This window comes from Bufo bufo, chromosome 2 (assembly GCF_905171765.1).
Source record: "Bufo bufo chromosome 2, aBufBuf1.1, whole genome shotgun sequence".
NCBI classification, from domain to species: Eukaryota; Metazoa; Chordata; class Amphibia; order Anura; family Bufonidae; genus Bufo; species Bufo bufo.
Genome location: NC_053390.1, coordinates 342,354,436 through 342,572,296, shown reverse-complemented (window position 1 = coordinate 342,572,296; position 217,861 = coordinate 342,354,436). Strand labels below are relative to the sequence as shown.

Genomic DNA, 217,861 nt, shown 5'->3' with positions numbered 1-217,861 from the left:
AGTCAGGGACAAGACTCATCTCAGGTTAATTTGCATATGTATAAAATCGTTTTTTTTACACAATAAAAGCACACAGAGCTATGGGGACTGGGTATTGCAGTTGTGCTAGCGGCCATCTAGCAGCCCATGTCCCCAGCTCTATACACAAAATCCCGGTGGCAGGTTCCCTTTAAGGGTGCGTGTCTCAGCTCTCCCTATCACAGCTCAGGAGGTAGAAAAAAGAAAAAGAACAAACAACAGGTGGCACTACACAGATACATTTTATCGAATAGCTCACTGGTTATGCTAAATTTGAATTACATGCAATTACAAAAGTATTCAGATCCAGGTGCTGGTTTGAAATCTGTAGAATATTTGTCATGGGACAACTCCTTTAATAGCAACAGGGACCCCATCATGTATCTCATATAATGGGCAACATGGGGCTAATGATGGTGTGACTTATTATTAACCACTTAAGGACCACAGGTTTATACCCCCCTAAAGACCAGGCCCTTTTCTACAAATCGGCACTACACTACTTTCACCGTTTATTGCTCGGTCATGCAACTTACCACCCAAATGAATTTTACCTCCTTTTCTTCTCACTAATAGAGCTTTCATTTGGTGGTATTTCATTGCTGCTGACATTTTTACTTTTTTTGTTATTAATCGAAATTTAACGATTTTTTTGCAAAAAAATGACATTTTTCACTTTCAGTTGTAAAATTTTGCAAAAAAAACAAGATCCATATAGAAATTTTGCTCTAAATTTATAGTTCTACATGTCTTTGATAAAAAAAAAATGTTTGGGTAAAAAAAAAATGGTTTGGGTAAAAGTTATAGCGTTTACAAACTATGGTACAAAAATGTGAATTTCCGCTTTTTGAAGCAGCTCTGACTTTCTGAGCACCTGTCATGTTTCCTGAGGTTCTACAATGGCCAGACAGTACAAACACCCCACAAATGACCCCATTTCGGAAAGTACACACCCTAAGGTATTCGCTGATGGGCATAGTGAGTTCATAGAACTTTTTATTTTTTGTCACAAGTTAGCGGAAAATGATGATTTTTTTTTTTGATTTTTTTTTTCTTACAAAGTCTCATATTCCACTAACTTGTGACAAAAAATAAAAACTTCTATGAACTCACTATGCCCATCACGAAATACCTTGGGGTCTCTTCTTTCCAAAATGGGGTCACTTGTGGGGTAGTTATACTGCCCTGGCATTCTAGGGGCCCAAATGTGTGGTAAGGAGTTTGAAATCAAATTCTGTAAAAAATGACCAGTGAAATCCGAAAGGTGCTCTTTGGAATATGGGCCCCTTTGCCCACCTAGGCTGCAAAAAAGTGTCACACATCTGGTATCTCCGTACTCAGGAGAAGTTGAGGAATGTGTTTTGGGGTGTCATTTTACATATACCCATGCTGGGTGAGATAAATATCTTGGTCAAATGCCAACTTTGTATAAAAAAATGGGAAAAGTTGTCTTTTGCCAAGATATTTCTCTCACCCAGCATGGGTATATGTAAAATGACACCCCAAAACACATTCCCCACCTTCTCCTGAGTACGGCAATACCAGATGTGTGACACTTTTTTGCAGCCTAGGTGGGCAAAGGGGCCCATATTCCAAAGAGCACCTTTTGGATTTCACAGGTCATTTTTTACAGAATTTGATTTCAAACTCCTTACCACACATTCGGGCCCCTAGAATGCCAGGGCAGTATAACTACCCCACAAGTGACCCCATTTTGGAAAGAAGACACCCCAAGGTATTCCGTGAGGGGCATGGCAAGTTCCTAGAATTTTTTATTTTTTGTCACAAGTTAGTGGAAAATGATGATTTTTTTTTTTGATTTTTTTTTCATACAAAGTCTCATATTCCACTAACTTGTGACAAAAAATAAAAACTTCCATGAACTCACTATGCCCATCAGCGAATACCTTGGGGTCTCTTCTTTCCAAAATGGGGTCACTTGTGGGGTAGTTATACTGCCCTGGCATTCTAGGGGCCCGAATGTGTGGTAAGGAGTTTAAAATCAAATTCTGTAAAAAATGACCTGTGAAATCCGAAAGGTGCTCTTTGGAATATGGGCCCCTTTGCCCACCTAGGCTGCAAAAAAGTGTCACACATCTGGTATCTCTGTATTCAGGAGAAGTTGAGGAATGTGTTTTGGGGTGTCTTTTTACATATACCCATGCTGGGTGAGATAAATATCTTGGTCAAATGCCAACTTTGTATAAAAAAATGGGAAAAGTTGTCTTTTGCCAAGATATTTCTCTCACCCAGCAGAGGTATATGTAAAATGACACCCCAAAACACATTCCCCACCTTCTCCTGAGTACGGGGATACCAGATGTGTGACACTTTTTTGCAGCCTAGGTGGGCAAAGGGGCCCATATTCCAAAGAGCACCTTTCGGATTTCACAGGTCATTTTTTACAGAATTTGATTTCAAACTCCTTACCACACATTTGGGCCCCTAGAATGCCAGGGCAGTATAACTACCCCACAAGTGACCGCATTTTGGAAAGAAGAGACCCCAAGGTATTCGCTGATGGGCATAGTGAGTTCATGGAAGTTTTTATTTTTTGTCACAAGTTAGTGGAATATGAGACTTTGTATGAAAAAAAAAAAAAAAAAATCAGCATTTTCCACTAACTTGTGACAAAAAATAAAAAATTCTAGGAACTTGCCATGCCCCTCACGGAATACCTTGGGGTGTCTTCTTTCCAAAATGGGGTCACTTGTGGGGTAGTTATACTGCCCTGGCATTTTCCAGGGGCCCTAATGTGTGGTAAGTAGGTAAATGACCTGTGAAATCCTAAAGGTGCTCTTTGGAATATGGGCCCCTTTGCCCACCTAGGCTGCAAAAAAGTGTCACACATGTGGTATCGCCGTATTCAGGAGAAGTTGGGGAATGTGTTTTGGGGTGTCATTTTACATATACCCTTGCTGGGTGAGAGAAATATCTTGGCAAAAGACAACTTTTCCCATTTTTTTATACAAAGTTGGCATTTGACCAAGATATTTCTCTCACCCAGCATGGGTATATGTAAAATGACACCCCAAAACACATTCCCCAACTTCTCCTGAGTACGGCGATACCAGATGTGTGACACTTTTTTGCAGCCTAGATGCGCAAAGGTGCCCAAATTCCTTTTAGGAGGGCATTTTTAGACATTTGGATACCAGACTTCTTCTCACGCTTTGGGGCCCCTAGAATGCCAGGGCAGTATAAATACCCCACATGTGACCCCATTTTGGAAAGAAGACACCCCAAGGTATTCAATGAGGGGCATGGCGAGTTCATAGAATTTTTTTTTTTTTTGGCACAAGTTAGCGGAAATTGATATTTTTAATTTTTTTCTCACAAAGTCTCCCGTTCCGCTAACTTGGGACAAAAATTTCAATCTTTCATGGACTCAATATGCCCCTCACGGAATACCTGGGGGTGTCTTCTTTCCGAAATGGGGTCACATGTGGGGTATTTATACTGCCCTGGCATTCTAGGGGCCCTAAAGCGTGAGAAGAAGTCTGGAATATAAATGTCTAAAAAATTTTACGCATTTGGTTTCCGTGAGGGGTATGGTGAGTTCATGTGAGATTTTATTTTTTGACACAAGTTAGTGGAATATGAGACTTTGTAAGAAAAAAATAATAATAATTCCGCTAACTTGGGCCAAAAAAATGTCTGAATGGAGCCTTACAGAGGGGTGATCAATGACAGGGGGGTGATCAATGACAGGGGGAGTGATCAATGACAGGGGTGGTGATCAATGACAGGGGGGGTGATCAGGGAGTCTATATGGGGTGATCACCACAGTCATTGATCATGCCCCTGTAAGGCTTCATTCAGACGTCCGGATGCGTTTTGCGGATCCGATCCATCTATCAGTGCATCCGTAAAAATCATGCGGACATCTGAATGGAGCTTTACAGGGGGGTAATCAATGACAGGGGGGTGATCACCACAGTCATTGATCATGCCCCTGTAAGGCTTCATTCAGACGTCCGGATGCGTTTTGCGGATCCGATCCATCTATCAGTGCATCCGTAAAAATCATGCGGACATCTGAATGGAGCTTTACAGGGGGGTGATCAGGGAGTCTATATGGGGTGATCACCACAGTCATTGATCATGCCCCTGTAAGGCTTCATTCAGACGTCCGGATGCGTTTTGCGGATCCGATCCATCTATCAGTGGATCCGTAAAAATAATGCGGACGTCTGAATGGAGCTTTACAGGGGGGTAATCAATGACAGGGGGGTGATCAGGGAGTCTATATGGGGTGATCACCACAGTCATTGATCACGCCCCTGTAAGGCTCCATTCAGACGTCCGTATGCGTTTTGCGGATCCGATCCATCTATCAGTGGATCCGTAAAAATTATGCGGACGTCTGAATGGAGCTTTACAGGGGGTAATCAATGACAGGGGGGTAATCAATGACAGGGGGGTGATCAGGGAGTCTATATGGGGTGATCAGGGGCTAATAAGGGGTTAATAAGTGACGGGGGGGGGTGTAGTGTAGTGTAGTGGTGCTTGGTGCTACTTTACTGAGCTACCTGTGTCCTCTGGTGGTCGATCCAAACAAAGGGGACCACCAGAGGACCAGGTAGCAGGTATATTAGACGCTGTTATCAAAACAGCGTCTAATATACCTGTTAGGGGTTAAAAAAAACACATCTCCAGCCTGCCAGCGAACGATCGCCGCTGGCAGGCTGGAGATCAACTCTCTTACCTTCCGTTCCTGTGAGCGCGCGCGCCTGTGTGCGCGCGTTCACAGGAAATCTCGGCTCACGCGAGATGACGCCTATTGGCGTTAGCGTAGCCTGGGGGAGCCGCCGCAATGACACCTTTCGGCGTTAGCCTGGCGGCAAGCGGTTAATATGATGCACATGGAGGTTCAAAATTAATAACACCATGGGTCTCACAATAATAGTAACCCAATCATGTATCTCCCCCAATAATGGGCAACAAGGGGTTAATGTAAGGTACACAATGGGGTTGTATACTATTAACCCCTTAGTAAAAAGCCTGTTTTGGGCCTTACTGACCAAGCGTTTTTCTTCCTTTTTTCATCGTCACGTTCCAAGAGCTATAACTTTTTTTATTTTACTGTCTATATAGTTTATGAGGGCTTGTTTTTTGTGGGACAAGTTGTAGTTTTTAATGGCGCAATTTTGGGGTACACAAAACTTTCTGATTAACTTTTATTAACTCTTTCTGGGAGGGAGATGGGAAAAACAGCAATACTGCAACTGTTTTTTTACGTTTAAAATTTTACGGCGTTCATTTTTCGGAATAAATAACATAATATCTTTATTCTATGGGTCAGTACGATTACAGTGATACCAAATACATATAGTTTTTTTTTACATTTTACTACTTTTTTGCAATAAAACCCCTTTTTTTTTAAGAAATTTTTTTTTTTGCATTGCCGCTTCCCAAGGCTCATAACTTTTTTTATTTTTATTATTATGGAGTTGTGTGAGGGCTTGATTTTCGCGGGACGACTTGTATTTTTCATTGGTATCATTTTGGAGTAAATGGCGCTTTTTGATCGCTTGTTTTTTTTACAAATTTTTTTATGGGAATTTTGTATTGAATATTTTTTTTTACCACTTAAAAAAAATTACGCTTTTTTTCCATTGAAAATAAGCTTTTCAATGAAAAAAAATAGTAAAAAAAATATCTTCCCCATATGTTTGGTATTGCCGCGTCCGTAACTACCTGGACTACATAAATATTATGTAAATTATCCCCTGCGGTGAACGTCGTAAAAAAAAAAAAAAAATGACAGAATTGCTAATTTTTCCACTTTACATGCGGTGGGCGGCATTGTCCGCGGCATGTAAAACAGCCCGGATTGGCCGGTCGTGGCTGTTAGAGCAGGGTCGCGGCTCTCATGTGAGAGCCGAGTCCCCGCTCCCCGGGGGACCCGTGCAGCGCTTAGACTGGGCCGCCGTAAAAAAGCGACAGCCCAGCCTAAGGCCCCTTAGTGACCGCCGTAAAAACACATATGGGTGGTCACTAAGGGGTTAATGTGTAACTGTCATATTTTTTTGGGGCTAATGTATAGGGAACTTATACTCGACAACTTGCCCAGAAAAGCCCCTTAGCAGTGCTCTCTTAAATGAGCGTTGCTAAGGCATATCCATCTTCCTAGTACAGTACAGTGCACTACTGACTGCGAAGACTGGCTGGGCTGAGAGCTGCTGGGCTGCTGCCCTCACATAACAACAACAATAACATTTGTAAAGCGCTTTTCTCCCGTAGGACAATAGATTCATATCTGTACCCTAAATACTGTATATATTTATCTTAATTGCTATTTCTCACTAATAGTAAGTAATCCCATCATGTACCTCCTCACATAATGGGCAACATGGGGTTAATGTGAGGTACTTGATGGAGTTATATACTATTAAGGTGAGGCACATGGAAATCTAAATTGATAAAACCATATGATTCAAGTTAATAGTAACCCCATCAACTACCTCCTCACATAATGGACAAAGTACATGATGGGGTAACTTGCTATTAATGTGAGGCACGTAGAGGTCCAAATGTATAAAACCATGTGCTTCACATTAACAGTAAGTAACCCCATCATGTACCTCACATTAACCCCATGTTGTCCACTATGTGAGGAGTGCAATTGTTACAAAAAAAACACACATTAACCTCCTTTATTATATCCACACAATAGCCCATCTCTAAAGAAAAAAATATATAGTACGGCCGATTGTACTCCTGTGTAATCCACTCATAGGAGATCTGAATAGAACTAAAGATGGCGTCAGTCATGTGACCCTCAAGCTTGTCATGTGACCTCAGGCATTCAGTTGCATTTGATTCATTTCATTGGGAGATGTGTCTGACTATATATTTTGAGACGAGGTAAAAAAAGGACATGTCCATGTGCGACCAAAAACCAGGCAATAAAAGTCACGGTGTAGCTTTAACGAACATAAACCATTGCCTCTTCTTTACACACTTTTTTGTGTCTGTTGGTCTTGAATTCTGCAGAAACTCCTTAGGAAGGACAGTTAAGAGCTTAAAGAAGGAGAAAAAAACACATGGTCAATTACAATTCCTTATAATCACACTGTATTTACAGCCAGGGGATGAAAGCCTGATCAGAGCTGAGCATTTCCTACAAACTGCAACCAGTCTATGCAATCCTCCTCTGTTCTCAATTAAGGCTGAGTTCACACGGGCGAGATTTCTGCGCGGGTGCAATGCGTGAGGTGAACGCATTGCACCCGCACTGAATCCTGACCCATTCACTTCTATGGGGCTGTTCACATGAGCGGTGATTTTCACGCATCACTTATGCGTTGCGTGAAAATCGCAGCATGCGCTATATAGTGCATTTATCACGCAACGCAGGCCCCATAGAAGTGAATGGGGCTGAGTGAAAATCGCAAGCATCCGCAAGCAATTGCGGATGCGGTGCGATTTTCACGCATGGTTGCTAAGATGACAGTCTATTCACTGTATTTATTTCCCCTTATAACATGGTTATAAGGGAAAATAATAGCATTCTGAATACAGAATGCTTAGTACAAGGTCAATTGAGGGTTAAAAAATAAATAAAAATTAACTCACCTCCTCCTGTTGATCGCGTAGTTGCCGATCTCTTCTTACTTCTTTAATCATGAGCTGGACCATGTGATTGGACCATGTGATCTGACGTCACCACAGGTCCTTTAGCCGGCAGCTCATGATTAAAGAAGTAAGAAGAGATCGGCAGCTACGCGATCAAGAGGAGGAGGTGAGTCAATTTTTATTTATTTTTTAACCCTCAATTGACCTTGTACTAAGCATTCTGTATTCAGAATGCTATTATTTTCCATTATAACCGTGTTATAAGGGAAAATAATACAATCTACACAACCTTGAACCCAAACCTGAACTTCAGTGAAGAAGTTCGGGTCTGGGTACCAAATTCAGTTTTTTATCACGCGCGTGCAAAACGCATTGCACCCGCGCGATAAAAACTGAACGCAATCGCAGTCAAAACTGACTGCAATTGCGTACCTACTCGTGCGGGTTTGCCGCAATGCACCCAGGACGCATCCTGAACAAATCCGTCACGCCCGTGTGAACTCAGCCTAACTCACCACAAGCAGAGATCTTGAAATGGCACAGAATTAAAGCATAAGGTTGCAGAAGCTTTATTCACGTAAAACTTTCATCCAGGAAAACATTGTAATACGAGAATGGCGAGTAAGATGGGTGAGGAACTTGCGTTGACCACCTATGGCCCTATACATACACTGCACTGCTGTAAAATACATAGAGCCGCTGATGTATAAAGGGGAGCAGAGCGTGCATGGATTGTACAACGCTGTTTAGTAATATCATCTCCATTCCCCAAATCTCCAACCCATTTGTTGATGTGTGCCTGTCATTAGCACTTTAAAAGAAGTTTTTCTACTATGCACCTTTATGGGAAATCCAGATCTGCCATAAATAATAAGTAGGGTCCTTTTAAAGACGGCTGAGCAAACACTGGTCCAACATTGGAGGTCTCACACACTCTATTTGCTCTGGGTATTTCTGTACCTTCCATACACTATGGTGTAGAGCAGGCATGCTCAACCTGCGGCCCTCCAGCTGTTGTAAAACTACAACTCCCACAATGCCCTGCTGTAGGCTGATAGCTGTAGGCTGTTCAGGCAGGCTGGGAGTTGTAGTTTTGCAACAGCTGGAGGGCCGCAGGTTGAGCATGCCTGGTGTAGAGTAATAGCACATGAGTGGTCACTTTTCTTTTGTAAAAAGAGGGGCAAAGAACAATGAATGTAAAGTACTGTCAGGGTCTACATCTAAAGACTCTAAAATGTACTATATTAGGGCTTACATACTGTTGGACCAGAACGTTTTTTATTTTTATAATGGACAAGATACAGAGGTGTAGTCATGGGCCTCATCAAATGGGCAACCCTCCGCCAAACCATATAGCTGAAAATCAGGTTGAATTGCCACTGAGGTGACATAACTTGACCAAGTGATTATCATACATTCAAAATAAATAAACACATAGGGGCTGATTTATCATAAATATATGCTAGTTTTCTGCACCAAAAAGTTGCAAACTGCACATTTGCGACTTTTTCAACACCACTTGCACACGTCTTGTTTCTCTGCCACCTTCCCGAAAAGGGGTGTGGCGATGGCAGGAAGGCGGTGGGTCAGTGGCCCCACCACATTTATCATCTTTTACTGCGCCAGCCAGGGGGTGGTATAGATATCAGTATAGGCACACAGATTGCTGGATGCTGCACCAAATTTATGATGAGGCGTATGCCACCGATCTACAATAAGCTCCATCTTAGATTGTCCTTGGCTATATACTCAGAAGAAGTCTAAAACTGTCAGTAATATATCTTTATGTGACAATTTCTCAAAAAAATCAATAAGACAGTCATAGGTTATAATAGTGACAGTGTTATAGGTAATATATTCAAATACGTAACTTACCAACTCTTCTAATGTCAGAATACACATAACAGAGAATTTCCTCTTCTGTCTTAGTGCCATCTAAGAAAACTAAGAACGTTGGAATAAAAAGAATGTTAGAAGTTATTTATCATAGAAGCTGGGTGCTTTCTAATTCGGCAATCAAAGGGAATGTGTCCTCAGAAAATGACCTATTGTTTAAATCAAGTATATATGTTAGGCTAGTTTCACATCAGTGGAGTAATTCTGGTTTTGCTCTGGTATGGGAACATAAAACTGGAATTGCTGGACACCACCGGAGCCTGATAGATCCTATCGACTACAATGGGGTCTGTCAAATTTCCAGTACAGATTCCAGCATTGGTGTTTTGGTCTTTCATTTGCTTTAGGCCACCTGCACACGAACGCGTGCTTCCGGTTGCCGTATTGCGGACCGCATTTGCGGATCCGCAATACACAGGTGCCGTTCGGTGGGCATTCCGCATCACGGATGCGGACCCAATCACTTGAATGGGTCCGCAAATCCGGAGATGCGGAATGGTGCGGAACGGAAGCACGGAACGGAACCCTACGGAAGCAATACAAAGTGCTTCCGTGGGGTTTCGTCCTGTACTTCCGTTCCGCAAAAAGATAGAACATGTCCTATCTTTTTGAGGAACGGGCGGATCACGGACCCATTAAAGTGAATGGGTCTGCGATCTGCTGTGGCTCCCCCACAGACTGTGTTCACGCATGCACGACCTCGTGTGCAGAGGGCCTAATTCTGCTAAGGAGACTCCTGCTGGAAGTTCTGTTGCAGATGTGAACCTACCCTAAAACACTGTACTAATGTACTAAACATAGAACCCACAAAATGGCATGATCCAATGGTCCGTCCACACACTCTCCAGCACCCAAACGCATATTTTGCACGCTGCTTCATCAGGGGGTGCATAGCACATATATAAGGCTCTTTGGGTGCCTTCAAACGCGGCAGATTTTGTTGCAGAAATTTTCTGCAACTGAAAATCAGCTACATTAACCTGAATGGAGCTTTCAGAAATCCATGTTTGCTGCCAAAACAACCTCATTTACATGAATAAAACTTATTTTCACAGAGATGTCTGCAAATAAATCAGCTACATGTGAAGGCAGCCCTTTGCAGCTGTATTTTCAACTGTCTAACATGCAAAAATAAAAAACATTTTCATCAGGCCTCAGATCAGACCCCCAATCTTCATCAGACCTCAGATCAGACCCCCAATATTTATCAGACCTTCATCAGACCCCTAATGTTCATCAGACCTCAGATTAGACACCTAATCTTCATCAGACCTAAGATCAGACCCCCTGTCTTCATCAGATCTCTGATCAAACCCCCAATCTTCATCAGACCCCCAATCTTCATCAGACCTCCAATCTTATTCAGACCTGAGATCAGGCAAAAAATAAATAAAGCAACTTACGGTACTTCTCGCTCCTGCCAATTGGGCGATCCAACATGCTCTTCCTGCTGCACTGCACTATGACCCGACGTCACACAGCGTCAGGTCGTAGTGTGTGGTTATTCTATAATCTATCAGGACATAGCACAGCATGGCACGCAGAGAAGACCAGGGATCGGCGAGTAATACCACTCACTGCTCCCCAGTCCTACTGTACTAATAAGCGCTTCCATAATAGAAGTGCTCATTAGTATTTGTTTTATAAGATGCACTTTTGAAGTAAAACAATGTGTGTCTTATAGAGCAAAAAATACAGCAATTTAATTACCTAAACAACGCTGTTTATCCTTTTGGGCGCATGTTCCGGAATTAGACCTTAAAGGGTTTTTTTCTGTTTGTCTTGCGAAAAATTAATTTCAGGTGCCTATATTGCTTTGAAATCTGTACACCGCTGATGTCTACTGGTGTACAGATGCTACTGGGGCCACAGTGAGCGATATACAGGTAGTAGCACACATTGATACTCCTGCTTGTAATAGCTCCGCTCGCTAAAAGCTTTGCACAGCACATCACCAAAGGCTTTACTGGAGCGAGCGCATGCAGGAGCAGCAGCTACGCCACCGCTCGCTCCGCACTGCTAAGACCTAAAATTAATTTGATCACATTTAGAATAGCTTTTTAAGAAAGTTTCTAATGTGGTGAGAAAAGGGACAGGGCTCAGAAACTGCTGTAAATTATAGCTCAAGTCTATGCAGGCCACTGGCAGTAGCTGGCATAGATTTGAGTTTCTGTATCGATTTAGCAAATTGCGGATCTGCAAAACACGGATCCAGTCTTGTGCATCCCACATTTTCCCATTCCGCACATCCCGTTTTACTGTATGTTAAAAATGCCTATTCTTGTCCACAAAACAGACAAGAATAGGACACAATCTTTTTTGCAGAACGGCAGAATGGACATATGGATGCAGACAGGGTCCACATCCGATTCACAAAAAATGTGGATGGGATGCAGACCAAAAATACGGTCATATGCATGGGGCCTTATACTTATTTTTGCAAAAGATTTAAGAGTAATTGGATAGTCAGGTTAACTTCAGACACTTGAATTTTCAGGTTTTGAGATAAAGAATCAAAAATATTAACTAGTAACTGTATGTGACATAACATGGCTAAGGGAGCAGTAGAGAACTCAATTGTGCGGCAGAAATATTTTAGCTTTTAGGCTCAGTTCAGACCTGAGCGTTCTGAAAGGAGCGCTCTGTATGCGCGATTGTACGGGCGTTTACAAGCGCGCATACAGAGACAAGCGTACACACAGTGTTGCGCGTTCCCGAAAGTCTATGTACGGGAACGCGCGACAAGCGCCCAAAAAAACGCTCCTGTACTTGTTTGAGCGTCGGGCGTTTTACAGCGCGATCGTACGCGCTGTAAAACGCCCAGGTGAGAACCATTCCCATAGGGAAGCATTGGTTTCTCCTTGTTGAGCGTTTTACAGCGCGTAGGAACGCGCTGTAAAACGCTCAGGTCTGAACTGAGCCTTAGAGTTATGAAACTAAAGGTGCCTATACACATAAAAGTGCAACTGGCCAAATTCAGCGGGTCTGGGCGACTATCTTATGTGTACTGTGGGGACTCACTCTGGTAGTCAGGACAAGCGGACGCAATATAGAGGCAAAGACCAGTTTATAACTTAAAAACTTCAGTCATTATTCACACTTGTTGCAAGTACACAGTACGACAGTTCATTTGCAGTATTAATGTTAGTTCACACCCAGATAGCTCAAAAACAAAACGATCACCTTTTGTTCTGGGTGTTAATCCACACCCGACCGGCATAGCTCAGAACAGAGCAGTCCTCCCGGATTCTGGCCTCCAGCCTGGCACAAGAGATTGCCAGAGCTCCAATGTCAGAGAGAGATAATTCCCCACACCTGTGGGAGTAGTCACCCACCCAGCACTTTGACTACTCCCAGTAAGAGCCGTCCCGGATCAGCTATTTACAGCCATACTAAATAGCAAGGTGTCAAACAGCAACTGCTGCTGACACATGAAAAGTGGCTCTTACTCCACCGGGGCCAGGAACCTTGGTGACACATACAGTGGAGGAAATAATTATTTGACCCCTCACTGATTTTGTAAGTTTGTCCAATGACAAAGAAATGAAAAGTCTCAGAACAGTATCATTTCAATGGTAGGTTTATTGTAACAGTGGCAGATAGCACATCAAAAGGAAAATCGAAAAAATAACTTTAAATAAAAGATAGCAACTGATTTGCATTTCATTGAGTGAAATAAGTATTTGAACCCCTACCAACCATTAAGAGTTCTGGCTCCCACAGAGTGGTTAGACACTTCTACTCAATTAGTCACCCTCATTAAGGACACCTGTCTTAACTAGTCACCCGTATAAAAGACACCTGTCCACAGAATCAATCAATCAAGCAGACTCCAAACTCTCCAACATGGGAAAGACCAAAGAGCTGTCCAAGGATGTCAGAGACAAAATTGTAGACCTGCACAAGGCTGGAATGGGCTACAAAACCATTAGCAAGAAGCTGGGAGAGAAGGTGACAACTGTTGGTGCGATTGTTCGAAAATGGAAGGAGCACAAAATGACCATCAATCGACCTCGCTCTGGGGCTCCACGCAAGATCTCACCTCGTGGGGTGTCAATGGTTCTGAGAAAGGTGAAAAAGCATCCTAGAACTACACGGGAGGAGTTAGTTAATGACCTCAAATTAGCAGGGACCACAGTCACCAAGAAAACCATTGGAAACACATTACACCGCAATGGATTAAAATCCTGCAGGGTTCGCAAGGTCCCCCTGCTCAGGAAGGCACATGTGCAGGCCCGTCTGAAGTTTGCCAATGAACACCTGAATGATTCAGAGAGTGACTGGGAGAAGGTGCTGTGGTCTGATGAGACCAAAATAGAGCTCTTTGGCATTAACTCAACTCGCTGTGTTTGGAGGAAGAAAAATGCTGCCTATGACCCCCAAAACACCGTCCCCACCGTCAAGCATGGGGGTGGAAACATTTTGCTTTGGGGGTGTTTTTCTGCTAAGGGCACAGGACAACTTATTCGCATAAACGGGAAAATGGACGGAGCCATGTATCGTGAAATCCTGAGCGACAACCTCCTTCCCTCTGCCAGGAAACTGAAAATGGGTCGTGGATGGGTGTTCCAGCACGACAATGACCCAAAAAATACAGCAAAGGCAACAAAGGAGTGGCTCAAGAAGAAGCACATTAAGGTCATGGAGTGGCCTAGTCAGTCTCCGGACCTTAATCCAATCGAAAACCTATGGAGGGAGCTCAAGCTCAGAGTTGCACAGAGACAGCCTCGAAACCTTAGGGATTTAGAGATGATCTGCAAAGAGGAGTGGACCAACATTCCTCCTAAAATGTGCGCAAACTTGGTCATCAATTACAAGAAACGTTTGACCTCTGTGCTTGCAAACAAGGGTTTTTCCACCAAGTATTAAGTCTTTTTTTGTTAGAGGGTTCAAATACTTATTTCACTCAATGAAATGCAAATCAGTTGCTATCTTTTATTTCAAGTTATTTTTTCGATTTTCCTTTTGATGTGCTATCTGCCACTGTTACAATAAACCTACCATTGAAATGATACTGTTCTGAGACTTTTCATTTCTTTGTCATTGGACAAACTTACAAAATCAGTGAGGGGTCAAATAATTATTTCCGCCACTGTACCTATCATACACAATGATTCCTTGTACTTTCTTACAGTACATATGATGTAGGGGAAACAAGGACTGGGCAGGTTGAATTTCAATGGACGATCCTCACAGGGATGATAAGTTGCTGCCCGTCAAGAATACTCGTAAGCTCAGCTGAGTATATGTGTAGGAGGAGTTTGGAAGAGTAGCAGTTGCCGGTGTATGGCAGTGAACTACATCAAGCATTCTTTATCTACATACTGCAGGCAGTGTAAAGAAACTTATGAAAACTGTTTAAAAGTAAAACTGATTTTGTTACCCACAGCAACCAATCACAGGAAAACTTTAATTTTTCAAAAGCAGAATACAAAATAAAAGCTGTGCTGTGATTGGTTACTAAGGGAAACAAAGAGTAGAGAGTTTCATAAATCTCGCCCTGTTGTGTCTGGTACACTCCAGTTGACAAATTCCGATAATTGTGCCCTGTGCCAGTGAATATACCATGTGTCTGCACAGACAACAGCTTAGGGAGATAAATCAATTGAAACTATTCTCTGCCTCTGTAGTACAATAGCACATAGGGGGAAATCTACCAAAACTGGTGTAAAGGAAAACTGACTGTTGTCCATAGCAACCAGATTCTGAAAAACGAAAGGTGGAATTTGATTGGTTGTTATGGACAATTAACCTAGTTTTGATAAATCTGGGCCCTAATACTCACCAAAGTGTAATAAACTTATATTGCAATTACATTTATACTATACTAGCAGAAGGATCCGGCTTTGCAGGGTATATTTTATCTATTTCATTTAATGTTTGCGTGTGTTGTTAAGATATCGACAGTATCCCCTATAACAGTGACATCTACAGTACCCCGCCCCTTTAACAGTGACCTCCACAGCAGCCGCCCCTTTAGCAGTGACCTCCACAGTGGCCGCCCCTTTTATAGTGACCTCCACAGTACCCCATCTCCTTAAAAGGGATTTCCACAACACCCCGTCCCCTTAACAGTAGCCTCTACAGCAATCTGCCTCTTAACACTGACCGCCATGTCGGACTGTCCCCTTAACTGTGACCTCCACAGCAGCCTGCCCTAGGGTGCCAGAGGTCCGGTTTTAGGCCGGACAGTCCGGATTTCAGATTCCCTGTCCTCCGTCCAGCGCAGGGCCTGGACAGACCCAGGGATGTTCTTTTGAACAGCTCACTCTGAGACAGCAGCACTGTGCTGTCTGAGCGTGAGCTGCAGGGAGAAAGTCGACCTCCCTCCCACCACTGCAGCAGAAGTTGATTTTTACCTTCATTTTTTCAATCCCCATCGGCTGCGGAGTGGGAGAGGGCGTGGCTTAGCGGGACCTGGGGTTGGGGGTTTTGAGTCCATCTTTTGAGGGTGGTCTAAATGGCCACCCTACCTGCCTTCTGAAGTGTGACCTCCACAGCACACCGCTCTCTTAACAGTGTCATCCACAGCACCCTGCCCCTTTAAGGCTATGTCACACTAGCATTTTTGCTGGATCTGGCAGGGTTCAGCAAAAACGCTTCAGTTACTGATAATACAACCATTTGCATCCGTTATGAACGGATCCGGTTGTATTATCTTTAACATTGCCAAGACGGATCCGTCATGAACTCCATTGAAAGTCAATGAAGGATGGATCTATTTTGTATTGTGCAGAGAAAACGGATCTGTCCCCATTGACTTGCATTCAGGGTCATGCCGGATCCGCTTTGCTCTGCATCCCAGGACGGAAAGCAAACTACAACATGTTTCGGTTTGCTCTCCGGTCTGGGAACGCAATTAAACGGAACGGAATGCATTTTGGAGCATTCCGTTCTGTTCAGTTCAGTTTTGTCCCCATTGACAATGAATGGGGACAAAACTGAAGTGTTTTTTTTCCGGTATTAAGCCCCTATGCCGGAACTCAATACTGGAAAACTTAAACGCTAGTGTGAAAGTAACCTAAAGCTGACCTATAGCAGTGAAGATAAATGGCTGGGTTGTTATGGAAACCTGGTGTAAAACTGTGTATGTGGCGACTGGAGGACCTGCGAGCTTCTATTGGCTGATAAGGGTCATGTGACCAGGCTTCTATTGGCTAATGTATTTTTTGGGAATATCTCAGGAACGGTACGTGCCCGAGACCTGGTCTAAAACCTTCCAGGACACCTGATGTACCTGTGTGCCAAATTTCGTGATTGTAAATACGACGGTGCGGATTCCTTTAGCGGACAAACATACATACATACATACACTCAGCTTTATATATTAGATTCCAAATGAATATACATGCAGTATGTTATAATTCATAAAACTAGTACCTATTTCTCTTTGGAGCGTGTCCATTTCTTCTCTGTGCTTTAAATACATGGGCCATACATGTCCATCAAAATATCCTGGAGGATCTGGTGGGTCATAAACCCGTGTGCTGGATAAAGGACAGATTTATTACTTTTCAGTAAGGGTTTAGCTTATATTGTACATTTTTCTTATTTTACTAATGCTGAGCTAGTCAAGACCGAACCATACATCAATCTCCAATGTCCTGCAATACAAATACTGCTTAAAGTATCGCTTAAAAGAAAAACAAAACAAAAAATATATATTTTCCTCTGGAAACAGCACCACCAGTCCATGGGTTGCATCTGGTACTGCAGCTCAGATCTGTTAAAATTATTGAGCTACCATACCACTCACAACCTGTTGGACAGGTATGGTGCTGTTTATGGTAGCCATGTTTTTTCTGGGCATTTCCTTTAACCATGTTTAATCACCTTTAACCACTAATACGCCTTTTAATGGCACTGACTAAGGTGCTTTAGGCTGGGCCGCCGTGAAAACTTTTCACGGCGGCCCAGTCTATGCGCTGTACGGGTCCCATGTGCAGCAGAGAGTGGCGGCTTGGCTCTCATATGAGAGCTGCACTTCTGGCTCTAACAGCCTGGGCCATGGCAGTATAGCACTGACATTAAAATGTAATGCACTATAGAGATGCACAATCAAAAGATTGTGGGACGATTAAGTAAAAAAAAAAAAATATTAAATGAAAAGAATTACAATTATAAATACGATTTTCAAGAAAAAAAATTGCAAAAATAAAAATCTCCCCCACATGTATGGTATCACCGCTTCTGTAGCGACCCACACTACACAAATATCATGTAAATTATCCCCTATGATTAACGCTATAAAAAATTTAAAAAATGCCAGAATTGCCAATTTATACTTAGTCGCACCGAAAAAACTTGATAACAAGCGATCAAAAATTGTCATTTATCCCAAAATGATACCAATAAAACCTACAAGTCGTCCTGCAAAAATCAAGCCCTCACTCTATAGAAAGAAAAAAAAAAAAAAAAAAGTTACGGGTCTTCGGATACGGCAATACAAAAAGATTTTCTTCTTTTTTAAAAAAAAGGGGTTTTATTGCACAAAAGTAGTAAAACGTAAAAACTATGTGTTTGGTATAGCTGTAATTGTACTGACCCAGAGAATAAACATATTATGTTATTTATGCCATAAAATTAACACTGAAACATTTCTAACAAGTTAATAAAAGTTAATCAGAAAGTTATGTGTACCCCAAAATGGCGCCATTAAAAACTACAACTTGTCCCGCAAAAAAACAAGCCCTCCTACAGCTACATAGACGGAAAAAGAAAAAAAAGTTATGGCTCTTGGAAGGTGACGATAAAAAAAGGAAGAAAAACACTTGGTCGGTATGGCCCAAAACAGGCTGGTCACTAAGGGGTTAAGAAATAATTTGGCAAAACAAATCTCATAAAAATCCTTCTCTTCAGTCACTGATCCTGAGGACAACACAGCATTCCTGTTCACAGATTCTTACATACTGCCATCAGAAGTTTGAGAAAAATGGGGACAGTAAGCTGTGCTGATGTTAATGCCGGAGGAGGTTTGGACCTCTGCAGTTACTGAGTCAGGAGAGCGCTGGTGACTTTTATGCCCCTCAGTAAATGGCGACCCCGCTTTGTAGCTTCATGTGGTCTACCAGTTCATGTCTGAGTTGCTGTGGCTCCTAAACACTCACAGTTGATTGTGGAATATCTGGGAGGGAAGACATTTAATAAACTGACTTGTTACAATGAAGGCACCACACTGGAATTCAGTGAGCTTTTTAGAAAAACAAATTTGTTCAAAAATGTATTTAAAGGCAGACTGCATGGCCAGGTGCTGGATTTTATACACCTGTGGCAATGGGTGCATGAAACACCCGAATTCAATGATCAAGAGGTGTCTCCCAAGACAAATTTCAAAGAACCGTCAGATGGGTTTTATTTTCACCAGATGCAATAAAATGAGATGACTGCTCTCCTCCAGAGAAATACACATGCACTTTGAGAGAGTGGAATAAAGATTTTATGGAACATTTTTCTAGGTATCTTTGGTAAGCTGTTACTACAATAGCAGAATGAAGCAGTTGAAGGTTAGGCTGCATTCACACGTCCGTGCTGTGTTGCGGACCCGCAAATTGCGGATCCGCACCACACCCGCCCGGCACCCCTATAGAAATGCCTATTCTTGTCCGCAGCTGCGGACAAGAATAGGACATGCTCTATCTTTTTGCGGAGCTGCGGACCCAAAGATCGGGGCCGCGCTCCACAAATGCGGATGCGGACAGCACACTGTGTGCTGTCCGCATCCATTCCGTCCCCATAGAGAATGAATGGGTCCGCACCCGTTCCGGAAAATTGCGGAACGGATGCGGACCCATTTTGCGGACGTGTGAATGGAGCCTTAGTGTGTGCTCAGGTCAGAAGAGAAAACATTTTCTAATGTAGATCTGCTCTCCATGTCTCATCTGAAATCAGCTAATTCTACCAGAATATTTTTTGTGAGAAGGTCAGTATGATGATGGTGATTATTGTCTCCACATACCTTCTCCTCTTCTTACATTCCTCATATGGAACAGTTAGAAAATACCTTTGGTCAAACACATCGTCTAAATGCCTAAAACAATAAACCACAGATTAATTCTCTCAAAATAGCTAATCATGTAAAATCCTTATCACAAAAAAACGGCATATAGCGGCCCCTGTTACAGGCAAAATCTGCCCAGTTAGACCCAGCAGCAGCCTTCTAATATTGGCATCTTGGAAATTATGTGACCAGTTTCTTGCTGTGTATGAGAGAATAAAAAAGACTTCTGCCTCTCTCAGGTTCGGATAGTCCATGACAGCAGGGGACCGGACATCTGGCTGTCTGTTCACTCGTGCAACCAACTAAAGCCCATACCATAAAAAAACTATAGCACCGGCTTTAGAGACCTGGACCACATGCTGTAACTATACGCCAATTGGTCAATAGCCAATTAAGTGGAGTATGTCATTTGTTTCATTACATAGTAACCAACCTTTTAACAAATTTTACATAAATCAATAGAACAGACAAATGTAAGAAACTTTGTAATATATCTTATCAGAAAAAAGGCTTCTTTTTACACTTAGACTCTTTTTGACCTCCCCCTAAACTGTTCAAACTCACTGCTAAATCTGTCCATTCACTGAATGAAAAAATTCCATACTGTCCATAAAGGTCTATAGAGAAGGGAGTGGGAGGAGTGGCTGAAGTGAGACACTTACATACATTCTACCCATAGATGTCTATGTAGAGAGGAGGAGGAAGAAGAGCTGAGTAAGAGAAACAGAGAGAAACAAACAGAGAGGCTTCTGCAGCTAATAGTGAGTTTTCAGTCTTACTCCAAAGTGTTTTATTCACATCAATACTTGTTGTTGATGCTGCTTCTATGTGAGGAAGAGATTTAGGGTACTTTCACACTAGCATTTTTCTTTTCCGGCATAGAGTTCCGTCACAGGGGCTCTATACCGGAAAAGAACTGATCAGTTTTATCCCCATGCATTCTGAATGGAGAGTGATCTGTTCAGGATGCATCAGGAAGTCTTCAGTTCAGTCATTTTGACTGATCAGGCAAAAGAGAAAACCGTAGCATGCTACGGTTTTATCTCCGGCGAAAAAAACGGAAGACTTGCCTGAATGCCGGATCCGGCATTTTTTCCCATAGGAATGTATTAGTGCCGGATCCGGCATTCAGAATACCGGAATGCCGGATCCGTCCTTCCGGTCTGCGCATGCGCAGACTGCAAAAAATAAATGCCGGATCTGTTTTGACGGATGACACCGGAAAGACGGATCTGGCATTTCAATGCATTTTATCGACTGATCAGGCATTTTTAATACTGATAAGGATCCTGATCAGTCTTACTAATGCCATCAGTTGGCATACGTTTTGCCTGAACCGGCAGGCAGTTCCGGCGACGGAACTGCTTGCCGGATCTCTCTGCCGCAAGTGTGAAAGTACAGGATCTCATGCTTTAGAAGGCTCTAGACTACCACAACTAATTAATGGCTCTGCTGAACTCAGCAGGGGAAGACATTCTGGCCCCGGGAATGCAGCGCTCCCAGGGGAAAGCCTCTCAGATGCTGTGATCATGGCATCTGAGAGGTTTAATGTCTGTGATTGGTGTTATTGCGAAGGTTGGGCAGGGGTTAAAAATATGTGCGTAATAATAAAAAAAATATTTAAATGTGTAATTTTCTCAATATACATTTTATTAAAAAATTCAATACAAATAATGAGAACATGTCACCAGAAAATGTAATCTGCCAGCACCATGTTATAGAGCAGGAGATGCTGAGCAGATTGATATATAGTTTTGTGGGAACAGATTCAGTAAAACTTGTAACATTAAAATCTCTTCTCTTTGTTGGGTCAAGATGGCCTATCCGGCTTTTATCAGGGATTGATAACATTCTCTGTGTAAGTGTGTATACAGAGATAGCTGTTAGTCACTGATAGTTGTACACGGGGGATGTGTTATCGGTGATTGATAGCATTCTCTGTGTAAGTGTGTATACACAGATAGCTGTCACTGATAGCTGCACACAGGGGAGGTATCAGTTATCGATAGCATTCTCTATGTGTGTATACAGAGTTATGTCATTCACTGATAGTTGTACATGTGGGAGGTGTTATTAGTGATTGATAGCATTCTCTGTGTAAGTGTGTATACATATAGCTGTCAGTCACTGATAGTTGTACATGGGGGAGGTGTTATCAGTGACTGATAGCATTCTCTGTGTAAGTGTTAGAAGATCTAAGAGACTGGCTGCACGTTTGGTTATCTGACAAGCCTATCTGTTTTCACTTGTTGCAGTGTTGTTGTTGGTAATGACCACACCTCTTGTCTCAGGTGTAACTTCTGGTCATTACTGCTCCCCTATTTAGTCTGAACTCACACTTCTTACCATGCGGTTGATATTATCTGCCTGGAGTTGGAAGAGCTGGTGTGAGTTCTTCATCTGTGTTCCTGCTCCTCCATTTTCTATTGAAGAAAAGTGTACTTCTCTTTGTATTTTGTTGTTCCCATTTGCTCGTTGTTTACTAGGCCTCAGGGAGACGCTGGTTCATTCATTTGGGAAGGAACTAGTGGTCTTAGACCTAGTCTCTACTCCTAGGGCTTTCCAGGGTTTCTAGGGCCTAGGTTTACGGTGTATGAATATTGCCACCTTTAGGGTCTATTCATACTGACAGGAGTCAGGGCTAGGTTTAGGGTTTCCTAGGTGGTGACCTCTTCCCTTTTTCTAGCCGTGAGGCCTAGTTTCTGGTCATTTTCCTTCTGTTGTCATTCTGGTGTTCCTCCCCTCCCCCCGCTTTGTGACAAGACCGCTGTCAGTCACTGATAGCTGTACACGGGGGAGGTGTTATCAGTGATTGATATCACTCTCTGTGTAAGTGTGTATACATAGATAGTTGTTAGTCACTGATAGTTGTACACGGGGAGGTGTTATCAGTGATTGATAGCATTCTCTGTGTAAAACCTCATTCACACTTCAGTGTTCGGTCAGTGATTTCCATCAGTGATTTTGAGCCAAAACCAGGTGCGGCTCTAAACACAGAACAGGTGCAGATCTTTTCCTTATACCTTATATCTGACTTATGGCTCACAATCACTGATGGGAAAACACTGACGTGTGAATTAGGCTTAAGTGTGTATATATAGCTAGATGTCAGTCACTGATAGTTGTACACAAGGCAGGTGTTATCAGTGTTTGATAGCATTCTCTGTGTGTATGCAGAGATAACTGTCAGTCAATGACAAGACCTCCCCCCATGTTCAAAAGAGTTCAGAAAAAGCAGAGATATAAATGTATAATTGACAAGTTTAAGGCTGGGTTAACACCTGAGCGTATTCGATAAGCGCTGTCTACAGGCGTTTTTATCGGGCGTTTTTGAGGCGTTTTTTGGGGCGTTTTTGTATTTTGGAAACGCGCGTCGTACGCGCGTTCTTGCTATTGACCACAGAGGCGTACAATGAAAAACAGAGGTGTTACGCGCGACAATACGCCCCAAAGAAGCTCCTGTACTTCTTGGGGCGTAGGGCATTTTACAGCGCGTTCGTACGCGCTGTAAAACGCTCAGGTGAGAACCATGCCCTTAGGGAAACATTGGTTTTTGCCTGTTGAGCTTTTTACAGCGCGTAGGAACACGCTGTAAAATGCTCAGGTGTGAACCCAGCCTTACTGAATCTTTTCCCATAAAACTATATCTCAATCTGCTTAGCTCCTTCTGTCCTTCTACTGCATGCAGATTGCACTACATTTCATGGTGACAGGTACCATCTAAAACACAGGGCAGTTATATAGAATTACTAGCCAGTAAAACTTACATACTTGTAGTGGTACAGGAGAAAACCTTCAATTATCAAAAAGTGTACAGAGGTTTCACAGGTTTCTTGTGGTGTTTTTGGTTTTTCAGTTCCTTTATGCTGTGTGATCCATGAATGTACATCTGACATCATCGCTTCCATTTCTAAGGCCTCAAGCACTACAAAATAAATTTTATTTTTTTTAAATGCGTTGTATACAATAGCATAGTATTACAATAGCAATAACACAAGTGCTTACCATCAAACTGTTTAAATCCTCTTTCATCTGTTGCAACTTCTGCCTCGGGCTAAATTCAAAGTTAGAAAAAGATACTAGGTAATCATTGGAAAATCACCAATGATAAGATAAGGTTTGAAGACTAGTAGAGATTTTGGATGTAAGCCGTTGTTAGCATTTACTAGTATATGTTATGTTGTATTAACAGTTGGTCCCCACACTTCTTTGTATAGGATCTTAATATAAGGAGGGGATATGCACACTGCTGTTTATACTGTCTTCCTGAGAGCAGTATCATAATTATAGTAGTTGTAGAGGTAGCAGTTGCAACCAGACTCCTACTCCATACCATCTTGATTTAAAGTGCGACATTGATGGCCTACCTCTGGGAGGTCTCACTCCTGGCACCCCTAGTGATCAGCTGACTGAAGAGGCCACAGCAATCCAATGAGTGCTGCATCGCCTTCATTGTTTACCAGGCACAGCGCTGTACTTTTGGTAGCAGACATGACTGGTATAATAACTTAAAGGGAACCTGTCACCAGTTTTATGGTGTCCTAACTAAGGGCAACATAAATAAGTGATTGATTCTCTTAGCACAATGCTGGGTCACTTTCTTTAATTGACCCAGTCAATCTGCCAACATTGTGTATTGAAAAGCTCCAGCTCATAATGATGAGTCCTGAATATTCATGAGCTCCTGACTCTCCCCGCCCACCTGCTGCTGAATGACAGTTTGTTTCCATATGAACCAGCAGCAGGTGGGCAGGGGAGTGGCTATATCTCTGAATTAAATATACGCTGGACTCAAAGACATCACGCTGGACTCAAATCAGCTCATTAGCGTGCGGCATCTTTGTGTGTATATTATGAGATAACCATCTGTCACACCAGTAAGTGAATACATCTAAGGTACTTTTTAGTAGTTAATGATTGTATATAATTAGTTAGATTATAATCAAATATCCACATGACAGGTTCCCTTTAAGGTCCTATTACACCTAAAGATAATTGTGCAGATCATAGCTAACAAGCATTTGGGCGAACACTCGTTAGCGACAATCTCGCAGTGTAATAGTGCCGCTGATTACCCAGTGAATGAGCAAATGCTCGTTCATGGGGTAATCAGAATCTTTTAGCAGGTTTAAAAATCCTCGTTTGCTGGCGGCAGATTGTGCTGTTATCACTGTCGGTGTGACTATCACATACGTGACACAGAGGGAGGGAACAAGGAAGGCCCTGCCCAAGTGAGAGGGAAGGTGGTGACCCCTGACTCACCTAGCGGCTGGCACCTGGCTGCCCTGACGTCCCTAGACGGGTTCCTCACCCGTACGCCGATCACGTGCCTAAAGCCCTGGCTTTCCCTAAGCTGAGCCCTAGATAGTGAACAGGGCGGTAGGAACACTAGTCCGCACCACTAGCTCTAAAGGAAAACACCAAGGGAAGGACAGACAATACAAACTCAACATATAATCCCAGGTGGGCGACAACAGGAGACAACAAGAAGCCCAACAGGGATCCGGAGGGTAGCACTCTGGAACGACAACCAGGATTCACAACTCCAGTGGGTCAGTATAGATGTCCAGGCAGGAAGCTCTATAACTGGCAACTAGAGAAGAGTGAGGGGAGAATATAAGGAGGTTGGGAGTGGCAGACAAGAAACAGCTGAGGAGGAGAAGCTACGGATCCCTGATTGAGACAAAAAGGATAGCAAGGCAAACACAGAAAACAATCACAAAGAAACAACGTGATCTTTAGATATAGAGCGCGCAGCCACCCGCTGCGACCTCCTGACCCCGGGTATAACGGAGTCAGACGTGGCTCTTGATACCCTCGTGACAGTACCCCCCCTTTCACGAGGGGCCTCCGGACACTCAGGACCAGGTCTCTCCGGATGAGAGGCATAGAAAGCCTGAATTAACCTGTTGGCGTTTACCTCTGACGCTGGAACCCACATTCTTTCCTCGGGACCGTAACCCCTCCAATGCACCAGATACTGAAGAGAGCGGCGGACCCGACGAGAATCAACAATTCTGGCTATTTGAAACTCCAGATTACCATCCACAATAACAGGAGGAGGTGGCAGCGGTGATGGTTCTAGAGGTGGAACATACTTCTTGAGTAACGATTTATGGAAGACGTTATGGATCTTAAAAGTCTGAGGTAGCTCCAGGCGAAAAGCCACAGGGTTAATGACGGCTACTATTTTATAAGGACCAATGAACCTAGGGCCCAGTTTCCAAGAGGGAACCTTCAACTTAATATTCCTAGTAGACAACCACACATAGTCATTCACCCCTAGGTCCGGACCTGGCGACCGTTTCTTATCGGCCATGCATTTATATTTACCACTCATCTTTTTCAAGTTAACTTGCACCTTCTGCCATACCGAAGAAAGAGATGAAGAAAACCTTTCCTCTTCGGGAACCCCAGAAGACCCCCCCTCTTTGAAAGTACAAAATTGGGGATGAAAACCGTATGCACCAAGGAATGGTGACTTGCCAGTGGACTCCTGATAATGATTATTTATGGCAAACTCAGCTAACGGTAAATATGATGACCACAACTCTTAGTTTTCAGACACAAAACACCTTAAATATGTTTCTAGGTTTTGGTTGGTACGCTCAGTCTGTCCATTCGACTGAGGATGGAAAGCTGAGGAAAAGGACAAGTGTACCCCCAAACGGGAACAAAAAGCTTTCCAAAACTTAGAAATAAACTTGGTTCCCCGATCCGAAACCACATCGGAAGGGACCCCGTGAAGCTTCACGATTTCACTGATAAACACCTGAGCAAGAGTTTTAGCATTAGGAAGTGCGGGTAGCGCAATAAAGTGTACCATTTTGCTAAACCTGTCTACTACTACCAAAATAACTGTTTTACCCGCAGACAACGGTAAGTCAGTGATGAAATCCATCGACAGATGTGTCCATGGCCTATTGGGGATAAAAAGAGGCAATAAAGACCCTGCTGGACGTGTATGAGAGACTTTCGCGCGTGCACAAGTAGAGCAAGTAGACACGAAATCCATTACATCCTGACGCAACCTTGGCCACCAAAAACGACGAGATAATAGCTCCAAGGTTGCTTTACTACCCGGGTGCCCAGCAAGTGCCGAATTATGATGTTCTTTTAATAATTCAAGACGCAGGTTTAACGGTACAAACAATTTCTCTGAGGGGCAAGAGGCCGGGGCGTCCCCCTGGGCCTCTAACACCTTTCCCTCTAGAACAGAGTGTACAGCAGAGACAACCACTCCTCTTTGTAAAATAGGTACCGGATCACTAGCATTACCCCCTCCAGGTAAACTACGAGATAACGCGTCTGCCTTGGTATTTTTTGCCCCAGGACGATAGGTGATTACAAAGTTAAATCTGGTAAAGAATAGCGACCACCTAGCTTGTCTAGGGGTGAGACGCTTAGCCGATTCTAGGTACAGAAGGTTTTTGTGATCCGTAATCACCGTGACGGGGTGGATTGCTCCCTCTAAGAAGTGACGCCACTCTTCAAGCGCCAGCTTAATCGCCAACAGTTCCCTATTTCCAACATCATAGTTCTTCTCTGCAGAAGATAATTTTTTGGAAAAGAAAGCGCAAGGGCGCCATTTGCCAGGAGACGGACCCTGAGACAATACAGCCCCCACTCCCACCTCTGACGCATCTACCTCAACAATAAAAGGCTGGGAGACATCAGGTTGAATTAGAACAGGTGCCGAGGTAAACCTCTCTTTTAGAGAGGAAAATGCATTTTTAGCGGCGTCAGACCATTTAGAAAAATCAGTCCCCTTCCTAGTCATGTCGGTAAGGGGTTTAACGATCACTGAATAATTTTTAATGAACTTTCTATAGAAATTTGCGAAACCCAAAAACCGTTGTAGGGCTTTAAGGTTCTCAGGAAGATCCCAATCTAAAATTGCCTGGACCTTCCCAGGATCCATACGGAAACCTGAAGCAGATAATAGATATCCCAGGAACTGTATTTCCTGAACGGCGAAAACACATTTTTCAATTTTCGCATATAATTTATTCGTCCGTAGGACCTGCAGTACTTGCCTGACATGCACCTCATGTGTTTTCAGATCAGCCGAATAAATTAAGATATCATCTAGGTATATGACTACAAACCTGCCGATGAGATGACTAAAAATATCATTAACGAAATGTTGGAAGACAGCGGGGGCATTGGTCAGACCGAAAGGCATAACTAGATTTTCATAATGCCCCTCAGGGGTGTTAAAAGCTGTCTTCCACTTATCCCCTTCCCTGATACGAATCAGATTGTAGGCCCCCCTAAGATCAAGTTTGGAGAACCACCTAGCACCCGCAATCTGATTAAAAAGGTCAGGAATGAGAGGAAGAGGGTATGGGTCTCGGATGGTTATCTGGTTTAGCTCACGGAAATCTAGGCAAGGACGCAGGCCCCCATCTTTCTTTTTAACAAAGAAAAACCCTGCAGCCACGGGTGAAGAAGAGGGTCTGATGTGTCCCTTAGCCAGACTCTCGGAGATATAATCTTTCATGGCTTGTCTCTCGGGACCCGAAAGATTATACAACCTGGACTTGGGTAATTTTGCACCGGGAATCAGGTTAACCGGGCAATCATAAGGACGATGAGGTGGTAGCTTCTGACAACCCCTTTCAGAAAAAACGTCCTCAAAGTCCGAAATAAATGTAGGTAGGGAAGCTATGGAGGCGATTAAGCAATTGTTATTTAAGCAATTCTCTCTGCAATGCTCACTCCACTCCAATATCTCCCTGGCCTGCCAATCCACCACTGGATTGTGCGCTACCAACCAGGGAAGACCCAATACCACAGGAGAGGGAAGGCCCTCCAGAACGTAACATGAAAGACACTCATTATGGTGGTCCCCTACCCGAAGGTGTAAATTATGAACAATGTGGGTGAGGTTTCTCTGAGACAGAGGAGCCGAATCTATAGCGAATACGGGAATAGGTCTCTGCAGCGTACAGAGAGACAAACCCATAGTGCGGGCAAAATGGGCATCTATCAAATTTACCCCTGCTCCACTGTCTAGAAAAAAAGAAATAGACTCCGTCTTAACACCAAAAACAATAACCGCTGGTAACACAAATTGAGATGTTCGTATGGAGGAAACGTATACCCCCCGGCTGACATCCTCCGCACAGCCTGGGGTTAGTAGTTTTCCGACGGTCTTTTGTTTTTGAGAAAGGAGGGACAGACATTAATGAAATGACCCTTCCCCCCACAGAAAAAACAAGCCCCCCCCCCTACGGCGAACCTCAGGAGGACGGACCTGACGAGAAGTTCCGCCTAGCTGCATAGGCTCATCTAAGTCAGTACAGACTAATTGTTGCTTGGGAGAGGCAACCAATTGCTCAGGAATTTTCGATCTCTCCCTAAGACGCCTATCTATTCTGATAGAGAGGGACATAACAGCATCAAGGGAAAGGGGGGTCTCATACAGCGCCAGTGCATCCTTAACCCTTTCAGATAACCCAGAGCAGAACTGACTCCTGAGAGCCGGGTCGTTCCACTGAGTATCCGTAGCCCACCTACGGAACTCTGAGCAATATTCCTCTGCTGACCGATCTCCCTGTAGGAGTCTCCGTAACTTCGACTCAGCCAGGGCGACTCGGTCAGGGTCATCATATATGAGACCCAAAGCCCCAAAAAATTCCTCCACTGACCGGAGAGCCTGGGAACCAGGGGGTAACGAGAACGCCCAGGATTGTGGGTCCCCCTGAAGCAGGGAAATGACAATCCCAACCCGCTGTTCTTCATTACCTGAGGAGTAAGGGCGCAACTTAAAGTATAATTTGCAGGCCTCACGGAACGTCGCAAATTTGTCCCTTCCCCCAGAAAATCTGTCAGGAAGAACAACCTTGGGTTCTGTAACAACCTGGTTACCCATAGCAACCGCTGGGGGTGCGGTCTGCTGCATTTGCTGCTGTTGTTGGAGGACAGACGCCTTCAATCCTGCCACCTCCAAAGACAGGCCTTGAAGCTGTTTTGCCAAGGCAGCAATAGGATCCATATTGGATTCTAAGTAGAGAAAAAAAAACAACAAAAAGAAAAAAATATATATTTTTTTTTTCTCAAAAAGTAATGGCCAGTTATAATATCACGGTCGGCGTGACTATCACATACGTGACACAGAGGGAGGGAACAAGGAAGGCCCTGCCCAAGTGAGAGGGAAGGTGGTGACCCCTGACTCACCTAGCGGCTGGCACCTGGCTGCCCTGACGTCCCTAGACGGGTTCCTCACCCGTACGACGATCACGTGCCTAAAGCCCTGGCTTTCCCTAAGCTGAGCCCTAGATAGTGAACAGGGCGGTGGGAACACTAGTCCGCACCACTAGCTCTAAAGGAAAACACCAAGGGAAGGACAGACAATACAAACTCAACATATAATCCCAGGTGGGCGACAACAGGAGACAACAAGAAGCCCAACAGGGATCCGGAGGGTAGCACTCTGGAACGACAACCAGGATTCACAACTCCAGTGGGTCAGTATAGATGTCCAGGCAGGAAGCTCTATAACTGGCAACTAGAGAAGAGTGAGGGGAGAATATAAGGAGGTTGGGAGTGGCAGACAAGAAACAGCTGAGGAGGAGAAGCTACGGATCCCTGAGAGAGACAAAAAGGATAGCAAGGCAAACACAGAAAACAATAACTAAGAAACACCATGATCTTTAGATATAGAGCGCGCAGCCACCCGCTGCGACCTCCTGACCCCGGGTATAACGAAGTCAGACGTGGCTCTTGATACCCTCGTGACAGCTGTCTAATTAGGATCTGCTGCCAGCAAACCACTAGACCGCATGGGGACGAGCGATGGTATTATCGATCACTCCTTCCCATACTGTGGAGGAGATCGCTACATGTAATGGCAGTGGTCTCCTCCGCTAGCGAGCAAAGAAGTAATCCTGGAGACCCATTTTTATGGAAGCCTTGTCAATAATCAAACTAAGAAATATGACTGATATTTTTTATTTATGGAGGTGGGGTTCTGGACATTGAAATTTCACCAATGAATACAATACTTGGGTATTTTCAAGCTTCCAAAATATGTTATCAGACACTCCATTGGCTTTGATGAAAATCTTGCATGCTCGCAGTAAGACTGTGAGGGATTGCACCTTCATTTTGTATCCTGGATTCCATTTTACTTTGCTGGTTTATTTGAGGTCAGAATGGAGAATTGTTGAGCCGTGTGTACTTGAGACAAACAAAGTTAATTACTTGTTAGTTTTCAGAACTATGTGTGCCTGATGTTCTGGGAGTACAACTGGTTCTAGATACTTCTCAAGGATGAACAACTCAAGGATAAGATAAGTTTTTTTGTAATTAAATGTGCTTGATTTGCAAACATCAAAAAAAAGTTTTTATTATTTTTATTAATCACGCAATGCTTACGTAAGTGACGATATCTGTGTTGGCTTGAGTTCTAGAAAATGGGTAAAAATATTTGTATCCTCCCAATAAAGTCAAGAGATCATTCTGATACAACCTTGAGCCTGTGTCATTTATTTCTTCCGAGTACTCATACCTTTACCTGATTTGGACCGCAGCAGGTCATAGAAGTAGGGGTTTTGCCCTAACATGACTCACATCAGGAGACCTGTTACCGTATTTTTCGCCCCATAAGACACACTTTTTCCCCACCAAAAGTGGGGGAAAAGTGCCCCTGCTTCTTATGGGGCGAATGCTGGCAATTTACATCGCAGACTGCGATGTATTAGTGAGGAGTGAGGAGGGTCCGTAGTAGGCGGGGAGAGCGGCGGGCAGTGCAGGCACTGTACTCTGGCCCGCCGCTCAGTATGTATTGTATATGGAATAGATATATCACCCGTAGGCGATATAGGACATGAGTGCTGGTACACAATCAAATTCAACTAGTCCCAAAGAGTTGGCACTAAGTTTGGTGCCAATGTGAATAACCGGGTGATTACGCTGCACAAATAGGTATTGTCGAAGTGTAAGTGTATACTGTAATGAGTCAGGATATGTGATCAGTGACTGAAAGTAAGCGGGCGGTGTATGATCACTGGGAATGGAGCGGTAAGTGAAAGGTAAATGCTGGTATGCCCACTATCCTTGGTACCTTGTTTGAAGTTCCTTATGTCGATGTTCTGCTGTGTTGATCCTTCTCGGTTCGTCTTGTTCTTTCTGTAGGGATGCTGGTATCCTTCAGAGTTGCGGCGTTCTTCTTGCTCTCCTGTCAGCAGCAGCGCGGCCCCGGCCGGAAGCACGCGCGTCGCGAGGGAGCTTGGTCCGTTACCCGGGAAACCACTAGCGGTGACGTCACCTGGTGCGAGTATGGTAGCCTCCGTAGGACAAAAGACTGTGACCTACGCGTTTCAGAGCCAGACGGGCTCCTTCGTCAGGGTTAGTCTGCTTATTGTGCGTTGGAGGGTTAAATAGCTCGTCTGGTTTCCCATGGCAACGGATAAACACTGTTCATGGAGTGAAGTAGGTGCCGATTTATTACTCTGTAGTGGACATGCTAGGTGCGATTGGTTTCCTCATGGATTATGTTAGTAGTCTATTGTGTGTTTATTTATATGATTATTAATACAATATTCGTGACTGAAAAATAGTGGGAAGCAGCGGCTGCAGTTTCTTTTAGTTTTTATGCAAAACTGTAGAGCACCAACGATATATTCTTTATTGTTTATATGTTTGTTGGTGGTTGTTCATTATTGAAAGGCAAACAGTTCTATTTCCTGGTTTAGTCCATTGGGGGCTAGACTGTTGCATCTAAAGATCCATTTGCTCTCGGTCCTGGACATAATTTTAATGTAGTCGCCCCCCCTCCTATCTTGCTTCACTCTTTCTATACCCCCAAAGCAAGATCCTGAGAATTTTCCCTGGTGAAATTCTGTGTAGTGGCGGGATAGCGGGTGATTCTCTGATTTTTTGTTGATGTTATTGATGTGTTCTCTTATTCTAACTTTTAATTCTCTTTTAGTTCGCCCCACATACATTTTACCACATGGGCACTTGATGTAATAAATGACTCCCTTGGTGTGGCAGGTAATGTAGTCCTTTATTATGAATTTGTCCTGTGGGGTATCTATTTGGAATGTTGGTTTCATCTGGTGTCTCAGGATTTTACAATTAATGCACAACCTGCAGGGGTAAAAGCCCTTCTTGGCACATATTTTCGGATTTACTGTGTCATTCTTGATGGATGGGGCCACCAAATTAGCCAAGTTTGGAGCTTTTTTAAAGATAAAAGTGGGGTTATTGGGGATCTTATTGCCAATGATTTTATCATATTTTAAAATCTCCCAATATTTATATATGATTCTTTTGAAGTTTTTGGCCCCTACACTGTATGTTGTGATGATGGGGATTTTAATATCATCATGGTTCTCAGGGTCGTTTTTTACTTCTTTCTCTTTTGTCCTAGATTTTTTGTCCTCTAACAGGGTGTGACGGTCCAGGTCTTCTACAGTTTTGATAATGGGGATTAGTTTTTCTAATTTATAACCTTTTTCTGTAAATTTGGTGTTTAGCATATTCGCCTCTTCTTGGTAATTGATATTGGTAGTGCAATTTCTGCGTGCTCGTATGTATTGGCTGTAGGGGATGTTATTAAGCCATATGGGTAAGTGACAGCTGTCCAGGGGAATGAAGCCATTAGTGTCTGTCGGTTTGTGGTATGTTTTCGTGTGCAGTTGGCCATTTTTGACGAATATATTCAGATCAAGAAAGTTTATCTGTACTTTGTCGTAGGATGAAGTGAACTGTAGATAAAAATCATTTTTATTTAGATTAGTTAAAAAGCTGTCAAGGGATATAGTGTCCCCCTGCCAGATAAGAACAATGTCGTCGATGAATCGCTTCCAGAGGACCAGACCCGCACCGAGTCTGCCATGGGGAAAGATGGTAAGCTCCTCCCATCTGCCCATGTAAAGATTTGCGAAACTCGGCGCGAATCTGGTCCCCATCGCGGTCCCCCACGTCTGGAGGTAAAAGTCAGGTCCATATTTAAAATAGTTATGGTCTAAAATGAACGTGATGCAGTCGCCTATAAAATTTATTTGGTCACCTGACATAGCACTGTCTTTGTTTAAAAAATGTTCCACGGCTTCACGGCCCTTTGTTTTTTCAATGACTGTATATAGGGCGGTGACATCAAGAGTACCTAAGATAAAATCTGCCTGCCACTGGATGCCCTCTAATATTTGTAAGGTGTGTTTGGTGTCTTTCAAGTAGGCAGGTAATTTGACCACTTGGTCCTGCAGCATGACATCGACGTATTTTGATAGATTGGAGGTGAGGCCTTCTATACCAGAGATTATGGGTCTACCAGGGGGATTAGTTTTATTTTTATGAATCTTGGGTAGGTAATAGAATATGGGTATTCTGGAAGTTTGGTTATTGGCAAAAAGGGTCTCGTCTTTGGAGAGTGCGCCCAAGTTTTTGCCTTTTAAGATTAGTTGATTAAGTTTGGAGGTGTATTGGTTTGTGGGGTTGCCTGATAATTTTTTATATGTTTTTGCATCTGAAAGGATTTTTAGGGATTCTTTGTGATAATCATCTATATCTAATATTACTAGTCCTCCTCCTTTGTCGGCTGGCCTGATAATGATCTGGTTATTGGTTTGTAGAGATCTAATGGCTCTGGTCTCACCCTTAGTGAGGTTCTGGGGTCCTTTTGTCCTTTTTTGGTTCATATGTAGGAGGTCTCTACCCAAGATTCATAAAAATAAAACTAATCCCCCTGGTAGACCCATAATCTCTGGTATAGAAGGCCTCACCTCCAATCTATCAAAATACGTCGATGTCATTGAGAACTTCAGGGAAAGTGGCTGACAACCCCTGTGACTGCTATGATGCTGTCTGCTGTGGTTGTCACCAAGGATATACCAGACTGGGAGCACTCGTACAGTCTGTGACTACTCAGTCGCCTTCATTATGCTAGCGTCGGATCTGCCTGCCAGATCCATCAAAACGTATACCAACTGATGGCATTTGTCAGACGGATCAGGATCCTGATCCGTCTTACAAATGCATTGAAATGCCGGATCCGCCTTTCCGGTGTCATCCGGAAAACCGACTCTGGCATTACTTTTTTTTCAAATTTTTTGCGGTCTGACCGCAATGCCGGATCCGTTTTGCCGGAACACTGGCACTTGGCTGAAGTTAAAGCTACTTCCTCCCAGGTGCATCTGCATGGCAAGGATTGCAGCAGGCCAGGTGGGTACGGTGCATGAAATGGAGGAGAAATTCAGTTAATTTTTCTCCATTTCATGTTAAAACAGACAAACAATTGGTTGGGCATATAAGTGATCCCCAACCAGTGTGCCTCCAGCTGTTGCAAAACTACAACTCCCAGCATGCCCGCACAGCCAAAGGCTGTCCGGGCATGCTGGGAGTTGTAGTTTTGTCACTTTTGCAACAGCTAGAGGCACGCTGGTTGGGAAACACTGGCCCATTCTCTCCTTTCATGTGCCCATTCCCCTCCTTATATGCCAGTGTTTCCCAACCAGTGTGCCTCCAGCTGTTGCAAAAGTGACAAAACTACACCTCCCAGCATGCCCAGACAGCGTTTGGCTGGGAGTTGTAGTTTTGCAACAGCTGGAGGCACATTGGTTGGGAAACACTGTTATATGCCCATTTATTAACCCTTGTACAAAAGGAAAAGTAAAGCAGTTGTCCATAGCAACCAAATTCCAGCTTTAATTTTTTTCATTGCTATCAGCAACTGCGCCGCTGTTTCTTTGTACAAGGTTTGTAAATTAAATTAGAATTTGCTGTAAAAACATTACCACACCATAATTGGTATCGGTAATTGGTATCGATGAGTACTTAAATAAAAGTATCGGTACTCGTACTCGGTCTTAAAAAAATGGTATTGGGACATCCCTAATATCTAAACTGCGCTCCCCCTGCTCCCCATCTGTACCATACTTACTGGTACAAGTCACACTCCGTCTCCTGTAGTAAGAGCTAGCAGGCAGGCCGGGCTGCAGGCGGCCATAACTCACTGAGGTCACGTGCCTGCTCCGCCTGCTTCATTCATAAAGTAGGCGGAGCAGGCACGTGACCTCAGTGAGTTACGGCCGCCTGCAGCCCGGCCTGCCTGCTAGCGCTTACCACAGGAGACGGAGTGTGACATGTACCAGTAAGTACGGTACAGATGGGGAGCAGGGGGAGCGCAGTTTAGATATTATGATTAACACTAGGTATAATACAGTACATACTGAGCGGCGGGCCAGAGTACAGTGCCTGCACTGCCCGCTGCTCTCCTCGCCTACTACAGCCCCTACTTAAGGATCTGTGGATGGCATTATGATGGTGGGGGGGATCTGTGGATGGCATTATGATGGTGGGGGGGATCTGTGGATGGCATTATGATGGGGGGGGTCTGTGGATGGCATTATGATGGGGAGGATCTGTGGATGGGACTGTTATGGGGGGATCTGTGGATGACACATATAGCAGTGTCATCCACAGATCCACTACCCCATAACAGTGCCATCCACAGATCCCCCCCACCATCATAATGCCATCCACAGATCCCCCCCACCATCATAATGCCATCCACAGATCCCCCCCACCATCATAATGCCATCCACAGATCCCCCCCACCATCATAATGCCATCCACAGATCCCCCCCACCATCATAATGCCATCCAGAGATCCCCCCCACCATCATAATGCCATCCACAGATCCCCCACATAACAGTGCCATCCACAGATCCCCCACCCCATAACAGTGCATCATCCACAGATCCCCCATAATAGTGTCATGCAATAGTGTCATGCACACCTTTTGGTTAAAAATATTTTTTTTCTTATTTTCCGCCTCAAAAACCTAGGTGCGTCTTATGGGCCGATGCGTCTTATAGGGCTAAAAATCCGGTAAGTCTTTTACGCCACATAAATGGCATTTGAAAGTCGGAAAAATATTCTGCATGCCATATTGTTTGTCATAATTTGTGAGTTTCGAGCTTCTTGACACTTTTCTAAAGTGACAGTAAACGGGACGGGGTTTAGTGCCGGAGGTGATTATTTTATTCTCTGTAAATGATTATTGGGGCAGCCATCTTGTAGCATTTAGAGCTATGCTTTACAGAAGCCACATGGACCACAAGCACAGTAGATATTCATTGATGTCTATGGGAAAGTTCTCTAAACATACTCTGTGACCTGTGCAGGTCAATTTGTAGGGAGAAGAAGTAGATAACGTAACATCACCTATTGTCAATGGTGTATCCTGTGTTATCTATACAAAGGTGTCATATGTCATCGTAATCCTGCCTGTGATAATAATGAGATGACTGCTAAAAAATTTAGCACATTTCGCTCTTTTATATATATATATAGTGACATTGAAAAAAACATGTTCAACTAAAAACTTGATTCACACAATAGGTCATAGGCATATCATCAGGATCCCACACCAATCCTGAAAATAAAGAAGTAAAGGTTTATTGGTGCCATGTTGGAAGTAGCAATGTGTAGAGGAAAAGCTGAAGGGGCTGCCGAGGGATGCAGTTTCTTTAGTCTAGCCATTTTTTATCAGAATACTCTTTAATATTAGGTTATAAAATACATCCTCAAGCATTTTGGTAAACCATACCTTGAAATAGATGTCCTGGCTGATTAGACTGCAGTTGGGAAGTATTTTCAGAAGATTGTTGGCAAGTGTCGTTTTCCCCCCATTTGTCACACTACAAAATGATATATGTAATATGTTAAAAACTTCCCAGAATCAAGTAGGCAACAAGTGACAAACAGATGCAGAGTATGAGGATTATCCAAGTATGTTAAGGCTCTCCTGGGAGCACCGATGTGCAGGAAAACCAATGACTGATTATAAGGTGATGGCATATCCTTTAAAATGGAATACCCTTTAATGGTGAATGTCAATGAAAACATAAAGATCAGAGCTACTTTGTTTTCTTCTTCGTTATGAAGGCACTATGGTATATTTTTCCCTATCTCAAACATTGGTGTGTATGTACATAGGTATTGGCTTTTTATATGTATCTGGTCTGGGTTTCCTACATATGTATTTTGTCTCCCTGCAATAGGGAGGAAATTATAGAGCTTTCAAGAAGGATCTAGTGGTTCAGTAAAGTAAGGTGAGCCAGCCTTCAAGATGTCAGGGTGAATATAGTCTAATATATTTTGGGAATTGAGTCAGCACAACCTGTATATAGGTGCAGATAAAACTGAGTCTGCTTATATAGAACCTACCAGTGGCCATTTGGCTCCAGGAGAAGTATATGGTGGGCTCAGCGTGCATGTTGGTACTTGCATCCCTGGATCCGATGAAAGCTGTAATGGCACCGGACGGGGTTAAAAGCAGAGTGTGCTTGGCGTGCATGCTGACCTGCATTCCCTGGATTTTGTGTGGCTGTCATGGCCCATGAACAGGTGGGAACTAGTGTTAGGGACCACTCCATAGAGGTGACCTTGACGCGGTGAGTGGCTTATTACGCTTTGGCCAAAATGTACACCAATGTCTCATCCAGCATGGAGGGCAGAATGCTGGATATAGAGTGCGATCACATTTGTATTCTCCGTTTGTATAGTCTAATATATAAGGGTGCTTATTCTGCTAAACAACGCTTACCCGCCAATTCCAACAATGAACGTTTTCATGGCCTGCTCTTCTTTAATTTTAGCGCTGTGTTAAAATAATAATGAAATATAATCACTTTATAAAGAAAATGCCATCACTGTAAAGTGCAATTGTATATTTAGCCCATAATAATAATATTTCACGGCGACATCACATCTAATGGTTTTCAATGGTGTCGCAATGCAACCACTATGACATGACTGTCGCAAAAGTAGCAAAAATCCAGACAAGATGGATGTCGTGTTGCAGGTCATAAGTCCGATGTGACTTTTGCTCCATTGAGATTAATGTAAGTCAAGTGCGACACGTGACACATATCGCCATGTAGCCCAAGCCTACAGTAATCAGTTACAATATGAAAACCTGTGTTGAAGAAACACATTTAAATCAATGGGTACATGTGCTGTCCGTGTTCTTCACTGCTGTGAGGACCTTAACTATTTCTACCCATAAGTCCCCCTCACCCATATTAGAAGGCCAAACATGGTCACTTACTCCAGCAGTGCTCCTCTCAAGTACTGATGGTCAATGGTCACATCTGACACATTGTCATTCATGTAATGGTCACCCTCTATGGCCATGGCCTGCCAGTGGAAAAAACTGCTCAATGCTGCTGCTGTAGTCTGCCCCTGTCTCCCACCCAAAACTTTCAAATGGTACACATAGGCACATGGTGAGGATTTTCTAAATCTCACATACACAGTCTGACATTTTCCACAAGGAAATTGACCTGCAGCATGGATTTTGAAATAAGCGGTACGTCAACTGATTTAGGCAGATTTTCAATGCACACGGTAAGACCTGTGTTAAATCTGCAAGAAAATCCTCTTTCACACATCAGTGAATGACAGATGTTTCCCACAGACAGCAAACATACCCATTGATTTCAATGTGTGTTTACACCGTGGGTCAGGGGGAAAACCATAGAGACATGCACTACTCTGGTCTGTGTTGAGAACCAAACAAGTCCATGAAAACCACTGACACAACACCGACGACATCCATGTTCTAACAGTGGTTTTCACGGACCATTGGTAGGGATGCTCTGAAAACTAATTTTTAGTCTAGCAGTGTCCACGGAATATAAAAGACATCACAGACGGTTGTCATCACAGACGTGTGAAAGAGGAGGATTTTGGTGCAAAAAAACAGTGTGGAAAATCCACATACATGACAATTCTGTGTGCATGTCACCAAAGACTGCTAGTTACCCCGCCACAAACTACTTAAAACGAGTAGTTCACGTCAGGGGCCCTATGTGGGAGACCCCCAGAGTGTCTGGAACTACAAAGGGAGTCATACTTAGCATACACAGCTGGGTTCTGGCTCTTTTGTGCCACCGCTGAAGATCTCGGGGCTCCCCACATCAACATCCACTTTGATGCAGGTCAAGTGGCTGCTGCAGCATTGATGCGTCCCCCATGCTTCACGTGTCCCCCACACTTCACTCAGTTTCTGCACTAAAATGCTCATGTGTTACTTTTTGCATTGCAAAGGGTGAAATCTACACTTAAAATCTGCACAAAAAATAGACATGCCGCAGATTTCAAAATCCACAATTTCCGCTTGTAAAAAAACCAAACCATGCACATGACATTTGGAAAATCTCATTAACTTTGCTAGTACTGTACCGCCGTGGAAATCCACGCATAATATGCATTGTGTGCATTTACGGCATCTGGGGTGTATTACAAGCGGATTATCCTGCAGAAAATCTGCAGCGTAATCCAGTACCAGTTATGTAGGTGAGATTTTTTAAATCTCATGTACAAGGTGTGAAAATTGACCTGCGGTGTGGATTTTAAAATCCAAAGAATGTCAACTGTTTGTGCAGGTTTTCAGTGCAGATAGCACTCTGCAATACATTAGGTTAGATCTGGGGTCAATGTACAACAAAATCTACAATTAACACACTAACAAAGCAAAACCGCATGAAATTCGGCATAAACGACACTGCTTTGTGCATATACCTTTACGCTGGCAGCATGGCCAGTGAGCACTCTGTAATGTCTTTAGACCAGCACAAATCCAGTGAGGACTATCTGGATAAATGCTGCAATATTTTAGTAAAATAAGTGATGGGTACATTTTATTTTGCATAGATATATTTTTATATAGGCTTTGGAATTGATTTCTGAAAGGTGTGCATAGCATGCCATAGAGAATGACATTGTAAATGCACACTCTGCTGTTTACCTTGTGCCTGGTCTTGGAGCACGGCCCCTCTCCTCTGTCAGCTGAGTGGAAGTGGGCAGGACGTGCTGGCATGGCTTGTGAACTTACAGATCATGTGCTTCTATGACAGCCGACGGGTGGAGATTGCCTTCAGAAGTGGTAAAATGAACCTATAGGTTGAGATGTACATCACAGTGTTAATTTCATTCACTGAAGTCTGTAGAGGAAAATATAATAACGTCACATTAAGCAAATGATCAGATAACAATTCCAAAATATAATATTATAGCACAGTGGGGGATTTACAGTAATATTAACGTGCAGACTATTTATACCCAAACTATGTAAGGAGTAAAGGGAATTAAACATTGCCGATAATTTAGTAAATGCTGCAGGGGGGGTTTCCTATCAGCAGTGGCATAGCGTGGGTGCCCAGCACCCGGGGAAAGCCAAGTATTGCGCCCTTCCCCTCCAACCTGTGGCCATGCCCCTTTTTACAGATATCACCTGCAGTCCTATGTAACACCACAGATAACACAGTGATAACTCTCTGAGTACAGATAATGTAGTAGATGTCACCTGCAGTCCTATGTAACACCACAGATTACACAGTGATAACTCTGAGTACAGATAATGTAATAGATGTCACCTGCAGTCCTATGTAACACCTCAGATAACACAGTGATAACTCTGAGTACAGATAATGTAATAGATGTCACCTGCAGTCCTATGTAACACCTCAGATAACACAGTGATAACTCTCTGAGTACAGATAATGTAATAGATGTTCCCTGCAGTCCTATGTAACACCTCAGATAACACAGTGATAACTCTGAGTATAGATAATGTAGTAGATGGGTGTGAGGCCCCAGAATTCAGAACACGCACAGTGTGACCTGAAGTCTGGGGCCAGGATGCTACAGTGTGAGCCAAATTCTATATCCACCCTCCCATCACTACAGAACATACAGGGTAATACAGCCACATACCTCTTACATCCAGTGATGTCTCCTTTGATGTAGATGTTCTCTTTCCTCATCTTCTCCTTTCAGACCTTCAGAGCAGACCACCATTTTCAGACATTTCTTGTCTCTGCAGTTTGACAAAAAAAAATCTTTATTTACTACTTTTCCATCATCCTCCCTTATTGTGGACAAATCATCCTACCACCCCCAATACTGTGCCGCTGTGCTCCACAATATTACACTGCAGAAACATATAAGCCCCCTGATAATACCAGTACCATGCAGATAGTGCCCTTCAATAATTATTGGCACAGTGCCCTAAAATAACTGCGCCCAGCAAATAGTGTCCCTGACACTAATAGTGTAAACATAGTGTCCCCCAAAAATAATTGTGGTAAGCTGATACTGTGCCATGGTGCCCCCACAGTAATAGTGCTCCCAAAATCCCACCAATAGTAATAATTCTCTGCTAGAGCACACATGGCAGTAATAGTGCTCCTAAAGTGCCCCCAACATGTCCCCACTGTGCCCCAGAAGTAATAATGCTCCCATACTAGTAATCATGTTCCCCATAGACCCCCAGTAGTAATAAAGCCCATCATAATGCCCCCCAGTAGTAATAACTCTCCTTATAATGTAACAGTACAAACAATGCCCCCTTATAATGTGTGCCAGTGCAAAAAATATCCCCTTTTAATGCCCCCAATTGAGCTAATGTCCCCATAGTACCCCATAATGTGCCAGTATAAAATACCCCTATATAGTGCCCCCAGTAAATGCCCCCATAGTGCTCCTCTCCCCCCTTCCTCCTAGTGCCCCCCATAATGTACCAGTATAAAATGCCCCATATATAGTGCCCCAGTAGATGTCCTCAGTGTTCCCCATAATTTGCAAGTATAAAATACCCCTTCTTGGTGCCCCCCGTAGATACTCCCCTCCCCCTTTCCCCATAGTACCCACCATAATGTGTCCCAGCATAAAATGCCCCTATACAGAGCGCCCAATATTGTTCCTCTCCCCCCTTCCCCCATAGTCCCCCCCATTTAAAATACCCCTTCTTTGTGGCCTTAGTAGATGCCCCCATAGTGCCCCCCAATAATGTGGCAGTAAGAAATGCCCCCATAGTGTCACCCAATAATGTGCCAGTAAAAATGCCCCCATAGATGCCCCCCCAATAATGTGCCAGTAACAGGTGCCCCCCCAATCATGTGCCAGTAAGAACTGCCCCCACAGCGCTCCTCTCCTGTATTTTTCCATATAAAAAAAATAAACACTTAGGCCTCTTTCACACGGGCGTTGCGGGTGAGGGCCGGATAGAATGCGTTCAGGGAAAATTGTTGCGTTCTTAAGTTTTTTCCGCACGAGTGCAATGAGTTTTGCACGCGCGTGATAAAAAACTGAATGTTTGGTACCCTGACCAGAACCCGGACTTCTTCACTGAATTCTGGTATTCTGTAGATTTTATTATTTTCCCTTATAACATGGCTATAAGGGTAAATAATAGCATTCTTTAATATACTGTAGAATGCAAAGTCAAATGTCAATTGAGGGTTAAAAAATAATAAAAACATTACTCACCCCATCCACTTGATCGCGCAGCTGGGATCCTCTTCTTTGTTCTTCTTGAAGGACCTGCAAAAGGACCTTCGATTACGTCATCGCACTCACCACGTGGTGAGCGAGGTGACATCAGCACAGGTCCTGCTGAATGAAGATAGACCTTCGCTGACGTCATCTATCTTCTATCTTCATTCAGCAGGACCTGCGCTGACGTCACTGTGCTCACCATGTGGTGAGCGTGATGACATCATCGAAGGTCCTTTTGCAGGTCCTTCAAGAAGAACAAAGAAGAGGATCCCGGCTGTGCAATCAAGTGGATGGGGTGAGTAATGTTTTTATTATTTTTTAACCCTCAATTGACATTATACTTAGCATTCTGCATTAAGAATGCTATTATTTTCTATTATAGCCATGTTATAATAGAAAATAATAAAGTAAATGGGGTCCCGGGTCGCTCATCCCTCATCTACTTAGCAACCATCTGTGAAAATCACATAGCATCCGCACTTGCTTGCGGATGCTTGCGATTTTCACTCAGCCCCATTCATTTCTATGGGGCCTGTGTTGCGTGAAAAACGCAGAATATAGAACATGTAGCAATCAATTTATGAAGTTATTACCCTCATGAGACTTTGCAAAGTAATAACTTCGGCTCATAGGAGCCAATACATTCTAATACTGTATGTTTTGCTATGTATGAAATAGCATTCAGCAATAAAAGGGTAGCAAAGGGTAGGGTTCACGTTATACGATATTTGCTTAGGTAAAAATATCTTGTGTTACTCCTATTAAAAGTCAGAGGAGGTCAAAGGTATATTTCATAATGACCCGTGACCACAGATAGCTAACCTGCACAGTGTACAAATACAACAGATTTTAGAGGAAGAGGTCTCACCCACCATTTTGACAAATGCTTATTTTTGCATTAGCATTGTTATCAGGTGATAATGGAAATACACTCCTCAATATTGAAATTGCAACACCAAAAAGGACAAGTGTAAAGTAATGCAAATCGAGGAAGTAGTAGGTGTCGCAAAGATCTGAAGATGATCACGTTTTCAAGCACCTAGCTCCAATCTGTAGCATGTGGGAGGGGCATAAAAGCCAGATTAAGAGAAGTATTTTAACCATATGAAACCTCAAAAACGGATCAAGTCGCCAGTTATTGACACTTGTCACAAACAGACAGAGGGACAGAATCCTTGAACTTAGAGACCTTAGTTTATCACTCCAGCAGATTGCCACATTCCTATGCTGAGATGTCAGCACTGTTCAAATTTGGGAGGACAATGACGAACTGGAATTACAGCAATAGTTGCACAGAGGCGATTAGAATGGCGCGTAGTGATCCATATTGTACTGCAAGGGAAATTGGACATCATATACCAAGCCTAGGGTGGCAAACAGTGTCTACATCAGAAGTCGGTCCTACTCCCGGGATTATGGTGTTGGGTGGCATAATGTAAGGTAACCAGACTCCTCTAGTCTTCATGTCAGGTACACTAACAGCTCGGTGTTATATTGATTTGGTCATGGAACCAGTGGTACAGCCATTTCTTCAAAGTGTCTCAGGAGCAGTTTTTCAACAGAACAACACCAGCGCACATGTTGTTCGTGCTACTGTGAGCAGCCTGCATGGCCTAAATGTGCTACCATGGCCTTCAGTGTCTCCAGACTTGTGTCCCATTAGGCACATCTGCAGTGTCATTAGCAGCCAATTGCAAAGGGAGCAGCCAGCACGACTACGGGTATAGCCACATAAAGCAAGTGCACTGTGGATTTTCAGCAGCAGAAATATCCAGACCAAATTGTGCACTTCTTGCTGTAGTTTTTAATGCAGAAACAGTGCGCTGCATCTGTGGTGAACGCTGACATGCTGCAGATCTGAAATCCTCACTGCAATTCATGGTATATGTGGATTCCACTGCGTGTGGATGAGATTTTTTCTTTAAATTCCATCCACTTCTTTGATATTATAAATGCCGCAGAATTTCCACATGCAATTTCTCTGCAAAAAATGTACGGTGTTTATGCTACGTGTGGCTGAACCCTATGTCCTATTTTACATGAGCGATACGGAATGTGTCAGGGTTTGTTCGCGTGTGAGGAATAACTGGAGAATAAGGCCTCATTCACACAACGTATTTCTGTTCCACATCCGATCCGCATTTTTTGAGGATTGGATGTGGACCCATTCATTTCAATGGGTCCGCAAAACATGCGGACAGCATTCCGTGTGCTATCCACATCGGTATTTTCATTCCGCGGCCCTGCAAAACAGATAGAATATGTCCTATTCTTGTCCGTTTTGCAGACGAGGATAGGCAATGTTACAAAGGATCTGCAAAAAAAAAAAACGGATGCAACACGGACGTCACCTGCATTTTGGCACCCTAATGCCCCATTCATATGACCGTATGGTCGCCATGCCTGTGTTTCGGACCGCAAACGGTGGGTCCGCAATATACGGGCACTGGCTGTGTGCACTCCGTGATGGGGATGCATGGGCGCCAGCCTTGTGAATCCTGCATTGTGGTGCTGACCCACTGAGTTGAATGTGCTTGCGATCCGCAAGATACGGCCAAAGATAGGACATGTCCTATCTTTAGCGGAGCGGAGGCACAGATCGAAATCCCACGGAAGTACTACGAAGCACTAATGTGGGATTTCAGGTCAGTGCCTCCGCACCGCAAAAGATAGGACATGTGCTATCTTTTGCCGTATTTTGCGGATCACAGACCTATTCAAGTCAATATGTCCACACCGCAATACGAGATTCCCACAGCTGGTTCCCGTGCAATGCAGGTCGACCATACAGTCGTGAGAATGGACCCTTAGACACAGCATCTACTAGCAAACATCACGTCCTGTGACCCCCCCGCATTGCCGATCGCTACAAACCGCAGGTCATTTCAGACCTGCGGTTTCTAGCGCTTATGCAAGTTTCTGATCCCTGCAGTCCGTGACCGCAGGGATCAGAAACCTCAAAGTGCCTGTATTTATGAAGGTTAACCCCCCCCCCCCGCATCCCTCTGTGTTTTTGTGCCTGCAGGCGCAGCGGGGGAGGATTGCGGGCGGTGCGGGAGGCGGGCGGCAGTGTGGGGGGCGGGTGCGCGATCTTCCGCCCGCCCCCCATTTATTTTCAGGATGGCCGAGCGGTTGAATCGGAGTGTCAGCTCCGATTCAAACGGCAGACATCTGTGCAGATGTCCGCCGTTTTAATCTCTTCCATGACCGCTGTATGGAAGAGGTGAAGAGGGAGGGAGCTCCCTCCCTCTCCCATAGAGGGTCTGCTGTGCCTTTGCAGCCCCCAGACAGGATGGGGTGACAGAGGGAGGGAGCCCCCCTCCTTCCCCTTCTGCTCAGGCCACAAGTGAGCAGACGGGAAGGTTCCCATGGCAACAGGACGCCTGCTGTCCATGGTACTGAACAGATCTGTGCTAAAAGGCATAGATCTGTGCTAAAGGCATAGATCTGTTCAGACAAAGTGTAAGTAAAATACAGTACAATACACTATATAGAGTACTGTACTGTATTATTCAGACATCAGACCCACTGGATCTTTAACCACCTCAGCCCCTATAGCTTAAACACCCTTAAAGACCAGGCCACTTTTTACACTTCTGACCTACCCTACTTTCACCGTTTATTGCTCGGTCATGCAACTTACCACCCAAATGAATTTTACCTCCTTTTCTTCTCACTAATAGAGCTTTCATTTGGTGGTATTTCATTGCTGCTGGCCTTTTTACTTTTTTTGTTATTAATCGAAATTTAACGATTTTTTGGCAAAAAAATGACATTTTTCAGTTTCAGTTGTAAAATTTTGCAAAAAAAAACGACATCCATATATAAATTTTGCTCTAAATTTATTGTTCTACATGTCTTTGATTAAAAAAAATGTTTGGGTAAAAAAAAGATGGTTTGGGTAAATGTTATAGCGTTTACAAACTATGGTACAAAAATGTGAATTTCCGCTTTTTGAAGCAGCTCTGACTTTCTGAGCACCTGTCATGTTTCCTGAGGTTCTACAATGCCCAGACAGTACAAACACCCCACAAATGACCCCATTTCGGAAAGTAGACACCCTAAGGTATTCGCTGATGGGCATAGTGAGTTCATAGAACTTTTTATTTTTTGTCACAAGTTAGTGGAAAATGATGATTTTTTTTTTTTTTGATTTTTTTTTCTTACAAAGTCTCATATTCCACTAACTTGTGACAAAAAATAAAAATTTCTATGAACTCACTATGCCCATCAGCGAATACCTTGGGGTGTCTTCTTTCCAAAATGGGGTCACTTGTGGGGTAGTTATACTGCCCTGGCATTCTAGGGGCCCAAATGTGTGGTAAGTAGTTCAAAATGTGTAAAAAATGACCGGTGAAATCCGAAAGGTGCTCTTTGGAATGTGGGCCCCTTTGCCCACCTAGGCTGCAAAAAAGTGCCACACATGTGGTATCGCCGTACTCAGGAGAAGTTAGGGAATGTGTTTTGAGGTGTCATTTTACATATACCCATGCTGGGTGAGATAAATATCTTGGTCAAATGCCAACTTTGTATAAAAAAATGGGAAAAGTTGTCTTTTGCCAAGATATTTCTCTCACCCAGCATGGGTATATGTAAATGACACCCCAAAACACATTCTTCAACTTCTCCTGAGTACGGAGATACCACATGTGTGACACTTTTTTGCAGCCTAGGTGGGCAAAGGGGCCCATATTCAAAAGAGCACCTTTCGGATTTCACCCGTCATTTTTTACACATTTTGATTTCAAACTTCTTACCACACATTTGGGCCCCTAGAATGCCAGGGCAGTATAACTACCCCACAAGTGACCCCATTTTGGAAAGAAGACACCCCCAGGTATTTCGTGATGGGCATAGTGAGTTCATGGAAGTTTTTATTTTTTGTCACAAGTTAGTGGAATATGAGACTTTGTAAGGAAAAAAAAAACAAAAAAAAAAAAACATAATTTTACGCTAACTTGTGACAAAAAAATATAAAATTCTAGGAACTCGCCATGCCCCTCACGGAATACCTTGGGGTGTCTTCTTTCCAAAATGGGGTCACTTGTGGGGTAGTTAAACTGCCCTGGCATTTTCCAGGGGCCCTAATGTGTGGTAAGTAGGTAAATGACCTGTGAAATCCGAAAGGTGCTCTTTGGAATGTGGGCCCCTTTGCCCACCTAGGCTGCAAAAAAGTGTCACACATGTGGTATCGCTGTACTCAAGAGAAGTTGGGCAATGTGTTTTGGGGTGTCATTTTACATATACCCATGCTGGGTGAGATAAATATCTTGGTCAAATGCCAACTTTGTATAAAAAAATGGGAAAAGTTGTCTTTTGCCAAGATATTTCTCTCACCCATCATGGGTATATGTAAAATGACACCCCAAAACACATTGCCCAACTTCTCCTGAGTACAGCGATACCACATGTGTGACACTTTTTTGCAGCCTAGGTGCGCAAAGGGGCCCACATTCCAAAGAGCACCTTTCGGATTTCACCGGCCATTTTTTACAGATTTTGATTTCAAACCACTTCTCACGCATTCGGCCCCTAAAATGCCAGGGCAGTATAACTACCCCACAAGTGACCCCATTTTGGAAAGAAGACACCCCAAGGTATTTCGTGATGGGCATAGTTATTACATGGAAGTTTTTATTTTTTGTCACAATTTAGTGGAATATGAGACTTTTTAAGGAAAAAAAAAAATATAATAATAAATCATCATTTTCCGCTAACTTGTGACAAAAAATATAAAATTCTAGGAACTCGCCATTCTAGGAATTCTAGGACCAAGATATTTATCTCACCCAGCATGGGTATATGTAAAATGACACCCCAAAACACATTGCCCAACTTTCCTGAGTACGGCGATACCAGATGTGTGACACTTTTTTGCAGCCTAGATGCGCAAAGGGGCCCACATTCCTTTTATGAGGGCATTTTTAGACATTTGGATCCCAGACTTATTCTCACGCTTTAGGGCCAGGGCAGTATAAATACCCCACATGTGACCCCATTTTGGAAAGAAGACACCCCAAGGTATTCAATGAGGGGCATGGCGAGTTCATAGAATTTTTTTTTGGCACAAGTTAGCGGAAATTGATTTTATTTATTTTTTTCTCACAAAGTCTCCCTTTCCGCTAACTTGGGACAAAAATTTCAATCTTTCATGGACTCAATATGCCCCTCACGGAATACCTGGGGGTGTCTTCTTTCCGAAATGGGGTCACATGTGGGGTATTTATACTGCCTTGGCATTCTAGGGGCCCTAAAGCGTGAGAAGAAGTCTGGAATATAAATGTCTAAAAATTTTTACGCATTTGGCCATTTTTTACAGATTTTGATTTCAAACCACTTCTCACGCATTCGGCCCCTAAAATGCCAGGGCAGTATAACTACCCCACAAGTGACCCCATTTTGGAAAGAAGACACCCCAAGGTAACTTGTGACAAAAAGTTAGTGGAATATGAGACTTTGTAAGAAAAAAATATATAAATTTCCGCTAACTTGGGCCAAAAAAATGTCTGGAGCCTTACAGGGGGGTGATCAATGACAGGGGGGTGATCAATGACAGGGGGTGATCAGGGAGTCTATATGGGGTGATCACCCCCCTGTCATTGATCACCCCCCTATAAGGCTCCATTCAGATGTCCGTATGTGTTTTGCGGATCCGATCCATGTATCCGTGGATTCGTAAAAATAATACGGACATCTGAATGCAGCCTGACAGGGGGGGTGATCAATGACAGGGGGGTGATCAGGGAGTCTATATGGGGTGATCACCACAGTCATTGATCACGCCCCTGTAAGGCTCCATTCAGACGTCCGTATGCGTTTTGCGGATCCGATCCATCTATCAGTGGATCCGTAAAAATCATGCGGACGTCTGAATGGAGCTTTACAGGGGGGTAATCAATGACAGGGGGGTGATCAGGGAGTCTATATGGGGTGATCACCACAGTCATTGATCACCCCCCTGTCATTGATCACTCCCCTGTAAGGCTCCATTCAGAGGTCCGTATGCGTTTTTCGGATCCGATCCATCTATCAGTGGATCCGTAAAAATCATGCGGACATCTGAATGGAGCTTTACAGGGGGGTGATCAATGACAGGGGGGTAATCAATGACAGGGGGGTGATTAGGGAGTCTATATGGGGTGATCACCACAGTCATTGATCACGCCCCTGTAAGGCTCCATTCAGACGTCCGTATGCGTTTTGCGGATACGATCCATCTATCAGTGGATCCGTAAAAATCATGCGGACGTCTGAATGGAGCTTTACAGGGGGGTGATCAATGACAGGGGAGGGATCAATGACAGGGGGGTGATCAGGGAGTCTATATGGGGTGATCAGGGGTGATCAGGGGCGATCAGGGGCTAATAAGGGGTTAATAAGTGACGAGGGGGTGTAGTGTAGTGTGGTGCTTGGTGCTACATATTGCTGAGCTATCTGTGTCCTCTGGTGGTCGATCCAAACAAAAGGGACCACCAGAGGACCAGGTAGCAGGTATATTAGACGCTGTTATCAAAACAGCGTCTAATATACCTGTTAGGGGTTAAAAAAATCACATCTCCAGCCTGCCAGCGAACGATCGCCGCTGGCAGGCTGGAGATCCACTCTCTTACCTTCCGATCCTGTGAACGCGCGCGCCTGTGTGCGCGCGTTCACAGGAAATCTCGCGTCTCGCGAGAGGACGCACCGGCGCGTCCACCCAGAAGAGCAGGGCCGCCGCAAAGACGCAATCCTGCGTACGGCGGTTCTGAGGAGGTTAAGAACCAAGTGGGTCTGGGTAAAAAAAAATGTAAAAATAAAAAACACATTTATCCCTGATTAAAAATTAAAAAAATAAAATTCCCTACACACGATATATATCACCGCGTCTGTAACGACCCGATCTATAAAACGGTCATGATGCATTTCCCACACGGTGAACGCCATAAAAAATAAAAAATTAAAACTATGATGAAATTGAAATTTTGCTCACCTTACTTCCAAAAAAAGGTAATAAAAGTGATCAAAAAAGTCGCATGTACACCAAAATAGTACCATTCAAACCGTCGTCTCATCCCGCAAAAAATGAGACCCTACTTAAGATAATCGCCCAAAAACTAAAAAAACTATGGCTCTCAGACTATGGAAACACTAAAACATGATTTTTTTTGCTTCAAAAATGAAATAATTGTGTAAAACTTACATCCAAAAAAAAAGCATACATATTAGGTATCGCCGCGTCCGTATCGACCGGCTCTATAAACATATCACATGACCTAACCCCTCAAATGAACACCGTAAAAAATAAAAAAATAAAAACGGTGCTAAATAAACAATTTTTTGTCACCTTACATCACAAAAAGTGTAATAGCAAGCGATCAAAAAGTCACACGCACCCCAAAATAGTGCCAATAAAACTGTCATCTCATCTCGCAAAAATCATACCCTACCCAAGGTAATCGCCCAAAAACTGAAAAAAATATGGCTCTCAGACTATGGAAACACTAAAACATGATTTTTTTTTGCTTAAAAAAATAAATCATTGTGTAAAACTTACATAAATAAAAAAAAAGTACATATTAGGTATCGCCGCATCCGTGACAACCTGGTCTATAAAAATATCACATGATCTAACCTGTCAGATGAATGTTGTAAATAACAAAAAATAAAAACGGTGCCAAAACAGCTATTTCATGTTATCTTGCCTCACAAAAAGTGTAATATAAAGCAACCAAAAATCATATGTACCCTAAACTAGTACCAACAATACTGCCACCCTATCCCGTAGTTTCTAAAATGGGGCATTTTTGGGGAGTTTCTACTCTAGGGGTGCATCAGGGGGGCTTCAAATGGGACATGGTGTCAAAAAAAACAGTCCAGCAAAATCTTCCTTCCAAAAACCGTATGGCATTCCTTTCCTTGTGTGCCCGTACAGCTGTTTATGACCACATATGGGGTGTTTCTGTAAACTACAGAATCAGGGCCATAAATATTGAGTTTTGTTTGGCTCTCAACCCTTGCTTTGTTACTGGGAAAAATGGATTAAAATGGAAAATTTGCCAAAAAATGAAAATTCTGAAATTTCATCTCCATTTGCCAATAACAATTGTTGAACACCTAAAGGGTTAACGACGTTTGTAAAATCTGTTTTGAATACCTTGAGGGGTGTAGTTTCTTAGATGGGGTCACTTTTATGGAGTTTCTACTCTAGGGGTGCATCAGAGGGGCTTCAAATGGGACATGGTGTCAAAAGAAACAGTCCAGCAAAATCTGCCTTCCAAAAACCGTATGGCATTCCTTTCCTTCTGCGCCCTGCCATGTGCCTGTACAGTAGTTTACGACCACATATGGGGTGTTTCTGTAAACTACAGAATCAGGGCCATAAATATTGAGTTTGGTTTGGCTGTTAACCCTTACTTTGTAACTGGAAAAAAATTATTAAAATGGAAAATCTTGCAAAAAAGTGAAATTTTGAAATTGTATCTCTATTTTCCATTAATTCTTGTGGAACACCTAAAGGGTTAACGACGTTTGTAAAATCAGTTTTGAATACCTTGAAAGGTGTAGTTTCTTAGATGGGGTCACTTTTATGGAGTTTCTACTCTAGGGGTGCATCAGCGGGGCTTCAAATGGGACATGGTGTCAAAAAAAACAGTCCAGCAAAATCTGCCTTCCAAAAACCATATGGCATTCCTTTCCTTCTGCGCCCTGCCGTGTGCCCGTACAGTTGTTTACGACCACATATGGGGTGTTTCTGTAAAGTACAGAATCAGGGCCATAAATATTGAGTTTGGTTTGGCTGTTAACCCTTGCTTTGTAACTGGAAAAAAATTATTAAAATGGAAAATCTGCCAAAAAAGTGAAATTTTGAAATTGTATCTCTATTTTCAATTAATTCTTGTGGAACACCTAAAGGGTTAACAAAGTTTGTAAAATCAGTTTTGAATACCTTGAGGGGTGTAGTTTATAGAATGGGGTCATTTTTGGGTGGTTTCTATTATGTAAGCCTCGCAAAGTGACTTTAGACCTGAACTGGTCCCTAAAAATTGGGTTTTTGAAAATTTCTGAAAAATTTCAAGATTTGCTTCTAAACTTTTAAGCCTTGTAACATCCCCAAAAAATTTAATATCATTCCCAAAATGATCCAAACATGAAGTAGACACATGGGGAATGTAAAGTAATAACTATTTTGGAGGTATTACTGTGTATTATAGAAGTAGAGAAATTGAATCTTGGAAATTTGCTAATTTTTCCTAATTTTTGGTAAATTTGGTATTTTTGTATGCAAAAATTTTTACTTTTTTGACCCAATTTTAGCAGTGTCATGAAGTACAATATGTGACTAAAAAACAAACAATTTTAGAACGGCCTGGGTAAGTAAAAGCGTTTTAAAGTTATCAGCACTTAAAGTGACGCTGGTCAGATTTGCAAAAAATGGCCAAGTCCTTAAGGTAAAATAGGGCTGAGTCCTTAAGGGGTTAAAGAGGACCGGTCACCACTCCTGAGATGCCTGTTTTAATAGCTCCATGCATTCCCCATGTAATAACAATTCTGCACCATCTATTCTTATGGCTCCATGTTCTGTCATTCCTTTATTATTTCTACTAGAAGTTCTGAATGAAATGCTAGCAGTCTGCAGTAAGGGTACAGAGGGGAGGTAACCAGTTGGGGGGGGGGGGGGTACCTGCACAGACTCACTCTATCCAATCAGTGCTGCCATTTTCAGACTGTGCAGGTACACATCCCCAACTTGTTACCTCCCCTCTGTACCCTTACTGCAGACTGCTAGCAGTTCATTCAGAACTTCTAGTAGAAATAACACAGGAATGGCACAACATAAAGCCATAAAAAAAGATGTTCCAGAATTGTTATTACATGGGGAATGCATGAAGCTATTAAAACAGGCATGTCAGGAGCGGTGAAAGGTCCTCTTTAAGCTGCACCACCCCACCCCAACCTGCTAAAGGATCACCCTGTAAGCGTCTGACTCAGGCTGACGCCACTGAATGTCACACAAATTTGTATGCTTTTTCGCAGGACTGTCCCTCAGAATGGGTCTAAAGAGGGTAGAGCTTATTAAACATTAGGGAAATTCTGGGAATAACTTCTAATATCTAATTGTTGCTGACAAGTTGCAAATTTTTTGTCATGCTAATTTTCTACATGTAACCCCAGCCATATAAACCTGTGGTAATGAGACTGAATGAAACACCTGAATTCAATGATTCAAAGAGGTGTGTCCAGTGCAAAGACAAAAATAGTTGGGAGACCTCAAGGTGTCACAGTGGAAAATATGGACTTTAGCGTTCACCCCGTGATAAAAACAGACTGGGAGAGACATGTCATGGAGGTCACGGTGTGACATGTCATGGAGGTTGTCTCTGGGAACCTCAAGGTACCACAGTGGAAAATATGGACTCCACCACTCCAGTGATAAATATGAACTAGCTATATTGGTTTAGACCTATCTGAACCAATAAAGCTAATGGGGGGAGATTTATCAAACTGGTGTAAAGGAAACCTGGCTTAGTTGCCCATAGCAACCAAAATCATATTCCACCTTTCATTTTTCAGAGCTCCTTTGGGAACCTGTCAACCTACCTCTTAGGAATTTAGGGAAGGCAGGCTCCATATATATGCTGGACCACTCTGTATGCTACCTCCCCTGGTGCCAGCTGGCCTCCAATGAATACAGGGAGAGCAGGCTTCAGCTTTATACTACACTAAAGCCCCTTTCACACGGGCGAGAATTCTGCGCGGGTGAAATGCATGAGGTGAACGCATTGCACCCGCACTGAATCCAGATCCATTCACTTCAATGGGGCTGTGCAGACAAGTGGTGATTTGCATGCATCACTTGTGCGTTGCGTGAAAATCGCAGCATGTTCTATATTGTGCGTTTTTCACACAACGCAGGCCCCATAGAAATGAATAGGGTTGCGTCAAAATTGCAAGCATCCGCAAGAAAGTGTGGATGCGGTGTGATTTTCACGCATGGTTGCTAGGAGATGATGTTAGTAAATAGATAAAAGTCAATTCACTGTATCATTTTCCCTTATAACATGGTTATAAGGGAAAATAATAGCATTCTTAATACAAAATGCTAAGTATAATGTCAATTGAGGGGTTAAAACATAATTAAAACATAACGCACCTCATCCTCATCGTCTTCTTTCAGGACCTGCAAAAGGACCTTTGATGACGTAATCTTCTGTGAGAGATGGATTTATTATTCTATGCATATATAATGCGAACATTCTGTAGTACACATTTTTGTCCACTAGATGGCCGCAAACCATATGTATGAGAAGGTCAATAAGGGAGGGGGAAAATGGGGATTACATTACAGTTTTCAAATCTACCTATGAACTCAGAGTTGAAGTTGCTGAAACCACTCCTATCAGGTTAAGGAGCGAATAGTCTCTTCTTAAGGAACACCCCTTTTGTGATGTCATGTCTGTTATTTAAGTCAATGTAATGTGAATAAAGGGTCTCTCCTACCATGGCTCAGGGAAGATGAGAAGATGCTTTCATGAAACCACCTAGTGTGTCTGGTCTCATTATAAAGCAGTATGGTGTACACATACTTATTCTTCTAATTGGTTTGGCACCACGCAAATAAGAAGGAGAAGCGCATGAATTGCGCTAACAAATGGCGCCCAACGTGGGGCAGACAGCTTGAGTAACTTCCGATTCAAACGCCACGAGAGCGACTTAAACTGAACCATCAGACGAGATCACATGCCGGCAAGGTAAGAAAGCTTTATTTCTTACGAATCCCCTCTGAAACTTCCGCTTTTGTGGGTTCTCAAGAGTTGAATTGGTGTTATCGCGATAGAAGGGTTCAAATTATAGCTGATCTGTCCGTTAGAAAGAACCTGTTGAAATATTCCTTCTTTGTGTGGTAGAACATGCTGGAACTAAACGGAAGTTGTTAGACAGCTGAGTCAGATATCCTGTGACGTAGAATTGGATCCCAACCAAGTTCTGACGAGAATCTTGAGGAAAGGGTTAACACCAATTGTCATAGGCAATTGGAAGTTATTAAGATTTTGTATCCCGGTGAATTGACTAGGGGTCTTCACCAAGAGAGATTGTGGGCTCAATACTATTATTATCGTTTGATCTTTGTGCAACTGCGCTTAAGTTAGTGGGTTCGATAGCGATCACTTATAGTAATCGGATATCGTTTGATCTTTGTGCAACTACGCTTAAGTTAGCGGGCTCGATAATAAGTAGCAATTGTTTGATCTTCGTGTAACTACAATAATTGGAAATTCTAATGTTGCAGGACAGAGTGAAGAGATGTTAACAGCAGCTCAGTTGATGCAAGAAAGAAAGGAAAAGTTTCAGTTAGGAATAAAAGTTGAAAGCATTTTGTCATACTAAGTAGCAGCGATTTCCGGTATTAACCGGAAATACGTAGTATTGTGTAAAAGTTCCCCCTAGAGGGTGCATATCGAAACTAAAGTTTCAGTTAAGAAGTTAAAATCGTTCATGTGTGCAATTGATATGCCAGAATGGACAATATTGGTATAGTAAAATGGAGGATTTGGGTGTGGTAGTGAACAAAGAACAGGAGAGTTTGCCATGTGGCATCCCTTCCCCCACCACATCTGTTGTAACTTTAAAAAGTAATCCTGGGTCTTGTGGTCCATCAAACAATACTATTGCTTTTTCTGTCAACCCCTCCTCTACACCATGTTCTGGAATGTGCTTATCAGCACCACCCACTGTGCCTTCTGCTCCCTCTATCCCTTCCCCATCCCCCAAAACTCTTTCCTTAGAACATTAACCCCCTCCTTATGGGGGATGGGAGTGTGTGTGCAGGCACAGAAATGCTGAGACGAGTAACATGTGTGTTGTTTGTGGATCTCAAAGACAGGACACAATTCCTATCATAGTTCCCGACACTGGATTATATCCAGTGATGTCTGCAAATAACCCTTCCCAATTGTATGTCCCATCAGTTAAAAATGTACCTGCAGTAATTGCCCCTATGATGCCAATTGGAAGTCTCCAATCCTATCAATCTAAGGTTGCACCCATTCTAAGTCCTTATTCAGAGATGAGTGAAAGTGTAGGGATATCTGCATCATTATATGATGTATGACATATACCACACCCAGTAGTAACATCAATTTTGCCATGATGAATAGAATTCCCAATTCAGAGAACTTACTTATGCTGCTTTATAAAAAATTAGTTAAAATATGGAGAGTTTTCTCATATTATTTATGAGATTTGGAAAATTGAGTCCAATGTAGAGCTGGGGATTTAATGCATAGTGAAGATAAGTGAGTCTGGGAGGAAGTGTTTAGGTCATCAGTCAGTCACATTGTCATCAGGACAGAGAGTGTGGAGAAAGTTTTCACTAGACTCCAGGAAAGTCGGGTGGATTTGGATTTTTGAGATTACCTTAGCTATGCATGAGAAAATCCTAAGTGCTGCCTTTGTGGATGGTCTTAAGGATCATCTGCAGCCATCTAGTGTTGGCTAGGCTTGAGTGAAGTTCATTTTGTCCCTATTTTGTCATATTGTTAAAGTTAAATCAAAGACCAAAGACCTAAGGCGGGCGTGGCTGCCTATCAGTCCTCCCCACAAGGGGGGGAGAAAGACTTTGTATGTACTTGCCCACTTCCTCACCCGTGGGAGGAGCTACAAATGTTCAGCCCCTTCAAATGAAACACCCATAGGGAATTAACAACCCAGAATCAAATACTGGATCCCTATTATTTATATAATCCTTAGGATCTAATTCCATTGCCTCATAGCAAACATGTTCCATGATCTCTCATGGCTAAGGGTAGTATCACATGTGTAGGAGCATATAGTAATGCAATTCCTACTCCTCTCACTAATTAATCACCGTCTTAAGGGTGTGCAAAATTAGATCCGATTACTCTGCTGCATCTGGAGGGGGGGAGGCTGGGAGTAGTAAATACAAATACTTTTTCCCACCTCTGTAAATAGAGTGCTTTCTGGGAGTAGTAAATAAAAATATAAAAATTCAAATTTACATGAATGTCTCCAATTAATAACCACATTTTTGAGTTTCTGATAGATCATTTCAGGTTCCTGGAAGATGGATCATTTCGGACAGGATATGCTGTTCCTACTTAATCTGATGTTGTCAAGAAAGAACCACTCCCTCCAGCAATGGTAGTGCAGGAGACAGAGCTGAAGACACTCGCTGAGGTTGGTAAGATGGCTGAGGGTAAGACTGCTAACATCCAGGTATGCTTTCGGTATCACTCATTATTATGGTCTAATCTAGTGAAGCAGATATTTTGTTTGATCCATGGGTAAGCCCATCAATAATGAATGCTGAGTGTATGAAAGATGTTTGATGCCCTGATGCTGCCTGAGAAGGTAGAGATTACATTATTACCTGAAGTCTACGCTAAGTGGAAATCTGTGTGATACAGGATGGCTTAAGGCCAATGGATTTCCAAAAATTTGCCTTTTTCAGATACAGGCTACAGAGGCTGAAAGTAAAAATCAAAGGATAAAGGTAGAAGTGATGATTGGACTCTGGAGAGTCAGTAAGAAACTCTTCCTTCAGAGGGCACTCTACCTAAAGAGGATGGATTTAGAACATGGGCAAATCGAGAGAGAGAAGGTGTGATTGGGTTCTGTGGTGGATGGCTCCTGGGTTCAACAATGCTGCCACTAGTTTAGTTGAAGGTGAATGCTGTAATAATGATGGGAGAACTATGGGAGTTCCAGGAAGGCATATGCCAAGGTCATCTTACCCATTTCAGAGACTGCGGATTGACTACATTCAGAACAAAGGTGGAACAGTGTGAATATGTCTGTGTATATTGATCTCTTTCCAGGATATTCGGAGATTTGGCCTGTAGCAAAGGCTACAGCTAAAAGATACTGACTGAGGTAAGAGTACCTATCCCTGGGGTTTTTCTCCCTCCGGTACACATCTAACCGAAAGATAGGCCTAAGTCCTTATGAAGTACTCTTTGGGAATGCTCCTGGATTAAGTGTCTATTTCCCCAATAGTTCCAGATGCAGCATAGTGATTTTCCAAATGATGTTGTCTGTTGCACAAATTATTGTCTAATGTGTATTTCCAAGTTTTAGTTGTTTCCTAGAATCCAGACTGTATAGAAGCAATTCATTCTTTACAATCAGGAGATTGGATAGTGGTGAAACAAGAGACGTGTGGAAAGTCCTAGAGCTACAGTTTGAAGATCTACATCAAGTCCTGATAACCACCGCCACTGCTGTCGAATTGCAAGGAGAAACTGATCGTATTGCAATCAAGTGCCAGGACTATAAGAGCCATAATGTTGTTTCATGCCTTATTGTTTGTTCCATATTATACAAAGGGGAAATCACAGTCAAATCAAATTCCAACGGTGTTATATTATCAAGATGAGTCAGGAACAACTAAGTTGACTTTTGCAGTATAGTGGACTGTAAGACAGATGACAGATAGGACACTTGGTTTTGGTCTGAGAAGTACATCTGTGTGACTGGGACTGACCCAGTCTATGGTAATTGTGCTTAGATATGACCATACCAACTGTGGATATTGGAGATTAACAGAATGGAGTACTAGTCTGAAGTGTTGGGAATATAAACTTGACACTCTAGAGTCAATAAAGCTGAAGGTTTGTCGCAAATGATGACTATCCTGAAGGGAACACCACCAAACAGTTGCAAACATGATGAATGTAATCCTCTGTTCCTGTCCATTAGAAATCCTATCCAACAGGATTTGGGGATATATGTGTTAGGAGCATGTGTAAGTGACAAAGATCCCCTAGGCGAATCTAGAATGTTGGTAAGGGAAAAACCTCAAAGTTCAGTTGCATCTGTGGCTCCTACATCCTTACCTACAGTTGGCATTAAATATTTGGCCAATTTAAAAAAATAATATGATAAACTGACCTTAGAGACAGGATTATATACAGGAAAGCCCTTTGGTGTTTTCCCTCCAGGATATTGTTCTTACATAATTCAGCTGAAGAAGACAAGTAGTGACTCTAACGTTTACTCTGACAGTTGGTTTATCAACTAAAATGATCAAAACGCAGATATCTGGTGATTGTGTGGAGATTTGAAACTCCGACCCAGGATGCAGGTGGAATGAAGTGGTCCATGTACCCTGATTAAGTCCTGATCGGGTACTAATGCCATTTGTTCTATTCTCACCTCCTGAGTGAGATCAAATCAGAAAACAATGTCCGGTCACGACTAAGGAGGTCACTGCCTACATCCTTTGACTCACGTTTATACATGGATACATGGATGCCATAGGAATCTGTAGAAGAGTTTCTGATTAATTTAAAGCTAAAAGTCAGATAGTTGCAGGATTCGAGTCATTAATTCCCATGATTAGAAGTAAAAAAATAAATAAAATAAAAAAATAATAATAATAATAATTTTATTGGATTAACATCTCTATTGTCCTCAACAGAGATTTGTGAATTATATATGTGATGCTGTTAAGGGAATGGTGGAACAACTGAGCTCTTTTCCAGTGATGACTCTACAGAACCGACTGGTCCTTGACAGCAGAAAAAGGAGGGGTCTACAGGAACTGCTGCATCTACATTCAACACTGCCTGATGGAAGGATCACCAAGGATCTGAAGAAACTGATGGACTTTATCAAATGAACTGATGGGAAAAATTCTGAAATTAATATCATGGCCAGAATAATGTTTTGGGAACTGGTTCAGCGACTACAATGTTATTAGAATTTATTTTAACAGGCTGTCATATAGTTCTACATTTTAGGAAAATTGTTTTGGAAAATGTATAATACATCCATGCCCACACTATGTATATGTGCTGTGCCCCTGTCAAAGACAAAGATTATTCCATGCTTAAGTAAATAAAACCTTGTTGATGGTTGCGGGGTAAATAGGACAAGGTGAAGGCAAACTCGAAAGGGAGTTGAGGGGACCTGGTGAAGCAATAAGGAAAGTCCAGCTCTTCGCTGTTTAGGGCGTTGGGAGAGTACCTCACTTTGCCTGTTCATCTTTGGTCTATTTCCCGCAAAAGGAGGGATTTGTGAGAGATGGATTTATTATTCTATGCATATATAATGCGAACATTCTGTAGTACACATTTCTGTCCACTAGATGGCCGCAAACCATATGTATGAGAAGGTCAATAAGGGAGGGGGAAAATGGGGATTACATTACAGTTTTCAAATCTACCTATGAACTCAGAGTTGAAGTTGCTGAAACCACTCCTATCAGGTTAAGGAGCGAATAGTCTCTTCTTAACCACCTCCTGACCGCCTAACACACGGATGCGTCCGGAAGGTGGTTGATTCATTCCTCCTGGATGCATCCGTGCGTCATCTCGCGAGACGCGAGATTTCCTGTGAACGCGCGCACACAGGCGCGCGCGTTCACAGGATCGGAAGGTAAGCGAGTGGATCTCCAGCCTGCCAGCGGCGATCGTTCGCTGGCAGGCTGGAGATGCGATTTTTTTAACCCCTAACAGGTATATTAGACGCTGTTTTGATAACAGCGTCTAATATACCTGGTCCTCTGGTGGTCCCTTTTGTTTGGATCGACCACCAGAGGACACAGGCAGCTCAACAATATGTAGCACCAAGCACCACACTACACTACACCCCCCCCCTGTCACTTATTAACCCCTTATTAGCCCCTGATCACCCCATATAGACTCCCTGATCACCCCCCTGTCATTGATCACCCCCCTGTAAAGCTCTATTCAGACGTCCGCATGATTTTTACGGATCCACTAATAGATGGATCGGATCCGCAAAACGCATACGGACATCTGAATGCAGCCTTACAGGGGGGTGATCAATGACGGGGGTGATCACCCCATATAGACTCCCTGATCACCCCCCTGTCATTGATCACCCCCCTGTAAGGCTGCATTCAGATGTCCGTATGATTTTTACGGATCCACTGATAGATGGATCGGATCCGCAAAAGGCATACGGACATCTGAATGCAGCCTTACAGGGGGGTGATCAATGACGGGGGTGATCACCCCATATAGACTCCCTGATCACCCCCCTGTCATTGATCACCCCCCTGTAAGGCTGCATTCAGATGTCCGTATGATTTTTACGGATCCACTGATACATGGATCGGATCCGCAAAACGCATACGGACATCTGAATGCAGCCTTACAGGGGGGTGATCAATGACGGGGGTGATCACCCCATATAGACTCCCTGATCACCCCCCTGTCATTGATCACCCCCCTGTAAGGCTGCATTCAGATGTCCGTATGATTTTTACGGATCCACTGATACATGGATCGGATCCGCAAAACGCATACGGACATCTGAATGCAGCCTTACAGGGGGGTGATCAATGACGGGGGTGATCACCCCATATAGACTCCCTGATCACCCCCCTGTCATTGATCACCCCCCTGTAAGGCTCCATTCAGATGTCCGTATGATTTTTACGGATCCACTGATACATGGATCGGATCCGCAAAACACATACGGACGTCTGAATGGAGCCTTACAGGGGGGTGATCAATGACAGGGGGTGATCACCCCATATAGACTCCCTGATCACCCCCCTGTCATTGATCACCCCCCTGTCATTGATCACCCCCCTGTCATTGATCACACCCCTGTAAGGCTGCATTCAGATGTCCGTATGATTTTTACGGATCCACTGATACATGGATCGGATCCGCAAAACACATACGGACATCTGAATGGAGCCTTATGGGGGGTGATCAATGACAGGGGGGTGATCACCCCATATAGACTCCCTGATCACCCCCCTGTCATTGATCACCCCCCTGTCATTGATCACCCCCCTGTCATTGATCACACCCCTGTAAAGCTCTATTCAGACGTCCGCATGATTTTTACGGATCCACTAATAGATGGATCGGATCCGCAAAACGCATACGGACATCTGAATGCAGCCTTACAGGGGGGTGATCAATGACGGGGGTGATCACCCCATATAGACTCCCTGATCACCCCCCTGTCATTGATCACCCCCCTGTAAGGCTGCATTCAGATGTCCGTATGATTTTCACGGATCCACTGATAGATGGATCGGATCCGCAAAAGGCATACGGACATCTGAATGCAGCCTTACAGGGGGGTGATCAATGACGGGGGTGATCACCCCATATAGACTCCCTGATCACCCCCCTGTCATTGATCACCCCCCTGTAAGGCTGCATTCAGATGTCCGTATGATTTTTACGGATCCACTGATACATGGATCGGATCCGCAAAACGCATACGGACATCTGAATGCAGCCTTACAGGGGGGTGATCAATGACGGGGGTGATCACCCCATATAGACTCCCTGATCACCCCCCTGTCATTGATCACCCCCCTGTAAGGCTGCATTCAGATGTCCGTATGATTTTTACGGATCCACTGATACATGGATCGGATCCGCAAAACGCATACGGACATCTGAATGCAGCCTTACAGGGGGGTGATCAATGACGGGGGTGATCACCCCATATAGACTCCCTGATCACCCCCCTGTCATTGATCACCCCCCTGTAAGGCTCCATTCAGATGTCCGTATGATTTTTACGGATCCACTGATACATGGATCGGATCCGCAAAACACATACGGACGTCTGAATGGAGCCTTACAGGGGGGTGATCAATGACAGGGGGTGATCACCCCATATAGACTCCCTGATCACCCCCCTGTCATTGATCACCCCCCTGTCATTGATCACCCCCCTGTCATTGATCACACCCCTGTAAGGCTGCATTCAGATGTCCGTATGATTTTTACGGATCCACTGATACATGGATCGGATCCGCAAAACACATACGGACATCTGAATGGAGCCTTAAAAGGGGGTGATCAATGACAGGGGGGTGATCACCCCATATAGACTCCCTGATCACCCCCCTGTCATTGATCACCCCCCTGTCATTGATCACCCCCCTGTAAGGCTCCATTCAGACATTTTTTTGGCCCAAGTTAGCGGAAATTATATATTTTTTTCTTACAAAGTCTAATATTCCACTAACTTGTGTCAAAAAATAAAATCTCACATGAACTCACCATACCCCTCACGGAATCCAAATGCGTAAAAAATTTTTGACATTTATATTCCAGACTTCTTCTCACGCTTTAGGGCCCCTAGAATGCCAGGGCAGTATAAATACCCCACATGTGACCCCATTTCGGAAAGAAGACACCCCAAGGTATTCCGTGAGGGGCATATTGAGTCCATGAAAGATTGAAATTTTTGTCCCAAGTTAGCGGAAAGGGAGACTTTGCGAGAAAAAAAAAAAATCAATTTCCGCTAACTTGTGCCAAAAAAAATAAATTTCTATGAACTCGCCATGCCCCTCATTGAATACCTTGGGGTGTCTTCTTTCCAAAATGGGGTCACATGTGGGGTATTTATACTGCCCTGGCATTTTAGGGGCCCTAAAGCGTGAGAAGAAGTCTGGGATCCAAATGTCTAAAAATGCCCTCCTAAAAGGAATTTGGGCCCCTTTGCGCATCTAGGCTGCAAAAAAGTGTCACACATGTGGTATCGCCGTACTCAGGAGAAGTTGGGGAATGTGTCTTGTGGTGTCACTTTACATATACCCATGCTGGGTGAGATATCTTGGTCAAATTCCAACTTTGTATAAAAAAATTGGAAAAGTTGTCTTTTGCCAAGATATTTCTCTCACCCAGCATGGGTATATGTAAAATGACACCCCAAAACACATTGCCCAACTTCTCCTGAGTACGGAGATACCACATGTGTGACACTTTTTTGCAGCCTAGGTTGGCAAAGGGGCCCACATTCCAAAGAGCACCTTTCGGATTTCACCGGCCATTTTTTACAGATTTTGATTTCAAACTACTTACCACACATTTGGGCACCTAGAATGCCAGGGCAGTATAACTACCCCACAAGTGACCCCATTTTGGAAAGAAAACACCCCAAGGTATTCACTGATGGGCATAGTGAGTTCATAGAAGTTTTTATTTTTTGTCACAAGTTAGTGGAATATGAGACTTTGTAAGAAAAAAAAAAAAAAATAAATCATCATTTTCCGCTAACTTGTGACAAAAAATAAAAAGTTTTATGAACTCACTATGCCCATCAGCGAATACCTTAGGGTGTCTACTTTCCGAAATGGGGTCATTTGTGGGGTGTTTGTACTGTCTGGCCATTGTAGAACCTCAGGAAACATGACAGGTGCTCAGAAAGTCAGAGCTGCTTCAAAAAGCGGAAAATTCACATTTTTGTACCATAGTTTGTAAACGCTATAACTTTTACCCAAACCATTTTTTTTTTTACCCAAACATTTTTTTTTATCAAAGACATGTAGAACAATAAATTTTGATTTTTTGCAAAATTTTACAACTGAAAGTGAAAAATGTCATTTTTTTGCAAAAAAATCGTTAAATTTCGATTAATAACAAAAAAAGTAAAAATGTCAGCAGCAATAAAATACCACCAAATGAAAGCTCTATTAGTGAGAAGAAAAGGAGGTAAAATTCATTTGGGTGGTAAGTTGCATGACCGAGCAATAAACGGTTAAAGTAGTGTAGGTCAGAAGTGTAAAAAGTGGCCTGGTCATTAAGGGTGTTTAAGCTAAGGGGGCTGAGGTGGTTAAGGAACACCCCTTTTGTGATGTCATGTCTGTTATTTAAGTCAATGTAATGTGAATAAAGGGTCTCTTCTACCATGGCTCAGGGAAGATGAGAAGATGCTTTCATGAAACCACCTAGTGTGTCTGGTCTCATTATAAAGCAGTATGGTGTACACATACTTATTCTTCTAATTGATTTGGCACCACGCAAAGAAGAAGGAGAAGCGCATGAATTGCGCTAACACTTCTATGTTCATATAGCAGGACCTGCGCTGACGTCACCGCGTTCACCACGTGGTGAGCGCAATTACGTCATCAAAGGTCCTTTTGCAGGTCCTGCAAGAAGAAGAAAGAAGACGATGCCGGCAGCGCGAACAAGTGGATGAGGTAAGTTAATTTATTTATTTTTTTAACCCTCAATCAACATTTTAGTGAGCATTCTGTATTCAGAATGCTATTATTTTCCTTTATAACCCTGTTATAAGGGAAAATAATAAAACCTTCACAACACCGAACCCGAACTCTTATTTTCAGTGAAGAAGTTCGGGTCCGGGTACCAAATTCAGTTTTTTATCACACGCGTGCAAAACTCATTGCACCCGCGTGATAAAAACTGAACAACGCAACGCAATCACAGTCAAAACTGACTGCAATTGTGTGCGCACTTGCACGGGTTTCCCGCAATGCACCCGGGACGCATCCGGAGCAAATCTGGGACGCCCGTCTGAAAGAGGCCTAAGGCACCTTTCACACGGGCGAGAATTCTGCGCGGGTGAAATGCATGAGGTGAACGTATTGCACCCGCACTGAATCCGGACCTATTCACTTCAATGGGGCTGTGCACATGAGCGGTGATTTTCACGCATCACTTGTGCGTTGTGTGAAAATAGCAGCAAGCTCTATATTGTGCGTTTTTCACGCAACACAGGCCCCATAGAAGTGAATGGGGCTGAGTGAAAATCGCAAGCATCCGCAAGCAAGTGCGGATGCGGTGCGATTTTCACGCATGGTTGCTAGGAGACGATCGGGATGGGCACCCCATGGGGATGGACCATGTGATCAGCGCAGTGACGTCACCAAAGGTCCTTTTCTCCCAGGTTCTCAAAGAAGAAAGAAGACGAGCCGGGCAGGGCGAACAAGTGGATGAGGTCAGTTTAATAATTTTTTTTCTTCTTTAACCCCCTCCATCCCTAATTTACTTAGCATTCTGTATTAAGAATGCTATTATTTTCCCTTATAACAATGTTATAAAAGAAAATATTAAAATCTACAGAATACCTAACCTAAACCCGAACTTCAGTTTAGAAGTCCGGGTTTAGGTCTGGATACCACATTCAGCAGAGCCCAGATTCACCAGGATGGCCTTGGTGGTGATCCTTGGATTCTTTTTCACCTCTCTAACTATCCTCCTGGCCAGCACAGGTGTCACTTTTTGCTTCCGACCACGTCCTCTGAGATTTTCCACAGTGTAGAACATCTTGTTTTTTTTGCTCAAATGTAAATAAAAGCTGAGAAATGTTTTTTTTTCCACAATAATGCCTCTTGTACATCGTCTTATTATCTTTTGGGAGACACCTATGTCATTTCCCGTCAAAAAATTACTTGCTGGTTGAATAAAAGTAACTTTAAGTCAAAATTTGCCAGGGGTATGAATAATTATGGGCAGCACTGTATATATGGTAAATATAGGTGACAGACTCCCTGTAAGGTCAGACACAAACGAGCTAATTAAATGTGAGGAACTTGCAGTGTGTGTCAGTGAGAGGTCCTGTCTTGACCTCTGACAGGATCACACAGCATTAGGCCTCATGCACACGACCGTTGTGTGCACCCGTGGCCGTTGTGCCGTTTTCCGTTTTTTTTCGCGGACCCATTGACTTTCAATGGGTCCGTGGAAAAATCGGAAAATGCACCGTTTTGCAGCCGCATCCGTGATCCGTGTTTCCTGGCCGTGAAAAAAATATGACCTGTCCTATTTTTTTCACGGCCAACGGTTCACGGACCCATTCAAGTCAATGGGTCCGTGAAAGAACACGGATGCACACAAGATTGGCATCCGTGTCCGTGATCCGTGGCCGTAGGTTAGTTTTTATACAGACGGATCCGAAGATCCGTCTGCATAAAGCTTTTTCATAGCTGAGTTTTCACTTCGTGAAAACTCAGAACCGACAGTATATTCTAACACAGAAGCGTTCCCATGGTGATGGGGACGCTTCTAGTTAGAATACACTACAAACTGTGTACAAGACTGCCCCCTGCTGCCTGGCAGCACCCGATCTCTTACAGGGGGCCGTGATCAGCACAATTAACCCCTTCAGGTGCGGCACCTGAAAGGGTTAATTGTACTATCATATCCCCCTGCAAGAGATAAGGGCTGCCAGGCAGCAGGGGGCAGACCCTCCCCCCCCTCCCCAGTTTGAATATCATTGGTGGCCAGTGCGGCCCCCCCCCCCCTCCCTCTATTGTAATAATTCGTTGGTGGCACAGTGTGCACCCCCTCCCTCCCTCTATTGTAATAATTCGTTGGTGGCACAGTGTGCGCCCCCCCCCCCTTCCTCCCTCTATTGTAATAAATCGTTGGTGGCACAGTGTGCGCCCCCCATTGCCCCCCCCCCTCTATAGCATTAACAACGTTGGTGGCCAGTGTGCAGCCTCCCATCTCCCCCCCCCTCCCCCCCATCATCATTGGTGGCAGCGGAGTTCCGATCGGAGTCCCAGTTTAATCGCTGGGGCTCCGATCGGTAACCATGGCAACCAGGACGCTACTACAGTCCTCGTTGCCATGGTTACTTAGCAATAGTACAATAGTAGAAGATTAATACTTACCTGCTGCTGCGATGTTCGTGTCCGGCCGGGAGCTCCACCTACTGGTAAGTGACAGTGACAGGTCTGTGCGGCGCATTGCTAAATGAACCGTCACTTACCAGTAGGAGGAGCTCCCGGCCGGACACGAACATCACAGCTCCCAGGTAAGTATGAATCTTGTACTATTGCTAGTAACCCGCTGCCACCAATGATCGGGGGGGGGCGCAAGATGGGAGGCCGCACACTGGCCACCAATGTTGTTAATGCTATAGAGGGAGGGGGGCCAATGATTGCCACCAACGATTTATTACAATAGAGGGAGGAAGGGGGGGGGGGGGCGCACACTGTGCCACCAACGATTTATTACAATGGAGGGAGGAAGGGGGGGGGGGGCCGCACTGGCCACCAATGATATTCAAACTGGGGAGGGGGGGGGGGGGGTCTGCCCCCTGCTGCCTGGCAGCCCTGATCTCTTACAGGGGGATATGATAGTACAATTAACCCCTTCAGGTGCGGCACCTGAGGGGTTAATTGTGCTGATCACGGCCCCCTGTAAGAGATCGGATGGGGGGCAGGGGGCAGTCATGTACACAGTTTGTAGTATATTCTAACTAGAAGCGTCCCCATCACCATGGGAACGCCTCTGTGTTAGAATATACTGTCGGAAATGAGGTTTCACGATCTAACTCATATCCGACAGTATATTCTAACATAGAGGCGTTCCCATGGTGATGGGGACGCTTCAAGTTAAAATATACCATCGGATTGGAGAAAACTCCGATCTGATGGTATAAAAGGGACTCCGGACTTTACATTGAAAGTCAATGGGGACGGATCCGTTTGAAATGGCACCATATTGTGTCAACGTCAAACGGATCCGTCCCCATTGACTTGCATTGTAATTCAGGACGGATCCGTTTGGCTCCGCACGGCCAGGCGGACACCAAAATGACTTTTTTTTTCATGTCCGTGGATCCGCCAAAAATCAAGGAAGACCCACGGACGAAAAAACGGTCACGGATCACGGACCTACGGACCCTGTTTTTGCGGACCGTGAAAAAAAACGTTCGTGTGCATGAGGCCTTATAATGATTTATAATACTGTGTAACCCTTATGTGTCCTGAAATATACTGAATTAGGGTCCATTCACACATCCGTAGAATGGGTCCGGATTCGTTCCGCAAAGTTTGCGGAACAAATCCGGACCCATTCATTCTCTGTGGGGCTGGAAGAGATGCAGACAGTGTGCTGTCCGCATCTCCGGAGCAAACCGCGGCTCCCGAAAAAAAAAATTAACATGTTCTATTCTTGTCCGCAATTGCGGACAAGAATAGGCAGTTCTATGGGGGTGCCGGCCGGGTGTATTGCGGATCCTCAATACACTACGGACATGTGAATGGACCCTTACACTGACATAGGACTCTCAAGGTTACACAGCATTATAATGCTGTGCGATTCTGTCATAGGAGCGAGTTCAAGACAGGACCGCTCACTGACGCACACTGCGAGTCCCTTACATTGAACTCACTCATTTGTGTCTGGCCTTAAGACAGGGCTCGACAAATCCCAGGCGCCAGGTCGCCATGGCGACTAGGAATTTTGTCCTGGCTCCTGGGTATTTGCCCCTGCTTGAAAATAGGCCCAGCACACCAGCAGCCGGGCGCAGCCACTGGAGGGTTAGGACCGCGAGCAAAATGAAACCTTTTTTTTTTTTTTTAAATCACTTGCGCCCAGGCTCGGACTGCCACCCTGCCCGGACCCCTCAGCTTTCGGCTCCATCGTGGTTTGGCCACTCTCTCTCGCCGTCTATCGGACGCAGCGTGCTGATGTCGCTGTGCGTCATCTCCAGGGCAGTTAAAAATGGCGAAGCCTTCACCAGAGCTCGGCCGGTACTTATGTGATAACTGTTCGGCAGACATCAGAGCCCGTGTCCCGGTGAGAGAGCCTCGGCGGGGGAAGAGGAGTTAGTGCAGGGGAGGCAGAGCGGCAGCACAGGTAGCGGCGCTGCACTCGCTGACAAGTGGAGGAAAGACAATCAGCCCATCATCATTCCTCCTGCTGTATACAGCAGGGAACATGATCGGGCAGCGCAACATCCCAGGACACCAAGTGCTGCCAGGTCCCTGCACGGCCGGCTCTGCGGCGGTAAATGATGCGCTCTGCACTTATCCGCCAGGCTCAAAGTTTGTAATGTCTGTTGGCCTCGAGCACGGCCATGAACCCAGCGGGGAGCTGCATACCTGCTGCCGTCATTAGGCCGGAGCTCCTGCTAGCTACAACTGGTGGCCATTCCTGCACCATGCTCCATCCCTGCAGTTACCAGTCGGCCATTTCTTAGTTCATTTCCTTTCTAGGAAAGCTGGGTGACAGCCTGTATACCACCAGACATCCCAACCTGCAAAAACTCCTTTCAGGGAGGTGCACTTCTCATTTCAGGGAGGTTTTCTTTTTTTTTTCTTTCACAAACTTTTTATTACATTTTCCAAACATATGCAGTATCTGCACACTGTGCTCTATGGTGTGGAGGACTGGGCTCATTACCCTGCCCCAAATTATCCTATTTATGTATATGATTAAAGGGGTTCTGTCACCACCTATAAGCCCTGTGAGCTAAACATATGCTCATGTCCAGGGCAGCATTCTGATTTCTAAGGTGGCCTTATAACAGCTATTTGTGGCTTTATTCTGCGGAAAAACAGGTTTTACTAACCTGTCAATCATTGAAGCAGGGGAGGTCTGTGGATGCATGGTGCCCGGCCGCACGCATCGCCGTTCGTGCCCAGCACCGCCTTCTACTCCTCAGTGCCGCCTCTCCCTCCATCCCCCTCCTCCCGCTTTGAGATCCCGCGCGTGCGCACAGGCTCAGCCTGATGCGCCGTTGCGGACTGCTGGCATCGGCTTCTTCTTGCACTGTGCGCACGCGCCGAGAAGGGGACACTGCTACAGGTTGCCGGAAAGGTTTACTGCGAGTAAACTAGAGATGGGAAGTTCGGATCTTTCACATGAATCGGTTCATTTGAATCAGTTCATTCAAATGAACCGATTCATGAATCGAATCTTCGGTTTATTCGCTGAGCTGACAAGAAGCAAGTGAACCGAAGCTTAGGTTGCACAATGCGCATGCGCAGATGCTTCCATTCACTTGCTGAGTCGGCTCTTGGTCTGAGTCAGGAAGTTTATTCTTTAAAACCCTGTGTGTAATTTTCTACCCCACTGTAGGAAAAAAACAAGCATCCAGGGGGGGTTAATTTAACACTGGGGTAAATAATATAATTAAAATGGAGGGTTAAATGTGTAAATGTATTTAAAAAAAATACATCTCTCTCAATAGTTCTATAGCTACTGAATGAGACAGAAGAAGGGATGCCTTTAACATATATTTCTCCTTGAGAAGCCAATTTGACCCTAAAGGGTTAATTCAACCTGTAATCTAAACTCTGTGTCATCTGTCACTTCTCTTATCTCTCTGCTCTGCTATCTGACTGAGATAAACCTTTCCGGGATATATTGTCTCACATGGGGGTGTCAGGGAGCTGTTATCTAATAGCGGGAGACTCCCTGAACCTCCGGGAGACTTGAGATCCCTGTACCACACAGAAAGCCGGGTGGCAGCTCCTAGGAGAGCTGTGTGGTATACAGGCTGTCTGTCACCCAGCTTTCCTGGTCTGCTGAGGAGAATATATCTCAGTATAGGAACATTTAGATATGTTATCATATGATTTACCCATTCAGGAGTCTTGGAAAGCCGGGTTGCAGCTCCTATGAGAACTAAGACTACTGAATGGCCAAATCATCTGATGACTTCTCTATATGTTCCTATACTGAGATATGTTCTCCTCAGGAAAGCTGGGTGACAGGCTGTATACCACACAGTTCTCCTAGGATCTGCCATAATAATCCTGAATGGCTAAATCATCTGATAACTTCTCTATATGTTCCCATACTGAGATATATTCTCCTCAGGACTAGGAGACCAGGAAAGCTTGGTGACCATCCATGAGAGAGCTGGAAGGCCCCTCAGTATTCCTAGGGTAATTGTCAGTCAGTGTATGTGTGTACATCCGTCACCTGTAGCGGTGCTCATGTGTCAGTCAGTCACCTGTAGCGGTGCCCATGTGTCAGTCAGTCACCTGTAGCGGTGCCCATGTGTCAGTCAGTCACCTGTAGCGGTGCTCATGTGTCAGTCAGTCACCTGTAGCGGTGCTCATGTGTCAGTCAGTCACCTGTAGCGGTGCCCATGTGTCAGTCAGTCACCTGTAGCGGTGCCCATGTGTCAGTCAGTCACCTGTAGCGGTGCCCATGTGTCAGTCAGTCACCTGTAGCGGTGCTCATGTGTCAGTCAGTCACCTGTAGCGGTGCTCATGTGTCAGTCACCTGTAGCGGTGCTCATGTGTCAGTCAGTCACCTGTAGCGGTGCCCATGTGTCAGTCAGTCACCTGTAGCGGTGCTCATGTGTCAGTCAGTCACGTGTAGCGGTGCCCATGTGTCAGTCAGTCACCTGTAGCGGTGCTCATGTGTCAGTCAGTCACCTGTAGCGGTGCTCATGTGTCAGTCAGTCACCTGTAGCGGTGCCCATGTGTCAGTCAGTCACCTGTAGCGGTGCTCATGTGTCAGTCAGTCACCTGTAGCAGTGCCCATGTGTCAGTCAGTCACCTGTAGCGGTGCTCATGTGTCAGTCAGTCACCTGTAGCGGTGCTCATGTGTCAGTCAGTCACCTGTAGCGGTGCCCATGTGTCAGTCAGTCACCTGTAGCGGTGCCCATGTGTCAGTCAGTCACCTGTAGCGGTGCTCATGTGTCAGTCAGTCACCTGTAGCGGTGCTCATGTGTCAGTCACCTGTAGCGGTGCTCATGTGTCAGTCAGTCACCTGTAGCGGTGCCCATGTGTCAGTCAGTCACCTGTAGCGGTGCTCATGTGTCAGTCAGTCACCTGTAGCGGTGCCCATGTGTCAGTCAGTCACCTGTAGCGGTGCTCATGTGTCAGTCAGTCACCTGTAGCGGTGCTCATGTGTCAGTCAGTCACCTGTAGCGGTGCCCATGTGTCAGTCAGTCACCTGTAGCGGTGCTCATGTGTCAGTCAGTCACCTGTAGCGGTGCCCATGTGTCAGTCAGTCACCTGTAGCGGTGCTCATGTGTCAGTCAGTCACCTGTAGCGGTGCTCATGTGTCAGTCAGTCACCTGTAGCGGTGCCCATGTGTCAGTCAGTCACCTGTAGCGGTGCCCATGTGTCAGTCAGTCACCTGTAGCGGTGCCCATGTGTCAGTCAGTCACCTGTAGCGGTGCCCATGTGTCAGTCAGTCACCTGTAGCGGTGCTCATGTGTCAGTCAGTCACCTGTAGCGGTGCTCATGTGTCAGTCAGTCACCTGTAGCGGTGCCCATGTGTCAGTCAGTCACCTGTAGCGGTGCCCATGTGTCAGTCAGTCACCTGTAGCGGTGCCCATGTGTCAGTCAGTCACCTGTAGCGGTGCTCATGTGTGCAGTTGCCGTGCATGTTTCTGCCTGCTTGCGTGGATGAGGGCGGCGCCAGCAGGCTCGGCCCCTCCCCCGCACGGGATCGCTGACTTCCTCATTCTCCGCACGGACAGTGACTCCCTGTAGCAGAGTACAGCCGCCGGGATATCAGTACTGCCTCCGCTCACACCATGTCCAAGCCGCCAGCTAAACCCGCAAAGCCAGGTGAGAGAGGCCTGCCCTGGGCCGCTGCCATATACACCGGAGCCTCCACCCTACCTGTGGTGACACCAGCGTCTGCTGCCCATGGGCCGCCGCCGCAGTGCATGCTGGGAGCTGGCTGGTTGTCAGCACACACATGTAGCCTGGGATGCCCTGCACTTCCTGTCACTGAGCCCATTGAAGAACTGCATGGCAGCCACTCCCCAGCCAGAGAGGTGACAGCCCGGGAGAGTGGCACTGCAGTGTGCCAGGTGATCTGGCTCATGTCTAACAGTGCCCCGAGGAAAGTCCCCAGGGGCCACCCCCCAGTAGCCTGAGAAATCTGTTCCAGAACATCACCACACTATGCATAAGGCCTCCTGCTCCCCGTATGTTGTATTCATCTCAATGGGGCCATTCAGCTGACAACGCTGTACACACAGAGCCTGCCATATGTATACGAGACAACTATATACACATATATGACGTAGGAACACCATACAAACCATGTACACACAGAGCATGCCATATGTATACGAGACAACTATATACACGTATCTGACGTAGGAACACCATACAAACCATGTACACACAGAGCATGCCATATGTATACGAGACAACTATATACACATATATGACGTAGGAACACCATACAAACCATGTACACACAGAGCATGCCATATGTATACGAGACAACTATATACACGTATCTGACGTAGGAACACCATACAAACCATGTACACACAGAGCATGCCATATGTATACGAGACAACTATATACACATATCTGACCTAGGAGCACCATACAAACCATGTACACACAGAGCATGCCATATGTATACGAGACAACTATATACACGTATCTGACGTAGGAACACCATACAAACCATGTACACACAGAGCATGCCATATGTATACGAGACAACTATATACACGTATCTGACGTAGGAACACCATACAAACCATGTACACACAGAGCATGCCATATGTATACGAGACAACTATATACACGTATCTGACGTAGGAACACCATACAAACCATGTACACACAGAGCATGCCATATGTATACGAGACAACTATATACACATATCTGACCTAGGAGCACCATACAAACCATGTACACACAGAGCATGCCATATGTATACGAGACAACTATATACACGTATCTGACGTAGGAACACCATACAAACCATGTACACACAGAGCATGCCATATGTATACGAGACAACTATATACACGTATCTGACGTAGGAACACCATACAAACCATGTACACACAGAGCATGCCATATGTATATGAGACAACTATATACACGTATCTGACGTAGGAACACCATACAAACCATGTACACACAGAGCATGCCATATGTATATGAGACAACTATATACACGTATCTGACGTAGGAACACCATACAAACCATGTACACACAGAGCATGCCATATGTATATGAGACAACTATATACACGTATCTGACGTAGGAACACCATACAAACCATGTACACACAGAGCATGCCATATGTATACGAGACAACTATATACACGTATCTGACGTAGGAACACCATACAAACCATGTACACACAGAGCATGCCATATGTATACGAGACAACTATATACACATATATGACGTAGGAACACCATACAAACCATGTACACACAGAGCATGCCATATGTATACGAGACAACTATATACACGTATCTGACGTAGGAACACCATACAAACCATGTACACACAGAGCATGCCATATGTATACGAGACAACTATATACACGTATCTGACGTAGGAACACCATACAAACCATGTACACACAGAGCATGCCATATGTATACGAGACAACTATATACACGTATCTGACGTAGGAACACCATACAAACCATGTACACACAGAGCATGCCATATGTATACGAGACAACTATATACACATATGACGTAGGAACACCATACAAACCATGTACACACAGAGCATGCCATATGTATACGAGACAACTATATACACGTATCTGACGTAGGAACACCATACAAACCATGTACACACAGAGCATGCCATATGTATACGAGACAACTATATACACGTATCTGACGTAGGAACACCATACAAACCATGTACACACAGAGCATGCCATATGTATACGAGACAACTATATACACATATATGACGTAGGAACACCATACAAACCATGTACACACAGAGCATGCCATATGTATACGAGACAACTATATACACGTATCTGACGTAGGAACACCATACAAACCATGTACACACAGAGCATGCCATATGTATATGAGACAACTATATACACGTATCTGACGTAGGAACACCATACAAACCATGTACACACAGAGCATGCCATATGTATATGAGACAACTATATACACGTATCTGACGTAGGAACACCATACAAACCATGTACACACAGAGCATGCCATATGGATACGAGACAACTATATACACGTATCTGACGTAGGAACACCATACAAACCATGTACACACAGAGCATGCCATATGTATATGAGACAACTATATACACGTATCTGACGTAGGAACACCATACAAACCATGTACACACAGAGCATGCCATATGGATACGAGACAACTATATACACGTATCTGACGTAGGAACACCATACAAACCATGTACACACAGAGCATGCCATATGGATACGAGACAACTATATACACGTATCTGACGTAGGAACACCATACAAACCATGTACACACAGAGCATGCCATATGTATACGAGACAACTATATACACGTATCTGACGTAGGAACACCATACAAACCATGTACACACAGAGCATGCCATATGTATACGAGACAACTATATACACATATATGACGTAGGAACACCATACAAACCATGTACACACAGCATGCCATATGTATACGAGACAACTATATACACGTATCTGACGTAGGAACACCATACAAACCATGTACACACAGAGCATGCCATATGTATACGAGACAACTATATACACGTATCTGACGTAGGAACACCATACAAACCATGTACACACAGAGCATGCCATATGTATATGAGACAACTATATACACATATATGACGTAGGAACACCATACAAACCATGTACACACAGAGCATGCCATATGTATACGAGACAACTATATACACGTATCTGACGTAGGAACACCATACAAACCATGTACACACAGAGCATGCCATATGTATACGAGACAACTATATACACGTATCTGACGTAGGAACACCATACAAACCATGTACACACAGAGCATGCCATATGTATACGAGACAACTATATACACGTATCTGACGTAGGAACACCATACAAACCATGTACACACAGAGCATGCCATATGTATACGAGACAACTATATACACATATATGACGTAGGAACACCATACAAACCATGTACACACAGCATGCCATATGTATACGAGACAACTATATACACGTATCTGACGTAGGAACACCATACAAACCATGTACACACAGAGCATGCCATATGTATACGAGACAACTATATACACGTATCTGACGTAGGAACACCATACAAACCATGTACACACAGAGCATGCCATATGTATATGAGACAACTATATACACATATATGACGTAGGAACACCATACAAACCATGTACACACAGAGCATGCCATATGTATACGAGACAACTATATACACGTATCTGACGTAGGAACACCATACAAACCATGTACACACAGAGCATGCCATATGTATACGAGACAACTATATACACGTATCTGACGTAGGAACACCATACAAACCATGTACACACAGAGCATGCCATATGTATACGAGACAACTATATACACATATATGACGTAGGAACACCATACAAACCATGTACACACAGAGCATGCCATATGTATACGAGACAACTATATACACGTATCTGACGTAGGAACACCATACAAACCATGTACACACAGAGCATGCCATATGTATACGAGACAACTATATACACGTATCTGACGTAGGAACACCATACAAACCATGTACACACGCAAAAAATACTGCACACAATGGACTGTACACAGGAACACTATACACGCAATGTACACACAGAACATGCTGTATATACACAGGGACACTATACACACATGTAACATGTTATATGTACACAGGAACACTATACACGCAAGGTACACACAGAACATGCTGTATATACACAGGGACACTATACACGCAATGTACACACAGAACATGCTTTATGTACACAGGGACACTATACACTCCATATACACACATGTATCATGTTATATGTACACAGGGACACTATACACTCCATATACACACATGTATCATGTTATATGTACACAGGGACACTATACACTCCATATACACACATGTATCATGTTATATGTACACAGGAACACTATACACGCAATGTACACACATGTAATATGTTATATGGATTATGTACACAGGAACGCTATACACACAATGTACACACACAGAACATGCAGTATATACACAGGGACGCTATACACACATGTAACATGTTATATGTACACAGGAACACTATACACGCAAGGTACACACACAGAACATGCTGTATATACACAGGGACACTATACACTCCATATACACACATGTAATATGTTATATGTACACAGGAACACTGTACACGCAATGTACACACAGAACATGCTGTATATACACAGGGACACTATACACGCAATGTACACACAGAACATGCTTTATGTACACAGGGACACTATACACTCCATATACACACATGTATCATGTTATATGTACACAGGAACACTATACACGCAATGTACACACATGTAATATGTTATATGGATTATGTACACAGGAACGCTATACACACAATGTACACACACAGAACATGCAGTATATACACAGGGACGCTATACACGTAACATGTTATAGGTACACAGGAACACTATACACGCAAGGTAGTCTAGAGTTGTTGCGATACCAAATTTTTGATTCGGTTTCGATACCATGAAAAAGTATTGCGATACTCGATACCATTCGATACCACGCGAAAAAAATAAACAAAAAAAGCCACGTGCATTCCTCATTTTTAAAAATGGCGAATCGCGCAGTTTTTATTTTATTTTTTCTGTTCCGGCATTCACCACCTAGATTTTTTTTTTATATTTTAATAGTTTGGACTTTTCTGACGTGGCGATGTAATATGTTTATTTATATATTTTATATGTGAAATTGGGAAAAGGGGGGTGATTTATACTTCATATTTTAGTCTTTTTTTTTTTTTCACTTTTTATTTAATAACTATTTCCCCCCTTAGGGGCTAGAACCTGGGATCTTTCATCCCTTTTCCTATTCACCCTGATAGATCTCTATCAGGGTGAATAGGACTCCACACTGTCCCTGCTGCTCTGTGCTTTGTGCACACAGCATCAGGGATGTTACCATGGCAACCAGGGCTTCCTGGCTGCCATGGTAACCGATCGGAGCCCCAGGCTTACACAGCTGGGGCTCCGATCAGAAGCTGCCACTGCACCACCAATAAGGGGGAGTGGAGAGGTCCCTGTGGCCACTGCCACCAATGATTTTAATACTGGAGGGTTGAGAGGGGCCGGCGCACTGTGCCACCAATGATTTTAATGGGATGGGGGGATTGAGGGGGGGGGGCACACTGCACCACCAATGATTTTACCCCTTTATACAGGAGGCGGGTACTAGCAGATCAGCGGCAGTTAACTGCCGCTGATCGCAGCTCCCTGTCAGGGGCAGGGTGCCGGCAATGCGATTCTGCTGCCGGCACCCGCCTCCTGTATGTGTTAAAGACTGACTACTGTATATGAGTCCAGACTTTCACTATTAGGCCACACAGAGCGGCGCCCAGCGATGTCTCAGCACTCACCATTTAGTCCTGGGCGCCGCTCCGTTCGCCCGCAGTGCCCCATTACTGTCTCCTCTCCTGCTCCACATGCTGCTGATTACTATCAGAGCGATGGGAGGAGACATCAGCTTCACTAGTGGGCGTTCCTTCTCCCTGGCTGTAGCGCTGTCCAATCGCAGCGCAGGGAAAAGGAACGCCCACTAGTGAAGCTGATGTCTCCTCCCATCGCTCCGATAGTAATCCTATCATTGGTGGCGCAGTGCGCCCGCCCCTCCTCCGCCCCTCTCTTCTCATTGCCGCCCCTCCTCCACCCCCTCTCTTCTCATTGCCGCCCCTCCTCCGCCCCTCTCTTCTCATTGCCGCCCCTCCTCCGCCCCTCTCTTCTCATTGGTGGCAGCGGCAGCAGCACAGGGGGAGGGAGGACAGCTTCCTTCTCCCCGTGCTGCTGAGAGAGAACATGAGCGCGCCGATAGCAGCGCGCTCATGTTCAGAGATACTAGACTGCGCAGAAGCGCAGCCCAGTATCGAAAAAACGGAAATCCCGGTATCGTATCGATACCGGGACAAAAGTATCGATTGGGTATCGAAATTTCGATACCCGCAACAACCCTACAAGGTACACACACAGAACATGCTGTATATACACAGGGACACTATACACTCCATATACACACATGTAATATGTTATATGTACACAGGAACACTGTACACGCAATGTACACACATGTAATATGTTATATGTACACAGGAACACTATACACGCAATGTACACACAGAACATGCTGTATATACACAGGAACACTATACACGCAATGTACACACAGAACATGCTTTATGTACACAGGGACACTATACACTCCATATACACACATGTTATATGTACACAGGGACACTATACACGCAATGTACACACAGAACATGCTTTATGTACACAGGGACACTATACACTCCATATACACACATGTTATATGTACACAGGGACACTATACACGCAATGTAGACAAGAACTAACATACCCCACATACACCCATCAAACACATGACTACTAGGGTAATCTTACATTCTTATGACACGTGAGACAGGTCATAAACTGAAGGCTTAAAGCGGTTGTCTCACTTCAGCAAGAGGCATTTATCATATATATAGAAAGTTAATACAAGGCACTTACTAATGTACTGTGATTGTCCATATTGCCTCCATTGCTGGCTAGATTCATTCTTCCATCACATTATACACTGCTTGTTTCCATGGTTACGGCCACCCTGTGATCTAGCAGCAGTGGTCGTGCTTGCACACTATGGAAAAAAGCACCAGTCTATGAGCACTCCCATGGCCCCTGCCACCAGATAGACCAGCACTTTTTCCCATAGTGTGTGAGGATGGCCACCGCTGCTGGATTGCAGGGTGGTCGTAACCATGGAAATGGGCAGTGTATAATGTGATGGAGAAATGAATCCAGCCAGCAAAGGAGGCAATATGGACAATCACAATACATTAGTATACGTATAGGAAGTGGCTACCTATGAATCAAGATCCGACTTTCCAACAAGCCTTGGGATTTGACAAGGGAATATAGCCTGGCCAGATATCCATCCGTGGCCGGCTGTTGGAAAGTTGGATCTTGCTCATAGGGAGACGCTTCCAAGAGGTGGCGCTGGCGAGAGGTTTCTCTTCCTTGGGAGATGCTCATTTGCATATGGTGCAGTGGAACAAATAATGTAACAGAATTCAATGAGTAAATATCCAATAGGTCTATACTGAATAATTAGGTGGTGTCCTGCTGCCAGAGCTGGGTCCAGATAACCCGGTGGCTTGATGTCCGAGGCATGGAGAGGAGGAGTGATACAGCGCTCGTCCCTGGGACACGTGAGTTACACGATAGTTCACACCAGGAACCTGAAATATACTCCAGCTCATAGCTAGCACAGCTTTCACTTTCTAGCAGACAAGCAGCCCGAAGATGTGCCAAAGTTATTAGGAGGTGTGCCAGTCGACTTTTTACTGACTGGCATATGAATGGCCAGTCTTAGGAAATCAGCCCCTTTGATTTGGGAACTAATGTTCTTCCCTGACCCTCTGTATGACATAAATGTGGGAGGATTGCCCCTTTATTTTGAGCTGGTGTGTGGTAGCTGTGTCCCGAGCACGTGTGATGTGCGCCGTAGCAGGTAATTAACTGTACCGCAATTAGCAAAAAAGAATCCCTTAACTTTATGGACAATTATAATCTCAAGTGTGTTATATTTCTTTCTAAATTAACTATAAAACATGTCCAAGACTCAAATAAATGAGCATGTTAGAACACTCTGCAAAATACTGAGTCAGCCACCCCGTGCTGCTGTATTTGTCATGTATCCAGGACCGGAAGAAAAGTGACATCTGTCCGGGGACATGATGGTACAGATACAGAAGAGGGTCCATATGTGGTATGATGGTACAGTAGGGTCTGTCCGGGGACATGATGGTACAAGATACAGAACAGGGTCCATATGTACCTACTGTGTCCTTCTCCCATACCATGTAGATTGTAAGCCCTCACGGGCAGGGCCCTCTCTCCTTCTGTACCAGTTTGTAACTTGTCTTGTTTATGATTAGTGCAATTGTCTGTATTATGTATGTGCACCGCTCATCATATGTACAGCGCTATGGAATGAATGGCGCTTTAATAATAAATAATAATATTAATATGTGGGTATGATGGTACAGTAGGGTCTGTCTGGGTACATGATGGTACAAGATACAGGACAGGGTCCTTATGTGGGTATGATGGTACAGTAGGGTCTGTCTGGGTACATGATGGTACAAGATACAGGACAGGGTCCATATGTGGGTATGATGGTACAGTAGGGTCTGTCTGGGTACATGATGGTACAAGATACAGGACAGGGTCCATATGTGGTATGATGGTGCAGTAGGGTCTGTCTGGGTACATGATGGTACAGATACAGAACAGGGTCCATATGTGGTATGATGGTACAGTAGGGTCTGTCCAGGGACATGATGGTACAAGATACAGGACAGGGTCCATATGTGGGTATGATGGTACAGTAGGGTCTGTCCGGGGACATGATGGTACAAGATACAGGACAGGGTCCATATGTAGGTATGATGGTACAGTAGGGTCTGTCTGGGGACATGATGGTACAAGATACAGAACAGGGTCCATATGTGGTATGATGGTACAGTAGGGTCTGTCTGGGTACATGATGGTACAGATACAGAACAGGGTCCATATGTGGTATGATGGTGCAGTAGTGTCTGTCTGGGGACATGATGGTACAGATACAGAACAGGGTCCATATGTAGGTATGATGGTGCAGTAGGGTCTGTCTGAGGACATGATGGTACAAGATACAGGACAGGGTCCATATGTAGGTATGATGGTACAGTAGGGTCTGTCCGGGGACATGATGGTACAAGATACAGAACAGGGTCCATATGTACCTACTGTGTCCTTCTCCCATACCATGTAGATTGTAAGCCCTCACGGGCAGGGCCCTCTCTCCTTCTGTACCAGTTTGTAACTTGTCTTGTTTATGATTGGTGCAATTGTCTGTATTATGTATGTGCACCGCTCATCATATGTACAGCGCTATGGAATGAATGGCGCTTTAATAATAAATAATAATATTAATATGTGGGTATGATGGTACAGTAGGGTCTGTCTGGGTACATGATGGTACAAGATACAGGACAGGGTCCATAAGTGGTATGATGGTGCAGTAGGGTCTGTCTGGGGACATGATGGTACAAGATACAGGACAGGGTCCATATGTAGGTATGATGGTGCAGTAGGGTCTGTCTGGGGACATGATGGTACAAGATACAGGACAGGGTCCATATGTAGGCATGATGGTGCAGTAGGGTCTGTCTGGGTACATGATGGTACAAGATACAGGACAGGGTCCATATGTAGGTATGATGGTGCAGTAGGGTCTGTCTGGGTACATGATGGTACAAGATACAGGACAGGGTCCATATGTAGGTATGATGGTGCAGTAGGGTCTGTCTGGGTACATGATGGTACAGATACAGGACAGGGTCCATATGTGTATGTCCATATATATTGGCGTACTGTCCCTACCTACAATACCACACTCGCTTGAAATAGTTTATCTAGCTGTATCTAGCCTAGATGCCACATGCTCAGCAGTTCTCTCCTGGGAGGATTTGGCTATATATTTTAGGCAGAGAACACCCAACAGAACAGGAACCACTAGACCTCACGGATACAGCCAAGCATGGCTTTTTGCCTTACTCCTATAGAGGCGACACCTCTTCATTCATCCTCTGCCTGAATGAGGGACCCTCATCTATCAGACATTTCTGGCACATCCTGTGTCTAGGTTACCATTCTGCCCGTCAGGTCTTCTCCACATGTTTGCTGTCTTCTCACTCGGTCACAGCCATGAAAGCCAGCATGAGAAGTTGTAGCAGTGCTTCTCTGCATAGGGGGTTGGACACACTGTGTTTTCACTCTTTAGTGCATCATCTCTGTTCCTCATTGGCATACTGCAGAGTGGCATCAGAAAAATCTGGGTTTGTTACCCAGCTTTCCTAAATTCCTGAATGGCAAATCTTCTAAGTTCTCATCCAACAATGCGGCTTGAAAATGTTAGGTGAACAGGAAATTGAACTGCTGCATTGTTATAAAGGCCCAATACTAGGGCTTGTTCACACCCTGCAGACTATCCACTGTATATATTTTACAATGGTTAGAGCCCCAGGTTTGTTATACAGAGCTTCAAATACCCTGATACCGTTCTCATGGTAATATAGTGAAATGTCAAAATTGTAGCTGCCTGCAGCCACCACAAGGTGGCCCATTGAAGTCAGTGGGCACCACATACGGTATATATGAACCGCAATAGCCAGAATTTTCTCATGAGCACCAGTTGCTGGCAGTGATTTTCTAATCGCCGTGGCAATCTGGAGTTTGCAACTGCTTTAGGCCTCTTTCACACTACCATATGGCTATTTCAGTGTTTTGCGGTCCGTTTTTCATGAATCCGTTGTTACGTTTTTTTGTTTCCGTTTCGGTTACGTTTTTCCTTTCCGTTTTTCTGTATGCCATATACAGTATACAGTAATTACATAGAACAAATTGGGCTGGGCATAACATTTTCAATAGATGGTTCCGCAAAAAACGGAAGACATACGGAGGCATTTCCGTATGCATGCCGTTTTTTTTGCGGACCCATTGACTTTAATGGAGCCACGGAACGTGATTTGCGGCCAAATATAGGACATGTTCTATCTTTCAACGGAATGGAAAAACGGAAATACCAAAATGGAATGCATACGGAGTACATTCCGTTTTTTTGCGGACCCATTGAAATGAATTGTTCCGTATACGGACCGTATACAGAACGCAAAAAACGGCCCGCAAAACGGAAACAAAAAACAGTAGTGTGAAAGAGGCCTTACCATGAGACAGCAATTTACAATATTTATTGTGAACTTTCCCTTTAAGGGTACTTTCACATTAGCGTTTTTCGCTGATCCGTCATGGATCTTCAGAAAACCGCCTCTGTTGCAATAATACAACCGCATGCATCCGTCATGAACGGATCCGGTTGTATTATGTCTTCTATAACCATGACGGATCCGTCTTGAACACCATTGAAAGTCATGGATCCGTGTTCTATTGTGTCAGAAAAAACCGATCCATCCACATTGTGTGCCAGGACGGATCCGTCTTGCTCCGCACCACATAGCGGACAGAAAAACTCTGCAGGCAGCGTTATTCTGTCCGCGATGGGAGTGCAACCAAATGGAACTGAGTGCATTTTGGTGCCTTTCGTTCAGTTCAGTTTTGTGAACAGGGACAAAACTGAAGCGTTTTCTTCCACTATTGAGCCCTATGACGGATCTCAATAGCGGAATTGAAAACACTAATGTGAAAGTAGCCTAAGTCAGCATCTCTCTTGCGGTATTATTGTATCCTGTTTAGCAGTTTGTAACCCCCAAGATCATTTTCAAAGTAATCAACCCACCGTGCAGGCTAGACGCCCTGACAGATATCCGTATTTTCTAGTGAAAAGCAGGTCCCCTAAGGGTCCATTCACATGTCCGTAAGTGTTTTGTGGATCCGCAAAACACGGACACCTGCAATGTGCGATCCGCAATTTGCGGATCCGCACATCACAGACACTATAAGGCTCCATTCACACGTCCGCAAAATGGGTCCGCATCCTTTCCGCAATTTTGCGGAATGGGTGCGGACCCATTCATTCTCTATGGGGACGGAATGGATGCGAACAGCACACAGTGTGCTGTCTGCAGCCGCAATTGCGGAGCGCGGCCCCGATTTTGGGTCTGCAGCTCCGCAAAAAGATAGAGCATGTCCTATTCTTGTCCGCAGCTTGCGGACAAGAATAGGCATTTCTATGGGGGTGACGGGCTGGTGTGTTGCGGACCCGCAATTTGCGGGTCCGCAACACACCACGGATGTGTGAATGTAGCCTTATAGAAAATGCCTTTTCTGGTCCGCAATTGCGGACAAGAATAGGACATGTTCTATTTTTTCCAGGAACGAAATTGCGGATCCCAAAAAAACGGATCCCAAAAAAACGGATGCGGATCCCGAAAAAACGGATGCGGATCCAGGAAATGTGGATTTGCATCCGTTCCAGCCCCATTGAAAGTGAATGGGTCCGCAAATTGCGGAACGAATGCGGACCCAAATTACGGACGTGTGAATAGACCCTAATCCTGACAAATGCTTCTTTTTATTTTTGTGCCGTTAGGCCCCTTTCACACGAGCGTGTATTCCGCGCGGATGCGATGCGGGAGGTGAACGCATTGCACCCGCACTGAATACCGACCCATTCATTTCTATGGGGCTGTGCACACGAGCGGTGATTTTCACGCATCACTTTTGCGTTGCGTGAAAATCGCAGCATGCTCCTCTTTGTGCGTTTTTCACGTAACGCAGGCCCCATAGAAATGAATGGGGTTGCGTGAAAATCGCAAGCATCCGCAAGCAAGTGCGGATGCGGTGCGATTTTCACGCACGGTTGCTAGGAGACGATCGGGATGGAGACCCGAACCTTATTATTTTCCCTTATAACATGGTTATAAGGGAAAATAATAGCATTCTGAATACAGAATGCTAAGTAAAACAGCGCTGGAGGGGTTGAAAAAAAATTAAAAAATCATTTAACTCACCTTAATCCACTTGCTCGCGCAGCCGGCATCTCCGTCTGACTCTTTTACTGAATAGGACCTGTGGAGAGCATTAACTATAGTTCAAGGACCTGGGATGACGTCACTCCGGTCATCACATGGTGCGTCACATGATCTTTTACCATGGTGAGCAAGTGGATTAAGGTGAGTTAAATGATTTTTTATTTTTTTTAACCCCTCCAGCCCTGTTTTACTTAGCATTCTGTATTCAGAATGCTATTATTTTCCCTTATAACCATGTTATAAGGGAAAATAATACTATTTACAGAACACCGATCCCAAGCCCGAACTTCTGTGAAGAAGTTCGGGTTTGGGTACCAAACACGCGCGATTTTTCTCACGCGAGTGCAAAACGCATTACAATGTTTTGCACTCGCGCGGAAAAATCGCGGGTGTTCCCGCAACGCACCCGCACATTTTCCCGCAACGCCCGTGTGAAAGAGGCCTAAAGGTTTTGGCTCCCATCTCTAAAATCTCAGACCAGAGGGGGAGGTCTTAGCGGTGTTCCTGGCGGTGTGAAGGTGCACCAAATGGAGTGTCCCAGCCCCCAATGAACAGAAAACCTTATATGCATAAGGCTACATTCACACGACCGTAAGTGTATCGCAGTCCGCAAATTGCGGATCTGCAAAGCACGGATACCGGCCATGTACGGTCTGCATTTTGCGGACCGCACATGGCCGGCGCTATATAGACAATGCGGACAAGAATAGGACATGCTCTATATTTTTTGCGGGGCTGCGGAACGGAACAACGGATGCGGATCCATTTATACGGTCGTGTGAATGCACCCTAAGAGTGCACAACCTATAGGCAGTGCTGTTTTGGACTAAAAATTCCAGAGAACATGTGCAGTCTCATTCCATAGTGAAAACCTAGGCTGTAGCGATGTCTTGATCCACATTGTACTTTATAACACACCATCCCTTAGGCCACGTTCACGGCGTTTGCAGTTTCTGTTGTGCCCTGTTAGAGGAGCAGATCAATGAAAATAACCTATACGGAGCTGAACAGACCCCATGGACTGGCATTTTTGGTGGTTTGTCCGCCCAACACGGATGAGAACAAGCCCTTAGCGTTACGCTATATAGAGGAGGGGGCAGATCATGGCAGCCAGACCTCAGGGGAGGATCAGGAATGAAAGCAAGTAGAAGTGGGTATGACGGGTCCGATGCCAACGTTACCTGCTCTGTGAGACTTGAATTGCTTATATCATGTACTGTGCAGGAAAGATGTCTCAACTAGTATCCTTCCCTTCTTGCCTAAGTGATTCATCATGTGCGCGGCGGGCGGCCTGTTACTTCATTTCCAGGCATGCTTTGTGGAATTGGTGTATCTTTCCAGAAGACGGTGGGGCATGCACAGTCATGTATTGCTTCAGAACTGAAGAGTGCAGCAGAATAATGTCATTGTGTCTTTTTTACGGCTTAGGGAATGCCAAAAAATCAAAACCCGGTTTACCCAGTTTCCAATACAAAATATGTCCCTTGTAAGCCCTTGTTTAGCTATGTCAACGGGGGGTTAATTAAGTTAGAGTTAAGAAGAAAATAAGTTAAGTGGTCCGTCCTTAAAGGGGTTGTCCAGCAGTATAAACACCCCCCACAATGCCAGGGCCCCTCCTATGGATCTGCCAGGGCCTCCTCCAAATCCTAGTTGCATCTTATAGTCCGAAAAATACAGGATAAGGGTCCATTCACACATCCGTGTGTGTTTTGCGGATCCGCAAAACACGGACAGCGGCAATGTGCGTTCCGCATTTTGCGGACCGCACATTGCCGGCACTAAGAGAATATGCCTATTCTTGTCCGCTATTGCGGATAAGAATAGGACATGTTCTATTTTTTTGTCAGGATCGGAATAGTGGACCCGGAAGTGCGGGTCCGAAATTCCGGATCGGGGCCGCACGTCATGCGGCGCCATAGAAATGTATGGGTCCGCAATTCCGTTCCGCAGCCTTAGGCATCCACATCCAGCACAAACGTGGTGCCCTCCCCTATGGACGCAGACCAGACACGAGCCCGCATGTCACGTTTATTTTTCAGATGATGTATCATGGAGGGTAGTGAGGAGATGACGGAGGCTGACCAGATGTGTGGAGATCGCGTCCTGTCTCTATGGAAACACTCATACTGTCTTTTCTAATGGTTAAATGACTTTGTGCCGGACGTTGCTATTTATTTCTATATTGAATGTTGAGTCCCTTCTCTGTAGGATAACCCCTTTGGGGTATTGGTTGCGGATGTGACATGCGGGCTCATGTCTGGTCTGCGTCCATAAGGGAGGGCACCACGTTTGTGCTGGATGTGGATGCCTTCTCCTGTTCCCGCACAGCCACCTACCCTATAGACAAGTTGCTCGTAATTAGAGCTCTGGACTTAGGACTCACTGGTTGGCTCGTCTGTGATTCATTTACTAAGGCGCGTGAGGACGCATGCGCCTGATGGACCAAGAGATATTCCCTCAACCAATATGGCTGCGATGACATCAAAAGGATTGGGCGCATGCCTGAATACACGTCCGACGCAACAAAGTGACGGAAGCCAGATAAGACATGCGCATTGCTGTATGGGGCACGCCGAAATAGGCGTTGGATAACCTGACGCCGCCATACATCTGGTTTTCTCCTCCTTCCTCCCTCCATTTGATACATCATCTAGTAAGCACTTGTCACCTTATGTAGTTGGTTGCACATGTTACATTACCACAGTGCACATGATACTTTATGAACTTTAATTGGTAATCATGTTGAACGTTTTCTAGAAATATAAGTTGTTGTAAAGACTGTTTGCACATGAAATAGGTATTCAGTTTTTTTTTTTCTTTGCAGTTTGTACTGGAGGTGTGGCTGCCTCCTCAGTCATGCACTCCTGACCACCCTGTCTGCCCTATAGGCTGATTTTAATTAGTGTTAGTACATAGTCAGGCCTGCTCACCCTCACTCACTGAAGCCATGGCACCAGGAGTGGGATAGTTTGTGGACTCTCACTGCAGTCCTTGGTAGCCATTTGGCGCCGGTGATGTCGTGGAGTGGGCCTGCTGTGTAACCTACATTCCCTGAAGTATATGGTAGCCGTCATGGCACCTAACAAGTAAAATTTAGCGTAGGAATGTGGAACCTACACTCCCTGAAGTGTATGGTAGCCATCATGGCACCTAACAGGTAGAATTTTGTGTAGGAACCCGTCTAACAGAGATCACCTTGACGTTCGGCAGACGGGCTCAAATAATTTTGTACAAAACGATTTGCCAAGTATCTCGCACTTATAGTGTAGCACTTGTTATTATTATGCAATTTTGTACTCTATATTGCAGTCTATTGTCGCATTGCATGTTTCTGTCTTTCAAGGTATTCAGTTATGCATTGTAATCACTTTTATACTAGATATTTATTATACGTCACTTTTTAACCCTAATTGTTCTTATTGATTTGAATTTGATTGGAATTGGCACATTAATTGTGGTTGCTATATACACTGAGCACTTTGTCTTAACACTTTTCTTCAGGAAGGCTCTAGTATTGAGCCGAAACGTCGCATTTCCATATGGGTGAATAAAACTTTTTTTCATTTATATTTTTTCGGAGTGCTGCCCGTTTTGTGGACTTTATATATGGGATTTGCTTATCCCCACTAGGGCTTCTTGCACCCATCTGCTTATTGTTTTGACGGTGCCGCCATCCCTATTCTTGATATAGAGATGGGAAAACGCAGTGTGAACCCAGCCTAACAAAGGCTTTGTTCAAAGGACAAAAAATTCCAAGCTCAAGTTTTTAAAACGATTTAAGAAACAGGTTATCCTGTAAGTTTGTATCTTGTATGAAAAGTCCTTTGCAATATGTAGCAAATGTTTTTAAGCCTTCAGTTATTCTGTTGATCTGGCAGAAGCCGATCTTTTTCTTAACCCCTTAAGGACTCAGCCCTATTTCCCCTTACCTTAAAGGGGTTATCCCATCATAATGATCACTGTTAAATCTGTTAATGATTTGACAGTGATCATTTTTGTAAATATACTTTATTAACAAATTCCCACCGATTAGGAGAAAATTCATCCCCACTTACCTTATTGTTGTGACTCGGTCTCCCCTGGTTACGACCACCGCTCTTCCGCAAAATCCCGATGGTCGCGCTTGCCCAGAAGACTTCTTCTTTTCTCCCGGCCGGGCCACTCGCTGTCCTGAACGCGCACGCTGCCGCGCATGCGCGACGGTGACTTCTTCCCGGCCAGAATAGTACAGAGCTGCGAACGCGCACGCCGGCTCTGTACTATACTGGCCAGAAATAAGTCACATTGCGCATGCGCGGCAGCGTGCGCGTTCAGTCCAGCGCGCGGCCCGGCCGGGAGAAGACTTCAATCAAGATGAAGCCCGCCCCCAGCCAGAATCCAGGAAGTGAACGCGCAGTGGCAGCAGGTAAGTATGAAACTGCTAAGTGGGATAACCCCTTTAAGGACTTGGCCATTTTTTGCAAATCTGACCAGTGTCACTTTAAGTGCTGATAACTTTAAAACGCTTTTACTTACCCAGGCCGTTCTGAGATTGTTTTTTCGTCACATATTGTACTTCATGACACTGCTAAAATTGGGTCAAAAAAGTTAATTTTTTTTCATAAAAAAAATACAAAATTTAGAAAAATTTTCAAATTTCCATGTTTCAATTTCTCTACTTCTATAATACATAGTAAGACCTCCAAAAATAGTTATTACTTTACATTCCCCATATGTCTACTTCACGTTTGGATCATTTTGGGAATGATATTAAATTTTTGGGGGATGTTACAAGGCTTAGAAGTTTAGAAGCAAATCTTGAAATTTTTCAGAAAAGTTCAAAAACCCAATTTTTAGGGACCAGTTCAGGTCTGAAGTCACTTTGCGAGGCTTACATAATAGAAACCACCCAAAAATGACCACATTCTATAAACTACACCCCTCAAGGTATTCAAAACAGATTTTAAAAACTTTGTTAACCCTTTAGGTGTTCAACAAGAATTAATGGAAAAAAGAGATACAATTTCAAAATTTCACTTTTTTGGCCGATTTTCCATTTTTAATAATTTTTTTCCAGTTACAAAGCAAGGGTTAACAGCCAAACCAAACTCAATATTTATGGCCATGATTCTGTAGTTTACAGAAACACCCCATATGTGGTCATAAACTACTGTACGGGCACACGGCAGGGCGCAGAAGGAAAGAAATGCCATATGGTTTTTGGAAGGCAGGTTTTGCTGGACTGTTTTTTTTTTAAAAACCATGTCCCATTTGAAGCCCCTGTGATGCACCCCTAGAGTAGAAACTCCATAAAAGTGACCCCATCTAAGAAACTACACCCCTCAAGGTATTCAAAACTGATTTTTACAAACGTCGTTAACCCTTTAGGTGTTCCACAAGAGTTATTGGCAAATGGAGATGAAATTTCAGAATTTCAATTTTTGGGCAAATTTTCCATTTTAATCCATTTTTCCCAGTAACAAAGCAAGGGTTAAGAACCAAACAAAACTCAATATTTATGGCCCTGATTCTATAGTTTACAGAAACACCCCATATGTGGTCGTAAACAGCTGTACGGGCACGCGGCAGGGCGCAGAAGGAAAGGAATGCCATACAGTTTTTGGAAGGCAGATTTTGCTGGACTGTTTTTTTTGACACCATGTCCCATTTGAAGCCCCTCTGATGCACCCCTAGAGTAGAAACTCCAAAAAAAATGGCCCCATTTTAGAAACTACGGGATAGGGTGGCAGTATTGTTGGTACTAGTTTAGGGTACATATGATTTTTGGTTGCTCTATATTACACTTTTTGTGAGGCAAGATAACAAGAAATAGCTGTTTTGGCACCGTTTTTATTTTTTGCTATTTACAATATTTATCTGACAGGTTAGATCATGTGATATTTTTATAGACCAGGTTGTCACGGATGCGGCGATACCTAATATGTATACTTTATTTTTTTTATTTATGTAAGTTTTACACAATGATTTCTTTTTTGAAGCAAAAAAAATCATGTTTTAGTGTTTCCATAGTCTGAGAGCCATATTTTTTTCATTTTTTGGGCGATTACCTTGGGTAGGGTATGATTTTTGCGGGATGAGATGACTGTTTTATTGGAACTATTTTGGGGTGCGTGTGACTTTTTGATCGCTTGCTATTACACTTTTTGTGATGTAAGGTGTTAGGTCATGTGATATTTTTATAGAGTCGGTCGATACGGAGGCGGCGATACCTAATATGTATACTTTCCCCCCCCCCCTATTCTTTACCAATTTTTTTTAACTTTATTTGGGGAAAATGACGTTTTTGTTTATTTTTACTTGAAACTTAAAATTTTTTGTGGGGAAAACTTTATTTTTTCAACTTTTTTTTTTAACTTTATTTTTTTAACTTTATTTTTTGTCTCACTTTGGGACTTGAACTTTTGGGGGTCTAATCCTTTACAATGCATTCCAATACTTCTGTATTGGAATGCATTGGCTGTATGAGTAATACTGTGTGTATTACTCATACAGCTTCCGGCCTGTGAGATCCAGGGGGCTGGATCTCACAGGCTCTTCACCGGAAGGCAGCGCGATGCCTTCTTTAGGCATTGCGCTGCCTTCCATGCCATCGGGTCCCCCCCACAGCCCCATGGGGACCCGATGGCACCGCCGACTACCGCCGCCTGCACAATAAAAAGCCGCAAACCGCAGGTCTGAATTGACCTGCGGTTTGCGGCGATCGCTGACCTGGGGGGGTCACTCACGGGACCCCCCGGCGCATTTAGCCGTGGTGCCTGCTCAATGATTTGAGCAGGCACCGTGTTCCGATCACCGCCCGCCGGGCGGCGGTGATCGGAACAACACATGACGTACCAGTACGTCATGGGTCCTTAAGGACTCGGGAAACATGCCGTATCGGTACGTCATGCGTCCCTAAGGGGTTAAAGTGTAACTGCCATTTCACTACCAAAAATGAAATTCCTAACATATGTGATGCTGAAGGGAAGATATTCATGAAGCGTTAATTTTCCTTTCTGGTGTCTGTATTCAGCCCTTATCAATCCTATTTCTCTGTGCCTCTATTTCAGCAACTTCCTAAAATGGCCTCTGCTGCACTTCCTGTGGTGATCTGTGGTGCCATGTCCTTGATGCCATCCTGTTTTTCCCTCACTTCCCATAAGCCCTTGCTCTCCTCACATAAACTAGCAGACAAGCAGGACCAATCAGAATGCAGATAACTTCCCCCCACTACCCCAGAGCAGTGTGTATCCTTTCACATACAGCTAACCAGAGACAAGCCCTGCAATTACATGAAATCAGTAAGGAATAATTTCTCTTAGCCTCCTAATAGTCACCTGTCAGCTCTTCAGCTGCTCCCTCATTCTCCTCCACACTGAGGGGGGGCTGCTTTAACTGCTCATATCTCTGGTTTGGTACCAGCTAGAGATATGGGCTTTGTATTGCTTGACATTCCAGGCTTTCAGACAATACCAGAATGACAGCAATCTGTTCAGTAAAGGGGAAGATATCACTGATAGAAATCGGGATGAAGTGAATACAGCTGAAAGTGAAAATAAAAGCAGATTTTACCCGCAATTATTCCAGACTCGATTTCTAACAGTGATTTCTCCTCATTAGCAGCCTGGAATGTCAGCTTTCAAACAAGACCATTCAGGAGATAGCAGCATGTAAAGAAGCCCTCCCCCCTCCACTTTCTGCCGCTCCTCCTCCCAGTGCTCTCTCCGTCTCATGTATATATCAGAGAGGAGACGGCTGCACATGACAACACTGTGAGAACATGCCTGCTCAATGCAAAAGTGACACGCGTTTCTGGGTGTTGTTATGGGGTGAAACTAAAAAAGATTCAACTATAAAGCACAAAAGCATTTATACAGCAGGGTGTACTATACCATTACTGGATAAAAAAAAATGAAACGGCAGTTACACTTTAAGACTTATTTCAGGAAATAAACGTGTAGTTCTTTTACTGACTTATGTTTGGTAAGAACACACTAAAATTAGCAAACAATGACATTGTAAAGGAAGAGTAGTGGGGAAACAGTGGAGCAGTAGTTTCCGCTGTTAAACTGGTGAAAAACACTCGTGCACACGACTGTATTTTTGGTCTGCGTCCGATTTGCATTTTTTGCGGATCACACACAGACCCATTCATTTCTTTGGTTCCGCAAAAAAGCGGACAGCATGAGTAAATATTCCTATGAACGCTTGTTTCCGATAATCGGCCTGTGTAAAGGTGTTGCCAAATGAGCAGACACTCGTTTCTCTGATGCTAACACATAACTCATTGTTTCTGGGCAGCAGATCATGAGGTGTAAACAGCACTCTGCTGCCCCAAAACTGAATCTGTATGAGGATGAGCGAGTACAGTAGTGATCGCTTGTCCCCATACAGCAGAGGTGACTGCTGCTCTCACCTCCCTCTCATGAGCAGGCAGATAGTGCCTGCTTAGTCGGAACGTGAAACTGTGTGTTACTGTCATTTCATTGCTGAATTCACATCTCATTGCTTAGTTCTGCTTTATAATGTCACCCTTAAGTTGTTCATGCACACAGTCGTAGCCATTTTTGCAGTCTGCAAATTGCGGATACCAGCTGTGTGCGTTCTGCATTTTGCGTAACAGAACATCCAGGCCATAATAGAACAGTGGTGTGGACAAGAATAGGACATATTCTATATTTTTGCCAGAGAACAAACATACGGTATGGGGCCTCTTTTGCTGTACCATTGAAGTTAATGGGTCCACACCCAACCCACAAAAAGTGCAGATCAGATGTGGACCAAAAATAAATTTGTGTGCATGAGCCCTAACTGCGCTACAGAGACAGTGGAAGAGAATCTCCTGTTTTCCATATGTACACTGTATGGGAGACATCATAGCACCAACTCAAGGAAAACTGACAGAGCCTGCAGAGGGTGGTAACAATGCCAGATATAGTGAAATGATAGTCATAGATACATATGTTATGTCCATGTACCCTGCTTTCCACAATTAATGAATAATTACACCATTATTCCTTTGTTTTTTCAGGGCAGGTGAAAGTTTTCCGGGCCTTGTACACTTTTGAACCTAGAACGGTATGTGTTTATCTGCATTGTGATAGTTCTTTTTCCACTTCGTGTTTATGACCTTATTACGTTTATTAGTAAGTGTAGTGTTGTAGTTGTAGAGTATGAGCCATGTGTCAGGGGAGTGTTAATAAAGAAGTGGCTGTGGTTTCACAAACCACTGTATCTGAGTGATGGGAAGGACAGAACCTACCGTATACTGGTATTACATATACTAGTCTTCTGGGCAGTGGCTGAATGTGCCCATGTGCTGCATACTTTGATCTTTAGTTACTTATTGCATTATGATTGAGCTCACTTGTATTTTCCATGCTATATTCTCAGCCTGATGAATTATACTTTGATGAAGGGGATATTCTTTACATTTCAGATATGGTAAGTTCTTCATTTTTTATTTATTTGTAGCTTTAGAATTGCACAATCCTTGCCTTCATGAATTACCACTGAACCGTTTTGTAAAATGCTGCCTACAAGCAATGTTCTGGGTAAAATGATGAGGGAAGCCGCTCCTTCTTATGATCGTGAACTCATTTCCATCTATAACTTCATCGATCATTCTGTGATTAACTATGTGTTTTAAAGATTTTTGTACTTACTGTAAAATCTGTTTCTCTTCCGTTCATTGGGGGACACAGTCTTGACCTTGGGTATAGCTATTGCCACTAGGAGGCGACACTGAGCAAAAAAAAGTGTTAGCGCCTCCTGCAGACACTGAGCTAATCAGTTTGTACAAAATCAGTAGGAGCAGTCAGTAGAAGCCAACAGCAAATAATAAAAAGGAAGAAAACCAGAGATGGGTCATCCTAAAGTACCAGAAGGACCCATTGAGGAGAACCAGTAATGTACATACAGAAAACTTTTTTGCTTATTTATCAATTTATTAGTAATAATGTATTTGTATATTACACTTTCATTAAATATATAACAGCATTTGCGTATCACTGCACTCACTTGTTCACGATCTGTGATGCTTCCTTTCTGTCCGGGGGCTGAACTATTGACGATCATGTGATCGGGACCCATGATCATGTGATCTATCCCCCTGACTTCGTTGTCTGTGTGAATGGCCATTACGCGGTCTCTGAACATCTCGCGGGATCATGACGTGATTGACGTCATGAAAGGTCCTTGATCAAGGCACAGCTGCACCTGCGCAACTGGCCATTGCGCGGCTCACCTGTGCCCCAGAATAATCAGCCTCCCGGGCATCACATGTCTGAACATTGCACTCGGATTGGTGGTATATGCATTTAAATACGAGCCCTCCAGTGGGAAGGCTGTACCCCCAGAGGAAGGTTTCAAATCGAAACGTGCGTCGGGGTGTGCAGTCTTCCTGTGGATTTTCTACTTTTTATACACGGTATGTGACCTTGTCTTTTCAGACCGCATGGTTTATGTAACCTGTTGCGGTTCTTTTGCCTCTTGATTTAACATTGTTTACGTCTCTTGTTCATTATTTTTTGCAGCTTGCACATGCACTTTACTGGTTGCTGCATTTGGCTAAATGAATATATATATATATATATATATATATATATATATAATATATTAAAGACCCATATTGGAGAGTTGCTAGTCCTTCTTTTGCTTACAGTATATAGCATGCACTCGCACTTTATATGTGACACTATTACTTGCACTCTCATCAATAATGGATAGTCTTTTCAATATATGTTTTACACAGTGGGTTCTCTACCTATAGACGCCTACATTTAGGTCACTTACCTTACCATACTGTTGTACTTAATAGGCTCTCCCAGGATTGTACTGTACTTTTTTCATTTGTCTGTCATCTCCATGTATATGTTTTTAATGACATACTTAATAAAATTATTTTTTTAGCTTAGTAGTTCTCAGTGTCCTTTTATAGGTTTTCTACTTACTTTCTGAGTTAAGCTCTAGTTAGGGGCTTTATTATTTCTTTACGTTATCCCTTTGTAACCTATTTTTGTATTAATGTACATACAGGTTGGGAGATGTCCCCCCCCCCCCCCCCCCCAATGAACGGAAGAGAAACTGATTTTACGTTAAGTACAAAAATCTAGTTTTGTCATCCGTATCATTGGGGGACACAGTCTTGACCATGGGATGTTCCAGAGCAGTCCCCAGGGTGGGTCATAAACGAAGACGCCATCCTGCCAATCCGAGGACTGCTTTCTGCAAAACTCTATGCCCCAGAGAAGTGTCAGAAGATGCAAAGGTGTGTACTCTGTAAAACTTGGAAAAGTGTGCCCAGACAACCAGGTAGCCGCCCTGCACCCCTGAAGGGCCGAAGCCCCATGATGTACTGCCCAACCATTGCCCGAGCAAAATGAGCTGTAACCCAAAGGGTGGAGCCCCTACACTGATGCGATACGCTTACACAATAGCCAAACGAATCCATCGGGAAATGGAAACTTTAGAGACAGCCTGCCCTCGTCTCGGTCCCTCTGGAATGACTAATAATGAATCCGTCCGTCGGAAAGAGGACGTCTGAAGCAGATACCCGCTGATGATGAAGGGCGACCAACAGGCAAGAGCCGCTAGATCCGACACCCTATGAATGGAAAAGACTGCCACCAAAAAGGCCACCTTGCAGGACAGGAAGCGAAGGGACACCTGCTGCAAAGGCTCAAACTGAGAGGACTGGAGAGCGCTGAGCACCAGATTAAGGTCCCAAGGATTCAACGGAAGCCAGTAAGGGGGCGCAGCGTTTCTCCCCCCCCCCCCATCCCTCTGCAGAAAGGTCCGAACCGCAGAAAGGGAAGCCAAATTCCACTGAAAAAGAATGATGTCTAGATATCAAGGGCCAAAGAACTGCAGATGTGACAAAACTTGCCCCCCTTGGGGGAGGAAGTAGGGATGCCTGACAGAAGAGAAGAACACTCCAGTGGAACCATGACGAACAAGTCAGGGCTAGAGAACCTGGACCAACACCACCCGTGCAGGCATCCCACAGCAGAAAGGGGGCATACGAGCCCCCAATGGCTATGAACACTAGCCGAGCAGGCAGTAACACTATGTGGAGAAAGTGCAACTTACTCGCCCTGCGAAAGGGGAGAAGTAGAGAAGGCTGATGCGGCTCAGTAGGGAACCAGCATCTAGGGGTGACAACAAGGACAGTACGACCGCTCTACCCGGGGAGGGGAGCCATGCAAACAATACACATATGCAAACTGAATAAGTGCATACCCAAAACCACACGGAGGCAACGCTGATGCTGTCCCTGTAGTAGAAGGTAGAGGCAATGCACTACCTGTAAAGGCTTTTGAAGACTGCGCCCTAGAAATCGGCAGGTTATACCATGCCCCGAAAGCCGTACGAATACCCACGAGAAGTGAGCAAACCCATACATATAAGGCCTGGAGGATCTATCGCGCCTGGTGATGGCAGAACATGAGCACAGTGCCACCTGTGATAAGGAAATGTAGGCACAATCACAGCTACAACTAGTGAGAAGGTTCCACTCCTAGAAGGGGGTCGATGAACAGAAATACTCCCACAGGGACAGAGTTACACAGTAGGGGCACGGAACAAGAGTAGCCATAAAATCTATGGCCAGCGCAAGGCTGCCTCATAAGGTAGAGGCCATAGCCCAACTATGGTTTCCAGGACCAGAGGATAGACTCCCCCTGAGAATGAGGCCAAACAGCAGTAAACACCCAGAATATGGTGCTAGCGCCATCCTCCACTTGAGAAGCAAGGAAACTGACAAGCAGCGCATCTGTTCCACCTACTGACAGAGAATGGATAACGATCGTGTCCACAGCCTGTCAGCTACTGTACCACCTAAGAAAGACTGAAAATGCGATAGAGCATCACTCCGCTGACTGAAGAGGGAAACCCGACACAATGTATCGGGTCCACGGATAGTGTAAGCACTACTGGTTGTGCAGCTACTACACCAATAGAAGGAGGGTAATGCTACCGGATCTACAGTATGCAATTGTGGTGCCACTAATCCACCTATAGAAGGGGGAAAACCGAAAGGACAGATGACAACAAGTATTAATGCAACCGGACGTATGGTATCCAGCGGAAGTGCAGTTACCCGCCCAATCAAGGAGGGTAATGCAATAGCCTGTATAGGAACCAGTGGTAGAGCAACTACTCTATACAAAGAGGGTAATACCACAAAATCTACAGTATATGGAGTAAGTGCAAATACTCCTATTACGGAAAGAGAGGAATGCTAGCGGAAGAATAGGATCCAGTGATAGTGCAACTACTCCGCCATGGAAGGAGGGTAGTGCTACAGGACTTCTGGTATCCCGTGGTGGTGTAAATAGTCTGCCAATGAGTGGAGAACAATGCCACTGATGTACAGGGACCCACGGAAGGTGCCAATACTCTGCTTAAGAAATGTGCAAACACTCCGTCCACTGGTGGTTGTATACTTTATAAAAACGCTGTTTTAATCTTTGTTTTCGCTATCAGTCACCCTTGAAGTCGAAGGGGCAGCGGCATCCTTGCTTCAAGTCAAGCTAAGCCCACCCCTTACCTGTCCTCTTTTCACTGTGATTGACATCCTGCAAGTCTCGCGCATGTGCGGTGCGCTCCTTGTCGCTGCGCGATCCCGTCTCCCACAGCCGGCCGCTTTCCTCTCTGCGCATGCGCCGGGCTTTTCCGAGAGAGGAAAGCGGCCGGCTGAGTGCGGAAGACGGGATCGCGCAGTGACAAGGAGCGCACCGCGCATGCGCGAGACTTGCACGATCCCAGCCTCACAGCAGGATGTCAATCACAGTGAAGGGAGGACGGGTAAGGGGCGTGCTTAGCTTGACTTGAAGCAAGGAGGCCGCTGCCCCTCTGACTTCAAGCTGACTCTGAGGATAGCGAAAACACAGATTAAAACAGCGTTTTTATAAAGTATACAACAACCAGTGGATGAATGAAAAACATGATTAGGAACACACTGGGGGCTACTGTAAGGTAATGATGTCGGTTTAAACGTGTTTTGGAGGTGACAGGTTCCCTTTAAAAAAGGAGGGTAATGCTACCGGCCGAACGGCACCCACTGGAATTGCAATTACTCCGTCCATGGGAGGAGGGTAAAGCTACCGGCTGTACTGTGTCCAGAGTTAGTGGCACTACTCCGCCTATGGAAAGAGAATAATGGAACGGACTGTACGGTACACCATGGAAGTGCTATTACCCTGTCTATGGAAGAAGGGTAATGGTACAGGCTATACAGTTCATAACTAAAATGGCAAGCAGGGGCAGTATGCGTCAATCCCACACATGTTGGCGGCAATGGCCGTTTCGCGCAGATCCGCGCTTCCTCAGGCCACTGACAACAGCTTGCCATTTTAGATGTTTTTGTAACACAATAAAGGACTGAATCTGAATACAACATTGGTGAGTGCCGTCCTTTGCATCTCTTTTTGTTATGAACTTATGTTATTTACTTTGAGGGCTTGTGCACCGCTAGATTGTTTGTACTTTGAAGACGATGCAGTCGGTGTTTATGGTGTTTGAGTAAGACCGCAGTTACAGCTGTGCCGCCTTTTTCTCTATATTGGGACAGGCTATACAGTACCCAATAGAAATGCAAGTAGTCCGCCTAAGAAGATAGTGTAATGCTACCGACTGTACGGTATCCAGTGCAAATGCAATTACTCCGCCTATGAAAGGAGTGTAATGCAACAGGCAGTACAGCATCGAGTGTAAGAGCATTTACTCCGCCTCTGGAGGGAGAGTAATGCTAGAAGCTGCCCAGTATCCAGTGCAAGTGCAGTTGCTCCGCCTTTTATGGAAGGAGGTAATGCTACAGGCTGCATGGTATCTATTGTAGGTGCAATTACACCTCCTATGGAAGGAGGTGATGCTACAGGCAGTACCGCATCCAGTGTAAGTGCAATTACCGTACTCCGCCTATGGAAGGAGGTAATGCTACAGGCAGTACCGCATCCAGTTTAAGTGCAGTTACTCCCCCTTTTATGGAAGGAGGGTAATGCTACAAAATGTACAGTAGCCATTGGAAGTGCAATTACTCCGCCTTTTTTATGGAAGTAGGGTAATGCTACAGGCTGTACAATCCAGTGGACATGCAATTACTCTGCCTTTTTTATTTAAGGAGGGAAATGCTACAGAATGTACAGTAACCATTGGAAGTGCAATTACTCTGCCTTTTTTATGGAAGGAGGATAATGCTACAGGCTGTACGGTATCCAGTGCAAGTGAAGTTACTCCGCCTATGGAAGAAGGGCCTATAGAAGGAGAGTATACTACCATGTGACTACTCCGCCTATAGAAAGATAGCGCCAGGATTCCGCTTACACTATAGGACGTATGTATCCAGCAGTAGGGTAAAGAAATTCTGCCTACAGAATGGCATGGGAACTAAGTTCAGACAGACCAAATAGCTCCAAGGGTTAATAATAATATATAAATATATATATATATAATTCTTTTATTTTATTTTTTTTATTTTATATACAGCTTAATTCTAACCAAACAGACCTAAGGGAACTGCACCCACATCCATCTGTACTAATAACCAGCACTGCAAGCCTCAGCAGAGAGCCCAGAAGCACTTTCCTCAGCACAGTAGCACTGAGGCAAGGAAGGGGTTAAGCAGAAGGCAGGGGCGGAGCTTATTGGCCGCTGGTGGGGCTAGAGCAATTACTACACCAGGCTGGATCCTGCATAGCTTCCAAATGCACATGTAGGTTAGGAAACAACCTAATAACACACTGAGCCATTAGAGAAAGTCTGGGAATAAGCAGAAGTCGGACCTGGTGACCAGAAGGTTTTTACAGGAACCTCTGGTCCTCCTTGCCTTCTGGACACCGGGAACGTGCAGCCGACTCGGGGACCCCCTGGACTCCCGTCTCCTGGGTGGGAACACAGGCAGCTTGGAGACTGCCCTCAGCCCAGCTAAAGTAGAGAAAAATGTTAAAGAATGAAAATTCAGCAGACCTGCAAAGCAGAGAGGTCTGCCTCCTACTGACACTAAGCTAAAACTGATTAGCTCACTGTCTGCAGGAGGGATATAGCTGAGAGGAGGAGCTAACACTTTTTTTTGCTTAGTGTCGCCTCCTAGTGGCAATAGCTATACCAAGGTCAAGACTGTGTCCACCGATGACGCGAGTAAACAGTGACGAGTGCTGAGAACCCCATTGATTGTTAAAGCGAACAGGCAGAGGCGCTCCATTGAAAGTATGAGTCTGCACACAGCTTGCTCGGCTGAAGGGGCACAGCATTTGGAGCACTGCCACCCCATTTTATCAATGTGTCAGGCGTATATGCAGAGGCTGGGGCGGGGGAACAATGAAAAAAGGCAGGGCAGCCTGGGCACCAACACAGTGAATGTAACGGGTACATTTTACACATTACTACTTTAAACATAATTTGGATTCATTGTTATGTATGATAATATCTTGAAAAATCTAATAAAAATTATTTGAAAAGAAAGAAAAACCTATACCATTGGAAAAAGCATAAAGCATACCAACAACACTACAAACAACTTTCAGCGAATAGCTTTTACTTATTGTTGCCCTGATCAGACTTATGGAGGAGATTTATCATCTACGCCTCCCTACATATAATCACAAGTGGCGTTTCTATACTGCCCTTGCCACTTTTCAAAATGGCTGCGTGTTGAAGGAGGGGTGAGGCCAGCAGGCCCGGCACATTTATCGTCATTTATGCCGGTTGTATTACGTAAATGAGCTGCCACAGATTTCAGTTTAGGGGCACGGTCTGGCTGAGGATGCGCCGAATTTATGACTAGGTCTGCGACCGGCAACCCAATGGATATCAAAACCGGCGTGGCACATGCTGGTCTTGATAAATCTCCCCGTATATACTATATATTGCGGAATCTTTATAAGAACATGCAGTTTTACAAGTTCCCTTATGTGATGTTCGTCGTTAATCAGTGTAAGGTCTCATGCGCCCCATCATATACAAAATCCATGTCACACAGGTCTAAAAAGACACCAATATGAATCCACGCACCCTTGTGTGCCTGTGCTTTTTTTGTGCAGATAGTCTTCCGCTGCATTGTTCCTTTAGGGGGGGAGGGGAGAAGAACATCGTAGCTAGCAGAACCACCATATGGAGGCCACACAGAGAACGTCAGGGTTCATTGTGCTACCATACAGGTCCATGTACGTAGCATTGCAGTGCGCATGAGGCCTTACACAATCTCACTGCTTCCATGTGGGTTATTTATTCATGAATCCGCCTTATAATATTAAAGATATAAATGTGTATAAAATGTCTGTAAAGGTTTCTTTTTCCCCAGACGGATACAAATTGGTGGAAGGGCACCTGTAAGGGAAAAACGGGACTCATACCAAGTAATTATGGTGAGATTCTATTCCACAGTTTTCTCTGGGTGTTCGTTACCTCCTGTGCCACCTTCGTCAGACTGGGGCTGGCCAATTATGGTATTCTCTGCATGTGTGATAATAAACCAAACAGGCCCAAAGTAACTCGTGTTAGTATTCATATGACAGCTATAGGATTTGTGTTGTCAGCCTAAAAGGGGTTGTCTCATCACAGACAATGGGGGCATATCGCTAGGGTATGCCCTTATTGTCTTATAGGTGCACATTCCACCGCTGGGACCCGGACCTATATCGGGAACGGAGCCGCGCAAGCTGGTGTCTGGAGAATTCTGGTCCAGCCTCCACCAAGTGCGCTCCCCATAGAAGTGAATGGGAGCGCACCAAGCATGACCAGCCAGCGCTCCCATTCACCTCTATGGGCCTGATGGAAATAGCAGAGCCAGCGCTCGGCTATTCTCGGCGGCCCCACAGAAAATTAATGGAAGTCGGCTGCGCATGCGCAGTGCGCTCTCCAACACTTTTGGGGCTCCTTTCTTGATATAGATGTGGGTCCAGCACCTATAAGACAATGGGGGCATATCTGAGCAATATGCCCCCATTGTCTATGATGAGACAACCCCTTTAAAGAGATTTTCCGGTTTGCATCAACTCTTATTAAAATAATCACTTATAAAGGTAGCTGTTTTTTAATGTGTTTCTTTTACCTTTATTGCTCCTATCATCCGGTTTGGGCTGTGGTCAGATGACTCTGTCCATGCAGATCTTTCTTATTTCCTGTGATGTCCATGGGTGTGTCACTGATAGGGGAGTGTCTATGGGAGGAGCTAAGGACTAGCTGGGTGTTGGTAGGATTGGTGCTGGAGCTGTGGCAGAGAAAGGAGAAGTGCATCATGAGTTTGGTTGGATCCAGCAATAGGAAGTGATTTGTTTACATGGTGAAAACGTGTCAGGAGAGTCCAAATTGAAATAGAGCATTAAGATGATGTATTTGAGATGAGCAACTACATAACCAAATCTCTTAAAAGCTTTAATAATCCCAGAAAACCCCTGTCATTGGTGGCCCTGCGCAAGCAGGCACGAGGCAGTGACGTCATTGCACCTGCTTGCACTGTGCACAGACAGTCATAGCACACACCGGAGCAAACCCCCTGTGCTCCACAGAGAAATGTGGGGTAGGTGACTATTTAAAATGGAGGCAGTAAGCGGCATCACTATGTGTGGGGGCCACTGGTGGGGACATCATATGGTGTGGCACTTAGAGGATGTCACTCTGTATGGGGGGCACTTGAGGAGGCATCACTCTGTGTGGGGGCACCTTAAAGGAGCTTAACTCTGTGTGGGGGGCACTTAAATGGGCCCCATTCTGTGTGGGAGGCACTTAAGTAAGCCTCAAACTGTGTCATGGGCAGTAAAGGAGCATCCTATTGTGTGGGGCGCCAAAGGATCATCCATCTGTGAGGGGTCACTTGTGGGCATTCTGCTGTGAGGAGGGCTTTTTACTGTGTGGTTGTGTACTTAAAGGGGCATCATGCTGTGTAGGGGCACTAAGTCCCTACACTATTGTGAGGTAGCCCAAAGGGGCTACTGTGTGGGTGCACAATGGGGATTGGGTGGGATTAGAGCCGTGGTTTATTGTAAAAAATAAATTGCCACTACGTGTCACTGGTATTGTCCCTCCATACATTTTCTTTTTTGGCTTGGACCTTTACACGATTGTATGTGGACCTGTACCCTACAGTATCTTCCTGAATGAAGCCCCAAAGCAAAGGGATCGCAGTGCAGAGGGGAATAAGCTGTTTGCCTCTGTTGAAAAGCAAAGGGTTCTCAAAAGGGGGATAAGCTGCTGCCAGAGGTGTCTAGCAGCCACTTCTACCCCCAACAATTGCTTTAGGGGGGAGTCAGGATACCGCCATATAAAGCAGCTCCCACTGAAATTGGCTTCTGCAAACATTCAATTGTATAGCCTCTTTGTGACTGCATAAGGGGCCTAAGCCAAGACCTCTGCACAGATTTTCGTGCGGATTTCTTTGTGCTTCCGCACGTAATCTGTAAGGTGTTTCTCCGTGTCTGAGCCAGGACTCTTGTACAGGTAAATTAAAAGTTCCCTTAAGGCTACATTCACACGTCCGTGGTGTGTTGCGGACCCGCAAATTGCGGGTCCGCAACACACCAGCCCGTCACCCCCATAGAAATGCCTATTCTTGTCCGCAAGCTGCGGACAAGAATAGGACATGCTCTATCTTTTTGCGGAGCTGCGGACCCAAAATTGGGGCCGCGCTCCGCAATTGCAGCTGCAGACAGCACACTGTGTGCTGTCCGCATCCATTCCGTCCCCATAGAGAATGAATGGGTCCGCACCCATTCCGCAAAATTGCGGAAAGGATGCGGACCCATTTTGCGGACGTGTGAATGGAGCCTTCAGACTATGATTGTGCTGTGTCCTGTATGCAGTTTAGAAGCAGCAGGAGATGCTCACGCGGTGCCTTACTGCTGGCTCATGTGTGGTTCAAAGAGGAAGTCTCGATTCAATCCTTCTAAAATGCAGAAATGAGCAAAATAAATGTATTGTTCTCAGTGTCAGGCTGTAACGCTCTGCTTATTGATAGGGTTCTCCTGCCAACAGTTCTTTCGTGTTAGTTTCCAACCCTTTAGCCTGTGGCCACAGAGCCCTTCAAACACTTTTAAAGGGATTGTCCTGCTACTTATATTGATGACCTATCATCAGGATAGGGCATAAATATCTGATCGGCGGGGTCCAACACCCAGCCCCCCCCTCCCCCCAATCAGCGGTTTGAAGAGGAGGCGGAGCTTCATGTGAGCGCTGCTTCCTCTTCATTACATTGCACTTCGTCTCGGAAGAGTGCCCGCTCCATTAACTTGAATGGAACGAGTGCTTGTAATAACACTAAGTCGCCGCGTAGTGTAATGACCAGGAAGTAGTGCTCGCATGGTCGTGGGGGTGCTGGGTGTCGGACCCCCATCAATAAATATGGCAGGACAACCGCTTTAATGTAAATTAACTTTATGTTGGTAGCTTTGAGTGGCTGCATTCAGCTTGTATTCTTGTACCATTTCAGCCTTTTAAAGATTAACATAAAAAGCTATGTGCACTGCATGGCACCATACACCCTAAACGGGTGCAAAGCGCATGTACAGACGTGCTGCTGATATCCGGTAACAAAGGTTACAAAACATTTAAATGGAGTTTTCTAATCCCATACATGACGTTCTTTTTTTTGGGGGGGGGGGGGGGGGGGTTTGGCTGTGGAGTTGAAATGTTGCTGTAGGTTTTTAGATTTGTGCCATGCCATTTTGGGGATTTGCACTGGATTTTCCCAGCAGCTTTCGGACCACTAGCACAGTCTGCAAAACCTGGACCCATTGATCACTGCCATGTACTAGGCCACTAATATTATGCAGGGTGGGATAGCCCTGAGGACATTGGAGGCCTTCCAGATCTACGAGACATTGATCTCATTGTATGATTTGCCACAATCGGGAGTAAACTAATTGCTGAACGTTTTCTTTACAGTTGCAGAACAGGCTGAATCCATTGATAATCCACTGCATGAGGCTGCTAAAAGAGGTAAGTGCTGTCTATCAAGTAGGGGCTAATAACCCCTTAACGGGGCATTTCAGGTCATTACTAATTGTAAGAGATCTGCCTAATGTCAGCAAATGACAACATTGTGAAATAGACTGTAGTTATTTCCTCACTCGGCAATCATCTGTAAACTAAACACATATCTTTCTCCTGTCCTAGAGTGAAGCCTGTTTAGCCTCTCCGCTATGAACAGGGCTGGTTTTTATTTTTATTTTCTTACAGGATCTCAGCCTCTTGTTTCCATTCACTGACTGCACGGAGAGAGAGGTAGCCATACAAGTGACTGTTGACTAGTTTTTCCCCAAATAGCTAGATCAACAATCACGTAAATAGGACCTGTCACCTCCTCTGACATGTCAATTTCAGCAACTGCTTGCATCCCCCATGTAATTCTGGAGCATCCTTTCATGTAACTCTGTGTTGTGTCATTCCTCGGTTATTCCTACTGGAAGTTCATAAATAACCTGCCAGCAGTTTGCAATAACTAGGTGTTACTAGTGTCACTGGCAGCACTGATTGGACAGTGGCAGATTATGCAGGGACACCCCCTAACTGGTAACACCCAACTGGGTCTCCATTGCAGACTGTTAGCAGAAGAGCAGGGAGGAATGGCACAATATTGTTATATGAAAGGATGTCATTGTTATTACCTGGGGAATGCTAGTAGTTACTAAACCAGACATGTCAGCAGAGGTTAGGGATCATCTGTAGTGTTATGTTCTGACTGTCAGTATGTCTAGAAGGCTACATTCACATCGGCCGCACTGCGATCTGGCTGCCAGTTCCGGCAGAGAATGCCGGGAATCGGCCAGACACAAACCGCAGCCGATGTGAAAGAAGCCTAAGGAGGGATGTCGTCCTATTATATCAGTCTCCTTTAAACATTTCAGGTAACCTTAGTTGGTTAAGAGAGTGTCTAGAGAACAGAGTTGGAGTCAACGGGTTGGATAAAGCTGGAAGCACTGCTTTATATTGGGCTTGTCATGGAGGACATAGAGGTAACTTATTTTCTGTTCTTCTACATCATCTACTTTTTGCATTATCCTAAAAATGGCTTTCCGGATACTTTTGTAGGGCTTAACCCCTTTAAAGGGAGATTGTCACATATTTTCCACTATTATAACTATCAGCAATGGCCATCGGTACGTAGTATATGTATTGTAGACATTGATTTGTCATTTGTGTGTTATTTCAATCTGCAAGAAAAGCACATTTATTCCTCTGTAAAACTGCTCCCAAATGCCCAGCTGAGGGGACTTTCCTTTTCTTGCCCAGAACCTCCGCCCTTCTCCTTTTTCCACTTCTTCCCAATGGCTTCCTCCCTTCTCCCCTGACGTCACCGCAATGCAGATCCAAATCTTGTGCAGGTGCTTCTGCAGCGCTTCCGACGCCTGTGCATTAAGTTTCCTTCAGTGGGCAAACACGTCCAGGGAGCTGTTCTGTGCATGCGCTGCGGACTTCGTTTCTGCACAACAATTACCTGAGGCGCTGTCCCACAGATGAGAACCTAATGCGCAGGCAGCAAAGGAATAAATGTGTTTTTCCTGGAGATTTAAATGATACACAAATACATAAAGGTATTTTTACAATGCCTATACAACGTTCTGATGGCCATTGCTGGCCAGTTATAATAGGAAAATATGTGACAGACTGCCTTTAAGGGCGCTACCACACACAGTCCATATTGTGTTTAACACCTGGCATTTTCATGGTGTTTTTGTATGCCTTGAATATGAAAGTACCATATCCTAGGTTTTAGAGGAGGAAAATAAGAAAAAAAAAATTTCAGCAGAACTCAGCTCAGACCCCCACTGTTAATAAGACCTCAGATCAGAGACGCAATCAGACCCCCAATGTTAATATGACCCTTAGCTTAGAGGCCCAATCAGAAACCTAATGTTAATCAGACTTCAGATCAGACCCCCAATGTTAATCAGACCTCAAATCAGACCTTAGATCTCCATTGTTAAGACCCCCAATCAGACCTCAGATCAGACCCTAATGTTAACCCTTTCGCTACCAGCGCCCTGCAAGCATGACACGCATGCAGCGGGCATCATGGCCGGCAAGTCTCTGCTGTTTCAAAGAGCAGAGGCCTGCGGCTAATTACCGCAACCGGCAATAATGCCGATTGCGGTAATTAAAGGCTTTAGATGCTGTGATCAAGTGATTTAACGGCACCTGAATGCGCAAAAACCCAGAAGCTCACGCTTCACATGCTGCCAATTGGGACTTCAGTACATGCGCTGAATGCTCTGAATCTCTATGAAGAAATTCAGAGCATTAATGCTGCAATAGTTATTTTGGCCACCAGATGGCAGGCCAACGTAAGAAATGAGCAAAATGCTAAGAAATTGTCATTTTTTTAATCGCTTATATATCAAAATAAAAAATTCAAAAACATCATTTATAAGATAATTTATGAGCCTTAAAATGATAAAAAAAAAAAAATTTAAGTTAAAAATAAATATAAATATATATCCATAGAAAAGGTCAGGCAGCACTCCTTCACATGCAGTAATAGTTGTATGGTGCCCGCGGTGGTCCCTCGATACAGGACGGATAAACAACAAAGAAAGTCCGCAGCACTCCTTGAAGTAAAAAATGTGCAGTTTATTCACACATGTCAGAAAATTGACAACGTTTCGGTTCTCTCACAGAACCTTTCTCAAGTCAGGTCTGTCTTGAGAAAGGTTCTGTGAGAGAACCGAAACGTTGTCAATTTTCTGACATGTTTGAATAAGCTGCACATTTTTTACTTCAAGAAGTGCTGCGGACTTTCTTTGTTATATATATATATAATATATAAAAGTTTAAATCACCCCCCTTTCTGTTTTATAAAAAAAAAAAAAAAAAAATCTGCGACTGAAAATGCCCATAATATTAAAACCAAAAAAAAATCCAATACGGCGAATGGCGTAACGGAAAAAAGGGTCACAATGGGCGATTTGTCATTTTTTTCATTGCTTCTCTTACCCAAAAAAATTAAATAAAGTGTCATCCAAAAGTCACACACACTCCAAAATGGTATCAATAAAAACTATGAATTGTCCCGCAAAAAATGAGCCCCTAAACAGCTCAGTAGACATAAGTATAAAAAAGTTATGGGGGTCAGAATATGGTGATTGAAAAATAAATAAAAAATTCTCAAAGTTTAAATTTATTTTTACACTATTTACACATAAAAAACTAGGGATGTCCTGATACCATTTTTTTTAGACCGAGTACAAGTACCGATACTTTTATTTAAGTACTCACCGATACCAATTACCGATACTAATTTTAACAATAAAATACACACACATGTATTTTCTGACCACTGACCAACCAAAAGGCCCAAAAACAGAACTATAACATTCCAAGGAGACATTATACTGTATGGGGGGCAGCCACAAGGAGACATTATACTGTATGGGGGGCAGCCACAAGGAGACGTTATACTGTATGGGGGCGGCCACAAGGAGACGTTATACTGTATGGGGGCGGCCACAAGGAGACGTTATACTGTATGGGGGGCGGCCACAAGGAGACGTTATACTGTATGGGGGGCAGCCACAAGGAGACGTTATACTGTATGGGGGGCAGCCACAAGGAGACGTTATACTGTATGGGGGGCAGCCACAAGGAGACGTTATACTGTATGGGGGGCAGCCACAAGGAGACGTTATACTGTATGGGGCAGCCACAAGGAGACGTTATACTGTATGGGGGGCAGCCACAAGGAGACGTTATACTGTATGGGGCAGCCACAAGGAGACGTTATACTGTATGGGGGCAGCCACAAGGAGACGTTATACTGTATGGGGCAGCCACAAGGAGACGTTATACTGTATGGGGCAGCCACAAGGAGATGTTATACTGTATGGGGCAGCCACAAGGAGACGTTATACTGCATGGGGCAGCCACAAGGAGACGTTATACTGCATGGGGCGGCCACAAGGAGACGTTATACTGTATGGGGGCAGCCACAAGGAGACGTTACACTGTATGGGGCGGCCACAAGGAGACGTTATACTGTATGGGGCAGCCACAAGGAGATGTTATACTGTATGGGGCAGCCACAAGGAGATGTTATACTGTATGGGGCAGCCACAAGGAGACGTTATACTGCATGGGGCGGCCACAAGGAGACGTTATACTGTATGGGGGGCGGCCACAAGGAGACGTTATACTGTATGGGGGGGCAGCCACAAGGAGACGCTACTGTAAGGAGTCAGGAAAACAATTTTTGAAGCCCCCCTCCTCAGTATAATAGTCTTGTGGCCATCATACAGTAATGTATATTTCTTCTTGCCCTAATGCCTGCTTTTAGAGATCAATGTGCAGCTTGCAAGCAGGAAGGGAAGGACCAGGGCCATAGAAGACAGACACTATCTCCTTTAGAGGGACTCGCTCCTGGCAAACACAGCTCTGCTGCAGTGAATGCAGTGGAGCAGACTGATGTAATTACAATGTATAGTTATTGCAGGGACTCAGAGAATCGTCTGAGAGTTTATTAGTTAAAAGAATCTAATGAGTTAGAGACAGTGTCACCGAGTCCCTGCCAGACTTCCTGCTCTGCTACATGCACCCTGTACACACCCAACTCCACTACATGCTATGCTAATAATGCCCCCCCCCTTCCCCCGGACGGACTTACAGGGAGCCGCAGAGCAGGAGGCCTGGCAGGGACTCGATGACACGGTCTGTGACTCATTAGATTCTTTTAACTAATAAACTGTCAGACGATTCTCTGAGTCCCTGCACTACGCTCCCTGTGCTGTGAGTCTCTGATTGGTTGGAGGGCGGGGAGGGGCGGAGCTATCTTCCACTGTCGGCTCCTATTACACAGTGCCTGCTGCTGCCCTCTGAAGCTGTTAGCTGTGCGAGGGGCAGGCTGCGGACAGACAGACACACAGAAGCGGCGCACAGGTATCGGCAGTGGTATCGGGGACATTTGCACGAGTACATGTACTCGTGCAAATGCCCGGTATCGGTCCCGATACCGATACTGGTATCGGGACATCCCTATAAAAAACCTATACATATGGGGTATCGTTGTAATCGTACTGACCCAGAGAATGAAGGGCATGGTTCAGTTTTGCCGTAAACCAAACGCCGTGGGAAGAAAACCCGTAAAACAGTGGTGGGATAGAGTTTTTTTTCCCAATTCCACCCCATTTGGAATTTTTTTCCCCGCTTCACACTACATTTTATGCCATAATTAATGGTGATATTAGAAAGTACAACTTGTCCCGCAAACCATAAGCCCCCATACAGCTATGTGACTGGAAATATAAAAAAAAGTTATGGCTCACGGAAAATAGGGAAGAAAAATGAAAATGCAAAAACGAAAAAAAAAAACTCTGTTTATCCTAAGGGTTAATCAGACCTCAGATTAGACAAAAAATTAAATGATCATCTCTCCTCTCCTGTTCCGGATGCCGCTTGTGAGATCCAGTGCTCTTCCTGTCCTGTGACCTGATATCACAGAGCTTGCTCACGTCCTCACAGTGTGCAGCGCTAGCACAGGGATAGCTGTATTCACTGTTCCCTAGTCTTGCTGTACCAACGAGCGCTTCCATAATGGAAGTGCTCATTAGTATTCGCCCTATAAGACGCACTGACATTTTCCTCCACTTTTGGGGGGGAAAAAACATGCAGTGGCAAAAAAAAAAACATTTTGTAAAGACAAATGTTTATTGTGCAAGTAGTATAGTATAGAGTAAAGTTATGTTATTTATACCACACAGTGAATACTATATTAAAAAATAAAAAAAATCCCCTGAAATGTTAAAATTGCTCTTCCCTCGAAAAATGAATGTGTTAATACACTATATGTACCCCAAAATGGTTCCTATAAAACTACTGTAGGTCCTGCAAAAGGTCTACAGCTACACTGAAAAAAAAAAAGTAAAAATTCTAGTTCTGTACCATTTATATCTATTTATTATAGAAAAATCTACAATAATAAGTGTTTTTTTTTTTTTTTAAATATGGCCGTTGGGGGTTTCCTGATTTAGATACTGATGGCCTAACCTTAGGATTGCTCATCAGTATCAGATTGGTGTGGGTCCAACACCTGGGACTCCCACAAATCAGATGTTTCAATGGAGGCTTTGTCCACTGTGTTGTTCTGGCGCCAGCATCACTTGAATGGAAGCTGAGCTGCAGTACCCTGACACGGCCACTACACAGTGAGTGGAACCTTGTGCCTCTGTTTCCAGCTGATCTGTGGGGGTGCTGGCTATCGAAAACTCCTTTAAAAAAGCGCTTAATAATCTCATGGCAGATCGTGTGTACCAGATCATTCTTACATATGTTTTACTTTTAATCTGCTAGATGTTGTAGAAGCCTTGCTGACACGGCCAAACATTGAACTCAACCAACAGGTATGTGTTTTCCTCTTGGGGTATGGTAGATCCCCGCCTTGATAAATTGTGACCACATGTAAAATGGCAGTAAGCATGGTTTTTATCCACATCCGGTGCCGTGGAGTTTGTTCACCTGGATTGCCCCTAAGGATACAGCCACACGTGATGTAATTGATGCAGAACTGTGTGCAGAAAATTATCAGCATCTTATGGTAGCAGCAAAGGGGATACAATAAAAACAAATCTCATCCACTCAGTAAGACATCTGCAGCAGAAATTGACCTAAGGTGTTGATTTTAAAGGGATTGCCTCACTTCAGCAAATAACATGTATTGTTATTATCCATATTGCTTCCTTCGCTGGCTGGATAAATTTCTCCATTACATTATACACTGCTCGTATCCATGGTTACAACCACCCTGCAATCCAGCACCAGTGGCCGTGCCTGCATACTATAGGAAAAAGCACCAGCCTATGTGAGGTCCCATGGTCCCGGCCACCAGAGAGGCAGGCACTTTTTCCTATAGTGTGCAAGCACGGCCACCGCTGCTAGATTGCAAGGTGGTCATAACCATGGAAACAAGCAGTGTATAGTGTGATGGAGAAATGAATCCAGCCAGCAAAGGAAGCAACATGGACAATCACAATACATTAGTAAGTGCCTTGTATTAACTTTCTCTACATGATAAATGCTAACTGCTGAAGTGAGAGAACCGCTTTGAATCTGCAGTATGTCAGTTTGGATTTCAACAGCAGATGTCACCCTTTTGCGATACCTGGGGTCCATTCACACGTCCGCAAAATGGGTCCGCATCCATTCCGCAATTTTGCGAAACAGGTGCGGAGCCATTCTTTTTCAATGCGGCCGGAATGTGCTGTCCGCATCTGCATTTGCGAATCCGCACTTCCGGTTCCACACTTCCATTCCGCAAAAAAATAGAACATGTCCTATTCTTGTCCGCAATTGCAGGCAAGAAAAGGCATTTTCTATGAGAGTGCCGGCAATGTGCGGTTCGCAAAATGTGTAACTCATATTGCCGGTGTCCGTGTTTTGCGGATCTGCAAATCACATACGGACGTCTGAATGGACCCTTAGGGAGAAATCTGCACTAAATCCACCCTGGGTCTCTGCACCGTTATAGCACTTTATACAGCTGATCGTAATAGGAGCTTCTGCAGGTTCATCTGGGATTTGTTATGTTGTCAATATGAAACATAGCTAGTCTCATTTCTATCTCCTTCAAGAGTTGTGATGTATAGTACATTGCATTGCTTTATATCAGTGTTCCCCCCCCCCCACCCCAGCTTGATGTTTTTCCTGTTTTTTTGCATTGCAACCTAGAATTGAATGGTTTTCAATTTGTTAGATTTTAGTCCAAATTGTTACAGTGGAATGAAAAAAAAAAAAAAACCTTGATTAAAAAGTAAAAGAAAACTGAAATGTGCATATGTATGTATTTGCCCCCTTTGCTATGAAACCTCTAAATGAAGTCTGATCCAACCAGTCAGCTTCGGAAATAACATGTTTAGTTGAATAAGGCTCCTCTGTATGCAAAGTCTCACATGATGTGAGTATAGATACTCCTGTTGTGATTATCCCCTGAGAATCCAACATGCGGCGTGGCTAGGGTCTCAAAAGATCCGGGGCCCAAGTCCCAAGTCCCAATGCTTATGTGCTGGATTCTCGATCCAACCACCCGCTCCTAAGACCTAGTGCTAAATGGCATATTTGGGGGGTCATTACATTCAATGCTGCCAAACATACAGGAGAATACAGCAATGCTTAGCTTTTACATACAGTAAAATCTCCACTGATGTAGACGGTCTCTTTCCTTAGCTTCTCCTCTCGGCTCAGACCGCCATAATGACTTTTTAGTGACAAATTGTCTTTGCAGAGTTTGCCACACAGACGTCTTAGGTTTCTCACTTATCCATCATCTTCCACCTTCTGGTGCCCCAACAGAGTTATGCTGCTGCTACCCCCAATACTTTGCCCCCAATAGTTATAATGCCCCTCTGTAGTTTCCCCATTTAATGCCCCAGTAGTATGTTCCCTTAGACTGACAAAGGGAATAATGAAATCAAAATACATGTACTCTTCTCCCAATCCTTGCTGCCATCTGTAATGCAGGCCTTTTGTCCTGCAGACTGAGTTGCTGGCATCTCAGCACAATCAGTTGTGATTAAATCATCGTGCCACCTACATCCTGGCCGCTGCGGTCGTAATGATGGGATCGCACCGCCTGAGAATCGGAAGAGGCGATAATGATGATGTCATCACTTTGTAATTGACTGTGTTTCGCTGTACTGTCTCAAAGACTTCAGGCCTAGTGGCCTTTGAGATTGAATGGCAAGGACGAGAGCTATTGGCTTCTGTGCCTTTTTGCTTTATTCAGCTGTGTCGACGATACAGTTGTATGTGCAGCAGCCACTACTGTCAGGGCCCTAGGTAAAACATCTGCGGCTGAAGCCTGTGTGTTATGCTCTATCGACGCCCATGTCTGCAACACAGGTAAGCAAGCAGCATGAAGACCAAGGAGCTCTCCAAACAGGTCAAAGGAGTGGATAAGTATCGAACAGGGTTGGGCTATAAAGAAAATTACCCAAAACTTCTCACAGAGGCATTAATCAGAGATTTAAAGGGAACCTGTCACTGGGATTTTGTGTATAGAGCTAAGGACATCGGTTGCTAGATGGCCGCTAGCACATCCACAATATCCAGTCCCCATAGCTCTGTGTGCTTTTATTGTGTAAAAAAACCCCGATTTTATACATATGCAAATTAACCTGACTCATCTCACATACAGGACTCATCTCAGGTTCATTTGCATATGTAATAAAATCGTTTTTTTTTTTACACAATAAAAGAACACAGAGCTATGGGGACTGGGTATTGCGGATGTGCTAGCGGCCATCTAGCAACCCATGTCCTCAGCTCTCATCAAGAGAATGCCAAGAGTGTGCAAAGCAGTAATCAAAGCAAAAGGACCAACAAATAACACTGAAGAAGCTCCCAAGTGGAGATGGAAGTATCCAGTGTTTTATTTACATTTGGCCATTGAGACCATCAGGGTCCCTAGACTTACACGTGTTAATTAATTATAAAATATAGCATTTATTACTTGTCCTTAAAATAAATCAATTAGAACTCTACTATTAAAATTATCAGCGATGTCTGCCTGCCTGATGTTTATAATCGCAACATAGTGTCTGATTATTGAGTACGTCCACTGGATGGCACTATATACATGTGGCTATGTCTCTCATTGCTCTCATTATTACAGCATATTTCTGCTTACATAATGCACGCTGTTATTTCCACAGCCTGCTACTTGCTACCATAACTGCCTTATTGATAGGAGTACAGACTAGGAAGGCAGTTATGGTAGCAAGTAGCAGGCTGTGGAAATAACAGCGTGCATTATGTAAGCAGAAATATGCTGTAATAATGAGAGCAATGAGAGACATAGCCACATGTATATAGTGCCATCCAGTGGACGTACTCAATAATCAGACACTATGTTGCGATTATAAACATCAGGCAGGCAGACATCGCTGATAATTTTAATAGTAGAGTTCTAATTGATTTATTTTAAGGACAAGTAATAAATGCTATATTTTATAATTAATTAACACGTGTAAGTCTAGGGACCCTGATGGTCTCAATGGCCAAATGTAAATACAATAATATAAAGTCCCAACACGTGTTAGGGAGATAAATGTAAATCCACCCGGAAGTATCCAGTGAGCACCACTGCCTTATCAAACAGCTGGTTGGCCGCACCCACAGGGTTTATTACCTGGACCCTTGTCCTGGTGATCAGATGATGAGCATCTGTGTGTGCTGAGATAAATGTGATCCTCTTACACTGGACATTTTTGGCAGATGTATTTGTGATTTTGCCTTTTTCCCTCAGAACAAGCTTGGTGACACGGCTCTGCATGCTGCCGCATGGAAAGGGTATGCCGACATTGTAGAATTGCTGCTCTTGAAAGGTAAATTTAAATGGTACTTGTTGTTTCAGGAAGGTTCTAAGAGGGAGAATGTGGTCCAAGCATGCTAAAAAGAAAATTACTCTTAGGGTACTTTCACACTTGCGGCAGAGGATTCCAGCAGGCAGTTCCGGACGCAAACGGATGCATTTGTGAGACTGATCCGGATGCGGATCCGTCTCACAAATACATTGCAATACCCGATCCGTCTCTCCGGTGTCATCTGGAAAAACGGATCTGGTATTAATTTTTTTTGCATTTTTAAAGGTCTGCACATGCGCGGACTGGAAAGCCGGATCCGTTTTGCCAGAACACTTAATGACGAATCCGGCACTAATACACTTCAATAGAAATTAATGCCGGATCTGGCATTCCGGCAAGTGTTTCGGAATTTTGGATGGAGAAAATACCGCAGCATACTGGGGTATTTTCTCCGGCCAAATACCGTTAGGGTCCGTTCACACATCCGTTTTGTGTTTTGCGAATCCACAAAACACGGACACCGGCAATGTGCATTCCACATTTTGCAGACTGCACATAGCCGCAATTGCAGACAAGAATAGGACATGTTGTATTTTTTTCGGTATCAGAATTGTGGACCCCGAAGTGTGGGTCCGTATTTTCGGATCCGTGCAGCACATCATGCGGCCCCATAGAAATGAATGGGTCCGCAATTCCGTTTCGCAAAATGCGAAACGGAATTGCGGACGTGTGAATGGAGCCTACGAGGGACTGAACTGATGCATACTGAACGGAATGCTCTTCATTCAGAGTGCATTAGGATAAAACGGAAGCGTTTTTTCCCGGTATTGAGCCCCGAGGACGGAACTCAATACCGGAAAACTTTAACGCAAGTGTGAAAGTACCCTTAGGAGGTTAATGTCAAAAATTTTACCACTGCAACAGCTATGCTTATGTTTCCATCGCATCCATATTCCAGTGCCTCTAGTGCATGCAGGTGTAAATGCAAGGCTGGGACATGGTCACAAGTGGGGCTATGTGCAAAACACCCCATGTGTAAGATACTTTTATTTAAAAATAAATGTTGCCAGATAACCCTAGTGTCATGACTAGGTCATGTCCTGGTACCATCCTCGGGAACTCCCTTTCTTGGAGATTCTATTTAGAAGACTGGCCAAGCTCAGCCTTGGCTTCTGATTTATTGCCGCACTCATATGTGGACGATTGTTACCCATCTGTTTATCTATTTTGGCGTAATACATTAATTCTAAATCATTCTAATCCATTCATACTGCCCATCAAATCATAGTTCCATTTAACCCTTTAAGGACCTAGCCCATTTTCATTTTTGAGTTTTTATTTTTTTACTCCTTTTCCAGAGCTGTAACTCTTTTTTATTTTTCAATTCACATAGACTTACGAATGCTTGTTTTTTGCAGGACTAGTTATACACTGATCAAAAAAATAAAGGGAACACTTAAACACAATGTAACTCCAAGTCAATCACACTTCTGTGAAATCAAACTGTCCACTTAGGAAGCAACACTGAGTGACAATCAATTTCACATGCTGTTGTGCAAATGGGATAGACAACAGGTGGAAATTATAGGCAATTAGCAAGACACCCCCAATAAAGGAGTGGTTCTGCAGGTGGTGACCGCAGACCACTTCTCAGTTCCTATGCTTCCTGGCTGATGTTTTGGTCACTTTTGAATGCTGGTGGTGCTTTCACTCTAGTGGTAGCATGAGACGGAGTCTACAACCCACACAAGTGGCTCAGGTAGTGCAGCTTATCCAGGATGGCACATCAATGCGAGCTGTGGCAAGAAGGTTTGCTGTGTCTGTCAGCGTAGTGTCCAGAGCATGGAGGCGCTACCAGGAGACAGGCCAGTACATCAGGAGACGTGGAGGAGGCCGTAGGAGGGCAACAACCCAGCAGCAGGACCGCTACCTCCGCCTTTGTGCAAGGAGGAACACTGCCAGAGCCCAGCAAAATGACCTCCAGCAGGCCACAAATGTGCATGTGTCTGCTCAAACGGTCAGAAACAGACTCCATGAGGGTGATATGAGGGCCCGACGTCCACAGGTGGGGGATGTGCTTACAGCCCAACGCCGTGCAGGACATTTGGCATTTGCCAGAGAAAACCAAGATTGGCAAATTCGCCACTGGCGCCCTGTGCTCTTCACAGATGAAAGCAGGTTCACACTGAGCACATGTGACAGACGTGACAGAGTCTGGAGACGCCGTGGAGAACGTTCTGCTGCCTGCAACATTCTCCAGCATGACCGGTTTGGCATTGGGTCAGTAATGGTGTGGGGTGGCATTTCTTTGGAGGGCCGCACAGCACTCCATGTGCTCGCCAGAGGTAGCCTGACTGCCAATAGGTACCGAGATGAGATCATCAGACCCCTTGTGAGACCATATGCTGGTGCGGTTGGCCCTGGGTTCCTCCTAATGCAAGACAATGCTAGACCTCATGTGGCTGGAGTGTGTCAGCAGTTCCTGCAAGACGAAGGCATTGATGCTTTGGACTGGCCCGCCCGTTCCCCAGACCTGAATCCAATTGAGCACATCTGGGACATCATGTCTCGCTCTATCCACCAACGTCACGTTGCACCACAGACTGTCCAGGAGTTGGCAGATGCTTTAGTCCAGGTCTGGAAGGAGATCCCTCAGGAGACCGTCCGCCACCTCACCAGGAGCATGCACAGGCGTTGTAGGGAGGTCATACAGGCACGTGGAGGCCACACACACTACTGAGCCTCATTTTGACTTGTTTTAAGGACATTACATCAAAGTTGGATCAGCCTGTAGTGTGTTTTTCCACTTTAATTTTGAATGTGACTCCGAATCCAGACCTCCATGGGTTGAAAAATTTGATTTCCATTTTTTTATTTTTGTGTGATTTTGTTGTCAGCACATTCAACTATGTAAAGAACAAAGTATTTCAGAAGAATATTTAATTAACTCAGATCTAGGATGTTATTTTTGTGTTCCCTTTTATTTTTTTGAGCAGTGTACTTTCCAATGGCACCATTTTAATATGCATATGATGTAGAGGGAAGCTGGCAAGAAATTCCAGATGTGGTGGAATTGGAAAAAAAACGTAGTTCCACCATCGTTTTATGGGTTTTGTTTTTATGGCATTCCCTATGTGGTAACACTAACATGTTTCTTTTATCCTGCACATCAGTACAATTACAGTTATATGACATTTATATAGTCTTTCTAGTGTTTGAATACTTCATAAAATAAAAACTTTGGCTAAAAAAAAGAACCAATTTTTTTCTTTGCATCGCCTTATTCTGACCGCCATGACTTTTTATATTTACAATACAGCCCAAAAGTTTGGACACACCTTCTCATTCATAGAGTTTTCTTTATTTTCATGACTATGAAAATTGTAGATTCACACTGAAGGCATCAAAACTATGAATTAACACATGTGGAATTATATACATAACAAACAAGTGTGAAACAACTGAAAATATGTCATATTCTAGGTTCTTCAAAGTAGCCACCTTTTGCTTTGATTACTGCTTTGCACACTCTTGGCATTCTCTTGATGAGCTTCAAGAGGTAGTCCCCTGAAATGGTTTTCACTTCACAGGTCTGCCCTGTCAGGTTTAATAAGTGGGATTTCTTGCCTTATAAATGGGGTTGGGACCATCAGTTGCGTTGAGGAGAAGTGAGGAGAAGTCAGGTGGATACACAACTGATAGTCCTACTGAATAGACTGTTAGAATTTGTATTATGGCAAGAAAAAAACAGCTAAGTGAAGAAAAACGAGTGGCCATCATTACTTTAAGAAATGAAGGTCAGTCAATCAGCTGAAAAATTGGGAAAACTTTGAAAGTAAGGGCTATTTGACCATGAAGGAGAGTGATTGGGTTCTGCGCCAGATGACCTGGCCTCCACAGTCACCGGACCTGAACCCAATCAAGATGGTTTGGGGTGTGCTGGACCGCAGAGTGAATGCAAAAGGGCCAACAAGTGCTAAGCATCTCTGGGAACTCCTTCAAGACTGTTGGAAGAACATTTCAGGGGACTACCTCTTGAAGCTCATCAAATGAATGGCAAGAGTGTGCAAAGCAGTAATCAAAGCAAAAGGTGGCTACTTTGAAGAACCTAGAATATGACATATTTTCAGTTGTTTCACACTTGTTTGTTATGTATATAATTCCACATGTATTAATTCATAGTTTTGATGCCTTCATAGTCATGAAAATAAAGAAAACTCTTTGAATGAGAAGGTGTGTCCAAACTTTTGGTCTGTACTGTATGTCTATTGAACGGAGGGGGGGCTCATTTTTTACTGGACTATCTGTAGTTTTTATTGAAACCACTTTGGTGTGCATTTGACTTTTTGAAGGGCCCGAGACTGCCATAGCAAGTAAACGGCTCCCTCAATTTCTGCACGGGGGAGCCTTTCGGGTCCTGGGAGTGCAGCATAATTGATCACAGCATCTGAGTAGTTAAATGTCTTTGTTCGGCATTACTGCTGTGCCTGGACATTGCTTCCTGGGGTCTGCTGGGTAAAACAGCATGTACCCGGCGGCTGTGGCACCTGCTCAACATTTTAGCGGGTGCCATGTTTAAACCTCGGATTTCCTCTTTAAATGTACAGTGGTTGTCCTTAACCCCTTCCGGACTGCCTCACGTATGTTTACATTGATGGTCGGGTATTTAAAAATAGCGCCCGCTTGAAGACGCTGATCACACACATTAAATCCCTCATGACATCTTGTAGATTATAAACCCGGGAATGAACAATCCGTGCTTTGCACTGGCTTCACACGGCGAGGATCAGAGGAGCCGGATGCAGTGTGCGGCAGCCTCTGTACTCCTGAGCAACACGATGCCTGTGTCACCTGCCGGTGAAAAAATATATAAAAATTCAAATCACCCCTCTTTCCCCAAAATAAAAATACATAAACGATAAAAAAAACAAAAAAAACAAAACATCATAGACATCGCCACTTGCAAAAACACCCGTACTATTAAAATATTAAAATATTTATCCCATATAACAAAACAGGAAAAAAATGATCAAAATGGCTGATTCGTTGTTTTTTTGGTTGCTTCACCTCCCACAAAAAATTTAATAAAGACCGATAAAAAAAAAAAAACGCACCCCAAAATGGTATAAAAAAATTAGTGTTTTTTTCTGTATGAAAACGAGGTAAAAAATATGCATATGAGGTATGGTTGTAATCGTACTGAACCAGAGAATGAAGGGAACATGTCAGTTTTACTGCATAGGTAACACCGTAAAACCAAAATCCATAAAACTGTGGTGGAATTGTGCTTTGTTTTTTTGTTTTTAAATTGCAACATATTTGGAAAGAAAATAGAAGAAATGTGAAAATGATTCAAGTACCTTTGTGTTTAAGTTTCAGCTTGGGTCACACTTTTTTCCAAATATACGTTTTGTTTTTATACATATTTCCAAAGGAAAGTTACACTTGATGCAAATGCATGTGGGTGCCTGAGTTTATAAAGTGCTGAGTGGCCTTTGACAATGTGGTGTCTACTCTCAGAACATACTGTGTATAGGTTTGGGATTTTTTTATTGAATAGTTTAGATTTTATTTGTACATGTCAATATTGTGATAACTGTCCTGGCTAGCGGAAGGGCGAAATGTTCAAAACCCCTTGGCAGTGGAAAGGTTAAAGCTACCATAAGCAAAGCCTGGAGTGGACTAAAACTGTGTCCTGTGAAATGTACGATTTCTTCTTTCTTAACAGGAGCAAGAACAGATTTGCTGAATAATGAGAAAAAGTTGGCTTTGGATATGGCTACAAATGCACAATGTGCCTCACTGCTTAAAAAGAGACAGGGCCAAGGTAATGTCTATCATTTGATTATTATTTTAAACCTAATTGAGTCATATATTCAGCCTCTTTAGGGTTTTACTATGCTGAAATTGCCCTATTCGCAATTCTTTACTATAAAGATCTTTTTGAATTGGTGTAGAATATTACTTGCAGAATAAGTCTTGCCTAGAAGGGTTTCCATTTAAAAAGTCATGTTCAAGACAGTAGTCTGGGGATTTGATTTGATAGTCTAGACTTCCACTGTGGTTTGGGTTGGCGGTAGTGTTGTTTGTTCCTTGTACCACATTTATTGTGTTTTATACACTTTTTTTTCCGCCTCTTTGAAAAAATAGAGATTAGCCTAGCGGCAAAGGGGACACGGTCTCTTGGAAAAGGACGTAGCTTTAGTGACATTGTACAAAAAATTTTGCTCAAATTTCTTGTGCACAGTGAGCCAACTAAGGGCTGATGCACACGAGCGAGTCCATTGCGGGAATCGCGCTCAGTATGTGAGTGTGATCCTTCGTTCTGGACTTGCATGAGCACATGGCATTATCATCATTTATAATGTTATGTGCCTCTGCTTGACGTTACTGCTGCAGGATCATAGTGACATAAAGTTGTCAGTATGATTCTGTAGAAGTAAGGTCAAGCAGAAGGACATAGCATTATAAATGATGATGCCGTGCTATCCTCCAGAACGGAGGATCACACTCACACACGGAGTGTGATTCCCGCAATGGACTTGTTTATGTGCAACAGCCCGAAAAGGTGGTATAAACACAGACTAGACAGTCTAAAGCTGAGCCAGATTCGTCATCCACCATCAGCCACTGTGATAAATTTGGAATATTTTTAGACTGTCTAGTATAATAAAAAATAGAAGAAAAAAGGAAGGCGGCATTAAACGAATCTTCAACAGTTCGTAGCTTTATTCGGGTTAAAACATAGCGGGTGCGGGTCACAATTTGCGGAAGAAAAAGGCAACAGCCGTTTCGCGCAACAGTCACGCTTTGTCAGAACCCCTTTAAGAATCATTTTGTTTTTTTTAAATCTTTTTAATGTTGGGGCTTTGGCCATGTACCAGTAAAGATGCTGACTACATAAATGGAGTCTTCTTTTTAAAATTATAAACTAGAGATGGGCAGAACAATGTAGAGTTCTTGAATTAAGATATGCATTGTGTCAATTATTCTATAGATCTTCATCCTCCATCTTTGTTTTCTTAGGCCTTGTACGAACGTCCAGCAATGCAGAAGAATACCTTGATGATGAAGACTCTGATTAGTTGTCAGCAAAATGTTTTCTCTCCAAATCCTGCATTCCAGAGCACATCCTTATTTGAAGAGAACCTAAGCTATGCAAACAGTCAATGGTGAAGATTTATCAGAACTGTCTAATAGAAAAACTTTTTTTTTTGGGGGGGGGGGGGGGGATTTATCATTCCCCTTATGCTTTTTTTTTTTTTTTGGTTTCCAAAATCCACTGGATTTGTGACTTTTCAATGCATTTGCGACTTTTCTTGTTGCAGTCTGCATTTTTACACCGCCCTTGTCAAGTCTACAAAAAGGGGGTGTAGTGAGGGCATTGTGAGGGCAAGGCCATCAGCCCCAGCTAATTCATCATTATTTATACCAGAAACTGGCAGGAATAATGACTGAAATCTAAGGCAGCTCTAAGCTACCATAGATTTCATTCCGGAGCACAGAGAGCCAGAGGAGGCAGGTAATTTATGACGAGGCCTGCACATCATCATAAAGTAGGTGAGTCCTGCTGCAGCGCAGTCCCTATCAAGACCACATCGGGCCTTTGTTTTTCATAGCAACCAATATGTACTGCTGTTGGCAACAAGGCTAGGTTTTCTATTAGACAGCTTTGACAAATTAATCTCACTGATTTTGTGACATGATGCAAAATGCCTTACAATACGGTATCGTGAATGAAAATAGACCCATTCCATGTTTTTGTTATGTGTCCACCTGATAGGATGTCATTTGGTTGTCCTATACCTGCACTTGACTTTTTTACTACTTTTATTTGTCCTGTTTAATGTCTAACATCTAACGTTGATCAGTGTCTTAATTTTCATCAGCTCTTCACCAAATAAATATTCATGATCAAAATATTTTAAGTGACTAAAAGAAAAAAAAAAAAAAAAGTTTTAACATTAACAGAATGTTTTTACTTATTTGCCAATCAGACCTTTGGTTGTATTTAACTTTTTGCATATAATAAATAGTCTTTAAAGTTCTTTTATGGAATGTGTGTTGACATATGTACACACATTACACAGCACATAGAAAAAGTAATCCTGATCCTGCTCCCTCAGGTTTTCTGCAAATACACAGCAGCAGCAGCATGAAGGACTTTGTACCGTAGTACCAGGCTCGGACTGGCTCACTGGGAAGCCGGTAAAATGCCCGGTGGGCCCCTTGCCTGTCTGCTTATACTGCAGCCAGAGCCACCAGCAGGGGCAGGGCAGTTACTATACTTTCAGGCGCCTGGCTGTTATTAGGGGCTGGACTGCAGCACTGGCACACATATCATTTTACTTTGGTGAAAGGGAAAGCACAATACTTTGCAGCGCTTGTTCCTTTCTCCAAAGTAAACTTCACCGACCCGACATGAGCGGACAGCTCCCCCCCTCCTCTCTGCAGTGTGATATTCCATCATGTGTGAGGAGGGGGCGGAGCCAGAGGAGCCGACAGCCAGGCAGCAGGAGATGGAGACGCTGCTCTCTCTGAGTCACTGTGGCTCCACTAAGTTGAGTCCTCTTCTCTGGTCCCACTACTCCACACAGCAGCACTGGGGTAAGTTACTGTGGGAGGGAACTGGGAAGTTAGGAGAGTCCTGAAGCTGCTGCCCCTGCACATCTTGTGTCCCTGTTCCAGCCCCTCACAGACCTTTGCCCACCATCTCACCTATACTTTATACAGGGCAAGAAGTTATGTCTCCCAGTGTCCCCCTCTTCCCTCTCATCAGTGGCATTTCACACTTTCCCAGCCCCTCACCCCCACATAATATGTAATGTCTCTGGAGCAGTGGCGTGCACACAATCCATGGGGCCCCGGTGCAAAACTGAACCATGGGGCCCCCCTCCCCGTCGCCGCCCCCCCCCCCCAACCTCCCTCCACCAGCAGCAGAGCTGGGCTCCATTCACACCTACGTTAGGTGCGGATCCGTCTTGTATCTGCACAGACGGATCCGCACCTATAATGCAAACGCTTGTATCCGTTCAGAACGGATCCGTTTGCATTACCACGAATAAAAAAAACAAGAGAATGCAAACGGATCCGTTTTGACTTACACTAAACATCAATGGGGGACGGATCCGTTTTCAATTGCACCATATTGTGTCAGTGAAAACGGATCCGTCCTCATTGACTTACATTGTAAGACAGGACGGATCTGTTTGGCTCCATCGCCAGGCGGACACCAAAACGAATCTGCACAGACGGATCGGCACCTATAATGCAAATGCTTGTATCCGTTCAGAACAGATCCGTTTGGCTGCAAGCAGCGTTTTGGTGTCCACCTCCGGAGCGGAATGGAGGCTGAACGGAGGCAAACTGATGCATTCTGAACGGATCCTTATCCATTCAGAATGCATTGGGGCTGAACTGATCCGGTTTGGGGCGCTTGTGAGAGCCCTGAAACAGATCTCACAAGCGGACCCAGAAACGCCAGTGTGAAAGAAATATAGCAGAGCTAGTTATAAAGCCAGCCCCCATCAGACCCTACTCTGAACTCACTGACCATAAATGTGCTGAGCAATCATAAGGACCTTTTTTTTTTTTTTACAAATCTTATCTTCACTTCCGGACCGGCACCGGCTTCTTCACGCTCTCCCGAAAGCTTTTCCGGCGCCTTCTCCCTGCTGCGTCTTGGCGTTGTTGTGCGCCTGCGCAGCCTAGGGAAACGTCATGTCCGGTGCGGCCACCCAACAGGAAATGACTAGCCACGCCGCACCCGCACGGGGAGGAGAATCAGGGGGAGGAGACTCTCACTCAAGGAGGGTAGGGATGGCTGGCCTGGCCTGGCACTGCAGCGCAGAAACGCAACACTGGGCGGCAGGCCCCAGGTCGGCCGCCCGGGTTAAGGCTGTTTCACACGAGCGAGTGCATTGCGGGAATCACGCTCCGTGTGTGAGTGTGATCCTCCGCTCTGGACTTGCAGGAGCGCACGGCATTATCATGATTTATAATGCTATGTGTCTCTGCATGGCCTTATTTCTACAGGATCATACTGACAGCTTTATGTCGCTATGTCCAGAGCGGAGGTTCACACTCACACACGTGTGAAGCACTCACTCGCTCGTGTGAAACAGCCCTTATACAGGCAGGCACAGCACTACTGCAGGGCGGGGCCAGGGGTCCACAGGCAGCTGGGCCCCCTGGAGTGCCGGGCCCGGTCGCAACTGCGACCCCTGCATGTACGCCCCTGCTCTGGAGGTTATATCAGTACTGGAGCGATATAAGAGGAGCGGCTGATATCAGTCACATAGGATGTAATGCCCCTGAAGGTTATATCAGCGTTGGAGCGTTATAAGAGGAGCGGCTGATATCAGTCACATATGATGTAATGTCTCTGGAGGTTACCGTATTTTTCACCCCATAAGACGCACTCCCCCCCCCAAAATGGGGGGAAAATGCCCCTGTGTCTTATGGGGCGAATGCTGACATTTTTACATCGCAGGCTGCGATGTATGAGCGACCGGGGAGGGACTGGGAGGAGGAGCTGGGGGCCGGCAATTGCGGCAGGGCTGGTGCAGTCACTGTACTCCGGCCCCGCCGCTCCAGTGCTGCAATATTCAAATATAAAATGTCTCATTCAATTAAAAGTGATTAAACATGCCCCCCCCCCCCCCCCACACTTTTAATATTACCGTACACCCTGACAGCTTCTGTAGAATGCAGGCCGGGCGGGCGGCAGCATTACTCCCTGATGTCACTTGCCTGCGCCACCTACTTTATGAATCAAGCAGGCGGCGCAGGCACGTGACGTCAGTGAGTGACGCGCTGGCCGCCCGGCCTGCCTGCCTGCGTAGTACAGAAGCTGTTAGGGTATACGGTAATATTAGGAGTGAGGGGGCATGTTTAATCACTTTTAATTGAATGAGACATTTTATATTTGTATACTGCAGCACTGGAGCGGTGGGGGGGGGGTTCTGTGGATGACAGTTTTATGGGGGACATCTGTGGATGGCACTGTTAAGGGGTGGGGGGTCTGTGGATGGCACTGTTATGGGGTGGGGGGGTCTGTGGATGGCACTTTTATGGGGTGGGGTGGTCTGTGATGGCACATCCATAACAGTGCCATCCACAGATCCCCCATAACAGTGCCATCCACAGATCCCCCATAACGGTGCCATCCACAGATCCCCCATAACAGTGCCATCCACAGATCCCCCCATAACAGTGCCATCCACAGATCCCCCCATAACAGTGCGTCATCCACAGATCCCCCCATAAGGCCTCATGCACACGACCGTTGTTGTGTTCCGTTCCGCAAAATGGGGTTCCGTTGTTCCGTTTCCGTTTTTGTTTCCGTGTGTCTTCCTTTATTTTTGGAGGATCACCAGACATGAAGGAAAGTAAAAAAAAATCTAAGTCAAGTTTGTCATGCAAATGATAGGAAAAAAACTGATGCGGACACGTGGACGTGGATTACAATCTTGTGTGCCTTCGCGTTTTTTCACGGTCCCATTGACTTGAATGGGTCCGCAAACCGTTTTCCGTGGAAAAAATAGGACAGGTTATATTTTTTTGACGGACTGGAACCACGGATGCGGATGACAAACGGTGCATTAGCCGAGTTTTCAACAAACCCATTGAAAGTCAATAGGTCCGCAGAAAATCACGAAAAACGGAACAACGGACACGGAATAAAACAACGGTCGTGTGCATGAGGCCTAACAGTGCGTCATCCACAGATCCCCCATAACAGTGCCATCCCCAGATCCCCCCATAAGTGTCCTTCACAGATCCCCCCCCCCCCCCCCCATAACAGTCTCCTTCACAGATCCCCAGTAACAGTGCCATCCACAGACTACCATTAGTTCCAAACCCACCAAAAGCACACCTTTTGGTTAAAAAATTTTTTTTTCTTATTTTCCTCCCCAAAAACCTAGGTGCGTCTTATGGGCCGGTGGGTCTTATAGGGCGAAAAATACGGTATATCAGTACTAGAGCGTTATAAGAGGAGCGGCTGATATCAGTCACATGTGATGTAATGTCTCTGGAGGTTATATCAGTGCTGGAGCGTTATAAGAGGAGCGGCTGATATCAGTCACATATGATGTAATGTCTCTGGAGATTATATCAGGGCTGGAGCGTTATAAGAGGAGCGGCTGATATCAGTCACATGATGTAATGTCTCTGTAGTTTATATCAGTACTGGAGCGTTATAAGAGGAGCGGCTGGGGGGGCGGAGCTAGCGCCGGACGGAGATGGCTGCATAGTTCACAGCTCTCCTAAGAGGTTTGCGCATAACACCAGCTACCAGCAGCTTCTTCGGGCGAGAATGGTTAAAATTGGTAACCAAAAGCAAGGTGAACACTCCACCACATCTAAAAATCAAATTCCTCCTGGAGAAATGGAGAAATTCCTTAAAAAAGCTGCCGCAACGGTCGCACAGAGAGAAGCCAAGATGGCGCCGACACTACAGGCAAAAGCCCAGAAGCGTGCTCCGGCTCTCTCGGAGGGAGAAAGTGAAGCGGAGGAACCGCAGGCCAGTAATGATCTCCCCCTCACCAGAAAATACCTGGATCGAGCCCTGAGCAGGGTCATGGAACCCATCCTCACGGAAATCTCTGCGTTCAGGCAGGAGTTAAAGCACATCGGAGATAGAGTTGAATCCGTGGAGTCACTCCAGTCGGCGTCACTAAACCACCAAGCCGCTACGACAGATGCCCTAAACAGGTGCTCTACTTACCTAAACGGGCTCCATAACATGATTGAAGATCAAGAAAATAGAGGGCGCCGCAATAACTTAAGGATTCGTGGGATACCGGAAACGATATTACCAGGTGACATTCCGACTACTGTCCTTAATATCTGCAGCTCTCTTTTGGGGCCTGACTTCCCACAAGATGTGATTATAGAAAGGGCGCACAGGGCTCTCCGCCCGAAACCCAAGCCCTCTGACCCACCCAGAGACATTATTTGCAAGTTTCTGAATTTTCCGGTCAAATCCGCCATCTTGGAGGCAGCTCGCAACGCAACAGATCTATCGTATGAAGACTCCAAACTTGAAATATACCAAGATTTGGCCCCCTCTACCTTGAGGAAACGACGTGCACTGAAGCCCTTGACCGACTGGCTCAGGTCTAACAAAATCTTATATCGGTGGTCTTATCCATTCGGACTCTCATTCTCCTTTTCTGGAAAAAAAGTTTTCATCACTTCCTTCACTGACCTGTTTGCTACCTACGAGATCTTAAATATCGACCCATTACCAATTGAGAACTGGGAACTCTATCAAGACCTGAGAGATCTTCCAGAACTGCCCAAAATAGTTCCTTTTGAAGTCCCACGTACCCAGAAGAACTCCAGATCCAGGAAGAGAGGATTACAGTTTACACCAAGAAGCTTCTCCCAAGATCCTTAACTCAAGACATAGGAATCCACTTCAGTATGAACGGGACTGTATATTACTATTCTCTTTTTTTTTTTTTTCTCCCCTGAGTAGGTCCCGGAATGTATGTCTACTAAAATGTTAATATAGGTGAAGTTGCTTAATTGTTTATTCCTGCCTAACTTTCTGGAAGACGCTCCCTCTCTGATAATTTTATAGCACCAGCTGAGGTGTTATATGACCTCTTTTTCGGTCACAAGACCACATTTCCCCCTAATGAGTGTAGCATATACATGTATGCTTAGTTCTTTATTGTTTGTTTTTTCTTGTTCTGTTCTATATTCTTACCCTGTTTCTTCCCCAAGGTATGAGACGCTCCTACCCACTACATATGGTCACTGTGGTACACTGACATTTGCTGCATATCCAGAAAAGAGAACGCTTGACAATCTGTTGCTCTCCTGGAGGAGACATCACCAGCATAGAGGTACCTACACCTACATCTCACAGTATGGCTAACTTACACATTGCTTCCTACAATGTCAAAGGCTTTCACTCCCCTTCTAAAAGGAGTCAGGTTTTTGCCATTTTGAGGAAAGCAAAGGCTGAAGTGGTGTTCCTCCAGGAGACACATTACAGGTTCAATCGTTACCCCAACATGCAGTTCTCCTATTACTCAGAATGGTTTCATTGCGGGGCAATTCCTCCGCTTCATGTGGGGTTAGCATAGGCTTCCACAAAAAGATCCCATTTAAACTAACAGATCAAATTTTGGACCCAGAAGGAAGATATATGCTGATTAAGGGCTTTATTGGCCAACAAATATATACCTTCATCAACATATACGGTCCTAACACCAATCAACCTCAGTGGATCGCAAATATTGTCCCAATTGTCAACCCTTTCAAAGAAGGGATCGTGATAATGGGAGGAGACCTAAATGTGGCCCTATTCCCTCAGTTAGATATATCATCACACAAATCTTCCCACTCAGGCAAATCCCTTAAATTCATCAGGAAAAACTTGTGGGACCTTCACCTGGTCGACTCGTGGCGCTCCCTCCACCCCAACACACTAGATTACTCCTTCTACTCTTCAGCCCATGACACATACCACCGGCTGGACTACTTGTTCATATCTAAGGAACACCTCCACCTTTGTAGCACAGCATCAATAGGATCTATTCATCTATCAGACCACTCCCCAATATTTATTAAGATTCTAGCTCCCTCCAAAAACCCTACATGTTTCAATTGGCGTCTAAATGAAACCCTATTGGACTCCCAAAAACTGATAGATCAAGCTTCCAAACACCTAGCGGATTATTTCTCACTGAATGAAAGTGCAGATACTTCTATTAATACCTTGTGGGATGCCCATAAACCAGTTATTAGGGGCCACTTCATTAGTATGGGTTCTTTCAAAAAGAAATCGCAAGAGAAAGCAATAGATGAGGTTCTCAAAAAAATACAGAGTCTCGAGTCTTGCCACAAATCTTCCCCCTTAAACTCACAGCTAAAAGAACTTTCTGAATATAGAGCGAAACTCAAATCTCTCTTATCAGCTAAAACAGCAAAGTACTTTATGAGCATGCAACACAAGTTCTTTGCTCATGGAGATAAGGCCACAAAATTCTTGATGAGCAGGATCAAGGGAAGGAGGTCTTCCAATTATGTTCACCAATTATCATCACCGGATGGTAAATCGATCTTTTCTATAGCCCAGATTGCTGCGCAATTTTGGGACTACTATAGTAACCTGTATAACCTCTCACCCACAGAACCTATCGACAAAAGAACTTCAGTTATAGGAAGCTTCCTGGACTCATCCAAAATACCCTATCTCTCACCATAACAAAAATCTAAACTAGAAGCCCCTTTTACCAATCTAGAACTCAAAAACACAATGCTACAAATGCCAACTGGAAAGAGCCCAGGTCCAGATGGTCTCCCTCTCACATATTATAAAGCCTTTCAAGGAATTCTCCTCCCCCGCCTTTTGAAGGTTTGTAACCAATCCCTGTTGGGTTGCCCATTATCAAGAGACATGACTATGGCACACATTACCCTTATACCAAAAGAAGGGAAAGATCCTAAACAATGCTCCAACTATAGGCCCATATCCCTCCTAAACATAGACCTCAAGCTCTTAGCTAAGATGTTAGCAAATAGACTAGCCTCTCTTCTACCCACTCTTATACATGGGGACCAGGTAGGCTTTATCCGCGCAAGAGAGGGCAAAGATAACACATCCAGAGTGATAAATGTCATCTGTCATGCCAAGAGACTTTCCTCCCTTTTACTCCTTCTAAGTACAGACGCGGAGAAGGCATTTGATAGGGTAAATTGGCAATACCTAAAACTTACCCTTCAGAGATTCGGCCTGCCTGGTCCCTTCATAGAGGCAACATTTGCCATGTATGAGCAGGCGTCAGCAAGAGTACAAATTAATGGAAGCCTATCCGCCCCTTTCTTGATAAGCAATGGGACAAGACAAGGCTGCCCCCTCTCACCCCTCTTATTTATATTGGCATTAGAGCCTCTCCTTGCTAACATAAGAAGAGACGGAGAGATTTCAGGTCTATGTTTGGGAGGCAGGGAGCAGAAAGTTGCAGCATTTGCGGATGACGTCCTCATAATGACGAACAACCCTAAAGTTTCCCTTCCACGTATTCAATCCCACTTGAATAGCTTCAGTATAGTTTCAGATTTTAAAATCAACGCGGGCAAATCACTAGTCCTTTGTATGGGAGTACCCCAATGTACAAAGAATCAGTTGATGGTAGACTCACCCTTTAACTGGTCCTCAAATACTATTACATACTTAGGAGTAAAACTCAGCCCTAACATACATGATCTTTTTTCCCTCAACTATACTCCTCTAAGGAAATCCTTATTTGAATCCATAGACAAACTGGCGCAAGCCAACCCAACTCTCTCTTGGTTCGGGCGCAAAAACCTTCTGGCATCCCTAATCCTTCCTCGACTAACCTACATGCAACAGGTACTACCCATTACGGTCCCCAGACACTACTATGAGCAAATAGCCAAAAAGTTTAGATCTTTTATTTGGAATAGCAAAAAGGCTAGGTTGTCTTATTCTCTGCTCACTAGACCTAGACATGAAGGAGGGATTGGCGTGCCAAACCCAGAAAACTATGGCAGGGCTATCCTCCTCGCTCGAGTAGTGGCCTGGTTGCGACCCTCCCCTCAATCGCTTTTGGTGGAAGCAGAAGTAGATATTTTAAAGAGCCCCCCTAGAGCACTACTCCTTGGTTCCCAAACGATTATTCCAGGCCAATTTACTCATTACCCATTAATAAAAGCTGCGCTAGAGGTCTGGAAATGGTTTTTGTCCTCACATGGCTCTGTCCCTTTTCCCTCCCCGCTTCTGACAGTAAAGGACATTATTGATACAGCTCCCCCTACCTTAAGATCCGCCACCTCCCAAGGGCTTAAGTCCTCAGTATTGCAAGTGGTGAACCTGGCACTACCCACGGGGGATTGGTTAGACCATCAATCAATAAACGCCCTCCTAAATCCACACCCATGTGACACCTTTACAATTATATACATCAGAGCTTACTTAAAACAACACATAAATATAGGTGACCTGTATCGTCCCATAGTGTGGTTTGAATCAATCATATCATCTCTTTCCCCACCTAAGAAACTCATCTCGACGATCCATAGCAAACTCCGCTCGCCACCTATACTCGCTAAGCCATCATTCATCTTTGGGTGGGAAAGAGATCTCAATATAGTGATTCCGTTTCACAGTCTCCCCAAAATCCTGAGCTCTCCCCATGGGGCCTCCCGCTGCGTCCGGATCCAAGAGAATAATTATAAGATTCTTACCAGATGGTATAAAACACCAGACAAAACATCACTATACTCCGACTCCGCTTCGGACGTATGCTGGAGGTGTCATGGGGGAAGAGGTACCTTCTTGCACATATGGTGGACTTGCCCTACCATTCACAAATGGTGGATAGAGATATTCGCACAATCAAACAAGATATGTGGGACCTCTATCCAAATTTCACCACAACTGGCTCTCCTATCCCTTCCTTCAGCTGATCAAAAGGTGAAGCCACCTTATGTGTTTACCCAAATGTTAATTGCGGCGCGCCTTCTGCTCCCCAAGCACTGGCTTCAACCCCACATTCCAACTACAGAAGATTGGATCCAAAAAATAGATCAAATTCACAGGTTTGAAGAACTATCTTCATGGGAGATGCGATCACATAGCACATTTCTGAAGAAATGGCTTCTCTGGTCAGCCTACAGAAACCCACAAAAGTAAAAGTAATCTGTAACCTTGCTCAACGACACCTCACGACACGACTTAGGTTTATTACCTTTACACTAACTGAGTCCCCTGTAGGAAACCTTTACACTAGTGGCAATGGGAGACAGGAACTAACTCAGAGAAACAAGCTAATATACATAAAAATTAGTCCCTCTTCCCTCCCCCTCTCACAACGGAAATTGAGCCCTGGCCGACTTGATCCCTACATGCACCAACACAAATGCAAACATCGACTCAAAACCATGGTGAATTAATCTAATATTAGGTTATTCATTCTCCAGTATAAGGACACATATCCTGACAAAATGAGGCTTTTTGGTGTCTTGAATATGCAATTTAAACTTATGGTGTAATGCTAAGTAATAATGCAATGTACTCATTTGTGACTCCGGAAAGGCCTGCGTGCCTCAACCTTGGTACCCTGTTACCCTCTGTTCTTTGTTGAAAAACTAATAAAAACATAAATTTAAAAAAAAAAAAAAAAAAGAGGAGCGGCTGATATCAGTCACATATGATGTAATGTCTCTGGAGGTTATATCAGTGCTGGAGCGTTATAAGAGGAGCGGCTGATACCAGTCACATATCATGTAATGTCTCTGGAAGTTATATCAGTGCTGGAGCGTTATAAGAGGAGCGGCTGATACCAGTCACATATCATGTAATGTCTCTGGAAGTTATATCAGTGCTGGAGCGTTATAAGAGGAGCGGCTGATATCAGTCACATATGACTGTGGATAGGTCATCAGTATCTGATTGGTGGGGGTATGACACCCGGGACTAGGGATCAACTGATATAGATTGTTTTTAGAGCCGATAACCTGTGAACTTTCAGGCCAATAGCCGATAATTTAAACCAATATTTTGTGCATTTTCACAAATTCCTACACAAATCTGTTGTTAAATGAAGAGATGCCATTATATATCTAAGATTAAATATTTATATTTTATATTTTGGTGTTTTTTTTTAATTTAATAACTATCTCCCCCTTAGGGGCTAGAACCTGGATCCCTTGTCCTATTCACCCTAATAGAGCTCTATTAGGGTGAATAGGACTTCACACTCTCCCTGCTGCCCTGTGCATAGTACACATGGCAGCAGGGAGCTGACTATGGCAGCCAGGGCGTCAGTAGCATCCTGGCTGCCATGGTAACCGATCAGAGCCCCGCAATTACACTGCTTGGGCTCTGATCAGAAGCTGCCACTGCCACCAATGAAGATAACTTGCCCAATAATTAAAATATAGCGACACCTGACCTCTATGAGAGGTAGCTGCGATCCGCGACAGTTAACCCCTCAGGTGCAGCTATATGATTCACCCGCCTCCTATATTTGAATTAATAACTGAGTTAACATCATTGGTGCCGCAATGGCCACAGCGCCTCCCCTCCTCCTCCCCTCTTGCCTCTCACTGGTGGCAGCAGCGGCACAGGGGGGAGGGACTGCTTCCTTCTCCCCTGTGCTGCTGAGGGAACATTGATTGCGTTGATAGCAGCGCGATCCATGTTCGCGATTCGTTATCGGCATATCGGAAAGGTTAGATGCTGATACCGATAACTTTGGAAATCCTGAATATCGGCCGATAATATCGGTAAATCCGATAATCGGTCGATCCCTACCTGGGACCACTGCCGATCAGCTGTATGAGAAGGCACCGGGGCTCCTGTGAGCCCTGTGCCCTTCTCTGTGATTTTTCTGGGCCATGTGACGTCACATTCATTGATCAAGTGGCCTAGGAGCAGCTCAGCCCCATAGAGGTGAAAGGGGCTGAACATGATACCAAGCACAGCCGCTATAGGATGTACGGCGCTGAGCCTGGTGAGCTGTGCGGAGGCCGGGCACTACTGCCAGCACTTCAATAAACTTATCCTTTTGAATATGCAGGAAACATTTCCTTCACTTTGGATATTGTTTAGGCTGGCTGGGGGACTGGGTGGTTCATCTAGGACATGGAATGTCCACGTGTGACTGCTGTCTAAACTACTGACTGTAAATAACAGATACAGTTATCAACTAAATGAGTTGCTTAAAGGGAGTCTGTCATCACAGTTTCACCTTTTTAACCCTTCCCATAGCTTTCGAGCAGCATTACAGTTGATAAAAATGTTACCTTTATAAGCAATCGTGGACTTATAAAACTGGCAAATCATCTTAGTAGGATGTGCAAATGAGGGCTCGCAAGTGCCCAGGTGCGGCGTCAACCTCGTAGGTGCCGAGATCCCGCGCCTGCGCACTGAGTCCATCGGCCGGCGCATGCGCACTGCGATGTCCATTCCTGGTACGGCATCACAATAATTAATGCGCATGTGCCGGCTAACGGCAAAAGAAGAAGTAAGAAGATGGGCGGGCAGAGGGAAAGGATGAGCGGGGGAAAGCGACGATAAGGCAGAGCTGCCTGGGCACCTACGAGGTTGATGCCGCCACTGGGCACTTGCGAGCCCTCATTTGCACATCCTACTAAGATGATTTTTGCCAGTTTTATAAGTCCACGATTGCTTATAAAGGTAACGTTTTTATCAACTGTAATGCTGCTCGAAAGCTATGGGAAGGGTTAAAAAGGTGAAACTGTGGTGACAGACTCCCTTTAAAGAGAAACTATTTGATATAGTGCAGTGCACAATACTGTTCTGTTTAGCATACTGTTACTGTATTGTGTGCTAAAATGCATACATTCATGTGTGCGAGACTATAAAATGAACAAGTTATATCTCCAGCTCTAGGGTGGGCCCCCAAAATCAATTCCACTGGTGGGCCCTAGGCACCCCAGTCCGACACTGCGTAGTACTGAACATTGTTGTTCTGAATCCAGCACTGGAGTGAGATAGAAAACTTAGAAGAAGGATTTCCATGTGTCTCTCGCTCTTTCATGTTTCTGTAACAAATTCCTATCACCGATTTATGGAGAAAAAATTCTGAAACAATGATTACACTTTTGGCTGTCACCTCTAGAGAGAGCTTATAGAATACTATTTATGCATAGAACTATGCCACGATGATTGCATCTCGGCCTTTTGGCTAAGATCAAGTGTAGTATCTGTTCTGATCAGTCTACCTTGACTTGATGGCTCAGGTCCTTTGGGTACCCGCTGCACTCGGCCTTTGGGCATCGGCGATTAAATTTGTCTTAAGCTCATTGCTCCTATTGGGTGTAGGGCTATTCCCTGAGAAAGATAGAGTTCTGATGCTTTTGAATTGTCATTTTATAGGGAATATGTATGCATAGCGACAGGTCCTCTTTAAGCTCTGATCTTTTGTCTGGTTTCACACTGGAAAAATGATCCTGCATTAATTTTATCTTCTATTACACAGTTGCCTCTTTAAAGGTACACATTTGGGGGCAATTTTGTACTTATTTGAGCTAAAAATATATTTTTTATTAAAAATATCCAATCCTCTTTTGTGTACATAGCTGAGATGCTGTGGCAGAAGCCTGTGAATTTTCTGTCTTTTCCATCATCTGGGTAGCAGCGGACTCTGCTCTCTCACATTATAAACACTCATTATAGCTCAGTTCTTATCTTACTGATAAGAATGTGGCCTAAATAAGTGTTTATGACCATTTTAGTGGTTTAGAGATGAGGGTTATTAGATGACTGGCACAAAGTGAAAGTACCAGTCACACAGAAAAACAGTTAATCTTTTGTGACAGAATGGCTTAATATTTTTAATAAAGGCCAAATGAAAATATGATTTTAAGCCAAAAGTGAGTAAAATACAATCAAAACAAAAATTGCCTCCATATGTGTACATAGCCTTTAAGGCCCTATTCACAACAATTTTTTTTTTTTTTTTTTGTCTCATTGGAAAAGCTCCTGACATAGACATTAAAGGGTTTCTGTTACCATAATTAACTCTATTAAGGCTACTTTAACACTAGCGTTCGGGGCTCTGCTTGTGAGCTCCATTTGAAGGGTCTCGCAAGCGGCCCCGAACGGATCCGTACTGCCCCAATGCATTCTGAGTGGATGCGGATCCGCTCAGAATGCATCAGTCTGCCAGCGTTCAGCCTCTGCTCCGCTCAGCAAGCGGACACCTGGCCGTGCGGAGGCAAGCGGATCCGTCCAGACTTACAATATAAGTCAATGGGGACGGTATCCGTTTGAGGTTGACATAATATGGCTCAATTATCTAACGGATCCGTCCCCCATGGACTTTCAATGTAAAGTCTGGACGGATCCGTCTGAACAACTTTCACACTTAGAATTTTTTTAAACTATAATGCAGACGGATCCGTTCTGAACGGCTCCAAACGTCTGCATTATAGGAGCGGATCCGTCTGTGAAGACATCAGACGGACCCGCTCTGAACGCAAGTGTGAAAGTAGCCTAAACTGGCTGACATTAGCGATGTGCTAATGTCAGCAGACCTTAACTCTCCTAATCTTATGGATGCGTCCCTTACTGCACAATTTTAACTTTTATGATATGCAAATTAGCCTCTAGGAGCAGGGAGGGCCTTGCTCCTGCTCCTAGAGGCTCTGTTCTCCCATCTCATGTCACACCCTGCTGTCCTTGATTGATAGGGCCAGGCAGCGTTCATCTCCTCCTGCCTCCCCTGTGTGCTGGGTAAACGACACTGCGCAGGCGCGAGATTTAGCCAGCACAAACGGCAGAAGAAGATGAATGCTGGCCCTGTCAATCAAGGACAGCAGGGTGTGACTTTAGGTGGGGGAACGGAGCACTAGGAATAGGAGCAACTCCCCCCCCCCCCCCCCCCCGCCCTTGCTCCTAGTGGCTAATTTGCAGATCATCAAAGTTAAAATTGTGCAGTAAGGGGCGCATCCATAAGCATAAGATTAGGAGAGTTAGGGTCTGCTGACATTAGCACATCACTAATGTCAGCCAGTTTAATAGGGTTAATTATGGTGACCGAAACCCTTTAAATTAAGTCTGGGACAGATTTGATTTACAAGTGTAAACACTTCACAACACATGAAACTGTAGAGTAACTCACTCTACAGATGGACTTTTACCTGTCTATGTGAGGCCCTGTTCACATATGGATTTATCTTTGCAGTGTTTTATAGAAAGTCTTTTTACCCTTTCACTGCCAAAAATGATTGTAATATGAATTGCAATTAAATGCTTGCCACTGCTATAAGATAAAGACTTCATTTTGGTATATGAAAGCCCTGAATCTTTCAATTGAAACCAGGCTCAACATAAGTACAATATATGGGGTGCAGCACTTGTTTGTAGTCTTGGAGCAGCATAAAAAGTTATGCTTCCTGCTTCTGTGTGAGTGGAGGGGGGGAGGGGGGGAGTTGGATTAGGAAGTAAGATTATAGAATGTTACTGTCACCTCTCCTTCATTACCCCCTCCAGTGATCCCAGGGAATGATACAAGAACCTTTTTTCTTGTTGTCACCCCTTTTATTAGTCACGTGAGATATGTGCATTGTCACCTTTTGGGTATTTTTTTTTTTTTAAAACAGTGAGTAGGTGCAGTTGCAAATGTAATCACTCCAATTCCCTTTAAGCAGGACTCAAAAATAAAATCATGTCTTTAAAAAAAAAAGTACTAGAGCTTAAAGAGGACCTTTCACTAGAATAGAAAATCTAAACTAAGTATACAGACATGGAGAGCGGCGCCCAGGGATCTCCCTGCACTTACTGTTATACCTGGGCGCCGATCCGTTCTCCTGGTATAGCCTCCGGTATCTTCATATGTTCGGCTCCACCCAGTTGAGCCTGCCGGCGTCTCTTTCTCCCAGGCTGTAGCGCTGGCCAATCGCAGCGCTCCGCTCATAGCCTGAGAAAAAAAAAACTCTCAGGCTATGAGCTGAGCGCTGCGATTGGCCAGCGCTACAGCATAGGAGAAGGAGACGCCGGCAGGCTCAACTGGGTGGAGCCGAACATATGAAGATACCGGAGGCTATACCGGGAGAACGGAGCGGCGCCCAGGTATAATAGTAAGTGCAGGGAGATCCCTGGGCGCCGCTCTCCATGTCTGTATACTTAGTTTAGATTTTCTATTCTAGTGAAAGGTCCTCTTTAAAACAAGTTGCCAAAATTATACAGATGCACAGAATAAAGTTAATATGTAATTTATATCGCACAGTTAATGTCATAAAAATAAACCAGAAAAAAAAGATTGTGGAATTGCTGTTTTTCCCACTTACCAAGGGCCAAGACTGTATGTATGGGTCAGGAGAGATACAGTCAGGTCCATAAATATTGGGACATCGACACAATTCTAACATTTTTGGCTTTATACACCACCACAATGGATTTGAAATGAAACGAACAAGATGTGCTTTAACTGCAGACTGTCAGCTTTAATTTGAGGGTATTTACATTCAAATCAGGTGAACAGTGTAGGAATTACAACAGTTTGCATATGTGCCTTCCACTTGTTAAGGGACCAAAAGTAATGGAACAATTGGCTTATCAGCATTTCCATGACCAGGTGTGTGTTATTCCCTCATTATTCTAATTACAATGAGCAGATAAAAGGTCCAGAGTTCATTCAAGTGAGCTATTTGCATTTGGAATCTGTTGCTGTCAACTCTCAAGATGAGATCGAAAGAGCTGTCACCATCAGTGAAGCAAGCCATCATTAGGCTGAAAATATCAGAGAGATAGCAAAAACATTAGGCATGGCCAAAACAACTGTTTGGAACATTCTTAAAAAGAAGGAACGCACAGGTGGGCTCAGCAACACCAAAAGACCCGGAAGACCACGGAAAACAACTGTGGTGGATGACCGAAGAATTCTTTCCCTGGTGAAGAAAACACCCTTCACAACAGTTGGCCAGATCAAGAACACTCTCCAGGAGGTAGGTGTATGTGTGTCAAAGTCAACAATCAAGAGAAGACTTCACCAGAGTGAATACAGAGGGTTCACCACAAGATGTAAACCATTGGTGAGCCTTAAAAACAGGAAGGCCAGATTAGAGTTTGCCAAACAACATCCAAAAAAACCTTTACAGTTCTGGAACAACATCCTGTGGACAGATGAGACCAAGATCAACTTGTACCAGAGTGATGGGAAGAGTAGAGCATGGAGGAGGAAAGGAGCTGCTCGTGATCCTAAGTATACCACCTCATCAGTGAAGCATGGTGGTGGTAGTGTCATGGCGTGGGCATGTATGGCTGCCAATGGAACTGGTTCTCTTGTATTTATTGATGATGTGACTGTTGACAAAAGCAGCAGGATGAATTATGAAGTGTTTCGGGCAATATTATCTGCTCATATTCAGCCAAAAGCTTCAGAACTCATTGGATGGCGCTTCACAGTGCAGATGGACAATGACCCAAAGCATACTGCAAAAGCAACCAAAGAGTTTTTTAAGGGAAAGAAGTGGAATGTTACGCAAAGGCCAAGTCAATCACCTGACCTGAATCCGATTGAGCATGCATTTCACTTGCTGAAGACAAAACTGAAGGGAAAATGCCCAAGAACAAGCAGCAACTGAAGACCGTTGCAGTAGAGGCCTAGCAGAGCATCACCAGGTATGAAACCCAGGTTCTGGTGATGTCTATGCGTTCCAGACTTCAGGCTGTAATTGACTGCAAAGGATTTGCAACCAAGTATTAAAAAGTGAAAGTTTGATTTATGATTATTATTATGTCCCATTACTTTTGGTCCCTTAACAAGTGGGAGGCACATATGCAAACTGTTGTAATTCCTACACCATTCCCCTGATTTGGATGTAAATTCCCCTTAAATTAAAGCTGACAGTCGGCAGTTAAATCACATCTTGTTTGTTTCATTTCAAATCCATTGTGGTGGTGTATAGAGCCAAAAATGTTAGAATTGTGTCGATGTCCCAATATTTATGGACCTGACTGTAGCTGTCCACTGATTGCGCATTTGGCTTAAAGCTGTTGAAGATATATGGGCATCTTAATGGGGAATGGCCATGCCTTTTAGCTTGATGGCTTAACCTAGGATAGGTTATCAATATCTAATTGGTGGGAATCGAACACCCTGCATCCCTGCCCATCATCTGATTGAGGTGGTTGTGAGGTTTTGGACCCCCGCCTCTCAGATATTGATGCCCTATTCTGACACCTGAAGTAGGTCCTGTGTGTGTCTTTTGTGACTCTGTTAGAGGATGTGGTGTTCCACCAAGATAGCACCTTCCTACACACTGCTCGCTCTATACAACATGCTTCTCAGGGATTTCATCAGATCTCTTCCCCAACTAGAATGTCTAGGACTGGATGGGGCGACAGATCTCCCATGCTCAGAAGCCAACAACCACCACCTCAGCTGAACTACAGGTTTAAGATGAAAGAGCTTGGAATGACACTACAGGAGGATATCCAGCATCTGTATGACAGTTACCATGTTAGAGTGGCAGCCTGTATCGCAGCAAGGGAAGATGTCACCCAGTATTAATGTGACCTTGCCTACTGCAGTACCCTGAATAACGGATGCACCACCTTGGTTTTGTGATCCTTGACCAAGCGTTTTCCAAGCGATCATTGACATTACGTTTTCCAGGTGGTTTTCTAGTGTATTTTCTCTTCTTCATTTAGAGTGGCACAGATTAAATATTCCAAATGAGCACATCTATTGTTTGATCATTTTACCAATCTTTAGTGATCGATCATATTTTATCTGTGTCGACTCCCCTTTAGTTATTGCCCTTGCCTGCGAATAAGACCATATAGGATAAAAAATGTGAATAAGTAATTTTACAAGCTGTTGGGCAGCTAGAGTGCCGGCATTTCCTGTCAGTCTTTTTCATACGTAAGTCCATAAAACATATAGATGCCCTATAATGGCTTGGTATTTATACTGTATGTGGTGGGATGGTTTGTGTGACGATCCCTACGCTCGGGTCACGTCACAGGGGGTGAATTATACTAGTGAGCTCATCAATTTACCGCAAAAATTCCCACCCACCTATTCTAGATGACGGAATTATGCTAACTTACTCTCCTAGATTCTAACACCCCAATATTTTCTATCGCAATTGCCACAACCTATAATATAAGGAAATAGGGGCCTATACTCGCATATTCTCTCAACCCGGTAACGTTATTCCCTCCGAAAGAGCAAGTTCTATAAGACAACAAGGAAGGGACTTATCAATTTTTAAATATAATACACAATAGTGCAGTGCAGTGCAATACAAAAAGAAAGTGTCATAAAAAATAAGAAACAAAAATATACATAAAATAACAATGCAATAAACAGATAAAATAAAAAGGATAAAATACAGAATATTGGCTTACTGAGAAGCAGCAGTTATATTCCGGCTGTGGGGACAGCTGAAGGTACGGGCAGTCACTCCAAACAATGTGGATCCCCAAATGGCTGACAATTAACTGTTCCCAACCACCCATTTTTTTTCCTCCCTTAGCCGAGGGGTGGGCTGTGATGGAACCTCCCTCCTTTCGGTCCGGCCTTCTGGGACGTCTGAGATTATTCAGGTTTTTGCCCCACCTTCCCAAATGGCTGACCGATGTGGCAATATGAATCACGGCAATTTCTCGCTGTATGACAGGGACTGCAGGTACAGGTAAGATCCCATAATCTGAATCGCCTCATCCCGGTCATACAGACACCAAATATGATCGAGTTATGATTTCCAGAAGGCCAGATCCTGAATACCAAAAAATGCCTCCTGTCCAGTATGGTGTGTCTAGACTCTCCCCGAAGCCAATGTCAGGCTGAACACAATTATTAGGGTTCTGAGGATGTGGGTGTTATGAGGTCGGAGTTATGGCTTCTGATATTATTTCATCCACCTACTGAATGGCTTAGATGGGTTAGCAGCCACCATGTCTGGGGTTGCCCTGCATTTTTAGTGTCCCCTTCCAGGTCTTCATTAGTATGCCCATATGGCTTGTAAGTAGCAGGCCAGTGCAAAATGGAGTTTCCACTGAGAATGTGGAGTGTCTCACCTTTTTGCAGACTGGTTGGCATCTAGAGGCACAATTTGCATAAGTCCTTAATAGATCAAAAGACACTGACATACAATCAGCTATTGATAATGCAAGTTTAGGAAAATCTATATCTGTCTATCTACCTCAGATTTTGTTACAGTTTGCATTAAATGTAATTTAAGATTAATTTAATTACTTTAAAGTGAGAATTAAGCTTATAATTTACGCTTGAAAACTGTATCCATTTAGTTTTTTTATTGTAATTTAACTTGTTCCTCTTGCTTTAGTGGATACAGATTAACTACAGCACATAATTCATTTAGGAATTCAATCACTAGATGGCGATCTAGGCTAGGTTTTGCACATTTTTAGCATGTAGGAATACCATGTCCAATAAGATTTTTTTTTTATTAATGGGACCTAATGCGAAATATTGTGAATTTTGTAAGTCATAGAAAAGCTACCTGTAAAAGTAAATACAAATATCAGCATGAAATTCATTATCACTTTCCCAACCAAAAATTTCCACAACCAAAGCTGTTTGTGTCTTTTTATGGATTTTCTGGTACTTTTATACTATCACTACAATGGGAGCAGCGCTGCAGTTCTCTGCTCTATCCAGTACAGATCGGATGAAGCTGTTTGTTCCAGTGCCTACTTTCCATGCCGGATCTACTGCAGAACAGTTGATCAGTGGGGTAAGCGTTTGTCGGATTCCTGTTGATCAGGTATTGATAGGCTATCGATATAAACGTACCGGAAATCCCTTTTAAGGAGTTGAAATAAACCAGTGTATGTAAATACATACAGGGGAAACTCGAAAAATTTGAATATCATGTAAAGTTCATTTATTTCAGTAATGCAACTTAAAAGGTGAAACTAATATATGAGATAGACTCAGTACATGCAAAGTGAGATATTCCAAGCCTTTATTTGTTATAATTTGGATGATTATGGCGTACAGCTTATGAAAACCCCAAAGTCACAATCTCAGGTACCCTTTGCTCAGGGATATGGATTAATTAGCTGACTAGAGTGTGACACTTTGAGCCTAGAATATTGAACCTTTTCCCAATATTCTAATTTTAAGCTGCATTAATGCAATTCTATTTAATTTGCATTACTGAAAAAAATGGACTTTTGCACGATATTCAAATTTTTGGGGTTTCACCTGTACATTCTACCTGGTATGATTCACTTCTTAAAGGGAGTCCGTCACTAGATAGTCAGCCAGATGGTACTAATGCACTTGCTATGCAGAGCTAAAATTGTTATTTGGGGTGCTAGAAGAAAGTGCACCCTGTTCCATGTTATGGAATTTTCCAATAAGCTCATTGGCTGAGTGACACCATGTATCTACGGCTTGACCATCAGCCCAGCAGTCCCAGACAACCGCTTTGTGTATGCATTATTAGGGAATATGTAAATCATAGCAGGGATCCCACAATGTAACCTTTTTGAATGACCATTATGTAATACTACATTTTACCTGTAGCTGCCATGCAGAGCATACTCTGATGCTTGAATGGTCATTACACATTAAACAAACTTTGCACACATTGTTAGTACAGCTGAATATAAGAATCTCTTTAATAAATCTTATATGATAAGATTTATCATAGATTCTCCTCTGCCTCCCTCCTAAATTGTTCACTCACTCTGAATTCTCTGTTAATTCCTTTATGGTCTACCAAGATGGCCTGCCGGCTCACTAAGAAATCAGATTACAGCTGCCCATATATGTCAATGGAGGGAGAAGGGAAGTGGATAACGAAGGCACTGCAGAGAGACCCACACAGAAATGCTGCCTATAGAAGTCTGTTGAGATGATAGGGGGAGAAGGGATGAGGAGCAGAAATGTGAAAGAGGCAGAGAGATACACAGGTTGCAGCTTGCATCACCATATTCTGACACACGTAGATTTTTTTTATTTATCTGCCTACAGAGCTGAGTGAGGGATCATTTTTTGCAGGGAGAGCTGTAGTTTTTATCAGTACCATTTTGGGGTATTTATGTTTTTTTGATGACTTTGGAGGTTGGAGGCGACATTGCAGCATTCACCACACATGATAAATATTGTTATATTTTAATAGTTTGGCAATTTTTGGATGCAGCGATATCATGTTTATTTTTTAATAGTTTCTTTTTATGTGTAAAATTGGAAAAGGGGCTTAATTTGAATTTGTAACATTTTTTGTGTTTTTTTTATAATTCTTTTTATTATTTTACTGTCGTTTTTAGTCCCCTGAGGGGACTTAAACATATGATCTTCTGATTGATTACCCCATATACTGCAATAGATTGCTGTTGTAGTATATGGGATCTTAACTGGCTGCCTATAAGGCTGTGTCTGAGGCACAGCTTTTCAGGCAGCAAACTATGACAGCACTTGAGCCTTTATAAGGTCCCAAGCTGTCAAAGCAACCGTTCAGAGCCCTGCGATTTCACCATGGGGGCTTAGATCAGAAGGCATTCTCTGTCTAATCCCACAGAAGCCGTGTTTGCTATTGATTGTGGCATCTAAGGGGTTAAATGACTGGAATCAGAGTCATTTTCAACCCAGTCACGACAGCAGGTGCCTGATGTGTTATACAACCGACACCTGCTATGTATGGAGCGAGGTCAGGTCGTGAACCAGTTACATAAAAACCCCTTAATGCTCATGACATACTGGTACATCATAGTGGGTTAAGGGGTTCAAGCTCATTGGTTGGGTAAGTTCTTTATAAAATAGTGTCCTCATCTGAAGCATTTATGGAATATTTATATTTATGATAAACTCTTTCTATAGCTCCAACAGACTTCAATGGAGAAGACCACATGCAAGTGCCTTCTCCTCTCCATTGAAATATATTGAGCAGCTGGGTATCTGTGATCAGGAGTCAGCATGTTCTTCAGATAGGTGAGGGCCCTAGATGCGGGACCCTTTCACTGCAGCAGAACCAAAATTCATTAAAAAAAAAAAACCCTAAGGCTTCGTTCACATTTTCATGTCTGTTTGACGTTCGTGAAAAAATCAGTCTTTGATTCATCTGTGAAGATGTCCATGTTTGGTCAGTGTGCCCGTTTTTGGCCCTCCATGTATCATCCATATTCCATGGACTATGCTCAACTGAAAGTTATATTACAAAGAATCTATTATCAGTGAAAAACAGACCAAAAACATGGAAGCAAAACGGATGCCATCTATGTTGTGTCCATGATTTTCATGGACCCATAGTCTATAATGGGCGTGTTTGATCTGCAACCAGGACCAAAGTAGTGCATGTCTCAGTAAAAAAAATACTGATATGTGATAAAATCAATGGGTACGTGTGCATCTTCCACTGACAGCACATGTATGATGAACACAAAATCATACTGATTTGCTGAATAGCGGGAGTCCCCTTGCACTCCATAGTGTTGCTATACACTGCCTGTCCAAAAAAAAAGTCGCCACCAAAAGATTCTTAATGGGGTTAAGGTCTGGACTCTGTGGTGGCCAATCCATGTGTGAAAATTAAGCCTCATGCTCCCTGAACCACTCTTTCGCAATTTGAGCCCGATTAATCCTGGCATTGTCATCTTGGAATATGCCTGCGCCATCAGGGAAGAACAAATCCATTGATGGAATAACCTGGTCATTCAGTATGTTCAGGTAGTCAGCTGACCTCATTCTTGGAGCACATACTGTTGCTGAACCTAGATCTGACCAACTGCAGCAACCCCAGATCATAGCACTGCCCCCACAGGCTTGTACAGTAGGCATTAGGCATGATGGGTGCATTGCTTCATCTGCCTCTCTTCTTACACTGATGCGCCAATCACTCAGGAACAGGATAAATCTGGACTCATCAGACCACATGACCTTCTTCCATTGCTCCAGAGTCCAATCTTTATGCTCCCTAAAAAATTGAAGCCTTTTTTTCTGGTTTGCCTCACTGATTAGTGGTTTTCTTACGGCTACACAGCTGTTCAGTCCCAATCTCTTAAGTTCCCTTCACATTGTGCGTGTGCTCTTACTTTAACTATTAAACATAGCCCTGAGTTCTACAGTTGTTTTTCTTCGATTTGATTTCACCAAACTTTTAAGTGATCGCCGATCACGATCATTCAGGATTTGTTTCCCGACACATTTCTTCCTCGAATACGATGGGTCCCCACTATCCTTCCAGTTTTTGTAAATCAAATCGTTTTTATTGAATCAATAAATGCAGGATATTACAAAAACAATACATTGTCTTTTCTTACTTTATCCACCTTGTGGGATCGGTGTACAGCAGTATCCGTAGAAATACCAACACACAGTTATATCATGTATCTATATATACCGTGTACACAAGTAGAAACAAATATTGAGACAAAGAATTGTATATGTCCTAACAATCTCAAATCCCCTCCCCTCCCCCCCCCCCACCCTTCCCTACCACCTCCCCACCCTGTTAATTAGTCATGAACCTTCCCGAGCCTATATAACCACATGAGTATGAGATAACCAATCACTCCACATTTTATCAAACTTCTGAGGACACCCTCTCTTCACATACACCCCTTTTTCCAATATCAGCATGTCATGCACCTTACGTTCAAACTCACCCAGTGTAGGCGGACTTCCCTGGATCCACCTCATAGCCACCAGCTTCCTGGCCACATACAACAACCTCCCCACTGCAACCTTAACCGATTCAGTCCCTACAATCTCAGACACATACCCCAATACACACACCTTGGGGTCTTTTTGAATTTTCAAGTCATTTTACTATTAATCATATTCCTTACATCCTCCCAATAATTACCAATTACTGGACAAGACCACAGCATATGTAACAAATCCGCACCATCTTCCATACACTTTGGACACTTGTCATCAATTCTTACTCCAACCTTTTTTAGGAACACCGGTGTTTTGTACACTCTATGTATGATAAATAGTTGGGACAGTTTGCCCTGTTCACTCAAGGATACCTTGGGGACCCCTTCCAATATATCATCCCACTTATCCTTAGACATATCCCCCAATTCAGCCTCCCATTTCTTCATTCTTGAGAGCGGAAAACCCTCTAAGAATTTATCAAGTAGAAGAGCGTACACCTGTGATATCAGCCCTCTTTCCCCCCCCCCCCTGTCGGGAGAACAAGCTTATGAACCACCTCCATTTGGGCTATCACACATCCTTTCCGCAGCGTGACCTCAAGGGCATGCCTCATTTGAAGATATTTATAGAACCATCCCCTAGGGATATTAAATTCCTGCTGCAGGTTCTGAAATGACTTACATATCTTGTCCTCAATTAATTGGCCAATTCTCATCACTCCATAAGTTTCTTAGTTCCGAAGTCCTGACATGGCAAAAAATTCAGGCAACAAGTGATTATTTCTAATAGAGGAAAGCTCACTGATTCCACCTACACCTCTTAGCTGCTTCACCTTTGCCCAAACTTTTTTCATAAGTTCAATAAGAGGGAGTTTTTCCCTCCCAGCATGCATACCTGACCCTTCCAGAATACCCATGAGATCACGACTGCCCAACCAATGCTGCAGTATCTGCCCAGTCATATCCGGCCCTTGGAAGCCAATAGACCCCTTGAAATGCTGACATTGGGAAGCCAAAAAATAAATCCATGCATTAGGAACAGCCAGGCCACCTTCCGACTTAGGGTACTGCAATGTCTCAAGTTTAATCCTAGCTTGACCATATTTCCAAATAAGATCCCTAAATATAGAGTGAATTTTCTTAAATCTATCCAGGGGGATCCATACGGGAGCATTGTTCAATACATAGAGCAACTGTGGCATCATAACCATTTTTAAAAGGTTCACTCTACCTACCACCGAAAGAAAGAGCCTACACCATGACCTCACCTTTAGCCTGAAAGTAGCCAGCAACGGAAACAAATTAAGGTCCTCAAATTCCGACAATCTAGGTGTTATATACAGTCCCAAGTATTTAAATTTATCCACCCAAGGAACCAGACTATCTACTTGTCTGCCTGACAGGGCCTGCCCATCAATTGGCATCAAAGAGGATTTTTGCCAATTTATCTGAAGCCCAGAGAAGCCACCAAATCTGTCAATCAATGCCATGGCCGCATCCAGGGATGCACCAGTATCGCCCATAAAAAGCAGAGTGTCATCAGCGTACATAGCCACTTTATTGTGCAGCCCACCATATCTAAACCCCTCTATATTTGTTGATAAGCGGATATACGCCGCAAGCGGCTCTATTGCAAGGGCAAACAATAAGGGCGACAATGGGCATCCCTGTCTGGTGCCCCTGGCAAGGGCGAAACAATCTGACAACCCTCCATTAGCTCTAATTCTCGCCTTAGGACTAGAGTACAGGACCTTTACCCACTGAATGAACCGCGCTCCAAAGCCCATGGTTCTCAAGACCCCCCACAAGTAGCTCCACTCCACACTATCAAACGCCTTGGCGGCGTCGAGAGCAAGCAAGGCCCTGTCTCCACGATTATCCGCCGGAATATTCAAACTAGCATATAGCCTACGGAGATTAATAGCCGTCGATTTCCCAGGCATGAAACCCGTCTGGTCCGGGTGCACAATGGTCAGAATCCCCTTGGACAGCCTGTTCGCCAACACCTTCGCCAGGAGCTTAACATCAGCCGTGAGAAGCGAAATTGGTCTGTAGGAATCCGGTATTTTAGGATCCTTCCCAGGTTTAGGTATAACCACAATTATAGCTTCCTGCATCGAATGTGGTAGCGAACCTGCCTCCAATGAGTGCTCAAGCACCTTAAGTAATTCAGGAAGTAATATCCCCTGCAGCTTTTTATATACCTCTACTGGGAGGCCATCAGCTCCAGGCGCCTTACCATTCGCCATATCCCCAAGCGCAGCTTCCAGTTCTTCAAGTGAAATCGGCTCCTCCAGCCTTTCTCTATCCTCCTCTGACAGCACCGATAACTGTGCCTCCACTAGGAAATCATTCAGAGCCTCCTCAGAACTAGAGCCGGTGGAAGCATATAGAGATACATAAAAACTTTTTAGAATATCTAATATTCCTTTCGTGTCCTGGCTACTATTCCCCATGTCATCTCTCAGTTCCTGAATACAAGAGGAGCCTCTCTGGGCCTGTGAAACCACCGACAACAGATGCCCCACCTTCTCACCTTCTTCAAAGGATCTCTGACGATAAAAACTTCTCTTTCTTTCTGCAGCCTGCACTAAATGACACCTCAGCTGCTCCTGAGCTACCGCCAGCGCCTCACTATTAATCAGGGTGGGGGATCTACCAAACTCTCTCTCAGCCTCAGCCACTAGGACATGCGCCTTAACATCCACCTCCCTAGACCTAGATTTATGCTTGCTAATTTCTTTCATCAAGACTCCCCTCAGGAATGCTTTCATGGCTTCCCATACACCCGGTATCGAAGCCGTCCCTGTATTGATATCAAAAAATTCCTTAATCTCCAGAGAGATCCCAGACAGGTCACCCAACACATTCAGCCAATGTGAGTTACATTTCCACAGCCTCGGTCCCTGTCTGAGCACCCCCAGGCACAAGTCAATCTGCACCAGAGAATGGTCAGACAACGACCGAGGATGATAGACAACATCCCTAACCAGTGGCAGCATTATATCATTAACAAGGGCCAAATCAATACGCGATAGCGAATGGTGCATGGCTGATCTGCATGAGAATTCACGCTTATCAGGGTTACGCAATCTCCATACATCATGTACACCTATTTCACACATAATATTTCTGAGAGCCACGCTCCCCGGTAAACCACCTGCTCCTTCCACCCGATATCTATCTAGGGAGTCATTCAGCGTGCAATTGAAGTCCCCAACCAATAGCCACGGCAACCCAGGGAAGTCCGCCACAAAGTCCATGATCTCTCTTATCAATGGGGATGCAAATGGTGGGGGCACGTACACAGACACCAGCACCACCTGTATTCCATCCACCTTACACACAACACACACATACCTACCGTCAGCGTCCACACATTCCTGCATATGTTCATACCTAACGCTACTATGCACAATCATGCTTACACCTCTAGAGTGAGAAGAATGAGTTGAATGTAACGCATGGATCACCCAATTTTTACTCATCCAGTGTAAATTATCTCCAATCAAATGCGTTTCCTGAAGACAACATATAGCCGGCTGAAACCGCCCTAAGTATTGAAAAACACACTGTCTCTTTCGTGCATCTGCCATTCCTCTCACATTCCAGCTTAAAACTCTAATCACCTGTGACATGATAGAACTTCAGACCATACTTGTATCTCACATCCCACTCAGACTCCTTCTGCTCATAGTTCAAGACCATATCCCTTCCCCCCAACTTTCTACCTACTCTCCCACCCCCCTCCCTCCCTCTCATAATCAGCTTGCTATAACTGGGGAACACTGTCCCTTTGGTATCAACCTCATACATTAAAACAGGGCAATCCGAGAGCACCTTGCCCCCCAACATATAATAATCATAACAGATTATAACACCATTCCTCAGGTAGAGAATCCTCCCCACATCTGAGAAAAACATTTTCCTCTCTCAGTCACCTACTCCCTCCACAGGATCTACCTTGTGGTAGCATTACATAATACACTTCTTAACTGGTGCAACATTTAAAGCAACCCTAGAGTGCAAATGCATATATATAGTGAACATAAGAAACCATATCTTAGCCTCCTTCAAGTGTCCAGGGCCCCACTTCTCAATTGTCGCTCGTGGACGTCCAGCCACTGCGCGGCCTCCTCCGGATCTTCAAAAAATCTGGTGGATCCCAGTGCCACCACACGCAGTTTAGCAGGAAACAACATAGCATACTGGACTTGTAGACCTCTCAGCCTTTTCTTTATTTCCATAAATCTGCTTCTCCTCCGCTGCACTTCGTTGGAATAATCCGGGAATATGGACACTTTAACCCCATTCAGGACCATCTCCTCATTGTCCCTTGATTGCCGCAGGATAGTGTCCCGGTCTTTAAAATGCAGGATCTTCGCCAGTATAGGACGGGGAGGTCTGCCTGGCGGAAGCGGCCGCATGGGGACTCTGTGCGTCCGCTCCACCGCATACAGGGAAGATAGACCTTTCTCATGAAATAGCTGATGCAACCATTTTTCCACAAACTCTGTAGCGTTATCCCCCTCCGTCTTTTCTGGCATTCCCACAATCCGCAGGTTGTTCCTTCTGGACCTGTTCTCCAGATCATCTGTTTTGGCATATAAAGCAGCTATGTCCTTAGCAGTTGTTTTTGCCGCCATTTGCAAAGGCTGAATATCATCTTCTATGGTGGACACCCTCTTCTCCAATTCAGAGGTGCGTTCAGAAATCTTGTGTAGGTCGTGCCTAATTATACACACATCTGACCTCAGGCTACCAACTTGCACTGTGAGCACCTTCAGGGTGCTGTTACAGCTGGCCACAACAGCCATAATATCTTTTAACGTGGGCTCTTCATTAGCCACAGCTTTGGGGCCTACCGCGCTTTTAGCTGGACGTGCAGGGGTCAATGGCGGCCAATTCACCGCATCCAGGGCCTCCCCATCAACAGATCCGTCCTCCTGTTCAGAGGAGGTATGTGCGTCTGTCTCCTTTCCCTCTGCCCAGTCGCCCACACCGCTGTCAGTGCGGGCAAACTTGCTCAGCTTTGCGGCCGCACTCTGGCTCAGCTTCGGCTGTAAGGACGGCCCCTCTTCTTCCTCGGCGCCATGCTGGCTCACCTCTGGCCTGTCAGATCGCGGCCCCTTGCTGGACTTCCTCGGCATGTCGGAGCTCACAAAGTTACCACCGCACCCTCCGGACACTTCTCACCCACCAGGTAAGGTAAAATCAGCGATTCAGGGGTTGCTACCACTCTAATAATCAGGATGCCGGCAGGAGCTATGAGCGGTGCGACTTACTCCATGCGCTCTTAGGCCACGCCCCCCATCCTTCCAGTTTTTAATAATGCGTTGGACAGTTCTTAACCCAATTTTAGTAGTTTCTCCTTAGATGTTTTCTCGCCTTGATGCATGCCAATGATTTGACCCTTCTCAAACAGACTAACATCTTTTCCACGACCACGAGATGTGTCTTCTGACATGGTTGTTTAAGAAATGAGAAGCAACTCATTGCACCAGTTAGGGTTAAATAACTTATTGCCAGCTGAAAGATAATCGCCCATGCAGTAATTATCTAATAGGAGCCTCATAACTATTTGCTTAGTTAAATCCAGGTGGCCCATTTTTTTGGGGACAGGCAGTGTAAATCCACCAACATTTTGTTGTATCAGACATTAAGAATAAGTGCACTTTAGTAAATAATTGCAATCAAAATAATGTGACATTAGGGATATAAAAAGATATCAGATATCTGAACCTAAAATAAAAAACAATAAAAGTAATTTAAGGTCACCACAATTAACTCAAATGAGTCACTGGGAGTATATTCATTATAAAAGTGGCTCTTAGTAACATTACTTCATTAACCTCATGCGGTCTTGCTGTGATAAAATGAATTAATTCTCAATGTTTTCAAGTCTGTTGATTTAATTTTTCTTTTAGGATTTGCTTGTTTCATCTCAACAAAGTGCTTTTTAGCCCTGGTCGCCGAGAAAAATCAGCAGTTACAGCCTCCTTTACAAGCAGCACAATAAAGCGATGTTGTGGCAGAAAAAATATTCATTTTCTGACAATATCAAAAAAGCCCCCAGTCTTCATGAGAGCTTTGATGGTTCAAAAAGACATCTGTCCAAAAAACACAGCATCATTCTTACATAGAAAACAAGTCCCATCGTTAGCGTGCATATACACGACCATATTTTTGGTGAACTTCCGATCTGCAATTCTTGCTGGCGCGGGCCCATTCATTTCTACGGGGCCACAAAAAATGCTTTCAACACAACAGATACCTAGATGCAGAGGCGTATCTAGTGAAAATGGCGCCTATGGCAAGCACTGAAACTGCGCCCCTGTCAAAATATTTTAAACCCATCTTTCAGATAACCTTAACAAAAAAAAAAACAGCTGACAAATCTTCAAGTCAAACTCTTTAATCTTCCAATTAAAGTTTTTGTTGCCTAAAATTAATGTTTGTAAGGTAGAAAAACAGAATAGTGTAATGATTCTGTTAAAAAACGAGTAAATACTTATTAAATTCCTTTATCTATATCACCTCCGGCGTTCTAGTTTCTGTTCTCTCATTCACTTCCTGGCTTGCGGCGCTCGTTCATGTAAGAACTACATTTCCCAGTATGCATTGCAGCACGCATAGTAATTCACATCTCCTTGATGTCTCTAACACGTAGAGAGCGTCCTGCCACACAGATGTAGTTCCCAGGAGGGGGTAGGAACAGTGTACACACTGATTCGAAAGCGCCACTGCCCATTGAAATCAATGGGCAGCGCCGCCGAACCGCCAGCAATGCACCGCTGCAAGCTGCATTTTGCGGGCGGTTTTAACCCTTTTTGGGCAGCTAGTGGAAGCTCAAAGTCCTGCGAGCCGCATATTTGAGGCGCCCTGCTAGCGGCTGAATAGCGCCGCAAAAACTACAGTAAAGCGCCGCTCAAATAGCGACGCTTTACCGCCAATAGCGCAACGCCCCAGTGTGACAATAGCCTAAGCCTGGCATCATGACAGTCTCAAACAGAAGCAAGCAGCCCATCCAATATAGTGCTTGCACAATATGGATTAAATTAATTATAATTATGCATAGCCATAGATATAAATAAAGTGATTTGTGCAACAGCAGGTACAACTTGCACAAATCACTTTATTTAGGATATCTATGCATAATTCTAATTTATTTATTCCATATATTTAGCAGCACTATATTAGGTATTTAGCAAGGTTACATTTATTAGGTTGCCTGCAGTGCTTGGCAGATTGCAGAATGTCAGTACATCATTATACAGTGTGATCATGATGTGTGTGTGTACCGTAGCAGACTAGCAGTGCTGCCTGGCTGGGGGTCCAATCGTCCAACTTCTCACAGTTCTTCTCCTCACTTCACCTCAGTGCAGTCAGTCACGGTGACTGAGTCACCTCACGAGTGACACGCTTGGATAAATGAAGCTACGATACGCAGAGGAGGGTAGGCGGAGCTTGAGGCGGAGCTGGAGGCGGAGCCTCTGCAAGTTAGCAGATACACGGACGGACTGGGCGATCCCATTCATAGAAAATCATGGGGGCGCCTGTCTTTCTCCTACATGCCAGCCCTCAGTCCAGACTGTCCAGCCAAGGTAAAAGTACTTTCCAAGTTAATTTGCGTGCCGCCGCCAGCGCTGGGGCTAAAGGAGGTGGCTGCAGAATGGGTGGGAATTTTTTTTTCATGATATTTTTTTTTTTGTCGCCCCCCCCGCTTGGCGCCTATGGCACTGGCTAGGGCTGCCATAGCTTGGATACGCCACTGCCTAGATGTCAATGCACAACTCTCTAGTGTCTGTTCACACGTGTCTTCCTTGTCAGATGAAGGAAAAATGGTGAGCACGGACAGGTAAATACTAATGCGGCACTGTGTGACGAGCACTGTTATGGTGGCTTTTGTCTGACCCGCACTGCTAACTACCATAGCGGCAGACCATGCGACTGCTATGGGGCCCAGGGTAAGAGGTTGCCCAGTCTTAGTTGGAATTATCTCCTCTTCTACTGGAGGTGAAAACTTGGTCAGGACTCCATTGTAATGTGTTTTGCACGTGCGTGAGAAAAATCGGCATGTTTGGTACCCAAAAATAATAGCATTCTTAATACAGAATGCATAGTACAATAGTGCTGGAGGAGTTAAAAAAAATAATAATAATTTAACTCACCTTAATCCACTTGTTCGCGCAGCCCGGCTTCTCTTCTGTCTTTATCTTTGCTGTGCAGGAGGAATAGGACCTGTGGTGACGTCACTGCGCTCATCACCATGGTGATTGATCATGTGATGGACCATGTGATGAGCGCAGTGACATCATCAAAGGTCCTATTCCTGCTGCGTGAACAAGTGGATTAAGGTGAGTTAAATTATTTTACATTTTTTTAATAAAGGGAAAATAATAATCCCCATCCCGATCGTCTCCTAGCAACTGTGCGTGAAAATCGCACCGCATCCGCACTTGCTTGCGATTTTCACGCAGCCCCATTCACTTCTATAGGGCCTGCATTGCGTGAAAAATGCACAAAGTAGAGCATGCTGTGATTTTCACGCAACGCACAAGTGATGCGTGAAAATCACCGCTCATGTGCACAGCCCCATAGAAATTAATGGGTCAGGATTCAGTGAGGGTACAATGCGTTCCCCTCATGCATTGCACCCGCGAGGAAATCTCACCCGTGGGAAAGAAGCCTAAAGGAAGAACTTTTAGAAAATGAAGCAGTGGAATAAATGGCCCAAGGGTCATTGAAAAGGGTTTAGGCAGAAACTGAAACCCTTCTGTCCTGTGGGGGGGGGCCTGGTTTGATCCTTGCTATGGGGCCCTTACTTCTCTTTGTACGCCACTGGCTATGAGTGAACTGTGGGGGTGGGGAACTATATGGGAGGAACTATAGAGCTGGCACTGCAATAGAAGGGGGCACTGTATAGCAATTACTTGTGCGCCCAATAAATGCATGCACCCGATTTGGCATGTATCAGGTGTATGGGGCTTTATGGATATGTTCAGTGTACCGTATCTGTGCTGCTCTATCCATTGTAATCTATGGAAGCCGTGATCCACTTAGCTATTTCGGAAATGCCCATACACTACAATAATCACATGGAGGTGAAAACTTATTGTCTTTGCTCTTAGGGCCAAGAAGGGAGCAGGGAACCCACATTCTCCAGATAGATGCAAATTTAGACATTCACATCACATACTTGACTCAACAGCAAACATTTGTCATGCTCTTCTCACATGGGACTCAAAGTGATATGCCATCAATGTCTCAGATTAGAATACCCCTTTTATTGTCATAATGACCAGCTCTATGAAATGACAGCAGAACTCAGTGTTTACAGCAGCCTGTATTCTGTGAATGTCTTCTGTCAGTATATGCTAATAAGCACTGCATCAATCTATCTTCGTCACAAAATCGTTATAAGAAACTTTTATTTCCATGAATGCAAATCAAAACACTAACAAAATGTATCCAGAAAGTAAAGAAAAAGGATTATTAGGCTGTTTAATGAAAATAGCAGTGCCAGCATTTTATCTTAAAAATTTAGTGTCTAAACTGAAAAATAGTTGAGATTTACTTTGAATTACTGAACTAATATTTAGTGGCATAGAATTGTTTCTGAGAACTGTTTAACATGGAGTCGACCAGCTTGTGGACCAGCTTGTGGAACAGGTATTCCAGTCCAGGACGATTGGACTACATTCCCCAGTTCTTAGGCATGTTTGAGGTTTTGCCTCATAAGCCACACGTTCCATTACCTCAATCCTGTTTGTAACCAAGATGTTTGCTAGCTTACTGGTGTGTTTTGGGTCGTTGTCTAGTGTTAATCGTGAATATTCTAATCGCGAATTTTTACCGCAAATATCGTCACTTCGAGAATTTGCGAAGATGTAGAATATAGTGCTATATATTCGTAATCGCTAATATTATAGATTTTTTTTCATCAGTAACCTCCCTTCTTGCTTGTGGGCCAATGAGAAGGCTGCAATATCTTTGTCAGAGCTTAGCAACATCCCTAGCAACCAATAGGAAAGTTGCCTACCCCTTACTATATAAGAACCTCCCCAGCAGCCCTTGTATGCAGTATTTTGCAGATCTGAGAGAGAGAGCAGTGTTATTGCTGTGCTCTGTGCTTTCATCTGGATCCTATTCCTTATCCAATTACATTAGATAGTTAGTTAGCTTATATATATAATACAGATAGTGGGAGATAGTCAGTGTAGGTTAGATAGTGATATAGTGTAGCTGATAGGTTCCAGTGCAGGGTGTTAGGTAGTGTGATAGGAGTTACTGTTTCTCTGCTGTCCATACATACATGCTACAGACATAGTGCTGTGATGTCACAACAATACTTAGTGCACCAATCAGTAATATCTACTCAGACCTGATAAAATGTGAAGTTGCATGTATTGAGCAAAAAATCTGTGCATCATTAGTGCCGATTTGCGCAATCGTGAAAATAATGACTGGCGATCACGAATTCTAGAATTTGCTAATTTATTGCGAATATTATGCGAAAAATTTGTGAAATATTGCAAAAACTAATATTGCCTATGCCGCTCATCACTATCATTGTCATGTTGCAACACCTATTTCAAGGGCATTTCTTCTTTGGCATAGGGCAGCATGACCTCTTCAAGTATTCTGATGTATTCAAACTGATCTATTATCCCTCATATGCAATAAATAGGCCCAACACCGTAGTATGAGAAACATCCCCATATCATGATCTTTGCATCACCATGTTTTACTGTCTTCATAGTGTACTGTGGGGGGTATCATCTGACATACTATCTGCGAGCACTAGACCCAAAAAGTATAATTTTGCTTTCATAAGTCCACAAAATGTCGCCCCATTACTCTTTGGGCCAGTCAATATGTTCCTTGGCAAAGTTTAACCTATTCCAGATATGTCTTTTTTTTTTCAAAAACTGGACTTTGCGAGGAGTTCCTGCTGGTAATTTGGCTTCACTTAATCGTCTTCTGATTGTAGCGTTACTCACTGGTAACTTCTTTGATCTTTCAGGATGTGATCATTGGCTGAGCCTTTGCCATTTTGGATATTCTTTAATCCACACAAACAGTAGTTCCCCGCTTCCTTCCGCTTCTTTCAGGTTTTGGTTGCCACTTCAAGGGATTTGAGATCATTTTAGGTGAACAGCCTATAATTTGCTGCCATTTATATATTTTCCCCTCACCAATGAACATCTTAGTCTACTTTCACACTGGCGTTTTGGCTTTCCGTTTATGAGATCCGTTCAGGGCTCTCACAAGCGGTCCAAAACAGATCAGTTTGCATTCTAATGCATTATGAATGAAAAAGGATCCGCTCAGAATGCATCAGTTTGCATCAGTTCAGTGTCCATTCCGCTTTGGAGACGGACACCAAAACACTGGTTGCAGCGTTTTGGTGTCCGTCTGATGAAACTGAGCCAAATGTACACAATGTAAGTCAATGGGGACGGATCCGTTTTCACTGACACAATATGGCACAATAGAAAACGGATCCATCCTCCATTGACTTTCAATGGTGTTCAAGACAGATCCGTCTTGGCTATGTTGCAGATAATACAAACAGATCCGTTCTGAACGGATGCAGACGGTTGTATTATCTGAACGGATCCGTCCATGACGGATCTGCACAAAACGCGAGTGTGAAAGTAGCCTTAACCAAAGTATGTTCTTCATCAGAACAATGTCTGGAATGGCCCATTTTCCCCAGTATTTCAGAAGGAAACGCACTATAACCAACATGCACAACTTTTGACACCCTCCTTCCTTAAATAAGGGCCCAATTTGACACCTGTAATTCCACAGAAATTAACAGCTTTTTTTAATGTTTATTTTTTATTACTCTACTGCACTTACATGTAAATTACTTGATATGTAGAAATATCACAGAAATTTAGCAGGTTAATGATATTGGACTGCTATTTTTTGAGCACTACTGTAAATAGGGACTGCACTCTGGAGTGGCCCATGAGAGCACTGCAGCAGCTAGTTTTATTTCTACCCTGCTCTACAATCTGGGAACTAAAAATTAGGTAATTGATCAAAGTACAATAAAATCCACAGCATGCATGTTATATTGTTTTTGGTTTTAGCTGTGGATTATACGTTTTGCATTCCACACATTCAGTGTAAAACGTTTTCTGATTCAGTAGTAGTGCAATACTATCGGTATCGGTGAACACACTAAATAAATAAAAACTCACAGTGGATCATCTTTAAACGCCTGAGAATATTGACAGCTTCTATGTCTCTTTGCAGGTAATATCCACTCTTGCATTCCTTTACCTCAGCAGGACCTGTCATTCCTGTAGGCTTCACAAACCTAATAGAAAAACAAACTTTCCTTCAACTAACAGAGAGCTGTTTAGTTTGCCTTGACTAGTCGTTCCAAGCTTAACAGGCCAGTATGAGTTAAGGTAAAAGGGTTTCTAACCTCTGCTGCTCAAATAAAACACATTTTGCTGCTATCAGCAATCAGAGAAAGTGCCGGCACAGAGAGGTGAGCAAGGTTATGCATTCCCCTATTTGCCGCTGCTTTGATAGATACTTCAAAAAAGAAGAAATTTTGTCTGAACTTTACATAATACTGGCCAATTCTTGGAAGAGAAATGGGTATGTGTGAAAGTTCTGTCTGTGCAGGCTGGAGAAATCTTAGTTTTCCACACCATCCATGATAAGACATACAGTAGATGGATCTCATATCTTGCTAAAGGTTCAATGACCCTGAAGTATAAATGTATAATAGTAAGTGTAAATGGACTAACAGTCAAAACATTATGCAAATATTTCCAGAGACATTTAGATAATGCATATACAGTGATCTTGACCCTCTTCAGCAACCCCTTTGAAAAACACCAAAATGAACCTTCTCACTGCTGCCTACAGGAAACCATGGGCTGCAGTCAACTGCAAAAGGGTTCAGAATTCTGTGCTGCTTGACAGCAGTTGGTACATCATCTCTATGACCTTAACTATTACTTTTGTTGTTCCTTTATGTTTTTGTTTTTGCTTGTTTGTGCTATATGACTGTGTTCAACTTTAAGGGTATGGCCAGATTATGCAGCCATGCCTCGGGTGGGATGTGGCTGACTTGTGGCAGAGTACCGCGCAGCCATTCAAGCCACAGATTGATCAAATTAACTGATTAGAACCCAATTGTTTATTCTGTGTTCATTGCTAATAGCCACACAGGCACTAACAATGAACACCGAATAAAGAATTTGGTTCCAATTATTTAGCACTTGCACAGCCATGGGTTACTCAATCACAAGGAGGCCACGTACCAACCTTAGCACAGCTGAGGGTAGATTGTACCCCAAATGTGATGTAAATGGCTCTATATGTTTGCTTTCAGTGGTGATTATTCCCTCATTACTGCATGTAATGCCGATTTGACATGTTGATTTTTATATTTGTTTGAAATGTATAGAAAAACTTAAACACAGGTTTAAAAAAGATCTGTGCTGCTGACTTTCTTGATGTAAAATTACAGTAGTCAGACCCCTGTTTTTCTGACGCAGGGCTCCAAATTCCTTGCATCAGAGTTAAAGGATACCATTCTGGCTACATTGTAGATTCATATTGAAGATATAAACATGACACAGTAACACATATGGAATTAAGTAATAAACAAAAGTATTTAACAAACCAGAATGTTTTATATGTTAGCCCCCAAGATAGCCCCTTTTTACTTTGATGACAGCTTAGCGCATTCTTTCTATTAGCTTCATGAGGTAGTCACCTGGAATGGTTTTCAATTAACAGGTACAGTATGCCTTGTCAAGAGTTAATTTGTGGAATTTCTTTCCTTCAACATGTGTTTGAGACCATCAGCTGGATTGGGTAGGATTGGTACACAGTTCCATATAGTGTTTAGCTCTAATCCACATTATAGCAAGAACCAAAATCAACTACCGTAAGTAAAGAGAAACAGCAGTCTGTCACTACTTTAACCCCTTAAGGACTCAGCCCTATTTCACCTTAAGGACCAGGCCATTTTTTGCAAATCTGACCAGTGTCACTTTAAGTGCTGATAACTTTAAAACGCTTTGACTTATCCAGGCCATTCTGAGATTGTTTTTTCGTCACATATTGAACTTCATGACACTGGTAAAATGAAGTAAAAAAATACATTTTTATTTATAACAAAATACCAAATTTACCAACAATTTTTTTAAAATGGCAAATTTCCAAATTTCAATTTCTCTACTTCTATAATACATAGTAATACCTCCAAAAATAGTTATTACTTTACATTCCCCATATGTCTACTTCATGTTTGGATCATTTTGGGAATGATATTTTATTTTTTGGGGATGTTACAAGGCTTAGAAGTTTAGAAGCAAATCTTGAAATTTTTCAGAAATGGTAAAAAATTTTAGGGACCAGTTCAGGTCTGAAGTCACTTTGCGAGGCTTACATAATAGAAACCACCCAGTTACAAAGCAAGGGTTAACAGCCAAACCAAACTCAATATTTATGGCCCTGATTCTGTAGTTTACAGAAACACCCCATATGTAGTCGTAAACCACTGTACGGGCACACGGCAGGGCGCAGAAAGAAAGGAATGCCATACGGTTTTTGGAAGGCAGGTTTTGCTGGACTGTTTTTTTAGACACCATGTCCCATTTGAAGCCCCCTGATGCACCCCTAGAGTAGAAACTCCAAAAAAGTGACCCTATCTAAGAAATTACACCCCTTAAGGTATTCAAAACTGATCTTACAAATGTTGTTAACCCTTTAGGTGTTCCACAAGAATTAATGGAATATAGAGATACAATTTCAAAATTTCACTTTTTTGGCAGATTTTCCATTTTAATAATTTTTTTCCGGTTACAAAGCAAGGGTTAACAGCCAAACCAAACTCAATATTTATGGCCCTGATTCTGTAGTTTACAGAAACACCCCATATGTGGTCGTAAACCGCTGTACGGGCAAACGGCAGGGCGCAGAAGGAAAGGAATGCCATACGGTTTTTGGAAGGCAGATTTTGCTGGACTGTTTTTTTTGACACCATGTCCCATTTGAAGCCCCCCTGATGCACCCCTAGAGTAGAAACTCCAAAAAACTGGCCCCATTTTAGAAACTACGGGATAGGGTGGCAGAATTGCTGGTACTAGTTTAGGGTACATATGATTTTTGGTTGCTCTATATTACACTTTTTGTGAGGCAAGATAACAAGAAATAGCTGTTTTGGCACCGTTTAAATTTTTTGTTATTTACAACATTCATCTGACAGGTTAGATCATGTGATATTTTTATAGACCAGGTTGTCATGGATGCGGCGATACCTAATATGTATATATACCTATATTTAGCACAGTTTTAATTTTTAATTTTTTACAGTGTTCATCTGAGGGGTTAGGTCATGTGATATTTTTATAGAGCCGGTCTATACGGACGCGGCGATACCTAATATGTATACTTTTTTTATTTATGTAAGTTTTACACAATTATTTCATTTTTGAAGCAAAAAAAATTATGTTTTAGTGTTTCCATAGTCTGAGAGCCATAATTTTTTCAGTTTTTGGGTGATTACCTTGGGTAGGGTATGATTTTTGCGGGATGAGATGCCGGTTTTATTGGCACTTTTTTGGGGTGCGTGTGACTTTTTGATCGCTTGCTATTACACTTTTTGTGATGTAAGGTGACAAAAAATGGTTTATTTAGCACAGTTTTTATTTTAAATTTTTTACAGTGTTCATCTGAGGGGTTAGGTCATGTGATATTTTTATATAGCCGGTCGATACGGACGCGGCGATACCTTATATGTATACTTTTTTTATTTATGTAAGTTTTACACAATAATATAATTTTTTGAAAAAAAAAATCATGTTTTAGTGTCTCCATATTCTGAGAGCCATAGTTTTTTCAGTTTTTGGGCGATTATCTTAGATAGCGTCTCATTTTTTGAGGGATGAGATGACGGTTTGATTGGCACTATTTTGGGGTGCATATAACTTTTTGATTGCTTGCTATTTCACTTTTTGTGATGTAAGGTGACAAAAAATGATTTATTTAGCACAGTTTTTATTTTTTATTGTTCATCTGAGGGGTTAGGTCATGTGATATTTTTATAGAGCCGGTCTATACGGACGCGGCGATACCTAATATGTATACTTTATTTTATTTATGTAAGTTTTACACAATTATTTCACTTTTGAAGCAAAAAAAATCATGTTTTAGTGTTTCCATAGTCTGAGAGCCATAATTTTTTATGGCTGTGTTTTTATGGCTGTGTGACCCTAGACCCCCCCAGGGGTGCTGCAGCTTGCCCCCCTGCCCCCCTTCCCACACAATATTTTTTGGGCGCAAGCAGTTTATTTATTTTTTTAGCACACACAGCATCCGGCCACTGTTAGAGCATCGCACACCCCACCGCTGATCAGCTTCGGACAGCTGATCAGCGAGTTAGATATTTTTTCCCACATTTTTTGGCCTTTTTTTTAATTTTTTATTTTTTTTCTGTTAGTTTTAGGGATAAGTACGCGAACACCGGTGCCCCCACACACACGCACACTAAATAAAGATTTCCACGCACGCACACACACACTCCCCAATGGCCCGCCGGATGGAGGCATACGTCCAGCCTGCCTCCGACTCTGAGAGCCCCAGTGAGGACGAGGATGACCCCACTTTCCTTTTGTCATCTGCGTCCTCCTCCGCCAGGCGGAGCAAGGAGACTGCCATGCTAGGGACCCTGTGGCCCACACTAGTACGAGAAGCTCTAGGGCTGCAATTCCAGATTTTTTTGGCCAAGCAGGAATCCAGATTCCCACAGTGTGCTTCACTGAATATGACTATTTTAGTCTTTTTTTCAGTGACCCCTTTTTGAATCTGATGGTGGAGCAAACGAACGTGTTCGCCCAACAGTTCATTGCTCAACACCCGGGCTCCTTTTTGGCTAGGGCCGGTGGCTGGACTCCGATCAGTGCAGCCGAGATGAGGACGTTTTGGGGCCTCGTGCTGCACATGGGCCTAGTCAAAAAACCCAGTGTCAGGCATTACTGGAGTGGGGACGTTCTCTACCAGACCCCACTTTACAGTACGGCCATGAGACGTACCCGGTTTGAGATAATGCAGCATGTCCCCCCCCCAAGGTGATCCTGCCTTGACCGCCTGTACAAAATCAGGCCGGTCATCGATCACTTTGGTAAGGATAAGTCGGCCAGCACTCGCTTGCTGCACGCCGCGCGGGACAGGACCGGTTCCACGTGTATAAGAATGAAGAGTCCCAGCAGACGTGACTTGAATGCTCATAAGGAATTTATTGCCAAATAACAATATGTCCCATATTTTAGGACGCGTTTCGGCTCAAAAATACGCCGAAACGCGTCCTAAAATATGGGACATATTGTTATTTGGCAATAAATTCCTTATGAGCATTCAAGTCACGTCTGCTGGGACTCTTCATTCTTATCGATCACTTTGGGGCCAAATTTCTGGAGGCCAATGTACCTGGAAGGGAGGTCGCGGTTGATGAGTCTCTCATTGCTTTCAAGGGGAGACTCATTTTCCACCAGTATTTTCCCTCTAAGCGGGCGAGGTATGGCGTGAAGCTGTATAAACTTTGTGAGAGTACCTCAAGGTACACTTACAAGTTTAGTGTGTACGAGGGGCGAGATTCCCGTATTGAACCCCCAGAATGTCCCCTCACTCTGGGTGTTAGCGGGAAACTTGTGTGGGACTTTATGCACCCACTGCTAGATAAGGGTTACTACCTGTACGTGGATAACTTTTATACTAGTATCCCCTTGTTCCGGTCCCTCGCCGCCAGATCCACGTCCGCTTGTGGGACCGTGCGGAAAAATCAACGCGGCCTCCCTACCCATCCCCTCCAGGTACCTATCCCCAGGGGTGAGACCCGTGCCCTTACCAGTGGAAACCTGTTGCTGGTCAGATATAAGGACAAGAGGGATGTCCTTGTACTGTCCACAATTCATGGTAACGGCATCACCCCTGTCCCTGAGCGGTCCTCAAGCCCAACTGTATCATCGACTACAATCGGTATATGGGAGGAGTTGATCTCTCTGATCAAGTCCTCAAGCCATATAAGGCCATGTGCAAAACCCGGGCATGGTACAAAAAAGTTGTGGTCTACTTGGTACAGGTTGCCTTGTACAACTCTTTTGTGCTGTCCCGGAGCACTGGCAACACAGGGAAATTCCTCCAGTTCTGTGAGGCAGTCCTCAAGGCCCTGATCTTTTCTGACCGGGAAAGAGCAGGCCAGAGTACCTCGGGAACTGGAGGTGCCTGGATCGTCCCTGGCCAACACTTTCCAGGTGTGGTCCCCCATACTGGAAAGAAGGGACGACCCAAAAAAGGTGCAGAGTGTGTCACAGGAGGGGGATACAGAAGGACACCACCACTCAGTGTGACACGTGCCCCGATCATCCGGGCCTCTGCATTATTCGTTGCTTCAGGGAGTACCACACTTCCATGGAGTACTAAATTTATAATCACCTTCCCCAATTTTAATTCCATTTAGCCACTGACAATCCGAGAAAAAAAACTATGGTTCTCCGACTTGAGACACTAAAACAAATGTTTTATTTTTTAAATATTATTTTGTAAAACTAAAATAAATTTAAAAAGTTGACATATTAGGTATCGCCGCGTCCGTAAGAATCTGCTCTATAAAACTACCCCATGACCTAACCCATAAGATGAAGGAACATGGTCAAAAAAATAAAATAAAAACGGTGCAAAAAAGGTATTTTTTTGTCACCTTACATCACAAATAGTGTGATAGCAAGCGATCAAAAAGTTTTATGCCCCCCAAAATAGTGCCAATGAAACATCCTCTCATCCTGCAAAAAATAAGCCCCTACCTAAGATAATCGGCTAAAAACTTAAATAAAACTGACTCTTAGACTATGGAGATACTAAAATGTTTTTTTTTTTGTTTATAAAAGGATAATACAGTGTAAAACCTAAATAAGAATCTGCTCTATAAAAATACTGCATGACCTAACCCCTCAGATGAACATGGTCAAAAAAATAAAATAAAAACGGTGCCAAAACAGCTATTTTTTGGCAAATTTTCCATTTTAAACCGTTTTTTTCCAGTATCAAAGCAAGGGTTAACAGCCAAACAAAACTTTATATTTATTACCCTGATTTTGAAGTTTCCAGAAACAGCCCATATGTGGTTGTAAACTGCTGTATGACCAAACGGCAGGGCGCAGAAGGAAAGGAACGCCTTATGGTTTCTGGAAGGCAGATTTTGATGGCCTTTTTTTTTTGGGCACCATGTCCCATTTGAAGAACCCCTGATCCACCCCTAGAGTAAAAACTCCATAAAAGTGACCCCATCTAAGAAATTACACCCCTCAAGGTATTAAAAACTGTTTTTACAAACTTTATTAACCCCTGTTCCTCAACAGTTTATGGCAAATGGAGACGAAATTTCAGAATTTCTATTTTTGGTTACCTTGCCTCACAAAAATGTAATATAGAGCAACCAAAAATCACATGTACCCTAAAGATAGTCCCAACAAAACTGCCACCTTATCCCGTAGTTTCCAAAATGGGGTCACTTTTATGGAGTTTCTACTCTAGGGTGCATCAGGGGGGCTTCAAATGGGACATGGTGTAAATAAACCAGTCCAGCAAAATCTACCTTCCAAAAACCACACGGCGCACCTCTTCCACTACGCCCTACCGTGTGCCCGTACAGTAGTTTACGGCCACATATGGGGTGTTTCTGCGAACTACAGAATCGGGGCATTAAATATTGAGTTTTGTTTGGCTGTTAACCCTTGCTTTGTTACTGGAAAAAATTGATTGAAATTGAAAATTTTACAAAAAATTTAAATTCTTAAATTTCATCTCCATTTGCCAATAACTCTTGTGGAACACCTAAAGGGTTAACAAAGTTTGTAAAATCAGTTTTGAATACCTTGAGGGGTGTAGTTTCTTAGATGGGGTCACTTTTATGGAGTTTCTACTCTAGGGGTGCATCAGGGGGGCTTCAAATGGGACATGGTGTAAATAATCCAGTCCAGCAAAATCTGCCTTCCAAAAACCACACGGCGCACCTTTCCCTCTACGCCCTACCGTGTGCCCGTACAGTAGTTTACAGCCACATATGGGGTGTTTCTGCAAACTACAGAATCGGGGCAATAAATATTGAGTTTTGTTTGGCTGTTAACCCTTGCTTTGTTACTGGAAAAAATGGATTAAAATAGAAAATTTGCCCAAAAATTTAAATTCTGAAATTTTATCTCCATTTGCCATTAACTCTTGTTTAACACCTAAAGGATTAACAAAGTTTGTAAAATCAGTTTTGAATACCTTGAGGGGTGTAGTTTCTAGAATGGGGTCATTTTTGAGTGTTTTCTATTATGTAAGCCTCACAAAGTGACTTCAGACCTGAACTGTTCCTTAAAAAGTGGGTTTTTGAAAATTTCAGAAAGATTTGGTAAATTGTGTATTTTTTTTATAAATAAAAATGAATTTTTTTGACTCTATTTTACCAGTGTCATGAAGTACAATATGTGCCGAAAAAGCAATCTCAGAATGGCCTGGATAAGTAAAATCGTTTTAAAGTTATTCACACATAAATTGACACTGGTCAGATTTGCAAAAAATGGCCTGGTCCTTAAGGTGAAAATGAGCCCGGTCCATAAGGGGTTAAGGGCCAAGAAACACAAGGAATTAGGATTAGACCAGTAGAAATATGTACTTTTGTCTGATGAGTCAAAATGTGAGATTGTTGGTTCCAACTGCCATGTTTTTGTGAGATTTAGCAAAGGTGGGCAGATTTCTACATGTGTTGTCCCCACCATGAAGCATAGAGGAGGAGGTGTGATAGTGTGGGGATGCTTTGCAGGTGACACTGTTGGTCATATATTCGAAATTCAGGGCATATTTAACCAGCATGGCAACAACTGCGTTCTGCAGCGACATGCCATCCTACCAGGTGTGTACTTAGTAGGACTATCATTTGTTTTAACATGACAATGACCGCAAACACCTTTCCAGGCTATGTAACGCTATCTGACCAGGAAGGAGAGTGATGGATTGCTGTGTCACATGACATTGCCTTCATAATCACCTGACCTTAACCCAACTGAGATGGTTTGTGATAAGATGGACCAGAGAGTGAACGAAAAGCAGCCAGCAGTGCTTCTAGGAACTCTTTCAAGACTATTCGAGTATTTTTACGGTATTATTATAAGGCAACTGCACGTGTCCCTGATGATGAAATCCGAGTATTCCAAAATGCATTGGAGGAAGTGTGGACTTAGGCGGCACCCGTAGAGCATGTGATGTCACACTGAATACCCGTCTTCTTGGTTACAGCGTAGCTTCTCCCTGCACGTGCGTGCTACCGGCCAGAACTGCACGTTGAAGTTAGAAGAAGCCGAAACTTTTGAATCAGTTCCTATATATCTCTTTGGAGGAGATCACAGAAGAAATATAGATTCATCCTACAGCTTGAAAGACAAGTGTAGTTTAGTGTGCCTTATAATAATACAGTATTGTTCGATACTTGAATAGTCAGCGCGGGTTCACCAGCAGCGACAAAATTAAATCTTGTGGTTCCTGAGAACTGCAGTGCCGGGATCATCTAACTCTTTGTAGTTTGAATACTCTTTCAAGACTGTTGGAAAACTATTCTAGGTGACTACCTCATGAAGCTGATTGAGAGAGTGCCAAGAGTGTGCAAAGCTGTAATCAATGCAAATGGGGGTACTGTGAAGAACCTAAAATATTAAATATATTCTGGTTTGGTTAATATATTCTTGTTTACTACTTAATTCCATTTGTGTTCCTTCATCGTCTTCGTGTCTGCAATATTAATCTACAATTTAGAAATAAAACAAGAAGAAAAACACAGAATGAAAAGGTGTGTCCAAATGTTTGACTATTACTGTATATACTGTGTGTATAAGAGAAATACCACCGCACACTCAGGGATATCATGCAAGTAAAAGATTTTTTATTTCAGCATATCCTCCAATAGGTACATAAATAATAATGGAGAGATATCAATATTGTTACTGTAACTCCAAATCTTTTGACGTTTCGGTCGCAACAGACCTTGGTCACAAAAAGTCACAGAATGGAGTGTAGGGTCTGTGGTGGACCCCCGTGGAACAGCGGGAACGCGCTGCGGGGGAAGACGCTGTAGGCCAACAGTGTCTCCCCCCGCAGCGCATTCCCGCTGTTCCACGGGGGTCCTCCACAGACCGTACACTCCATTCTGTGACTTTTTGTGACCAAGGTCTGTTCTGACAAAACGTCAAAAGATTTGGAGTCACAGTAACAATATTGATATCTCTCAGTTATCATTTATGTACCTATTGGAGGATATGCTAAAATAAAAAAATCTTTTACTTTCATGATTTCCCTGAGTGTGCGGTGGTATTTCTCTTATTACTATCGATTTGGAGCATCTCCACTCCACCGAAGCACCTCACAGACTGGACAAACGAGTGCGACCCCATCTGTCTACTTATACTGTGTGTATATACATATAGATGTCTTTAGAAGTGGTAATATGATTTCCCAAGATAGTTACAGTTTAGATTAATAATAATACAAACACACACATACATATATACACTATACACACATACATATATACTGCACACATTACACACACGTACATAAATTGCGGTATCCCCCACATGTATATACATTACACACACATAGTTACACATGTTAACCCTAGTCACTGTCATACCACTAGCCAAGACCTGATTACCCCAAATCGGACATGTAATATCAAAATTTACAGTGGAAAGTCAAACACAAATGAATAGTCTATTTTATGGTAAAAGTATGTTATTAGAAAAAAAATTGCTAAAATATAAAAAAGCATATTTTTTACTTTCCTTCCCCCCCAAAATATGAATCTAAAAATTTTTTAAAAAAAATCATGTGATTCAAATAATATGAAAAGAAATCTGCATTATTCCTGGCAATAAATATGTAAATAAAAAAGTTATATCTGTTAAAATTGTGTGAAAACCCCCCATACCTAGCATAGAGGCACTCTAAAGCATGGCTCTCACTCTGCTGTACCCAGCACACTTGTAGTAGGTCTGATGCCCAGTGTGATTTCAATCAGCATTACAGTCCACCTCTGCTGTGTGCTAACCTGCTAGTGTTTAATGATGTAGACAACATTTTGGAAGATAAGTTGGTGTTTGTCAGCTTGGAAAGGTTAAAGGACCTTAATATGTATAGCTTGGTTATAGGACCTTAATATGGAAAGGTTAAAGGACCTTAATATGTATAGCTTGGTTATAGGACCTTAATATGGAAAGGTTAAAGGACCTTAATATGTATAGCTTGGTTATAGGACCTTAATATGGAAAGGTTAAAGGACCTTAACATGTATAGCTTGGAAGAAAGAAGAGACAGAGGGGATATGATAGAAACTTTTAAATACATAAAGGGAATCAACTCGGTAAAGGAAGAGAGCATATTTAAAAGAAGAAAAACTACCACAAGAGGACACAGTTTTAAATTAGAGGGGCAAAGGTTTAAAAGTAATATAAGGAAGTATTACTTTACTGAGAGAGTAGTGGATGCATGGAATAGCCTTCCTGCAGAAGTGGTAGCTGCAAATACAGTGAAGGGGTTTAAGCTTGCATGGGATAGGCATAAGGCTATCCTTCATATAAGATAGGGCCGGGGGCTATCCATAGTATTCAGTATATTGGGCAGACTAGATGGGCCAAATGGTTCTTATCTGCCGACACATTCTATGTTTCTATATTAGTTATTGATATGGTATAAATCATTTTTTCACATTTTGCAGTTGTCAATGTTTTTATGTGTGGCTGAAATATTGCAGTTACTTGCCTCGTGCATGAAGCACGTACAGTGTTCTCTAGGTAAGTAGCAGTTGAGGTAACGATGAAGAGAAGTTCTTGACTATTGCAGATTCTCCTTATCTTTGGTTAAAGCCTCATGCACACTGCCATATAACTTATCCATGTGGAAAAAATGCATAGAGTTCCGTCACAGGGGCTCTATACCGGAAAAGAACTGATCAGTTTTATCCCCATGCATTCTGAATAGAGAGTAATCCGTTCAGGATACATCAGGATGTCTTCAGTTCAGTCTTTTTGACTGATCAGGACGGAGAAAATACCGCAGCATGCTACGGTTTTATCTCCGGCCAAAAAAACTGAAGACTTGCCTGAATGCCGGATCCGGAATTTTTTTCCATAGGAATGTATTAGTGCCGGATTCAAAATATTCAAAATACCGGAATGCTGGACCTGAAAAAGAAGTGAAAATAATAAATGCTGGATCCGTTTTGCCGGATGACATGGGAAAGACGGATCCGACATTTCAATGCATTTTTTCTGACTGATCAGGCATTTTTCAGACTGATCAGTTGGCATACGTTTCCGGCGAAGGAACTGCTTGCCGGATCACTCTGCCGCAAGTGTGAAAGTAGCTGTCACGACCATGGTCATGGTCGTGACTCCTGGCACCGCGTGCAGTCGCCTGCGGTTTGGTTTCGTTCTCAATCACAGGTGAGGGCTGCAGTATGTTGCCTCACGTGTGGTTGCCACTGGCAACATTATAGTATTGGCAGTATAGCAGCCTGAGATGTTGCTAAGCAGCTTGCTGTCAAGGGCAGGCGGTTCCACCCGACTATCTGTCTTTGTATGTGTGCACTTTCCCTGTTTGTGGTGCACGAGGTTTATGTATGTGTGCACTGTGACACCTCCCTTCACTTGCCGTTGTCCGCGGCAACGTGTGGTGTTGTGTGCATGTGGTGGCAGTGTCTCTGCCTGCTGGCTGTTCCCCAGGACATGGTTGCCACCCATGCCGTTGCCGGTGGTAACAGGTGTAGTGGAATGCTTGTTTGTGCTTTTCCCTTTAAGTGGCTTCACTACCCTGTCTGGCCTTGTGTTTGTGTGGGTGTGGCCACTTGGGCTATTTAGCCTCTGCTAAGACCTGTAGCTGAGGGGTACTCCAGCTTTGCAGTAAGCTGGAGTCATCCTCCTGGTCTCTTATACCATCTGCCAGTGAGGGCCACCCTTGTGGTCATAAATATTATGTCACAATGTTACTTTATGTGTGTGTGGTGTCTATTCTTACTGCAGCTTTGGATCTGGGTTCCTGTGTGTTATTGTGTGTGTGCTGTGTCCTTTCTATGTTTGGTGTGGACGTCAGCGTTTGAGCACGGGATCCAGTCAGTGTGTCTATGGCCGGTAGGGGTGGAAGTGGTTTTACTCACCTGCCATATCCATAGGCTGTTTATGTTTCCCCTTCCTTGCAGTTTGGCCAGTTTAGACTCCGGTTCGTCCGTGTCAAGGAGGAACAGGTTGTCTTACCCAGCTCCTAGTTCAGGGATCCCTTGAGGGCGAGTAGGGACCCGAGGTTCCTGAGTATGAGTCTTCCTACCTTCAGGGTTGGCTCATACAGCTAGGAGTCAGGGTCAGATTTAGGGATGCGTTAGGAGGTGACCTGCTCCCTAATTCTGTTGACCTGGTCAAGCGGCCTGCTTATTCCTTAACATCACACGGATGAGGGTTTCCCCCACTCTCATCCGTTACAGTAGCCTAATATAGCACACAGAAAATCGTAGGGTTGTACTCTGTAATCTTATAGGTGAGGTGCTCCATGGAACAGACTGGGACCAGTGCACACTCCAGGATGTAATGCAATTTAAAGTCCAGTTTTAAAATTCAATCCACAAATTGGGCATATAAAAGGAAATATCAGTAATGTGACTAGAATCTGTAATTTTGGTCTAATCCTGGACCTTGGTCACAGAGTCCATGGAAATAGAAAAAAATAACATAAATATACAGCAAACTAAAGGAACATAAATGTGTCTTCTATTAGAAGGTATGTACTAATAAATGGTGTCCTAAAATAAATTACATGCTAGCAGTAAATAGTATAGCACGTATAAGGCTTTATACCTTTGTGTGCCTCTGACGCTACATTAAATATGGAGTTTTTATTATGGATTCTGTGAGAATGCTGATTTATGAAAGTATCCATACGGAGGCACCATATAGTATTACATATCCAGAGAGTCTGCATGTCACCATACAGGCTCCATGCACATGTCAATACTGTATGCATGAGCAATATAATATTGGAAATTTTGCACTAGAACATAAAAAATAAGTTAGCTAGACTGTTTCAACTACCAGTGCAGTACTCCAGAGTAGGGCACTTGCAAATTGTTTCTTGTTATGCAATGCTAGTTTATGTTATTTGATGTATTGTATAACCCAGTATAACTTTGTATGGATCAGCCAGGGTTAACAATTTAGACTCTGGGATAAACTTAATTCTGCCCGAGTTCAGTCAGTCAGTTTCTAGCTGAGGAAGTGAGAGAAGCTACATGTGCTCACTCGTCAGAGGCCTTGGCCTACATCCTCATGTCTGAGAGATCCACAGAGAGAAAACCATCTCTACTTCACACAGTACTCCAACGAGAGAGAGGAAAAACTAGAAGGTCCAGAATTTGCGTGGCGGAGCGCTGGAGTCAGTCAGTAAGGTATTCGCGGTTTAAGGCTTATAAAGATTTTATTGCAGTGAGAAGGACATTGCTAAAACACCTTTCACACTTTGACATGGTCCTGGACCGCCATACCTGAGCTGGGAACTACAGATAATTTTGCAAGAACATTATTGCTACCTTTAAATTCTGTAGAGAGAGACTTTTGAAAGGTAGAGAGGAGGAGTACTTTAATCCCCATCCTTACGTATATCCATACTTTGCTATCTGGGAAGATTTGCACTCAGAATTGTTTGGAATTGTGTTTGATACCGTTGAATGTACTACTACTACTACCATTCTACACTTTAATAGCCTGGTTACTGACTCCAGCACTATTCGCCAGCCACAACACTCACACCTCCTGCCTTGCACCCGTACAACACTCATAACACCAAGGGCACTCCAACTACTATCAGGCAGGAGCCCCAACATCCGCCCTGAGGGAAGAAAGAGTGCACCCTCCTCTCACTGTCCGGCCTTAGGGCACATTCACACGACCGCACCGTGTTTTGCGGTACACAAATTTCGGATCTGCAAACCACCGATGCCGTCCGTGTCTATTCCGCAATTTGCGGAACGGAACGGGCAGCCTATTATAGAAATGCTTATTCTTGTTCATGATTGTAGAAAAGAATAGAACATGGAATGGAACAATGGATTTGCGGCCCCATTGAATTGAATAGGTTAGCACCCATTCCGCAAAATATGTTTTTTTAAACAATCTGGGCTGTACTAAATTACTATTGATTGGTATCAATTGTGACCATATTGTGGATACTATTACACTCATTATAGCAATATAGCCATTTTAATGAGTTATAATTATTCCTCTGCCCAGGGGTATCTGTGGTTGAATTGTTAGCCTATTTCTGCATATTGTATGTTCTTATCTAGGAAATTTTTTATCATGATTTCATAAAGATTATTTTGTACTATATGTGTGTCTTTAGATTTTCGGTGTTTGGGTACTTTATGGCCTATTTTGTTTTGGTGTTCTACAAGAAGGAGAAGCACAAACCTAGGGAAAGAAAGCCACAAGAAAGTCAAATCCTAGTGGTGCCGGTATGTCATGATATTATGAGATGGGAATACACCTTTAATACAAATATAGTCTAGTCTTCCCATGGAAAATCATCATGGGTTAAATTGGTTCTCCAGGCTTCAAATCCTGATGACCTATCCTCCAGGTGGGGGTCTGGTACCTGGCACCGCCACTGATCAGCTGTTTTGGGCTGTCGCAGCGCTGGAGACTGTACAGTGTACAGAGTTGGAGGCAGACAGCTTTATACAAGTGAATGGGAGCTGAGCTTCAGATGTGCTTTAACTGCAGACTGTCAGCTTTAATTTGAGGGTATTTACATCCAAATCAGGTGAACGGTGTAGGAATTACAACAGTTTGCATATGTGCCTCCCACTTGTTAAGGAACCAAAAGTAATGGGACAGAATAATAATCATAAATCAAACTTTCACTTTTTAATACTTGGTTGCAAATCCTTTGCAGTCAATTACAGCCTGAAGTCTGGAACGCATAGACATCACCAGACGCTGGGTTCCATCCCTGGTGATGCTCTGCCAGGCCTCTAATGCAACGGTCTTCAGTTCCTGCTTGTTCTTGGGGCATTTTCCCTTCAGTTTTGTCTTCAGCAAGTGAAATGCATGCTCAATCGGATTCAGGTCAGGCAGTGGCGACTCTAGGATCAATATATAGGGGGGGGCACAGAAGATACACAGTCAAAAATGGGGAGGCACTAATAATTTTCCTGTATAATAATGTACCCTGATATTCCTTTAGTTATATGACCCCGCCGGGCAGTGGCGTAGCTAGAAATGACTGGGCCCCACAGCAATTTTTTGAATGGGGCCCCCCTCCCCCACTAACTTTTTCGCAACCCCTTCCTTTCATGCCGCCCCCATTCCTGTGGCTAGTAAAGATCGCTCTCTCAGACCAGGCCCGGCACTTGTTCCATCCTTTTCCTACTCTGTCTGTACTATCTGTATATTTTTTCATAGTGTAATACTGTTTAGGGGGCCCTGACAAAATCTTTTAGTCCTCCTCCTCCTGGATGGGCCCCTTCTAGGTCAGGCCCCTAAAGCAGCCGCTTTCCCTGCAGCTACGCCCCTGGCGCCGGGGTAATATAATTAAGGGGTATCAGGGTACATTGGGTGTAATATAACTGAGGAGGGCTATCAGACATTATAAGGGGGTAATATAGCTTACATTACCCCTGTATTACGTCCCTGATAGGATAGAACTCCTTAGTTATGTTACCCCTGTATAATGCACCCTGATACCCCTTAGTTATATTATATAACTAAGGGGTATCAGGGTACATTACACAGGGGTAATATAACTGAGGAGGGCTATCATGGGACATTATACAGAGGTAATGTAAGCTATATTACCACCGTATAATGCCTGATAGGCCTCCTGAGTTATATTACCCCTGTATAATAATATACCCTGATACCCCTTAGTTATATGACCCCGCTGGGATCATATAACTAAGGGGTATCCGGGTACATAATTATACAAGGGTAATATAAGTTACTCAGGAGGCCTATCAGGCATTATACGGTGGTAATATAAGTTATATTACCCCCTGTATAATGTACCCCGATACCCCTTGGTTATATTACCCCCTGTATAATGTACCCTGATTACCCTCAGTTATATAACTGAGGGGTATCAGGGGACATTATGGGTAATATTATAACTAAGGGGTATCAGGGGACATTATACAAGGGTAATATAACTGAGGAGGACTCAGTGCTATCAGGGGACATTATACAGGGGTCCTTATTTATATTACCCCTAAGCTTACCTAAGTTATAGGGGTATCAGGGTTGAGGTCAAACTGAATATAACGGTGTATTCAAACGGAATATAACGGAATGGCCAGATGGAATGCAAAACGTAAGCCTTTAAGAGGCATTCCGTTTTTCTCTGTCCTAATAGAAGTCTATGGGAAAACATAACCAATCCGTCTGGGTCACGTTACGCAAGACGGAAAACAAAGTCTGTTTTCCGTCTTGCATAAAGGGAACCAGACGGATCCGTTTTGATTCCCATAGACTTCTATTATGACAGAAAGCTAACTGAATGCCTATTAAAGCTTTCCGTTTTGCATTCCGTCATAATACAAGTCTATGGGCTGCAAGCTGCAATCAGGCTGTTTGCTGTTATATAGATAAATTATAGAATTATATATACTATATCATATACTATATCAATATACTCCTGAGGAGATATATAATTGCCCCTCTGTAGAGACGCCAAGGCTTTGCGACACCCCCATCTTTATTCCCAGCCCAAGGGATCAAACCCCATCTATCCCACTTAATAGAATGTATAAAAACGTTTTAAACTTGATAGAGGAGATTCTCTGTCCTCAGTTCTCAACTTAAATTATTGAATTACCTCCTCCTCAGCGCAGCTGTCGTGCTGGCACTGCGCTCCTGTGTACTCTGGTCCTGGTTGACTCACTTGACTGGTATGTCTGGTTCCTCCTAGTCTGGACTCCTGGCTAACGCCGCGCCTGCAAACCAGAATTGACTGGCGGGCGGCGGATGGGGGAATCTAAAGGCGGCGTGCGTCTGATGTCACGTCAGTGCGCTCTGCCGCTGCGCATCAATGAAGATTCGGATCGGAGCCTTACGTTTTAAAGGGAAAGGCAGCGGTACGGGCGGGAATCAGCGGGGGGGGCACGCAGGGGGGCGAGAATAACCATGGGTGGGGCAATTGCCCCCCCTTGCCCCCCTGTAGCAACGCCCCTGAGGTCAGGTGATTGACTTTGCCATTGCATAACATTCCACTTCTTTCCCTTAAAAAACTCTTTGGTTGCTTTTGCAGTATGCTTTGGGTTACTGTCTATCTGCACTGTGAAGCGCCGTCCAATGAGTTCTGAAGCATTTGGCTGAATATGAGCAGATAATATTGCCCGAAACACTTCTGAATTCATCCTGCTGCTTTTTTCAGCAGTCACATCAACAATAAATACAAGAGAACCAGTTCCATTGGCCGCCATATATGCCCACGCCATGACACTACCACCACCATGCTTCACTGATGAGGTGGTATGCTTAGGATCATAAACAGTTCCTTTCCTTCTCCATACTCTTCTCTTCCCATCACTATGGTACAAGTTGATCTTGGTCTCATCTGTCCATAGGATGCTGTTACAGAACTGTGAAGGCTTTTTTAGATGTCTTTTGGCAAACTCTAATCTGGCCTTCCTGTTTTTGAGGCTCACCAATGGTTTACATCTTGTGGTGAACCCTCTGTATTCACTCTGGGGAAGTCTTCTCTTGATTGTTGGCTTTGACACACATACACCTACCTCCTGGAGAGTGCTCTTGATCTGGCCAACTCTTGTGAAGGGTGTTTTCTTCACCAGGGAAAGAATTATTTGTCATCCACCACAGTTGTTTTCCATGGTCTTCTGGGTCTTTTGGTGTTGCTGAGCTCACCGATGTGTTCCTTCTTTTTAAGAATGTTCCAAACAGTTGTTTTGGCCACGCCTAATGTTTTTGCTATCTCTCTGATGGGTTTGTTTTGTTTTTTCAGCCTAATGATGGCTTGCTTCACTGATAGTGACAGCTCTTTGGATCTCATCTTGAGAGTTGACAGCAACAGATTCCAAATGCAAATATCACACTTGAAATGAACTCTGGACCTTTTATCTGCTCATTGTAATTGGGATAATGAGGGAATAACACACACCTGGCCATGGAAAAGCTGATAAGCCAATTGTCCCATTACTTTTGGTTCCTTAACCCCTTAAGGACTTAGGGCGTACCGGTACGCCCTGTTTCCTGAGTCCTTAAGGACCCAGGGCGTACTGGTACGTCCTGTGTAGTTATGATCACTGCCGCACGGCCGGCAGTGATCGGAACAGGGAGCCTGTTGAAATCATTCAGCAGGCACCCTGTGACAATGCCTAGGGGGGTCCTGTGAGTGGAAAATTGCCGATCGCTACAAACCGCAGGTCAATTCTAAAGGCAGAGATCTGTTCAGACAAAGGCAGAGATCTGTTCAGACAAAGAGTGAGTGAAATACAGTGCAGTACACTATATAGTGTACTGTACTGTATTATACAGACATCAGACCCACTGGATCTTCAAGAACCAAGTGGGTCTGGGTAAAAAAAAAAAATTCAAAAGTGAAAAAAAAAGTAAAAATAAAAAAACACATTTATCTCTGATTAAAAATTAAAAAAATAAAATTCCCTACACATGTTATATATCACCGCGTCCGTAACGACCCGATCTATAAAACGGTCATGTTACATTTCCCGAACGGTGAACGCCATAAAAAATAAAAACTATGATGAAATTGAAATTTTGCTCACCATACTTCCAAAAAAAGGTAATAAAAGTTGTATGTACGCCAAAATAGTACCATTCAAACCTTCGTCTCATCCCGCAAAAAATGAGAGCCTAGCTAAGATAATCGTGGCAAAAACTATGGCTCTCAGAATATGGAGACACTAAAACATGATTTTTTTTTTGGTTTCAAAAATGATATTATTGTGTAAAACTTACATAAATAAAAAAAGTATACATATTAGGTATCGCCGCGTCCGTATCGACCGGCTCTATAAAAATATCACATGACCTAATCCCTCAGATGAACACCGTAAAAAATGAAAAATAAAAACTGTGCTAAATAAACAATTTTTTGTCACCTTACATCACAAAAAGTGTAATGGCAAGCGATCAAAAAGTCACACGCAACCCAAAATAGTGCCAATAAAACCATCATCTCATCCCGCAAAAATCATACCCTACCCAAGGTAATCGCCCAAAAACTGAAAAAATTATGGCTCTCAGACTATGGAAACACTAAAACATGATTTTCTTTTTGCTTCAAAAATGAAATCATTGTGTAAAACTTACATAAATAAAAAAAAAGTATACGTATTAGGTATCGTCGCATCCGTGATAACCTGGTCTATAAAAATATCACATGATCTAACCTGTCAGATAAATGTTGTAAATAACAAAAAATAAAAACGGTGCCAAAACAGCTATTTCTTGTTATCTTGCCTCACAAAAAGTGTAATATAGAGCAACCAAAAATCATATGTACCTAAACTAGTACCAACAATACTGCCACCCTATCCCGTAGTTTCTACAATGGGGCCACTTTTTTGGAGTTTCTACTCTAGGGGTGCATCAGGGGGGCTTCAAATGGGACATGGTGTCAAAAAAACCAGTCCAGCAAAATCTGCCTTCCAAAAACCGTATGGCATTCCTTTCCTTCTGCGCCCTGCCGTGTGCCCGTACAGTAGTTTACGACCACATATGGGGCGTTTCTGTAAACTACAGAATCAGGGCCATAAATATTGAGTTTGGTTTGGCTGTTAACCCTTGCTTTGTAACTGGAAAAAAAATTATTAAAATGGAAAATCTGCCCAAAAAGTGAAATTTTGAAATTGTATCTCTATTTTCCATTAATTCTTGTGGAACACCTAAAGGGTTAACAATGTTTGTAAAATCTGTTTTGAATACCTTGAGGGGTGTAGTTTCTTAGATGGGGTCACTTTTATGGAGTTTCTATTCTAGGGGTGCATCAGGGGGACTTCAAATGGGACATGGTGTCAAAAAAAACAGTCCAGCAAAATCTGCCTTCCAAAAACCGTATGGTATTCCTTTCCTTCTGCGCCCTGCCGTGTGCCCATACAGTAGTTTACGACCACATATGGGGTGTTTCTGTAAACTACAGAATCAGGGTCATAAACACCCTTGCTTTGTAACTGGAAAAAAATTATTAAAATGGAAAATCTTCCAAAAAAGTTAAATTTTGAAATTGTATCTCTATTTTCCATTAATTCTTGTGGAACACCTAAAGGGTTAACGACGTTTGTAAAATCAGTTTTGAATACCTTGAGGGGTGTAGTTTCAAGAATGGGGTCATTTTTGGATGGTTTCTATGGCGAAACCAACCTAGCCACTGGGTTTTGGAGGGGCCTGGTTGCCAACCTCTTGCCCCAGGATTATGGCCCATACTAACTTTGAAGAAGAAGACAGACTGGCCGCACAGCTTAAATCTGTGGAACTGTTTTGGGCAGGAAAGCCATGCTTGCGGTCGGCCAAATGTGACTTCCATGGAATTCGGGAACCCCTGCTCGGATCTGGGTGACTTTTGGATATGTTTTTCACCCAGATCAGAGCTATCCATGGATGTATACATTATGGGGATATGTGGGGTTTTGAGGTGTGTGACAGAACCATCTGTCTTTGGAATTGTATTGTATGTGAGGGTACCCAGATAGCTAATTTTATTGTATTCGTGTAGTCTGAGTGCCATTCACCTAATAATATGCACTCAGACTTGAGCTATCTGGGAATATGTTAAATGTCTGTGTTTACTGTAAGGGTTGTGACATTGTATGTTTAAATGGTGATTTATGTTCTGTTGTCCCCACATGTGTATTGGCGATTTCCCTTTGTCCTGAGAGATAATTGAATTACTCCTCGGGTGTCTCCAGGGCAAAGAGGAGGAAACCATGATGCATTGTGGGGATGTATCTGTGTTTCCTGAATTGCTGCATATCTGTCCTGTGTCACAGTCTTCCATCTGGTCCCCTAGGGGAGTGTCCACCAGATGGGGACCTGCATAAATACGGGCGGGTAGCCCTCAATAAAGTGTTCCTGTTTTTACCCTTTACCAAGTTGAGGCTGGTGTTTGGGTAACTGATCGACAGCTGGGGGATTGCTATACGCTGAAGATTTGCTATACTCCCCTGGCATAACTACTAGCTCTTGTAAGAGCTGTTCCTGCTCTCTGGATTAAGGAGAGGTTCACCCACTGGAGACTGGAGCCTGGAGCCTTGTCATAGGTCCAGGGTGGGTAGGAGACGGTGAGACCTCAACCAAGCTTCGGCGGTTCGTGAGGTCTGCAGCGCTTACGGTGTCAAGTGGAGTGCTTGGAGTCCTCGGGAAGCACTAGGAGCATCTATCAACGGAGGTACCCGGTCGGGGTACCAGGAGATCCGTTACAGTTTCTATTATGTAAGCCTCGCAAAGTGACTTCAGACCTGAACTGGTCCCTAAAAATTGGGTTTTTGAAAATTTCTGAAAAATTTCAAGATTTGCTTCTAAACTTCTAAGCCTTGTAACATCCCCAAAAAATAAAATATCATTCCCAAAATGATCCAAACATGAAGTAGACATATGGGGAATGTAAAGTAATAACTATTTTTGGAGGTATTACTATGTATTATAGAAGTAGAGAAATTGAAACTTTTGGTAAATTTGGTATTTTTTTATAATTAAAAATGCATTTTTTTGACCCAATTTTAGCAGTGTCATGAGGTACAATATGTGACGAAAAAACAATCTCAGAACAGCCTGGGTAAGTAAAAGCGTTTTAACGTTATCAGAACTTAAAGTGATACTGGTCAGATTTGCAAAAAATGGCCAAGTCCTTAAGGTGAAATAGGGCTTTAGGGGTTAACAAGTGGGAGGCACATATGCAAACTGTTGTAATTGCTACACCGTTCACCTGATTTGGATGTAAATACCCTCAAATTAAAGCTGACAGTCTGCAGTTAAAGCACATCTTGTTCGTTTCATTTCAAATCCATTGTGGTGGTGTATAGAGCCAAAAATGTTACAATTGTGTTGATGTCCCAATATTTATGGACCTGACTGTATGTTTGCATATCTCCTGCTGTTATTGTGTACTCCATAGTTATTAGTTAGAGACCATGCTTGTCACAGATAGGTCAGCAACTTCCTTGTGCATATGTCTATGGCTACTCATCTTCCATCTTATTGCCATTTTGCATTTCACGCACATCTGGTGTACCATAGTAAGCACATCTGTTAGCTTCACCTATCCCTGCAATACAAGTTGAAGTTGGACCCTGCTCCTGAGTCAATGAATTGTTTGGATTGAGTTTAGCTGCCTGTCCACTTATGCCCCTCTCACACATAAAGAGGACAGAACAATGATATTGATGACCTCTCCGGAGGAGAAGCCATCAATTTCTGTAGCCCGGAGAACCCATTTAACCTTGATCAGTCAGTTTTGGTGTGCTGTGGGGGTACGGCCATATGTCATGGCTTTGACACGGCCACTATTCAGCTGAGAACTACGTGGCCATGCAAGACGCAGCAGAATTCTGTTAACTCATTAGAAGCTATTGTTCATTTAGTGTTCACTGTTAATGGATGCATGGTCATTTTGCAGACTACCATTACAATGAAGACTGAATAAACAATAGTATCTAATGAGTTAAAGGAATAAAGGTGGATTCAGACAGGCAGATTATCGGACAGATTATCGAGAACGAACGTTTCTGCGAACTGTTGTTCCTGACAATATGCCTGTGTAAATGCTCATTCATCGGGTGATCCTGTTGTTCATGCAGGCACCTAAATTATTATTTATGGGCAGCTGATCGTACTGTCTAAACAGCGATCTGCTGCCCAGAAACAATGCAGGTGTATGAGGACGGGCAATTGCAATAGCGAACACTCGTCCTCATACATGTAACCTCCATTGAGAAAGCACCGGACTGTCAGGAAGAAGCGCTTTCTTCCCCACAATTGGCTGCTCCGCGGCGCGTGTAAATGCGCATTAACGCTGAAGTTAGCATGGCCGTACGTTTCTCAGGCACATGGCAGCCAAGTCTCAGCCACGTTATGGTGTTGTGATGCCATACCCTAAGCCAGTAATTGGTGATAGCTAGTGATCGACCATCAAGTTATAACACAGCGAGCCCCTTTAATATAGATTGTTCTACAATAATAAAGGAAATATGATTACGTATTAGCCCTATTTATACATGTAGCCCAGTCCTATATGAGCTGACATGTTCACTCGATTGCTCATGTTTGTCTGTAATGACAGATACAGTGGTCCTTACTTGTCTTATTAACTAGTTCAGGAATTGACAAATTAATGCTATCATTTACAGTAATTAACTATATACTGCATTGCCTACAAGGGAATTGCAGTGCACAGTAGGCTGCTATTAGCTCTGACCTTAACCAAGGCTAGGAATAACATCTCTTAACATTTGAGTGACCCCAATCGTTGACCTCATTGATACAGACGTACCGAAAAAGTCATGAATATGGATTGATTCTCTGACTATAGTTCAATCCATTAGTTGGCTTGGTCAATTAAGAAAATAGAACGGTGTGCTGAGCTTTCCTCATGGCTTGTTACTACTCTATAAGGAACAGCTTACTAGTCTACCACGACCAGGTTTGGAGATGTATATTGCTTACCAGATCATGGGAAATATTTTATTGGATTTTTATTTATAAAAATAATAGAAATGAACTTTTCCTTGTGGTTAATGTATGTCCCTCCTGACATGCCTGTTTTAATAGCTACACGCAGTCCCCATGTAATAACAGAGCATCTATTCTTTTGGCTCTATGTTGTCTCATTCCTTTATTATTTCTACTAGAAGTTATGTATGTACTGCTAGCAGTCAGCAGTAAGGGTACTGAGTGAGGTAACAAGTTGGGTGTGTGTACCTGCACAGTCTGAAAATGGCAGCACTGATTGGATAGACTGAGTCTGTGCAGGTACACACCCCCAACTGGTTACCTCCCTCTGTACCCTTACTGCAGACTGCTAGCAGTTCATTCATAATTTCTAATAGAGATAATAAAGGAATGACAGAACATGGAGCCATAAGAATAGATGTTCCAGAATTGTTTTTACATAGGGATTGCATGAAGCTATTAAAACAGGCATGTCAGGAGCGGTGACAGTTCCTTTTTAAATTAGAGATGACAGTAAAGGAAAAAAAAAAATATATATATATATAAAAAATAAAACTAAATATATATATATATACAGTACAGACCAAAAGTTTGGACACACCTTCTCATTCAAAGAGTTTTCTTTATTTTCATGACTATGAAGGCATCAAAACTATGAATTAACACATGTGGAATTATATACATAACAAACAAGTGTGAAACAACAGAAAATATGTCATATTCTAGGTTCTTCAAAGTAGCCACCTTTTGCTTTGATTACTGCTTTGCACACTCTTGGCATTCTCTTGATGAGCTTCAAGAGGTAGTCCCCTGAAATGGTTTTCACTTCACAGGTGTGCCCTGTCAGGTTTAATAAGTGGGATTTCTTGCCTTATAAATGGGGTTGGGACCATCAGTGGCGTTGAGGAGAGGTCAGGTGGATACACAGCTGATAGTCCTACTGAATAGACTGTTAGAATTTGTATTATGGCAAGAGAAAAGCAGCTAAGTAAATAAAAACGAGTGGCCATCATTACTTTAAGAAATGAAGGTCAGTCAGTCAGCCGAAAAATTGGGAAAACTTTGAAAGTAAGGGCTATTTGTCCATGAAGGAGAGTGATGGGGTGCTGCGCCAGATGACCTGGCCTCCACAGTCACCGGACCTGAACCCAATCGAGATGGTTTGGGGTGAGCTGGACCGCAGAGTGAAGGCAAAAGGGCCAACAAGTGCTAAGCATCTCTGGGAACTCCTTCAAGACTGTTGGAAGACCATTTCAGGGGACTACCTCTTGAAGCTCATCAAGAGAATGCCAAGAGTGTGCAAAGCAGTAATCAAAGCAAAAGGTGGCTACTTTGAAGAACCTAGAATATGACATATTTTCAGTTGTTTCACACTTGTTTGTTATGTATATAATTCCACATGTGTTAATTCATAGTTTTGATGCCTTCAGTGTGAATCTACAATTTTCATAGTCATGAAAATAAAGAAAACTCTTTGAATGAGAAGGTGTGTCCAAACTTTTGGTCTGTACTGTATATATATATATATATATATATATGGACATAAAATGGCTATTGTTAACATGTAGGAGCAAAACGATGACAGAAATTCATATACAGCAGTCTCAGTTCCTGACAAAGGAAAGATAATAACTATCCCTTAGGCCTCTTTCACACGACCGTTTTTTTTCACGTTTCCGGGCCGTTTTTTGCGTTCCGTCAATGGTCCGTATACAGAACCATTCATTTCAATGGTTCCGCAAAAAAAAAACGGAATGTATTCTATATTCATTCAGTTTCCGTATTTCCGTTCCGTTGAAAGATGTCCTATCATTGCCCGCAAATCACGTGCCGTGGCTCCATTTAAGTCAATGGGTCCGCAAAAAACACATACGGAAATGCATCCGTATGTCTTCTGTATCTGTTCCGTTTTTGCTGAACCATCTATTGAAAATTTCATGCCCAGCCCAATTTTTTCTATGTAATTACTGTATACTGTATATGCCATACGGAAAAACAGAACGTAAAAAGGGAACAGAAACGGAAACACAGAGAAAACAAAAAACGGAACAACGGATCCGTAAGAAATGGACCGCAAATTACTGAAAAAGCCATACGGTCGCGTGAAAGAGGCCTTAGGGTCCATTCACACTTCCGTGGAATGGGTCTGCATCCGTTCCACAATATCTGGAATGGGTGCGGACCCATTCATTCTCAATGGGGCAGGAATGCAATTTGCGGATCCGCAATACACTACGGACGCGTGAATGGACCCTTAATGAAATTTTTCCACTAACACGATTTACAGGATATATAATAAATGTTTAATTACTGGAGATCTAAACCTGTATTACACCAGGCGATTGTCAGACTGATCATCCGCTAACAAAGCCTGAGGTATCCTAAGTGTTGACCCAAGGGTGCAGGAATATTAATTTAGGAGTGTTTTTCCATGTGATAACTAAGGACCTTTCTCATTCTTACTATTATGAGCACACACCCCAGTTACATTGGCCTTTACCAATATCAAACTTTCATACAATGTTCAGGAGCAAGTAAGTTTTTCAGCTCAATGAAACTCCTTGTTGAGGTCACTGAGTATAGTACTATTATTTTGTGGCACTGACTGGGGCTAATGTTAGTGGCAATATTATTCTTGAGATTAATGCATATGTCCTTTTCACAGGGGGATTTGTTAAGCGTCGCTATTATTTTTGTGGGATACAGACACAATGTTGGATTCAAGCACAGTAGCAGAAGTAGAGTGGCAGTGTTAGGCTACTTTCACACTTGCGTTCAGAGTGGATCCGTCTGCTGTCTGCACAGACGGATCCGCTCCTATAATGCAGATGTTGGGATCCGTTCAGAACGGATCCGTCTGCATTATAGTTTAGAAAAAATTCTAAGTGTGAAAGTAGCCTGAACGGATCCGTCCAGACTTTACATTGAAAGTCAATGGGGGACGGATCCGTTTGAAAATTGCACCATATTGTGTCAACTTCAAACGGATCCGTCCCCATTGACTTACATTGTAAGTCTGGACGGATCCGTTTGCCTCCGCACGGCCAGGCGGACACCCGAACGCTGCAAGCAGCGTTCGGGTGTCCACTTGATGAGCGGAGCGGAGGCCAAACTGTGCCAGACTGATGCATTCTGAGCGGATCCGCATCCACTCAGAATGCATTGGGGCTGGACGGATGCGTTCGGGGACGCTTGTGAGAGCCTTCAAACGGAACTCACAAGCGGAACCCCGAACGCTAGTGTGAAAGTAGCCTTATAGGAGTCTTCAGGATGGGCCTTGGCTGGAAGAAGACTTTATGCCAGTCTTTGGAGGATGGAGAAGAAATGGAAAGTGGACATCTACCATTTATTGGATGTAATAGTACTGTGGCCTTACACAGTGGTATCATATAGGTGGCACTGTATGTCTGTATTATTTAGAGGTATACTATTATACATAGATTGTTTATAATTAGAAAATGTATTAGGGCTGAGATGAGAGAAACATGTATAAATATGATATCCGGGGACATTATGCTGCTGAGGTAGTGTACCCAAGCTGAAATTTGCTCTTAATCCAGGAACAGTACCTTGCATGGCTAGTTTAGCCCTTCAGTTATCTATTGCTTCATTCTGGAGAAAAAGTACTTTTAATCCATATGGAAATGAGCGGTTAACTACACCGAGAGCAGGCCCAAGCTACTCTGTCCAGCTTGCTCTTCCTGGTTCCTCTACCAGGCCAGCCCTCTCCATCTTGATTGAAAGAGCCAACAAGATGACTATGTCCTCTCAATCAAAAAAGAGAGGGAAAGGCTGGCAGATGAAGCATTATAGATAGATATAGATTACATAGATTAAAAATCTTTTCTCCAGAATAAAGCAACAGATCTTTAAAGGGTTTCTACCATCAGAATTTCTGTTACATAGCTGACTGACCTTAGCGATGTGCTAATGTCAGCACTACATACCAGTGTTCTTTATACATTTGTCCCTGCAGCCGTTCTGCTAAAATACACACTTTTACAATATGCTAATGAACCTCTAGGTGACATGTTGGCGTAGATTCAGCACCTAGAGTCTCGAAAAACTAACCTTGTATCCCGCCCAGGTCCTACGTTCTGCCTGCCCCGCTCCTTTTGATTGATGTCCAAGTTTCATGCATCGTTGAGGAAATCCCACGCCTGCACCGTTCACTTCTGAATTCGGCGCAGTAAGTGAATGCCGCGCTCCTGGTGCCGGCTTCCTCACTGCGCCTGCACCAACTACATCACAGTGAGGAAGCCGGCACCAGGAGCGCGGCCTTCACTCACTGCGCTTGCGCTGAATACAGAAGTAAACGGCGCAGGATTTCCTCAACGATGCATGGAACTTGGACATCAATCAAGAGAGCGGGGCGGGCAGAACAGAGGACCTGGGCATGATAAATGGTTAGTAGACCGAGCCTCTAGGTGCTGAGTCTATGCCCAGGCTCATGAGCATATTGTAAAAGTGTGTATTTTAGCAGAACAGCTGCAGGGACAAATGTATAAAGAACACTGTTATGTACTGTGACATTAGCACATCACTAATGTCAGTCAGCTACGTAACAGAAATTCTGATGGTAGAAACCCTTTAAGTTGATAATATCATTACATTCAGCTGAGCTTGCCTTACAAGCCAATGTACCTGGTTTAACTGTGAATTTCCTAGTGACAGAGTCCTTTTAAATGTAATACCATGATGCCATGTGCATGAGGAGTGTATTTATGCCATTCTTGAATCTGTCTCTGGTCTAAAGTAGGTAAAGCTACTTTCACACTCGTGTTTTGGCTTTCCGTTTGTGAGATCCGTTCAGGGCTCTCACAAGCGGTCCAAAATGGATCAGTTTTGCCCTAATGCATTCTGAATGGAAAAGGATCCGCTCATAATGCATCAGTTTGCCTCCGATCAATCACCATTCCGCTTTGGAGGCAGACACCAAAACGCTGCTGGCAGTGTTTTGCTGTCCGCTTGACGAAACTGAGCCAAACGGACACAATCTGACACAATCTGGCACAATAGAAAACGGATCCGTCTCCCATTGACTTTCAATGGAGTTCATGACTGATCCATCTTGGCTATGTTACAGATAATGCAAACGGATCCGTTCATGATGGATGCATGAAGTTGTATTATTGTAACGGATCCGTTTTTGCAGATCCATGATGGATCCGCCCAAAACGCGAGTGTGATAGTAGCCTAAGTTACATTATTAGTAACACATTTGAGTGAATATGTTCTCTCTAATAACTTGTGAAATATATTGAATGTGTAGGGCCCTAGAGCAAGATTACAGACATTTATGGACATTTTCCCCTATTGCCACTATGCAAAGCTGTTAACTCACTAGTTTAGTCCACTTGGATGGTTAACTTGCAATATGATTTATTCCACTGTTTACACTAATACTGTTTCATATTGGTGAACTTCATTTTATGTTTTCTTGTAATATATCCTGTTCATTTGCACTATTACACTAAATCTCCACTGTACTGTGAAAAGCATTACTGCACAGTCAGCTAATACTGAGACACTTTGGGACTTTCTATCTATGCACTGAGATGTGAGGAATCTTCCACAGTTACTATAAGGAACTATGCAAAGTTTTGAAGGGAAAAAAGAGACACACTGACCTCTTGACTGTATAAGTTCTATTGTTTACAATTACAACCAAAGACTGCTTTGTTCCCATAGACTTGTATTGAAACTATACAAGTGTATCACAGATTGATATTGCAACATTGTTTTTGTTTAGACTGTGCTTCTCCACTCCACCACTCCCACTAAAAGGTTCTAGTTCAGTTCTAATCTAGTTCAGTTAGAAACTATATATAAGGACAGCAGTTAGAAATGTCCTAGGTCTGCAGATAGGGACCAGTGTTTAGTAGAAGAGACTCTGAGATGAGGAAAAATTGTCACAGACCCTGGTCTACCAGCCCTTTGACAAGTGGTGCAGCTGGATGACTGAGTTACAGACCCAATGCCACCATCCCTTTGGCCAGGGTACAAGCCTTCTGATAGAGAGAGAGAGAGAGGGACAGCTAGCTCAGAAGCTAACCTTCTTATGCCAGGGAGAAGATGTGAGAAGCCAGCTCACTGCCTTGCCTGTATTGTTTGACACTTGAGGTCCTCCAGTCAAGAAGCACACTGGTTTACTGCAAACCCTGACTCTGTGGACCTATTTTCCATTCGGGTACACCACACCTTAGCAACTTGCTATGGAGAGCAGCAACACATGGTGACACCTTAACAGTGTCCAGGGGACCTAGCGTAGCGTTGGGGTCCTCCCAAACTCAGCCACTGTAGATATATGTTAATAAACAGTTTGAGAAATTAGGTTATAGACCAGCATCCTATAATTCACAGAATATGTCAGTTCATGACTACAAGTACTGTAAGCCTTGTAATGATTTGTTCATTCTATTGAATGCTTCATTTACCTCTGCAGGCATCTTTGAAAATGCTTCCCAGACTTTGATCATTCAGTTTTAAAATTTTGACTACTAGCTTTATTTAGACACATTCAGAACTGAGCTCCAAACCCAAAAAAAACTGCTGGCAATTATCCTTGAGCATCTAAATGCATATGATCTCCCTCTAGTCGGCCTGATAGCACCTGCTAAGCACCAGGCTGCTGGGAAGAAGTGTTGCAGTTGATTCTTTATTTTTTTGTGTGAAATAAAAGCAATATGTTATTAAAGTTAAATTACGCATTATAATGTTTAGGGAATTTCAGGAAAAATATTTCCTTGTAACTGCATACTTCTAGCTACATATCTTGAGCTTGATAGTTTTATGAGCTCATATGTCATTTTCATGACGACCATTCCAGTATTTATAAATTCTGCAAGACTGCAAGTAAAGGTATACCAAGGAACACACTGTAAAATGTAGCATTACTGGGTTATGCCACATACTCTGAGCCTGAGCATCTAACTTTATGAACATCATTTATCTAATTCTATCTTTAGATCTATATATGCATACTTTGACACCTAACTATACACTTCATGCCGTGATATCATTCCTGCTGTGCTACAGAACACCAGTGACTGTCTGCTGTCTCTAACATCATGTCCTTCAATATATTTATTAATGATCTTGTATTTATTAATGATCTTGTAGAAGGCTTGCATAATAAAATATCAATTTTCACAGATGACACTAAACTGTATAAAGTAATTAACACTGAAGAGGACAGTATACTACTACAGAGGGATCTGGATAGATTGGAGGCTTGGGCAGATAATTGGCAGATAAGGTTTAACACTGACAAATGTAAGGTTATGCACATAGGAAGGAATAATGCAAGTCACCCGTACATACTAAATGGTAAAACACTGACATGGAAAAGGATCTAGGAATTTTAATAAACAGCAAACTAAGCTGCAAAAACCAGTGTCAGGCAGCTGCTGCCAAGGCCAATAAGATAATGGGTTGCATCAAAAGGAGCATAGATGTCCGTGATAAGAACATAGTCCTACCACTTTACAAATCGCTATTCAGAACACACATGGAGTACTGTGTACAGTTCTGGGCTCCTGTGAACAAGGCAGACATACAGAGCTGGAGAGGGTCCCAGAGGAGGGCAACTAAAGTAATAACTGGAATGGGGCAACTACAGTACCCTGAAATATTATCAAAATTAGGGTTATTCACTTTAGAAAAAAAGACGACTGAGGGGAGATCTAATTACTATGTATAAATATATCAGGGGTCAGTACAGAGATCTCTCCCATCATCTATTTATCCCCAGGACTGTGACTGTGAAGAGGGGACATCCTCTGCGTCTGGAGGAAAGAAGGTTTGTACACAAACATAGAAGATGATTCTTTACGGTAAGAGCAGTGAGACTATGGAACTCTCTGTCTGAGGAGGTGGTGATGGTGAGTACAATAAAGGAATTCAAGAGGGGCCTGGATGTATTTCTGGAGCGTAATAATATTACAGGTTATAGCTACTAGAGAGGGGTCTTTGTTCCAGGGAGTTATTCTGATTGCCTGATTGGAGTCAGGAAGGAATTTTTTATTCCCCTAAAATGGGGAAAATTGACTTCTACCTCACAGGTTTTTTTTTTTTTGCCTTCCTCTGGATCAACTTGCAGGATGACAGGCCGAACTGGATGGACAAATGTCATTTTTCGGCCTTATGTACTGTGTTACTGTGTTACTGTGTCCTCTCTCTAGCTGAAACTGAATCTTTCAAAACTGAACTACTTGTGTGTTATGCTTGACACTGATCATTCTTCCCCTCCTATATTCAATTTCTCTCCTGCTTATGCTGCCTACACCTCAAAAACATCTCTAGAATTTGCCCTTTTCTTACTGTGGAAACAACAAAAATTGTTGCCCTGATCCATTATCTTGTTGATTACTGAAACTCACTGCTAATTGGCCTCCCACTCACTAAACTGTCCTTTCTCTCCAAACCACCCTGAATGTGGCTGCCAGGCTCATCTATCTGTCTAACTGCTACTCCAATGCCTCTGTCCCAAGACAGTCATTGCACAACAGCAATAAAATGTTGCTTTTGCCCCATATTTTTCATTTTCACAAGAGGTAACAGGAGAACCCCACAATTGGTTAACCATTTTCTCCTGAATACAGCAACACCCCAAATATGGTCATAAACTCCTGTATTGGAACACTGCAGGGCTCAGAAAGGAAAGAGCGCCATTTGACTTTTGGAGGGAAGATTTCACTGGAATGATTCTTGGGTGCCCTTTCACATTTGTAGTGCCCCAAAGGTACCAGTACAATGTAAAACACCAAAAAGTTACTCCATTTTAGAGAATAGTCCCTTCAAGGAATTCACTTAGGGGTATAGTGATCAGCTTGACCCCAAAGGTGTGTCATACATTTTTTGAAGAATGGGACATAAAATAAAAAATTGCATTGTGTTTCAATTATGTGTAGTTTTAGCCTCAAATGTTTTATTTTTACAAGTGGTAGCAGGAGAAAAATCACCCCAAATTTGACCAGATAGAGACACCATGTAACGGGGCGCCGAAGGCGCACTCGGTCTCCCATCAGCTGCTTAGCTTCGGGAGCGAGGATCTGTGTTCAGCCTCGTTCCCAGGGCGGCTTTGCTAGCTGGGAGGCCCTCTGCTCCTAGGTCTGCCTTGAGCGCCGAGCTGATCACTTGGTGCTCGACTTGTCTGTCTGTCGGTCATGTGACGCTGGCCACGTCACATGACCCTCACTCCCCACTATAAATACAGGCAACCTGCTGGCTACAGGTTGCCTGTGATTTTGGTCCCTTAGGCTGTGTATTATTATTGTTATTTAGCTTACCCTTGGATTTGACCCTTGATCTGCTTCTTGACACCTCTTCTGCCTGCTCCCTGAACCTTGACGCTACCTCTTGGATTTTGACCTCGGCTTGCTTTTGGATTTTGGCTTTGCCTCTTCTCTTGTACTGACGTGACCTCCTGAACTGACCCCGGCTAGTTGACCCGCCTCGCCCCCTTCCTTTTTTGGTGGTACCTTGCTTGTTCCACCTCTCTGTCCGCTCGAGCACTACCTCTCATTGGCTATCCGCTTCCCTGCTGTCTCTATCTCTCTGCTTGCACTTACTCAGGTCAGGGACTGTCGCCCAGTTGCGCCCCGTCACCTAGGGCAGGTGGTGAAACTAGGCAGGGACAGGGGACCGGGTGGCAGCTCAGGGGGTGCACCTCTGTTCTATCTTTATACCCGTGACGCTACCTTGTGACACACCAGCAATTCTACCATCTCATGGTATACAGGAAATAATGTGGCTTGAGGTGGTTGGATATAGAGTATATGATATATTTTATAGGACCACCTGTGTTAATAAGAAATATCTGGTATGAGTGATCGAATTTTTAAGATATTAAAACTTAACTTTTAATTATAGCTTTTAGAAAAAAGCCCCTTACATAGATAAATATAGATAGAACCTCAAACAAATGGATGTGTAGCTTCAGTCGTGTCACATCACATATGGCATTGGAGTATTGGTGACTCCCAAAAATTTAAAGCATACACATCATAAACTTAGGTAGAACAAAAAAGAAATAAAATGGTGCACGGCGGCACCCGTATGATGATAACCAGTTTGTCCTACCGCGTAGTCGGGCGACTCCAATTGTGCCGCAGTTACCTCTCGGATCAATGATAGGTCCTTGGTATTAATGGTGCTGCACGCGGATAAGGGTCCGGCTTATGGGTCCCTAATATTGCCCTAATGGGGTCCTACACTAGCCCTGAGGCTTAACTACGGTACACCCACTAGAACAAGGGTGTCCCGTCCGGAACCTAACCCTAGAATTGGAGACCCTGAATAGCCCTCTCCTAGAAAATCCCTACATGCATTTTACTTACGGGTGAGCGTAAGACTCATCAGGGGAAACAGCAGGGAGCTGGGCAGTTAAATATGATAGGATTCACAAATGATGTGCCATGTGCATCCTTATTGCACAGGTTGCGGGCTATGAGGACTGATGCTACTCAAAAAGAAGCCTGACAAGCTGCTGCACAGGGTGGAGAAATTAGATAGTGTCCACCCCACTCTGGGCCCGATGTGGTCAGCAATGACATCGGTGCCTGTTCGAGTTTAAATCTTGTACCTGCCCCCAAACCGAGGCTTGGTTTCCGGATGTACCTCCGTTGTGCGGCGCTTAATTCAACCGCGCATGCGCCCAGAAGGTTTCCGGAACTAACCTTGGGAACGAGGCACTAGATGTAGTAGCGCATGCGCTGTAGGAGGCCGGTTTGTCAACTTGGAGCGCACAGACGTAAGGTGACGTCACCAGTCACAATGCTGCACAATACAAATCCACTATAATATGCTTTCTATGTCAGAAAGTATATTATAAGTGCATTACACCCCTCTGTACTGCACACCTATCAATAGTACACCTATACCAGTCCTTAAAATAACTTTTGTGGCCCTATTAGCTAGCGTTTTGTGTCCCTAACAGCCTGTCCCTACTCCACACAGCAACCTTTCCCTACACTGACAAAAGACTGAATGTAAAATAGTGACCAGATCAGGTTTATTTATAAGGTAGGGGGTATGTCCATGGGCTAAAACATCTTAATTGGCTGTCCTGTACCACTTGATGGATGTGTCATGGGTCAAAGTTCTTCACAATGTAAAAGAATATGGCGGACGCGAATATCTCCATATCTTTGCCGGCAAAGTTCGCCGCAAACCGACCGCCGGGCGAACCGCAAGGCCATCACTAATGTTGGAGGCTCTGGAGGGAATGATGTTATTTACATGGGATTGTATTTTGGAAGGGGCTGAAGGGAGGGGAGTAATGTTATTTACATGAGACTATATGTTAGAGGGGGCTGGAGGGAGGGTGTGATTTTTCTTACATGGGATTGTATGCTGGAGGGTCTGGAGTATTATTATTTCTGGGGCAATAGAGGGAGGATTATAACTACAGGGGCACTGCAGGGAGACATTATAAATAGAGTTGAGCGAACACCTGGATGTTCGGGTTCGAGAAGTTCGGCCGAACTTCCCGGAAATATTCGGGTTCGGGATCCGAACCCGACCCGAACTTCGCCCCGAACCCGAACCCCATTGAAGTCAATGGGGACCCAAACTTTTCGGCACTAATAAGGCTGTAAAACAGCCCAGGAAAGAGCTAGAGGGCTGCAAAAAGCAGCAACATGTAGGTAAATCCCCTGCAAACAAATGTGGATAGGGAAATGAATGAAAATTAAAATAAAATAAATAAAAATTAACCAATATCAATTGGACAGAGGTCCCATAGCAGAGAATCTGGCTTCACGTCAGCAGAGAATCAGTCTCTTCATGCCATAGCAGAGAATCTGGCTTCATGTCAGCAGAGAATCAGTCTTCATGTCATAGCAGAGAATCAGGCTTCACGTCACCCACCACTGGAACAGGCCACTGTCACACATTTAGGCCCTGGCACCCAGACAGAGGAGAGAGGTCCCGTAACAGAGAATCTGGCTTCATGTCAGCACAGAATCAGTCTTCATGTCATAGCAGAGAATCAGGCTTCACGTCACCCACCACTGGAACAGGCCACTGTCACATATTTAGGCCCAGGCACCCAGGCAGAGGAGAGAGGTCGCGTAACAGAGAATCTGGCTACATGTCAGCAGAGAATCAGTCTTCATGTCATAGCAGAGAATCAGGCTTCACGTCACCCACCACTGGAACGGGCCACTGTCACATATTTAGGCCCCGGCACCCAGACAGAGGAGAGAGGTCCCGTAACAGAGAATCTGGCTTCCTGTCAGCACAGAATCAGTCTTCATGTCATAGCAGAGAATCAGGCTTCACGTCACCCACCACTGGACCAGGCCACTGTCACATATTTAGGCCCAGGCACCCAGGCACAGGAGAGAGGTCCCGTAACAGAGAATCTGGCTTCATGTCAGCACAGAATCAGTCTTCATGTCATAGCAGAGAATCAGGCTTCATGTCACCCACCACTGGAACAGGCCACTGTCACATATTTAGGCCCAGGCACCCAGACAGAGGAGAGAGGTCCCGTAACAGAGAATCTGGCTTCATGTCAGCAGAGAATCAGTCTCTTCATGCCATAGCAGAGAATCTGGCTTCATGTCAGCAGAGAATCAGTCTTCATGTCATAGCAGAGAATCAGGCTTCACGTCACCCACCACTGGAACAGGCCACTGTCACATATTTAGGCCCAGGCACCCAGACAGAGGACAGAGGTCCCATAGCAGAGAATCTGGCTTCACGTCAGCAGAGAATCAGTCTCTTCATGCCATAGCAGAGAATCTGGCTTCATGTCAGCAGAGAATCAGTCTTCATGTCATAGCAGAGAATCAGGCTTCACGTCACCCACCACTGGAACAGGCCACTGTCACACATTTAGGCCCTGGCACCCAGACAGAGGAGAGAGGTCCCGTAACAGAGAATCTGGCTTCATGTCAGCACAGAATCAGTCTTCATGTCATAGCAGAGAATCAGGCTTCACGTCACCCACCACTGGAACAGGCCACTGTCACATATTTAGGCCCAGGCACCCAGGCAGAGGAGAGAGGTCGCGTAACAGAGAATCTGGCTACATGTCAGCAGAGAATCAGTCTTCATGTCATAGCAGAGAATCAGGCTTCACGTCACCCACCACTGGAACTGGCCACTATCACATATTTAGGCCCCGGCACCCAGACAGAGGAGAGAGGTCCCGTAACAGAGAATCTGGCTTCCTGTCAGCACAGAATCAGTCTTCATGTCATAGCAGAGAATCAGGCTTCACGTCACCCACCACTGGAACAGGCCACTGTCACATATTTAGGCCCAGGCACCCAGGCACAGGAGAGAGGTCCCGTAACAGAGAATCTGGCTTCATGTCAGCACAGAATCAGTCTTCATGTCATAGCAGAGAATCAGGCTTCATGTCACCCTCCACTGGAACAGGCCACTGTCACATATTTAGGCCCAGGCACCCAGACAGAGGAGAGAGGTCCCGTAACAGAGAATCTGGCTTCATGTCAGCACAGAATCAGTCTTTATGTCATAGGAGAGAATCAGGCTTCACGTCACCCACCACTGGAACAGGCCACTGTCACATATTTAGGCCCAGGCACCCAGGCAGAGGAGAGAGGTCCCGTAACAGAGAATCTGGCTTCATGTCAGCAGAGAATCAGTCTTCATGTCATAGCAGAGAATCAGGCTTCACGTCACCCACCACTGGAACAGGCCACTGTCACATATTTAGGCCCAGGCACCCAGGCAGAGGAGAGAGGTCGCGTAACAGAGAATCTGGCTACATGTCAGCAGAGAATCAGTCTTCATGTCATAGCAGAGAATCAGGCTTCACGTCACCCACCACTGGAACGGGCCACTATCACATATTTAGGCCCCGGCACCCAGACAGAGGAGAGAGGTCCCGTAACAGAGAATCTGGCTTCCTGTCAGCACAGAATCAGTCTTCATGTCATAGCAGAGAATCAGGCTTCACGTCACCCACCACTGGAACAGGCCACTGTCACATATTTAGGCCCAGGCACCCAGGCACAGGAGAGAGGTCCCGTAACAGAGAATCTGGCTTCATGTCAGCACAGAATCAGTCTTCATGTCATAGCAGAGAATCAGGCTTCATGTCACCCTCCACTGGAACAGGCCACTGTCACATATTTAGGCCCAGGCACCCAGACAGAGGAGAGAGGTCCCGTAACAGAGAATCTGGCTTCATGTCAGCACAGAATCAGTCTTTATGTCATAGGAGAGAATCAGGCTTCACGTCACCCACCACTGGAACAGGCCACTGTCACATATTTAGGCCCAGGCACCCAGGCAGAGGAGAGAGGTCCCGTAACAGAGAATCTGGCTTCATGTCAGCAGAGAATCAGTCTTCATGTCATAGCAGAGAATCAGGCTTCACGTCACCCACCACTGGAACAGGCCACTGTCACATATTTAGGCCCAGGCACCCAGGCAGAGGAGAGAGGTCCCGTAACAGAGAATCTGGCTTCATGTCAGCAGAGAATCAGTCTTCATGTCATAGCAGAGAATCAGGCTTCACGTCACCCACCACTGGAACAGGCCACTGTCACATATTTAGGCCCAGGCACCCAGGCAGAGGAGAGAGGTCCCGTAACAGAGAATCTGGCTTCATGTCAGCACAGAATCAGTCTTCATGTCATAGCAGAGAATCAGGCTTCACGTCACCCACCACTGGAACAGGCCACTGTCACATATTTAGGCCCAGGCACCCAGGCAGAGGAGAGAGGTCCCGTAACAGAGAATCTGGCTTCATGTCAGCACAGAATCAGTCTTCATGTCATAGCAGAGAATCAGGCTTCACGTCACCCACCACTGGAACAGGCCACTGTCACATATTTATCCCCCGGCACCCAGACAGAGGAGAGAGGTCCCGAAACAGAGAATCTGGCTTCATGTCAGCACAGAATCAGTCTTCATGTCATAGCAGAGAATCAGGCTTCACGTCACCCACCACTGGAACAGGCCACTGTCACATATTTAGGCCCCGGCACCCAGACAGAGGAGAGAGGTCCTGTAACAGAGAATCTGGCTTCATGTCAGCACAGAATCAGTCTTCATGTCATAGCAGAGAATCAGGCTTCACGTCACCCACCACTGGAACAGGCCACTGTCACATATTTAGGCCCAGGCACCCAGGCAGAGGAGAGAGGTCCCGTAACAGAGAATCTGGCTTCATGTCAGCACAGAATCAGTCTTCATGTCATAGCAGAGAATCAGGCTTCACGTCACTCACCACTGGAACAGGCCACTGTCACATATTTAGGCCCAGGCACCCAGGCAGAGGAGAGAGGTCCCGTAACAGAGAATCTGTCTTCATGTCAGCACAGAATCAGTCTTCATGTTATAGCAGAGAATCAGGCTTCACGTCACCCACCACTGGAACAGGCCACTGTCACATATTTAGGCCCCGGCACCCAGACAGAGGAGAGGTTCATTCAACTTTGGGTTGCCCCGCAATATAATGGTAAAATGAAAATAAAAATAGGATTGAATGAGGAAGTGCCCTGGAGTACAATAATATATTGTTAAGGGGAGGTAGTTAATGTCTAATCTGCACAAGGGATGGACAGGTCCTGTGGGATCCATGCCTGGTTCATTTTTATGAACGTCAGCTTGTCCACATTGGCTGTAGACAGGCGGCTGCGTTTGTCTGTAATGACGCCCCCTGCCGTGCTGAATACACGTTCAGACAAAACGCTGGCTGCCGGGCAGGCCAGCACCTCCAAGGCATAAAAGGCTAGCTCTGGCCATGTGGACAATTTGGAGACCCAGAAGTTGAATGGGGCCGAACCATCAGTCAGTACGTGGAGGGGTGTGCACAGGTACTGTTCCACCATGTTATTGAAATGTTGCCTCCTGCTAACACGTTCCGTATCAGGTGGTGGTGCAGTTAGCTGTGGCGTGGTGACAAAACTTTTCCACATCTCTGCCCTCAGAGGAGCTGGCCGTGACACAGCTGCGTTGGCGACCTCTTGCTCCTCCTCTGCCTTCGCCTTGGGCTTCCACTGGTTCCCCTGTGACATTTGGGAATGCTCTCAGTAGCGCGTCTACCAACGTGCGCTTGTACTCGCGCATCTTCCTATCACGCTCCAGTGTAGGAAGTAAGGTGGGCACATTGTCTTTGTACCGGGGATCCAGCAGGGTGGCAACCCAGTAGTCCGCACACGTTAAAATGTGGGCAACTCTGCTGTCGTTGCGCAGGCACTTCAGCATGTAGTCGCTCATGTGTGCCAGGCTGCCCAGAGGTAAGGACAAGCTGTCCTCTGTGGGAGGCGTATCGTCATCGTCCTGTGTTTCCCCCCAGCCACGCACCAGTGATGGGCCCGAGCTGCATTGGGTGCCAGCCCGCTGTGAACTTGCTTCATCCTCATCCTCCTCCACCTCCACCTCTTCCTCATCCTCGTCCTCCTCGTCCTCCAGTAGTGGGCCCTGTCTGGCCACATTTGTACCTGGCCTCTGCTGTTGCAATAAACCTCCCTCTGAGTCACTTCGAAGAGACTGGCCTGAAAGTGCTAAAAATGACCCCTCTTCCTCCTCTTCCTCCTGGGCCACCTCCTCTTCCATCATCGCCCTAAATGTTTTCTCAAGGAGACATAGAAGTGGTATTGTAACGCTGATAACGGCGTCATCGCCACTGGCCATGTTGGTGGAGTACTCGAAACAGCGCAACAGGGCACACAGGTCTCGCATGGAGGCCCAGTCATTGGTGGTGAAGTGGTGCTGTTCCGCAGTGCGACTGACCCGTGCATGCTGCAGCTGAAACTCCACTGTGGCCTGCTGCTGCTCGCACAGTCTGTCCAGCATGTGCAAGGTGGAGTTCCACCTGGTGGGCACGTCGCATATGAGGCGGTGAGCGGGAAGGCCGAAGTTACGCTGTAGCGCAGACAGGCGAGCAGCGGCAGGGTGTGAACGCCGGAAGCGCGAACAGACGGCCAGCACTTTATGCAGCAGCTCTGACATGTCGGGGTAGTTGTGAATGAACTTCTGCACCACCAAATTCAGCACATGCGCCAGGCAAGGGATGTGCGTCAAACCGGCTAGTCCCAGAGCTGCAACGAGATTTCGCCCATTATCGTACACCACCAGGCCAGGCTTGAGGCTCATTGGCAGCAACCACTCGTCGGTCTGTTGTTCTATACCCCGCCACAACTCCTGTGCGGTGTGGGGCCTGTCCCCCAAACATATGAGTTTCAGAACGGCCTGCTGACGTTTACCCCGGGCTGTGCTGAAGTTGGTGGTGAAGGTGTGTGGCTGACTGGATGAGCAGGTGGAGGAAGAGGAGGAGGAAGCTGAGTAGAAGGAGGAGGAGACAGGAGGCAAAGAATGTTGCCCTGCGATCCTTGGCGGCGGAAGGACGTGCGCCAAACAGCTCTCCGCCTGGGGCCCAGCCGCCACTACATTTACCCAGTGTGCAGTTAGGGAGATATAGCGTCCCTGGCCGTGCTTACTGGTCCACATATCTGTGGTTAGGTGGACCTTGCCACAGATGGCGTTGCGCAGTGCACACTTGATTTTATCGGATACTTGGTTGTGCAGGGAAGGCACGGCTCTCTTGGAGAAGTAGTGCCGGCTGGGAACAACATACTGTGGGACAGCAAGCGACATGAGCTGTTTGAAGCTGTCTGTCTCCACCAGCCTAAATTACAGCATTTCATAGGCCAGTAGTTTAGAAATGCTGGCATTCAGGGCCAGGGATCGAGGGTGGCTAGGTGGGAATTTACGCTTTCTCTCAAATGTTTGTGAGATGGAGAGCTGAACGCTGCCGTGTGACATGGTTGAGATGCTTGGTGACGCAGGTGGTGGTGTTGGTGGTACATCCCATGTTTGCTGGGCGGCAAGTGCCAACGTCCCTCCAGAGGCGGAGGAAGAGGCCGAGGCGGCGGCAGCAGCAGAAGAGGCCGAGGCGGCAGCAGCATAAGAGGTAGCAGGGGGAGCCTGAGTGAGTTCCTTGTTTTTAAGGTGTTTACTCCACTGCAGTTCATGCTTTGCATGCAGGTGCCTGGTCATGCAGGTTGTGCTAAGGTTCAGAACGTTAATGCCTCGCTTCAGGCTCTGATGGCACAGAGTGCAAACCACTCGGGTCTTGTCGTCAGCACATTGTTTGAAGAAGTGCCATGCCAGGGAACTCCTTGAAGCTGCCTTTGGGGTGCTCGGTCCCAGATGGCGGCGGTCAGTAGCAGGCGGAGTCTCTTGGCGGCGGGTGTTCTGATTTTGCCCACTGCTCCCTCTTTGTCTTTTGCTACGCTGTTGGCTCGGTCTCACCACTGCCTCTTCCTCCGAACTGTGAAAGTCAGTGGCATGACCTTCATTCCATGTGGGGTCTAGGACCTCATCGTCCCCTGCATCGTCTTCCACCCAGTCTTGATCCCTGACCTCCTGTTCAGTCTGCACACTGCAGAAAGACGCAGCAGTTGGCACCTGTGTTTCGTCATCATCAGAGACGTGCTGAGGTGGTATTCCCATGTCCTCATCATCAGGAAACATAAGTGGTTGTGCGTTAGTGCATTCTATCTCTTCCACCCCTGGGGAAGGGCTAGGTGGATGCCCTTGGGAAACCCTGGCAGCAGAGTCTTCAAACAGCATAAGAGACTGCTGCATAACTTGAGGCTCAGACAGTTTCCCTGATATGCATGGGGGTGATGTGACAGACTGATGTGCTTGGTTTTCATGCGCCATCTGTGCGCTTTCTGCAGATGACTGGGTGGGAGATAATGTGAACGTGCTGGATGCACTGTCGGCCACCCAATTGACTAATGCCTGTACCTGCTCAGGCCTTACCATCCTTAGAACGGCATTGGGCCCCACCAAATATCCCTGTAAATTCTGGCGGCTACTGGGACCTGAGGTAGTTGGTACACTAGGACGTGTGGCTGTGGCAGAACGGCCACGTCCTCTCCCAGCACCAGAGGGTCCACTAACACCACCACGACTATATCCACGTCTGCGTCCCTTACTAGATGTTTTCCTCATTGTTCCCGTTCACCACAATAAGAAAAATATTATTCGGGCCAATGTATTGAATTAAAATTCAGGCCTTTTTTTACAGACACCTAACACTGTCTGGCTATCTATTTAGGTACCGTATTACACTAATACAGGCACACCAGTAATGACAGATTTAGCTGAATATAAATGTGAGGCCTATTTTTTAGGCGCTGGGTGACAGGTATACGTTTAATCACAGAATTAGACTTGGATCTGCACTGTAGCGTGTGTGTTAAGTTTTTCAGAATGACCCTATCAGCACCTTGAATCTAATATACCCTTTTAGGGATATATTTAAAGTAGGCCTGATACAGCAGAAACCACAATTATTTTTTAGAATGGCAAATTTGGGAATTGTTTTTCAACCCAGAACAAAAACTGTTCTTTTACGGTCACTAAAAATAACTTGACCAGCTAAAACAGTACTGATTTGGAGGAATATAAATGTCAGGCCTATTTTTTAGGCGCTGTGTGACAGGTATACGTTTAATCACAGAATTAGACTTGTATCTGCACGGTAGCGTGTGTGTTAAGTTTTTCAGAATGACCCTATCAGCACCTTGAATCTAATATACCCTTTTAGGGATAGATTTAAAGTAGGCCTGATATAGCAGAAACTACTAATTTTGAGAATGGCAAATTTGGGAATTGTTTTTCAACCCAGAACAAAAACTGTGCTTTTACGGTCACTAAAAATAACTTGACCAGCTAAAACAGTACAGATTTGGAGGAATATAAATGTCAGGCCTATTTTTTAGGCGCTGGGTGACAGGCTCAACTTGCCCCTGATGTAGTATATGGCCAAAAAATAACCACACTATTGATGGTTAAATGCACTTGGGTGACACAGGCTCAGCCTGCACCTGATGTAGTATATGGCCAAAAAATAACCACACTACTGATGGTTAAATGCACTTGATGAAAGCTTGACCCTGATGTAGGATATAGCAAAAAATAACCACACTATTGATGGTTAAATGCACTTGGGTGACACAGGCTCAGCCTGCACCTGATGTAGTATATGGCCAAAAAATAACCACACTATTGATGGTTAAATGCACTTGGGTGACACAAGCTCAGCTTGCCCCTGATGTAGTATATGGCCAAAAAATAACCACACTATTGATGGTTAAATGCACTTGATGAAAGCTTGACCCTGATGTAGGATATAGCACCACAAGCCACAAAATGGCCGCCGATCACCCCAGAAAAAAGTGATATAAAAACGCTCTGGGCAGCCTAAAAAAAAGTGAGCAATTGAATATCAGCACTTCAATGATCCACAGCTGTAGATCGATCACTGAATGAAGTCTTTTGGAGGAGTTAATCTGCCTAATCTCGCCCTAACGTCGCAGCGGCAACCTCTCCCTACACTTGTAACAGCAGAGTGACGTGCAGCGCTACGTGACCCAAGCTTATATAGAGGCTGGGTCACATGCTGCACTGGCCAATCACAGCCATGCCAATAGTACGCAAGGTTGTGATGGCCTCTTGGGGCAAGTAGTATGACGCTTGTTGATTGGCTGCTTTGCAGCCTTTCAAAAAGCGCCAAGAAAGCGCCTAACACCGAACCCGAACCCGGACTTTTACGATAATGTTCGGGTTCGGGTCCGTGTCACGGACACCCCAAAATTCGGTACGAACCCGAACTATACAGTTCGGGTTCACTCATCCCTAATTATAAATACTGGGGACACTACAGGGAAAGCATTATAATGGTAGGGGAGCATTCCAAATTCCTGGGGCACTACAGAGGGGGCATAACTACTGAGCTACTACAGGGAGCTCTTTAGAAGTGCCTTATAGATCGGCCTTATTTCTACTGTCTACTAGTCTAAATTAGTTCCTTAAAGAGGGTCCTTATTACTACTATAGAGGGCTTATTACTACTGGGCCAATTTGGTTATTATGGCGACCATTCCATTTTTAGGTCGGGCTTTATAGGACAGGGAGAGTCAATAGGGTAAGTGTCCCTATGATGACTGACCTGTAGCCTGATATTACAAATTTTTGGGGGTTACCTTATTGAATAAGAAATAAAGGTTACATTTTATGCAGTGGTGGTTCTCTGACTTTGATCTTGACTGTACTACTACTAGTATCATACTCCATGATGGTTGACTGGTTGGACCTGTGATAAACTAAAGAGCCTTAGGGCAGCATGAACTGTAAATATGTCCCTGGGTGTCACAGGGGAATCTGTTGAACAAAGCCCTTGGGCTGTAGGCCCATGAAAGTATGCTCAAGCATCAGCAGTCACCACCCTGCAGAAAAAGCTGTAGTGATGCAGTTGGAGTATCTGACTGATTTGGATCAGAATGAGGAGTAGGGCATGGTGCGAGCTGCCAGGGACAGAGATGAATGAGTACTTCCATTATCACAGCTATATCACAGCTTTATACTGATCACAAGTTTTTATATTGAATATTACCCCATGTCTGTATAACCATCAAATGTAAGCCTTTTGTGAGTAAAGTTATGTTTAGGCATTCTACTCTTATATCAGCTGCCAATCCAGGGGGATTACTGTCAGACCCCTTACCAGCACATACGTCCTCTCTTGGTCATCCTACAACATCATAACATGATGGGCTATGTCCACATCTGCATCAGAGACTCAGGAAAAAAAAGCAATGCACATAGTGCTATTCCTCCTGTCAAAATGACCCCTTTACACTTTAGCAAAACTTGATGGATTGTGGGTTTTTCAGGAGCCAGTGGTATCCGTGGTACAATGGATCTATGAACGCACTGTGTTTCTTTTATCACTGTAAACCATGAAGCAAGCGTGAACAGAGCCCTATCAGTGACTTTTTAAATGTAGGATTCCATCTAAACCTGCTGAGTTATCTTAACACTATCTCCGTGCTCACAGGAAACTATGTAATTACACATTTGATTCTGCTATATCTGTTAGGCATTAAATTAATACTCCTGCAAATAACATTTATCCACACAATGACAAGGTTAAAGAGGATTTCTCTGCTGGCAGGGAACGGTGGTGCCAGGGCGGAGGATGGGAGTGATAGTGGCTCTGGCTGTCACAATCAATCACGGCTGCTATCCTCACACTGTTGCTTCCTAGGGCTGTGCAGTGAAATAGAGGGGCACACTTTCTTCCCTCGGGGAGCACTCTGATTCTGGGACTCTAGCCTGATGGTAGCGGGGGTGCCTTTGATGTTAGGTATTTGGATCGGTAGGGCACGTAATAGCCAGCGTATGGTGTAGGAATCAGGAAACCAGCCCAGAGATAGAAGAATAAACATCTCTCTTTACTCAAGTTTAAAATGGGAGTCGTAGTACATCTAATGATAGCAGACACAGTTTCAACTGTACACAGTGCAATTCACTCACATATAGTGATGTATGGATTTAGGCAAGGGTAGGAGTTATGTCCCTCTTTGTACACTATCTTGCTAAAGTCTCTCTCAGTGAAATCTATGCGTGGCCATGCAGATTCTAAGTTCTCCTGTTTCTCTCTTTCTCTTTTTCTTTTTGTAGATCTTGCAGTAATTCATATATACAGGTGAAACTCAAAAAATTTGAATATTGTGCAAAGTTCATTTATTTCAGTAATGCAACGTAAAAGGTGAAACTAATATATGAGATAGACTCATTACATGCAAAGCGAGATATTTCAAGCCTTTATTTGTTATAATTTGGATGATTATGGCTTACCGCTTATGAAAGCCCCAAAGTCATAATCTCAGGTACTCTTTGCTCAGGGGGTATGGATTAATTAGCTGACTAGAGTGTGACACTTTGAGCCTAGAATATTGAACCTTTTCCCAATATTCTAATTTTAAGTTGCATTAATGCAACTCCTTTTAAGTTGCATTACTGAAATAAATGGACTTTTGCACAATATTCTAATTTTTCAAGTTTCACCTGTAGAATCAGTTAGTCTCTGGAACTTCCTGGGTCTAAAAAGAAGGAGTATAGGTCACTACTTCCTTCCTCTCTGAATTCTCACTCTCAACTAACTGATCTGGGGACGGATCAGTTAGTTGATACAGTTTCACTTTTGTGGAGCAGGAAAAAACTCCACCACTGGAGGGGGAGCCCACTTGCCCTCTAGAACTCATACCATCATTATGGCTGCAAAGAAATGTATTCTTTCTAAATGGTTGTCTCCACTAGTGTTGAGCGCGAATATTCTAAAAGCGAATTTTTATTGCGAATATCGGCAGTTCGAGAATTTGCGAATATTTAGAATATAGTGCTATATATTCGGAATGATGAATATATATATATATTTTTTTTAACACCGTATACATCAGGTGATCATCCCTCCATTCTTCTAGCTTGTGGGCCAATGAGAAGGCTTTGTCACATCCCTAGCAACCAGTAGGAAAGTTGCCTACCCTTACTATATAAGAATTTCCCCAGCAGCCATTTTCTAAAGTTTATTGCAGTTATGAAAGAGACAGCAGTGTCATTGCTGTTCTCTGTGCTTTGTGTTATTACATTAGACAGTTAACTTATATATATATAATTCAGATAGTTAGGGGAAGATAGTCAGTGTAGGTTGGATAGATATACTGTATAGTGTAGCTGATATTGCTGAAAATTCGCAAGCGTGAACATATTGGAGCACTCTATCTGCATATAGAAACATAGAAACATAGAATGTGTCGGCAGATAAGAACCATTTGGCCCATCTAGTCTGCCCAATATATCTGAATCCTATGAATAGTCCCTGGCCCTATCTTATATGAAGGATAGACTTAAGCCTATCCCATGCATGCTTAAACCCCTTCACTGTATTTGCAGCTACCACTTCTGCAGGAAGGCTATTCCATGCATCCACTACTCTCTCAGTAAAGTAATACTTCCTTATATTACTTTTAAACCTTTGCCCCTCTAATTTAAAACTGTGTCCTCATGTAGCAGTTTTTCTTCTTTTAAATATGCTCTCCTCCTTTACCGAGTTGATTCCCTTTATGTATTTAAAAGTTTCTATCATATCCCCTCTGTCTCTTCTTTCTTCCAAGCTATACATAATAAGGTCCTTTAACCTTTCCTGGTAAGTTTTATCCTGCAATCCATGTACTAGTTTAGTAGCTCTTCTCTGAACTCTCTCTAGAGTATCTATATCCTTCTGGAGATATGGCCTCCAGCACTGCGCACAATACTCCAAGTGAGGTCTCACCAGTGTTCTGTACAGCGGCATAAGCACTTCACTCTTTCTACTGCTTATACCTCTCCCTATACATCCAAGCATTCTGCTGGCATTTCGTGCTGCTCTATTACATTGTCTTCCCACCTTTAAGTCTTCTGAAATAATTACTCCTAAATCCCTTTCCTCAGATACTGAGGTCAGGACAGTGTCAAATATTCTATATTCTGCCCTTGGGTTTTTTACGCCCCAGGTGCATTATCTTACACTTATCCACATTAAATTTCAGTTGCCAGAGTTCTGACCATTCTTCTAGTTTTCCTAAATCCTTTTCCATTTGTCGTTTCCCTCCAGGAACATCAACCCTGTTACATATCTTTGTGTCATCAGCAAAAAGACAAACCTTACCATCGAGGCCTTTTGCAATATCACTTATGAAGATATTAAACAAAATTGGTCCCAGTACAGATCCCTGTGGAACCCCACTGGTAACATGACCTTGTTTTGAATGTTCTCCATTGACTACAACCCTCTGTTGTCTGTCACTCAGCCACTGCCTAATCCACTCAACAATATGGGAGTCCATGCTCAATGACTGCAGTTTATTGATAAGTCTTCTATGTGGGACAGTGTCAAAAGCCTTACTAAAATCTAGATATGCGATGTCTACTGCACCTCCACCGTCTATTATTTTAGTCACCCAGTCAAAAAAATCTATAAGATTTGTTTGACATGATCTCCCTGAAGTAAACCCATGTTGTTTTTCATCTTGCAATCCATGGGATTTTAGATGTTCCACAATCCTATCCTTTAATAGGGTTTCCATTAATTTGCCTACTATTGATGTCAGACTCACTGGTCTATAGTTGCTCGATTCCTCCCTACTACCTTTCTTGTGAATGGGCACGACATTTGCCAATTTCCAATCTTCCGGGACGACTCCTGTTACTAATGATTGGTTAAATAAATCTGTTAACGGTTTTGCCAGCTCACCACTAAGCTCTTTTAATAATTTTGGGTGTATCTCATCAGGCCCCTGTGACTTATTTGTCTTCACCTTAGACAGCAAACTTAGAACATCTTCCTCTGTAAAGATACATGCATCAAACGATTTATTAGTCATCCTTTCTAGTGGAGGTCCTTCTCCTTTTTCTTTTGTAAAAACTGAACAGAAGTATTCATTAAGGCAGTCGGCTAGCCCTTTATTCTCTTCTACATACCTTCCGTCCTTTGTTTTTAATTTAGTTATTCCTTGTTTTAATTTCCTTTTTTCATTTATATATCTGAAGAATGTCTTATCCCCTTTTTTCATAGACTGAGCTAGTTTTTCTTCTGCCTGCGCTTTAGAAGTTCTTATAACTTGCTTGGCCTCTCTCTGCCTAATCTTGTAGATTTCCTTATCTTCATTGCTCTGGGTTTTTTTATAATTACAAAATGCTAGCTTTTTATTTTTAATGATTTGGGCCACTTCTGCTGAGTACCACAGTGGTCTCTTCCTTTTTTTGCTTTTACTGACAAGTCTAATGCAATTTTCTGTTGCCTTCAATAATGCACCTTTTAAGTAGTTCCATTTCTCCTGGACTCCATGTAATCCGTTCCAGTCTGATAAGGACTCATTTATGACTAATTTCATTTTTGAAAAGTCTGTTTTTCTAAAGTCTGAAACTTTTGTTTTTGTGTGGTGGGACTCTTTCACAGTTCTTATATTAAACCACACTGACTGGTGATCACTAGATCCCAAGGTTTCGCCTACAATGACATCATATACCGAATCCCCATTTGTGAATACCAAATCCAAAATGGCCTCCCTCCGGGTTGGCTCCTCAACCACTTGTTGTAGAGATAACCCCAGTAGGGAATTTAGAATATCTGTACTCCTGGTAGAACTTGCTATTTTGGTTTTCCAGTTTATATCTGGAAGATTGAAATCTCCCATAATGATAACGTCTCCTTTCATTGTCATTTTAGCTATTTCTTCAACTAGTAGATCATCTAGTTCTTTAACTTGACCAGGTGGTCTATATATCACACCTACACGAGTTACTGGATGGTTAGCAAACTGCAACGTAACCCAAACTGACTCTATGTTGGCCTCACCAACTTGTATTAGGTTAGATTTAATGCCATCTTTCACATACAGGGCCACTCCTCCTCCTTTCTTGCCTTCTCTGTCTCTTCTGTATAAAGAGTACCCTGGTATGGTTATGTCCGAGTCATTTCTTTCATTAAACCATGTCTCCGTAACAGCCACTAAATCTACATTCTCAGATGCCATTATTGACCCAAGTTCATTGATTTTTTTACCTAAACTGCGAGCATTTGTAGACAGGACTCTGAGCTTATCATTTCTTAACCTCTGTGCTTCTGACCTGTTCTGGCATTGTTTCGGGGGGCAATTGGACTCTTTTATTTTCACTCTTATAAAGCTATATATATATATATATATATATATATATATATATATATATATAATAGCATATAAAGCTATTCTAATGTTCTGCCGCGCCAACCATTTTCTCCAGTCTCAGGAAACTTATACCAGCTTGGAAAATGTAGCTATAGTGACCCACGCCTGTATTTCGAGCATTATGCAAATATTACATTGCCGATTTTAGAAAATTAGCATGAAAGTAGTATTCTGAACAAAAATTCACTTGGTTTTCTGATTTTATATATACCGTATTTTTCGCTTTATAAGACGCACTTTCCCCCCCCCCCAAAAGTGGGGGGAAAATGGCCGTGCGTCTTATAAAGCGAATACTTCGCTGGCCGCTATGCTGCACAGCGCGGCCAGCGAAGTATCAGTGACAGTGTGGAGGGAGGAGGCGGGGCCCGGTGCAGTGACTACTCTAATACACTGGGCCCCGCAACTGTTAAACATTCAATCTGATCTATATCTAATAGTATATGCTCTGTACGGCTCTTACTGTAGTACCGTAAGTATAGCGCAGACCGGCATCTCCCTCGGTCATGCGCCGCTTGCCGCACCTCCTTCCTCATGCGCCGTCTGCTCCAGCTCCCTCTGTCATGCGCCGCCTACCCGAGCTCCCTCTGTCATGCGCCGCCTGCCTGTTCATTCATAAAGTGAGATAAGCAGGCAGGCGGCGCATGAGGAGGGAGCTGGGGAAGGCGGCGCATGACAGAGGGAGCTGGGGCAGGCGGCGCATGACAGAGGGAGCTGGAGCAGACGGCGCATGAGGAGGGAGCTGGAGCAGACAGCGCATGACCGATGGAGATGCCGGTATGCGCTATACTTACGGTACTACAGTAAGAGCCGTACAGAGCATATACAATTAGATATAGATCAGATTGAATGTTTAACAGTTGCGGGGCCCGGTGTATTAGAGTAGAGTCACTGCATCAGGCCCCGCCATGAGTGTCTCCGCCTCCTCCCTCCACACTGATGCATCTGATGGGGAATCTGTAGATGACACTTATGGGGATCTGTGGATGACAAAAGTGTCATGCACAGATCCCCCCCATCAGTGTCATGCACAGATCCCTCATAACAGTGCGTCATCCACAGATCCCCCCATAACAGTGCGTCATCCACAGATCCCCCCATAACAGTGCGTCATCCACAGATCCCCCCATAACAGTGCGTCATCCACAGATCCCCCCATAACAGTGCGTCATCCACAGATCCCCCCATAACAGTGCGTCATCCACAGATCCCCCCATAACAGTGCGTCATCCACAGATCCCGCCATAACAGTACATCATCCACCGACCACCATTAGTTCAAAAACTACCAAAAGCACACCTTTTGGTTCAAAATATTTTTTTCTTATTTTCCTCCTCAAAAACCTAGGTGCGTCTTATCATCAGGTGCGTCTTATAAAGCGAAAAATACGGTATATATATATATATATATATATATATACAGTACAGACCAAAAGTTTGGACACATCTTCTCATTCAAAGAGTTTTCTCTATTTTCATGACTATGAAGACATCAAAACTATGAATTAACACATGTGGAATTATATACATAACAAACAAGTGTGAAACAACTGAAAATATGTCATATTCTAGGTTCTTCAAAGTAGCCACCTTTTGCTTTGATTACTGCTTTGCACACTCTTGGCATTCTCTTGATGAGCTTCAAGAGGTAGTCCCCTGAAATGGTTTTCATTTCACAGGTGTGCCCTGTCAGGTTTAATAAGTGGGATTTCTTGCCTTATAAATGGGGTTGGGACCATCAGTGGCGTTGAGGAGAAGTCGGGTGGATACACAGCTGATAGTCCTACTAAATAGACTGTTAGAATTTGTATTATGGCAAGAAAAAAGCAGCTAAGTAAAGAAAAACGAGTGGCCATCATTACTTTAAGAAATGAAGGTCAGTCAGTCAGCCGAAAAATTGGGAAAACTTTGAAAGTAAGGGCTATTTGACCATGAAGGAGAGTGATGGGGTGCTGCGCCAGATGACCTGGCCTCCACAGTCACCGGACCTGAACCCAATCGAGATGGTTTGGGGTGAGCTGGACCGCAGAGTGAAGGCAAAAGGGCCAACAAGTGCTAAGCATCTCTGGGAACTCCTTCAAGACTGTTGGAAGACCATTTCAGGGGACTACCTCTTGAAGCTCATCAAGAGAATGGCAAGAGTGTGCAAAGCAGTAATCAAAGCAAAAGGTGGCTACTTTGAAGAACCTAGAATATGACATATTTTCAGTTGTTTCACACTTGTTTGTTATGTATATAATTCCATATGTGTTAATTCATAGTTTTGATGCCTTCATAGTCATGAAAATAAAGAAAACTCTTTGAATGAGAAGGTGTGTCCAAACTTTTGGTCTGTACTGTATATATATATATATATATATATATATATACACTCACCTAAAGAATTATTAGGAACACCTTTTCTATTTCTCATTAATGCAATTATCTAGTCAACCAATCACATGGCAGTTGCTTCAATGCATTTAGGGGTGTGGTCCTGGTCAAGACAATCTCCTGAACTCCAAACTGAATGTCAGAATGGGAAAGAAAGGTGATTTAAGCAATTTTGAGCGTGGCATGGTTGTTGGTGCCAGACGGGCCGGTCTGAGTATTTCACAATCTGCTCAGTTACTGGGATTTTCACGCACAACCATTTCTAGGGTTTACAAAGAATATTGTGAAAAGGGAAAAACATCAAGTATGCGGCAGTCCTGTGGGCAAAAATGCCTTGTGAATGCTAGAGGTAAGAGGAGAATGGGCCGACTGATTCAAGCTGATAGAAGAGCAACGTTGACTGCAATAACCACTCGTTACAACCGAGGTATGCAGCAAAGCATTTGTGAAGCCACAACACGCACAACCTTGAGGCGGATGGGCTACAACAGCAGAAGACCCCACCTGGTACCACTCATCTCCACTACAAATAGGAAAAAGAGGCTACAATTTGCACGAGCTCATTAAAATTAGACTGTTGAAGACTGGAAAAATGTTGCCTGGTCTGATGAGTCTCGATTTCTGTTGAGACATTCAAATGGTAGAGTCCGAATTTGGCGTAAACAGTATGAGAACATGTATCCATCATGCCTTGTTACCACTGTCCAGGCTGGTGGTGGTGGTGTAATGGTGTGGGGGATGTTTTCTGGGCACACTTTATGCCCATTAGTGCCAATTGGGCATCGTTTAAATGCCATGGGCTACCTGAGCATTGTTTCTGACCATGTCCATCCCTTCATGACCACCATGTACCCATCTGATGGCTACTTCCAGCAGGATAATGCACCATGTCACAAAGCTCGAATCATTTCAAATTGGTTTCTTGAACATGACAATGAGTACACTGTACTAAAATGGCCCCCACAGTCACCAGATCTCAACCCAATAGAGCATCTTTGGGATGTGGTGGAACGGGAGCTTCGTGCCCTGGATGTGCATCCCTCAAATTTCCATCAACTGCGAGATGCTATCCTATCAATATGGGCCAACATTTCTAAAGAATGCTATCAGCACCTTGTTGAATCAATGCCACGTAGAATTAAGGCAGTTCTGAAGGCAAAAGGGGGTCCAACACCGTATTAGTATGGTGTTCCTAATAATTCTTTAGGTGAGTGTATATATATATATATATATATATATAAAATCAGAAAACCAAGTGAATATTTGTTCAGAATACTACTTTCATGCTAATCTTCAGGGACCAGGGGTGAAGGGCACATTCTTATACTCCTGCCTTAGGTATCAAGTTATGCTCTCCTGCCATGGTCTTGTTCTTCTAGGAAATATTTTAATCAAGTATTTTTGGAAGATTAGAAGATGTCAGTCTGAGAGGACATGGGGTAGGGTTGCACTTTACTATATTCTTTCATACAACAGGCATTTAATTTTTTATATATTTTATATATATATTAATAAAGCCAGAGCCAAAGTCCAGCCAGAGCTCTGACTTGAACCCAGTCAAACATGTCTTGAAATACCAGAAAATGGCTGTCCACCAACAGTCCCCATCCAACCTGACAGAGCTTGAGATGGTCTGCAGAGAATGGCAGAAAATCTCCAAAACCTGGTGTGCAAACCGTGTGGCATCATACTCAAGAAGACTGGAGGCTGTAATTGCTGCCAAAGGTGCTTCAACTAAGTACTGAGTATTGGGTCTGAATACTTATGTTAATGCAAGATTTTAGTTTTGAATGCTTTGGTTGTATAGTCTTCAGTTATGAAGGTGTTAATATGAATTTATTTTCCGCTAGAGTTAAAGTGAATTGCATCTGCTACTAAATTAAATATTTTAATTATGCATTTCAATCTGTATATGTATTGCTTTTAAACGCTTTTGGTAATAGAAATTATGTTACATCTTTAAAACCCTATTGAGGATTGCATGGCTTAGGTAAATGAAAATAAAACTAATATAT

At 43.9% G+C, this 217,861-nt stretch overlaps 2 protein-coding genes and 1 non-coding gene across 3 annotated transcripts; 2 read left to right on the top strand and 1 right to left on the bottom strand.

The window, feature by feature from the left end:
- Nucleotides 1–6,662: 6,662 nt before the first annotated feature.
- Nucleotides 6,663–73,900, bottom strand: NMRK1 (nicotinamide riboside kinase 1). Its single transcript, XM_040417065.1, has 11 exons — nucleotides 73,864–73,900; nucleotides 41,229–41,331; nucleotides 40,261–40,409; nucleotides 38,056–38,109; nucleotides 37,057–37,147; nucleotides 23,498–23,546; nucleotides 23,264–23,417; nucleotides 19,451–19,522; nucleotides 16,876–16,982; nucleotides 9,475–9,543; nucleotides 6,663–7,044 (listed from the first exon to the last, which is right to left on the bottom strand). The coding sequence occupies exons 4-11, from the start codon at nucleotides 38,082–38,084 to the stop codon at nucleotides 7,025–7,027; spliced, it is 591 nt and encodes a 196-aa protein (XP_040272999.1). The 5' UTR covers nucleotides 38,085–38,109; nucleotides 40,261–40,409; nucleotides 41,229–41,331; nucleotides 73,864–73,900; the 3' UTR covers nucleotides 6,663–7,024.
- On the top strand, nucleotides 73,654–125,997 carry OSTF1 (osteoclast stimulating factor 1). Its single transcript, XM_040417064.1, has 10 exons — nucleotides 73,654–73,809; nucleotides 95,830–95,876; nucleotides 96,192–96,242; nucleotides 104,098–104,161; nucleotides 107,676–107,729; nucleotides 108,638–108,745; nucleotides 114,069–114,118; nucleotides 118,018–118,096; nucleotides 123,804–123,902; nucleotides 125,102–125,997. Exons 1-10 carry the CDS (start codon nucleotides 73,776–73,778, stop codon nucleotides 125,158–125,160), a joined length of 645 nt encoding a protein of 214 aa, XP_040272998.1. The 5' UTR covers nucleotides 73,654–73,775; the 3' UTR covers nucleotides 125,161–125,997.
- Nucleotides 125,998–138,751: 12,754 nt separating this feature from the next.
- Nucleotides 138,752–138,937, top strand: LOC120992947. Its single transcript, XR_005777129.1, has one exon. It is a non-coding gene; the product is annotated as a U2 spliceosomal RNA (small nuclear RNA).
- Nucleotides 138,938–217,861: the final 78,924 nt, after the last annotated feature.

Excerpts from the sequence above, each read along its gene's own strand:
- NMRK1 (XM_040417065.1), bottom strand. The coding sequence starts at position 38,084 with ATGAAAACGTTCATTGTTGGAATTGGCGG. Across the intron at positions 9,544-16,875 it reads CACGCTCCAAAGAGAAATAG|TTTTCTTAGATGGCACTAAG; the intron begins GTACTAGTTTTA and ends CAACGTTCTTAG. Across the intron at positions 7,045-9,474 it reads TTCTGACATTAGAAGAGTTG|CTCTTAACTGTCCTTCCTAA; the intron begins GTAAGTTACGTA and ends TCCTTCTTTAAG.
- OSTF1 (XM_040417064.1), top strand. The coding sequence starts at position 73,776 with ATGTCCAAGCCGCCAGCTAAACCCGCAAAGCCAG. Across the intron at positions 96,243-104,097 it reads TTCTTTACATTTCAGATATG|ACGGATACAAATTGGTGGAA; the intron begins GTAAGTTCTTCA and ends CTTTTTCCCCAG. Across the intron at positions 114,119-118,017 it reads ACATTGAACTCAACCAACAG|AACAAGCTTGGTGACACGGC; the intron begins GTATGTGTTTTC and ends TTTTTCCCTCAG.